General features: G+C 37.7%; 10 protein-coding genes and 4 long non-coding RNA genes across 27 annotated transcripts in view; 6 read left to right on the top strand and 8 right to left on the bottom strand.

Annotated features, from left to right (window-relative positions):
- rab3db (RAB3D, member RAS oncogene family, b) overlaps positions 1-11,704 on the bottom strand; it is a 16,890-nt gene extending 5,186 nt beyond the window's left edge. The window contains exons 1-5 of one of the 3 annotated variants that reach the window (XM_065278068.2): positions 11,686-11,704; positions 11,379-11,407; positions 6,466-6,699; positions 672-790; positions 464-588 (exon numbers count right to left, since the gene is read on the bottom strand). In XM_065278068.2, the coding sequence (XP_065134140.2) occupies positions 464-588; positions 672-790; positions 6,466-6,699 (478 nt within the window). In that variant the 5' untranslated portion in view covers positions 11,379-11,407; positions 11,686-11,704. Of the gene's footprint in view, positions 1-463; positions 589-671; positions 791-6,465; positions 6,700-7,018; positions 7,099-11,310; positions 11,408-11,685 lie in introns of those variants that run through there. The other 2 variants (XM_065278067.2, XM_065253099.2) reach the window with 2 other exon arrangements.
- Positions 11,705-14,405: 2,701 nt separating this feature from the next.
- tmem205 (transmembrane protein 205) lies at positions 14,406-18,152 on the bottom strand. 2 transcript variants are annotated; one of them, XM_065253098.2, is made up of 4 exons: positions 17,981-18,152; positions 17,210-17,315; positions 16,971-17,134; positions 14,406-16,749 (listed from the first exon to the last, which is right to left on the bottom strand). In XM_065253098.2, exons 2-4 carry the CDS (start codon positions 17,307-17,309, stop codon positions 16,447-16,449), a joined length of 567 nt encoding a protein of 188 aa, XP_065109170.1. In that variant the 5' UTR covers positions 17,310-17,315; positions 17,981-18,152; the 3' UTR covers positions 14,406-16,446. The 2 variants fall into 2 exon arrangements, with proteins under 2 accessions (XP_065109170.1, XP_065109169.1); XM_065253097.2 differs by lacking the exon at positions 17,981-18,152 and adding an exon at positions 17,702-17,858.
- Positions 18,153-19,359: 1,207 nt separating this feature from the next.
- elof1 (elongation factor 1) lies at positions 19,360-20,891 on the top strand. Of its 2 annotated transcripts, none has more exons than XM_065253107.1 (4): positions 19,360-19,479; positions 19,827-19,957; positions 20,051-20,121; positions 20,558-20,891. In XM_065253107.1, the coding sequence occupies exons 2-4, from the start codon at positions 19,842-19,844 to the stop codon at positions 20,620-20,622; spliced, it is 252 nt and encodes an 83-aa protein (XP_065109179.1). In that variant the 5' UTR covers positions 19,360-19,479; positions 19,827-19,841; the 3' UTR covers positions 20,623-20,891. The 2 variants fall into 2 exon arrangements, with proteins under 2 accessions (XP_065109179.1, XP_065109180.1); XM_065253108.1 differs by having other exon boundaries at positions 19,367-19,479; positions 19,831-19,957.
- An 87-nt stretch (positions 20,892-20,978) lies between these two features.
- cnn1b (calponin 1, basic, smooth muscle, b) lies at positions 20,979-33,003 on the bottom strand. Its single transcript, XM_065278057.2, has 7 exons — positions 32,861-33,003; positions 30,229-30,350; positions 26,146-26,212; positions 25,712-25,849; positions 25,344-25,460; positions 23,950-24,096; positions 20,979-23,385 (listed from the first exon to the last, which is right to left on the bottom strand). The coding sequence occupies exons 1-7, from the start codon at positions 32,918-32,920 to the stop codon at positions 23,146-23,148; spliced, it is 891 nt and encodes a 296-aa protein (XP_065134129.2). The 5' UTR covers positions 32,921-33,003; the 3' UTR covers positions 20,979-23,145.
- A 10,909-nt stretch (positions 33,004-43,912) lies between these two features.
- Positions 43,913-61,605, bottom strand: tlcd4b (TLC domain containing 4b). The gene is made up of 7 exons (XM_065253093.2): positions 61,316-61,605; positions 57,225-57,377; positions 53,008-53,097; positions 47,733-47,791; positions 47,535-47,629; positions 45,551-45,624; positions 43,913-45,453 (listed from the first exon to the last, which is right to left on the bottom strand). Exons 2-7 carry the CDS (start codon positions 57,368-57,370, stop codon positions 45,123-45,125), a joined length of 795 nt encoding a protein of 264 aa, XP_065109165.1. The 5' UTR covers positions 57,371-57,377; positions 61,316-61,605; the 3' UTR covers positions 43,913-45,122.
- A 1,349-nt stretch (positions 61,606-62,954) lies between these two features.
- Positions 62,955-99,788, bottom strand: plppr2a (phospholipid phosphatase related 2a). Of its 4 annotated transcripts, XM_073813762.1 has the most exons (9): positions 99,631-99,783; positions 99,152-99,415; positions 93,106-93,213; positions 78,169-78,357; positions 73,032-73,152; positions 72,659-72,909; positions 67,951-68,127; positions 67,039-67,166; positions 62,955-66,260 (listed from the first exon to the last, which is right to left on the bottom strand). In XM_073813762.1, the coding sequence occupies exons 3-9, from the start codon at positions 93,175-93,177 to the stop codon at positions 66,152-66,154; spliced, it is 1,047 nt and encodes a 348-aa protein (XP_073669863.1). In that variant the 5' UTR covers positions 93,178-93,213; positions 99,152-99,415; positions 99,631-99,783; the 3' UTR covers positions 62,955-66,151. The 4 variants fall into 4 exon arrangements, with proteins under 4 accessions (XP_073669863.1, XP_065109161.1, XP_065109160.1 ...); XM_065253089.2 differs by having other exon boundaries at positions 67,023-67,166; positions 99,152-99,788; XM_065253088.2 differs by having other exon boundaries at positions 99,152-99,786.
- LOC135734187 (uncharacterized) lies at positions 84,223-87,378 on the top strand. Of its 2 annotated transcripts, XR_012336429.1 has the most exons (4): positions 84,223-84,587; positions 85,335-85,374; positions 85,501-85,648; positions 86,354-87,378. It is a non-coding gene; the product is annotated as an uncharacterized lncRNA (long non-coding RNA). The 2 variants fall into 2 exon arrangements; XR_010527180.2 differs by having other exon boundaries at positions 84,223-85,374.
- A 5,153-nt stretch (positions 99,789-104,941) lies between the features above and the next one.
- On the bottom strand, positions 104,942-186,087 carry LOC135734156 (uncharacterized). 6 transcript variants are annotated; one of them, XM_065253041.1, is made up of 24 exons: positions 185,860-186,087; positions 175,845-176,196; positions 173,945-175,580; positions 173,406-173,828; positions 172,891-173,322; positions 172,379-172,807; positions 166,106-166,564; positions 165,600-166,022; positions 162,990-163,436; positions 161,611-162,054; positions 160,093-160,533; positions 145,150-145,596; positions 119,485-119,916; positions 118,967-119,401; positions 113,531-113,974; positions 111,972-112,427; positions 111,611-111,868; positions 111,278-111,532; positions 107,832-108,074; positions 107,440-107,697; positions 107,049-107,357; positions 106,725-106,973; positions 106,543-106,626; positions 104,942-106,294 (listed from the first exon to the last, which is right to left on the bottom strand). In XM_065253041.1, exons 2-24 carry the CDS (start codon positions 176,176-176,178, stop codon positions 106,228-106,230), a joined length of 9,405 nt encoding a protein of 3,134 aa, XP_065109113.1. In that variant the 5' UTR covers positions 176,179-176,196; positions 185,860-186,087; the 3' UTR covers positions 104,942-106,227. The 6 variants fall into 6 exon arrangements, with proteins under 6 accessions (XP_065109113.1, XP_065109115.1, XP_065109114.1 ...); XM_065253043.1 differs by lacking the exons at positions 111,972-112,427; positions 113,531-113,974; XM_065253042.1 differs by lacking the exons at positions 113,531-113,974; positions 118,967-119,401.
- Positions 120,075-126,555, bottom strand: LOC135733691 (nucleotide-binding oligomerization domain-containing protein 1-like). Its single transcript, XM_065252487.1, has 4 exons — positions 126,538-126,555; positions 122,446-122,794; positions 120,549-122,190; positions 120,075-120,432 (listed from the first exon to the last, which is right to left on the bottom strand). The coding sequence occupies exons 1-4, from the start codon at positions 126,553-126,555 to the stop codon at positions 120,075-120,077; spliced, it is 2,367 nt and encodes a 788-aa protein (XP_065108559.1).
- On the bottom strand, positions 153,231-156,275 carry LOC135734188 (uncharacterized). Its single transcript, XR_012336428.1, has 5 exons — positions 155,984-156,275; positions 154,434-154,490; positions 154,230-154,292; positions 153,887-153,948; positions 153,231-153,727 (listed from the first exon to the last, which is right to left on the bottom strand). It is a non-coding gene; the product is annotated as an uncharacterized lncRNA (long non-coding RNA).
- On the top strand, positions 158,013-159,495 carry LOC135734189 (uncharacterized). The gene is made up of 5 exons (XR_010527182.1): positions 158,013-158,082; positions 158,665-158,773; positions 158,874-158,947; positions 159,045-159,141; positions 159,222-159,495. It is a non-coding gene; the product is annotated as an uncharacterized lncRNA (long non-coding RNA).
- Positions 179,301-181,471, top strand: LOC135734186 (uncharacterized). Its single transcript, XR_010527179.2, has 4 exons — positions 179,301-179,482; positions 179,585-179,741; positions 180,114-180,190; positions 180,286-181,471. It is a non-coding gene; the product is annotated as an uncharacterized lncRNA (long non-coding RNA).
- Positions 186,088-202,238: 16,151 nt separating the features above from the next.
- On the top strand, positions 202,239-205,788 carry nfil3-6 (nuclear factor, interleukin 3 regulated, member 6). Its single transcript, XM_065278043.2, has 2 exons — positions 202,239-202,522; positions 203,793-205,788. The coding sequence occupies exon 2, from the start codon at positions 203,876-203,878 to the stop codon at positions 204,968-204,970; it is 1,095 nt and encodes a 364-aa protein (XP_065134115.2). The 5' UTR covers positions 202,239-202,522; positions 203,793-203,875; the 3' UTR covers positions 204,971-205,788.
- A 2,928-nt stretch (positions 205,789-208,716) lies between these two features.
- nfil3-2 (nuclear factor, interleukin 3 regulated, member 2) lies at positions 208,717-220,023 on the top strand. Its single transcript, XM_065253084.2, has 2 exons — positions 208,717-209,035; positions 216,143-220,023. The coding sequence occupies exon 2, from the start codon at positions 216,698-216,700 to the stop codon at positions 218,330-218,332; it is 1,635 nt and encodes a 544-aa protein (XP_065109156.1). The 5' UTR covers positions 208,717-209,035; positions 216,143-216,697; the 3' UTR covers positions 218,333-220,023.
- The last annotated feature ends 25,898 nt before the right edge of the window (positions 220,024-245,921 follow it).

Here is a 245,921-nt window from a genome sequence, read left to right as displayed (position 1 = left end):
TATAGTATCTATCCATCCGTCTGTCTGTCCGTCTATCTGTCTGCCTGTCCATGTAGCTATCTGTCTGTCCATCCGTCCCTCTATCTGTCTGCTGTCCATCTGGCCCCCATCTATCTGTTCAGCTGTCCGCCCGTCTTTCTATTCATCCATCCATCCATCCATCCATCTATGCATCCATCCATCCATCCATCTGTCTATCTGTCTGCCTGCTCATGTAGCTATCTATCTGCCCAACTGTCCGCCCATCTTTCTATCTGTCTGTCTGTCAAAGTAACAAAACAGATCATTACATTGTTTTGCACAAAGCACACCTACTCTGGCACACTAAGCCATGATGCTCGTGCAAGCAGGTTAAGTTCGAGTGCAGCTTGAGACATTTTACAAACCTGTTGCACTATCACTTCCCCTTTTCCCAAAAATAAATGAAGATATAAAGTAGCTGTGCACTAGTGTTTATTCTCACCGAGGTCTTCAGCCAGCCTCTGTCCATCTTCAGTCGGAACGATTCTGTCGTCTTCAAGGTCACATTTGTTGCCCACCAGAATTACCTGTGCGTTATCCCACGAGTATGTCCTGATCTGGGTGGCCCTGACAGCAATGCATTTAATAAGCAAACATTAAATATACTTAACACACACATACAAAAGAAAGCAGACATTTATGTAACTCACCAGTCCTGGACAGCACTGAAAGAGTCTTGGTTTGCGATGTCATACATCAGCAGGAAACCCATAGCTCCTCTGTAGTACGCTGTAGTGATGGTTCTGTAACGCTCTTGCCCGGCTGTGTCCTGATAAACATTATTGAAATCATCCCAATTATGGACATTACAACAATATATAGTGTTTTAACCAGCTGTGGGGCGGTTTCCTGGACAGGGCGTATCCTAGTCCCAGAATAAAATGCATGTTTGAGCTGCCTTCATTTATAAACATCTTGCACTGACATATCTTAACATACATCAATGCCATTGTTTTGTTTTAAGATGCACACCAGTATTGTTTTTTGTAGGGTATGTTTGTAAAAACTACTTAAATGTCCTAATATAACTAAGGCCTAGTCCTGGATTAATCTAAACCCTGCCCAGGAAACTGCCCCTATGAGTTGTAAGGTGTACAGTGTAATTATCTAAGATAACCAGCAGGTGGCACACATTGTTTTTAATTTATTCCTCAAAAACCCTACTACAATAAATTTACAGTGTGTTGTGTAATGATTTCCCTGCACTTTTACATTTTCTAAATAATCGAAAACACTAATGATATTAAATTTGATTATTTTAGATATTTTATAGCAGAAATTTTATTATGTTTTGTAATCAAAATAATGCATTTTTTGAGACAAAAACTTGCATTATATAATAAAGATCAAATAAGTCTAAGGTCTATTAGCCTGAGTTGGCACAGCAACTATGGGCTGCACTTGTTGGCCCAATATATTTGCATAAGGAGCCATCCCATCATCAGAGGGAGGAGAGAATGTGTTGCCTGGGTAACCGCCAACTCACTCATGTTTACACACATTACATTAAAGCCTGGCACGTCTGTTAGAAAACAGAGATGAGCTCCAGTACCCAGACATTTAAATAAAAACATGTATAAAAATGTATGTTATGAATAAAAATAAAGGCCACATTATTGTTATTTATTGTTATTTATTATTATTATGGAGGCAAAATGTTTGCTTGCACAAAATGAATTATCATTAAAATGACTTTGCAACACAGTATGGAACAAGAAAGAAACAAGAGGGTAATAGTTTGTCTGGTTAGCACGGGTTAGTAAGTTACTACCTGCTATTTTCTATTCACAGCCATGCAAAAGTATGTTTTTGCACCAAAAAGTCAATCTTAAAATATTAAATTTTTTTTAGTATATGTAGTTATAAAAAAGTGCAGTTATAAAAAATGTATTTATATTTGTCCAGGCCGTAACATACAGCAAAAAAAAAACAATAAAAAACAATATATATATATATATATATATATGCAAATATAATTTTTAAATATATTTCAAAATATACAAAAATGGCCAAAAACTATATGTGCTGAAATATATTATGAAATATGTTCAAAAAACATTTTCACCAATATATTTGTTGGCATTTTTTGTATATTTTGAATAAATTTAAATTTTGATAAATGTATGTTAAAGCATTTATATTCACATCACATTGGAAGAAAAACTTTGCATGTTACAAAACTGTAAATTAAATTATTTTAAACTGCAAAAATATACTTATAATTTTATATTTATATATACTTATATATTTTATACTTTATATATTTAATAAAAATACTTTATACATTTTATTCAAACTTTTATATGGTGGTTAGAATAAATATATTTTTTGGCATGGGTTGTAAACTTAGAAATGTATTTGTTGCTCCTGAAATATATGTGTTAATATATGAAGGTTTAAAAATAAATATATTTTATTTTCAAATTCAAAATTTCATTAAGATATACTTTCTACAAAATGTATTTAGCATATATTTAAAACATAAAAGCATATATTTTTGGTAAAAAGAAATAAATTTTTTGCTGTATTTGGGCCTTTCTTCTACCTTGCTGTTTAACATTTTCCTTTTTTTTTTACATGTACTTAGCAGAAAATACAACTTTGTTCATACCTAGTTAGTTTATACCTGGGTGATTCTCACGAAACCATTGAAACACCACGGCACTAATGATTTTAGCTATAAAATGTGTAATATAGTAATATTAAAAAGCATCAGAATTAACACAATACTGGTTCTACCTTGCACAATGTGTGATTTCAACATAAGAATTTATAATTTGTCAATTTTATCTCATTTTCTGCTGAAATTCTCATTACCGCAATGTGTCCGGCTTTGTTTGAACATGCGTTATGTTGTAATTTAATCAAATTAACACAAAAATATTTAGAAAAAAAATAAATGGATGTTTTGCTAGACTACTTTAGATGACAGAAAAAATATTTACTTAATATTCATGTATAACAATAATGAAGAAAAATTAGGAAAATGATGTGTCCATGCCTGATGTTCTCATCCTCCGCAACACTTTTTGAGAACAGTTTAAGCACACATACAAAATTTTAATAAAGTTTGATTTTGAGTGACCAAGCACATGGACCAGTTACTTCAAGATGGCTACCAGGTAAGATCATTTTTTTTTACAGTTAATTTGAAATATCAGAATGTCAGAATGCTTACACGACATTTTGATTATCATTACCGCAACAGATGCTTATTAAATGTTAATTTAATTAATAGAAGCATAATACTTTGATTTTAAATGCATGTGCAGAATCTCCAAATTATGTTCTTTCAGGTTTGTCATGTCATTTTGAAAATATGTCAGTGTTTATGTTTTCTGACTGTTGCGGTAATGAGATTTTTTAGGACTAATTTTTTTAATTATGTTACAAAAAGTGTCAAATGATAAGTAAGAGTGTTTAAATTAATGTTCCCATTTACGCCAGACTTTGTTTTTCAATGTCTGGTGGGAAAAAAGTAAATTTAAGCAATTTTTACATTTTCATGCTTGACATTTTTAAAACCAAGTTTTCGTGAAAATCACCCACCTATAGCTGACACGGCCAATGATAATAATCTTACAATGTATAAAAATGTAAAATCTAAATGAAATATAACAAACATTGGAGATTGTCAAAGAAAACTGCACAAACACACATCATTGCTGGATGAAATCTTTTTTCCAAGCTCTTGGGTTATGAAAGCAAGGTCTGGTTTGACAAACAGCCAAACGCTGATTTACGCAGAAGTCCTACGTGGCCAGAGGAGCTTTTAACCGCCCTGATCTGAGTACTCGCAGGATCTAACACCCAAACATTAAACCTTTCTGACCCTGGATCAGAGCCACATCTCACATTAAGACATCCGTTTCACATCTACAGAGCTCTAAAAGCCATTTAATAGTTGAGTGGCACATGCAAAACCAATCACATACTGTAATACAGCACTACTATATAGAGCTGTGTGTTATGCAAAGTGCACCAAGCATTGCAAACCATTCAGAATGAAATCCCTTGATCCAGAAATTTGATGTGCTTCATTTCTTAATATGTAAAGATTGTGCATGCTTGACCCCAGAAAACTTTGTAGTGTATAATCCAACACTGAATTGACTCAGCTGTCAACAAACCAACACTACATAACATCTACACACCCATCTGTGGGTGATAATTATGGTGTTAGTCATGTAACTCAGGTTAACACTTAAAGTCTAAAGCTTGCATATAAACAAAGCTAGATACGAGCATTAAGGATCTCAGAGCTAGTGTTTGCTCATAAGCCAAATGTAATGAAATTACAACACCGAGCTTTATCCTTTAAGCCATTCTGTAAAAAATGAACAATGCATCCCTTCTTTTTAATATCTTACTCATAATATCTAACATCAGGGCGTCACACCTTTTAACCAATGAAGGATCAAATATTTCGGCATACCTAGAAAAACCTAATAGGCTACACATTGCATTGCCACCTGCATGGACAGGTAAAAAAACATTGCAAAAGTTAAACGCATTTAGTCTGAGTTAATGTGAATATTAAAATGAACAGGTTTAAGTAGCAAAAGGCATCTTTGTTTGTTGGCGTTGATGTTTCACAGACAGGGTTTAAATTAATCCAGCAGTTGTATTACGACATTTAAGTAGTTTTTACAAACATACCTTACAAAACAAACATTACTGGTGTGCATCTTGAGACAAAACAATGGCGCTGATATATGTTACTATATGTCAGGGCAAGAAGTTTTAAATTAAGGCAGCTCAAACATGCGTTTTAGTCTGGGACTAGGATAAAGGTACAGCCATTCATTCATCAGATCATTCACTACAAAATGCAACAGCACAAAACAATCATTGCGAATACATCATGGCTATACCAGCTCAATTTGCCCAAATGAGTCAATCAAAAAACAGTAAGCCAGACAGCAGACGAATCCGGCCCGGATCTGCACCGGATCTACACCAGAGTTGCTGACTTCGGTGCGGATCCGGCACGGAGTTGTTTGCTGTCTGGTAATTCTATTGCTTACAGACTTCAAATGAGCATATATAGCCAGTGTTCGAATAATTTCAAAGATTATAGGGGTCCTCTAGCTAAGCCCTCCCATCATTATCATTTTTTGTTGGTCCTGAATCAACGTTTTAATCAAATAACCTCAAATGACACTTAACTTAAACCCTAACTATTTTACCCCTCAAATTAGTGTGAAATAATAGTTTGAGATTTTTTAAAAAGCCCCTAACCCCAATGCTGCGTTCACACCAGCCGCAGTAGAGGCGTCAAGCGCGAGTGATTTCAATGTTAAGTCAATGTTGAGACGCGTTGACGCACGTCTGGAGGTCTCACGGCGCGAATGAGGGGTTTAGCGTGGCATGGTAGACGCGATTCCGTCTAGTACGCGCGAATGGCACGAATTGAGCGTTGCCGCCGCAAAGGCGCGAGTTGAAAAATGTGAACTTTGGTGGAAAAATATGCGCCGTTAACCAATCAGGAAGTCCCTCCCATGACGTGAATTTCCGCGTGAATGTCTCGATGACTAGAATTTAGCGTGCGGCTTTCACACGCAAATAAAGCGAGTAAACTTAAACTGTTCAAGTGGCACACTAGGCGCGGTAGACATGATTTTGACACCTCAAACTCGGCTGGTGTGAACCCACGGTAAAGATTACTAAAAATAATAACTAAAGCTTCTTACCGTCAATGAGGTGAAAATCATCAACATGCAAAGACACTGACTAGTCTATCAATTCCAATACACGTTTGGGCGCACTTATAGGGACACTCCACTTTTTTTGAAGATATTACACAGCAGCCGAAAATAGTCCCCTTAGTAACTTTCAAAAGCAGGGGACTATTTTCAAGCACTGTGCAATATCATTGCGCCTCCTGCAGCCATGTTACAGCAGCAAAGTCCTTGATTATTACGCCAGAATGAGAGTATAGTTCCTAGCCACATCTGCCTAGAAAATCACAACTTTTAATTTTTTGGTCGGTCTTAGTACACAATGTAACTACAGAAGAGTCAAGTTTTAAATAGGAAAAATATCCAAACTTTTGGGGGGTTTTTTAGCGCAATGCTAATGGTCTAATCAGATTCAATGGATTGTGCTAAGCTATGCTAAAAGTGCTAGCGCCAGACCCGGAGATCAGCCGAATGGATTACAAAACGGTAAAAAGCAAATGTTTAACTCTAGGGGAGCTGTCCCATTAAGAGTTTATTTTAGACAGAAATCTTTTGGGTTAGTTTATTAAAATTGCGGAAAATAATGGACAGTATCCCTTTGTGGCAACGTAGCACAAGAATTTAAAATTAATGTAGTATTTTCATTTTAATAAATATTAGGGGACCCCCCTTATTTATACCCAACTCAATGCTTATAGGAGGTCCGGGAGTTGGGACCACCTCAGCCCCCCTCAATTCAAATACTGTATATAGCCATACATACCCAGATTTGAAGCTTGATCCTCTTGTTGTTGCGAAAAACTGTTTTAACTTTAAAGTCGATCCCCACTGTGCTGACGAAGGCCGAGGTGAACGAATCGTCCGCGTAGCGAAACAGAAAGCTGGTTTTACCGACGCTGCTGTTGCCGATGATGAGGAGTTTGAACATGTAGTCGAAGTTTTGGTCGGCCGCGTCTTTCTGTGACGGCTGCAATCGCGAGTCGGTCACTGTCGCCATCTGAAAGAGAGAGAGAGAGTAAATAAATACAAACTTAATCAGCCACATTAGAGAAATCAAAAATCCTCCTCATTTTATGACCTTACATATTTTTCGAATTCAGATTTTAAAAATATAATAAAGTCAAGTTTCTTTCTTCTTGAAAATGATTTCGACTGAGAAACACAATGAAAAGAGGAATGAAAGTCCTGTGAACTGCCGTAGTTTGTGAAACGTTTAAATTTCAGTCCATTTGCGCAGAAATGCACAACACTACAGAAGCAGGGTTACATGGTTGCAGACCATGTTTTATGTTTTTGTTAAATGGATATCCGATTACCCTCTGAGCAAAATCTTCGACACCTGTCATCTTCACCGACAGAATAAGCCAAACTATCAGCTAAACTCGGGGGAATGGAAATAAAACCTCTCTACTGGCCAACCGATCTATCAGACCCGCATGCCCTGCAGCTGTCTTCTGATAGAAACAATCTCCATAGAGACGAGGCCATGAACAAAGCGTGCAGACCCATTAAAAGGGCCATAAGCACGACTCCTCTCCAGTGGTGGAGATCTTACAACAAAAAGCCTGACTGCCTACAGCAGCTATTGTCTGAAGTACACGAGTGCACTTGTTTAGATAGCATCTCTTTGAACCTACACTTGCAACAGTTATTCAAAAGGGGAAGTTTGAAATTGGTGGGGGGCGGTACAGGTTAGGATGATGGCACTGAAGTACTGTGATGTGTGTACTCTTTACACACTGAGAGATGCTCATTTCATAATGTTAATGTTGGGTTAAGTACCGTCTGCTTTCTCTGAGCGCTTTGGTTGTTTTGGTAACTGTTCAAGGGTTGCAAAATAGTTGGGTATGAAACACTGGTTTTGAAATAACGATCTTAAGAGTAAGACAATAATTGCATGACATGAATAGATCACCCAAAATGAAACTCATGCCCCTATCCACATCGCTAATACCCAAAACCACTTCTTAAGTCCCCGAAAAGTTGTCACACGTTGAGCATTTGGAGGATTCACAAAATTGATGGAATAATTTAAGTCAAATACATTAAGAGAAATTGACTTATAGTCCTCAAAAAACAAGACGGATCAGATGTCCTGATGAAATCACAAAAGTACTCCAGTGAAACACATCTGGCAATGCAGATATACCCATTAATTTTAAAGCTTAATTTAATGACTTTATAGCAAAAAGCACTCAGCATGAATCTGTATCCATTAGCAAGAACAAAGACATCTCAACCGAGGAGCTTCGAGGATCATCCCGCAGGAGAACAAAATCAATAACTGTTTTGGGACTGTACCCTTCACCCCCAATAACATAAGGTATATGCATAGAATCAAATGTGGGCATACAATAAAACTTACCAAACAAACATGCATGATGGTTTTATTTCAAGCAACAATACCAGTTCACATACTAATACACAATACATTTACATTATTAATTTAGCAGACACTTTTAAGTGACATACAAATGAGAGAGCAATTACCATTTTGTCTACACTGCAGAATAACTATAGTTATAGCTACGAAAAAATGAAAACTTAGAAGATAGAGGGGTTTTATATAGGTTACAGTTATTAGTCAGGTTAAGGGGAACAAAAGAAAGAAATTTTTATAATTTTGAACAGCTGGTGAAAACCATTGACTTCCATAGTAGGATAAACAAATACTATCGAAGTAGGGGAAAGTAACAAAGCGATTTTCTCCGAACCCTGATAACATATGCATTCCAAACTATTGACAGCATCTTTAGCACGCAACCCTTGACAGAGCTGAAAAATATTGCTTTATTTTCTTACCGTTTTGCACATGTAGGTCCGGAAAGCTGTTTTCAACCATGATAAGTACTTTTTTTCTTAAAACGCCTTGTGTTTCTTGTTTCATGTGTTACAGTACTGATTAATCTACAGGTTATTTAGTGCTCTAACACATCCTGAAGTTTGACTTCTCAGAGTTTTTCAAAATAAAAGTAAATCGGGTTTAAATGTCAGGACGAAAGTAACACTTGCTACTTTTGTCCCGCTGCTAATACTGTTGCATTATGTGTAAAATTTACATTATTCTAATTTGATTTTATTTAATTTTATAGTGTTAATTTTTTTGATTTTCAACAATATAAGTTTGTACTTTTGGTTGCTTTTGAAACATTTGATGAAACTGAAATTAAAAATGAATATTGTAAATTCATTATTTTTTGCAAAGATAAATTACAAAATATGTTTGCAGTTACATATTAACAAGGTCATATTCATGTATATTTACTGAAAACAAGTGTAACACAAATATCTATCTTGTTCTGTTGTGTTACTTTTGACCCACCTGTGTGTTACTTTCGTATACGAAATTATACTGTAGTCGTTTTACATTTTTACAAAATTTCACCTGGTACTGATAGACCACACTTGTGAGTTGTTGACCACAGGAAAAATATATCTCTGTATAAAACATAATATTTTAAAATTAAAGGCGGGGTGCATGTTTTTTGAAAAACACTTTGGAAAAGGGAGTCGGGCCGAGAACCAAAACACACTTGTAGCCAATCAGCAGTAAGGGGCGTGTCTACTAACCAACATTGTTGCCTGGGGCACGTTCAATCTCACACCGGTGCGCAACGTTTTGCTACGGTTTCCGGGTTGAACGACATGTTTCCTGGAAACGGTGTGCAACCGAATGCAACAGGTTTTAGAAGCGTTTTCTCTTGTTTGGTGGGTGTGTCAGAAATGTCGGCCCAATCAGCGGCAAGATGTATAAAACCACGCGATAGTAAGAGACAGCTCTCTCAATGGGTTCAAGTTGGATGTTGTCTTTCATTCTGGACTGCAAGGTCAGTGACTGTAACATCGAGGGTATTTTACAGTATTAAACATACATTTATAACGATTTCATCAGGCTTTAGAAACATTTAAAAAAGAACACAAAGAATGGCCTCTCAGCTACCGTAGTTGCAACTCTTGCGTCATCACAACAGGGTGTTCAATGCATCATCGTTTCTGTTTAATAAACGTTGTGCAACGTTTTGTCGGGGCTGAACGCAGCCCTGGATTGCATATGTGTGGGGCAGGTCTATCAAAAGAAGGTCCAGATTGGGGTAGGGGCGATTCTATTGGGCAACATTAGCTTTTAGAGATCATGCACCCCACCTTTAAAGTTTTCTGGAAAATTGTACTTTCGCCCCTGCTCTCCCCTATTGTGATAAATAATAATGAAGATATTTTAATAAAATATGTTAAGCACAGAGATGGTGCTTTCTATTGAATTCCAAATATTTTTTTTCCTACTATGGAAGTCAAAGGTTACAATCAGCTGTGTGCTTACCACCCTTATCAAAATATCTTCTTTTGTGTCCATCAGAAAAAAAGAAATTCATACAGATTTAGAACAACATGAGGTTGAGAAAATGATTACAGAATTTACATTTTAAAGTGAATAATAACAATAATAGAGAAAGAATACCAACTTTACAGCTCAACTAACATGTTTTTGTGAATAAAGTTAATATAGCTGCTAGTGCTGGCCGGTATGTTGAGTTTTGGTAATATATCAGTATTTAAGCAGGATGAGACAATACCGTCTGTATTGGTATTGTCTAATATGACCCTCCCTTATGAGAATTAACCATGGTTTAATTCATGGGTACTGTAGTAAAATCGTGGTTTTGCTAGTAATAATCAACACACACGTTTTACTATAGTTTTACCACAAAAAAACATGCTTATTTTTTGTAAGGGCTCTTTCTTTGCAACAAAAGCTCTTCCAGAAATCCATAATGGGGTCAGACTTAAGCTTTCTAACCATCTTGAATGTTGTGCAGATGTATTTTTTCAAACAGGAAGGAACCCCCTGAATTATTTTCACCATAAGCTGTTTTAATAAAGGTGATTGTGACATCTTACATTTTTTCCACTAAGCTATTTACTGTATATCGCCATAGATTACATAATAACTGTTTTTAACAAAACATTCTGCAAATGTATCCCTGCAGAATGTATTGCATTGTATTAAATCTGGATTTTAGATTTAGGCTACTATAAGATGCAGTTAAGTTTGTGACATGGTGCTGGTTGGACTCGAGGGCCTCCATGGCCAAACTTTAATTCATCTGACATCACTGTATTATATATTCGTGCCTGAGGGACAGTGTCTCTCGTTACCATGGTACTCATCGGTCTCTATTGATCGCCTGGCAGATGTCCAGCTAAACAGAGACCGGACGCACATTTTGTGTTTATCATTTTACATTGACAATCAAACTACACTACACCGTTACATTCGTCGTAACAAATGTAAATGCTCTCGTCAAACTACATCAAAGGCTTAAACCAAACAAACAGAAGCAAATAAGAAAAAGTCAGCGTTGAGTCCATACGGAAGTTTTGAAGGAACCCCAACTTTCCTTTCCACCCAAAGCTGGACTAAAGCTATACGCGGTGTACTCTCTCTGTGTTTAAGTGTACAGCTGAACACCTTTTACAATTACGAAGACAAACATTAAATATAAAAACAAAAGCACATCATGCATGACTTCGTATCCTCACCCAGGGATGAAAAGACAATTATCTTGGATGAATGTAACAAAATTGTCCGATAACTGAATGCAGTTCTTACCTTAACACGCGCACCCAGTGTTTTATTGTGGGATTTCCCTAAGAGCAACACGAATGAAACAAACTCACCGTGTGTCTGTGTGACGGTGCTCCCGGATCTGGGGAGGGAGGGGAGAGAGAGAGAGAGAGAGAGAGAGAGAGAGAGAGAGAGAGAGAGAGAGAGAGAGAGAGTTGTGTACACTACACAGCGTCTCAGCTCCTTCCACTGGCGCAACAATCATTTCTTCCTCTTCACACTGTTGTTTAGCAAGTTTAAATAAATGTAAACCTTTCAAGTCCGTAAATGTGTTTGTCACACCACAGAAATTTGTGTTATTAACCACACATCCAGATTTGAATAATGAAAAACACCAAGTAAATATAAAGTTAGCAAAACCTTGGAAAAATAGGCAGGATTCTCTGCTCTCCAACGCTGGGGGCGTGCGCGCTGGAGGCCATGTAACCACGCCCACTCCGGGAAAACAGCAAATACCGCTACAACCTCGCTTGTGTTGCGATTGTGATAGGGGCGGGGCATGCTCAGTGGCTCCAATGCGTCACTGGGCCACCGTTTTAGCCCCGCCTAAATAATCCTGAACACAGAAGTGTGGAAAAACTGTTACGGTGTAACTCCACAATTCAGCACAACACAGTTCACAGTTTTTGTCAGCGATATAACATTTATAATGTGTTAAGAAACACTGAAATGACTTTGGACTTGAATTGTGATCCAAAGTAAACTTTCGAATTCGAACTGCATGACGTGACGGCTTGTTTCTTTAACAATAGGGTAATTCTCGCAAAATTAGACTTAGTGTCATTAAACATTTTGATAAAAAAGTAAATGCTATAAAAATAAGAAGCATACAGTTCCAAACATCTCTTCATTTACTATTTTGCACATGATTTCAAATGACATCATACAAGCCAATTTTGTTGTTTCTTCCACAAAAATTTTCATTACCGCAACGTGTCCATAACTGGATTTGAGTTCTTTGACATGGAAATATTTATAATAAATAAATCTAAAAAAATAAATGCTTCAGTGGATGTTATACATTTACAGTAAAGAAACATGTGGTATTTGGTGATCATTGATAAATGTAGAGACAGTAATAAGGAATATAAATGTGTCCGAGAAAACATTTCTCATCCTCCGCAACAATTTTCAATCATTGTTTAAGCCCTTAAGGAACTAACATTAAAAAAAATTGTTTGAAGGGACATAATTGACTGTGACACTCAAGATGGCTACCAGGTAAGCAGTTCTTATTTTTCTCTCAAGATAAAAGTTGAAATTTTGTTTGTCATAGTACCTAGACAACTTTTTAGTTCTCATTACCGAAACATGAGTTTGTAAATGCATATATTTAATGTAATATCATGTTGCGGTAATGCTAATTTCTGATAGTGATAATCTAAAAAATTTAAATAATTCTATAGGAAATATTTTTTAAATCCTCTAAAAATAATGGTTATAGTAAGTTCAGACCTTAATCGTGCAAAAAATTTGGCTTCAAGGGCTTTTTAAAAGTTCTGATGCTGGACACCTTCTTAGTCTGGATTTCGTGAGAATCACCCAATAGTTTTTAGCCTGAGGTGATGTCATGAGTCTTTAGATGCTTGATGATGTCACAGTGGCCTGCATGCTGATTGTTAGATTGCAGAATTGCATTAGAAATTCAAAATGTATCATTTTTAAATAATAATTTATTGTACTAAATAATAAACTGATTAATGCACAAAATACATTTAGGTTTTCATGTATTATCACTTAACAAGAAATCCAGACATTATACCCAAACTACATAGTGTTTTCCAACCCTGTGTGGAGGCACACTGAAGCTACACATTTTCCAACTCTTCCTATTCAAACACACCTGAATCCACCCGTGAAAAGAAACAACAATTTGGGAAATAATAGGATCAGATGGGGGAAACATCCAAAACGTGCACTGTTGGTGTTCCTCCAGTAACAGGGTTGGTAAAAGCTGGCTATTTAAACACTTGCTGGTAAGTTATATGTTCATCCCAAAAATAAAATAAAAAACTGCTTTTTACTATTTAGTGTAGTTCAAAAGCCAACCCATTTTATTTACTGGCTTTAAGTGACTGTTTATGTGCAACTGTTTAGAAATACACCTCTAAACATCACACAGCTGTAGTCTAGCTTGGTTCTGGATCAATAAATGTCTAATTTGTATTAGTTGACTAATTGTTATAGTCTGACTGCTTTTTGTAAAGATGACCAAAGTCCTTGATTATCCCTTGACACATATCCACAATGTTTAATATATTGATGATGTAAAATGTCCCCTTTAAAGGGACACAAGGCAGCATTTTTATGTTAATAAATCTTCTTCGTATGTCGGTATATGGTTAAATGACTCATTACATGACGAATGAAGACTCTCTCGCCCGCCCCTACCGTCTGTAGAAGAAGAATACCCCACTTGCAAGTTCGCTGTATCCGACCCGGTGTCCTTCAGTCTGTAAAGTCTCAGATATAGAAAGCATTTACTCCCAGACACTAGGGGGAGCTAGTAGAGAAATTATACTCAGACTTGCCTTGTGTGCCTTTAATTTTAGGCTTTGATGTGAATTTGAGCTTTTGAGGTCAGTATGAATGAAGCATATGATAAGACTTTTTAAAGATGTCAAATAAATCTTCTGTGTCTCCAGAATACGTATGTGAAGTTTCAGTTCAAAATACATTAAAGATGCATGTTAAAATTGTCACTTTGTGCGAGCAAAATGTGTCATTTTTGGGTGTGACCTTTTAAATGCAAATGAGCTGATCTCTGCACTAAATGACAGAGGCGTGGTTTGATTAAGGGGCGGTATTATCCCCTTCTGACATCATCACAATGGGAGCAAAATTTCAATTACCTATTTTTTCACATGCTTGCAGAGAATGGTTTACCAAAACTAAGTTACTGGGTTGATCTTGTTCACATTTTCTAGGTTGATAGAAGCACTGGGGACCCAATTATAGTACTTATACATGGAAAAAGTCTGATTTTCATGATATTTCCCCTTTTAATGTAAACAAAACTCCATACAAATGCATTTACATGACATCACAGCAACACAAAGATCATACACAACACTGTAAAATGATGAAAGGAAAAAAGTTTACTTTGCTGTTCAAACATTACATTCCCAAAGATGATCAAAGGTTCTTTCACATTTACACTGCTGTGCTTTTCCATATATTCAAATTGTCCTTTTAGTGTCATTCAATATAAAATGCAAACAAGCTCATAAATGCATTATGGAAATTTCATGCATTATGAAAATGTCTTCTAGTGGCTGAAGGATATACATTATTCACATTGTCATACGCAGAAATCATCAAATGCAAACAAAAAAAGAGATAAAAGGCTAAATGAATAAAATGCTGTTAATTGGGTAATTCTCACGAAACCATTGAAACACCACGGCACTAATGATTTTAGCTATAAAATGTGTAATATAGTAATATTAAAAAGCATCAGAATTAACACAATACTGTGTTCTACCTTGCACAATGTGTGATTTCAACATAAGAATTTATAATTTGTCAATTTTATCTCATTTTCTGCTGAAATTCTCATTACCGCAATGTGTCCGGCTGTGTTTGAACATGCGTTATGTTGTAATTTAATCAAATTAACACAAAAATATTTAGAAAAAAAATAAATGGATGTTTTTCTAGACTACTTTAGATGACAGAAAAAATATTTACTGAATATTCATGTATAATAATAATGAAGAAAAATTAGGAAAATGATGTGTCCATGCCTGATGTTCTCATCCTCCGCAAAACACTTTTTGAGAACAGTTTAAGCACACATACAGAATTTCAATAAAGTTTGATTTTTGAGTGACCAAGCACATGGACCAGTTATTTCAAGATGGATACCAGGTAAGATCATTTTTTTACAGTTAATTTGAAATATTGTCTTGTCAGAATGCTTACACGACATTTTGATTATCATTACCGCAACAGATGCTTATTAAATGTTAATTTAATTAATAGAAGCATAATACTTTGATTTTAAATGCATGTGCAGAATCTCCAAATGATGTTCTTTCAGGTTTATCATGTCATTTTGAAAATATGTCAGTGTTGATGTTTTCTGACTGTTGCGGTAATGAGATTTTTTAGGACTACTTTTTTAAATTATGTTAAAAAAAATGTTAAATGATAAGTAAAAGTGTTTAAATTAATGTTCCCATTTACTCCAGACTTTGTTTTTCAATGTCTGGTGGGAAAAAAGTAAATTTAAGCCATTTTTACATTTTCATGCTTGACATTTTTAAAACCAAGTTTTCGTGAGAATCACCCATTATGTTGTTAATAATAAGCATCAGTGCAATTATTCACTTTAAAACATCTAAAAAGATGGATGGATGGATAAAAAGAAATATCATGAACATGCTCAAAAATTTACTCGGACTCATTAAAAGGTGCATTGTGTAACTTTAAGAAGTATTTCTTGACATAAACGAAATGGCATATACATAACTAAAAACTACATAAAAATCTACACACAACACCTTTAAAGGGAACCAAACTCATATCATGAGGTGGCCTGATTACACTTTACTACAGGGTCAATTTTACTGCATACTTCCAATCCACTTTTGGCAACGTAACAGCAAAGGTAAAGGAATCATGACATTTTTGATTAATGACATTTTTAATGCAATTACAAAAGATACTGTCATGGGGCAAAATACTGCCAAATATTTAGAGCCAGTCTTCCATCAGTTTTACATTAAGGTTACACCCAGGGAAAACACTTACTGATAAAATGTATACCTTGAATGCATTGTTAGCATACATTTAAAAACATGTTAAAAAAAAGAGGCTTGGGATTTTAACCAGCCTTTCAATGATAAGGCATCATTATTGTAGATTTTGGAAGAAATTGAATAATTAACAAATAACAATTTGCCTAGTTCACATTTTTGGTCCACTTAAATGAGTCTGATTTGTTCTTGACACCATGAAGTACACTTAGGATTCTCATTGTATACAAACTAAAAGTGTTACTGATATTCAATACATCCAGCCAAAAAAAAGAAACCTTTTAAAGGCACGGGCACACAAAAATGATCTGAAACCTCTCCCGGTCAGCTTCATGTACTCTTCTGTAGTGACACACAACACTCATATAGTTCCTAAATTAAGAGCCAGGTAAATGAGGTTAATGGTAGTGGAGATAAAGCCAGCCAGGTTACAAAGGTTGGACAGACCATGGTAGCGATAGAAAGTGGCTCTGTGTTCCTTGTACTTCGGATCCTGCTCGCGGAGTTTGGTATATCCGTCCCTGTTGGATCCCATGCCCACTTCCGCTCCCAAACCATGTTCCTGCTCGATCTCTCTCATGACCTCCATGCTCTCTGTGGTAGACGGGCCGAACCACTGCACATTCAGACCGGCCATAATCACGGCCACAAAAAACAAAATCATCTGTGGAACAAAGCATGTGAGTATAATGTTTTTTTTAAATCAATCAAATTTTGTCCACATAACATCATAAACTTTGTCACAAATCAATGCACATGAGAAATTAGAAAAAAATATGCAAGCTGGAAAGTATGAAGCTTAAAAGTGATTTGAACTGAATCATATATTGTTTTTGTTTTGATTTTAACATAATTGTGAAAAAAAAACAAGCTTTGACTGGATACCTGTATGCCCTCATGCCAGTCCAGCAGTTCTCTAGGATGGTACACTGCATAAATGGCCAGATTTACTGCATTACCACCCAACAGGCAGTTGAAATAAAAAGGGAACAACTTGCTTTGGACAAGACCAAACGTGTGCATGGAAACCTGGGAAATCAGCACAAATCCTGGAGACAAGAGAGAGAATAAATTATTTAAAAGCATTATAAATTGCTGAAAATAAAATAACACGCATACATTACCTGCTATGAAAGACACCCACACTTGCATTCCCCAGGTGAATGAAATCACCAAAAGGTGAAGCACTTTTACCCAATCAGTTGGATCTCCTTCAGTAGTCATTGCCAACTATGAAAAGAAAAAAATAGGTCATATATTTAAACTGGATGAAGATACCATTATGATTTTTGATTACACATACAGGTCCAAAGTAACCGTAAAATGCATGAATGCAACTAAGTCGACACTTTTTGAGAGCACTGTCTACTACGTAACAACTTTGTCCACTTAAACTACTCTAATAAGTGTTTTTCATTTTTAAATCATATATATTTACGCACTATATAAAAGCATTTCCGTTTCATGTCATTGCCTGAAAAACATCTAAGCTTGCATTCAACTTTGTAACAATAATGTATCAAGTAAACAAGATAAGAGAAGTCCTGCGCGTGCACTGATGATGATAACATGCAACATATAATAAAAGGTCTGGACTGTATAACCACGATCCTTACCGACAATCCGGGTCGATCAGGTTTTAAATCCACTATTTCAATTTCAACTCGTTTACTTTTTGTTCTGTTATTAAGTAAATGACAACACACGTTTCAACCAACACTTCCGTAACGGTCATTCACAAAGCATTCAGTGGGTGTGTTCATGCGGCGCTGCGCGTATGACATCACAGTACCGCGAGACAAGTGCTGCTCTGAAAAGCTCTCGCGATGCTAAGATGTAATACGCCGATAGATCTGCGCAACGCCGCATGATGTCGAACACACGCAGTTACTTACGCAAGGTTAAAGCTCTTAATCAATTTCCTTCCGAATTTCAGCGCCGTGACTTTATCGAGGGGTCGTTCCTTTTAGTGTTGGGTCTCTCTGCGATGAGTTTCGTGAGTTTTTCCACACAAAGACTTTAGTCGCTTGTATTGCTGGACATCACGCCCACCCGTGTTTAGTCCTGCCCCATCATGTGAGCACGAAATGCAACCACGATCTGTTATTCAAATGAACTACATACATCATGCAGCAGCAGAATAACAGTTTTTATTTTTTAAATAAACCAAATAATAAAATAAAATGGTGAATAATTATATATCTACCTGATAAAATGGATTATTGATAATGTTTTAATTTCAAGGCAATAGAATGCATAAAGAACTTAATTCAAATATACATGAATATATGAAATTAAATATACTTTATATTCATAAGGAAATATTTTCAATACATTGAAACACACTGCCATACTGTTACTTTTTGCGGATGATATTTAATATATAAAACAGAGAATGTTTATGCTCCGAAAATATTTTTATAAAATTTCATGGGATCTTGTTTGTCCAAAGAGCAGTTCTGATGTTTATCGGTAGGTGGCAGTCAAAGCAAATCTTCGTTTAAACCGATGTAAGTTTATATAAAATACTTAATTCTTTTTAATCAAGGATTTTGTAAAAATAAAAAAATAAAAATTGATTTACCTTGCGTACTTTGTAATTTCAGTGATGAGGGTTTTTTTATATATAATTATGTTATTATTATTATTATTTTTTGTGGGTGTGTGTATTGAGCTAATGTTATTTTGGTAGACAAGAAAGAAAAGAGGATCATATTAATGGTAAAAAAATTTTGCCAAACGTTGTACACCTGAGATTTGACATTTATGAGTATTTTGAGGTATTGAATGGCGTAAGGAAAAACTGTTAACACTATTATTTTTATACTGCGTGAAAATATTATCTTTACATTTGTTGTGCGAAATGATATTTAATAAATCTTTTTAAAGGTCGTTTTTTGACACAGATTTGATGGAAGGTATATCAGAAATAAGGCATTGTAATTGTAAAACTGTATTTCACAAACATGAATGATGATAGTTCACCCAAAAAAGACAATTCTGTCATCATTTACTCTTTCATGTTGTTACAAACCTGTATACATTTCTTTATTCTGATTAACACAAAGAAAGATTTTGAGAAGTGTTTGTAACGAAACCGATCATGACCCCTATTAACTCCCATTCCATAAAATATGTTCCTTCGTGTTCATCAGAACAAAGAAATTACTGGTTTGTAACAACATATGGGTGAGTAAATTATGACAGAATTTGTATTTTTATGTGAACTATCCCTTTAAATATAACCCTTGTAATTCACACAGTAAACAGCAGGTGGCGATCTGTGTGGCGCCACAACTTAATATTGTAAAGAAGAAGAGTGAGCGGAAGTAAATCTTCTGTTATCCATAATCCAAAGCAGTGTGCTGTGTAAATTTACATTGATCGCAAATCGGTAAGTCATTTCAAGGATTATATTCGTCAATGGTAAACGAATGCTGATAAAGAAATACCTAACGTGTGCTCATAGCTCGCATGTAAGCTATCATTTGTTTATTTACATGCGCATTGCTTTCCGTAACAGATCTCAATAGCAAAACAGATGTTTTACTTCAAATTTGCCACTCTTGTTGCATTCATTATTTTGTGTTAAATCTGGATTATAGTTAAGGATTAAAAATAATTTAACAGTAATCCAAACATAGCTAAGTTATCTTTATTTAATGTATTGTTCTATTGTTTTTATTGTGTTATTTATTCCGCTATTAATGTTGTGTTTCTCGACATGTGTCTTTCCCATAGTTAGTCTTGGTCGAGATGGGTCGCAGAAAGTCAAAGAGAAAACCTCCTCCCAAGAAAAAGATGACGGGAAACTTGGATACCCAGTTCACGTGCCCCTTCTGTAACCACGAGAAATCATGTGACGTAAAAATGTAAGTGTGTTACAATATTATTTACAATAAAGTCATTCTTTCGAGTTACATTTGTCCAAACAAACACTTTTTAATGATTTTATTTCATTTCAGGGAACGAAGTCGAAATACTGGGATAATCTCGTGTACGGTGTGTCTAGAAGAATTTCAGACGCCCATAACGTGTATCCTTTATTTATAGTAAATACTACATTAAAATGGTTGTGGGTATGTATTTAGGGAAGTACTATATATTGATAAAAAATATGTTTTTAATTATTTTACAATGATTCGCTTCAAATTGTATGGAATAGGAATATTTTAACAGCATTGGTGTTGTTTGCTTGCAATAGATCAGCATTTCCCATTACTGTTTCTAGAAGCACATAACATTGCACATTGTGGATGTTTCTTATTAGACAACCACATCAGATCTCAGGGATTTTTCTAATTGGGTATTAAATCAGGTGTGTTACAAAATGTGTAGTGGTACCCCAAGGAACAGGATTGGGAACCCTATAGATGTATTTTAATAAATCTAAGCTTATGCATGTTTGAAGTTTTTTTTTTTTACCTTGGCAATCAACGTGATGTAGTTCTCATCCTTAAATAGCCACTCAGATCTCTCGGAACCCGTGGACGTGTACAGTGATTGGATAGACGCTTGTGAAGCAGCCAATCAGTAGTTTTGTACAGATGACCAAATACACATAAGTTTTTTTTAGTCTTGTATCAAGTCACTGTCATGTATTTCATCTCACAACCTAATAAAATCAATTGATTAAGGTATATGATTTAGCTGCACACATGGATGCAGTTTTTCATTAGTGTTACAGAAATTTATTGGATAATGTCAAGTTTTTATTTCAGTTTATCATCTTTTAGTTTGGCTGTCTGTGTTTGTATACTGTAGGTTTTTATAAAACCATTGTGTCAATAAATCAATTGCATATTCTTTCTTTTGCACAACTGTGGTCTGTACATTTTTCGATGGGTCACTACACAAATGTTTCAATAAGGATAATGAAAAGATAAACACATGTAATTTAAAAATAGTGATTTATTGGTATTTAATTTGCTCGGACATTGTTGAAAAGCCTTATAAATAAACACATTTTGAAGCTTCAATGCAAGCGGGAACACTAAGGGGTGGTTTCCTGGACAGAGATTAGTTTAAGCCAGGACTAGGCCTTAGTTTAATTAGGAAAATAACAAACATGCCTTACTAAAAACATTACTTGTGTACATTTTGAGGCAAAACAAATGGCATTGATGTATTTTCAGTACAAGTTGTTTTAAGTTTGAAAATTTTTTTTAGCTTATGACTAGTCTAATCCCTGCCTGGGAAACCACTCCTATTTGTTTCATGATCTTGTGTTTTTAGCGTCAAAGCCAAATAACACATTCTTTATGCACTTTCAAATATTAAAACTTCATTAAACTTGCTAACTAAATATTTTAACTCACCAGTGAGGCTGCCTTGTCAGGTCAAAAGAACTAGGACTACTAACTTGCAAGCATTTTATATAGCAACAGTGCAGCTCTTCATGTGTGTTGTGCATTTGCACAATTAGATTCCCTTTCACCTGATTGGTCACTTCTTTTGTGTCACTTTGTGTAATTGATTATATAGTTGCTAGTGGCAGTCTTTGCGCTTAAACATGGCACTAAAATTGAACTTGGTCTGGTTTAGTTGAGTTAAAATGACAGCATTAGACAACAAAATTAGAATGACATTTAGCTTAGGTGCAATAGTTTAAATGGTTTTCTTTACAACAATGTCCCCAACACATCTTTGTCTGTTCATTAGCAATGCATCTAATAAAGCACTCCTTAAATACAAAACGTGACAGCCCACCTCTCTTCAAAAAATATAAAATAAAACACTGTATTGTGATTGAGATTTTACCCAGTTGCTTGACTAATATCTTTGGTTCAGTTTTAATTATTTCATAATGATAATAACCAACAAATACTTCGTCTGACTTCTACATGAATTTTAAATAATGAATTAAAAAGCATTGATTTTCCCCAGACACATCCTTGGATCTTTGTAGGTTAAAAATAACATTTTAGGGAGCTCGGGACTCAAATACATGTTTTTAATTTAGTCTGATACAGAGGAATGCTGAAGTTAACAATAGAGTTTGACCTATAACTGGATATCAGGAATGTCGTTTCACAAATGTGACCTACTTGGCAAACCCTTCAAGCTTTTATTGAATAAATGAATGGTTCGAATTTACAAGCAAGTCAAAAAACTGTGTTAATGCATTGTAAGTCATGTTAACTTTAACCCCAGCTTAATTAAACCCGTGCATTGTGCAACTTTAAGAAGGATCTCTTTGACAGAAATGCAATATAATATTCATAACTAATATTCATTGGTGTATAAAGATCTTACAAAATGAACTGTATTGCTATTATTACCTTAGTACGAGGCGTTTTTATCTACATACACTGCGGGTCCCCTTATATGGAAGTCACTGTCATGTTTATACAGTAGCCGTAAATGGACAAACTGCTCTACTTTCGGGCACCTTTCGTCCCTTTGTTGTTCCAGACGATGACATGTTTGTCCTGTGGCAGCTACCGTATCTTCACTATGCGTTTCGAAATTGAGGGGTAAGCTGTTGGTTGCAATTCACAATCTTACCACTAGATGCCACTAAAAACCCACACTGGACCTTTAACTGAATGACTTCTGTCTTGAATCGTTTTTTTTAAACCTTCAAATATATGTTAATAAACATCTTGTTGTTCTTCCGTCCAACCTCTGTGTTTGCAGGTGATCAGTTCATCTCTCAAGAATCTGCTGGTTTAATTGGGAGGTTGCTTGTGGATTTCCTACTCTTTCATCCAATCAAAAGTGTTTCATGTTCATATATAGCGTAAAAACTGCTCATTTCAATTATACAACACTACTGTATATGACATAAATAAAAATCTCCATCTGCAAAAAATCTGTTACTTGAGGGAAAATGGCACATGCAAAAAATTAAACTACATAAGTGAAAAGCCGAAAAGCCAGTGTTGTAAAGCAGAACGCCAGAAATTCCAATTTTTTCCATGGACCCCAGAAGTACTCGGCTCTGATTGGTGGTTGTGATGTAATCGGCTCAAGCTTGTCCCTCTTGGGATGAATTTGGAATATCAAAGTGCAAGTGATTTTGGTTTAAAAGCAGTGTGCTGGTAGCTGTCTGTTGGTCTTAGTCAGAAAACTGATATCCATCCATCTCTGAGTCCTGGCCGTTGTTGATGTAGTCAATAGGGGTGGGACAATACTTGCTGTCGTATACCTGACGGGGAAGACCGTAGACCGTCATGCCCGTCTGGGACGCCACCTTATTGGTGCCCATCTGAAGAGAGACTACAGAGGTATCGCACATCTCCATGTCCAGCTTCTTATCGAAGATCTGGCGCTTGGTGCCCGGGGCTGTCATGCCAGACTGAGGGGAAAAATATTCAATTAATACAGGACATGTGGGCAAATTACTCATTTGTCATGTAAAAGTGAATCTGGAAAACTTTATTCTGCACTTAAAAATGATCCTATATACAAGACACAGTAACAACATATTAATTATATTTGACTGTTGTACAGCACTTGAATAATGAATAATTATTAGAATCAGTTAGATTTAAACCCAAAATGCTTTCATATCCAACTTTACAAACACAACACAATGGTTGGGAAAATGATGTTATGTCCATTAAAGGCGGGGTGCAAGATTTTTGAAAAACGCTTTGGAAAAGGGAGTCGGGCCGATTACAAAAACACACTTGTAGCCAATCAGCAGTAAGAGGCGTTTCTACTAACCAACATCATCGCCTGGGTTGCGTATGTGTGGAGCGGGTCTATCAAAGAAGGTCCAGATTCTATTGGGGTTGGGGGCCTGTTTTTTAGATGATTTCAAATGTCAACATTGGCTTTCAGAGATCATGCACCCCGCCTTTAACAGGTCGATGAAACGTAGCAAAATATATAACAAAAATGTAACTTTATAAGGTACCTGATTGGCGCCTTTGTTGGTGCCCATCTGCAGGCTAATTGTTGATTGGTCCACAGGATTTTCCATTCCTGTTTTAGGGTCAAAAAGATGACGGCGTGTCCCATATGATGTCATGCCCTTCTGACTGGCAAACTTATTGGTTCCCATCTAAAATAAAAAGAGGCTTTTGAAATTAAAATGAGCAATAGGTATGCAAGGCTGGCTTTACTACTAACATTTCGGTAACATGCTTAATCAAGTAATGGTTTAAAGTCCCAGGTAAAAATAAAGCATACTGGAATGCACTAAAACTATATATAAAGAGATACATTTCTGTCATAATTTACACACCCTCAGGTTGTTTTAAACCTGTATAAATGTCTTTGTTCTGCTAAACACAAATGCAGATATTTAAAAGAATGTTTTTTAACCAAAGAGATCTGGGACACCATTGACTTCTATGGTAGGAAAATACTATGGAAGTGAATGGGGCCCCAGATCTTTTTCAGAATATCTTTCTATATACATTTACACAGGTTTAAAACAACCTGAGGGTGAGTAAATGATGACAGAAGTTTAATTTTTGGGTGAACTATCCCTTTAAATACCAGCAAGTACATTTGAAGTACATTGTTACGTTTGTGCTAATAAAAGTGTTTAACACTTTAAAAAACACGGTAAAAATTACTTCAACTGGTAAATTTAACTTATATTTTTCGCTTTAAATGAAAATTTTTTTTTTTACTTTAAAACGTTTCTCTTAAAGTGAGAAAATGTAAGTTTATAAAACTTACTTTTTTTAGGTGTTACCAATTGAAGTAATTTACAGTAAAGTTATACACTACAAATATACACTTAAAAAGTATAGCTGTACTTCAGTTCTACTTCAGTGCACTAGTAAGTACACTAAATATCAGTAACACTTATGTTGATTTTTTGTGTGTTGAAATAAATGGTCTCTCAGAATAGCACAGTTGAGTGCACTTAAACGTTTTTAAGAAGCACCTAAGAATAATTGTTTGTATATTAAGTACAAAAGTAGTGCCTGAAAGTCTATTTTAGTGCACTTTTTTCACCTTTCCCAGACAGGGATTAGACTAGTCCTAGACTAAAACAAATATAAGAGTTGTCCAAACAACTTAAACACAACTATCTTAAAATACATCAGTGCCCTTTGTTTTGCCTCAAAATGTACACAAGTAATGTTTTTAGTAAGGTATGTTTGTTAAACTAGTTATTTTTTCTAATTAAACTCAGGTCTAGCCCTGGTTTAAGCTAATCCCTGTCCGGGAAACCACCCCATAGTGTGTTACATTAAAGCCATGAACATTTTTCAGACATTACAAAGATTTAATAATGAATTTTATATTTTTTTGTGTGTAAGATTGAAACATGTTGTGATGAACAGCACTGACCTGCAGACCGATAATATTGCGACCCTCCTTTAGTTTTTCAGGAGCAAATTTACGTTGCTGCTTCTCGGCGTATTTTACTCCAACATCACATTTAGAGTAAAAGCCTTTAGATTTAGCCTGAATTAAAAAAATAATAAACACATAAATTGATTGAAATTATCATAAAACAAAAATAAAATATAGTTTGTTTTTGTAGAATCCTGTATATAGGAAAGACTTGAATCTTTAGCTTTGAATTTGCTCTTGCTGTATTATGTTTGTTTATTTTAAAGCCATGCCAGCTTCTGTGGCTATTTATGATAAACAATATCAGGTTTAAAATGTATATTTGCTCTTGCTATATTGAATACGCATTAAGTTGGACTCACCATCCCAGCCAGGGTAATAAGCGTACACTGAACCTGAGTGTGATTGACATTCTCAAACAGGTCATTGGCTTCAAATGTATCATGTGGCTTCAGTCCATACTCTTGAATGGCTCGAACAAAATTACCAATATTTTCTAGCTGAAACACACAAGGCAGAAATAAGCAGAACATGATGTGCACGGTGATTTCTCAAAAATCTGAAAGCACGCCTCATCGATTTCAATTCAGAAGAAATCTTTTTAATATAAGCTGCTATCTGATTTCATTAACATAATCACAAGGTGTTTCAATACATATGCACTTCTATGCCATTGCTTTTACTCTCAGGTAAAATGTAAACAATGGCTTGAATATGGCTTAAATAAATTGTTACTTATATTTACTGTATTCTGCTGGACCACATTTATGATCCAAATGTATATATCCTTGCTCACCTGATGCCAGTTTTGAGGAGAGGTATTGATTTTTCTCACAGAGCCGGGCTGAAGGATGTTAATGAGTCTGTTCATAAAAGAAGAGCATTAATAAAGACAATTAAACATTAACTGAGTTAATAAAATACTATGTTTTAAGAGATTTTTCTGAATTCATATGTTAAAAATAGCTCTTGATTTAATATGAGTCTTTTAAAATGATGCATCTATCCTCTAAAACGGCCATTCCCAAACTGTGGTCCGCGGACCACTAGTGGTCCGTGAGGGTACTGCAGGTGGTCCGTGTAAAGGCAAAATAAAATATAAAATAATATATTTTTTAAGAAAAATATTTTTTTTAAGAATTTGTTTTAAGAATCTGTTGTACTGATGTGATGACCAGTTATAGTTTTAGTGAGTAAGCCTATTTAGAGGTGCAGATAAATTCAAGACTTTGTGTTGTATTAAGAGGTGGTCCGCGAAAATTCTTGATTACAAATAGTGGTCCACACACACAAAAAGTTTGAAAACCCCTGCTCTAAAACACTTTCTTTATAGTTTGGGTTGACATACTGCATCATTGTTGTGACAGAAAATACCAGCATGATCACCTAAAATATAACAAACTATAAAACTCACAAAACCTGTGTGGCTTTATGTGAGATACGCCAAGAGGACCTTTAGGAATACGGCTGACTTTGATACTGCCTGTTTTGTTTTTATACACTTTGATTTTTTATAAATATTTAAATAAACAGTTGTCAAACCTTTAGGAAGGTGTATTTTCAGAATTAACCTCTTACTTTCAAATGATAATATACGGTAGTATGAAGTAAACTACTGAGGAGCAGTACTGTATGTGAAATCATCATTTTGGTCAAATCAAGAGAAAAATGAAATGAAATTAATTGAAATGCTTATTTGTGCTAAGAACATTTTAGTAAAAAAAACCTAAACCTAATCTCAACCTAAATGTGTTTTAAAATAGCTGTTTTGAAAACTAATGGCAATTTTCTCAAAAAACAATTCAGGCAATGAACAGGCTAAAATGTATATATAGTTTGTTTGATTGCTTTTGGTCTGTGAAAGTATCTATATTATTTATAGCTTCAGAAAGATGAATGATGACTTTCAGATTATAAATATCTTATAGAGATATCTTGTATTGAACTGCATATTCGTTATATTTATATTTAATATTTATTATGTTCTTACCTTAATTTAGACAAATTCATACATTCCTATCTTTTTTCAATGCGTGCACTTAATTGTTGTACAGCACGTTGTAAATATGTTAGCATTTAGCCTAGCTCCATTCATTCCTTAGGATCCAAACAGGGATAAATGTAGAAGCCACTAAACACTTCCACGTTTTACCTATTTAAAGACTGTTACATGAGTAGTTACACGAGTAAGTATGGTGGCATAAAATAAAATGTGCGATTTTTTTAAGCAGGTAAAAATGAGAACTATGGCGGAAGAGCACTGAAGGCCCGGGTATACTTTTTTTCCGCGTCCGCGTCCGGCTCGCGCGCGCACGCGTCCGCGCAGCTTTCCGGGTATAGTCCTCGCGGCTACACGCGGATGGCCGCGTTCGACACTATACGCAATACAAATGATTTCTTATTCAAATGATTAGTCTAACAGGCTGTCAGGGCAGCACTGATTTGGAGACATTTACAGTACATTATAACATTAGGATAGGTGAAGAAAAGTAACTGATCCACCATTGCAAACACAGTTTAGAACAAACAACAAGACAACAAAGAACAGGAATCAAACAAACATGCTCCAGAGCTTTCTGTTCTTGGAAGAAGTAAAAGTTAAAGAAGAAAAACGATAGTGTGTGTGCAAATGCTGTCTATTTCCTTTGTATAATTGTTTATAGTGGAGTGTCCTGTCTAAATATTTTCATGCGCATGCGCTGTCGTACGCGGACTGTACGCGCACTGTCCGCGCGGTCTCAAATTTTGGGCTGCACGCGGACGGTCCGCGCGGCCGGCCGCGGACCCTCCTGATGACGAAAATGACGTCATGCGGACGGCGCGCATACGCGGACGTCCCGAGTATACTTTCGGCTTGAGGGTGCGTCTCATTTCTCTATCTTACCCCTCATACATAGCCATTTAAATGAAGTGTGATAAGAACCACACTTGAAAGAGAGGGGTTAACGTTAACGTAGGAATTTCTCAGGTTTTTATGGCTGAACGTCGAACTGTGAAGGAGTCGCACAAATAAAAGTAACGTTATTTTCAGCAGTTAAATTGATATTATTATTTTGACACTTGTGTTTTATGATACTTTTATTAAAATGTTCAAGCGGTTTTAATTGTAATGTTTTTGTTTTAAATCGCTAGTTAAGCCACTAGCTAGCAGCTAAGCTATGCACTATTTGTTGAGCTCAGCTCAGGTAATCGATTCCACAACCTCAGACGACTGCATCTTATTTGTTTATGTCAATGCTTGTCGCCTCTGTTGACGTAACAGCCAGTAGCGGCAAAGGAAAATGACGCAAACAGTTATCGAGTGATGTCTCATTTTTTAGAGGAACGATCTGTCTTACCCCTTCAGGGCTCCAGACTAACTTTTTTTACTAGGAGCACATTGGCCCCAAACTGAAAATTTTAGGGGCGCAATCAAAAAATTTAGGGGCACACACCGTAAATCAACATGCCAACCAAATAATCACATTTCTACAAATTTCCACTGTATTACTATTAAATACTTTGATGATAGATGCAGAAAGTACAATGTGCTGTTTCATATTCAGTATCATGTCACAAAAAAAGGTCAAATTTACTGGTCGCACATGTGCGACTGGATGTAAAATTCAATGGCACACTCTCAAATTTTGGTGGCAATATGCCACCATTTGGTGGCAGTCTGCAGCCCTGCCCTTCCCCTTCAATCGGTTTCGAGGGGCAAGGGGAAGACAGAGAAATGAGATTGGCCCTAAGTTTGTAGCACTTCCACCTTTGGCGCAGTAATATTGCCGGAAGTTTGAACGCGAGGGGGAGTAGTCGGGAGTGATGATGTTACTGCACCCGAGGTCGAAGTGTTTGGTAACTTCTAAATTCATCCCTGTTTGGATCTTAAGGAATGAATGGGGCTAAGCTAAATGCTAACACATTCACAACACGCTGTACAAGGATTAAGTGCACGCATTGAAAAAAAGATCGGTATGTATTAATTAATCTAATTTGAGGTATGAACATAGTAAAATATTGAAAAGCAGTGGTGTTTTCCTTTAAACTGCATATATTAAGATGTTAAAGGTCATGTTTTTTCTGATCCCATTTTTGAAACCCTAGTTACTGTGTAATGTTGCTATAATAGCATTAAAGCAACACTATGTAGTTTTTCGACCTTTAAATAATGTCTCTAAAATTATTTCAGTGATAGAACAACTTTTAACTGGACAAATTGTACTGTTGCTGCAACCTGAGCAGCCTCCTAGCTGCTACAAGCACACTCTGAAAGTGGTGGTGGAGGGTAGGAAACACAGCCCCGCCCCTCCCCCTGCCTGCAGAAGAGTGTCTGATACCAGGCACTGTTGCGCTTTTCAACCACATGGGAGAGCTGTAAGTCATTTTTGCATGGAAACTACATAGTGTTGCTTTAATATTGAAAATAATATAGCCCAAAAAAGTTCACTGTCAGGTGATATATTTTCTTTAACAGAATTCGCCTTTCAAAGCCTACAGCGAATGGCCGGTTTGGACAACAGCCCTCTACTTCCTGCTTTAATGACGTCAAAATAAGATTTTTTTGACTAAACTCCGCCCACAGGCATATTCGTCAGTTGGCAGCTAAGCTAACGGCAAGCTAAGATGCTATCGAATCACAACACACTAAACAAACTACACAATCAGAACTTGATACGTATTTCTGAAGGAGGGACTTCATTGAACAAGGAAGACATCAGCCCGTTTTGAGGACAGTGAAAGCAGCGCTAAGATAAGTAAATTGTGTGAAAAATACCGCTTTTTTACACGTAAAACATGAACACATGTTATACTGCGCACTGTAAACACAATCAAAGCTTTACAGGACCTTTAAGATGTAGTTAAATACACACATTTGATAAAATAGGGATTGACTCACTCGCACAGGATAACGCCATCTTTTAACCCATCCATAAAGTTGTCTGGAAGTTTGCGGCCTGTGACCTCACTGATCCACATTCTTAGCTCCTCCTCCTTCTGAGGGTCATACTTGTGGGCAAGCTGGAGGTCAAAGGATTAATAAAGTTTACTTTTGCTGGTTTTCCATTTGAATAACTCAGCTTTCCCACACCCACATACCGAAAAGCCCAAACTTCAGCACTACATATATTCATTTATACAGTAATGCATATAACTTTACAGTAAAGACAATGCATAAAACAACTATTAAATCTATACTGTAGTTTTAAATACTAAATTAAATTTTTGTAAAAAAAATTATTGCAGACATGTACAGCACAGGCATGAATATTTATACTTGTTCACATAGCATTTACTCGATCAAAAAAATCTTTAATATTTAAATATGTTGCTGTCGTTCCGAAAGCTTGTGTGTCCAAGTTCACATTTTTTAAAAAACAGAAAAACACGTATTTCTAAATGATTACACAATGTGTTGTCTACGTCGACAAGCAATTTTTATTGCTTAAACATTTGCAAAACCCACTGACAAACATAAAGCATGGCCAATAATAATGATTTATGACAAAAAAAATATAGAGATCCGAGATTTCGGAAGGACAGCGATTATATAATATCATGTTTTCCTTTGTCTCAGTTCATCAGACTGATGGAATTGTTAAAACAAAAAACTTTTGGCTAATGTGAGCGAGTTGTGAAGGGAAAAAGAGGTGGAGTTTAAAAAAACGATGGTTGGAAACACTGCAGACATTCCTCCATGCAAAACTATTATCTCTCATTGTATTTCATTGCTGGCAAAATATTAACTCTCAAGCATGTAATGGATCTAAGGAAAAGCGGGACAGAAGTAAAAGAGGGAGAGAGCGAGAGAGAGATGGAAAGAAAGAGAGAAGAGAGATGAAAGCTGTTTCTCCCAATTTTGGTGTGATGGTGTGGAAGCCAAACAAACTGTAACTTTAAATCAGTGTTATTGTTGGCTATCTCTCTCTCTCTCTCTCTCTCTCTCTCTCTCTTTCTTGTCACTTTCCATCCACAGCTGCTGGTCTCATTGGATTAATCCTCTACATCCCTTCTGCATTTTTCTTTCTTGCTCTCTATCGCTTCTCTCTCCTCTGTAGTGACGTACTAAGCAGATGCTAAAAATGTCCAATAAAAAATGCCAGGCCCGACAGCAATTGTGGCCTTCCAAGGAATTCTGCTCAGAAATTTGCTGTATTGTTTTTTCCCCATTGTGGACCAGACCTCATAGAGTCCAGGCCAGCACTGGATTTTTTACATAACAGGAATTCTGTCACACTGCCTGGATAACATTCCCTTATAATCTTGCATGTTCTCCATTAACTTTTATTTTTAGCACTACGTTATACTGTTTACATTACGAGGGACAAACAACAGAGAAGGAAAGATGCGTATAGCCGAGATTTATCTATCGAGGTGTCTCAAACAGGGTGGGATGTCTAACAATGCTCCTCCTTTTTCTAAACTGTTTACAACAAGCTCCTTTCCTCGGATATTGAGGGCGAATGCGACTCTTCCTTATATGGGGACCAAAAATATCCCATACCTGCTGCTCAGGAAGACACAACTGATAGCTTTGAGATTAAATGTGTGATAACTGAATGTATTGTGTATTGAAGAATAAAGAAATTGTTTAAATATGAAAGGCAGAGATATTTGTTTTGAAAGTGAAAGGAAAATGTGAAAAACAAGCCACAATCACATCACAACATATACCAGTGGTTCTCAAACTGGGGGCGCGAGATTGTGCCAAGGGGGGCCCAGTTTTAGGACATTTCATAAAATACATTACAATTCTGTATAACTGAAACTTAGAAAAATAAGTCTACTAAGAAACAGCACTGCATTGTATCATTTAATATGTTTTGTTTAATTCAACAGATAAATTTAAAGATTGTTTTATGTTGTGAATTTCCTTTTGAGGGTGCACATAAAGGGATGCACCCTAAAGAGGGGGGCGCATGCCGAAAGTTTGAGAACCACTGTATTAAACCAATATTCAATAATTTAAACGGATAGAAATCACATATCGTTGTGTTTGATTTTCGGATTCTTTATAGATGTTTTGGTTGCAAATGTATGTTTTTACATTCAAGTTTTGACTAAAATTTAGGAGGAAACATCCAAAGTTGACAAACAATGTCATATTGCACCTCTTCACAAATACTAAAAGAAACTGACGATAATGTCAACAAAAACAATTTCCCATGATACTGATCATCTAAAGTTTAGTTAATGTACATTATGGATATATTATGTTTATGCATTAATAAATCAGACAATTAAAAGTTTTGTTATTGATATAAACGGCTGCAATATCTTAATTTACTTATCTTTTTAACTTAACTTATGTTTTTAATTTAATTATCTTAATTTACCGAATCTTTAATCTTGGCATATTATGGTTTGACTATGTATACACACATACATTTCCATATCTAAATTGACGACGAAGCCATAAACGTACACATTTAACAGCACAACATTTATTGTGAAGTTTTTAACCGCACACATAACGGCACGTGCTGCCCGCGCATCTCTGTCAGCTGTCAGTTAAACCAGGCCACGCCTACCTTGCTCTTGACTTCTGCGGAGAGTCCGAAAGCAGGTCCGCTCTTGAAGTGAGTTGACATCGTGCTTTCACAAGATGCGTTTCAGATCTGTCAGATCCTGCGAGAAGGTTTGGGCCACATCGCACTTCTTTCCCCAATCTGTTTTAAACTCTTCCCATCTGCGCGTGTGCGGAGCGAGCGCTGATTGGCCGGGGCCGACGGCCAGGTCGTGGCGTCACGTCGCAGTGAAAAGATGATGTCATCGTCATGGCATTACTCGCGTCCCGTGTCACTTTTTCCACCTGGATGCGAATTAGGGACCACTCTCGTTTGTCAAATGAATCTGTTTACACTTCGTCTTAACCTAATGAGCCCATTAACAAGCAGGGAAGAGTTTTAAAGCGCAACATTATGAAGAGAAATCTATGTTTATTTTTTATAAACTTTTATTACGGTCCGCTGCCCATACGGTTTTAAAAAAAATTCTCTAAGCAAAAATATTTTTTAAATATATGCCAAATACATTTTGTAGAAAGTAAAGCCTTTTAAAATATATTTTTGAATTTGAAAATATATTTAATTTTAAGCTTCAAATGTGAACATATATTTCAAAATGTACTTCAAGGGCAAGCAAATACATTTCTAATTTTACAACCCATATGGCAAGAAATGTATTCATGGCAAAAATATTATTTTAAATATATGCTAAATACAAGTCAATTTAGTATATTTTTTTAAATTTAAAATATATTTAATTTTAACCTATTTCAATCTGTTATTTTAAAAAGTTTTGTAACATAAATGTTTTTCTTTCAATGTGATGTGAATATATTTCCTTTGTTTGAAATATATGCAAGGCTAAATATATATTGTAAGTGCTTTAAAATATTTATTTTTTAAATATATTTCAAAATATACAAAAATAGCCAAAAAATACATATTAGTGAAAAATATATTTTTGTAAACATATTCCACAATAAATATGATAGTAAATATATTTTTGGCCACTTTTTGTATATTTAAACATTGATTTTAAAATAAAAAAATTCTTGTATGGGTGGTGTGATGTTTAACACTGGTACCCATCAGCTTATAGTCCTATATTCCTCTGATACCGATGACAGAGCAAAGCCATGTGATGCCACAGGCCAACCATACATTAAAACCTTTAAGTCCATCAGCACAATGTCATGATGTCATAATGATGCTATGACATCTTATATAGGAATGAAACAAGGACTTGCTAAAAGTATGATGTCATAACTTAAATAAGCGAGAGACGAATAATGTTATGACATCTAACAGCATCCACTGAATGTTCTTTTCTACTTTGTTTGACTTCTCTTGCAATAAATTCAAACTATTCTCTGTTTTGTTGACATTGTGAGGTCTACATCGTAAAGTTTAACACAAACAAAGTCTTATAAGAAAAATAATATCTTTTTTTGGCAGATCTTCATTTCAGTTTGAGCAAAAATGTATAGTATACGATGTGTGCATGCTTTGTTTATTTAAGTGGCCAAAGAACAAGATTGCATAAATGTTTTTTTTTACTTGGTTGATTATTATATGTTAGAATAAAGAAAATCGATGAAATAGTAAGATATAACATACATCTCAATTGATTTTCAAAGGCAAATAATTATATAGAAACAGTCTGATCACACTTAAGACACATATATAAAACATTTCCTCATGAGCGTTTTTCATCAAATACTCAGCACACAAGGCTAAATCTCAGTACAAGACCTTGAAACATACAAAACCATAGCATTGCTATGAAATTGACATTAACCAGTGATGTCAAAAAAATTAACTAGAACGGTATTTGATTCCCTACTGAGAAAAACTGCTAAATTGGTTAAGCAAGCTGGTTTAGATGTGTTTTGGTCACATTTCAAGCTGGACTTAGCTGATCAGGCTTGAAGACCAGCAGACCCACCATATCTTGACCAGCTTTGACCAACTTAAACCAGCCTTGGGGTGGTGTCGTAGACAGGGATTAGCCTAAACCATGACTAGGCCTTAATTAAATTGCGATATTTAAGTGCTTTAAAAAACATATTTTATAAATAAACATTACGGGTGTGCATCTTGAGACAAAACACTCGCACTGGTATATTATAAGATATGTCAGAGCAAGCCTTAAAGGTGCAGTGTGTAAATTTTAGCGGCATCTAGTGGTGAGGTTGTGAATTGCAACCACTGGCTTACTCCACCATTCACCAAAACGCATAGAGAAGCTACGGTAGCCGCCACAGACAACTTAGTAAAAAAAGTTTGTCCATTAAAGGCGCTCTAAGCGAATCTGTGAGACGTCACTTTTTGTTGATGTTTGAACTGTTTTTAAACAAACGGAGCGTAGCTAACTCCTCCCCCTCCCTTCCGTGCTTTCATGAACACGCCCAACCCCCACCCCCAAATCCTTCTTGTCGTTTATTGGCTGGAACACTTTGTTTAGTTTCGTGGTGCTAGGTTTGGCCACTGTGTTTTTATTGCAGTTTGTGGAGCCTGGGCTGTCTACAGAGATCGCATTTTTTTTAAGTTTGATCAGCAGACAGGCAGCAAGCAGATAGTGAGGAGATGTGTGCTGTATGTAACAAAAAAATTTAATGGTCTCTTTAAGGGCTGTTGTAGAAAAATGGCGGCACAAAATGGCGACTTCCATGTAAGGGGACCCGCGGTGTATGTAGATAAAAACTCATTCTAAGGTAATAAAAACATAATGGTTCATTGTGAAAGGTCTTCATACACCCCTGATAATATAGTTTTGTATATTATATTGCATTTCTGTCAAGAGACAGAACTTCTAAAAGTTACACACTGCACCTTTAAGCCCTGGGAAACGGTCCCATAAAGTCCTAAACCAGCTAAAATCAGCAAACCAGCTTAGGTTGGTTTTAGCTGGTTTTTTTTAGTAGGGTTAACAGCTATCAGGATCTGATGTATTGTGCAAAAATGCCACTCAATGCTCTTTTAATAATCAATGTTTTATCTAAACTCAGGGTTATGTGCTTTTTCTACATTAACAGACTTTAAGAAATATATCAAGTTTACCCCGGAAATTATGTCAAATTTTCAAATCTCATCGGTTTTATCTCTGTAAAAGCGTTTGTGAGCCCCATTCACTTCCATAGTATTCTTTTTTCCTACTATGGAATTGAATGGGACTCACAGACGGTTTGGTTACAAACATTCCTCAAAATATCTTCAAAGAAATGTATACAAGTTTGTAACATGAGTGAGTAAATACATTTTGAGTGAACTCTCCCTTTAGGATTTTGGTATCAGGAAAAACAGTAAGGTTTAATATATTTTTTTAGATATTGTTAAATATTAATAAATGAATAAGTCGCTCATACTGGAAATGACACAATGGTTTTGAACAGTCAGGATGTTTATCTCCCCTCAAAGCTACTTGTTTGTCCGTGTGGTGTTGTGGGAGGGCTGGATGTCTATTTTTATTTACATCGAATATTGCAAACCTCATGTGTAAGTAAACTATGTTTTAATAGAATTCCATGGTTGGCACGATATGATCCTTTTGGATGTCAGACGACGTATGAAGCTTTTGAAGTCTCTGAAAGTTTCTCACAATCCTCTGGGATCTCTTTCTGACTCATATCGGTGAAAGTCTAATGAGATATTAAGAAAAACACAGTTTACACTGTTCTCTGGGTAACTTCAGCGGCTGGATGGACAGATGTTATGATTTACCGTTCCTAAGCTCTCATCAGGTCAACGACACCAGAGCATAAAATGTTTAACACCTCCAGAAGGATCTTTCTGTCTGATACAGTAGCCGAGGACCGGTGAGAGAGTCAGACTGAGCGCAGTCTGATCCAGCTCTCTTGTAAACAATGTAAGGGTTGAAAAAGAGCAGCAGAGGAATTTGGACGCTTTATTTGGTCATGACCGAGGCTGATGATCACCCTGCTATATGAGGGTCACGACGAAGTGGTCTCATGTGAGGATTTCAAACTGGATTTCACCAAGTACATATTTTGGACACTCGTAAAAATCAGATCATTTAATTTATGGGGGTTCACGCATCTTGAAATGGGAAAAAAAGGGAGGATAAAATTTTTATTGTCGCTACACTAGCTCTCAGATTTTTATGAAACTATGCGTTACATCTTGATTTTATATTGTCAAACAGAAAAACCTGTTAAAAATCTGATGAGCGTTTTTTAGTAATGTTGACATAATGAACAAAGAGCAGACAGCAGAAGAATTCAAATAAACCAAGCTTATTTGAAATAAAAAAAGGGGTGAACTTTATCTTTACATCTTCTAATGTAAATTGTGTTTTAAATCCGTGATCCTGCCTTTGACGTCTCATTATGATGAGATTTGGAGCATCAAAGTTTGATGATCTTACTCAGTCAATATTAAAGATATCAAGGTTATATAAAATGATTTTATGTATGACTTTAGCTGAAAATACAGATGAAGGATTCTTGTAGTACACATAACAGCATTGGTGAAATGTCTACGTGTGTTTATTGATTCTGACGAGCCAGAGAAAAACCGAGAAGGATGGAGAAGTTGTGAGAAAGAGGAAAGTTACGGCAGCATCTGAAAAAGCCCTCGCCCCCTCCCTTTACGGCTTCCTTTTCTCCTTTCTGGGTTTGATCTGCTTGCCTATTTATGGTAGATGGTTCATTCAACCTACAAAGCTTGTAGGAATCCAGCAGTCTGTTCAGGAACTTTAACAGCCACGGGCAGATTCGGTGTGGATGGCAGTCTGTGTCTATTACTGTTTACACTTAACCATCTAATAATGACTGTCGTAAACAACCGAATGCCTGTTAGATTAATCTATGTGATATCAGACCCTCAAAAAACGGTTTAAATGATCCTAGTGTGTCTGGAATGCAAATCTACATCTGGGAATGACTTAAGTATGAATGTTTGAGCACAGAAGTTGTTCTAAAATTCAGGCACAACAGCAAACAGAAGTGCGAGGGTGCTGTATTTAAGTAGAAAGTCACACTGGTTTATCTTTCCATTACGAGTAAAATGTATATAAGATGTGACAAGTTATGCAAGTGTTATGAAAACGCTGGCAAGTAATACTAAAGTGTGAAGTATATACTTGTGCTCTGTGTGAGGCATAAAAATATCACAGCCACGGACAGCAGTACTGCAGATGTATGATATAGTGTTTTGGCGTGTGTGTGTGAAGGTACCACGAAAGATTCAGTGAGGCTTAGATGCATTGTGTGACCATGTTTGGTAAAAGCTATTCACACACACACACACAGCAAAGATTTGACCCAACCCATTGACTTTGAGTATATGCAGTACAGTAGACCTGACTACATTAATCTCGCTCTCTTTTTATTATGTTAAAAATTGCATTATTACATAATGTACATTGCATTCATTGTATGCATTTTATCAGTATGCGTGTTGGCTGTGAATCGAACCCATAACCTAGCACAACGCTCTAACAATTTATTCTTTGTCATCCTGTATCTGGTTTAATTTTTTTATCCTCACTGTCATTACTTGCTTAAGCTCTGTGCCACTTTACACTAAGTGGTCCTAAAGGAAAAGTAGATGGATGGATTTTCCAGTAATTTAAACAGACACATATTATGTTCTCTTTTGTTTCCTGGATATTAAACAAAAACTTAGTTACAACATTTTACATTTAAGTACCCAGGGCAGTACGACGATCAAACGCTACATTTTACAAAATAATTTTGTCATAGCCTCGTATTTTTCAGTTTTTTTCAATTTTGAATTAGGGATGCACCGATAATCGGTATCGGCAGATAAAAGCAATTTTCTCACTATTGGACATTGGACGATTGTTTAAAAACAGTTGATGGTGGACAGATTATATCCTGCAATCAGAAGTGGCACATTAGAACTCATACTGTGTGGTTATTTTAAATTAGGTCACAATTTAAACAGAATTGCAGTTTGTACACGCTGCACTTCTTGGATTTCATTACATAATTATTTGAAACAAGTCATGTCATTCTAATTAACAGAATATTGGTATTGGCACAGAAATTTGCACAGTAAAAAGCAAAACTATTGGTATCTATTGGTGATAGTAGATGTCATTTTAATAAACGGAATATCAGTATCGGCACATAAATCTGTACAGTAAAAACCAAAACTATCGGTATCTATCGGTATCAGATGATGTCATTCTAAATAACACAACATTGATATTGGCACAGTAAAAAGCAAAACTATCAGTATCTATCAGTATCAGATGATGTCATTCTAATTAACCAAATATCAGTATCGGCACAGAAATTGGCACAGTAAAAAGCAAAACTATCTGTATCTATCGGTATCAGTTGATGTCAGCTTATTAACCGAATATCAGTATTGGCACCATAAAAAGCAAAACTATCGGTATCGCTAGGTGTTATTCTAATGAACAGAATATAGGTATCGCCACAGAAAAAGCAAAATGATCGGCACAGAAATTGGCACTGATAAAAGTAAAACTATCAGTATCTATCAGTATCAGATGATGTCATTCTAATTAACCGAATATCAGTATCGGCACAGAAATTGGCACAGTAAAAAGCAAAACTATCTTTATCTATCGGTATCAGTTGATGTCAGGTTATTAACCGAATATCAGTATTGGCACCGTAAAAAGCAAAACTATCGGTATCGCTAGGCGTTATTCTAATGAAGAGAATATAGGTATCGGCACAGAAAAAGCAAAATGATCGGCACAGAAATTGGCACTGTAAAAAGCAAAACTATCTGTATCTATCAGTATCAGTTGATGTCATTCTTATTAACCAAATATCAGTGTTGGCACAGAAATTGGCACCGTAAAAAGCAAAACTATCGGTATCGCTAGATGTTATTCCAATGAACAGAATATAGGTATTGGCACAGAAAAAGAAAAACTATCGTATCGGCACAGAAAAGCAAAACAATCGGCACAGAAATTGGCACTGTAAAAAGCAAAACTATCGGTATGTATCGGTATCAGATGATGTCATTCTAAATAACATAATATCGATATCGGCACAGTAAAACGCAAAACTATCGGTATCTATCAGTATCATATGATGTCATTCTAATTAACCGAATATCAGTATCAGCACAGAAATTGGCACCATAAAAAGCAAAACTATCAGTATCGCTAGATGTCATTCTAATGAACAGAATATAGGTATCGGCACACAAAAACAAAACTATCAGCACCAAAACAGCACAGTAAAAACCATAACTATCGGTATCTATCAGTATCAGATGAGGTCATTCTAATTAACCAAATATCAGTATCAGCACAGAAATTGGCACAGTAAAAAGCAAAACTATCTGTATCTATCGGTATCAGTCTCAGCTTATTAACCGAATATCAGTATTGGCACCGTAAAAAGCAAAACTATCTGTATCGCTAGGTGTTATTCTAATGAACAGAATATAGGTATTGGCACAGAAAAAGAAAAACTATCGTATCGGCACAGAAAAGCAAAATGATCGGCACAGAAATTGGCACTGTAAAAAGCAAAACTATCGGTATGTATCGTATCAGATGATGTCATTCTAAATAACATAATATCGATATCGGCACAGCAAAACGCAAAACTATCGGTATCTATCAGTTTCATATGATGTCATTCTAATTAACCAAATATCAGTATCAGCACAGAAATTGGCACAGTAAAAAGCAAAACTATCTGTATCTATCGGTATCATATGATGTCATTCTAATTAATCGAATATCAGTATTGCGACAGAAATCGAGACTGTAAAAAGCAAAACTATCTGTATTGCTAGATGTCATTGTAATGAACAGAATATAGGTATCGGCACAGAAAACGCAAAACTATCGTATCTGTATCGGCACAGAAAAACAAAACTATCAGCACAGAAACAACACAATAAAAAGCAAAACTAGCGGTCTCTATCAGTATCAGATGATGCCATTCTAATTAACAGAATATCAGTATCGGCACAGAAATTGGCACCATAAAAAGCAAAACTATTGGTATCACTAGATGTTATTCTAATAAACAGAATATAGGTATCGGCACAGAAAAAGCAAAACTATCATATTGGTAATGCCACAGAAAAATGAAAACTATTGGTATCTATCAGTAGATGTCATTCTAATTAACCGAATATTGTTATCGGCACAGAAACCGCACAGTAAAAAGCAAAACTATCGGTATTTATCGCTATCAGATGATGTTATTCTAAGTAACAGAATATCTGTATCAGAACAGACATTTTGTATAAGTGCATCCCTATTTTTAATACTTTATGGAAATTGTCTAATATCACTGCTCAATGAAATGGAGAATAATACAAAAAAAACTTCACTTAATTTCAAGAATTAGCAAACAATTACCATGTCAACAGTAAAATGCTGAAGAAAAAAAAGAAAGCATTAATATCAATATATAACTCTAAAAAGAATAAATGAATAGGCTTAAAAGGTGTCAGGCAACTCCTGTAAAGCAATAATAACGAAGACAATTAAAAATTAGACAATTCAATTTAGTTTGCCTATAATCGTAAGTTTATTAATGAACCAAATTCATTTCTCATGATTTGACCACTACTAAGATGATATTATTAGTCGTAATACTTGTCATCCTTTTTAAAGTACGTTATCACAGGTACACTAAGACCCCTGTTGAGTGCTCAATTTCACATAAAAATTCCAAAATGAGACCAAACACAGTGATGTGTTAAAAAAAAATAAAACATGATATCAATCAATTAATGAAATGATCCAGGGAAAAACTGAACTTCAGTTTAACGATTATTCAACAGTTTTGTGTTTCTTGTAGTATTTTTACAATCACTTGAAACTTCCAGTTCATTTAATAGATAAATTAAATCAGCTTGATTTAATAATATACAGTATACATGGATTTTTAATACTGGCATTGGGATAATCACCAAATTGCACCTATAGTAAATGACAATTATTTTGTTGAACAGCAGACTGTCAGCAACAGAAAACAAAATCTTTGTCCAACATTTTAACAGGTAGAAAGTCACTTAGCTATGATAGATTTCACATCAGTATTCAAATAGGAGTCTCCTGTCATCATTAGTCTTTTGAAATTGACAGGTTTATTAGTATTTTTAACACTTTACAATAAGGTTGCATTAGCTAACATGAATTTTAATCTTGGTTCATGTTCGTTTCAAGTATCTGTTAACATTAGTTAATGCACAATATACTAACATGAATAACTGCATTGGCATTAAGTAATATTAACAAAGATTAATAAATAAAAAAAATCTATATTGCTCATCTAATGCATTTACTAATGCTAACAAATACAACCTTATTGTAAATTATTATCAGAAATTATGACTTAAAATGCATGACCATTTCGCTGGTCGCTATTTTCAAATAAGTCATCTTAAAACAGCGAGAAATAATCTCAAGTCAAGTTGTGATTATCATAAATACTTTTTGTTTATAAAAGGACGCAGTACATGCTATACAGGAAACTGGCCCATAAATTCAGTCCAAAAATGATAAACTAGCGCCGCGTAGATTATAACAGGGTGGTAGGTAAGTAAATAATGTACCATTAAATTGATTTCGAGTTTCTGAATGTTGGTATTTTTATCTGCATTTCACATTTTTTACAGCCTTTCAAGTAAGTACAGCCTCATGAACTTTAAGATTGTGCTAAATCTACAGCGGCTTTGAAACAACACTGTGAAAAGTAAAAGTTGGTCAACTTAAATAATTATTATTTGAATTGGCAACACCAAAAAAATGTACACTTTAAGTGAAAAATTGAAGTTGAAATGTTTAAATATTTTAAGTGTTACCAGTTTAAAAAACTTAATTTTTTTGGGTGTAACTTCCTGTACTTCAGCCAGCTCCTTGTTTCCTGTCTGCCATTATTGGACAAACTGATTAATCCAGGTGTGCCTGACCTCAGTAGTCACAACAACAATAATCAGACACACCTGGATTAATCAGTTTGTTTGTGACTACTGAGGTCAGGCACACCTGGATTAATCAGTTTGTCCAATAATGGCAGACAGGAAACAAGGAGCTGGCTGAAGTTCAGGAAGTAGTGCAGCTGGGCATAAAGCCTATTGAAATAAGTTTTTTAAGTTTGGCAGCTTTCACTTTTTACAGTGAAGTACTTTAACATCTACATCTATAATCTTTAGTCTCGGAGCAATGGATTAAAGCTACAGTGCTATATGCTAACATCTAACATATCTGCATGACTGATCTATTGAAAATCTATAACTGCATGTAAATGTTAATTTTCATTATTTGGAGGAGTATCATCAGTCAAATTCTTAGTTTAACTATCTGTCGATTTTGGTTAGCCCTTAAAACCTCAATACTAGTAGCATACTAGAGACGGCCAGTCCCTGAAAAACACTACAATGATATCAAAACTATATCAAAAGGCATCAGATTGTGCAACAGGTGTTTGTACCACAGACTCGAATCCCACCCATAACTTCATTTCCATAAACACAGGAGCTACAGATCATGTTACACTGCAAAAAATTAATTTCAAGAAAAAAATTCTTAGTATTTTTGTCTTGTTTCCCTTAAAAATATCAAAAAATTCTGAAATTAAGATGCTTTATCTTGATGAGCAAAATGACCCAAGAAAATAAGTTTAGCTTTTAGACCAAAAATATCAAATTTAAGTGATTTTGTAAATAAAACGTGCAAAAAAATCTTCCAATTGGGTAAGCAGATTTTTCTTGAATTTAGAAAAATGTTCACGATTTTTTGCTTACCCCATTGGTAGATTTTTTTGCTTGTTTTATGCACAAAATCACTTAAATTTTATATTTTTTGTCTAAACACTAGACTTATTTTATTGGGTCGTTTTGCTCGTCAAGAAAACGCATCTTAATTTAAAAAAAAAAATTATATTTTAAATGAAAACAGGATAAAAAGACTACGATTTTTTTTCTTGAAATTTTTTTTTTGAGGTGTAGATATTACACAACCAAACGGCCATTTCTTCTCCCAAACTTCACTTTACATATATATATATATATATATATATATATATATATATATATATATATATATATATATATATATATATATATATATATATATATATATATATATATATATATATATATATATATATATATATATCTTACGGTCACAGCTTTAAGCATTTAAGGTCTGGAGGAGTATTTGGTTATACTTTGAATTATGGACGTAAGGCAAAACTTCCACGAAATTCCCTCTTATCCTGCAGGGTCACATTCTTTGTCACCAATTCTTTGATGATTTTAAGATGAAATAACATTCGTTTTGGAGGCCTACCTGATTTTTATGCCTCTGAAAATACAGAGATTTACTCTTGTTGTCTAATACTTGGCAGAAGAAAGCATCCTGCATACGTTCATACATATATTCGTAATACCACAGCACAGATAAATATCAGCTGGAAATCAGATTCAAGAAGAGCACGACAGCAGCATTCAACATCATGACGCATGCAAAGACCTAAAGGATGGGAAACGTCAGTGAGAAAATATTAATTTGGCAGGAAAAAAGGTAAGGAAAGTTTGTGCCTCGCTCACTTTACTGTTAAGCACTTTAGAGAGGCCGTGATAAAAAATACAAGCAAAAGCGAAGGAAAATGAGCAGACACAGCATGCACACGACCGTCACCAGCATCACATTAATGTCCTTCATATAACATAGTCATACGGCGAAGGAAACTTATTATAAAAACCCAGAAGGCTTCAACCTTCATTGGACTGCTGCACGTGCAACAAAGCAAGTGTTAAACTTTAACAGTGAAGGTTTTGAGTGTTTAATTTGACCAGACCGTCCTCCTTTAAAGATGCTGGTCATTATTCCTGTAACGTCACTTGGAGATGGATATAAAAATCTGCTTGTGCTTAAGACGGCAGATCTGCTTGTGCTCTTCGAAGAGGTAGATCTGTGGTTTCATGGAGGCTTGTAACCGGTCAAACTATACTGGCAATGTAGATATTCGACTGTGACACATCAGCACGGGTGTGAAACAAAGAGAGAAGATTTGATCGGCACCGGCTTTATAATGGAGATGTGATGGATGTTATAGAGCGTCTCCATATGTTAAGAGGCACTTGAGGCCTTTGGTTGTGTTTGATGCATAACAAGTTAGTTACTTTGACTAACTGGACCGGTAAAAGTCAAGCAAGTGAAACACGGGTTATGATCTCTCCTCTTAGCCTCTGTGACATAACGGTAAGGAAGTTTATCCCCAATACATTTATTAATCTAGAAGTCATTATTGCTGATATTGTTCTCTACATTCCCATGGATAGCTCAGTCTTTGTGGTTGTTCATGTGAGTGGACTGTTTGGAGTCCGATTTGCCTCCTTTCAGCTTGCCTTTGAGGACCTTGTAGCAGCCGCGAGCGATTTTGTACATCCAGATTGTATTTAAGATGTCCAGACAAACGCAAGATACGATCCAAGCGACCTGAGCACCGAGACCCAACCGGTAAAACTCTGGCGTACCGAACGTAGCGAAAACCTTCGCCCAGTACGGGGGCATCACGGCGATCCGGACGAGGAAGAACACGACCGCCATAGCGACGCCGTTGGTGACCACCAGCGGATGAGTACTGGGGTACGATAGTGCTACAAAAAACCACCTGTGATGAGAATAAGAATTGGCACATTATTAAAAAATCAGGTTGAAGAGTTTGTAAAAAACAAACAAAAAAGATATTGAATGGTTGTGAATCTCACCTTTGATTTACAAATGGCGTCGACAGTTCTGAAATCAGCCGGAAGTTTGCGAAATAAGGAAGCATTCCCTGTGTCTGTTTGAGAAGAATAAGCAGTCACAAAATTACTAAAAGTATTACAATGAATTAGGTATGCACCGATATATTTTTGGGGGGTGATACCGATTTAAACAGACAACTATTGGCTGATACAGATATTAAACACTTGTATACACTACTATACAGTTGACCTATGAGCTTGTTTATTTCTGCATCAAATTATTTTGATTGAACATGGATTGGATTTATTTAACATTCAACTGACCAACATAATAAGAGAAGCACAAATTAAGATAATATTTTGGCGATTTTTGGCCTTTTTCCGAGAAATACACATTCTCTGACATGGTTCACGCAGATGAGTAATCTCTCACATTAATAACTAAGTGATTTACTATATTTCCCCCATCGCACGTCTGTTTTGTTTTGGGAAGTATTTAATTATTTTGATAAAGATTTTTTTTAAATGCTAAATTTTGCATCAAACATGCAACTTATTGCACAGTTAATTAATAAGCAATGGTATCAGCCTTTCTCGGTTTAGCCGACAGTTTTAATTTCAGCAAAAATCTTCCGATACATATCGGCAGGCGATAAATCTGAATATCACTACAATCAATACAAATACCATAAATATTTATCTATTAAATTGCAACAAATAGAACATAATTTATAATGTACAACAATTCGATAACATCTTATACGTAACATTTTTAAACATTAAAACAGTTGACAAACTTTATAATAATTAGTTTAGCTAACATGAACTAACAATGAACAAGACTTATTTATTAAATACAAGACCGTATTTATTAATCTAGTTCATTTCAGAATTTACTAATAAATTATTAAAATCAAATGTTGTAAATGTTACCATTAGTTAATGCACCATGAACTAACATGAACAATTGTACTGGCATTAGCTAACATGAAAAGATTAATAAATTCAGAAAAACTATTATTCATAGTTAGTTTATGTAAGCTATGTTACAACTGTATTGTTAAGTGTTACCACAAATTTAATATAAGTTTAAATGCATAAATCAAATTACGATAACGTAATATAAATAAAAAAATCAAGTTTAAATGCATAAATAAAATTACGATGACGTAATATAAAAAAAATTCAAGTTTAAATGCATAAATAAAATTACTATGACGTAATATAAAAAAATTCAAGTTTAAATGCCTAAATAAAATTACGATAACGTAATATAAAAAAAATCAAGTTTAAATGCATAAATAAAATTACGATGACGTAATATAAAAAAAAATCAAGTTTAAATGCATAAATAAAATTAAGATGACATAATATAAAAAAATTCAAGTTTAAATGCATAAATAAAATTACGATGACGTAATATAAAAAAAAAATCTAGTTTAAATGCATAAATAAAATTACGATGACGTAATATAAAAAATTCAAGTTTAAATGCATAAATAAAATTACGATGACGTAATATAAAAAAAATTCAAGTTTAAATGCATAAATAAAATTACGATAACGTAATATAAAAAAATTCAAGTTTAAATGCATAAATAAAATTAATATAACGTGGTATAAAAAACAAGTTTAAATATATAAATAAAATTAATATAACGTAATAAAAATCAAGTTTAAATGCATAAATAAAATTAATATTCCTTTATATATATATATATATATATATATATATATATATATATATATATATATATATATATATATATATATATATATATATATATATATATATATATATATATATATAAGTTTAAATACATAAATACAAGTAATATAACTTAACATTAAAAAAATCAAGTTTAAATACATAAATAAAATGAATATATGTAAATGTATTGCCCACCAAGCCAGAAACAGTAAATGACATCACAAGACATTTCTAGAAGTAAATATGCTTAATTTTAATAGCCTTATCTTGTGCATAAAGTAAACAGGCACTTACCAGAACATATCCATAAGCATACAGCGCCGCCAAGTGGTGACAGACAAAAAACACATCTCCCATAATTCTCCAGTTACAAGCTAATAGCAAAAGATCTGAAGAAATAAGACATAAAAAATAAAGAGATGTAAATAAACATATGCAGATCTGACATATGTAATCTGTGCTTAAACAATGCAAAACAAATGATGTTCATACCATAAAAGAGATATCCACAGGTGATAGCAACATTCAGCTTTACCAAGTTAGGATCTCCCCTAGAAGAGAAAATACATTTCATATAGCATTAAAACTCGCATACATACATAATGTCAGCAATAAAAATGTGTTTGACTTTAATACGTTTAAAATGAAGTGCTTATTTAAAGGTATAATCTGTGAATGCATCAGCACCTGTTAAATAGCTATGATTTAAAGATAAAAACATGCGAGGGTAACACAGGTTAATGGGAGGAGAGTTGATTTTAATCAAACATTACAGTAAATTGCTTTTAACACCAGCAGACTGAGAACTGAAACACCGAAACTAGTCACTGAACGAAATTATATTCAATTATAGTCAATAGTCCATAAACAAGAGACATTTTAAATGTGCAGTTGATGCCCATTTTTAGTTTCACATGTTGTTGTAAACAAATGTATACCTGCTGATTTTAACTATAAAATGCATTTCTAAAATAGGATACATAAAGGCAAAAACATGTGGACCCCCACCCCTTCTTGTTGATAAATTTAACTATGGCGAACAGATGTATCATGCATGAAGTTATGGATTCCCCTGAGACACATTTTACAACCAAAAACCTTAACATAGCACTGGTAAAGGAGGCCACCAGTAAACAAACACTTTATTATTTTGACGGGCCTGAACAAAGCCCATACCCAACCAAACACCTGGACTGTGAGCCGGATCCCATAATCGACCTGATGCTCTAGTAAAAGGAAAAACCTGCAGCCATGTTTTAACATCTACCGTAGCATTGAGCTTCACCAGAAGAGTTCATAAACTATATTAATACTCATGATTTTTAAATAAAATGTTCCTCATGAACTTACAGGTGTGTGCACAAACTTTAGGCTAACCAGTATATATTAAATTGTACAAATTGCCAGACTGTTTGCTGTCAAATTTATGCTGTTACGCCCCTAAAAATAAAGGTGTTAGAGGTGCAAACCTGTGGGAGAGTGGGGGGGTTCCCTAAAAAAAAACACCTTTGAGAAGTTACAATATATTTAAAATGATTTCTACTTGTACAGATGCAAAGAATTAAACACGTCTTTATTGGACAAATACGCCAAACAATTAAAAGTACCATGCATGTCAAAAAATGAAACGCCAAGTGGTAAAGTTTAAAGGGACACTACACTTTTGTGCAAATATGCTCATTTTCCAGCTCCCTTAGAGTTAAAGAATTAATTTTTACCATTTTGGAATCCATTCAGCTGATCTCCGGGTCTGGCGCTAGCACTTTTAGCATAGCTTAGCATAATTCATTAAATCTGATTAGACCATTAGCATCGCGCAAAAAATAATCAAAGAGTTTCAAAATTTTTCCTATTTAAAATTTGACTCATACTAAAGGGCGATTTATAGTCGTGCGTAGGTCCTACGGCGTAGCAGCGACGGCGTAGGTTCCGCGTTGGTTTTCATTTATACTTGTGCGTCGCCGTCCGCGTCGATGTGCAAACACACGCGAAACCGCTGGTTGGCAGTAATCACGCATGTAACCACAGTAGCAGCAGAAGTCGTCAGAGAAGAAGAAGCTAAGCAAGTTAACCCACAAACGAAGAAGAAATAGCAACTTGTTGTGTATAATTTGAGAAGACCAGCAATGATGGAAGTAAATAAACAGCGACTTATGTTGCAGTTTGAGTTAAATCACTCCTCAACTTGGCTCATCTTTGTTTTCACCGTCTCAACCGGAAATACCTATGACGCAGTTTTTTTTACCTGACGGGAGGGGTTCTGGTGGACCAATCACAGAGCTTGCGGTCCGCGTAGAGCCGACGCGCTGTTAGCAATTTTGTGAGGTGCGCGTCAGGCTACGCAGAGCTACGCACAGGCTACGGATAGCCTACGCCGTAGCTACGGCGTAGCACCTACGCACGACTATAAATCGCCCTTAAGACTAAGACTGATGGAAAATTAAAAGTTGTGATATTCTAGGCAGATATGGCTAGGAACTATACTCTCATTCTGGCGTAAGAATCAAGGACTTTGCTGCTGTAATATGGCTGTAGCAGGCGTAGTGATATTATGCACTGACCGAAAATAGTCCCCTTGGTAACTTTCAAAAGCAGGGGACTATTTTGAGGCGCTGGATAACATCATTGTGCCTCCTGCAGCCATGTTACGGCGGCAAAGTCCTTGAAATATTTTCAAAAAAAGTGGGGTGTCACTTTAAGAAGGAATGCATGTTACTAAACGTGCAATGTGCGACTTGTAGAAAGATCTCTTGACAGAAATGCAATATAATCTACATATCTATATTATCAGTGGTGTATAAAGACCTTACAGAATGAACTGTATTGTTTTTATTACCTTAGTATGAGCCCTTTGTTATCTACATACACCATGGGTCCCCTTACATGGAAGTTGCTATTTCGCGCTGTCCTAAACGGAAAAACTGTCCTATAGAACGCGTTTTGTCACTACGTTTGTCTCAGGCGTTGACATGTTTGTCCTGTGGCGCCTAGCGTAGCTTCTCTATGCGTTTCGAAAGGGAGGGGTGAGCTGTGGACTGAGCCATTGGTTGCAATTCACAATCCCACCACTAGATGCCGCTAAAATTCCCACATTTCACCTTTAAGATATTGGAGAACAGATGAAAGTATGTATCTTTAAAACATGTACCTCTCTCTGACCCTGTAAAGTGATCAGGTTATTGATACAACACCGAACGCAGGTGTTAACCGACACAGGTGAAATATCTTGACACGAGTGAGAGTTTGTGAAACCAGAGCTTAAAAATGAGTCCTCATAGCCTCTCTGTGTGACACTACACCACAGGCTCATTTATCAACATCTAAACTCTTAACTGCTTCATCACGACTGCTACAGTCTGGGTTTACCGACACACATTTAATAGGATACAGAATAATACATTTTAAGAAGCAAATATCACAAGGTTGATCAAATAAAGAGGTTTATGAGTAAATGGATATAAGTGTTGGCTAGATGCATACATTTAAAGGAACAGTATGTAAGAAATTTATAGCAATTAATCATAAAATGGCCCTGATATGTCACTAGACATTAAGAAATTATTTTCATTTCAAAAATTTATATCACTGACATCAGTGGCCTGGCAAGGATATTGTCATTTAAAACGTGGAGTTGCAGCCCTCAACTGATGTTTATGTTGTCATTTTGCGTATTGGCCACTAGTTGTGTGATTGCAGTACCAGTTTTAGCCACAAGGTTTGTGATTGCAATACCAGTTTTGGCCACAATCCTACATAATATATATAAATATCACTTAGTGTTGGATAAAAAAGGGACCAGCCCCCTCGGGTTGTAATTTAACCCAAAATGCTGGGTTGTTTTAACCCATTGTTGGGTCAAATATAGACATTTTCTGGGTCAGTTTAACCCAACAGCTGGGCTAGACCCTTTTTAACCCATTGCTGAAAATAACACAGCATTTTTAGAGTAAAAAAAACCTGGTTAAACGCAAGCAAAACTTTATTTTATTCTGAACCATAAAAAATGTTAATGTGCGCTGTTATCTTATCTATTGCTGCTATGGACTTCAAAGGATAACCTTGGACCATCTCATTCTGACTTCATTAATCTACTTTACTATCAGGGTCTTTGTGTCATACCTGAGCATAGATAACTCGTGGCTTTATGAACGAATACCTCGGATTGAATTTAAATAAGCGAGATAAACATTTTGGCCAAAGTTCATGGAGCTGTGATGGATCACTCACAAAAGACACAACTAAGCAAATTTCTTCAACTTTGATCTGATTCAGTTTACCATCCAAGTTTTGTACAAGCATATCAGTTTAGGGTTCTGACTGAAGCAACTCGAGAAAAGGACTTTCATCCAAAGTGACTTACCCATGCCTTCAAGGTTATACATTTATCAGTATATGCATTCCCTTGGTAATCAAACCCATGACCTTGGCATTGATAATGCAATGCTCTACCATTTAAACCACATGAATATGAAGTCAATGAACTTGGGGGGGATTGTGGGTTTTTGCCAAGATTGGACAGTGAGACTGAGGTTCATCCCTTTAAAATGTGATCAAAGGAGAAAAAGGCCTAAAGGGGTGTCACATGACACAAGGGGGGAGTTTGGCCATATCCTGTTGAAAAGTGCCTTGTTGGCAAGACTAAGATCTGGCGGGGAGTTTCCAAAAAAAAGACTGCATTAGACAACAAAAACATGATTTAAAGAGAGAGAATAAACACCAAACTAGGGTTGCACAATATATCAAAAAATTTGCAGATGGCAACATACATATTGCAATAACCATATATTTTTATTCAAACCATAATCTAAAGGTTATGTGTAGAGACTGGCACAGGAATGAGTGCATGCTCTGACGTGTGGACGATAAACAACGATCAGAAAGAATGCAAAACATGTATGCATGTGAAATAATTTTCAGATGTAAACATATTTAAACCGATTTAACAAACTGAAAGCATTATCCCATTTGATATTGTATACAGCATTAGTTGTCAATATCATGCAACCCTACACCAAACACGCCTAAGATTTGAAACCGATAGATATGATTCCTATGAAGCCATTGCAGTGAATATTGGAACACTTACAAACCAACAATGCTGGTTTGAACAACACTACAATGTCAATGAACAAATATGCAGTAAATAACATTTGCTAGACTTGATCTTCTGGGGAAAAGTATCACATTAATGTGATAAAAAAATACAAATCTCATTCATCTTCAATAAGAGATTTAGGTTTATGTTTAAGTATAAACCTTTAAACAGACCCGCAATGAGAGCGTCTGAAATCCCTCTTAAGAAAATGAACGAGTGAAACACCCCTGAAGGTGTTGAGGAACTGTACAAACATGTTCATGGTGTAATAACTTGGAGAAGAGAAACACAAAAAAAGAGATGAAAGATATTGAGAAGACTGTTTCAAAACCTGTTGCAAAGGCGGCTGCTAAGCTTCGCATCAGCAGTACGCTTATAGTATAATACAGTAAACTGCCGGCTAAATAGACTGCTTTTCAGGTTTTGAAACAGAGCTCAAAAACAACCACTGAAGACAAATTACCATTTTCACCTTCAGGATGCAAAGATGCAGACCAGACAGGCAGCAGGCAGAAAAGAAAAATAAAGATGATAAATGAGACAGCGCAGACAGCGAGAACGCGTTCAGTAAAGATTTCACGAGTTCACTAATAATAAACTGTAATGGAATATACCACACAGTCTCCAAACATGCATGAAGGTGAAACGACAGTCGAACTTTCGGCATCTTACCAGACTGGGTCTTTGTTGACTGCATCATCATACCAGAGGATATAGAGACAGAACAACCCTACGATTAATGCATGGACGGTTGATACCAGCCTGAGGATACAAAAACAATTCAGTTATTCCTAAACAGACTCAAGTGCACATATAAGAGGGACTTTACCATGCAACCATGGTAAATTTACCCTCAAGATAATTATTTATTATCTTAAATTAACAAAATTAAATCAGTAATAAATGCTGCTGTTTGTTATTTCAGATTTACACCACTAAAATAAAATACAATTCTAAATAGATGACTTATCAACGATTGCACGAGTAGATTATATAAAAAATCAGTGCAAAGACGCGAATAGATGCAAATTCACACGGCACAATGAGAATGACACGAATCGGACAGCATGTTTTCCGCAAAAACATGCGCTCTTCGCCTCAAACGCATCTTTGCCAAAGTTGAAAATTTGCATGACACGAAGTTAAATCCTTTGAGTAATCTAGAGTAGGGATGTTAACAATTAATCGATCTTCGATTAATTGTCGATAAGAATTAAATCGATAAAACTTAACGATTGTCGAAAATGCAAGCATGTGTGTCTGGCGCCTGCGCAAAGCACATACACAGCTGGTGAAAAAACTAACCAAGCGCGAAAAAGTTAAACTAGCCATGATCACAACGATGCTCGATGCCAAACACACACTTGGGCTTTTTGTCCTCATTCAAGATGAGGCTGGCTGCTAACGCAACAAAATGGCATCCGCAGTGGATCTGAGAGGGTCCGATGTCGAAAATCTAAACACAGTTAGGATACTGAAAGCAAAGACCCTCTTCAGGGAAGCCTGCAAGATTAGCATAGCAACGCTGCTAATGCTGCTTTACACAGGGAAGGAGACCAGAAGCCGTTTTTAATAAACAGATTAAAATGAAATACTTAAATTCTGGCAAGAAACTGTTAAATGTAAACTGTAACTGACTGTCGTTACACTCTGAACGCCCGCAACATATATCATTGATCATCATCATGACTGGCTGAGGCGCTACACGCTAAACACTGTTGCGGGTTTTCTAATGGAAGGTTGAACTCTTCATAATATAAGCATCTTTGCTGAAAGTACGCCGCAGGTCTAAAGCTGAGGTGACGACGGGAAAAGTGCCTTTCGTGTGCTTCTTGGATATAATTACAACAAGCGGTGTATCAATGACTCCGAAAGCTAGGTGAACAACTAGAAAAATAACATTTGATGATAATGAAACTTTTATTTTGTCATGGACGCACGGACTTTCATGCGACTGTGCGGAGTGCCCGTTATGAGGCGGAGTTTACTGTGTCTGTCTATTAGTCATTATATTTCATAACGAGATTAAAATGATGATTTTTATTAAAACACCAACTACATTGACTCATTTTACAATCCCACTAGCATATTATTTAGACAAAATAAAATATTTTAATTTGCGTGAGGAAGCTGGCGTTTTTACGCACACTTTTATGTCATTGGCTATATGCCACTGCTGTAATGGTTTATTGCACTATTACTGTAAACGATTATTCGATTGATTGATCATTAATTTAAATGATCATCGAATGTGGGAAAATGCATAATTTGACATCCTTAATCTAGAGCGAGGAACGCAATGCTTTGCGTTTGGTGTGTACGCAGCATTAGATTGAATATTAAAAAAAAGCAGCCAATAAGAGCCCAGTTTTTGAACTCCTTTAATATTCTTTAAAATTTATCCTAAGGTGAAACTTTAAAAAGCTTCTTCATTTAATGACATGAGTACGGTTTTGCAATTTCTAAGCAAAGGGTGACAGAGTTTTGATTTATTTTGGATGCTTTAAGTAGGGATTTTTACCGAGCGCCTAAGGTGACATTGGAGTTAAAAAAAATCTAAAGTTTAGTTTCATGTGCTCACGTGAAACTTTCATGTGCTCACATGAAACTTTCATGTGCTAACTTTCAAACTATCGAAAGTTTCACGTGCCCACGATAGTTTCACGCGAGCACGCGATATTTTCACGCGAGCACACGAAACTAAACTTAAAAAAAATTCTGCACATGAAAGTTTCGCGTGAGCACATGAAACTAAACTTTAGATTTTTTACTCCAATGTCACCTTAGGGGCTCGGTAGATTTTATTCAGCAACCATGGTAAATTACCCTCAAGATAACTATTGATCTTAAAGGAATAGTCTACTCATTTTCAATATTAAAATATGTTATTACCTTAACTAAGAATTGTTGATACATCCCTCTATCATCTGTGTGCGTGCACGTACAGTAAGCGCTGGAGCGCGCTGCGACACTTCGATAGCATTTAGCTTAGCCCCATTCATTCAATGGTACCACTCAGAGATAAAGTTAGAAGTGACCAAACACATCAACGTTTTTCCTATTTAAGACGAGTAGTTATACGAGCAAGTTTGGTGGTACAAAATAAAACGTAGCGCTTTTCTAAGCGGATTTAAAAGAGGAACTATATTGTATGGCGGAACAGCACTTTTGGGAGTACTTCGACTCGGCGCAGTAACACTCTCCCTCTCCCATTATGAGAGGGAGAAGGGGAGCGGATTTTTCAGGCGAGTTGAAGTACTCCCAAAAGTGCTGTTCCGATGATTTGAACGAGTAGAGAACATACAAAATCAATGCAAAGACACGATTTTACACGATTACACATAAATAGTTTGACACGGAAACATGCACTACTCGCCTAAAACGCATCTTTGCGCAAGTTGAAAATATTCAACTCAAGCAAAAAATTAGCATGACACAAAGTTAAATCCAGCAAGTAATCTAGAGCGAGGAACGATATATTTCACGTTTGGTGTATACGCAGCATTAGACAGAATTTTGAGAAAAGAAAGCAGCTAAGAAGAGCCCAGATTTTGAACTCCTATAATATTCTTTAAAATTTATCCTAAGGTGAAACTTTAAGAAGCTTCTTTATAAAACGGTTTTGCAATTTCTAAGTAAAGGGTGACTGCACTTTAGATGCTAAAATATGACAGAGTTTTGATTCATTTTGTAGTCTTTTAGTCACCAACATCATTTTGGACAAATTTTGTATTATTTTGTAATGCGGAAAAAATATATAAACTAGGGCTGTCAAAAGATTAATCATGACACATACAAAAAAATTTGTGTTTGCATAATATATTTGTGTGTGTGTGTGTGTATTGTTTGTAGTCATTATGAACATATAATATACACATACACATTTTATTCATGTATATTTTTATATTTATATATCATTTAAAATGTATCAAAATGTAAATAAAAATATATATACACATGTAAATGTATCTTAAATATATACATGCATGAGTGAGTGTGTATTTACATATACAAAATAATTACACACAGTGTACACACATTATGCAAAACATTTTTGTATGCGAGTGAGTGTTTCAAAACTTTTGACCGGTAGTGTCAATTTTCAAAAGACGTTTTTGTATAATGCATAAAAATCTGCATTAGCTGTATCTTCTGATACCATAGTGCTGACACAGTAAGAAACATGAACATACTAACTGTACACTGATAACTGTTCATGAACTATAATTTCATCTACTATGGATCCAGGCAGTGCGGATGTGTGTGGATAAAATCAGTTGTACAGTCTATGAGTCCTTGACCTTTGTATCTGTTTTGTATCATCATGTAAACCCTTGTTGTCATCCTGTATCACCACCAGCGGGATTATTTATTCTCAAAAGCTATGAACAAATCACAATTTAAGTAATCTGTTTTATTACAAATGCTTGTCTTTATTAAAGATATAATGCAACCTCAGTATAATTCTGACACATGATGTGGAGGACAAGCCTTTACATTTGCACACAAAATCTCACTTTGCTTCACTGAGGATCAGATGTGACATTTAAACCCATACATCAAAACAAGTAAATTGGTGTATAAACAATGAAATCCCAGTTTGCATAGCTTTTGATTATATAATTATTCCCAGTACTGTATGACATTTCTAAACCTAAGGTCACATTAACCAGGTTAAAAAGATTACAAAGGTGATTACACCAAATTGCAATTCAACTGGATTTCACAACACTGTACAGAGATCAATGTGTTGAGGTTTATGCAACTAGTACAGCATACAATACCGGGTAGTTCATTTGTACTTTTGAGAACTAGATTTGTTACATAAAAAACATTTTTTTTCTCTAAAATCTTAATCGTGCATGAATGGTGTGCATGTAAGTTGGTACCTGGAGTTCCAGTCGTTGAGTTTGTTGGGTGGTAACCTCCCGTAACCCTGCGAGAAGTTGGAGGAAAGAACCGGACTGATGCAGGAGAAGAAGAGCTGAAAGCCCACGAAGCTGCCGGTCACGACATAAACCTCTCTCATATCCATCTCTCACCTGCATCAAAGACTGATTCAGTGAACTGATTCATTGATATAAGATTCAACTCAAAAATTATTTTGGACTGGGAAGAACTACGACATGGCCTGTTCATACGGCTTTATAACACGTGGCACATGAGTTGTATAAGCAAACTTTTATGCAACTTTACACTTCTGTATACTTTTCAAATACCACAAGCCCCAATTACTGGAATTGCATGACTTCTGGTGAACTGTCTTCATGTTATCTATCTATAAATAAACACATTTTTGCCTGGGATAACCAATGGCACATAAGAAAAGGAAATAAACCTCTTGTACCTCAGGTCAAAGCCTCCAAAATTAGTGCTTGTGTCTCATAACAGATTGAGGACAAAGCACCCCCTTTCTTAAGGGCAGCTACACGGCTTGGATATTTTTGTGCATCAGTATTTTACAGTATTTAGGCTTTGACGACTAACAATAAAAGCATTGATTCTTCAGTATTTTTCAGATTATAGCATGCATGCCTTTCTAAGCCTGTATAAAGAAGGCTGTAGGCATTTATGTGAACGTCTATAAGAGGGGCTGATGAAATCCATTGTGAAACAAACTACTAATACACAAACAATATAAACACGCAACAGTTTTCTTTATATAAGCTTTGGGTTAAACAGTGTATCCAAATACTGACAGTTAGGAAAAACAGTTCATTGATAAAGAGGGGTCATGTGCACATTTATCCGTGTAATGACTTTTCATAAACAGTAGCGGTAACCAGACCACTGTTGTTTCATTGTGAACTTATTCCCATTATATAGAACACTGCAATCTAATACTCGTATGGCGCAAATGAAACACTAATGGCGTGTACATACCAAAGGTCATTGAAAAGATGTGAACAAACTTGTGCGGAGTGACACGTATGACGCAAACTGGGTGGCGTGTTTGCCGCGAAACGCACTATTTGCCTCAAATGCGTCTTCGCACAGGTTAAAAATATTCAATTGAAGACAAAAAAGTTAAATCCCGTGAGTAATCTAGAGCAAGGAACGCAATGCTTCGCATTTGGCGTGTACGCAGCATAAGCTCGAGTGATGTACATGTTAAGTCAATGCAAAGATGCGATAGACATCCTGGAGCGCAAATGACGTGACGCGAATTGAGTGTTTTGTGCGTTTGTTGCGTAAAGCATAATTCACGCAAACGTGATTGCGACATAGCGAGCTGAGGGGAAAATACAAAACAACAATGGAGGACAAAATCATTGTCGCTGTATGTGGACATCCGGAGCTGTACGACACATCTTCGTACTTATATAGAAACTAGGGATGCACCGATATGGAAATTTTGGCTGATACCGATAACCGATAACTCTTTATATTTGGGGGGCGATAACCGATATATATATATAGGCCGATAAATATTCATATTAATTTCACAATGAAAAACTCCCAGACTGGGACATCTTGTCTTTGCGCTAGACTAGCATACTCTTCTTAAGCCCGCAACACGTGTCATCTTTGTGCTATGTCACAGAAAGCACCAAAAAAAATTCCACATGGCCAGCAATGAGCAAGTGAAGTGGTTCAACAAACCAAAATAATCCATCATTTATCGGCCTAATTTTGCTATCAGACCGATAACGGATAATATTAAAAATAAGCAGTTATCGGCCGATAACGATATGTCAGATAAAAAGATCTTGCTTGGAAAAAAGTGATTGAGGAGGTCGGCAAATCTGGTAATTGTAAAAAAAAAACCGCTCTTTTCTCAATGTGAACTATATATACATATTACAAGCCAGCTAAAGCAGGGAAAATGAGCATATTCACGGTTGAATTTCACTCACAAATTATGTGAATTTCAGTTAACTCAAAATGTTCAAGCGTCCAACTACGCATGAATAGCTTAATAATTTATCTGCTTCATTTGCATCTGGTGTAGGGCTGCAACGATTAATCGAGCAAATGCGCGTTTTCTCAATGAATGAATTTTAACAATTACGGTGAAATCCCGGCACATCCCAAAGCCAGGGGGCGCTCTCGTGCAGAAACTCCCTTTGTGCCACAGAAGAAGTATCATTACAAACGCTATCCCAAGAAATGTCTATAGAAATATTTATTTTGCTGCTCTTCAAATTGTTTCAAGTATTTTTATGATGATAAAGAATATTTTGTTAGCTTGTTTAACGAGTGTTGCTTTTTTAAATGCACATTATAAACAACTCCGACTCATAATGATTTTAGATTGATAAGGTCTTCCCACTAACCAAATAAAACACAGAATTGATTCAAAATCGATTCTGAATCGATTTCAGAGGCATTTTTAATGGGACACGCGATTAATCGTTGGAGCCCTAGTCTGGTGTGAACGCACTATAAGCTCGAGTGATCTACATGTTAAGTCAATGCAAAGACGTGATAGACATCCTGCAGCACAAATGATAAGATGTGAATTTAGTGTTACGGGCGTTTGCGGTGCGTAAAGCATGATTCGCGCAAACGTGATTGTGAAGTAGCGAGCTGAGTCAGAAATACGAAAAAACAATGGAGGACAAAATCATTGTCGCTGTATGTGGACATCCGGATCTGTACGACACATCTTCGTACTTTTGTAGAAACAGGAATAAAAAGGATCTTGCTTGGAAAAAAAGTGATTGAGGAGGTCGGCAAATCTGGTAATTGTAAAAAACGCTCTTTACTTCATTTGAAATATATATATATATATATATATATATATATATATATATATATATATATATATATATATATATATATATATATATATATATATATATATATATACACATATTACAAGCTAGCTAAAGCAGGCAAATTGAGCATTTTTTACGCACAAATGACACGAATTTCACATGCAAATGAAGCAAATTAACTTAAAATTTTCAAGCGTCCAACTATGCATGAATAGCGTAATAATATATATGCTTCATTCGCGTCTGGTGTGAATGCAAAGTTAGATTCACTGTGCATGCCTAATATTGACCATTATCTATCCTCAGATATATTTAAAGGGAACATGCATGCATACAATATTATCTACTTTCTTCTTAAACACAGCAGAAAGAAATGTGATGCATGCAACTTCCCTAAAACAAAGAAATTGACTTCTACACAAACCAAAGATCTGCTTGTATGTGAAAGAATTGCTGTTTAAATGTCAATTCAATAACACCACAAACTGTATTTTTAACTCTGGTTTACTGCTGAATATTTAATTAATCACATTTCCTAAAAACGCCCATGGTCACAATGTGTTGACGGGTACCCACTGGTCACATTGTCACTCCATCATGACACCAGGAATAAAAATAGAAAACTGCATAAATGAACACTGCAATAAAAGCTGGTGAAATATAAATACACACAAAGAAACCATTACAGATATTCTAATGGGTTTAATGCTATAATGGGAATTGTATTGGTTTTACTGGAACTATAATGGTATCGGTGGGTCTGTTGGTGGATTGTTATCCGATGAATGGGAACCAATAAAAAAATTAAATCCTACTGGAATGAGATCCAATTCATACTTTAGTTTTGCTATGGTTTCAATGGTATTAGCTCATTATGGTACTCGTAATAAAAAACAATACAATTTCTATTGTTTATTCCAAGTTCAGTTGAAACCCATCAATAATATAACAATTAATTGATTCCTAAATGTAGTTTAAATTCAACATTCCCGCAATCTCAAAGACATGCGTTGCATCTTTGTGGCATCAAGATGTTTAGCATAACAGTGTAACAATAACAATACGAGCAAGGGCGCATGCGCAGTGCGTAAAGACATTCAATTCTGCACACGTATCGCCTTAAAACAGCGTCTGGTGCACTGAAGTTTCTTTATTCATCTCTCTAGTCTACCCAACAACGGTCGTGTCATTTAAATAATAATGAACGCGACAGGTGCAGCGAACGAGGCGTCGCGAATGATACGAACGCTTTACTTTACCTGATGAGAGTCGCATAGGGCTCAGTATACGCGTCTGGATGCTGGATATCTTCTTTATTCTCAACACAAAACCAGTTTAGGTCGATGGCGACAGCAGGCGAGCGGTTCGTGCACGCGACCGCTTTAAAATCGCGCGCCGTCCGTGAAGCGCTCAGGAAAACACAAAAGCTCCCGGTGCGAGGCCATTTTCCACCTTCACAAACACGCAAAGACGTCGGGAACCGCTGCTCGAGCCGAAATTCTCATTTTTTCACCGCGTATTGACAGATCACCCTCCGTTGTGACGTCACCGCGGCTCCCGCCCACTACACCCTCCCGCACACACCCCCATATCAGGCCACGCCCACCGTATGAACGCTCACCACCAAATTTTGTGTTTCACTGTTTTACTTTGAGTTTCCCTAATGGTTCAATAAACATTTATTGGCAGAATTTGTCTTTATATAAATCATATTAAATTTAAGACATTGTTTTTTGCGTGGGAGTATGCAGAACAAAACAATACAACAGAAATGCAAGTTATTATATTACACGCAGCTGCAGAATTTATTGCACAATGCACAGAAAAACAAGAAGAGCGAGTCGGACACATAATGCAAGACTGCATGTTGATAGGGTCTGTTCAAGGGTTGTGCAATACTGACCTCTGCCTGGTAAAAACACTCCTCATGTTTCAGTCCGTTATGATGGTTTAAAGGGATAGATCACCCAAAAATGAAAATTCTTTCATCATTTACTCACCCTCATGTTGTTACAAACCTGTATAAATTACTTTGCTGTGATGAACACAAAAGAAGATATTTTGAGAAATGTTTGTAACCAAATCGTTTGTGGACCCCATTCACTTCTATTAAGTTACTCAGTCTACCCATTAAAATATTAGGATAAGACAAATAAAATATGAACTCTATTCCATTAATAGCTCAGACAAAATCATAATTGGGTGTGGTCTGGGGGGCAGTTCCCCCCTGTCCCCCAAACTATGCCTATGTGTCATTTCTTTCAGAATTACTTGGTAGACAGTTGCTAAATGGACCTGCAATTTAAGAGACTACCACATGGTGGCAGTATATATTAAATAAACTGGACTAATGCATGCAAAAAAATTAGCATTACATCTAAACTTAAAGTCGCCATGAAACAGAAGTAGCGATTGCCTTATGACGAATATCCAGCGCTAAATTTGTCCATCGAGATCTGAATGGATCATTTGAAGTTGGGTTGTGTTGCTAATTGCTATTCGCAGCGATCTTCTTCCAGACCCCGCCCACCTGCCGTACCATATGACCAGAAGTAAAGAGAGATCGTTTTAAGAATGCGAGGAGATTTGCATTTTTGCTTAAAGATTATAAGGGCACATATTTTTTTTTAATAATGAAGCTCACAGATAAGTAATTTGTTTAAAAAAAAACACAATATTCCACAACAAATGACAGTTTTTCATTTTATTTTATTCTTGGCTAATTTAAGTGTATTAGCTTGATCACTTTTTCAAGCATTTTGATCTGTAGTAAAAAAAATGTCTTGCTTGATCTCAAGTGCCTTTGCTTAGCGGTTTCTTTGTAACAGAAAGTATTTGCATAAAACCCCAAATCAGCAGTCAACAAAACCACCAAAAAATAATGTTCAGAACCGGTAAGAGGCTTTTTACAGTCACTTTATTCACTTACCAAAAACACAGATTTAGTCAATGACTCATTGGGTGTATTTAAATGTAAGGTCACCTAAAGTAACATTGTAACACATGATGAATCAGGTGCACAGGTGTGGTAAAATGTGTAAACTCGAATCTTTGTGTTTTTTTTTACAAAAAGACTAATCTGCAAAACTGTACAAATATCTTTTTTTTGGCAGGAACTAGAAAGCTACAAGTTAAAGATTTAAATATAATGTGTTTCTGTTAAAATCCTCCTGGCCTAGGTTTAGTGTGCAGACAGACGGGACACTGGTGCATTCTGTTTGGTGACACCAGTAATGCAGAAATGACAAACTTCATATTCAAGGCAAGGGATTTAAGAAAAGGTATTTCTATACGCTTGTAGAGATGGTGGTCTTATAACAGAGAATGTGACCGCACATGGTACAAAATTTGGCGGAGGACCGAGCTGGTGATGAGTTGCAATAGCTTGGAGTGCAATAGAAAGATCACACTCATCTGTTCACAGTACATACATTACAGTTAGTTAACACAGATGTCTTACAAAAAAAAAACGTATAAATAACTTAATTAATAATTAAAGTAAACTAACAAGGACAATACAGTGTTTAAACACAGCCCACGGTTCATTGTTGCTCCTATGGTAGAGCAGTGAAAAAAGGGAACACACACATAATGTAAAAAAACAGACATTGCAATGCACAATAAGTCACTTAAACACTATCTCATGGCATTTCGTACATATTTTACAAGGTGATTAATTCGTACGACCACATTTGTACATTTTTGTACAGTTTGCTTTTGCCCCTTATGATGTTGTGGTTAGAGGCTAATTCAAAGCAAGCATTTAAAGAACAAAAAATCACACTGTAGCTAAGACAAACAGAGAGACATAAACAATTTAACAGTGCTTAAAAGAATATTGCACATATATTGCATGAATGCAGATGTCCTCTGTGAGTGTTTAGAGAACTGTAGAGAAACTAACAATAAAAAAAATCAAACATTACATTAGATCAGTTGCAAGCACAGGATGTTTTTTGATTTAAATCTGATCCACCACACAGACACATTCATAGGTGGAGTTTGTGCTTTTTTAAATATGGTTTAAATAAATGCAAACTATTTTAGCCTTATGTTACTACTTCCTATTAAAATATCAAGATTAGACTAATGAAAATGAATTCTTATATTTATATAACCTTAATGAATAGCTTGGACAAAATCACAAATGGCTCTGGTTTGGGGGGGCAGTGCCCCCCCTGCCTCCCCAAACTCCGCCTATAGACACATTTTTTTTAAAAGGAAAACACCACAGTTTATCAATATTTTATTATGTTCTTATCTCAACTTAGACAAATTAATACATACCTATCTTTTTTCAATGCGTGCACTTAATCTTTGTACAGCGCGTTGTAAATATGTTAGCATCTAGCCTAGCCCCATTCTTTCCTTAGGATCCAAACAGGGATAAATTTAGAAGCCACCAAACACTTCCATGTTTATCCTATTTAAAGAATGTTACTTGAGTAGTTACACGGCACAAAATAAAACTTTTGTTTTGAGCCATAGGAATGAATGGGGCTAGGCTAAATGCTAACACATTCGAGAAGCGCTGTACAAAGATTAAAAGTGCACGCATTGAAAAAAGATAGGTATGAATAAATTCATCTAAGTTGGGGTAAGAACATAGTAAAATATTGAAAAACGGTGGTGTTTTCACAATAAGGACAGACACATATATTAACAAAATAAATACATGATTTTGTTAACTCAAATTCGTTTTTGTTGTATTGCAAGGTATCCTGCACTATTTGGAACAAGGTCCTGTCATAACATCATAAATATAAAACGACACTTAATTCATAAAGCATGGTGATACAAATGTGAAAAAGCTCAATTCAATGGAATTCAATGTACTTAGAAGCTTAGCAGTGCAAATAGACACCAATACAGATGTTACACATGGTGGCAGTCTCATTTTGCTCTCCACACTGTCACTGGGGTGGTACCCATTATAAAAAGATTAAATGTATCCATTAGGTACAGATATGTATACATTTGGTACCAATATATGCACCTCTGAGGTACTAATATCTGTACTTGTTTGAAAGTTTACTGTCTCAGTGACAGCTGGAGTACATATTTTGACCTTTCTTTTAAATTAATAAAAAAAAACATTAATTAATTCTAGACTTTAAATGCTAATTTCGATTGGTTCTTTTTGTTTGCCTAAAATGATAAGAAAAGGCAGTGATACCGTTTGTATTATGCTAAGGTGTTCCTTGGTGAAACTTTATCTGTTCGTGCACATCCCAGGATCCTGTGCACATCTGGTATATTTAAATGAGGCTTGGGAATGTCTGTTGTGTGAGGGATTAAACATTCAGGAAAAAGCCACAACATCACAATCTTATCACCGTGCATCACATTTGACCGCTGGAAAATCACAAGTCGGCACAAAGCGCACATGAAATATTAGAAAAGATGCTGTGATTGTTTTCACAAGTCTGTCGGTGTCCGTTTGTCTCAAAGCATTTCTCAAGCAACAGTTTCTTTTCGAAGCAAGTTGGATTCAAGAACGGCTGTCACTTCAGAGGTCTTTACATAAAAAGTTTTTGATGTCCACAGAAGGAACATCTTGACGTCAGTGCGTTGGACCACGTGAGATTGTCTTCTTCGGTGCAGGGAAAGCGAGACAACCCAAAACACAAATACTTTGAAAAGCCATTAAAAATTCCAATGCAATAAAAAAAGGAAAGTTCATCTATCTACATATGAACTGAGATACCTGACACTTAACTGAAAACTGCAGTCTCTTGAGAGTTCTGCGTTTCAGCGCCAAGCTGTGCAAGACGTCATTCGGTTCCCCGGGGAATAGGACGGGTTGGTTTTGAAAGGTCCAGAGGCATTTAAAGGTGCACATCCTCCACTCACGGTCCAAACAAATGCACACCTCGTCTGAAAGGCGCGATTTGAGATCCTTGAGCAGGCTTTCTAAAACTGAATGGTTTGTTTGAGGAGGCCCTATCTGCATCATGGAGGATTATGGTTGGAAAGGTTGGAATGAAGGTTGGAAAGGGTGGAAATCTAGACCTGCGTCGAGTAGGATCGGTGCAGAGCGGCGGTGCGTCCGGCGGAGTGAGCGGCGCAGTGGCGCGCGTGCTGAGACGGCCGGTCTAGACTTCGCTGGACATGGAGCGAGACGGTATGAGGACATCGGGGGGTACGGGGAACCGATAAGGCTGATGGTCATGTGATCTCAGTGAATGAAGATCCCCTTGGAGTCTGTAAGGGGCGAGAGAGAGAGTGTGTAAGGGGAGAGAGAGAGAATGAGAAATCAAGATTTGGATAAGAAGAGAGGCGAAAACCGAGTGATGGTGTTTGGCTAGAGGAGTGATTCCCAACCGAGTTCCTTAAGGAACCTCTACAGTACATGTTTTGGATGTTTAATCAAACAAACCTGATGGAGCTTATCCGACATCCAAAATATGAACAAAGGGGTTCCTGCTGGATACTACTAGGCAAATAAATTGAGAAAAAATGATGATTGTATGGTGGTGGTGATCAAGAGGAAAACTTATTTTAAAACGTGAGGATAATGAGCGTGGCCTACAATGGGAAACTCACAGTTTTCAGATTTGCTTGCCGTGGCACACATCTAATAAAACTGATATTTCTGACCTGTCCGTACCGACCTGCCATCTTTCAAGTTCTGTATGATACGAATCCATTCGCTTTGACATTCGTAGTAAAGAAGCAGTGTAGTAAAGTTTTCCCCCCTTAACATTTTCAATTTAACTTCTCTTAAAAGCAACCAAATTAACATGAAAAATGTCTCTTCAGATCAAACACTAAAAGATCCTCCATAGAGAGTCATTGGGTTTGAAGGGTTGGTGTTTGGGAAAACATGCTTGTGTGGGGAGTAGAGGGGGTGGGTGGGTCTCGGGAGTCACATTAGGGTCCACTGGGTCAAACACAGACGGACAGGGGCGTAATCCATCGCCCTCATGTGTGAAGCCCTCCAACTAACCCGCTCCCACCCCTTACCTGAGTGCCACTTAACTTTTCTAGTGGACTCTCAACGCAGGGCAGCGCCACCATGGGCATGCCCAGCACAGACTCGGGACGCTGGGGTCGAGCCGGCGGGGCTGGAGGTTTTATCTGCTGAAAGTTGTTGATCACGCACGTCACCTAGAAAGAGAAAAGAACGAGAAGGAAGAAGAAAATCGTCTGGTATCTGCTACAAACAAGCACAGCTGTTGTTGGGATATAATTCAATGACCAGCCGAATCACATTTGCTCAGTTGTGCGGATTCACGCTTAATCACATCAAGAAAATCAAATCTTACCTGACTAAATGCAATTTCATTTCTACGTAACATTTCCCACTGTGCATATTTGCTTTACAGGTTGCATTTTAGTACAATCAAATTAAAATAAGTCTAAATTCTTGTAACTCACCCTCATGCCATCCTAAATGTATTTGACTTAATAATAATTTTAATTTAAAATGCCTTCATATATGGGGCTCAACATGGTGACCCTTAAAAAAGCACAAAATGACTCTAGTGCGTAAATATATGTCTTTTGAACCAAAACGATACGTTTCTAAGAGAAAATTACTGTATATATATTTTGAGCTTACTTAGCGATTGTCAATGTAAACAACCAGATATGTATAATAAAGTGATGAAAAACATAACTAGAGAGCCAATGAGAACTGATGTTATCAACGTGCCGCCATATTTGAATTTCCATCAGATCTGGGATTGCATGAGGGTAATTAAATTACAATAAACTATTCCTTTAAGCAAAAATGATATAAACATTATATTACAAAAAAGACATCAATCATATGGTGCTCATGCCCATGCAAGACTTTGATTGACTCAAAACTAATCTATTGTTTTACAAACTGCCATTCCATTGATTTGTGAGATGATAAACTGTTGAAATGTTTTATCTACACTCTCACCAGGAAGACAGCGATGGCTCCACCGGTGAAATATCCAGCCAGGACATCGGCCCAGTGGTTGCGATATTCGGCCACTCTGACCACACCCACTAACATGGCCAGACACAGCAGGGTCAAACTGATTGTGGGTTTGGTCAAACGCGTCCCTTTAGTTTTGAACACCAATGTTACATACATCTGCAAACACAGCGAGAGAGAGTTTGAAGAATAAGACTGAAGAATAAGACTGTTTACAATTAAACCAGATCATGATCTGAGAATATTTATCCAATATTTATTATTTAAAGACTGGGTAAAGTCATTTCTGACAATTTTTTTATCTAAATACATTGTAATGTTAGAAATGTATTGCTGAACATATTTTAAGTTTTTTTCCTGTGAAAATAATTTCTTCATCCCTGAAAATGGCTCAAATAAAACTATACAAATTTAATTCATGCCGAACACGAATAAGCAAATTAGTCCCCGCCTCCGATCAATAACACCACCTCGAACCTCGCTTCAAACTGCAGTTTTGCAAAAATTATGAAAAATTTGCACAAATTTTGTCTTAAAGCATATTAAAAACACCACATAGACAGTAAACAGTTCAGTCTTCAGGTGAAGCAGTTATCAACAGGAGTCCACAGAAACGTGTAAGTGCATTTGATTTGAGACTTGTGAAGTTTTAGCGCAGTGTCGTTGCTAAGAAACGCTCTCTTGTTTACCTTTGTCTCACGTGCTGCAATCCGCGTTTGTTCTCGCGTGTCCTCGCGTGCTTTAGTGTATTACAGTAAATACAGTAGTAGTTTCGGCCATTAACGTGTTGTTGATTGTTTTCGGGCGTGGCCAACGCCAGGAGAGTATTTAAACAGCAGTAAACAGTTCAGTCTTCAGGTGAAGCAGTTATCAACAGGAGTCCACAGAAACGTGTAAGTGCATTTGATTTGAGACTTGTGAAGTTTTAGCGCAGTGTCGTTGCTAAGAAACGCTCTCTTGTTTACCTTTGTCTCACGTGCTGCAATCCGCGTTTGTTCTCGCGTGTCCTCGCGTGCTTTAGTGTATTACAGTAAATACAGTAGTAGTTTCGGCCATTAACGTGTTGTTGATTGTTTTCGGGCGTGGCCTGCTGAGTTTCAGCCCACATTTGAAGCACTTATAAAAACAGTCAGTCCACCGCGGCAGCGGTCGCGTGCAGCCCTCGTTGTGTGAAGACCGAAGAATGTAAAGACCATCGACTCTACCTGCGCGACTCCACCGAGCAGGGACACTGACTGGGCACTTAAGTATTGCACTTTTTGTACTAACTTTTTCTATTTATCTATATAGCACTCTTTTTCCTCTCTTGTACATTTCCTATTCTTATAATTTTACTATGTGCTTTCAAATCTCTACTGTCATTACAACTCGTAAATCTGTTGTATCACGTCGCCGTGGGAGAAATATTAATAACCTCCGCACTCTCCCACCTTCCACTATTGCCTCACTCTCTCTTCCCATTGGCTTATGGAACTGCCAATCTGCTGTCAACAAAGCAGATTTCATTACTGCCATTGCCTCACATTCTGGCCTTTCTGTTTTAGCACTTACTGAGACATGGATTAAACCAGAGGACACGGCCACTCCGGCTGCCCTCTCCAACAACTACACTTTCTCACACAGTCCTCGCACAACAGGAAGGGGTGGAGGAACTGGTCTGCTCATCCCAAAGGACTGGAAATTCCAACAGCAAACCCCCTCATGTGACAGCAACTCTTTCGAATCGCATATTGTTACTATCATCCACCCTACTAAAATGCATTTCTTAGTTATCTATCGCCCCCCAGGTCAACTTGGACACTTCTTGGAGGAGTTAGACGTACTTCTGTCTTCATTCCCTGAGGATGGTACTCCTTTAGTAGTACTTGGTGACTTCAATATCCACCTGGAGAAACCACAGGCAGCTGACTTCAACACCCTGACTGCGTCGTTTGACCTCAAGCGAGTCCCTACTTCACCAACACACAGGTCTGGTAATCTTTTAGATCTTATCTACACACGCTGTTGTTCCACCTACCACACCCAGGTCACCCCACTTCACACATCTGATCACTTCCTAATTACTCTCGACCTCGACCTGACTCCCCCTGTCGCTACATACGATCCCCCATTGGTCACGTTCAGGCGCAACCTGCGCACGCTCTCTCCCTCCCGCTTATCCTCTGCGATTGTTTCCACGCTGCCCGCTCCCAGCCAACTCTCTCTGTTAGATACTGACAATGCCACTGACACACTTTGTTCCACTCTTACATCCTGCTTAGACACATTATGCCCTCTGACATCTGGACCGGCCCGGGTCACACCTTCTGCTCCTTGGCTAACTGAGGTTCTCCGTGAGCATCGCTCCACACTCAGGGCTACAGAGAGGAAGTGGCGCAGATCGAATGATCCTTCTGATCTCTGCCTCTATCAGTCTCTTCTTGCCTCCTTCTCCAAGGATGTCTCCTCTGCAAAGACCCTATACTACCATTCAAAGATTAACAACTCACCTGACTCTCACACTCTCTTCAAGACCTTCTCTACCCTTCTTTGTCCCCCTGCCCCTCCACCTTCATCCGACCTAACGGCTGATGATTTTGCTTCCTTCTTTGTGAAGAAAACGAAAACTATTAGCAGTCAGTTCTCCGAGCCGCCGCTTCTTGCGCATTCTCAAATCCCTGAGACATGCTCCCTTCCCTCCTTCTCTCTCCTATCCGAAGCAGATGTTTCCAAGGTCTTGGCTTCTAATCATCCGACTACCTGCCCGCTAGATCCCATACCCACCCATCTCCTCCAGGCCATCTCTCCGTCTGTTATCCCTGCTCTCACTCACATTATCAATTCATCCCTTTCCACTGGCACCTTCCCTGTAGCATTTAAAGAGGCCCGGATAACCCCGTTGCTGAAGAAACCCACTCTCAATCCTGCTATGCTAGAGAACTACAGACCCGTTTCTCTTCTTCCCTTCATTTCCAAGACTCTTGAACGCATTGTGTTCAACCAGCTCTCCACTTTCTTCACACAAAATAACCTCCTGGATAGCAATCAGTCTGGATTCAAAAGTGGTCACTCCACTGAGACTGCGCTGCTATCAGTCATTGAGGCCCTAAGGCAGGCAAGGGCAGCCTCCAAATCATCTGTGCTGATCTTACTGGATCTATCTGCAGCTTTTGACACCGTCAATCACCGCATCCTCCTGTCGACTCTCATGTCTATGGGTGTCACTGACACAGCGCTTTTATGGTTCAAGTCGTACCTCTCAGATAGGTCATTTCGGGTATCCTGGAGAGGTGACGTCTCCGAACCCCAACGTCTAGATACCGGGGTCCCTCAAGGCTCTGTGCTTGGACCGCTGCTCTTTTCGATATACATGACATCCCTGGGCTCTGTCATTCGGAAACATGGCTTTTCCTACCACTGCTATGCAGACGACACTCAACTCCACTTGTCGTTCCACCCTGATGATCCTACGGTTTCTGCCCGCATCTCGGCATGCGGGCATTGGGGTTCTCACTCTGGATGAAGGATCACCATCTCCAGCTTAACCTTGCGAAGACAGAACTGCTTGTCATATCATCCGAACCAAAGATTCAGCACAACTTTTCCATTCAGCTAGGTTCCTCGACCATCACGCCTTCCAAGACGGCCAAAAACCTGGGAGTGGTCATTGATGATCGGCTTAGCTTCACGGAGCATGTTGCCAGCACCGCTCGCTCTTGTAGATTCATCCTCTACAATATTAGGAAAATTAGACCTTTCCTAGATGAGCATGCTACGCAGGTCCTGGTCCAAGCTCTTGTCCTGTCCAGGCTGGACTACTGCAATGCGCTACTGGCAGGACTTCCAGCCTGCACGACCAAACCCTTACAGATGATTCAGAACGCAGCGGCAAGAGTGGTCTTCAATGAACCAAAGAGGGCGCACGTCACTCCTCTCTTTGTCAAGTTACACTGGCTTCCTATAGCAGCCCGCATCAAATTTAAGGCTCTGCTCCTGGCCTTTAAAACCACCACTGGGTCAGCACCCCCTTACCTTCGCTTGCTTATAGAGCCTTATGTACCCTCTCGATCACTGCGCTCTGCCACCGAGCGACGACTTGTGGTACCATCTCAAAAAGGGAAGAAAACACTAACGCGTACCTTCTCAGGAACTGTCCCACAACTGTGGAATGATCTGCCGGTCGTGACACGATCTGCTGACACTGTAGCTGTCTTTAAGACTCGGCTAAAAACCCATCTCTTCCACCATTACCTAACTTCCTAATTACAGATTTACTATCTTTATTTAGTTACCCTTCTCTTTATCTCTTTCTCTATCTACCTTCCTCTTTATCTAAAAAAAAAAAAAAAAAAAAAAAAAAAAAAATACTAACATACCCTTGGCTATGTATATTGTGTTGGACTTGATGAGACTATTTCCAGTGCACTTATGTATTGCTGTCTTATGTTGCCATAATTGCTTCTATTGTTTACCTCACTTGTAAGTCGCTTTGGACAAAAGCGTCTGCTAAATGTAAATGTAAATATAAATAACATCAAAGTGCTTTTCATCACAGTGGGACTTTAATAACACGTTTCCATAAAAGATTTAGGTTTTTGTAAAGTGTGACATTTAAAAAAAATTATTTATTTTATGTCTTTATTATTTAACAATAGCAACTTATTTCAGCCAGCGTGATCATGATAAAACAGTTCTTGGCTCATGTACTCACCACTGTATAGACTGCAGAATAAACACTGATGGCTGCGTCTTTAGATGGGAAAGACTTGCGTGCCGACGTCACGAGCAGAGGATTTCCCGTGCATGCTTTACGCTCTGTGATGTAGTGTAAATTTGTATGGCAGCCCAGCGCTGTGTAATTTGGCCTGCATGCTGACAGGAAGTGAGGCGTCTGATTTCCTGTCACCACCTGACCGGCATTGGCAAAGATGGTGGTGGTGAACAGGCCAAAGGTATAGACACCTGTGTGACAAACAGCGATCAAAGTCAACCAAAATGATATATAAGGGAAAGTAATAAAAAATTGTGAATTCAATTAGTGTGTATAGTGCAGGATGTATGTGATGATCTGATACTGTAAGTACCTAAGAAGCGTATAATACGTCTGAGAAGTGGACTGAAGTAACAGCAGTCTGCAGTGACTATGGTCTTCTCCTGTGTGACCTCTGACCTCATGAAAAACACCATCAGTTCTCCAGCCAGAATCTACAGAGAATAAAACACAGGCGAGGAGGGGTTAATGTTTTTTAGCTTGCCAAAATATCTTCCGCTAGCTTATCGAGTTCATTTGTTGTCGCACTATTCAAGTCTCTTTGAGAATTTGAGTCGTGTTGCATTGCACCTTGGGTGTGCATTATTTTCGTATAATTGAATGTCCTGTCGTCAATTATTCCTTACATAACTATATTATCAATGGTGTCTAAAGACCTTACATAATGAACTGTACTTTTTTATTACTTTAGAATGAGCCGTTTTAATCTACTTACACTGCGGGTCCACTTACATGGAAGTCTCCATTTGTAGCCGTAAACAGACAAACTGTTTTATAAAGTGTGTTTGGCACTACGACATCATGTTCGATCTCAGTCGACATCATCTTTGTCCTGTTCCACCTACGTAGCTTCTCTATATGTTTCGAAAGGGAGGGGTGAGCTGTGGACTGAGCCATTGGTTGCAATTTTGCAATCTCACCACTAGATTCCGCTAAAATCTACACACTTCATCTTTAAATGCAGGTGCATTGAGGATAAACCAGTCAATGACTTAGTCAATTACCATCTGCCGAAAAAGTGCCCATTAAATTCGTGTTTAGTATGTAATATTCATGATGATCCAAATGAACATCTGAGGCATTTATCTTTACTTTTATACAAGAAACCATTTGCTGCTGATTTGATGTTCAAGGTTAAATCTGATGTTAAGGAAGTTGAGATGCTCTGACGTAAACATCTGATGGTCACTGAAGGTCACTCTAGAAGAACGAAAGATACAACCAACACTCACATCACATTCACAAGCGCACAACGCAGACAGACAGAGAGACGTCAGAGATGAGACACAAGGGACAGGAACGTGGCGTACATCTCACACGTTTCCAGGATTAGCACCTGACCGCTGACACAGACTGACAGATCGTGACATCAGTGTTGTGTCATCAACGTGTCTTACAACTCACAAAACATTTTGTCACACAAACATCCCAATTATTTACTACAATAATCAAGTTTATATTTAAATTATTAATTCATTACATTGTGGTATTACCTTTGTGGATCAAATCAATGCAGACACAATATATAAACATATCTATATGACTCAAGTCGAATGTACAGTGAACATGATGCTGTGTGTGATGAAACAGGGTGAAACACGAGATGTCTGATCATCTGATTTTCTCTCGTCTCGTCTCTGTTATTTTGATGTAAAGCCGATAATAGACTCTTCTGTGAAGCTATAAGCAGAGAGCCCGCACAGTTCAGACATATGTCGAGATATCAGGGCGTCCGCACCTTCAGGCGGGCAGTGCCATCTGCCTCACTTACTCAGGTGGCATCACTGTGCACAAACTCCAGTTCTTTATTTGAGAACCGAACGCCTGTATAAGAGCATATCTGATGCAGTTTACAACTTTAATCAACCAAAATCACCTTAAGTGACAACTTTTGTGGCTGTGAAATTAAAAGGATGTGAGGCACAGAATGTCATCCTTTAAAATACATCACCATGAAAAAAGACTCAATTTGTTTTTGTATTTTCATCGGGGGGGGGGGGGGGGGGGGGTTGGGGGTTGAACGTAGTGTTATGTTGTTACCAACAGAACATGATCAGAGGCCTCATTGACTTCCATAGTAGGAAAAAAGGGTTAGGGTTAGGGTTAGGGTTAAAAAATGCTTTATGGGTTGAGATCTGGTGACTATGGGGGCCATTTTAGTACAGTGAACTCATTGTCATGTTAAAAAAAAACAATTTGAAATGATTCGAGCTTTGTGACATGGTGCATTATCCTGCTGGAAGTAGAAATCAGATGATGGGTACATGGTGGTCATAAAGGGGTGGACATGGTCAGAAACAATGCTCAGGTAGGCCGTGGCATTTCAACGAGACCCAATTGGCACTAAGGGCGCACTCACACTATCCAAACCAAACCGCGCTCGGGCGCGTTTGACCCCCAAAGCCTGGTTTATTTGACTAGTGTGATCGATCCGTTCCGCGCCCGGGCGCGGATTGTTTAATCGCGCCGCGGCCGGGTTGCAGAGGTGGGCCGGAGCGCGGTTCACTTGGGCTCAGGTGCGGAAGGCTGTGGTGTGAGCGCAAACACGCCTGAGCGCGATTCAAAAGGTGAAGACGTCAGTTGCGCGACCACTCACCTTTATCTGCCTCCGTAAAAACCTTTTGATTCGCGCAGTGGGGTTACGTGAATGTCCGAGCTGCACACGTGACACATCAACTAAGCAATATGATGACATGTGAGAGGGCTGTCTGTAATCGCGCACCAAACGACTCCGAATAAAAAACACAGACTTATCATTACGGTTGGTTCCAGTGTTAAGAGAGATCTTTACTTCCCGTTTTTTTTTCAAAACAATCGCATCTTAATGACGAAAGCGCGCCCGGACTCGGATCGATAAAAAGTACAGTGTGAGTGCGTGCACCTGGGGGAATAGGGAGGGGTGACAATCGCGCTGGAGCATGGTTTGGTTTGGTTTGGATAATGTGAGTACGCCCTAAGGGGACTAAAGTGTGCCAAGAAAACATCCCCCACACCATAACACCATTGCATTAATGAGAAATTGAACAAGTGTTCCTAATAATCCTTTAGGTGAGTGTATGACATTTGACACATTACATCACCACCACTTCGACAGTGCGCGGCTTTGTTGACGCTTCTCGTAGCCTAGTTGGAGCGAGCTTTGCAGGAGTTGCATAAAGTTTTGCAGTTGATAGCTGGAAGCTGGGAACGTCTTCTCTTAGTAAGCATTTCGAGACGAGAATTGTAGGAGCACAGCAGGGGTTGTGTAGGTAGGTTGTATTTTTTCTTGTTCTTTTTGCATTAATAGGTCTATTTGTGTATAGTTATCAGATTCCATAGCCTATTTAGGTGCCGATGGTATGCTAATTGAATGGCGCAAAACAAAGCTTACTTTAGCCTGTTTCATTAGGCCTTTCATGACGCTGTTGTGATATTGAGTGAGGTACGAGATAAAAAATAAAGCACTTTAATTGGAATGATTTTAGCGTGTGCGATTTATGTAACGGGACAAATATTAACGGTTCTGGGCGGGTGCGGAGGTAATTTTGATATTATCACGGGTGACGGGTTGGATCTAGTGCCGAATTTTGCGGGTACGGGCGGGAGCGGGTGTCCAAAAATGGACCCGTGCAGGACTCTGGTACCACAGCCAGTTGTACCTTAAAAGATACAGTTTTGTGCCTTTTGTGTGTGCATATTTGACATTTGGATACAGTATATGAATATATGATTGTTACGATTCTCTCTCTCTCTCTCTCTCTCTCTCTCTCTCTCTCTCTCTCTCTCTCTCTCTCTCTCTCTCTCTCTCTCTCTCTCTCTCTCTCTCTCTCTCTCTCTCTCTCTCTCTCTCTCACACACACAGTATACTCACCCAAACACACACTGGTACATGTGGCTATAACAGGACTCATGAAAGGGGGAAGGCAAACTCATGTGGTCTCACAATCTGTTGCCTGTGTGACACACCATCACCCCAAAACCCACCAAAATGTATTTAACTTTTGTCTACATCTTTCTTATTGCACAGAGATTGCACTTTTATTGCTCCCGGAGTACTTGGATTGTGTTCCTTCACAAACCAGGTTCAATACACCTCAGAAATTTCTCTTAAAACTGCTTTTAAGAACACAAGTACATTTTTGATATACAGTTAAAAAAATACAGTAAAACTACTGCAAGTGCCCTTTTCTAAGGAGAAACATCCAAAAAGCAGAAAAAGAGACTTTAGCAAAGTCTCATCGATTCATTTATCTGCTATCTAAGAAACAAGGCTTTAATAATTAAATCATAACATGTAGATTAAACCACATAAACAAAATCATGAATCTCATAAAATATGTCATTGAACAATTATTTGCTTAAAGAAAATTAATGACATTTAGGCATTTTTACTCATTTTTTTGCAATGGCAATTAAATATTTTTCTCTAAATTTGTATTTGTATAATACAGAAAGTTATACTTGCATTGACGTATTAGATGTGTTTTTACCTTAAAGGTATAGCGGAAGATTTTCGTTTTCCGGGTGGATCACCACTGTTATTGGTCATCCCAGATGTCAATCATTCTGATTATATGTTGACGTATAACCGTCGCACGTGCTCGCCTCTACGTTCGCTTTCTGCACATGCGCACTTTCACGTGTATGTGTGTTGTGCTACGGTTTCAACCATTCATTGAAGGTCGCGTTCTCACTGTGTTTTTTTCAAAATGTCTGAGGGTCGCAAGAGAAAAAGTCTCTACGAATTGTATGACAAGAAGAGAAAGGACTATAAATAAAGAAACAAGACCAGATGTTTATGGGAGACTATTTCACACGCTGGCGTGAGCTAAAAGGACAGGTTGGGCTTCCCACGCGAAGTTTCTACTGGAAAGGTACATTTTGTCATGCTATTTGGAGAAATCCATTTAAAATCACTGCTGGTAAAAGTTGATGTAAGCTATGATTTGCGATGCTAGCCCTGGCACAAGTCACGAACCGCACAGATACTGTAAACATGCCAACAGAAACTTGTAAACAGAGCGAAGAGAAGAACTGAGCTCCTGCACGCTCTCTCTCTGTCTCGTGCACGCGTTTAACAGGCGTTCCCTCTCGGGAGCATTTTTTAAAAAATATCGAGGGGCGGTTCTTTTAAATAATTCGGGAAAATCTTCCGCTATACCTTTAACAAAAACATTTTCCATGTAAAATATTGTACCGTATAGTTTTACAGTGCGTTTTTTTTTTTTTGCATAACGATAATAAGAACTGCGTGGTAATGTGCTAAAAAAATCCATAATTTCCTTAAGGCAAAATATCATTTCTTATTCATTTTGAGATAAAAACACCCTGCTGTTCTTTGCCCAGATTTTCAAAAACCTACATCAAGCATGATTCATATTGACTAAAGTTCATTCTCTCCACCCACAAGCACACATCAGCCCGAGTACAACACAAAAACAAGAAGACGGCTCCGCTTCACGGCTACTCACCGTTACTGTAGGTACAGCGGTGACCAGAGAGTACACCAGCACCGGTGGGACGTTACTGGTCTCATCCGGTCCGGGGTAGGGTTTGGAGAACGCTTTGTCAAAGCAGAAGAATCCCTGGACGTGAACGGGGAACGTGTCGGTGTACTCGAAGTAGTACGCCAGGAGAACGGTGCCTGCCATTATCACCAGCTGAAAATAGAACATGATCCACGGTTTACAAGAGAAGGAGAAGACACGCCGCCGAAGCGATCACGCCACACGACGGAGAAGAGAGAGACACTTCTGGAGTCGTGAGATTGAAAGAGTTACATGCTGTTCTGTTAGAGCATCAGACAGTGTGAGATGAGCGAGCGAGCGAGAGAGAGAGGAAGAGAAGGAAAAGAGGCAGCATCATGGAGATGTGGGGAGAGACAGCGTGAATTTGGGACGAGTCAAACACAAATGAGCTCAGCACTGTGTGTGTTTGTGTGTGTGGGTACACGTAGGTGTCATTTTGGATGTGTGTGAATCACATGGAGGTGCAGGCTAGGGTGTGAATGCACTCATTAGCAAGTTTTAATATGAGACCGCCTTCATTCAAGGCTTTCTCAAGCAGGCTTCTCTTGCAGCGTGTTACAGGTCAGCCATGGACTCTTAACAATGAAGGTGCTTAAAATGTTATTCACAGCGATGCCATTGAAGGTCAAGATTTATACTGAATAAATACGCTTTCCATTGGTGTATGGTTTGTTGGGATCATGTCTGGCTGAGATACAACTATTTAACAATCTGGAATCTGAGGGTGGGGGTGGCACAGTGCTTCACTGAAAGAAGGTCCCCGAATCGAGCCCCCGGCTTGGTCGGGTAGACTTTCTGTGTGGAGTTTGCATGTGTTCCCAGTGTCAGTGTGGGTTTTCCTCCCAAAGGCCAAAAACTTGAATCGGAGATACCAAATTGCCCCCCACAACCTGTGCATATGGATTATCTTGTGTGGATCAACCTGTGTATGGATTAACCGGTTCTCACCATGAATATAGCCATAGATGCTGGAATGGCATGAATAATAAATAAATAAATAAATATATATAAAATCCGAGGGTGCAAAAAATTTAATATTAAGAAAATCGCCTTTAAAGTCCAAATGAAGTCCATAGCAACACATGTTACTAATGATAAATACATTTTTAATATATTTTTGGTAGGAATTTTACAAAATATCTTCATTGAACATGATCTTTACTTAATATCCTAATGATTTTTGACATAAATCTTTTTAATTTTGACCCATATGTATTGTTGGCTATTGCTAAATATATGCCTGTGCTACTTATGACTGATTTTGTGGTACAGGGTCACATTTGGCATCCTCTAGAGATCACATAACATTTAACTGCATCACTGCAACATCAAACCAGAAATACTTTTAAGCTAAACTTAGTCAACGGTTTAAAACGGATAGCCATATTTAAAAATGCCACTGCGCTAGTTGGCAAAATATCAAATCATGTGGCATTTACATTAATAGAAGATTGCACAAGCACACGTTCAACAATACATTTCACAAAAGTAAGATTTTAGAGTTAGCATTTTAAGTATTTGAAGTAAGCAGTGTTGGGTGTAACCAAGCGTGCCGCACAAGCCCTGAAAAGTGAAGCCAAAATGTCTCGATCGCCCCCCAGTGACTGGTCCCAGTATAGGTCATAAACCCCGCCTCCCCATGTTATTCAATGGGACTTGAGACCAACTAAAAAAATTAATTACACTTCAATGATCTTTTTTCCGAACCTGATTTCTGTCATTTATTGTAGTTTTTATCACACTGATGTAAATTCAAATGTTTGTTTTTAAAATAAGTTTGTGTTTAGTTAGTTATTTAATGATATACAAACGGTGGTGTCACGCCATGATTGACAGCTGTGATATCGTGTGATATGCGCATTCTGTGAGGGCGGGGTTTTGATTTCGTGGCTTCACTTTCTGCTCACTACTGCGCATGACTGGTCCCGAAATCACAACTGTGCAGACTCAATACCCAAGATGTCAGCGCCATATCGGGACACTGGCGGCTTCACTTTTCACCAATGGAAGGGAGCGAACAGGCGTCGTCCATCTTTTTTTACAGTCTATGGGTGTAACGCATTAAAAGTAATGCGCATTAACATTACTTTTCTGAAGTAACGAGTAAAGTAACGCAGAACTTTATAAATGTACACATTAATATTTGAGTTACTTTTTTAAAAAAGTAATGCGAGTTACTTTTCAGTTTAATTAATTCAATTTTAAAGTAAAATAATGTACTGAATTAAACTGAACATATTAAAGCAACACTATGTAGTTTCCATGTAAAAATAACTTACAGCTCCCCCATGTGGTTGAAAAGCGCAACAGTGCCTGGTATCAGACACTCTTGTGCAGGCAGGGGCAGGGGCGGGGCTGTGTGCTCTACCCTCCACCGCCACTTTCAGAGTGTGCTTGTAGCAGCTAGGAGGCTGCTCAGGTTGCAGCAACAGTACAATTTGTCCAGTTAAAAGTTGTTCTATCACTTAAATAATTTTAGAGACATTATTTAAAGGTAAAAAAACTACATAGTGTTGCTTTAACGTAAAATTATGCACTCCTGAGTGCGCCTGAGCAGGAACAGTTTGAGTCAGAAACGGAGATGGCAGGCCAGAGCTTGACATTTTTGCGATCATAAAAAACACCTGCAAGGCCTGACGGAGATCAAGCCTCAGCCATGTAAGAAAAAGTAACGCAAAAGTAACACAAAAGTAACGTACGCATTACTTTCCATGAAAAGTAACCAAGTAACAGATTTAGTTACTTTTTTGGGGAGTAACTTAATATTGTCATGCATTACTTTTAAAAGTAACTTTCCCCAACACTGGAAGTAAGGACAAAAGTATATGGACATTATTTGGTCATCTTATGTAAAAACATCTCTATACAGCTGTGGTTACTGAAAAAAAACTGATTTCAAACATCCACTAAAATTATTTGAAAGTCATTGCAAAAACAGCACAAATGTTGTAAAAAAATCTGTTGTTTTTAGATTTCTTTTATATGCATGCATAGTGTATTGTGAAGATAAACACACATGCAATTTCATTTCCGCAGAAAAGCATTTTTTCAGAGGACTTGGAACTGGGCTTATAAATAAAGATCCACTACGATTATTTACCCAGATCTATCAACCCACACGCACACCCACATATACCCATCTACCCACACACAAACACACAACTCTTCCTAAAATGATCAGGCTACACCTAATAAATGGCTTGTATAGAATTGTCATAATGAAAAAACAATGAGGTTGAATCTTATGAAAATAAACCATGTGTTTTTGTCGTAGTAACTAGGGCTGGGCAGTATATTGAGTTTTGGTATTTTTTCCAGCAGAATATGGGATGAGATAATACCGTTTATATGGGTATGGTCTGATATGACTCTTCTCCTTGCAGCACAAGCTCTTACAGAAATGCACACTTAAAAAATTTCCAACCAGCTGTTGTGCAGATGTATAAAACCACAACTACCTAGAACATCCAAGCAACTATCAAATGCTCTCCATGACAAAACACACTAGCAACATTATTGCAAAAAAATACTAAAAAACCATCACAACTCCCTATCCGGACCATCACACACAATATTATTTATTTGGGGTTGTGTATATATATGCTCAGTGACCATTTAATGAAGGACATCTGTTATTTTGCACATGTATATAAAACTGTGTACAGTATGGGTAATATGCAACACTACCCAATCATCCATCTCAACTTTCATTGGTTAGAAATACTCTAACATTTTTAAATAGCACACAGCACCCTTGAACACGCTGTTTTAACTTGGCAAGATTATATGAAATGATGATGGAGTCCACATTGCCAGAATCACTCTGTGTGTCTGTGTTCACTCAATGAGATCTAATGAGTGGGAGTGGGGGGAAAGACGTCCATATGGCAACATGTTTCTTCACAACAAGAAAAATCTAACATGACTCCATCAAATTATAATCATTCTGTTCTGAAGAACTGAGTCTTAGTTCTTTAAAGGTCAGATCGGTCTAATGGATCTGAGGAAAGCATCTATTTACAAGTGCATACGAATATTGTGATATATATTATTATAACGGACCCAACGGCTATCTAAACATTTGAAGAGCTTAGATGCAAAACCCTCTAAGTCAGGGGTGTCAAACTCATTTTAGGCTGAGGGCTGGATGGTAAATAACGCCATGAAGTGCGGGCCTGATAATTTTTTTAAACCTTAGTGTGCTGATAATTGTGTTAAAATTAACTAAACAAACCAATTAACTAGTTTGTTTAGCAAGAAAACCAGAGAAACACACAGCTCTGTGAAAACTACATTTCATAAGGTCACACTCATACTGTATATTATACACACAAATTTACATCTGTACAAAACCCACTGGCCTTATAGGTTGAAAAGCTTTAATTTAACTTCTTTTGCCTTAATGCCAAAATTATTTATAAACCATTCACTTTTCTTTGGAATATATTTGTAATGAGAACAGTCATTTAGAAAATGCTAGATGGGGCAGTGGCCCAAAACAAAAATGGGACTATGGGGGGTGGTACTATTATTATGGTTTTAATAAAGTATTATAAATATTATGTATTATATTACTAGCATCAACTTAGACAAGTGATTATAATGGGAAATATAATAACAAGAATTAAAGTGTGACAATCTGCTAAATATTCAATATGATTTACCTGCTGGCTTGATGGAGCTTTGAATCCATGTTTGCAATGTTGAACTGCTGCTAAAAGCCTCTCTTTCCGTTCTCTGTCGTTATTTTGTGAAGGCATTGGTGTTTTTTGTATTTTTTTTTGTCTACAAAGTGTGCCAACAACAGCAAATTTAGTGTTTATATTAACTTAGATCTGATCGGGAACATTAAATCGATTAGACAAGCATTGTAAAATTAATACTAAGAATGTGGATATTTTGTTGTTGTTTGCTTGCTAAGTTGTTAGCACTTTTAGAACACAGACAGCAAATCATTACCGGAAGAAATACATAAACATACTTACAAATGACTAATTCTGCGGTTTAACAACTGATATAATGTAATGAATCTACCTGTTAATGCAAGGAACTTCGGAAACTGTCGTCTTCGCTCTCCAGGCAGAGAGTGGACACAGAGATGCTGCGGAGCGGGCGGGAAAACACGAAGTGGATTACCAGAATCGGTGGATCTTTAGCGGAGCCGTAACAATAAAACGGCAAGATTTTTGGGCACCGTGTTTACTCTACGTTACGCGTTTTGCTGCTTTCCGCAAGTCTCTCATATTAAAAACGAACTAGACACCTGCCTAAAAAGGTTTTTAAAATATGTATTTAATATTTAATCAAACTATATAAATAATCATGCCGCATGAATGACACCCCTGCTCTAAGTGCATCTGACATGTTTTCTTGTAAATGAGCACTTTTATTAGACTTTTAATGGATTCGGCCAACAAGCGGTATTTATGAATGACATGAGGTTGGGATTAAGCAGATTTGAAGTGAAAGTATTCGATGAACGTGTAATACGTGCAGAGAGCATTCGGTAAATATCATAATCTCATTTTTGACGGACGTGCCGTTTAAAAACTTTTGCATCTGAGCTCCTCATTTAAGTCACTTTTTTTCAAAATACAAATGTCAATATGTTCAATTTTAAATTGAAATATACCAAACCATGTGATATTTGCACACCAGATTTTTCTCTCAGTCCCCAAGCTTATTTTAAAGAGGCTCAGGAGGTTCATCATCAAGGTAAATGTGTGTCTATACCCAGTATGAGTCAACATGGGTTGTTGTGTTATTGTGGTGCACAAATAAATAGAGACTCTTTCCATAAAAAACTGCAGCATCACAGAAAGCACAGCTGACAGGAGAACAAAAGGTTTTCATAAGGACAAAAATCAAATAAAGCCTGACAAATGCTGCTATATTTCTTAGCTTCGTATGCAGAAATCTGATACATGGCCACATGAGAAAATGCATATGTATATAAAATTGCTATATATTGTATGTGGACATTTGCTATAGTACACTGAAAAAAATGGACTTGGTGGGTCTTTGAATTTAAATAAAATAAACATGTATATGCAACACAAAATATTTATATTCCTTGTGTAAACATAATTTAATTGATTAGGATGAAAATGTTTTGTTTGAATGTAAAATGAACACATTATTCTCACATTGATTAAAATTGATTGAATTGAATACTTAAAGCAATAAAATTGAGTTTGCACACAAAATGGCACCTCCTGAGCAGAAGGTGGCAGTAACGCTCAATAAAAAGGACGTCAATCGCCATAAAAGAAGAATAAACATCGTTTGTTTTGGGCACCAAAATGAAGACTCAGCAGCAGTCAGTCAGAAGAACTCTCTCAGACGGACACCACGTTATTAAAGTAAGTTCTATTATTTATTTATGTTCACTTTATACGTGATACATCTTCACTAGATAGACAGTTTTTTTTTACAATATGTAGCCATTGCAATGACTTGTAGTAAAAATGAGTTTGGAGGATGTTGGTGGAGTAAGTTAACGTTACAGTCAGTCAGTCAGTAAGTGTAAGGCTCATAAAGAAAAACAGCGTTTTAAAAATGTCAGCTGTATAACGTTATTTCACGTTTGGTAGTTTTATCCGAGTTGAAAACTGACAGATTTGAGTTGACTTTTGAGGCACTTTTTACTCAGTTGTTCTATGGAAACGGTTCAGGACAAATAAAACGCTAACCAAACGTTATTCTGTCCAGAGTAACGTTATCCATGTAAGTAATTTACCAGATGATATCAATTGACTACATTAATAATGACATTGCGTATGAAACAAACTGTCTGCTTAATCAGATGAACAGACCCGCGTCAGTTATTCGTGACTTCACTACGCCACGAGCAACACTTGATTCAATTAGAAAAAGCTTTTTTTAAATGCCTCGCGTGACGTCTGGTATATTAACTGAAAAAATTGCTTTGAAGTGCCACACCTTAAAGCTGACGTTTTCAGAAGAGCACCTTGTTTTAAGATCTCATTTTGTCCAAAATTGCGTCCTATGACAGATATAATACTTATTTCATTATTGCTCTGTGTATGTGTGACCTTAATCATTTGAGGTTATGTGTTGATTTCACCTCTGAATATTTCCTCTTATAGGTCCATCATCCTTGCATGCGCTACACACTCAAAAGCATTGGTAAGTAATTCCTATCACTGTTTTACTGCTGTTAGGAGCTAAATCTTATTTTTGTAACTAATATACATGTATTATTCTTTGACTCGCAGTACTCAAATGTACAATGGTTGGTTAATTTGTTTTCAGATAAATGCTGAATTTAAAAGAATCACTACTGTCTTATGTTCCTGCGTGTCACCTGGACCTCCAATCCAAAAACCTGACGAAACTCTTCTATCAGAAAGGAGGACAGCTAGCAAACAGACTTCAAACAATGAATGATCAAATGACAGAAGTAAGTAATATAGATTCATAGACATAAAAATGTATAAACATTGTTGGAAGTACAGAAAATGTAGTATGTTTTAGTTACATCTTTTGGCACACGGGTCATTAAAACACCTGGGAAGATTTAAAGGGGTAGTTCACCCAAAAATAAAAATTCTCATCACTTACTCCCTATCATGTTGTTACAAACCTTTATAAATGTCTTTGTTCTGTTGAACACTAAGGAAGATATTTTGAGGAATGTTTGTTCCCAAACCAATCATAAGCCCCATTCACTTCCATAGTGGGGAAATGTAATACTATGGAAGTGAATGGGGCTCATGAACAGTTTGGTTGCAAACATTCCTCAAAATAAATGTCTTCAGAACAAAGACATTTATACAGGTTTATAACAACATGACAGTGAGAAAATGAGAGAATTCACTTTTGCTGTGATTGTCAGGTATGGTAGCACACACTCGAAATGTGGCCTCTTTATTTAACTCATCTCAGTGTAGTGAACACGCGCACACACACCTGGAGCAGTGGACAGTGCAGCTGCCTTGCTTTGTAACCCATATATTTGTAACCAATTGTAATATGCTGTGGCAATGCACATGGGTCTGTATACTTACATTTATATTTGTTTGCATTGTACTAATTTCCAATGACACTTTTATTGTAACAGTAAAATTTTTCTGTTTCTTTAACTAAATTGGTCTGTTTTGTACAGGGCATGAATGAAGTCAGCATCAGTGAGGTCATTTGAAGACACCACTGTTGGGATTTGTGCTCTCAAACAACATGCTTCTTGTGATGAAGAAGAGGATCTTTGTATAGTCCTGGAAGGCATGAGGGTGTTGCAACATCGTGCCATGTTGTTTGAGCTGATGTATGCCTTAAACCTGAGCTATCCTGATCTCTGCTTTATTTTTGAAGAAATCCAAAAGATTTTAATGGAACTGCATTGAGCGTAACTTTAACGAACAGTTTTTTTCAGTGAAAGGATCAGAAAGACTGTGCTGCTCATTTATGTTCTTTTTATTTATCTGTTTTAAGTGTTTTTTCTTATTAAAACATTAACCGTTTGCTGCTCAAAGTTGATTTTGGAAATGGTTGTTGTATTTTGTTTTTGTTGAATCTTTGATTATCAGTTTATACAAATGCTGTAGCTCTGACTTTCTGAAGGATTGATATTTTCCAGTTTGTAAATCCATTTAAAAAATAATAGTACTTACTGTTTTGCATGTCTCTTTGGAATGCAGTGTTTGTGCTTTAGCACTTCTAAATCTACTGTGATAGTAACTATTTTAAACATTTGGGTCAGTTTTACAGATGGGGCTTTTTCTAGTCCCAGACTTTTGCAATGCCTTAATTTGAAAACATATTGCACTGACATATCTTGACATATATCAGTGCCATTGTTTTGTCTCAAGATGTACTCCAGTGTTGTTTTTGTAAGGTAGGTTTGTTTGTAAACTTTTTTGTAAAAAATATCCTAATATAACTAGGGCCTAGTCATGGATTAATCTACAACCTGTTTGGGAAATTGCCCCTTTGTATGTACTGCATGTGCTGATTGTTGTAATAGTTATTGACTGTTGTTGAATTAATGTGTAGTGATTTAAATGAATTGATGATCTGAAAGCAGTGGTTTGCCTCAATATCACTAAACTTTTGTTTAAAACTCTTTGCTTTTTATGCCAATGCAAATGTATTTTGTATTTAAAAAAGAAATAAATAACATTTGGATAATTATGGATGATTATTCTGGTTCCAGAAACATAATGAAATTGCTTTAGAGTTACATAATCCCATAATATAAGCATTAAAAAAGCATGTTGGAATTACAGATGAAAATCTAGTCCCCTTACATAATAAAATTACTTAAACATTACAAAATAAATGTGTTATAGTAAAGAGAAATAGCACTTTGAGTCAACATATTTATATTAGACTACTTGAAACAATTAAAATGTTTTGGTCTGACACATAAAAATTAAATGAGGAAAATTATGTTGGTTTAACACAATCGGATTATGTGGGACCGATGTACACATTAAAATTATGTAAATTGAAAGGATTTTTTTTTTCAGTGTATTTGTTTGATATTTATAAAAGAAAGCAGACAGTCTAAGCACATGAATATATAAAAAATGCTATGTGTTGGGTCAAAAAGGGATGACCCCAACCCATTAACCAATGCGGGGTTGTTTTAACCCAAAAAGCTGGGTCAAAATATGGGTCAGATATAAAATGTATGGGTTAATTTAACCCATTCGCTGCATTTGTCCCCTTTTGACCCAATGCTTAGTTGAAAATAACCTAACATATATTAGGCATAGGTACGTCTGGATCCTTTGATGTAGAAATAAAAGTTGCTTATTAAGCATATTGTCAATACTGAAAGTTTTATATTCACATATACAGATTTCTGTATGAGTTGTTTGATTAGATGGGCAACTGATAAAAGCAAACAAACATTTCTATTCAGTTCAGAACAATTCAAATGCATGGAAGAAATAAATAAATAAAGGCACCTGCAACCACCTTGAGCAAACTTGGGTGTGTATATAGGGTGTATTCCGGTTGGGACACTTTTTTGGCATTCACAATCAATGTTAAGGAGGGCCACGGCCACCCCTAAAAAGACACTGGCCACCCCACTGGCCCCCAACCAGTTTTTGGTAACATTTAAAGGACTTTATGGGCTCTTGAAGTCACAACTGTAGAACAGTTAGCGAATTAGTGTGCCATGTATAGAGTATGTGAATTAAACACTGATCAAATGCAGGTTTATTATAAAAATCGAATTAAAGAGGAAAGGCAGTTGACATATCACCTATGTCAATTTGCAAAGAACTACACTATTTAAACAGCAATTATTTGCAAATTAAAAGCATTGGGCTCTATCATACACCCGGCGCAATGCAGCGCAATGCGCGACTCAAGTGTCTTTTACTAGTTTCAACCTGGCGCAATGATAATTTTCACATTTAGCGCCACGTTGTTTAAATATAATTTATAATATAAAAGTTTCAATCTAAAGTTTCAATAAACTTTATGAAATGCAAACTTTTATAAAGACAAACGTTTGTTTTAGTTTACATATTAACACACATTGCTAGACAGTTAGGGACCATAATCTAATCAGTATTTAAAATAATATTTATTTCAAAATGTAAACATTTTTATATGTAACATTTAATTATATTCCTCCAAATGTATGCACGTATATGTAAGAGCATAATTACAGCGCATTTTACAATGTGTAAACTTTAAAAAGTTAGCGAGATGTTGATTTTGCCGGTTGTTGATGAGTAACAGCTGTGAATGATCACCGCGCTTAAGCAGCCACGTCACAGGAGAACAAGTGTACAGTGTGTCTCAATGTGAAGTGAGCTAGAGTCCTTACCAGTGCCCGAACCTGCATACACATTCTCAACATCGGGAGATTGGGAACGAATTGAGACACTCGCCGAGCAGCACCCGCAGGCGGCTACAGTGTGCGCCCCTCTAATTTGCCCGTGTAGAACGTTGCGTCGCATTAGTTCCGCTTTTGCCGCTCGCGTGTAAAATCTAAATAAATGTATACTTTTTTATTTTGGTCAGCACGGGGTGGCAGGGACATGTCTACAGAGGCACGGGCCACCCTTGGCCTCCGTGTAGAACCACCACTGTAGCCAATGCATTTGCGCCCAATTTTGCACCCATGGACGTTCTGGTCTGACCAACTAAAACCTAGTCTAAAGTCGATGAGAAACATTTACAAGTAATTTTTAAAAAATCCATGGCGCTGTCTGAGTGCTAGGGCTCTCCGCAAGTTTGTAAATTTGTAAAGAATTTTTAGAGTACAAACTTTTCTTGCATATTTGCAAATTATTTTATGAGATTACAATGATTATGTTGGATATCAATAAATTTACAGCACTTAAAAGCCTGCTATTTGTACTTCTATGACTGAAAGAAAACGGCTTTTAAAGGTTTTAATCCAAAAAAGAACAATTTCAATACAACTGAAAACAACACATTTTTTTAAATATCAATCTTAAACTGGTAGTCACTTCCTCCGCTTAGTTTTTCAGTTTAAAATTCCGCTTTCTAAATAAGGATTAGGCATGGCACCAGGTGCAACTGGCTTTTAAAGGGGATAAGAGCTGAGATTCTCATTGGTTTATTGCACATTACGATCAAAAAACACCCATTACTCATTAGGAGTTTAGAAACAACCCTTTTAGGCTGTGCGTTTGGCGCATTAACCATTTTTCCCATCGTTAAATTAGCAAAAGTGGAATCGGACACGCCCGTTTAGACCGTGTGCCGTGCGCTTTAGACAATGTGCTTAGATCAGGGGTGTCAAACTAATTTTAGGCTGAGGGGCGGACGCCACGAAGAGAGGGCCGGATAATTTTTTAAACTTTAGTGTGCTGATAATTGTGTTAAAATTAACTAAACAAACCAATTAACTAGTTTGTTTAGCAAGAAAACTAGAGAAACACACAGCTCTGTGAAAACTCCTTTTCATAAGGTCACACTCATACTGTATATTATACACACAAATTTACATCTGTACAAAACCCACTGGCCTTAGGTTGAAAAGTGTTAATTTAACTTCTTTTGCATTATTCATTAATGCCAAAATTATTTATAAATCATTCACTTATAGAATATATTTGTAATGAGAACATTTAGAAAATGAAAATGCTAGATGGGGCAGTGGCCCAAACCAAAAATGGCACTAAGGGGGGTGGTACTATTATTATGGTTTTAATAAAGTATTATAAATATAATGTGTTATATTACTAGCATCAACTTAGACAAGTGATTATAATGGGAAATATAATAACAAGAATTAAAGTGTGACAATCTGCTAAATATTCAATATGTTCATGGAGCTTTGAATCCATGTTTGCAATGTTGAACTGCTGCTAAAAGCCTCTCTTTCCGTTCTTTGTCGTTATTTTGTGAAGGCATTGGTGTTTTTTGTATTTTTTGTCTACAAAGTGTGCCAACAACAGCAAATTTAGTGTTTATATTAACTTAGATCTGATCGGGAACATTAAATCGATTAGACAAGCATTGTAACGTTAATAAGAATGTGGATATTTTGTTTTTGTTGGCTTGCTAAGTTGTTAGCACTTTTAGAACACTGACAGCAAATCATTACCGGAAGAAATACATAAACAAACTTCCACATTACTTATTCTGTTGTTTAACAACTGATTTAATGTAATGAATCTACCTGTTAATGCAACGAACTTCGAAAACTGTCGTCTTCGCTCTCCAGGCAGAGAGTGGACACAGAAATGCTGCGGAGCGGGCGGAAAAACACGAAGTGGATCACCGGAATCAGTGGATCTTTAGCGGACTGTTAACAATAAAACGGCAAGATTTTTGGGCACCGTGTTTAGTCTATGTTCCGCGTTTTTCTCCTTTCCGCAAGTCTCTCATATTAAAAACGAACTAGAAACCCGCCTAAATGGGTGTATAAATCATCATGCGGACACCTTTGTGGGCCGTATCCGGCCAGTGGGCCGCATGTTTGACACCCCTGGCTTAGATTGTTAAAATAGGGCCCAAAATGTTAACCATAAACAAAAGTAAAAAAGGTATACACACACATTAAACTAAATAATTTTGGGTGCCACCCGATGATTTGCTATGGCCTCCTCTGGCCACCCCAATTAAAATTTTCTGGGGGCACCACTGGTCCCAATCTGAATTCACCATACCTTATAGACTATAAGTTGAGCTTTTATCTTATGTCTAATCTCGCTGTTAAATTCCCATACTGCCACTTGAATATCAAAGCAGTAACTGGGCATAAAACCAGCTTGATCTTCTGCTGTCGTGGTATTTTTAGAGCTTGTCCTATTGAATGGTCTGAAACTGCTGACAGACACTGAAGGTTGTCTGGAGGTTTGACTGACAGCTCTTGTCATATTCATAGCTCCTTGAGGGTTTTTATTCTGCATGATGAGCAGAACTACATATTGGAGGTCTTCTTGGGTCCACGAAATGTGCCCGACCCCAAATGACCTGAATCACTTTTACCCGTACTTTTATTGGTACCAAATCTGTATCTAAATGTTAGGACTGTTGCCTACTGTTAAAGGGTATCAGATTGTAGATATGTAGTGTCATTTTGCATAGCCTACATCCTTGCATCACATTAGCAGATTACACCCATATAGCTTCAAGAAATGCAATCTGCATGCCAACTTCACACGATCTGTCAGTGATTAGTCTGTATGTTTCTTCTGGATGTTTGTATTTAATTAGGCATTATTCTGTTGTGAACCGCTGAGATGTTGCTCTATTTAAATTAAGATAATTAAGGTCCCTGCCAAGTTGTGCTGGTCCTAATTTCACTGTTCTCCCATTCATCCATCGTGAGTAGCGGCAGTACTCCTCCAGCATCCCGCTGGGTCCCTTTCATCCTCCTACTGAAATAAACCCTTCAGCTCCAACAATGCTCAGCGATGGCTCTTACAAAATCCTTTTCATCTTTCCAACCACTCGGTCTTTTCTCAAGTTATGAGAAACTGCCCACAACTCTGCCAACAAACTTAGCTGACTGTGTAAAAGATAAAGATATGGCACATATCTATTTTACTCTTTCCATCTGGTTGTTCGCAGAAGAATCAAGTGAACACACACATACACACTAAACCTAACCGTTTTATATAATATAACTATGAATAATAATATACATTTATGGAAATTTCCTATTAAGCAAAGGAATATGAATTAAGCCCATACAAAATAGAGAACACATGCGCCCTCTAATGGATCCGAGGAGAGGTACAAAGCTAAAATCTTTCAAAACAACAGACACAAAACATTACCTACAAAATTGTTTAAATATTATTTTGGTTTTAAAAATCAGTTTTTAGGTTGTGCTTCTATGTAGCTCAGTGGTAGAGCATTGCATTAGCAGTACAAAAGGTCATGGGTTCAAACCCAACCAGGGGACACACATACAGATAAAAAATGCATATGCACTGTAAGTTGGTTTGGATAAAAGCATTTGCCACATGCATAAATAATATATAATCTAAATATGAAGTAACAATATTATGCAGTTACCTGCAGAAGAGTAAATTGTACTTTCACAAATAATGACAACTAAAAAAAGTATTTAACAATGCAGTGACAATTTCCATCCTATCCACACACACATACATTTAATATATGTATCAGTGAATGCATAAGGGCTGTGTTTACCAGTTTAAGTATTTCGAGGAAAAAAGGCACGTGTGGGAGAGAAGCATCTATAAATGATGGCTGATTGGTATCCATAGTAACAGCAGCCAAGTGTCATGATGTGTTCATGATGCGCATGCAACATTAATGTGTGCATGCACGCGAAAGAAAGAAAGAAAGAAAGAAAGAAAAAAAGAAAGAAAGAAAGAAAGAAAGAAAGAAAGAAAGGTTGATACAGTCTGTATTAAGTTGAGGTAAAAGGTTTTATGGTCAACTCACCTCTACAAACAGGAAACATGGTAAAATGGAGGTACTGCCCTTCACAGGAGGTTTCTCCTCAACTGCCATCATAGCTTCTTCTGTTGTATCTTCTCTTTATCTTTGACTCTGCTCACATGAAAGAGAGACAGAGATCAGGTCAGAAAGATAACTTTGATATGGTAACCTAAAATATGCATTATCTTCACACAGTTTAAGGACATTCTTTCTGCACTTTGTTGAACATCACATCCTCTGAGTTCAGGGTAGTTAAATGAATATAGCATGAGGTTAGAAAGCATCAGTACAAGCCTCTGCTTTTAGTCTGACTTATACTCACAGTGGTCAACATTTGTCAGTGTGCGAGTGCTTAGTTTTAGCTGGCGAGAAGAGTTTTAATGGTTCATATTCATTTGTCAAAGACGAAAGGCATTGCCGCCTTGATTCGGCCTTAATTTTGAAGTTGGCTATTTAAGATATATTTCCTGTTGCCTGGCAACACTGGGAAGGTTTATATGCGGTGGTTGTGTGTGTTGATACAATGTTAAAGTGCAGCAACCAGGGCAAAGATGTGCAAATGAAAGATGCCAGGCGTAAATTTGACTGTAAATTTAACAGGAAATACCAGGGTCAAGTTGTAAAACAAACTGTGTTCAGTGCTTATCAAAGGATTAGTCAATTTTCTAAAAAAAAAATTCCAGATAATTTACTCACCACCATGTCATCTAAAATGTTGATGTCTTTCTTGGTTCAGTCGAGAAGAAATTATGTTTTTTTGAGGAAAACATTCCAGGATTTTTCTCATTTTAATGGACTTTAATGGACCCCAACACTTATTAGTTTTAATGCAGTTTAAAATTGCAGTTTCAAAGGACTCTTGCCTAAGGGTCTTATCTAGCAAAATGATTGTCATTTTTGGCAAGAAAAATATGTACTTTTAAACCACAACTTCTCATCTTCCTCTGGTCCTGTGATGTGCCAGCGCGACCTCACATATTTGCGTAATGACGTTGAAAGGTCACGTGTTACATATATAAAACGCACATTTGCGGACCATTTTAAACAATAAACTGACACAAAGACATTAATTAGTATCATTCCACATACAACAATGTCGGAACGGTCCTCTTTCTCCACATTTGTAAACACTGGGGCGTAGTTTCGCATACGTCACCTCTGTGACCTCTTGACGTGATGACGTATTACGTGAGGTCGCGCTGGTACGTCACATGACCGGAGATAGACGAGAAGTTGTGGTTTAAAAGTGCATTTTTTTCTTGCCAAAAATGACAATCTTTTCAGTAGATAAGACCCTTATGCCTCGTTTGGGATCATTTAGAGTCCTTTGAAACTGCAATTTTAAACTGCTTTAAAACTGTTAAGTGTTGGGCTCTATTAAAGTCCATTAAAATGAGAAAAATCCTGCAATGTTTTCCTCAAAAAACATAATTTCTTCTCAACTGAACAAAGAAAGACATCAACATTTTGGATGACATGGTGGTGAGTAAATTATCTGGATTTTTTAAAGAAAATTGACTAATCCTTTAAAGGGGACATATAATTAAAAATCTGACTTTTTTTCATGTTTAAGTGCTACAACTGGGTCAACAGTGCATCTATAAACCTAGAAAATGTGAAGAAGATCAACCCAGTAACTTATTTTTGGTTAACAATTCTCTGCAAGCATGTGAATAAAAAGGGCATTGAAATTTGGCTCCCCTTGTGATGTCAGAAGGGGATAATACCGCCGTTAATCTGCTCTTTCCAACTACACCACTACCATTTAGTACAGAAATCAGCTCATTTGCATTTAAAAGGACACACCCAAAAACATTTTTGCTCACACATACAAAGTGCCAATTTTAACATGCTATAATAAATTATCTATATGATATTTTGAGCTAGAACTTTGCATATGTACTCTGGGGACACCAATGATTTATTTTACATCTTTAAAAAGTCTTGTGAAATGTCCCCTTTAAAATTCTGCCATCTTTAACATAAAAATTAATTTTACAATTTAAGCATTTCATAATTAATACATAAAAAAAAAATTGTATTCTGCAGACAAAAGTTACATTTAAAATCGCCTACTTCATACTATATACAGTAGTAGGCAAAAATCAGTAGTCGAGGCGAGTAGCCTAGTATGTCCAAATTCATATAGTCGAAAAACAGCAGGCAAAAAGAACCCATGACCAGTGTTGTGTGTAACGCGTTACAAAGTAACGCGTTACAGTAACGTAACTACTTTTTTGAGAAAAAAGTAGTGTAACGCGTTACTACTGAAAATTTGGTAACGTAACGTAGTTCAGTTGCCAATTCAGCGCAACGTTACTTTTGGTTAGATTTGACAGGGACACTGCCATCTGCGTGCTTGCGCAATAGTCACAAGGTCCACACACATGACAGAGGCTATCAGTCTGCAAAGAAATCATGGCAAGCAAGAAGCAGCTGACGCTAACTTTTGAGGGATGGAGGCATCTTAATTTTAATCAATGTTTTATCAACCAATTGCCTGATTTTAATAAATAAGAAATAAATTAAAGAAAACGATTCAGCTTCATATTTATGTTTAAATGAAATATTTTTTTAAACATAAATATAAAACTAAATCGTTTTCTTTTATTTATTTCTTATTTATTAAATTCAAGCAATTGGTTGATAAAACATTGATTGAAATTAAGATACAATTAATACAAAACGAAATTCACTTTAGAGAAAGGTTTCTACGAAAACAAACTTAATAAAGTGGTCAAAATCATGTCTCCCCACTCCGTACGAAGTGAATTTCGTTTTGTATTAATTGTATCTTAGCATAGTATCTCGGAAGCTCGTGCTTGTTAAATAGCTCTGTGGCTATACTGCACTGAAGCGGCAGTTTAAAATATAAACCCAGAATTCAGCGAACGTCAAGAACAAGAAAACGGAAACAACAATCAGACAGAGACGCGGAATTTACATAATGTTACACAGACCATGTTTAAATTTCAATGTTTCTGCACAGAAATACCAACTTGTTGACTTTGTTTGGTATTAATAAGCTGCGCATTGGAGTGCTGGCCGCGGTGCTGAAGACGCGCTCGGACGGAGTACTGGTGGCAGCACAGATATTTACGTGCAACCTATTGGAAACTATTATTCGTTATTATATAATTATTCGTTATTTTACATTATTACTTCCACTTAAGAAGAGTTCTGCACTTTTTATTTCAATAGTTCTCTTTATATAAATACTATTTTGTACTTAAATCTAATTTAATTATTTTACTAACCCAACTAACTCATCTGGGCTTTCCGATAGGTTGCACGAAAGGGGAAAAGCTTTCTTCCCCTTGAGAAGAGTTCTGCACTTTTAAACTTAAAAAAATATATCTCTTTACAAAAAAATTTTTTTCTTCTATTTAAAAGCTGTAATTTCGTTATTTTACTAACCCAACTAATGACTCCTCCACTTTCCAATAGATTGCATGTAGATATCTGTGTATATATGCCATCACGCGTCTTCAGCACCGCGGGGAGCAGCCAGCACTCCAATGTGCAGCTTATTAATACCAGACAAAGTTGGTATTTCTATCCAGAAACATTGAAATTTTTACATGGTCCGTGTAACGTAATTTAAATCCCGCGTCTTGGCCTTATTGTTTTTTTCTTGTTCTTGACGTTCGCTGAATTCTGGGTTTATATTTTAAACTGCCGCTCCAGTGCAGTATAGCCACAAAGCTATTTAACAATGAGCACAATCTCCCGAGACACTACAACATGCTACTAATAATTCATTAATAAGAGCTGTTTTCTTGTACACAATTAAATATTTTAAGTTAAATGTACAGTGTTAAAACATGTAAAAAAGACAAGATTTTAACAATGTCAAGATCAAATGCCTGAGTAACAGGGTATTGTGTGTATGTGTTCGTGTGTTTGTGTGTGTTTCCAAAATATTTTCAAAATAAAGAAAAACAAGACAAAGCTGTGCAGTTTGTTTCTGTGTAAGTTATGAACAAAATGATCGGAACACAATTGTGATTCTGGGATTCTAAAGGGCACCAGGTGAAATCTTGCCTAGGGCAGCAAATTGGCCAGGGCCGGCCCTGCACCATCCAGTGCACTAGTGGAAAGGCTGTTCAGCCTGGTAGGTCTTGTGCTTACCCCCAGAAGAAACAGACTTTCAGATAAATTTATTTTGAGACATATGACTCATTTTGAGGTTACCATGATGTTCCTAAGGAACTTATTGATACTTTTTTATAATAAAGAGCACAAAAGAAATACCTGTTATGTCCTCCATAGTATAACTTTATTTAGGCCTACACATTTAGAAACAGATATTGGGTTCTGCCCAATGTCAGGCAACATAAAAGTAACGTAAAAGTAACGAGTAACGTAAAAAGTTACTTTCCAAAGGCGGTAACTAAGTAAAGTAATGGATTACTTTTTTAAAAAGTAACGAGTAACGAGCAAACACTACTTTTTTAAAGTAACTTCCCCAACACTGCCCATGACCTACTAATTTCAGCAAGATTTTGAAGTGAGCATTCGATGGACACTTTATTATCCCATGAGCCCCCCGAAGAAGAAGGAGAGGCTTCATTAATATTCAAAAATGTCAGAAAACGGTGAAGCAATCATGCAACTTTATTCAAATGTAAATGAATAAGGTAACCAGTTGTTCTTTGTTGTTATTGCTCTTGTTTAACAACATCCAAGTTAACTGCTCACTTGTTGTTATGACGACGTATGTCACGTGAAATATCAACATGGTGGATGTAGTACATCCGAATAACATTCACACTACCCATATTCATACTATATAGAACGTACTGTTTGAACTTCAATGAGTAGGTAATTCATCCATACAGTCACAGAACGTGAATTCCGATGCATGGCAAGAAAAGACCATGCATAGCTTACTCCTCGTGATATTTTAAGTCTCAAAATATAAACCATTTGGGAACAGACTCTGCACTACAGATGAAGTGTCTGGGAAACATTTGGTGCCGTCATGTGTAGTATCGGCTTCAGACGACACAGCCTTGGATCATTCACACACCGTCTGCTGCATGTTTCAGGCCCAATGTGATTAGTTTACACTTTTTTTACAGGGTGAACAAGTTTGCTGGGAATCAAAGTTGTGCATACAAGGTGACACAATGGGCGCTTTTGAAGGAGTTTCTTAGCCAAGAAATTCTGCAACTGCAAGCGATTTATTTTCCATAAGCAAAAGAGTGAAAACCTAAGCAAGGGTCAAAATAAAATCTATGCACTGGAATGTTATATTTTGATGTTTAAATTGCATACACTTAATTTAGACTCGGCTTAAATCCCCAGAAAATTTTGAGCTAATAAGATCAGTCAAGAGGTTGTACAGTATAGGTTCCCAGTGTCCCCAACTCCATAACCGGCAAAGCTTGACTTGTCTGTGGCTTAAACTATCAGCCTTCACATCAGGTTACTTTTCATACCAGATTCTTATAAAGTACAAAATGATGTCTTCATCCAAACCGACCTGGCTCACCGAAAATTAGAGACATGGTATTAAATGAAAATTACAATCTTAAGAAAATGCATTCCTTCATTTGTCCAACCCATTAAAATACACAGGTCTATCCAAGATTGTAATCCTCTTGCTGGTGCACAGCAAGCACCTGGGTTATGTGTGTGTGTGGTCTGGATCTCTAATGTCTCATCTTTAATTTGCCACCCAAAACACATAAAGTGCACGTTTCTAATCACTGCATCACCTGCTGACATCACATTTTCACGCTATTAAATGTGGGGGTTGCGCGCATAGCAGAGAGAGAGAGAGAGATCAGGAGAGCCGAAAGGGATTTTGCCATACAGGGTAATTAGAGCTCGCGTTTAGGGAATACCACACCCCCACCTTCATCTGCTCCTCACATCCAAAGAACAGCAGTCATCATCTCCATCTGCATGCCAGTCCCGCCAAACGCACACCCACACATACACCTTGAACTAAAGTCCTATATAGGTCCACAGATGAAAAATCCCCCATAATGGTTATCGTAATTGTTTGCATGCACGCGAGGATGCTCACGATTCTCCTCACCTGCAGCAGCGGCGTTCGGTTCCTATGCAATGGCCATGTCGTGCGCTGTCCGCGGTGCGCATAAATCCAAAATCCCTCTCTTCTCCTCTTCAGGCTGTTTGTCTTTTTATCATCCACCCACACGGGATTTTTCTCCAGCGCACGAGCGTCTCCTCCCGCGTGCAGATGCGCTCGCGGTTTGTGTGCGCAAAGCGACGCGAGCGCGCGCACGGGCGACTCCCTCCTTAATGAGGCGTGAGAGATTAAATCACCTTCGCCACAGATCTGTGAGAGAGAGAGAGAGAGAGAGAGAGAGAGAGAGAGAGAGACTGATTTGTATTCACTGGTAGTGTCTCTCTTTCTATCTCTCTTGATCATATGAGCAGTAATAAATGTAGGTTAATAAGATAGACATTAAACTATGTTAGTTTTGTAAGGTTTGTCTAGACATTTTCATTTATACAACACAATAATATTGTTAAAGAGTCTTTGTGTGATACCTGGAGTTGGCAATGTGTTGCCATTTTCATTCATTTAAATGGCAGCTGCTCGGTTATTGCAGGAATCTCTGGATGAGCGTTCCTTCACATTCCCATTCCTTTACAATACTTAAATTAAGGTAGGAACCTGAAATATAGCTAAAATATATCATAGACTTGGACATGGGCTGTTTTCCTTAGAGCAGACCTTTAAGGCACCATAGCAACTCCCTAGCAACCACCGTGCAACCTCCATGCAGGGGATTTAGCATGGGAAAAATCACTGACATTATCTACTGAAAATGTAAAATTCAAATAGATGTTGCAATGATTCAACTCAAATGACTTTGTTTTATTTTGACATTAATAACAAAAGGAAAAACGCATCACACAATGAAGTGAATGCAACAGAATGAAATCATGTGAGATGTGCATTATATCAGTCCACTGGCTGCAAATGTGATTTAATCTTTTCCATGTGTTTATAGGACATCTCTGCTTATCAGTCCCTTGGGTCTTATATTCAGTCAAGCAATACTGCTCCCATTAGGTCATTGCAATTGGATGGGGGCTCGGAAAATAAGACAATCAACAAGACATTAAAATAGTTTTATATTTCTCCCCTTCTCAATTTACGGCAAAAAACGTAAAATTTAGTTTATTTTACAACTATACCTAATGAACATGAAGCAGTGTTTCTGGTAACATTTAATAGTTACTGTAGTGTTTGTCAATATACATTTGCATGTTTTGTTTATCATATTTCATTATAGCCCTTTTCGTAAGATCCCATAGACCCACTTGTCCCTTAAAAATCCTTTCTTCCCTGTGACCACGAGGGAAATGATGCATGTTATTTACAACATGACATACCAGATGGGGAAGTGAAGCAGACCAAACTGCTGCGACATGCAAATAAACGGCTTCCTTCATTAAAATTCATAACACAAAAAAAGGTCATAGCCAGCAAACAGTCTGGGTGGACAGGTTGCACTTCTGCATTTCAGTACAGTAAAGTGGTGTTAAAAATGCAAAGCAGTACAAAGTGTTTCACTGGGGGAGAAACTGCATTTTTATGATGCAAGTTTTTGTGTCTATAAACAGAAATTAAATATATATAGTAGTCAACATTTGAAGTGGATCAAAAACATTCATCAAAGTTGTCCTAAGACAATAACGGGTACTGGGTATTGGTTTTAAGACAACTTTTAGGAAAGGTTTTGATCCACTTCAAATGTTGACTAGTGTATATTTGACACATCAGCATTTTTATCAGTAAGGGGATTTCTAAGTGTAATGTTTCACTTTATTTATTATGATTCAACTTGTATACTTAAATTTTTTAATTTCTTTGTATGAATTCAATATTTGGCTTAATGGCTTCATCTGATGTAAATTTTATAATAAGCCCACTTAGAAATCCCCTTAAAAATCTTTAATTTTCCCTGCTGTTTGTGTGTGTGTGTGTGTGTGTGTGTGTGTGTGTGTGTGTGTGTGTACCTGGTAATTATCACGTTGTGGGGACCAATTGTCCCCACAAAGATAGGAATACCAGTGTTTTTGTGACCTTGTGGGGACATTTTGATGTCCCCATGAGGAAACAAGCTTATAAATCTAACAAGATGATGTTTACTGAAAATCTAAGGTACAAGAAAGGTTTTTGTGATGGTTGGGGTTAGGGAATGGGGCAGGTAAGGGGAATAGAATATACAGTTTGTATGGTATAAAATGCATTACGTCTATGGAATGTCCCCACAAAACATGGAAACCAGAATGTGTGTGTGTGTGTGTGTGTGTGTGTATGTATACAAGTCCAAAAGCTTCTCATCGCTTGATGTGATCCTTTGAAAGATTTAAATGACATTAACAATACATTTCACTAATGTAAATCACAATTTAACATTTCATAAATCAATCTAGACTAACCATATTGCTTAGAGTTTAATAAATCATGGCTCAGAAACCATAAGTGAGCTTTTACGTTATCTTTTATTCAAGTATTCACTTCTTCTCGATGATTCTCCCAACATAATTTATGTGAAAATACTGACCAGTTTAAAACATTAAGATCTTTTCCAAAACTAAAAAAGGAGACGTTTGATACCATTATTTGAGGTCTTCAAATTAAAGGTTAAGCCAACAAAAAATAAAGATAATTTTCCCAGAAAATAATTAAAATCTTACATGCAAATGCACATATTATGAGATGATGGGAATTAATTTGACACAATGACTGATGGCAGGACCCTACGGCACAGATGATGACAGCACTGTATACATAAACATTTACTGTCAATCAAACAGCATATTTACTGTAGTCAGTATAGCCATAATATCTGTGTTGAGTCACAAGATTGTGTTAATAAACTATTCTAAAATAATGGGGCAGATCTCCAGACATGGTTTAGATTAAGGTATTACCTTACAAAAAAAAGACTGCATCTTGGGACAAAACAATGGCACTAATATAGCCTATTTTAAGATATGTCAGTTTAAGCTGTTTTCAGCTCAAACAAGCATTTAAGTCTTGGCCAAGACTTAAGCTCTGTCTGGGAAACTGACCCAATAAGTGCTGATATGTTTCCATGCATTACTGTATATTATTTAAAGGTATAGCGGAGGATTTTCTCAAATTTTAGAAAATAACCGCCTTCTCCACTTTTTTAAAAAATGCAATTGCGCAACACTCTTGATTGACAACTAGGAGGACCAATAGTCTTGATGATCCACCCGGAAATAGAAAATCCTCCGCAATACCTTTAAAGATTACCAGTAATTATACAAAAAAATACATTGTTCATTGGTCAACCTAATCAAAATCAAGCATTCTAGAGATCTGTTTAATATTTAATAAAGATGACCTGAGAACGACCTCATGTTTGTTGCTGTGATCATGTTTTTTAATTTAATTTTCATAAGAGACACATTACATGAAAAGACAGTTTGAGCTCAGACACCTGCTGGTTTTTGAGAGAGTTTAGAAAGCCCATCATGACAGAAGATTGGTCAGGACTTCAGCAGGTCAATAAAGAAACTGAATAATTTATTAAAGAGCCTCTTTGCTTTTAGAGCTAAAGACTAAATACTCACAATAAATTATGTTGAAACTAGCTAGAGGCAAAGAAAGGGAAAAATGACTCTGGATCAGATATGTGCTGGAACCACCCAGACCTGCCGACGTCGACCCAGATCCATTGCTGATCCGGGCCGGAATCATATGCTGACTTTGGGGCTGAAGATAAGAACACCACCTGCAAATCGCATGTACGCAATGATATATTTATAAGCGCACATGCGCACGCATAAACACACTCCTTGAACACTAAATTAAATGCAGCATGAAGTTTAAACAACTTAAGTCAGTTCAACCTACTTTTTTAACTTACAACAAGTTGAAATTGTTTAACTTATATTTTTTATATAACTTTAACTAAAAGGTAGGGTGCATGATCTCTGAAAGCCAATGTTGATATTTGAAATCACCTAAACAATCACGCCCCTACCCCAATAGAATCTGGACCTTCTTTTGATAGACCCGCCCCACACATACACAAATCAGGCAATGATGTCGTAGACACACCCCTTACTGCTGATTGGGCATAAGTGTGTTTTGGTAGTCGGCCCGACTTCCTTTTCCAAAGCGTTTTTCAGAAATCGTGGACTCCGCCTTTAACAAATTATGTTGATATGATATTTTTTACAGTGTGGTTATAAACAGAATCCAAACTTATATAAAAATCAAGTCCACGTGATGATGTGTTAGCCAATATCACAAGATGACAATTGTTTACAGTATTACAATCCACATGAAATCGCATTCATTCATTTTAGTTTAGCAGAAATTAGGCGAGAAAAAGAAACAGGAGACAAGACATTGCTGAGAATTGATACGATCATAAAAATGTATAAATTCAATTTATATATATTAAGATGGGACTTAAAAATATAAAAAATATAATTCATTTAAATTTCATATTTTGTACAGTGTAAGTGCATGCACTGGTTGATGGGATGTTTAAAGACTATAAGTCTTTATTCGACATACGCCAAATAACTATAAAACATGTTAAGCTTCCAGTTTCTGACCGCCTTTAATGATTTGTCTCTTTCTACAATTGATCATTGTCTAGAAGCAGACCATTTGCATAAAAACCAGGAGGCTTTTGTCTGGTTATGACATTGTGCTACAGAGAAATGAATAACTCACATCAGTTTGGTTTTTCTCTGTTACTCTTGATGTAAATGACTCCCATCATGTTCTCCATATTGATGCCAGGAAATATATTACTATAAGCTTAAATCACTATTAAACTAAATTCTGCTTCAATTTTAATATCACTGATATTATAATAAATAGAGTAATTTATCGTACTTAATTTATCTTGCTTGTATGCTTTAAACTCTAAAATCAGTTATTTTACTAAATCAAATAAAAATGTGATGCTTTTAAATAAGACTAACTCACACTCTACACTCGTCCTACTGTCACACACTTGTCACACAGAGACATTCAATGTCCAATTGAAAATGAGCTGAGATTGTTTCAAATAAAATCGTCATGGCAACAGGCATCTCTGTAAACCCCGAAGAGGACAATATAAGCATCCATTCCTATGAATTCATTCATAAATAGTTCTGTCTAGAATATTGTTAAATCAAACACCTCTCTATTTTGGGATTTTATTTTAGTCCACAACATCCATACACCCGTCCATCTAATCAATCAATCTATCATCTCAGACTAACAGAGTAGAGTATCTGGACTCTTACTATACACAAATCTCTGCTTCCCTCTACAGGACAGATTTTGTTATTGACTCAGCAAGCATAAAAAATGTTTAATCAAAAGTATGTTTTTAAAATCATACTTCAGTTTTAAAATCACTGTTTTACTGTAAAAATATTTTTGTAATAATAATATTACTGATGCAAGCTGTATGTTGTTTTTACTTTAGTATATTTTAAAGATTGGTTTATTTTATATACCGCTGGTGTAGTTTAATTTAAAACATATTCTTAAAAAAATAAATGTTTTAAAAAGTCTGAATGAAATGTCTCTGCTGTGTCTAACTGTTTTCAAAAGCAGTGTGCAAGAAAAGCAGGTGACGCAAGTAATGGATCCTCGGTAGGGTAGCCCGTCTCATTTCTTATTTAAATGTCTTTTACAATCTGTTTTAAAAGAAAGTTGTATGGGTTTTGCTCGATCATACTTTTATTCAAATGTTTTTGTTGTGTGTGTAACGTTTTGTGTTGTCGTCTTAGTCTCCAAAAGCACATCATGAGCAGAAAAGTCACCCAAAAAAGATTACAAAATCTTTATTAGCTCTAAAGATAAACCTTTATTGATTACATTCATAAAAAAACAACACCACATCCTTATAGAAATACTACATAATGACACTATTGCAAATAATAAGATAAAAACGGCAAATCGGAAACTTAACGTCTTACAAACTTGCAAAGGTGAAAAGTAACCGATATAACTACTCGTTTATCCTCTGTGCTATTTGGCTGTTAAATGGCCTTGAGGATACTTTTAAGGAAATTTTAATTATTATATTTATATATATATATATATATGCAGTTTTTTTTAATTTACTGTATGGGTCTGTTGTGTTTTTGACTATCACTGATCCAAAATGCCTGAAAGGGATCTTAACCCTTATGGGTTGTTGAGGCCATTTTTGTTTTTTTATGTCTTAACCTGGCCACAACTTTCTCTGTGTTTCAGCAAATGGAATGATTTTTGGTGACAAATCTTATATTGACACATATTTTGAGAAAAATGATTTGACATTTTTCAAAAACTCAACAATATATCACCCTCAGTACTGATCAAAACTACCAAATGCTTACAAAATTTCCATGATTTTAACTCCTTAATTGCCAAATTTATATGTGGTGTCACTGATTTGATGAAAAAAAACCACAAATATAAACCGATGCTACACAAAAACTAAAAATGCATCAAAGCCAATGTTTTTACAGATCTTTGGCATGCCCAAGAAGGTAAAAAAAATCTAGTCAAAAAACACTTTTTATATTGAAAATCTGTCAATTTGTGTGTTTTTCCCCCCAAATTAGTGACACCACTTATGAACTTGGCCATTTAAGAGTTAAAATCATGAAATTTTGCAAACATTTGGTAGTTTTGATCAGTTCCGATGTTGATTAACAGATTTATGAAAAAAAAATAGAAAAAAATATTAATCTGATAAATTTTAACAGCCGTTTAATTTAGTGGCCGTTTTGTACACGAACAACCCGAAAGGGTAGTGAATTTGAACAATGCACAAGTGTTAATAAACATTGACCTTGCTTCACCAACACGGTGAAGTCATCAACTTACAAGCAATGCAATAAATCTGCATTAACATCTATACCTATTCTTAACACCTAAAAGATTAAAATAAATGATAGAATTTAAATAAAAGATAGCATTTAAGTAAAAATAATGTTCCCTTAAACCAGCAATAAACAAAGTCCAAATAAATGTGATCACAAATCTCAACGACTACAGTTTTGACACCTGTTACCTTATCAGTACCCACAACTCTTAATATCTTGATTATGCAGAACTGGCTCATATATTCCAGCCAAAATAGACATTTTTTGGCATCACCAGATCTCAAATCGTGGGTCTCTATAGAGGATCTCACTGGATTCAATTCTGTTGTTGAAGAGCCTACAGAGATACAAACACAAGATTATATCAGCTACAACCACAACACACAATCATTATCATAAAAAACCCTTAGAAACATCCTAAAATGTACAGACTTTTGACTTGTAATATACACAAAGCTGCTTAGTACTGTAACCGATCACAGAGAATTTAATAATTTCATTTTCGTCATTTATTTTCAGTCTGCGTGCTATACAAACTGTTTGTAACATATACTTTCGTACTTCATATAAGTGTGATACACACACCTTACTGTCTTTATGTTACTGTATTGAGAGAGGATATTGTAGATTTTCTGTGCCCCAGCATCAGTGATGTTATTGCCACTAAAACTACAAAACAGATAAACAAAAATCATCAGAAACACAATAAATATTACAGGACACTCAATGCTTAATGTTGACAATCTCTCTCTCTGTCTTTCACTCACTCAATGATTTCTGCTTTGTGAAGGTTTGGCAGCAGGAGATCCAGACTCTGATCAGTTAGATGACACTGACTGAGATCCAGTTCTGTCAGACCTTCAGAATGATCCAGAACCAGCGCCAGTCCTCTACAGACCTGCAGGTCCAGCTGAGTCTGACTGAGATCCACTTCTTCACCCAGAGCCTGAGAAAGAGATTCAGCTTCCCCAGGACCCACATGAGAGAGAAACTGAAGCAGGATCGATTTATCACAGCTGAAAGAGAGACAGAGATGTTTTATTTGTGTATCTGTGCTTGTGTATGAATGATATGTGTTGATGTTTCCTCACCGGAGTTTAACAGAGTGTAAAACTGAGAAGAGTTGATGGATTCCAGCTGTATTAATCTCACAGTCGTGTAGACTCAGCTGTGTGAGGGTTTGTGTATCTTTATAAGCTCTCTGAATGACTGCAGATATCACACGGCAGTCTTCAGCAGTCAGTTGTAGAGTCTGTGTGTTTTCTGTCAGGTCCAGTGCTGAACCACAGGTGAAGTCCAGTTTGTGCTGCAGGGCAGAGAGCAAAACCACTGACGCCTCCTGCTGGACATCAGATGAACTGCAGCAGTGAATCATTCTCAATAACAGCCGTCTGTCAACACTGAAAACAAACAACAACTCATTCATAACAACTTCTGGTAATAACAATAAAAATAACATTTGTTACTACATAGAGAGAGGACCTAAGGCAGGAGACGTGACTGAAGAGAGTCTGAATGCTCTCTAGCTCCTCCTCTGGTATGGAGGTCCACATCATGTTGAGTGTAACTGCAGTGCAGTGTTGCAGTATAAAGCGCAGGGCTGCGCAGTGAACAGAGTCCAGCGATCTGCTCTGCAGGTTAATGCAGTTCTTCACTGAACTCAACAGACTGAACACAAACACTGAAGATCTCGACTCATAGATCTCTAGGATTAAACACAACATGAAGGTGGAGCTCATCCTGTAAACACACAAACATATATGATCATTTATTATAAATCAGATTAAATGTGTAAATACTATTTAAATATTTTTAGAGCACATTAAGGTTTTTTTTGGCTTTTCTGTAAGCTGAAGATTCAGTGTGATGTTTACCGCTGAAAGTGAATCTTGTTGAGAAATGGCAGTATTTCTCTGATGTTGAGTGTCGTGTTTCTTTCTTTAAGGTTAAGAATGATTGATGGAATTTCACACTGCAGGAAATAGTGAAGTTTTTCCCAGGGGAAGGAACAGGAAGTCAAATCTCCGCCCATTTTCTGTAGGAAGCACAGAGTCACTTCCTCTTCTTGAGCTTCATACACACATTCAGCCAGCGTCTGGAAAATTTCTTTAGAGAGTCTAAACACACAAAGAGATTTATTTTGTTTATTCGGTGTGGCTGCTGAGCATGAATATTGTACGTCTATACTGCAAATTTTATATATTATCATCCCTTAAGTTTTACACTTGTAACCATGGGCGAGGCTAGCCCCTTTTTAGGGGTGCTTCAGCACCCCTAAAAAGGAGCTCAGCACCCCTAAAACTTGGGGCAAGAAATTTAATTATTCTAAAATGTTCGTTCGTCTTTGACCAGGTTAAATAATGTCCAAAACATACTCCGTAGTTTGTGGTTTAAAATGAATAATAAGGTAGAAAATGAAAACCTCACCGCTTAGCAAATGGTGTCATCCTCTTCTTCTACTTCTCTGTACCTGCATCGCTTAGCCCGACCATTCAGTGCGAAACACACGCAGAGTGAGAATCAGTTAAAAGTGTTGTGATGCAACTTTTTTGTTCTAATCTTACAAAATGTTTACGTTATGTTTATAATGAGCGAGTACATCACGAATCAATCTTTCAAGCCGTGTTTTTGTCTTATAATGAATCACCATGGTACACGTATAATAAGTGTTTATTTTCGGATTATTTTAGTCCGGCGGGTACCCGCGCGCTGCGGAGTAGCAAAGTACCTGGGTGACTCGTCCATAGACTTAAAGTGTGTGTTGCAGGTTTTTTTTTTTACGAATTTGTGCAACTTGCTTGTGTGTAATAACCATTTAAAGTGTTATCCATTGTATTTTATGTTGTTGGGTATCACAAAACCCGAAAAAGTATGAAAAAGTACAGCGGTTTGCAATGATTCTCCTTTCCCCCACAACGCACTGTATGACGTCACGCTGGGGAGAGAATTTACCAAAGCCGCATTGAGAGCATTGAGAATGACTATAGAAAGACAAGTAAAGTACAGTTCTGATAGCGCAGATTATAGATAAATAGATAAATAGATAGATAGATAGATAGATAGATAGATAGATAGATAGACAGACAGACAGACAGACAGACAGACAGACAGATGGATAGGCTAGTATAGAGAGATAGGCAGACAGCCAGATAGCATAACGTTAGCATATCTTCGTGTAGAAAGTAAACAAACAATTAACATACTCGTGCATGCTGGCTTGAGGTTGCCATGATCCTGCCTGAAATGGGTGTAACTTTATGCGATCTTCAGCACAAACGGTTTTGGCAGCATGTCTCTAATCCAGGAAGGTGAGTGAGGCACGTCACATCTGTTCGCGGGGACCAGCGACCCAAACGCACTCACTTTCTTACAGCCAGTAGCGGAATGGCAATCGAGAGAGTCGGGACTTTCCCGGTGGGTCGATCTGATTATACATCAGTTATACATTTCGAGTTAACAACACCGTCTGGCGGCGTGATGTGCGCCGGTTCCCGCAGCCCGCTGGTCAAAGTGCAGCCTCTCTGCTCAACAAAGTATATGAAAGTGCTCAACCTGTTCGGCAGGTCCAAACATGTACAGGATTTATAAAAATACAATGAGCGGTTCCTCCTCAAATGGCATAGTCTGTCGTGATGTAAAAAGCCGCCGAACGCCTGTTTATTACAGTATGTATGCGGTCGGATCCGAGTGTGCTGCAGCTGCTGACTGCTGCGTATAAAATGATCGTGTGATTCGTTATAATCGCATAAACAATATAACAAAGCATCCTTTCATTTCACAAAACAATATATTTGAGATATTATTTGATAGACTAGTAAGTGTGGATAAAGGATGTTTAAAAATCTCTAGCCTGGTGGTCAGGACATAAATGGATCAAATCAGCAGATTTGCGAAGTTTTATTTATCTCCACAGATATCATAAATAATAATTAGCATGGTATCTTTGCAGTATAACACATTATATATTTCCTACGATGTATATATGATTTCCAAATTGTATACGCAAGTATTAAACAGCAATAAATGTCTCATCTATCTCTATGGCTCTGGCTGAGGCTTTCTCCACTTCTCCCCAGCGTGACGTCATCGCAGAATTGCGTAAAAAAACCGTTAATACCAAAAACGTAAAAAAAGTGTTCTTTAAGACCATTTTTGAGACATTTTAAAAATTATACACATATCTTGAGTGATTTATGTACCCATTAATCGACAGTGGTGGTTAACCTGCAACACGCCCTTTAAACGGAGAGAAGTAGCGCCGGTTACAATGTTCTTCCGCAAGACGCATGCAGTGCGTCTCAGTGGGTAGTTGCATGCGTGTGTCTCCGTTGTTAAAGTTTATTGTATGATTTATCGTTAATTTGAGACTTATTTTAACAATCGGGAGTCATGTAAACATGACATCACGTGCGTCTTTTCTGGTCAGTCGTCATGAAAACATGGCGTTTGGAACAGAGTGAAAACAAACTACATATCACTATATACCGGTAAGTTAACTGTCTGACTATCAAACTAGACAATAACTATTTTTTTAGTTGATCACATGTAGATTAATATGAAGGGGATAACGTTTTTAACCCTTAGTGCAGGAGTCACAAGTGTTTTGTTTTAGACATATAGTAAAGGTAATGGTGCAATTAAAGGACTGTTAAAAGAAAAGCTGCAAATTAACAAACTATTAATAAACCTACCATATGTTGGCATAAAAGTTATAAATTAGGAGATTTGTCATTTTGACAAAGGCAAAACGATACACTGTATATTCACATAAAACCATACCCACACTGCTGGTGTAGCCCACCTTTTGTCCTGATACTTTAATATGGCATTAATGGCAAAAATGTGCTAGCTCACCATTAATTAGAAATAAAAAGGTTGGCAAAAAAAAAATGCATCTGAAAACTAATCAGATTGATGCTTTAAAATATGTTATTTAAAAAAAATTCTAAGGGGGAGCATGCTCCCGGACCCTAGAGGGGTAATATTCTTCTAATCTTTTTCACCCCTGACCCATTTTCATGCCTGAAAGGTCTCCAAAAAAATCTTTATTTTGGCGTTAGTTGAACCAATGTTAAAATGATAGCTATTTTACAATAGACATATTATTGGTTTCTGTAGGAAAAAAGAGCGGGTGGTGGCAGCGGAGCTCATTGGGTGCTCAGCACCCCTAAAGCTCTAACCCTAGAATCGCCTCTGGTTGTAACAATTGTTTATTACTAAAACATTAAATAATATCATATTACCCATTACTATTTTTATTCTCATTGTATTCAATGATTTCAATATTAACACTGCTGAAAGCTATCACACAATCACAGACCTGAGAGTCGCTGGGCTCTGCTGACACAAGAGGAGAGTTAGAGAGAGAGACTTCATCCTGCATTCAGTCAAGTTTAAACACCGAACAGTCCAAAGTCTCAGAAGAGAAGACAAACTGCTCAAAACCCTGGACATCTCCATCTCTGACCGCTGTTTATCATTCAGATCAAGTGAGAGTTCATTTACACTGATAGGAGCTCCAACCCCTGAAGACCTCAATGCCCGCACTATTCTCAATACCATATAACCACTCAACCTGAAAACAACAACAATGCAGAATATAAATAGTTAAATATACAGAAATAAAAAGAAGATATTTAAAACAGTTCATTACCTGAGTGTGTGTATGTTTGTGATGCGTCTGAAGAGAAGTCTTGTTCCTCTGAGAGAGATGACTTGAGGTTTGACAGTGAAAGTGAGTTTATCAGCTGACAGATGTAAGACTTCACCCACAAACCTGCAGGTGCTGCTGGGTAATTTTCCTTCCAGACTGAGATTGAAGTCCAGAGCCTGAAACAGTGACATCACCAGATCTGGATTCTCTCTGAACTGAACCAGTTTAACCAGACTTAACACACAGCGCTTATCACCACTGAAAAACACAAGACTTTATTAAAACAAACAGATAAATAAATAACTAAACATCACCAATGATCCACGATCACTTCAGACAAACACATTCATGCACTACTGACCTCAGTTGTGAGATGTATGGCAGACATTGAAGTAAACTCATCACTTGACTCTCATCATCTGTGCAGTCTCTCAGCTCTACTGGTTTCTTCTCTGTTTGAAGCTTCAGCACTTCCAGGAGGATGGAGGTCTTTCTCTCTGAGAGATTTATGATCCAGACATCAGGTGACTGATAAACTGACTGTAATGCTGGAAGTAAACTCCTGCCTGTTTGACTCTCATAGTTCTTCACATGTGAGCAAAGATCCAGCAGGAAATCACTCTGGTTTATTTTAATAAAATCATAATCATCATAATATTCATCATCATAAGGGAATGTTTTGTAACTGCACACAGATGACAGCTGAGTAATGAATTTTGTTCCTGTATTGATGTCATTATTTACAGCTGCATCACAGATCCTCAGCAGAAACTTCACTGTAGACATTTGTTGTGTCTCATCATCACTGTAGTCAAACCTGATGAAATACAGACAACCAAACAACTCCTTTATTTGTGATAACACACAGCATGCATGCAATTATACAGTATAGCAAATAACAGCAACACATACAGTAGGGGACAAAAGTGATGTTTGCACAATATTTACATTTAATGACCTTGCAGGTTTGATTTAACTGTCCAAATATAAAAGAAACTCAACTTAGGTATTGTTATAGTCCTGCCCGTGTGTTCATCGTCCTCACTTGTGTCTTGTTTTGTAATCATCAGTCGTGTGTATTTATTTCCTGCCTTAGTTTTAGTATGTGGTCGGTTATCATCAATGTCTTATGTTAATGCTTGCCTGTTCAGGTTTTGTGTGAACCCGTATCTGTCATTGTTGTTATTCTCTGCAAGTCTTCTTGTTTATTGTTTTATTATTAGTGAATATATTCTCATTTAATGTTTCTCCTCGTCTCTCTCCGTACACATCTGTGACAGTATTTAATGATACAATATTTGGCAAAAGACAAAAACTGCAGAGTATCCGGGAATATGGGTTTAATTCCATAAAGCCCAAAAATACAGAAAACCAAAAGCTCATAGAAAATAAACCATACGATGACTACAATGTAATATTTTGTTGATCCTCTCTTTCTTGATTAATAAAATGCCATTCTCTTGGGCATGGGTGTAAATTTCATCTAACAGTGGGGGGACAATCAAATTTTAAAAGAGCAATTTTTGAAGAGGGCACAAATAATGCAGCCAGAATTGTACTTGTAAGGATAAATGTACACAGAGGACAGCCTAATATTCTTCTCCAAAATCATTTATTTCCCATTCTTTTCCCAAGGTTTTAAGCTTAAAATCATGGACATTCCCTCAAAAGCTTTGCTGATGTGTACTATGTACATTTTGGTAAACCATTTAAATTCATCCCAAAGCCAAAGATAAGATTCAGTTTACACTCCAAGCACAACTACACAAAACAAATACAAAACTTTTCAAAGACATCAATTGATCTCTATCAGATATCACTGCTGGCTACTAATCTATTTATTAAATTCATTTTAAAACATATTTATAATGTCTTATAATGGTTTTGAGCATCAAGTGTATTTAGTGTAGCGTCTCATACCTCAGTTGTGAGATGTATGGCAGACAGTGAAGTAAACTCATCACTTGACTCTCTTCATCTGTGAAGTTTATCAGCTTTACTGGTTTCTTCTCTGTTTGGAGCTTCAGCACTTCCAGGAGGATGGAGATCTTTCTCTCTGAGAGATTTATGATCCAGACATCAGGTGACTGATAAACTGACTGTAATGCTGGAAGTAAACTCCTGCCTGTTTGACTCGCATAGTCCTTCACATGTGAGTAAAGATCCAGCAGGAAATCCCTCTGTGTTTTTTTTATGTAATCATCATAGTCATAATATTCCTCATTATAAGGAAAGGTTTTGTAACTGCACACAGATGACAGCTGAGTAATGAAATTTGTTCCTGTATTGTTGTCATTATTTACAGCTGCATCACAGAGCCTCAGCAGAAACCTCAAAGCAGTCTTATCATCACTGCAGTCAAACCTGATGAAATACAGAAAACCAAACAACTCCTTTATTTGTAATAACACACAGCATGCATGCAATTATACAGTATAGCAAATAACAGCAACACACACAGTAGAGGACAAAAGTGATGTCCAGAAGAGATATTTGCACAACATTTACATTTAATGACCTTGCAGGTTTGATTTAACTGTCCAAATATAAAAGAAACTCAGCTTAGTTATTGTCATAATCCTGCCCCTCTGTTCATCGTCTTCACTTGTGTCTTGGTTTGTAATCATCAGTCTTGTGTATTTATTTCCTGCCTTAGTTTTAGTATGTGGTCGGTTATCATCAATGTCTTATGTAAATGCTTGCCTGTTTAGGTTTTGTGTGAACCCGTATCTGTCATTGTTGTTATTCTCTGCCAGTCTTCTTGTTTATTGATTTACAGTCGTGGCCAAAATTATTAGCACCCTTGGTAAATATGATCAAATAAGGCTGTAAAAAATTCATCTGCATTGTTAATCCTTTTGATTTTTTATTTAAAAAATTCACAAAAATGTATCCTTTCATTGGATAATAACAATTTAAAATGGAGGGGAAATATCATTATGAAATTAATGTTTTTCTCAAATACTCGTTGGACACAATTATTAGCACCCCTAGAAATTCTTATTGGTAAAATATCTCTGAAGTATATTCCCATTCATACTCACAATTTTGAGAAATCCAACATGATTGTAAACACAAAATCATTCAGCTCTGGCTTCTGTTTCACAGAAATATAAAGAGGAGGGGAAACAAAGCCTAAATTCCCTTAATCATCCATCACAATGAGAAAAACCAAAGAATATATTTCTGATGTGCAGCAAAAGATAATTGATCTTCACAAATTGGTGAAGTGGCTTTAAGAAAAGAGCTAGAGCAGTGAAAATGAGCATTTCCATCATCAGGGCAATAATTAAGAATTTCCAACCATCAGAAAATGTTACAAAACTGCCTGGAAGAGGACGTGTTCCTATATCGTCCTAATGTGTGGTGAGAAGGAGAGTTTGAGTAGCTAAAGACTCTCCTAGGGTCACAGCTGAAGATTTGCAGAAAATTGTTGAGCCTCTGGTTCAGAAAACCTTTTAAAAAATTGTCAAACAGAACCTACATCAACACATGTTGTTTGGGAGGGTTACAAGAAAAATTCTCCTAGCTCATTCAAAAACAAACTAAAGCATATTCTGTTATCAGCCATGACTGGAACTTTAAATGGGAATGGCTTCTATGGTCAGATGAAACTAAAAAATGAGCTTTTTAGCAGCAAACACTCAAGATGGGTTTGGTAAACACAGAGAAAAAAAGTACCCCATGTGTACAATGAAATATACTGCTGTGTTTTTTATGTTGTGGGCCTATATTTCTGCTGGAGGTTCTTGACATCTTGTTAAAATACATGGCATCATGGATTCTATCAAATACCAACAGATAAAAAATCAGTAAGTCACTGACTCTGTTAGAAACCTTATAATGGGCCATGTTTGGATCCTCTAACTGTACAATAACCAAAACACAAACCTCAAAAACAACACAAAAATGGGTCACTGAGCTCAAAACCAAGCTTCTGCTATAGCCATTCCACTTTTCTGACCTGAACCCCACAGAAAATGAGAGAAGTGAACTGAAGAGGAGAAGCAACAACATGGAGCTGGGAATCTAAAAGGCCTGGAGTGATTCTGGACGAAGGAATGATCTCTAAACTCTTGTCAGGTGCTTTCTTACCTCATCAGGCATTATAGGAGAAAATTTAGACCTGTTAAACTAGCAAATGGAGGTTTTAACAAGTATTGAATAAAAGGGTGCCAATAATTGTGGACAATGTGAATTTGAGAAAAACATTTATTTCATAATCATATTTCCTCCCATTTTAAATTCTTATTATCCAATAAAAGAATACATTTTTGTGAATTTTTTTAATGAAAAATCAAAAGGATTAACAATGCAGGTGAATTTTCACAGCCTTATTTGGTCACATTCACCAAGGGTGCTAATATTTTTGGCCACAACTGTAGTATTAGTGAATATAATCTCTTTTAATGTTTCTCCTCGTCTTTCTCCATACACATCTGTGACAGTATTTAATGATACAATATTTGTCAAAAGACAAAAACTGCAGAGTATCCAGGAATATGGGTTTAATTCCATAAAGCACAAAAAATACAGAAAACCAAAAGCTCATAGAAAATAAACCATACGATGACTACAATGTAATATTTTGTTGATCCTCTCTTTCTTGATTAATAAAATGCCATTCTCTTGGGCATGGGTGTAAATTCCATCTGACAGTGGGGGGACAATGACATTTCTAAAGAGCAATTTTTGAAGGGGACACAAATAATGCAGACAGAATTGTACTTGTAAGTGTAACGTGGGTCCCTGTGTTAATTTGTATTTGTGTTTTGGTTTATTCATATGTCTCTGTGCAACCTATGTTTGACTTGTGTTCATGAATGCCCTTCTCCCTGTGATGATTAGTGTCTCCGCCCCCTTGTTTGTTACTATGGATACTCATTGTTCTCATGCTCTTCCCCTAGTTTGTTGTCTGAGTTACTCATTGTTTCTGTTCTGTGATTGAACATTGTCATGCATTTATACCCTGCCTGTTCATTCTTTGTTTGTGGTTCGTTGTTTGATGTTGCCTGTCCCTAGTGTTCTCTAGTTTATGGTTTTTGCTCTGTTTACCTATATGTGTTATGGAATAAACTGCATTTGGATCCGCCTCTCGCCTCATTGTGTTGCTTATCCGTGACAGAACGAACAACCAAATAAGGATCCAGCAGCAATTCCTCGCTCCCGTGTTTGTGTTCCCTCGTGCTTCCCAAGGTCTCCCTGTGTTTAGTCCGACCCCGCTCACGAGATGACTTCCGCCGTGTCTGAGCATGTGCACAAGTCATTAGGTGATCCGGTTCATCCTGTGAAAACCCGGGTCGGCTGCTTGATTTCCAGTTTGATGGATACCCCGCTGATCACTGTCCGAGCGACCAGAATCTCTCCTCGAGTACATCTTCTCCGAGTGAATCCCCGAGTGAATCTTCCCTGAGCAAGTCTCCGAGTGAATCTTCCCTGAGCAAGTCTCCGAGTGAACCTTTCCTGAGCAGATCTCCGAGTGAACCTTCCCTGAGTAGATTTCTAAGAAAATCATCTGTGAGTGAGTCATTTTCGAGTGTGGCATCTTCTAGTAATTCATTGGAACTGTTTAAGGCTAGCAGGTTTGCTACATCACATGAGACAGCTACATTCGGTGAACTACTTAAACCGTTTGTTCCAGTTGAATTACTAAAGCCCTCGGAGCTCCCTAAACTTTACAATCTCTGTGAATCTTCCATGTTGGCTCTGGCTTTGTGCTATGTTTTTTCTGCTTGTGGCACACCAGTTCTACAGGAGATCACTCAAACTCATGAGCACAAGTCCCACGAACACCCTCACATGGCTAGAAGATTTGAACCTGTGTCACTGCTGTCATGACTAAAAGGTCTGAGCCCTCTGAGCCGAGGGAGTCCTCTGAGCCCTCTGAGCCGAGGGAGTCCTCTGAGCCCTCTGAGCCGAGGGAGTCCTCTGAGCCAAGTGAGCCCTCTGAGTCCTCTGAGCCGAGTGAGTCCTCTGAGCCGAGTGAGTCCTCTGAGCCGAGTGAGTCCTCTGAGCCCTCTGAGCCGAGTGAGCCCTCTGAGCCGAGTGAGCCCTCTGAGCCGAGTGAGTCCTCTGAGCCACATTGGTCAGCTAGTGTGGTCACGGCGAAGCCCCAGAGACTCCTTATTGTCATCAAAACTATGGCCAGTATTGAACTCTCTGCCTGTCCCAAGATGGCTGTCCCCAAGCTCCTTGCTCTCACTGCCTGGTCCAAGATGGCCAAGTTTGAACTCCCTTCCCTATCTAACGTGGCCCTGAGGGCCTCTTTCTATTGTCTCCCTCTACCCAGGTTCCTGATACCACCAGCACCACCCTGGGATCCAGTCCCTCTCTGGCCTCTGGTTGCCTGCTCTGGCTGCCTGCTCTGCCGGCTCCTCCGCCCTGGCTGCCTGCTCAGCCCGCGGCTCCTCCGCCCTGGCTGCCTGCTCAGCCCGCGGCTCCTCCGCCCTGGCTGCCTGCTCAGCCCGCGGCTCTGCCCTGGCCCTTGCCCCTGGACTTTCATGGTCCTGGCCCACCATCCCTCCCCCGGGTCCACCTCCATTCCACCGCCCACCTGGACTTATGCACTTTGGGTTTTTCTGGTGGGGCGTCGGAAGCCGCCCCTTTGAGGGGGGGCTATGTAACATGGTGTCCCTGTGTTAATATGTATTTGTGTTTTGGTTTATTCATATGTCTCTGTGCAACCTATGTTTGACTTGTGTTCATGAATGCCCTTCTCCCTGTGATGATTAGTGTCTCCGCCCCCTTGTTTGTTACTATGGATTCTCATTGATCTCATGCTCTTCCCCTTGTTTGTTGTCTGAGTTACTCATTGTTTCTGTTCTGTGATTGGACATTGTCATGCATTTATACCCTGCCTGTTCATTCGTTGTTTGTGGTTCGTTGTTTGATGTCGCCTGTCCCTAGTGTTCTCTAGTTCATGTTTTTGCTCTGTTTACCTATGTGTTATGGAATAAACTGCATTTGGATCCGCCTCTCGCCTCATCGTGTTGCTTATCCGTGACAATAAGGATAAATGTACACAGAGGACAGCCTAATATTCTTCTCCAAAATCATTTATTTCCCATTCTTTTCCCCAGTTTTAAGCTTAAAATCATGGACATCCCCTCAAAAGCTTTGCTGATATGTACATTTTGGTAAGACTTTTAAATTCATCCCAAAGCCAAAGGTGAGCTTCAGTTTACACTCCAAGCACAACTACACATAACACATACAAAACTTTTCAAAGACATCAATTGATCTCTGTCAGATATCACTGCTGGCTACTAATCTATTTATTAAATTCATTTTAAAACATATTTATAATTTCTTATAATGGTTTTGAGCATTAAGTGTATGTAGTGTAGCGTCTCATACCTCAGTTGTGAGATGTATGGCAGACAGTGAAGTAAACTCATCACTTGACTCTCTTCATCCTCTTCATCTGTGCAGTCTATCAGCTCTACTGGTTTCTTCTCTGTTTGAAGCTTCAGCACTTCCAGGAGGATGGAGATCTTTCTCTTTGAGAGTTTTATGGTCCAGACATCAGGTGCTGACTGATAAACTGACTGTAATGCTGGAAGTAAACTCCTGCCTGTTTGACTCTCATAGTTCTTCACATGTGAGCAAAGATCCAGCAGGAAATCACTCTGAGCATCATAATTAATCTGTTCATAAGGAAAAGATCTGTATGTGCAGACTGATGTCAACAGTTTCAGCATCTGATCTCCTGTGTGTGCCTCAGTTTCTGATGCTTTAATGAAGAGTTTCAACACAAATTTGATCACAGCACTTGTATCAACAACATAAAATCTGTTTGAAAAGGAAAATAAAAAATATTAAAACATATCACAATGTGTGTTACACTTTTAAAATGTATCAAATACAAACAGTACCTCAGTTGTGAGATGTATGGCAGACAGTGAAGTAAACTCATCACTTGACTCTCTTCATCTGTGCAGTCTATCAGCTCTACTGGTTTCTTCTCTGTTTGGAGCTTCAACACTTCCAGGAGGATGGAGGTCTTTCTCTCTGAGAGATTTATGATCCAGACATCAGGTGCTGACTGTATATAAACTGACTGTAATGCCGGAAGTAAACTCCTGCCTGTTTGACTCTCATAGTCCTTCACATGTGAGCAAAGATCCAGCAGGAAATCACTCTGAGCATCATCATCATTAATCCATTCATGAGGAAAAGATCGGTATGTGCAGACTGATGTCAACAGTTTTAGCATCTGATCTCCTGTGTGTGCCTCAGTTTCTGATGCTTTAATGAAGAGTTTCAACACACATTTGATCACAGCGCTTGTATCATTATACTGAAATCTGTTTGAAAAGGAAAATGAGAAATATTAAAACATATCACAATGTGTGTTACACTTTTAAAATGTATCAAATAAAAACAGTACCTCAGTTGTGAGATGTATGGCAGACAGTGAAGTAAACTCATCACTTGACTCTCTTCATCTCTGCAGTCTATCAGCTTAGTTTCTAACTACTGGTTTCTTCTCTGTTTGAAGCTTCAGCACTTCCAGGAGGATGGAGGACTTTCTCTCTGAGAGATTTATGATCCAGACATGAGGTGCTGACTGTATATAAACTGACTGTAATGCTGGAAGGAAACTCCTGCCTGTTTGAGTCTCATAGTCCTTCACATGACAGTAAAGATCCAGCAGTGCTCGGTTCAGATCTGGTCTTTTATAGGGATTTGGATCAAAGTAGGTGCAACAGCAAGATGTTGTAATTTCATCTTTCTGCTGTTTCTGTTTGCACTGTGATACTTTATGGAAGAACTGTAGTAAACATTTTATTTCCTTTAGTGGTTCATCCCAAAGTTTAATTCTGTAATACAGAAATCAAATACAAGAATATGACATGCATTTAAAAATGAGTACACAAAGTACCACCTAATTTTGACAAGAAAAACCCTGTGAATCAACATTATTTTTCCTCAGTACCTGATCTTTGGTGAGCAGGAGAGAATCAACTTCATTCCTGTGTCAGAGACGGTGCAGTCCTCCAAATTCAGATAAACCTCTTTATCTCTGGATTGACTGATCACATAAGACAAAGCACAACACTGATGAGGATCCAGATTCACATCAGGTTCCAGCTGATGGTTCATCTTCTCCAGGAACATTAAACAAGCTTTAGATGACTGAAGCTCATACAAACACTGACACACATAGAGAAGATCAATGTCTGTATCATCATTCTGAGGCTGAAGGAAAGTGTCCAAAAGTTTCTTAATCAACCAATCTGATGTTTTCTTCATCTGATCCTCTGGGAAAAGACTCTTGAGGAGTTTGATGTTATGTTCACCCAGAAGTCCACAGAGGAAATGAAGAACATATCTCATGTGTTTATTCTCCTCAGTCTGACAGAGTTTCAGGACTTTCTCAATTTCATCCGGATTCCCGAGAAGCCACAAAGCGGAGAAGAATTCCTGCATTGTGTTGTGAAGAAATGCACAGTGTGTCACTGCAGATGTTGGACTGTCTCTTATTGTGATCGTTTTTAGAAACACAGAACAAATGTCTGTTTGATCACCGCTGATCTCTGGAAGGTTCAGGCTTTTCTGCTCAGTCTCACTGAATGCATTTTTCATCATGAAATAAAGCTGCTCTTTGATCTCACTTATATATTGATCTATTTGTCCAAGTGTTTTTCTCCCATGTTTCTTCAAAGCATCACGTAAGATGTGGATGTACATTTCCGTCACTGTGTGTGAATGTTTGAGCTCGGTGTCATTTTTAAAGAGAAAGAAGACTGCAGTCATGAACGCATACACTGGCACATAGCTAAGACTGAACAGCTCTTGATTGTTCAACACAACATTCAGAAGATCAGGATTATGACCCAACATCATCTGATAGTAGTTTCTGATAGACTCTTCACTGAATCCCTGAACATACACTTTGTGTGAGCACCAGTCAGAATAAAGAGGATCATCTTCCAGCTCTGATCTGCATGTTATTATGATCTTTGCCTCGGGTAGAAGTTCACGGTTCATGATCTTCTTCAGGATGAAATGTTTGTGAAAACAACTGATACCATCAAACACAATGACAACATTCTCAGAGTTTTCTTCAATATCTTGAAATATTTCTTTTCTGTCTTTCTCATTTGGTTTTAAATTCATGTCAAACAAAAAGGATTCTAAGTTCACCAGGTTTGAACTGTGAGACAAAACACTTTCATCAAAGTAAAACATGTAGTCTGGCTCTTTATCATCTTTATCTGTCCAAGTTTTCAGTATCTGCTGGACAACTGTTGTCTTTCCTATTCCAGGTTTACCAATCAGCAGGATGTTTTTGTCTTTCCACTTCAGCAGATCTTCGGGTGTAAGTGCTTCTTGTTTATCAGGGATGTAAGATCGCAGCTTTTTGGGACGCAGTTTTCTAAATTTTTTACACTTTGTTTTTATTTTGCAGTGAGCAGTTTTCACCACAGCGTCTGTCTCTAGAACAAGAGGTACGTAAATGAAGTTTGCTTCTTTCTTGTTTTGCAGATATTTGCCGTTCTGTTGCCACTGTTTCTTCAGGATATCTTCTGCTTTCTTCTTCAGCTGTATCTGGTAGTTTTGACAGGGCTTTGTCCCTAAAATGACAAAGAAATGTAAAATATTTATAAAACATGTTTTTTATCACTGATTTTATTAAATATTTCCATTACAGGAATAGTTCAGCCTAAAATGAAAACTCTCTCAATTTACTCTCATGTCATCCTAGCCGAACTCAATCAGAGTTACATTAAATAATATCCTGACTCTTCCTAGCTTTATAATGGCATTAAATAGTGTCCGATTTGGGCAAATCTTCTTTTTAGGGTGAAGTATTCCTTTAATCTACTTACCAAGTAAGTATACAGTGTCTGCATCTTCCCTGAAAGAAAAACAACTTATCCAGTGATGTAAATCAGGATGTAGAGTCCTCCTCCGGGTGAAATCCAAAATCCTGAGTAATTCATAACTGGCCTTTTGCCCTTTCTTAATGACCCAGTCCAGTATACATCTGGCTTTATCAAACTCTGTCCTCTCTGCTTTGAAAGCATCAACATCATGATCATTGAAAACCTTCTGCTGATAAAGATTCTCAATGATGAGAGGATAATTTTCCATATGAGTCACCAGTTTACACCTGCATGTTTGCAGGTACTCAGCAGCAGATTGTTGTGCACAGGCCATGCTGCAGGTCTTTCCAGTCTGAAGTACAAAAGACAAAAGTACGAAAGGTTTTTTCTTAACCTGCATGAATCTCTTTTTTGATGAACACAAAATAATATTTTGATAAATGATGGTAAGCTCACAGCTGATTGTAATCATTGACTTCCATAATAGGAAAACAAATACGATGGAATTCAGTTGGTACTGTCAACTGTGTGCTTAAATTTTTCAAAATATCTTCAAAGGTACAAAATACATCATTGATAAACATTCAACAACAATAAACACAACATTAAAAGATAAAACATAAGCTTTATATCAAAGAATAACAAAATATTCCTGTTTTCTAGTTTTTATTCTCATAATGGTTTCACTGGTTTATCATGTTTCTCTGGTGTTTTAATAATACATATCATTATAAATATCTTAAATCTTGCCTTGAGATTGTAGTGAAAATGAAATGTCAAATTATTAAAGCAACACTAAAGAGTTTTTGCTCTCTGATCCCCCTACAGGTTAGAAGCGTAATTGTCCATTACCACTGTCGTAAATAATTTAGCCTACTGCAGCATAGCTCAGCTGGCTCTGATTGGATTGTAGGTCTGCCATAAAGCAAGTTTTTGTAGTTTTCACTCCAACTACAGGACCGCGACCCGACAGGTCCAAAATGAAAATGTAAAAATAAAGTAAATGTATTCAAAAGTAAAATACAAGTAAAATGGAGCCTAAATGTAACTGCCACAGAAGCAGCACATATAATTGTGCGCTAATAGCAAAATCAAAAATCACATACATTTTTGTATATAATTTTGAATACAATTCCAAACCTGTGAAAACAAAGAACTGACCAAATTCTAAGAAATGAAAAGGAAAAGTATAAGCACCACAAATATAGCGTTGTTTTTGCATATTGGAGTTATTCGATCTACGTCATCAATGTTCACGGCGGCCATTTTGTTGACATAGAAACCATGACAACTGTCAGTCTGCCAATTGACAAGGGAGGCAGCGTCGGTATTGTCCATGGTATTATAGATGTAATTTTTTTAAACAGCGCGATGGTGTGTGGTGTAATATACGGCTGTTCTAAAAACAGCAATAAGAACCCCGGAATTAGTTTGTATGCGATACCGACTGTCAGAAAACATGAAAGGAAGGAGACAGAGGAGTTGAACCAGCGAAGGAGAGACTCCCAACAGCAAAGTCTGTCCCCATCATTTTACCACAGGTAACGTTAGGGATATATGCCTCACAACAAAGTCTGTTCCCATCATTTTATCACATGTAGAAAACATTTCAGTTTTTAGATAACTTAATGTCACCTCACAGCAAAGTCTGTCCCCATAATTTGATCACATATAGCTGTAAGCAGTGGCTGAAACTGCTTTTTCAAATAAGCTGCCATAAATTGAGACGGTTATTAAATTAGTATTAATAACTATATGAACACAATAGGTCTGGCATTGATGCTAGGTAGGGAATTCAGGGCCGTTCACATTATAAAGATAACTATAAAAATAAATTGTTTTGAAAATCATTTTATATTAAAGAGAAAATTACCTGCAGTTGCAGTGAAAAGTGACTATGTAATGCTTTTTATTCTTATTAACCAACCCTTATGCCAAAAGGTAAGAGATTACACAAACTATTAGATTCACTGTTTAGAGTTACGCAAAACGCAACGTGTTGAGGACATCTGCACAAGTTATTATTACAAGCAATATTAAAGGCAAGTTATTTTGCGCGAGTGCTGTGAGCGAATTAGCATGCCGTAAACGTATCGTTCGGTGATGTGGACGCTAATATAGTTATCGTTATAGTTAGCGTTATAGTTATCGTTATAATGTGAACGACCCTTTAGCGCTTGTATGATGTATGCGGATACTGTATAAACGATATAGTAAGGCTGGGCGATAAATCGATTTTATCGATTAATTCGAATGTGTAGTTTAACATCGATTTGTTTGAATTAAATCGGTTTCCTCTTTAACATCCGCCAAAACTCCCCTCTGGGCTCCCGTTGTTCCGAGTGGGCTCAGCCCTCCCCCGCGGGTTTGCCATAGAGATACACAAACAACATGGCAGCGAGCGCGGGGCGGGTAAAGTTGTCACTTTATTGCAGAGCGGGTCATTAAAAACAAAATAAAAAAAAACATGTATGTTGCGTGCAATACACAATAGTCTTTATTAAATATTTGGGAATTTTTATTTTCATATTTTATTAGGTTCTTTGATAAGGTTAAATTACTTACGCTACGTAGCAACGTAACTTATCACTGTTGGCCTTGCATCACCAAAGCTGCCAGCTACAAAAATAAAATAAACAGAGAAATAAAAGTGAAGAAGAAAGATGAGGTGCAAGAGATATTAAGGTCTGAATTTGTCGGTAGATAATACAAACTTTGCTTTGTAAATGTAAAAAATTGTTATCATTATAATATGACAATGCTGGTTTCAGCCGCCGATCAGTCTGTGCAGCATGAACTCGACCAATCCTAATCTCTCTATACTTCCGTTCTTATGGTATGGCAGGTCTGGGAAAAGATTGCAGCAATTATCAACACGACCCAACATCAAGTGATCCAATCAGATCTCGATAGACGAATTCAAGTCCACCCCTTAACTATTTCATTTCAGAAGCCGGTTTTACTGGATGTACGTCACCATGGGGAAAAAAAAGACAATCGCTACTTCCGTCTCATGGCGACTTTAAGTAGTGATGTGACATTCTGCGCCGAGGCTTCGAAGCTTGTATCAAAAAACATCTCACAGTGAACCCCTTGCGCAGGTTTTGAGTGTCATGCACATCGGTAGATCACAAGCACTTTTATCACCCAGTTCATAAGCACTTCACCATCCTAAAATTTTTTATTTTTTATTTTGATTATGCCTACATGAGCCTTGCCTATGAACTCATAGACTTAAAAAAAAAAAAAACTCATAGGCTTAGGACTAAGTCTAAAGTTTATGTAAATAAGGCTGCATGTATTGATCAAAGCAGATTCATACAAATGTTTCTATACAAGTAAATTTTTCCCATTTATTATTTTTTCTTAAGTTCATTCTATAACAGTCACTGTCCCACAGGTGGGACGTTTGGCATTACATATTTAAAACAATAATTTCATAGTCTAAACCTACACCAATCTTGACAAACTATATATCGTTGGAAAGCTCTAAGAATGTAGTTTTTATATTTCAACACCATTTTGAAAAAAAAAATGCAGTAGGAGTTATTTTCTAAAATGTCGCAGGCCAACAGATGGGCCCAAGGTGTATTTACATATTTATTTGTAAATATCCCATTAAACTGAAATAACCTTGACAAACTATATATTGTTGGAAAGCTCAGGGAATGTAGTTTTCATATTTCAAAGCCATTTGATGATAGAATTTGTATTGTGACAGTCATTTTGTTAAATGTCACTCACCCCATAGGAATGCATATGAATGATTATATATTTTTAACACTAATACCCTATAAACTTGAAATAATCTTGACAAACTATATATTGTTGGAAAGCTCTAGGAATGTTGTTTTCATATTTCAAAGCCATTTGATGATGAAAATTTGTAGCAACAGTCATTTTGTGAATTGTCACTGACCCCGTAGGAGTATGAATTAGTTTATATTCATAATTCTAATATTCTTCAAATGAATCTATGAATCTTCAAAACTCTTGACAACCTATATATCGTTGGAAAGCTCTAAGAATGTAGTTTTCATATTTCAAAACCTTTTTGCATTAAAAACAACGCAGTGACAAGATAATGCAACTAACCGTTGACACCTTGGCCATGGTTGGTAAATCCACTAAAAGTGTAACAGAAACTTCATTTTTTGTTATTATATCTTCAAATTTGGTTCAGAACTAGTTGAGACTTGTGTCTTTATTGTTGTGGTGTTTTGAGAGTACAACATTAAACATTTTATATACATTTGATTAGAGAGTATATACTTTATTGCATTATTTTTATTATTTCAAATAAATTTAAACTGGTATAACTATTTTTTTTCAAACACCTCAGTGTAAAACTATAAATTGTCTTCTTTAAAAAGAGACCAAGATTTTGCTTCTAGATCCAAATATGCCAGAGTTATAGTAATTTGAACGTGCAGATCACTTTTTCACCCCCCCCCACTCAAAAGGGGGGGGGGTTACAGTTATAGGGTTAATCATTTGTTCCCTATAGCATACTAACACATTAAGAAACATTTTCTTCAAAACCACGTTGCTTTTGTCGTTTTCACGAAACAAAAAATAGGTAATCTGAAACAGCAACTGTTCACCTTTTGACCACAAGATGTCGTTAGTGTGCACCATGTTGAAAAGCTTTGAGTAATGAACTTTTGTGTGATACAGCTGAGGGGAGACCCTCGGTGCTTCACAAGGCTTTAACCATCACTAACTTCAAGCATACTGTACAATATGCAATACTGCACTTCTTCATTCAGCAAGAATTGGTTAAAATGTGTTCAAAAACGCGCCTTCACATTTAACAAATACTATATGACTGAAATAAACATCTGTTATAATGCCTGAAAAAGTGCAAATGAAAACATATTTAATTCATTTACTTGAATTCATAGGGGCGGTTTCCCGGACCAGGATTAGCTTAATCCAGGACTAGGCCTTAGTTTAATTAGGAAATATAACTAGTTTTAACAAACATGCCTTACTAAAAACATTACCTGTGTGCATTTTGAGGTAAAACAAAGGGCACTGATGTATTTTAAGATATGTCAGTGCAAGTTATTTTCAGTTTGGAGAGCTCTTAAAAGTGTTTAAGTCTAGGACTAGTCTAATCCCTGTCCGGGAAACCGCCCCATAAAGTACTAAAGCAGGGTTTCCCAAACTGGGGTTCGTGAGCCCCTGGTGGTTCGCGAGGGAATTGCAGGGGCTTCGTGAATTTATAAAAACAATGAATTACAATTTAATAATAAAATGTAAATACATTTGAAAATTAAAATAATCTAAAAATAAACACTTACACAAAATATATATTTTATTTGTTTAATCTGGATGTCTGACCACTACCTCACACTAGGATAGCTCATACAAAATGTACACTACAAATACGTTATGTAGCAATAAAAGAAGTTACTTGATGAAAGTCCAAAAAAAGTAAGTTAATATTAACTGTGTATAACTATGTAAAATACTACTGAATAAAAATTTAAACGAATGAAAAAAAAATTGGTATTAATGATAGAAAAATTAACTTAAAATGTCAGCTAGCCTACTTCAAATAAATAATTTAGTACAAGGGGGTTCGTCTGACAAAAACTTTGAAAACCACCATACTAAAGCATTCTCAAAGTGCACACCTCACCCAGTTGACCTCTATATGTTTAACGCTCGTGCCAGTCTAGCTGATTTACCTGTAGGTTTATTTACAATGTAAACTAGAATACGAACAATGCAACAAGATGAAATTGAACACTCACCTCTCTACGTCCTCTTTATCTGTGTTTATTCAGCGTCGCGTACGGGCTACTGGCAGGGAGATTCCGTTTAGTTTTATTTTTTACGGTTTACTTTCACAATGTTCACAGAGTTTAAGCAGTCGCAACCATGTTTAAATATCTCCGGTTTTTCTAAGGTGAACACAGCAGGTGCGCTTAAAAAAAAGAGAGGCGTGCTCGACTTCATGCGGAGACGCAGATCGTTCAATGTATGACGACACACTATCGCAAGAGCAATTCGAAAGCACCGCATTTAAATCGCTCTCGCGGTACTGTGATATTATACTCCGATCTGTCTGCGCAACGCCGCATGACGTCCAACACATTAAATTCTTCCGTGTAGAATACAATACAAAACCACACCCAAAGCAAGGTTGGTTTGAAAGATTTTCATAAATACAAACTTCACAGTTTAGTCACAACAGATCCTGGTTTTACGAGGTGTAACCTGGTGTCAAGCTGTAGTTAGGACTGCTTAAAGACGTCAATGTCATTTTAGTTATTAATTTTAAATACAAGCTTTTTTGCGAAATTGATTTGCTAATAACTTACTTTCATTGGCAGATGTATTTTCAAAATCTATCTGGTTCGCCAGGAAATTAAATTCACACGTCATCGTTGATCCTTTTAGGTCAAAAGTGCCCAAATGTGTTTAACAAAAGTGTTTTTGTGAAACTTACATCTGATATAACAGGTCAAGTTCTAGCAACTGAGACAAACAGCAGTTTAACATAGTAAGTTTTATATGTGAAATTACATTTTAGGTTTGATGTAAATATTTAGGTTTACAATTATTTGATGAAATGTATGTTGAGTAGGTAGCTCATATACTGTAGTCATGTTTGCAGGTTTTGTTTTATTGACCCATTGAAATAAGTAAACAGATGTGGTTCAATATTTGAGGTAAAAACTATGCAAATCATATAAAAATATTTTGTGCACAACTAGCCTACAAGTAAATTATTAAAAAAATCTATTAAATGGTTCCTCTTTTTAAAATGTCACACTTCATACAAAAATATAAAACAAGAAGATTGGTGATGATAATAAATATGAATGTGATTCATAAAGTGATGTTGATATTCATCTCTTTGGATGAAGTTTTTGTCATCACCAGATCTCCAATTGTGGGTCTGTAATGAAAAGCTTTTTGTCTTCAATTCTGTTGTTGAAGAGCCTAGAGAAATACAAATTTTGATATTAAAGCCCATCTCAAACAAATACAGCTTCATGAACAAATTAACGTGATTTGTGCTCACACACCCTTACTGTCTTTATGTTACTGTACAGAGAGACGATATTGTAGATTTTCTCTACCCCAGCGTCAGTGATGTTATTGCCACTAAAACTACAGAACAGACAAAAATCATCAGAAACACAATAAATATTACAGGACACTCAATGCTTAATGTTGACAATCTCTCTCTGTCTTTCACTCACTCAATGATTTCTGCTTTATGAAGGTTTGGCAGCAGGAGATCCAGACTCTGATCAGTTAGATGACACTGACTGAGATCCAGTTCTGTCAGACCTTCAGAATGATCCAGAACCAGCGCCAGTCCTCTACAGACCTGCAGGTCCAGCTGAGTCTGACTGAGATCCACTTCTGCACCCAGAGCCTGAGAAAGAGATTCAGCTTCCCCAGGACCCACATGAGAGAGAAACTGAAGCAGCATCCATTTATCACAGCTGAAAGAGAGACAGAGATGTTTTATTTGTGTATCTGTGCTTGTGTATGAATGATATGTGTTGATGTTTCCTCACCGGAGTTTAACAGAGTGTAAAACTGAGAAGAGTTGATGGATTCCAGCTGTATTAATCTCACAGTCGTGTAGACTCAGCTGTGTGAGGGTTTGTGTATCTTTATAAGCTCTCTGAATGACTGCAGATATCACACGGCAGTCTTCAGCAGTCAGTTGTAGAGTCTCTGTGTCTTCTGTCAGGTCCAGTGCTGAACCACAGGTGAAGTCCAGTTTGTGCTGCAGGGCAGAGAGCAAAACCACTGACGCCTCCTGCTGGACATCAGATGAACTGCAGCAGTGAATCATTCTCAATAACAGCCGTCTGTCAACACTGAAAACAAACAACAACTCAATCACAACAAAACACAAATAAAAATTATATATCACTGTAAATCTGTTCATTATTTCTATATTTTCAGAGTATATTAAGGTTTTCCCTTAAATAAGATTAATCTTTAAGCTTTTCTGTCATGCCAGAATATTAGCATGTTGTTTACCGCTGAAAGTGAATCTTGTTCAGAAATGGCAGTATTTCTCTGATGTTGAGTGTCGTGTCTTTTTCTTTAAGGTTAAGAGTGATTGATGGAATATCACACTGCAGGAAATAGTGAAGTTTTTCCCAGCTGAAGGAACAGGAAGTCAAATCTCCACCCACTTTCTGCAGGAAGCACAGAGTCACTTCCTCTTCTTGAGCTTCATACACACATTCAGCCAGCGTCTGGAGAATCTCTTCAGAGAGTCTAAACACACACAGAGTTTTATTTTGTATGTCATTATGAATGAAGTGTGGATGAGCATCAATATTTTACATCTATACTGGAAAATGATACTTCTCAATAAACATTAAATCAATTTTACAGTTGTTACAATTGGTCATTACAAAAAAATGAATAATATTTTATTACCCATAAATATTTAATCACAATGTATTCAATAATTTCAATATTAGCACTGCTCAAATCTGTTACATAAAAACACAATCACAGACCTGAGAGTCGCTGGGCTCTGCTGACACAATAGGAGAGTTAAAGAGAGAGACTTCATCCTGCATTCAGTCAAGTTTAAACACTGAACAGTCCAGAGTCTCAGAAGAGAAGACAAACTGCTCAAAACCCTGGACATCTCCATCTCTGACCGCTGTTTATCATTCAGATCAAGTGAGAGTTCATTTACACTGACAGGAGCTCCAACCCCTGAAGACCTCAATGCTCGCACTATTCTCAATATCATATAACCACTCAACCTGAAAACAACAACAATGCAGAATATAAATAGTTAAATATACAGAAATAAAAAGAAGATATTTATAACAGTTCATTACCTGAGTGTGTGTATGTTTGTGATGCGTCTGAAGAGAAGTCTTGTTCCTCTGAGAGAGATGGCTTCAGGCTTGACAGTGAAAGTGAGTTTATCAGCAGACAGATGTAAGACTTCACCCACAAACCTGCAGGTGCTGCTGGGTAATTTTCCATCCAGACTGAGATTGAAGTCCAGAGCCTGAAACAGTGACATCACCAGATCTGGATTCTCTCTGAACTGAACCAGTTTAACCAGACTTAACACACAGTCCTTATCACCACTGAAAAACACAAGACTTGATTAAAACAAACAGATAAATAAACAACTAAACATCACCAATGAACCACGATCACTTCAGACAATAAACACATTTATGCAGTACTGACCGCAGTTGTGAGATGTATGGCAGACAGTGAAGTAAACTCATCACTTGACTCTCTTCATATGTCCAGGAGTCTATCAGCTCTACTGGTTTCTTCTCTGTTTGGAGCTTCAACACTTCCAGGAGGATGGAGGTCTTTCTCTCTGAGAGATTTATGATCCAGACATCAGGTGACTGATAAACTGACTGTAATGCTGGAAGTAAACTCCTGCCTCTTTGACTCTCATAGTCCTTCACATGTGAGTAAAGATCCAGCAGGAAATCACTCTGTTTTATATTATCATAATACCTCTCATGATAAGGGAAGGTTTTGTAACTGCACACAGATGACAGCTGAGTAATGAAATTTGTTCCTGTATTGATGTCATTATTTACAGCTGTAACACAGATCCTCAGCAGAAACTTCACTGTAGACATTCGTTGTGTCTCATCATAACTGTAGTAAAATCTGATGAAATACAGAAAACCAAACAACTCCTTTATTTGTGATAACACACAGCATTCATCCAATTATACAGTATAGTGTAGCATGTGCGTGACGGCTAGCCCATACATCCCACAGGAAATTTAAATCAAATACTCAATTTTACCTTGATAATTTGTTATATAAGAGGTCATCATACTTAAATGAACATCCTGCAAGTTTCAAAACTGAAAACGTCCGTGCTACTGAAATATAACAGTTTTTGGCCCCAAGCCAGTATTACAAGCCAGTGTGGAATTCGAAAAAATATGACGTCAAAGTAGAATTGAAGCACCTCCCCATAACCAAATACAAGGACCACTTTTGTAGCCCCTCCCACAGCTTCGCGTCACACACACATGTCTCAACAATAAGTAAACATGTCTTTAAAGATTGCCAAATTTAACCAAAATTACTTTTAAATAAATTTTTTCTGAGAGACTTTTATTTTGACGAGGTGATCTGAATTAACCATGGAAACGCATTTTCGGTTGTGGAAGAACGGTCAATGGGAAGAACACAGACGCTGGATAATGGAGGCTCAACATTAGGAATGCGTGGATAAAGTTTGGTTTTGAAGGAGTTCCAGCTCGTGTTTGTTTACTTTGTGTACACGGATTCATTTGTAAAGAAGTCGATGCTGGATTTGCAGAAAGACTGTGATTAAAAACAGTCATATTGGATCTGACAAAAATGACACAGCAGTAACTTATACACAGTAAGTTTATTTAAGTTAGTGCGTTTCACTATTGCTTTGTTAGAAGAGATCGCTTGATTTAACATCCGTGTCTAAACACGCATGTTTGACTGTTTTAATGTACTAAAAACATTAAACGATTAATAAAGGTAACGTTACAACACGACTGTAATTTAACGGTAGAAATATACAAAGTTAGTGATATAGAAGGATTTATCAGCAGCAATTTAGATTCTGATGCCGGCTTACTGTGTTGTATACGGTATTTTAGGCGAGTTGCGTTTGAAAGGTCAAACACACAACAAAGCTTTTTTATCATATAACTGTGGTATGTAACGTTACGTGTATGTCAGAGCAACCTCACAAGCACAATAGAAATATGCAAAGTTATTGATAAGGATTTATCAGCCGCAGTTTAGATTCTGATGCGCGCTTACTGTGTTGTATACGGTAATTTAGTCACGTCGAGTTTAAATTTTTGTTTCTACTTTACTATACGTATTGTCATTTATGTGTATCGTCTTTAGCACCCAGAATCTTTTGTGGCTCAAACATATTTGTGTTCGGCTGCTATTTTCACAAATTAATGTTTTTAAAACATTTGCCCACATGTAATGACGGGGAATGAAGCCGTCCAATCATAGCAGTGGGCGTTTACGTCCAGGTCTTCAGTGCGGCCCGCCCCTTCAAACAAACCATTTCTCCAGAGAGCCACTAATCCATGTTACAAAATAGCCTATTACTTATTGCTTTTGATGTTTTTGAATGTAAAAACCACGCGAACATCATAAGTAGACATCAGACAACAGTATAAAACAATAAAATCGACAAATTCACTGCCCCTTTAAGGATCTTTAACAATATGTATTGGACCAGTGTTTCAGAAGACTAGGTTCGCTGCAGAGAAAGATGCTGCAACAACTCACAGCAGTGACTCAGAGACCGTAGTACTGTTAAACTGAGGTATGTATTGAGAATAGTACAAATAAAAGTAAAATAATAGTTTCAGGTAAAAAAAAAAAAAACAATACAAAGCTGTATCACTCAACACTTTTTGTTGTGCATGAAATCACACCCCTTTTTCCCTTTGAAGAGGTACAGTAGGTAGTTTAAAGGTAAGTATATAACAGGTAAGTATATATCTCTTTTCTTTGTTTAGTTAAACCAAGTAAGTGAATTACCCTAAATAAAACAACAATAAAACTCTTTGTACCTTAATTCACTTTTTCAGATTTCAGAAAATAACAAGCGCAAAATTCAAACCTGAGTTATTTCAACCATAAATTCAACACAGTATAAAACAAAGACACAGTAATACAAAATTTTACAATAGTTCAATCAAATGTAATTAGATCAGTGTAAATCCTTTTTTCAGTTCTCAGTCCTTTAGGTAGTCCATAAAGATGAATTGGGTGTGTTATCTGTCTATGGGAAGACAGAATTCACACAAGTGAAACAAGAAGAAAGTGTGTTTCAGGGTCCTACCATATATGTAGTGTTCAGATGTGCAAAACAGTTTTCCTATCTATCACAGAAAATCCAAGTAAGACTCGGGAATGGCTTGCCAGTCCAAACCCTCATAAAACTCACAGAAGGCTGGGACAAATCCAGAAAACATCAACAGCTCCAGCATCAGCACATGGAAAGATAAAGGGAACAAACAAAAACACAAAAACAAAAAACCTGGCCAAGGAGATCGACAAAATCACAGAACACTCCAGAATGACTCGGATGTAACTCGACTCCTTTAACTCGGTTTCTTTTACCTTCAATTCATACTCAAAACGGGTTTAAGCACCATATTTCTCCATATTTCTTCTCTTTTCTCTAGTATTTTCAACCACAGCATTCACATGTAGTGTGCACACGGGAGAGAGCTGCTTCTCCAACTGAACGCACATTTTACGTGAAACCCGGAAGTGAGCTCCTCCACCGTGTTACATTCTACAGTCTGATTGGTTCTACTCACATTTAAGACTCAACTCTATTGGCTACATTACGAACCAACTAAAAGTACATATTTTTTAAAACTCACATTTTCTTTTTCATAATTGATCTTTACAAATCAATTTTAAAAGGTTTTAAAGGGAATTAACCATATGTGACCAGTCACGGAAAGTAGGGACACAAGTCAGATCTGGGGCATTTTGAGTTATTCATAGATTCTGAAAGTGCAGTTTCTAAGCTTTCTAACGATGTGTAACACATGGAAATCTGATAAGATTTGGAGAAGTTGTGGCCATTTGAATGTAACACATTCAAGAAAGAGAATGCTGAGAAATTTGAGAAAGAAAAAAGTTAACACTTTCCCTTTTCCAAGGCTGGAGAGACAATAGGGCTCATTTACATCTCATTTAGCTAAGCCATACCCCCTGTAAAGCCTTTTTCAGATACATATGTTCTAGCATCATAGGTAGTATTTTATTACAGAAGTCCGAATGAACAACATGCAAAAATAAACAGGACTTTTACCTTTGTGGGGATCACAAGTCGAATCCAGTCTGTTTCAGATGTGTGAATCATCCAATGATTTTTGTCCACAAATGCGTATAATCCGTGAAATATAGATATAGTCTATTGTTTACATCAGATTTTGCATGAACTTCTGGTAATACAATATAATATACAATCTGAGGACTATTTACATCGTAACATGTAAGGGTATATGAGCTTACACTCCGTTAAACACATGAACCCGTCTTCAAAGTTTGTATTTAAAATAGGGAGGTAGTATAATAGATAATCCAAAAATAGCCCCGTCGAAAACGTGAAGTCCTTAAGGGATGTTACCAATCGCTCGCTCGTTACTCCATCAGCCAATGACTTCATGGAAAATATTGATAGACAAAACATGTAGCCAATTATATAAAAAGTTCAACGATCTCTGTGTAACTTGTGAGTTTGACTTCATGCTGCGCTGCAAGACGTCAAAGTACCGCGAGAGCGAATCGAAATTAAACTACTCCGTAAGATTTCTAAGAGCTCTCGCGGTACTTTGACGTCATCCGACTGCGGCGCCCCATAAAGTCAGTGACGTGGCTGACTGTTATTTGTTCCGCCCCAGCTTCTTTTATTTTTCTTTTGTTTTGTGCGCCCGAGCTTCATTTACAGTCTGGGGAGACGCACGCTATAAGTTTGAAAAAAATAAATAAAACTAAGCAAACATGTCTGAGGAACAGGGCAGCCGCGTCACTACAAGTCACGTGACTTCACGCTCGAGCCGGAAGAGAAGACAATGCTGAATAAAGTCGTAATTCTTGCTATTTTTGGACCAAACTGTATTTTCAAGGTTCATCACAATCTTACTGACCGAATGATGTCATATGGACTACTTTGATTATGTTTTTATTACCTTTCGGACATGGAAACCGTACATAGATTTTCAATTGAGGAAACAGAAAGCTCTCGGACTAAATCTAAAGTTAAAACATCTTAAACTGTGTTCCGAAGATGAACGGAGGTCTTCCGAGTTTAGAATGACATACGGGTAAGTCATAAATGACATTATTTTCAGTTTTGGGCGAACTATCCTTTTTCAGTAGTCACGCTGTTCCCTGTGGGGGCGGAGGCGAAAACACAAGCTTATACAGTATGTAAATATACACACAGACAATGACGCCCCCCGCTGCACGCTAGAATCTCTGAAAAAACAAGGCTATTTCAACCGCAAAATGTACGCTTTTAAATATACATAAACTGCTATCTCAAACATGGAGAGGCTTCTTCGTGATCTCAACTAACAGATTCTGCAATAAAACGAAAATCACACATTTTGAACAAAAAAAAACTTTGATTCTCATTTTCTTGAAACTTGTGCTGCCAACTTGTGTCCCTGGTTTCCGTGACGGGTCACATATTTAGCTGCCTCTCAAGTAACCTTGGTTACACTTCCCCCTCCTGAATCTTAGCTTGTGCGTGGGAAGCTAATAGTTTTACACAGGTAAAACTCTGCTAGGTTCAAGTTCACAGCTATGTTTACTATACTCAGACTCTTCTACTGACTCAGAGTGTGCAGAACTCAAGCCTTGCAACAAAGATTGAATGACTGAGATTAAGGGATTTCCAAGCCGTGCATAATGCATTTATCTGGTAGTCTGACTTGTCTTCTCAAACGCCTTGGGCCTACATTTTCTACATCCCCTAACTCAATTGGAACATCTGGAAATTGTTTGACAGGGGCTAATTCGGGATGTAAGTAGCTTTTCCTTCTTGAGTATCTACATCAGTTAAATTTTAACATTCTGAATGACTCATTTAATAGCTCAGTAGGTTAATTGCATTCTTCTCTTGAGATTACTTCTACTAGTTCACTTTCTTTTTCTCTTTCAGGTTCAACGTCGGAGTCGTTTGGATCCATGTGAGGGGTTACAGGTAAGTTTTCATTTATTTCATTTCTGGTTATGTCTTGTTCATCAGGTGAGTTATTCATCAACTGAGTCCGGACAACAGAAGGTGGATTTTCTGACTATGACTGCGAAGAGTTATCAACTGGAAGTCCAAAAGCAAGATCCACAGGCAGTCTTGGTTTTCTTCCAAACATCATTTAATAGGTCGAGTACCCAGTAACATCGTTTTTTGTACAGTTGTAGGCATGCACAAGTGGTCTGACAAACTCCTTCCAGTGGGCTTTCTTTTCATTCTCGAGGGTTCCTAGCACTTGTAACAAAGTTCGGTTGAACCTCTCTACAGGGTTCCCTCTGGGATGATAGGGAGTTGTCCGCACCTTGCGAATACCAGCAACTCTTGAATAGTCTGCGACTCAAAATCTGGGCCTTGATCAGTATGCAATTTCTCTGGAAATCCATAGTACAATAGGAAATTTTCCCAGAGGCATTTGGCCACAGTTCGGGCTTTCTGATCTTTGGTGAGAACTGCAATAGCGTACTTTGTAAAATGGTCTGTTACAACCAGTATATCTTTGGTATTGCTATTGTCTGGCTCTACTGTCAAGAAGTCCAAACATACAAGCTCCAAGGGCCTACTGGTTTTTATGTTAACCAAGGGAGCTGCTTTCTGTGGTGGTGCTTTTCTTCGAATGCAACGTTCACAAGTTTTGATCTTTCTTTCTAGGGCATCAGCCATCTTGGGCCAAAAGAACCGAGAACGAAGGAGATCAAGGGTTCGCTCTAACCCTGGATTACCCATGTCATCGTGTAGACTGGTAAGTACCATCTCTCGAAGTTCTTTGGGTAACACCAGTTGATTCAGCACTCTACCTTGATCTGTTCTTCTCTGAAATAGCACCCCATTCTTTATTTCCAACTTGTTCCACTCTCTCATCCATGGACCTATAGTAGGCGACTGCGTTTTCTTACCAGTGGGTTTCTCACCGGACTCCAAATATTCCAAAACTTCTTTTAATTCAGGATCTGCTTGCTGACGTATTGCCAAGTCATCATCTGACAGGTGAGAAAGTTCAGGTATACCATGATTATTTTGATTCTGGAATTCTCTAGGCAGTGCGTGAACATCTGTTGTGAGAGACTCCACCAATGTCATATAGGCAGGGCAATACTCTTTTTGAGGCTGGCAGACCTGATGTCTCTCGCACACAGCTTTCACAGCATCTGGAAGGATTTCAGACAGATTTACGTTGATTTCAGGTTAGTGATTCAGAGTGAACTGTTTAATCCTTTCCTGTTCTTTTTGAGAGTCTAGATCATTCACCAGCTGTCCATTTGAGTGTCTGGACAACCCATCGGCATCCTGGTTTTGGGCTCCTGCTCTATACTGGATTTTGAAGTTGTATGTTGATAATCCAGATAGTCATCTATAGCTTGTGGAGTCCAACTTTGCAGAGGTCAAGAGGTACGTTAAAGGGTTACTGTCTGTTACAACAGTAAATTCAGCCCTGTACAAGTAATCATTAAACTTCAAAGTTACTGCCCATTTAAGGGCAAAAAACCCAAGTTTATGAGCAGGGTACCTAGCCTCACTCTTAGTTAACCCTCTACTGGCGTAAGCAAGAACTCTTAACTGCCCTTCTTGTTCCTGATACAGCACAGCACCCAAGCCTGTAGTACTGGCGTCTGTATTTAATATATAAGGCAGTCTGGGGTTAGCATATCCCAAGACTGGGGCAGTAGTCAACTTCTCTACAATGGTCTCAAATGCTTGCTGACAAGAAGTATCCCATCTATGTCCTAGCTCTTCCTTGGGATCATAATAGAGACGATTGACATCCTTTATCTTCCTTCCCTTCCGTATTGGGGGGTATCGAGCTGTAAGGTTGTTAAGCGGCTTGGCTATTTTAGAGAAGTCCTGAACAAAACTTCTATAATACCCAGCGAATCTGAGAAATGATTTTAGCTCCTTGAGAGTTTGTGGCCTTGGCCAGGTTTATATGGCCTCTATTTTCTCTGGGTCAGTCTCGACACCATGTTCGGAATCAATATGTCCCAAATATCTTCTGGAAAAATGTAAATTTTTCAGGTGAGAGATTCAGACCGTATTCCTTTAAGCGTTTTAGGACCTGCAATAAGAGGTGTTCATGCTCCTCGAGCGTTTCCGAGAAAACTATGAGGTTGTCTAAAAAGACCAACACTTCCTTTCGGTTCAAATCACCCATACAGGGCTCCATGAGCCGCTGAAAGGTACTGGAAGCAATCGTCCCTTGCGGCATCCTATTGAACTCCCAGAATCCTTGAGGGCACACAAAGGCTGTTTTGTGTTTATCCGCCTCCTCCATCTTGATTTGATAATACCCGGACTTTAAATCCAAAACGGAGAACCATTTTGAGCCTGTTAATACAGAAAACACCTCTTTTAGAATGGGAAGTGCGTAGGCGTCTTTTATAGTCTGGGAATTGAGTTTCCGAAAATCAATGCATAGGCGTACTGAATTATCTTTCTACTTCACCAAAACTATCGGGGAAACGAAAGGTGAATCCGATTCACGGATAATTCCAGCAGCCAACAAGTCCTCCAAGTGCTTTTGCACAGCGTCTACATCCTGTGGATGGATGGGCCTTGGTCGATGTTTAAAGGGAGTTTCATCAGTAAGTTTGATACGATGTCTCACCTTATCTGTATGCCCATTGTCCATATCATGCAAGGCAAATACCTCTGGCATCTTGTTCAACAAGCTAGTAATTCTGCTCTTCCACTCCGGTGGTAAGGGGGAATTTCCAAAGTCAAACTTCATCTCTGAACTGCCAGAGTTCATCTGGGCCTCGGAGGTATCATGTCTCGGTTGGGTTTCAATAATGCGCTGGACGGCATGCATCTCAGCAATGACAGCCTTAGGGTGAACAACTATGTCATTCTGGGTCTTATTTCTCACCAACACAGGTAAGCTAAAGGATCGCTTTGCAGGCAAGGTGTAGAGTCCACTGGCTACCAACAATTCACCAGGAATGGAGGATGCTTCAGGCTGTCCCAAAGTTGTTAAGGTTCCCACAGAGCACTGTTTCGCATGAGCAACTCCATCTAGAACAGCTACACTTCCTGCTGACACAACTTTAGATGTAGTCCCTTCCAATGTCACACATCCCAGAATTTCAGTGTTCATCAACTTGTGTCTGACATTCAAAATTTTGAGCACTGCTCAATATCCACTAAAAGCAGGATTGAAGCTCACATAATTCTCTTGAGCATGCTTTGCATAGAGAGCATCAAGGGAATTAGTGCCCACTAGAACTTGAGGAACGTGCATCAAATCAGGGACCACAAGCGCTAATGTAATGACTTCTGCTTTTTCTCCTAAAAACTCTTTAGGGAATGTCAGAGTGAGTTCTACGTAACCCAGGTAAGGAAGTGACTATCCATTTGCTCCTTCTATTTCTAATAGAGACTCAAGTGACTTCAAAGGATGGTTTGATAAGAAGTCTTTGTAAAAGGACAAAGGGATAGTAGTTACTTGAGATCCTGTATCAAGGAGACAATTTACTGGGATTTCTTAAATAAACAACTGAGCAGTACATTTCATGCCTCCAATCCTCTTGACAGTTTCTTTGGTGTGGCTGTATGACAACATTTGCTGGACACTTTCATAGGTTTGTTGGGGCAGGGAATTCCAGCTTCTGTCTCTGTGTGCCCCGCTACAGAGACGCCTTGGAGTTTAACTGTGGGCACTCGACTCTGTGTTTGAGGTCCCACTGGGCTTGTTTCTCTTTCAGTTGGTTTCGTTTGATCTGTACTTTAGTGGGATTTGGCTCATTTTCACAGTTCACAGCAATATGGCCATCTTCTCCGCAATGAAAGCAGTAGCCTGGGTGAGGTCGAGGTAAAGTTAATCCGCTTTCATTGACTGATTTACTCTCCTCTGATCTAATTTGCTTGGATCGTGACATTGTGGTAGGGTTTCTAAACACAGATGGCCTTCCCGGTTGAGATTCACAAGGCTCATAGACAGTTAAGTGGGCCTTTAATTCTGCAATCTGCCTTGCTAATTCTTAGATTTCTCCATGCTCTGAACTTTTGTTTTGAACTTTCCGAGAAACTGTAGCTTCCATAGCTTGAACCTGTGCTCGTAACGCAGTAAGTTCTTTTTGCAACAACGTCACATCCACCTCTACAGAACATCCAGATGAGTATTCACGATGGTGAGTCAATGGTTTTGTGCAGGCAAGTTGAGCATGAATTTCTGATATCTGTTTTCTAGGGGTGGCACGGTTCACAAAACCCTCGGTTCGGTTCGTATCACGGTTCTATGGTCACGGTTCTCGGTTCAGTACGGTTCTTGTTGTTATTTTTTCTTTAAATTTTTAACACTCCAGAAATGTATTATCTTATTAATGTATTAATTATCCATAATTAAGGATACAGTTTTAAAAAAAGTTATATCATGTAATCATGCACAAACTGAATTTGACTTTAAGCACATTATTGGGACCATCCCTGAGGAAAGCCAGGTGAGATTTTGAAACAGCAAGAGGGAAGACATTGATGATTTCAACATGCTTTTCATTTATTTGGCAAAAAAGAGAATGTGTATTGCCATCTACATGAACTTTGTGTGCATTTTTAGCACACAAAGATAACTTGCATTTATTAGAATGCCAACTTCAGTGTAGCTCTTAGATTTATCACTGAGAGGCTGCTTTAATACTGAGAGTTTATGTGGACGAGAGAGAAACATAACCTTTACACATGTAATATTTAAATCCGTCTCTTTTGTCCACTTTTGACCACTTCTGTCCTGATTACTTTGAGGGGAAATTTATGAAATAAGATCGCGCAACTTTCACACGCTAGCAAAATGAAACTACGCGGAAATCAGCCGCTTTAATTTTATCAATGAAAGGCTAAAAATAGCGCTAAAGACGTAAAACAGTACCTCAGATTAGATAAATGGTCGGAGAGAAGGCGATCTCCTGTGGCTGTTCGAGCAGTTCAATCTATTGTTTTATTTCCGCTGTCATCATAGGTAACATGAAATAAAAATATGTTTCCACACACCAAACTTATACGACGCTGGCGCATCCTCCAACTGCGGGCAGACTTCCTTTTCTCTCCCACTTGCCATTTCTATAAGTAACATAACCTGCAGTACTTATACTCCAAACCAGTCACCTCTTCTTTCGCGCGAAAGGGAAACACGCAATCTGAGGTCACATACAGGGCATGAGACTACATTGCGCATGCCATGAACCGTTGAACCGTGCGGTACACACGCGCTCCGAACCGAGACAAGCGAACCGAACGGTTCGGATTTTTTTCATGGACCGTGCCACCCCTACTGTTTTCTCATAGAGTCTGTTACAGGAGATGCTTCGCCGACTACCTCATGTGAGTGAGCAGACAACTGATGAGCAGCAGTCCGTAACTTGGAAGGGGCTGGGCCTTGTTTAGTTATCCCAAAATGACTCCTCATTCGATCTTCCTTTGAAGCCTGCCTGTCTTCCTCTGTTCTTACAGATACTACTAATCCTGCAAAGGAAGGTGGGTTGTTCTTTCTTCTTTCCAGCTGGAGGTTGGCAATTAAGCTGCTATCCCAACATCCTCGACAAAACTGCTTTAGCAAGTAGCGATTGTGCTCACTTTCAGCAATGCCACCTCTTCTCACTGTGGAAATATCACTTGCAATCTATGTAAATAGCTGGAGGGCCTTTCTCCCTGATTCTGCAGCATTGTCATGAATTTTGCCAATAATTCCTCTCCATCTTCAACAGAACCGCAGACTGACTGTAACAGCTCTAAATACATCAAGGGTGATGATTGTGGACTAATGTGTTTGATTACATCTGCCGCAGGTGGAAGTAAGCTGTCTAGAATTCTTCTTGTACGGGACAAGTCTGAGAAAGAGGGATCATCGAGCAAGAATTCTACATTAGCTCTCCATGTTTCAAAGTCAGGTTCATTTGGTGGACGTGGGATTTTTCCAGAGAAAGATCTAAGCCGTAGGGAAGAATGCTGGGCTGTCATATCACTCGTCCTTACCACATGTTCGACCACAACTCTTTGCACCGCAGGAGGATCTATTATATCCATGGTCAGAGATTGGCGTGGCAATCCTGTGGCTGAGGGGCTACTGACTCTACCGCACCTAGTGTGGGTATTCTCCTTGGACAGGTTTTGAATTTTCATATGTTCAGCATTCAGCATTGGGGAAACACTAGGTAAGGGTGTCATATCTCTGTGGTCTCTCATTCTCTGTGACGTAGCAGGTGACCCTTGGTCATTTGACAAACTGGCAACACTAAGCCCTCGAGTTTGAGAGTCTGCTACAGGGCACTCTGCTACGGTCTCTACTACCGTAAACTGAGGTATGTATTGAGAATAGTACAAATAAAAGTAAAATAATAGTTTCAAATAAATAAAATTACCCTAAATAAAACAACAATAAAACTCTTTGTACCTCAATTCACTTTTTTCAGATTTCAGAAAATAACAAGTGCAAAATTCAAACCAGAGTTATTTCAACCATAAATTCAACACAGTATAAAAAAAGACACAGTAATTCAAAAAAATGTACAATAGTTCAATGAAATGTAATTAGATCAGTGTAAACCCTTTTTTCAGTTCTCAGTCCTTTAGGTAGTCCATAAAGATGAATTGGGTGTGTTATCTGTCTATGGGAAGACAGAATCCATCCAGTGAAAGAAGAAAGTGTGTTTCAGTGTCCTACCATATATGTAGTGTTCAGATGTGCAAAACAGTTTTCCTATCTATCACAGAAAATCCAAGTAAGACTCGGGGACGGCTCGCCAGTCCAAACCCTCATAAAACTCACAGAAGGCTGGGACAAATCCAGAAAACATCAACGGCTCCAGCATCAGCACATGGAAAGATAAAGGGAACAAACAAAAACACACAAACAAAAAACCTGGCCAAGGAGATCGACAAAATCACAGAACACTCCAGAATGACTCGGATGTAACTCGACTCCTTTAACTCAGTTTCTTTTACCTTCAATCCATACTCAAAACGGGTTTAAGCACAATATTTCTCCATATTATTTCTCTTTTCTCTAGTATTTTCACCCACAGCGTTCACATGTAGCGTGCACACGGGAGAGAGCTGCTTCTCCAACTGAACGCACATTTTACGCGAAACCCGGAAGTGAGCTTCTCCATCGTGTAACACTTTATATTCTGATTGGTTCTACTCACATTTAAGACTCAACTCTATTGGCTACATTACGAACCAACTAAAAGTACATATTTTTTAAACTCACATTTTCTTTTTCATAATTGATCTTTACAAATCAATTTAAAAAGGTTTTAAAGGGAATTAACCATAAAAATAAAATATATGATTTTCATATATTTAGCTGCCTCTCTAGTAACCTTGGTTACACTAGCAAATAACAGCAGCACATACAGTAGGGGACAAAAGTGATGTCCAGAGGAGATATTTGCAGATCATTTACATTTAATGACCTTACAGGTTTGATTTAACTATCCAAATATAAAAGTTTGGTATAAATTATAAAAAACAACTTTGCTTAAGTATTTAATTTAAATAAATATTTGGCAAAAGAGGCAAACTACAGAGTACTGTATCAGTCTATGTTATTTCTAAAAAGCTAAAAATACATAAAAAAAACCTGATAAGAAATAAACCAGACTAGAATGTAATATTTTGTTGATCCTCTCTTCTCTTTGATAAAATGTCATTCTTATGGGCATTGACTCAATAAGCTTTGCTCATCTGTCATATGTCAATTTTGATAAGCCTTATAAACTCTTCTACAAGCCGAGCTTTAGTTTAGACTGAGAGCACAACTACACAAATTTTTTTAAAACATCTTTAATTATATTTGTATAAATGGCAAAGACAACAATTGTCTTCTGTCAGATATCACTGCTGGCTACTACTCTATATATATATATAAAATACATTTTTAAACACAATCATATTGTTTTATAAACGCTTTGACAAACAAGTGTAGCGTCTCATACCTCAGTTGTGAGATGTATGGCAGACAGTGAAGTAAACTCATCACTTGACTCTCATCATCTGTGCAGTCTCTCAGCTTTACTGGTTTCTTCTCTGTTTGGAGCTTCAACACTTCCAGGAGGATGGAGGTCTTTCTCTCTGAGAGATTTATGATCCAGACATCAGGTGCTGACTGTTTATAAAATGACTGTAATACTGGAAGTAAACTCCTGCCTGTTTGAGTCTCATAGTCCTTCACATCTGAGTAAAGATCCAGCAGGAAATCACTCTGTTTCATTTCAGACTCATATTCCTCATGATAAGGGAAGGTTCTGTAACTGCACACAGATGACAGCTGAGTAATGAAATTTGTTCCTGTATTGATGTCATTATTTACAGCTGCATCACAGATCCTCAGCAGAAACCTCACTGTAGACATTCGTTGTGTCTCATCATAACTGCCGTAAAACCTGATGAAATACAGAAAACCAAACAACTTTTTTATTTGTGATAACACACAGCATGCATGCAATTATACAGCACAGCAAATAACAGCAACACATACAGTAGGGGACATAAGTGATGTTTAAACAACATTTACATTTAATGACCTTGCAAGTTTGATTTAACTGTCCAAATATAAAAGAAACTCAGCTTAGTTATTTTAATAGTCCTGCCCCATGTGTCTTTGTTTGTAATCATCAGTCGTGTGTATTTCTTTCCTGCCTTAGTTTTAGTATGTGATCGTCACTGTCTTGTGTAAATGCTTGCCTGTTTAGGTTCCCTTTCAGTCGGTCACTACGACGTCACGTCGTGACCGACGAATTGGGAACTCGCTTAGAGGACCAATCTGCTTCGAATACTACTAAAACGCCAATGAACTTGGCATTGAGATATTTGCATAATGCTGGCGCCGCCCCGCCAGGTGCGTATATAAGCAGCAGGTGCAAATAGGGAAATTAGCTTTTTATCTCTTCGAAAGCCGGCAGTATCTGCTACTGAGAAGCTACTCTACTCTGGTGGGATTCGATTGCTGAAGTTGGTTGGACTAGCAGTACCACAGCGGACGCTTCGCTTAATTCCACGACTCTACATCTTTTATTGTTTTGAGTTTAGTGTGTGCGTTGCCTTCCTGTGCGCTCATCAACTAAGCAGTGAATTTCCCTAAAAGAGTGATACGAGAGAGCTTTGTGCCTTGTTAAAGGCAGCCACTCTCTCGTATATCCGGACATCAGCGTCCTTTTCAGGATGGCTTTTCGTCCGTGCGATCTTGGGTGCGGCAAATACATGGGTCCGAAGGACGGTCACGAGCGTTGTCTTTCGTGTTTGGGCATCGAGCACGCAGAGGCAGCGTTCGCTGGGGGTAAGTGTTCTCACTGCGAGAACATGTCCCTTGTGGATTTGCGCAGACGGTTGTCTTTCCTCCGGGAAAAACGCAACCCTCGTCATGCGAGTGCTGAACGCCGCCACGGTGCGGCTGTGAAGCTCTCAAAGGACGACCTGCGCATCACTGTGCTGAGCCGAGCGGGGTATTCGTCCTCAGGCTCTCAGCCTCCTCATCCACAGCCGGTTGATGTGCCGATGGAGACTTCAGCGTCGTGTTCTACGATGTCTCTAGAATCCATCGTGCCGCCCTCCGGGTCCACCGACGCCGCAGCATCCGAGGGTGGGCCTCCTCCCCCTGACGTGGACCCCGACGCCCTTCCTCCCTCTGGTCGGGTTGGGACGCCGGAGTTCGATCCAGAGATGGTGGCCGTGCTCGCTCGAGCGGCGGAGACCGTAGGGTTAGAGTGGGTTCCCCCCCCTCAGCCCGAACCGTCCCGCCTGGATGATTGGTTCTTTGGAGCTGCCCGGGTTTCACAACCCTCTCCACCGGTGCCTTTCTTCCCCGAGGTGCACGAGGAGCTGACTAGAACCTGGAAGTCGCCGTTTTCCATGAGATTACGGCCGTTTCAGCCCTCCCCCCTCACCTCCCTCACCAGCGGAGCCGCTAAGGGTTACACGGGGATCCCTCCTGTGGAGCGCGCGGTCGCGATGCAGCTGTGTCCGGCTAACGCTCCCTCTTGGAAGGACCGCCCAACCCTCCCCTCTCGTGCCTGCAGACAGTCCTCCGGTTTAACGGGCGCTGCCCACCAGGCATGTGGAGAGGCGGCTTCAGCCCTGCACGCTATGGCGTTGCTGCAGGTTCACCAAGCGAAGGCCTTGAGGGATCTGCACGAGGGAGGCCACGACTCGCCTGTCCTTTCGGAGCTCCGGGCTGCCACTGATCTGGCTCTTCGCGCTACGAAGGTGACAGCGCAGGCAATTGGTCGTGCCATGTCCACGATGGTGGTCCAGGAACGCCACTTATGGCTATGTCTGGCGGACATGTCGGATGCGGAGAAGAACAAGTTCTTGGACGCTCCAGTGTCCCAGGCTGGCCTTTTCGGTGAGTCGGTGGAGTCCTTCGCCCAGCAGTTCTCCGCCGCCCAGAAGCAGACAGAGGCGATCGCTCAGATCATGCCCCGGCGCAAGCGACCTGCATCTCGCCCTCCAGCGCCGGCGGGCCCGTCTGCTCCTCGCCGAGGGCGCCCTGCGGCGGCTGCCTCCGCCCCCCCCACTAGAACATCTTCCAGGCCACGGAGGGGGAACAGCCGTCGACAGCCCACCCCGCCGCCAACGGGCGACCTGGATTTGGATGGGATCACTCTACGGGAGACGGTGATGGCATCGCTCCCTCCACCGGTAGAGGGCCGGGTGGAGAATCTTTGGTTTCGTTTTGTTTCTGTTCCGCCGGCTTCTCAGCCGGCACCCACAAAACCACAAAAAGAGTGCATTCCTATTCCTTCTCCAGGTCTCCAGAGGATCGAGAGAGATGTGAGCGGGCATTTACATGCTCTTCCTCCCTCTCCTCTATCGCCAGCGGGTGTTCTGAGGAGTTCCAGCTCTCCGCTGAGGAGACGGGACCACCAGCACCCTCCTCGGAGTCTGTGCTCTCCGCTGAGGAGACCAGACGACCGTCACCCTCAGCGGGCTCAGGTCAGTGTCACACACACACATACTGTAGATACTTATGCTGTCCCAGCAGACGTACCGGCAGTACCACCTGTCCCGCTCAGCCGCCCCACCGCGGGTACCCCGACAGTGCCGTTAATTCCCCTCGTACGGTCCCTGGGGGCGTGGCTTCAGCTTCCCAGCCCGTCTCGTTGGGTTTTACGCACTGTTCGCCTCGGTTACGAAATTCAATTCATCCGGCACACACCCAAATTCTCGGGCATTCGTTTCACCACGGTGAAAGCGTCCGATGCACACGTACTGCGTGCAGAGGTCGAAGTCCTGCTGGCGAAGGACGCGATCGAGCCGGTCCCTCCAACCGAGATGAGGTCGGGCTTCTACAGCCCGTATTTTATAGTACCCAAAAAAGGCGGTGGGTTGCGACCGATCTTGGATTTGCGCGTTCTGAACAAATCTCTGCAGAAGAGGTCTTTCAGGATGATAACACCGAAGCAAATATTCAATTCAATTCGCCCCCAAGATTGGTTTGCGGCAATAGACCTGAAAGACGCGTACTTTCATGTGTCCATTATCCCTCGTCACAGACCGTTTCTCCGGTTTGCATTCGAGGGACGGGCATACCAGTACAAAGTTTTACCGTTCGGGCTATCCCTCTCTCCCCGTGTGTTCACGAAAGTAGTGGAGGCGGCGTTAAAACCCCTCAGAGAGAGCGGCGTTCGCATATTGGCTTACCTCGACGATTGGCTTATAATAGCGCATTCTCGACGGACGCTGTGCGAGCACAGAGATTTAACGCTTCGGCATCTCGCCCGTTTGGGTCTTCGGGTCAACTGGGAAAAGAGCAGACTCTGCCCCACGCAGAGGATCTCTTTTCCCGGGATGGACTCGATCGATGTATCGGCGCGTTTGACAGAAGAGCGCGTCCAGTCAATTCTGACTTGCCTCGGTTCATTCCGAGGGAAGAATGCGGTCCCGCTGAAACAATTTCAAAAGGTCCTGGGGCATATGGCAGCAGCAGCGGCCGTGACACCGCTCGGACTGCTCCATATGAGACCGCTTCAGCGTTGGCTTCACGATCGAGTCCCGAGGAGAGCGTGGCGCGCCGGCATCCATCGTGTAACCATTACACCTGCGTGTCGCCTAACATTCCCCCCGTGGTCGGACCCCGCGTTTCTCAGGTCCGGTGTGTCCATGAGACAGATCGCTCAGCATGCTGTTGTACACACAGATGCGTCCGACACGGGCTGGGGTGCCACGTACGACGAGCTTACAGCTTCAGGGGTGTGGACAGCACCCCAGTTGCATTGGCACATCAATTGCCGAGAGTTGTGGGCAGTATATCTGGGACTTGTACGCTTCGCTACGGAGCTGCGAGGGAAGGATGTACTAGTACGCACCGACAACACTGCGACCGTTGCGTATATCAACCGTCAAGGCGGTTTGCGCTCCCGTCACCTGTCGCATCTCGCTCGTCATCTCCTCCTTTGGAGTCAGAAGCATCTGAGGTCCCTTCGTGCCATTCACATTCCGGGCTCGCTCAATACAGCGGCGGACGCGCTTTCTCGAGCTGCGCGCCCCGGCGAATGGCGACTCCACCCCCAGACGGTCCAGCTAATTTGGAAGAAGTTCGGTCGTGCGCAGATAGACCTGTTTGCGTCGCCGGACGATACCCACTGTCGCCTGTTTTATTCACTAACCGAGGGCAGCCTCGGCGTGGACGCATTGGCAAACAGCTGGCCTCGGGGGATGCGCAAATACGCATTCCCCCCAGTGAGCTTAATCGCGCAGACACTGTGCAAAGTCAGGCAGGACGAGGAGAGCCTTTTACTGATCGCCCCATATTGGACGAGCAAGAATTGGTTTCCAGAGTTAATGCTCCTCGCGACAGCCCCTCCCTGGCGGATTCCCCTGAGGAAGGACCTTCTTTCTCAAGGAGGGGGCACATTATGGCACCCGCGCCCCGACCTGTGGGATCTCCATGTGTGGTCGTTGAGCGCGCGCAAGGTTTAGGTGATTTACCGCAAACGGTATCTAACACAATCGACGCGGCTCGAGCTCCGTCCACAAGACGGGCTTACGCGTTTAAATGGAACCTTTACGTCACCTGGTGCTCTTCGCAACGCGAGGACCCCAGAGAATGCCCTATTAACATCGTGCTTTTATATCTTCAACATAGGTTAGACGGTAGGCTGTCACCCTCCACCATTAAAGTTGATATCGCTGCTATTTCTGCTCATCACTCACTTATCAACGGCAGAACAGTTGGCCAGCATGATTTGGTTATTAGATTTTTAAGAGGCGCTCGTAGGCTAAACCCCTCGCGCCCTCCTTCTATTCCTCCCTGGGACCTGTCCATGGTGCTGAAAGCCCTTCAGGCCCCCCCGTTCGAGCCTTTGCAGTCTGCGAGTCTGAAGCTTTTATCAATGAAAGCTCTGACCCTGCTAGCATTGGCCTCAGTGAAGAGAGTAGGGGATTTACATGCATTCTCTGTTGACGACTCGTGCCTTCAGTTTGGTCCTGCTGCCTCAAGCGTAACATTGAGGCCCAGACCAGGCTACGTGCCCAAAGTTCCCACCACTCCTTTCAGAGACCAGGTGGTGAGCTTGCAAGCGCTGCCTCCGGAGGACGCAGACCCAACCATGGCTTTGTTGTGCCCCGTACGCGCACTGCGACTCTACGTGGATCGCACGCAAAGCCTCAGGACCTCAGACCAGCTCTTTGTTTGTTATGGTGGCCAGCAGAAAGGGAAAGCTGTCACTAAGCAAAGGATGTCTCATTGGATAGTTGATACTATCGCCCTGGCTTATAATCTTCAGGGTATTCCTTGCCCCTTTAATTTGAGAGTGCACTCCACACGGAGCGTTGCCTCATCTTGGGCTCTAGCTCGTGGTTCCTCGCTAACAGACATCTGTAGAGCTGCTGGTTGGGCGACACCTAATACGTTCATTAGATTTTACAGTGTTCGTATCGAGCCTGTATCCTCTCGTGTTCTTTCCTCACCAGGGAGGGCACGGAGAGCAGACTCGCACGTCGGCTTGCAGCCTCCAACTGATGCTTCATAACTGTGTCAGTATGGAAGGCCTTCAGAGCAAAGATGCGTAATGGTTTGAATTGCTCTTCCTCCGCTGCCTTGGCAGCCTTTGTTGCGGAGCATTGGCTGTCAGCCTTTCACTAGCTGTATCCTCGCGAACCTACGTGTCTGGCTCGGGCTCCACATTGTGTCCCACCGGGTTCCTTTGTGAGTATTTTTCCGTGGGGTTAATCCTACCAGCCCACGTTTCCCTTAGCAGAGCACTGCTTTGCTTACACAGCCACGGCTGTCTTTATTCTTCAACTACGGTTGACTTTCGCCCACCATTAGCCCTTAAGACGGGTGGTGGCTTCCGCAGCGTTCCTATCCCGCTCAGGTAGGGCGCTTCCCAGTCGCTGGCACTTCTGTGGGGTTAAAGGAACATCTAGTGCCCGGCCTTCTGCCTTAAAACCTATCTCCTCCTCCTTAAATGGAACCGGAGGGCTTTTACGCAGTCACTGGAAGAGGTCAGCCCCTAGTGGCGTTTTGGTAGGGATTCCCAATTCGTCGGTCACGACGTGACGTCGTAGTGACCGACTGAAAGGGAACGTCTCGGTTACGGATGTAACCCTCGTTCCCTGAAGGAGGGAACGGAGACGTCACGTCCCGTCGCCACAGGTGCTGCCACCTGCTGTTACGGCCGGTCACACTTTCCGGCTTTCTCAGCGAAAAAGAAGCTAATTTCCCTATTTGCACCTGCTGCTTATATACGCACCTGGCGGGGCGGCGCCAGCATTATGCAAATATCTCAATGCCAAGTTCATTGGCGTTTTAGTAGTATTCGAAGCAGATTGGTCCTCTAAGCGAGTTCCCAATTCGTCGGTCACGACGTGACGTCTCCGTTCCCTCCTTCAGGGAACGAGGGTTACATCCGTAACCGAGACGTTTTGTGTGAACCCATGCCTGTCATTGTTGTTATTCTCTGCCAGTCTTCTTGTTTATTGTTTTATTATTAGTGAATATAATTTAATTTAATGTTTCTCCTCGTCTTTCTCCGTACACATCTGTGACAGGTTTTTAATGATACAATATTTGGCAAAAGACACAAACTGCAGAAGTATCCGGGAATATGGGTTTAATTCCATAAAGCTCACAAAATACAGAAAACCAAAAGCTCATAGGAAAAAAACATACAATGTCGATGACTTCAATGTAATATTTTGTTGATCCTCTCTTGCTTTGATTCATAAAATGCAATGGCGTAAATTTCATCTAACAGTGGGGGGAGAATCAAATTTCTAAAGAGCAATTTTTGAAGGGGACACAAATAATGCAGCCAGAATTGTACTTGTAAGGATAAATGTACACAGAGGACAGCCTAATTTTTTTCTTTAAAATCATTATTTCCCCAGGTTTTAAGCTTAAAATCATGGGCATTGCCTATAAAGCTTTCATGATGTGTACTATGTACATTTTGGTAAGCCATTTAAATTCATCCCAAAGCCAAAGGTGAGCTTCAGTTTACACTCCAAGCACAACTACACATGAGACATATAAAACTTTTCAAATACATCAATTGATCTCTGTCAGATATCACTGCTGGCTAGTACTCTATATGTAACATTCATTTTAAAACATATTTATAATGTCTTATAATTGTTTTGAGCTTCAATTGTACACTGTCAGAAATAGGGGTACAGTAGGGGTCCATTTCTGTCCCCCAAGGTACAATCTACACAAAAGTACACTGTTAACGATTTCCCTGTATTTTTACAGTACGGTACTGGCAGCACGGTTGCCAGTAAGTTACTGTATTTTGGTTTTACAGTACTGTACTGTAATACCATTTTACAGTACACAGACTAGTACTGTATAGTTACAAAGCAGTACTGTACTGTAATTTTACAATATTTTATTACAGTAGTAATTTACTGTAATGTCTATATTGACCCATAAATACTATTTATTACTTATTACAGTTAATACAATAATATTATATATAATAGCTAGATATTTAGGTTTAAATCTATAGTTCTTAATATGGTAAAAATGCTACATTAAAACATAATGAATTAAAAGGCAATCCAAGCAATGTATGTATCAAAATTTTATTTAAAAAAAACATTTAATTGAAACAAAACATATTTAAAACAAGATTTTAAACAATAATAAACATATAAACAAGTTAAATAAAATAAAATCAACAAGTATAAACAAGTTTGGAGACCCCTGCTGTAACATATTTAACTCTGGCAAATAGAACACTGGTCCATAGTTTGAGGTTTTCAGTTTAAAGTCCATCATCGACTAAAAGGTAACATTTCACTGTGGTAAAAAGAACACTGGCCCATAGTTTTAAATATTCTACTTGAATTTCATTTAACACTAAAAATAAATGCATTAAACTGTGGCAGACAGACCACAGTGGCCTTTACTTTGAAGTCGTCCATTCGAACTCAATCAGGGACTGCATGAAGCTGTTCACATGGGGGTTAATGGCCACAGCTTTTCTCTGCACCAAGTTCCTTGTCTATTTGCTTGCTCCTTGTCTGGATGTGCACTTTTTCCCATCTTTGGAATTAATTCTATCCAGAAACCTGTTAGAAATATCATAAACATTAAGTCAACAAATATAAGATAGAAAAAGATTCTTAAAAAATTAAACTCAGCCTTGAATTTACTCCTATTCTGAAACCTTTTGCTCTTATTCTACTGTTCCACACCTAATTACATTAAAATACAGAAGATTCACTTACCGCTGAACAAACTCTTTCCTCAATGGACAGCATCCACCTGGATCATGTCATGATTGAATGTCCTGAACAGAAAGTACAATTGTTACTGATTTGGACTCAACTTTTTATTCTGAAAACAAAATCTTTTGTCAATAAAGTCCAGGGACACCTCGCTAAATAAATACAATTATTAAATTTCTTATAACCAAAGTCTGAATATTTCTGTTTGTATATTTCTACATGGCAAACTAAGACAATTGTGTACATGTTGTGTATGGTCGTGTTACAGTGTTGTGTGTGGGAATTGTGAATGAGTGTATACATGGGTATTTAAAGAAGCTGTAGTGGTAAAGTACAAACTTACCGAACATAATGTGCTTGGGTGTGTCTGGTGTCACCCGTTGTGCCTCCACATCTGCCTTAACTCCTGAAAAGTGCAAGGACACTCATGTAAACTACAAATAAAAAGTGATCAGCACATTCCTGTGTACTTTTACATGTGACGTGAAAGCATTTAATATTGCAGTCGAAAAAATACATGACTTGTAACTGTACATCATGTACTTGCCTGGTGCCTTTAAAGATGATCCATCTTACCCAATCCAGCTTACAAGCAATGGTAAGACTGTAAAAAATACAAATGTTACAAAATCTGTTAGCCATAGAAATAAGTAGACATTGTAAAGGAAATGGAAAAAGAAAATTTAGTAATACTTTACTACAATAGTTTATTCCTTAACATTTGGTAATGCCTTAGCTAATATGAACTAACAATGAACAATATATTATACAACATTAATAATATTTGATAATGTTCATTGTGCAGAGACAAAGTGATTGATTTAAAAATGTATTAAGTGTTTAAATCTAATATCATGTTATGCTAACAAATCAAACCTTTCTGTAAGTGTTTAGTCAGTTGTAAAACAAATATATATATATTAGTTGTTAAATTATATATTATATATAAATATCTAAATAAGTCTTTTTTTTATTATTATTCTATAACATCTTGTCTACAGAAAATATCTGAAAATGTCTCGTTTAGTGCAGAAAATAGCTATTTATAGTGACAAGGTAAAAAGACTTCCCCTAATGTTTAACCCGGACCGGCTGCGGTGTAACACGCTATTTCACGCAAAGTTTTTTAAGTTAGTAGCTAGCTGCTCACTTTAAAGATAAACATGATCGCCTAAATCTGAGCAATCCTGGTGATGCCAGTTTCCTACACGATGTTATAATGGACTATTTTACATCCAGAGATGAAGGATCAGATGACAGAGACGAGAAGACAAAGGTACGTAAATGCGGAGCCCATTCTCTTTTCGTGCATTGATTTGATGTGTTTTGGAAACTTATATACTGCATGTAATGCATCTGAAGTGGTGGAAACAATATGCCATAAAAATGTATTGGACAACTTACTGGACGTGTAAAACGCTTTAGAGAAGATATTCTCTGCTTTTGCTGATATACCGTAACGTTAATATAATAACAACAACAATAAGCGCGGCAATCCCTTACGTTCATCTGATATTAAGATGAGCCCAGGTCTGAATGATATTTGGTCGAAGTTAAAGCTGCGATGAGTTCGATGTATGTATCCAGTTAAATATGAGGTTTCTTGTTTTTACTTCTGTGGAGGAGTTCGGTACTACAGTATGCTGTGTACGGCGTGTCAAGTCCTGACTGTTTACAACCACCACGAGTCAGCCTTGCCAAACAGTCAAACTTAATACTTTTCTCTGACGCTAACTGAACGGATGAAACGCCGAGATAAACGACCATTATGCTGGGACCGCAAGACCGCGCTGGCGGGTTGTCTTTGTCCATTTCGTTAAAAATATTCATTGTCACCACACTTTCAACACAATATAAACTCACCAAAACCCTCATAATTTAGTTAAAACAACCATATATTCATTAATAAAGGTGTAAAGCGAGTTAAAGCAGCGGTAGACATCTGTGTGTAAGCTTACTTTCTGAGGGAGATTGAAACTTTGTTGGCGACCGTTTTTCTCTCTCATTGCACGTTTAAAACAATATTGTGACAAACTATTGACAACATTCTTAAACTAAAAATTAAGTTTTCATGAAACAGAAATATTTCAAACTTACCGAACTGCCAGAAATCAATCGTCCTCCTTCAGCTGCAGCCAGGAGTTGTGCTCTCTCTCCCTCTGTGTGATTTGACGTTGGCGCACTTTCTCTGATTATTGCAAGTACACCTGGCACATTACAGCAATGGCTACAGCAAGGTTACATCAAGACCAAAATATACTGTAAAATTTTCCCGCTCAAACAAATTTACCCAGAATGCATTATGAACTGCAGTACTGTACTGTAATGTACACATACAGTATAGTACTGTGGATTTTTACAGTAATGTACTGCTAAATCTACAGCGACATCTAACAGTGTACCCCATAGGGCTCATTATTGGACCTCAAGGTACATGTATGCACCTTTTTGAGGGTCAAAAAAGGTACATATTTGTTCCCAAGCATTAAAAGGTACATATATGCACCATTTATTTTAAAGGATAAGGTACAATGTTAAGAGACAGCCTCTTGCCATTTTTTTTATTTGTTGTTCTAGACAACTGCTGTAAATCTTGTCAATAAAGTAAGTAACCATTGTGTCAATTTTTGTTTCCTTTAGTTGGGCACATGGGTCTTGAAGTAGTGTTAGTTTTCTTCTGTTCATTGACAGTGTGTTTAATTTTAAATTTTAATGAAAAAAAGTTTATTTCAATTCATAAAAACTGTGCTATGAACTCAAAAACGGCAATTGTTTAACCATTACTTAAACTGAATAAATACTGAATAACTAAATCCCTCACACACACACACACACACACACACACACACACACACACACACACACACACACACACCATAAGAAACGCTTTTATTTTGACACGCGCCCATCCCCCCACCTCTCACGGTCGGAGTTGAGTTTCACAAAGCAGCACAACAGGAGGACGACATGACACAGACATGAAGAGCATTAACAGGCAAGCACTGGAAACTTCTTCATTGTCTTTAAAGCATTTTTAAACTTAAAAAATGTGTTGTTTGTCGTGACTCTTCATTTTAATACTGATTCGGTTAAGGTAATTTGTGTAAAGTTGTATACGACGTGACAAGGCGACATTGACACAGCACTATTGCCTCAGACTCGTTTTTATGAGCAGGTAAATGTGCATTAAGTATACCACAGTTATAATTCATATTTATGTGTGTTTTCTTACAGTTTAGTTTGAATCTCTCTCAGTCAGTCAGGGGGGAGTTTAACTGACAGACTGTCTAACGTTAAACGCCACCAAACAGTCATTTACCCTGAAACCTTTTTAAGGTAACGTTACCACATTTATTAATTTATTTATTATGTAGTTTGAGTACACCACAGTTCTGTAAGTGGAAAATTAATTTATATTTATGTGTGTTTTCTCACAATTTAGCACAAACGTTTTCAGCGCAAATTTGAATCTTTCTCAGTCAGTCAGTCAGGGGGGAGATTAACCGACAGACTGTCTAACGTTACTCTCTACCAAACAGTCATTTACCCAAAAACCTTTTAAAGGTAACGTTACCACATTTATTAATGTATTTTTATGTAGTTTGAGTACACCACAGTTATGTTAGTGGAAAATTAATTTATATTTGTGTGTTTTCTCACAGTTTAGCACAAATGTTTCCTGCACAAGTTTGAATCTCTCAGTCAGGGGGGAGATTGACTGACTGACTGACTGTCTATTATATTATGTGTTTTCTCTCTCAGTAAGGACTAACGTTAACTGACTGTCTGTCTGTCTTTCTGTCTGTTCTCAACCAAAGTCATTCAAGACCTTTTAAAGGTAACATTACCACATTTATTAATGTATTTATTATGTTAAGTGAGTATACCACATTTCTGTAAGTGGAAAATTAATTTATATGTGTGTTTTTCTCTTAGTAAGGACTAACATTAACTGACTGTCTGTCTGTCTGTCTGTCTGTCTGTTTGTTCTCAACCAAACAGTCATTCAAGACCTTTTAAAGGTAATGTTACCACGTTTATTCAATCATTTAATGTGTTGTGTGAGTACACCACAGTTCTGTAACATTAAGTGTAAAATGAATAATATATATGTGTTTTCTCTCTCAGTAAGGACTAACGTTTACTGACTGTCTGTCTGTCTGTTCTAAACCAAAGTCATTCAAGACCTTTTTAAGGTAACATTACCACATTTATTAATGTATTATGTTAACTCTTTCGCCGCCATTGACGAGATATCTCGTCAATTAAGAGAAAATGCTTCCCCGCCAATGACGAGTTTTTCCGTCTTTCCGCAATACCGCTATTATTTTACCGCAACTTTTTAAACCCGGAAGTATTGCCCTATGGCAAGCGGCTGCATGTCCGTGTCTGTTTTTAAAAGATCGCTCTGAATGGGATCTCTATGAAAAGTCCGTCACAAAAATTGAATTATCTCAGCTTTTTGCTCAAAATGTGGTGTTTATGCAGAAACCTACCCATATTCAAAAGCTGATTACAAAAGAACCACTGAAGGTAGGATGAAACGTTTTTTTTGTTTAAAAGCAGAGGGTCTGGTCTTTCATTTGGTATATTGTATGTTTATATATTTAAAGAAGAACATTTTCTGGAAGGCATTAAACTTTGGTGAAAATCATGAAAAAGGCTGGCGCTGGCTGGCAACTTTTTTTTTAAAACGCTGGCGGTGAAAGAGTTAAGTGAGTACACCACAGTTCTGTAAGTGGAAAATTAATTTCATATTTATGTGTGTTTTCTGACAGTTTAGCGCAAACGTTTCCTGCGCAAGTTTGAATCTCTCTCAGTGAGGGGGGAGATTGACTGACTGTCTACTCGCCACCAAACAGTCATTTACCCAGAAACCTTTTAAAGGTAACGTTACCACATTTATTAATTTATTTTTTTATGTTGTGTGAGTACGCCACAGTTCTGTAGGTGAAAAATAATTAATATTTATGTGTTTCTCTCTCAGTAAGGACTAACGTTAACTGACTGTCTGTCTGTCTGTCTGCTCTCAACCAAACAGTCATTCAAGACCTTTTAAAGGTAACGTTACCATGTTTGTTCATTTATTATGTTATGTGAGTACACCACAGTTCTGTTAGTGGAACATTAATTCATGTTTATGTGTGTTTTCTCACAGTTTAGCACAAAAGTTTCCAGCACAAGTTTGGATCTTTACCATTAAGGGTGGCTGACTGTTCTCGATCATCCATCATTCACACGCAAAAACTTTAAAGGTACCACATTTATTTATGTTGTGAGTATACCACAGTTCTGTCAGTGGAAAATGTATTCATATTTTTGTGTTTTCTCACAGATAAGTATGAACGTGCCCAGAGCAGTTTTCGATCTTTACCATTAAAGAGGCTGACTGACTATCGTCTACCACCCGTCATTAACACAAGAAAAACTAAAGAAATGTTACTCCATATGGACCTATTCATTTACTCATTATGCTGTGAGTACACCACAGTTTTATCAGTTTAAAAATTTATATTTGTGCGTTTTCTCACTGCTTGGCAAGGACAGATGTGGCCCTGTTTAAATGTTGTTTGGTTTAAGGAACAGCACACTGATTTTGTTTTAAAATATTCCTGCTTGGACAGTCTGTTAAAGTCATAAAGGAATGGTTGATATATTTCATAAGGAAAGTGTATAAGTAATATTAGTTTTTAAATGTTGTGAATTTGGACTAAAAGGCACACTCCGTTTTATATCTAAACCTTTTGTAAAATAAATGTTCAATAAACTCACTGTGTCTTTTATCTTTTTCTGTTATCGTTTTTTTTATACTAATGTTTAAAATTTACCTTTACTCTAAATAATTGGCTAAACCAACACAAATATATTGAGTCATATGCACCTATAATTCAAAGTTTACAGTACTTAGATTGAGATATATGTATAAGTTTTAAAACCATAATCAATGAGAGTAACCTGTCAAAGCCAATTTTGTACCCTTTTTAAGGGTCCATATTTGTACTGTTAAATAAAGGTACAAAATTGTCACCAGAGGTACAAAACTGGTCCCTTAAGGTACAAATCACAAGGGTACAATTTTGTACCCTCTGCTAAGGGTACAAAAACTGTACCCTTAAGGGTACAGCCCAAGTGACAAGCCATTGTACCCTAAAGGTACAATTATGTACTTACTTTTCTGAGAGTGAATGCAGTTTAGCGTCTCATACCTCAGTTGTGAGATGTATGGCAGACAGTGAAGTAAACTCATCACTTGACTCTCATCATCTGTGCAGTCTCTCAGCTTTACTGGTTTCTTCTCTGTTTGGAGCTTCAACACTTCCAGGAGGATGGAGGTCTTTCTCTCTGAGAGATTTATGATCCAGACATCAGGTGACTGATAAACTGACTGTAATGCTGGAAGTAAACTCCTGCCTGTTTGACTCTCATAGTCCTTCACATGTGAGTAAAGACCCAGCAGGAAATCACTCCAGTCTATTAATGACTGATAGTTCTCATAATAAGGCAAGGTTTTGTAACTGCACACAGATGACAGCTGAGTAATGAAATTTGTCTCTGTATTGATGTCATTATTTACAGCTGTAACACAGATCCTCAGCAGAAACCTCACTGCAGACATTCGTTGTGTCTCATCATCACTGTTCTCAAACCTGATGAAATACAGAGAACCAAACAACTCCTTTATTTGTGATAACACACAACATGCATGCAATTATACAGTATAGGAAATAACAACAACACATACAGTAGGGGACAAAAGTGATGTTTGCACAACATTTACATTTAATGACCTTGCAAGTTTGATTTAACTGTCCAAATATAAAAGAAACTCAGCTTAGTTATTGTAATAGTCCTGCCCCATGTGTTCATCATGCTCACTTGTGTCTTTGTTTGTAATCATCAGTCTTGTGTATTTATTTCCTGCCTTAGTTTTAGTATGTGATCGTCACTGTCTTGTGTAAATGCTTGCCTGTTTAGGTTTTGTGTGAACCCATGCCTGTCATTGTTGTTATTCTCTGCCAGTCTTCTTGTTTATTGTTTTATTATTAGTGAATATAATTTAATTTAATGTTTCTCCTCGTCTTTCTCCGTACACATCTGTGACAGGTATTTAAATGATACAATATTTGGAAAAAGACACAAACGGCAGAGTATCCGGGAATATGGGTTTAATTCCATAAAGCCCCAAAAATACAGAAAACCAAAAGCTCATAGGAAAAAAACATACGATGTCGATGACTTCAATGTAATATTTTGTTGATCCTCTCTTGCTTTGATTCATAAAATGCCTTTCTCTTGGGCATGGGCATAAATTTCATCTAACAGTGGGGGGACAATCAACTTTCTAAAGAGCAATTTTTGAAGGGAACACAAATAATGCAGCCAGAACACAGAGGACAGCCTAATATTTTTCTTTAAAATCATTTATTTCCCATTTTTTCCCCAGGTTTTAAGCTTAAAATCATGGGCATTGCTTATAAAGCTTTCATGATGTGTACTATGTACATTTTGGTAAGCCATTTAAATTCATCCCAAACCCAAAGGTGAGCTTCAGTTTACACTCCAAGCACAACTACACATAACACATATAAAACTTTTCAAAGACATCAATTGATCTCTATCAGATATCACTGCTGGCTACTACTTATAAAATAAATTTTAAAACATATTTATAATGTCTTATAATAGTTTTGAGCATCAAGTATATGCAGTGTAGCGTCTCATACCTCAGTTGTGAGATGTATGGCAGACAGTGAAGTAAACTCATCACTTGACTCTCTTCATCTGTCCAGTCTCTCAGCTTTACTGGTTTCTTCTCTGTTTGGAGCTTCAGCACTTCCAGGAGGATGGAGGTCTTTCTCTCTGAGAGATTTATGATCCAGACATCAGGTGACTGATAAACTGACTGTAATGCTGGAAGTAAACTCCCGCCTGTTTGACTCTCATAGTCCTTCACATGACAGTAAAGATCCAGCAAGAAATCACTCTGTTTTAGTTTATCTTCATAATACCTCTCATGATAAGGGAAGGTTTCGTAACTGCACACAGATGACAGCTGAGTAATGAAATTTGTTCCTGTATTGATGTCATTATTTACAGCTGTAACACAGATCCTCATCAGAAACCTCACTTTAGACATTCGTTGTGTCTCATCATCACTGTAGTAAAACCTGTTGAAATACAGAAAACCAAACAACTCCTTTATTTGTAATAACACACAGCATTCATGCAATTATACAGCATAGCAAATAACAGCAACACATACAGTAGGGGACAAAAGTGATGTCCAGAAGAGATATTTGCACAATATTTACACTTAATGACCTTACAGGTTTGATTTAACTATCCAAATATTAAAGTTTGGTATAAATTATAAAAAACAACCAACTTGGCTTAGGTATTTAATTTAAATAAATATTTGGCAAAAGAGGCAAACTACAGAGTACTGTATCAGTCGAAGTTATTTCTAAAAAGCTAAAAATATACACTCTAAAAACAGATGTGTTAAAAACAACACATTCTGTGTTAGTTTAGGGACATCACATTAAATGTGTTGTCCCTAACTAACACATCTTTGTGTTATTATTGAAACAACACATTTTATGTTATTTTTAACACAACTTGTGTTGTCCCTTTCATGTATTTTAACACGAAATAACACATAAATGTGCTAAATGGCATGACACAAACTATGTGTAAAAAATTAACACATCATTTTTAGAGTGTAAAAAAACTGATAAGAAATAAACCATACAGTGACTAGAATGTAATATTTTGTTGATCCTCTCTTCTCTTTGACAAAATGCCATTCTCATGGGCATTGACTCAATAAGCTTTGCTCATCTGTCATATTTAAATTTTGATAAGCCTTATAAACTCTTCTAAGCTGAGCTTTTGTTAACACTGAGAGAAAAACTACACAACAAACATACAACATTTTAAAAACATCTTTACTTATATTTGTATAAATGGCAAAGACACCAATTGTCTTCTGTCAGATATCACTGCTGGCTAGTACTCTATATGTAACATTCACTTTAAAACATATTTATAATGTCTTATAATGGTTTTGAGCATCAAGTGTATGCAGTGTAGCGTCTCATACCTCAGTTGTGAGATGTATGGCAGACAGTGAAGTAAACTCATCACTTGACTCTCTTCATCTGTCCAGTCTCTCAGCTTTACTGGTTTCTTCTCTGTTTGGAGCTTCAGCACTTCCAGGAGGATGGAGGTCTTTCTCTCTGAGAGATTTATGATCCAGACATCAGGTGATGACTGTTTATAAACTGAGTGTAATACTGGAAGTAAACTCCTGCCTGGTTGACTCTCAACGTCCTTTACATCCGAGTAAAGATCCAGCAGGAAATCACTCTGGTTTTTATCATCATAACATTTCCTATTATAAGGGAAGGTTTCGTAACTGCACACAGATGACAGCTGAGTAATGAAATTTGTTCCTGTATTGTTGTCATTTTTTACAGCTGTATCACAGATCCTCAGCAGAAACTTCACTGTAGACATTCGTTGTGTCTCATCATAACTGCCGTAAAACCTGATGAAATACAGAAAACCAAACAACTCCATTATTTGTAATAAAACACAACATGCATGCAATTATACAGTATAGCAAATAACAGCAACACATACAGTAGGGGACAAAAGTGTTGTCCAGAGGAGATATTTGCAGATCATTTACACTTAATGACTTACAAGATTGATTTAACTATCCAAATATAAAAGTTTGGTATAAATTATAAAAAAAATACCAACTTGGCTTAGGTGTTTAATTTAAATACATATTTGTCAAAAGAGGCAAACTACAGAGTACTGTATCAGTCCAAGTTATTTCTAAAAAACTAAAAATATATCAAAAGGCTGATAAGAAAAAAACAATACAGTGACTAGAACGTAATATTTTGTTGATCCTCTCTTCTCTTTGATTCATTAAATCTCTTTTTCATGTAGCCTGGCTCCGCCCTCCTACGTGCTTACGCTTAATTTTCATTTCGCTTCAGTATTACGTCTGGGGCTGAATCCGAAACCGCATACTGCCATACTATATAGTAGGCAAAAAGCAGTAGGCGAACGTATAGTATGTCTGAAACCTCAGTATACGTAAAAGGGTAGGCGAGAATTAACGGGATTTTTGACTATTTCACGCAAGATTCATAGGCACGTGTACTTAAAGGGATAGTTCGGCCAAAATGATATTAAACCCATGATTTACTCACCCCCAAGCTGTCCGAGTTGCATATGTCCATCGTTTTTCAGACAAACACCGGACGGTAGTTATTTTAGTTTATAAAGTTTTAAATATGGATATTTCTACAACAACACTGCGCGGACTACCCTGAGAAGGCATTTGTTAATCATCCTGGAGCCGTTTGGATTTATTTTGTGAAGGATGGACGCACTTTTTTTGGACTTGAAGGTCGTGGACCCCATAACTTCACATTTAATTAACTGAAAGATCTAAAACATTTTCTAAAATATCCGAAAATGTGTTTGTCTGAAAAACGATGGACAGCTTGGGGGTTTTCATTTATTGTGATGGTTTTATTCATTCATTTTTTATTCATGTTTCCTGTTGTTTTAAGTAAATAAAAGAGCATAATTGCTTTACTAGTTGCAACTCTTGCGTCATCACAACAGGGTATTCAACACATCACCGTTTCTGTTTAATAAACGTTGTGCACCGTTTTGTCGGAACTGAACGCAGCCCAGGTGTTAGTGCACCTGTCCCTCATCCAAATGCATACGTGTTCATGCCTGTTATTAGGCTTGTTCGAGTTCATATACCGCTGCAAGAACCAACAGGTGGATGACATCAAAGTACCGCGAGAGCGATTCCACAAATCATACAGAGAATTCTGATTTCGAGTCGCTCTCGCGGTATTGTGATGTCATCCTACTGTCGTTTCTTGTGGTTCCCCGCATGAACTCGAACAAGTCTATTACGTTATGGGTCACGTTACGGGTCAACATGGCGGATGCTGTCCATATTAACGCAAATGTATGTACTGTCTTAGCGCTCGTTAAGTAGGTACTCAGTGAAATTCAGTACCTACTCCGTAAGTATGTGATTTTGGATTCAGCCTATGTCTGGGACTGCTGTGTAGAGTTTAGTTTTCTCCTGCAAAAATCTGCAGGTCCAATCCGCGAACAGAGGAGGGTGGCTAAGAACGATGACGTTGCGGTTGTGCGTCAGTTTGAGTTGTAGTTCAGTAATTGGTCTGAGTATTCGGACTTGTGGTTTTGGGCCGGTTTTGGCGCATGATATACGTCACAACCACATGTTAGCGATCGCCTATGGCAGATCCTGAGTGACTCTGGGCAGATCCAATAGTTTTAAACTTCAACAGAGGACCCTCCTTAACGGAAGTAACGCTTTGCAATGGAGTGTGGCCAGACTCTCTGTACAAACGAAATAAACTCAATAAGCTTTGCTCATCTGTCATATTTCAATTTTGATAAGCCTTATAAACTCTTCTATAAGCCGAACTTTAGTTTACACTGAGAGCAAAACTACACAACAAACATACAAAATTTATAAAACATCTTTAATTATATTTGTATAAAGGGCAAAGACAACAATTGTCTTCTGTCAGATATCACTGCTGGCTAGTACTCTATATATAAAATAAGTTTTGAAACACAATCACAATGTTTTATAAACGCTTTGACAATCAAGTGTATGCAGTGTAGCGTCTCATACCTCAGTTGTGAGATGTATGGCAGACAGTGAAGTAAAATCATCACTTGACTCTCTTCATCTGTGCAGTCTATCAGCTCTACTGGTTTCTTCTCTGTTTGAAGCTTCAGCACTTCCAGGAGGATGGAGGTCTTTCTCTCTGAGAGATTTATGATCCAGACATCAGGTGACTGATAAACTGACTGTAATGCTGGAAGTAAACTCCTGCCTGTTTGACTCTCATAGTCCTTCACATGTGAGCAAAGATCCAGCAGAAAATCCATCTGAGCATAATAAGTAATCTGTTCATAAGGAAAAGATCTGTATGTGCAGACTGATGTCAACAGTTTCAGCATCTGATCTCCTGTGTGTGCCTCAGTTTCTGATGCTTTAATGAAGAGTTTCAACACACATTTGATCACAGCGCTTGTATCATTATACTGAAATCTGTTTGAAAGGTAACATGAGGAATATTAAAACATATCGCAATGTGTGTTACATTTTTAAAATTGATCAAATAAAAACAGTACCTCAGTTGTGAGATGTATGGCAGACAGTGAAGTAAACTCATCACTTGACTCTCTTCATCTGTGCAGTCTCTCAGCTTTACTGGTTTCTTCTCTGTTTGGAGCTTCAGCACTTCCAGGAGGATGGAGGTCTTTCTCTCTGAGAGATTTATGATCCAGACATCAGGTGACTGATAAACTGACTGTAATGCTGGAAGTAAACTCCTGCCTGTTTGACTCTCATAGTCCTTCACATGTGAGTAAAGACCCAGCAGGAAATCACTCTGGCTCTTTTTAATAAAATCTTTAACATCTTCATTATATTTCTCATGATAAGGGAAGGTTCTGTAACTGCACACAGATGACAGCTGAGAAATGAAATTTGTTCCTGTATTGATGTCATTATTTACAGCTGTAACACAGATCCTCAGCAGAAACCTCACTGTAGATATTCGATGTGTCTCATCATCACTGTACTCAAACCTGATGAAATACAGAAAACCAAACAACTCCTTTATTTGTGATAACACACAGCATTCATGCAATTTCACAGCATAGCAAATTACCGCAACACATACAGTAGGGGACAAAAGTGATGTCCAGAGGAGATATTTGAACAATATTTACGTTTAATGACCTTAATTATTCCATCTAAATATAAGAGAAACTCAGTTAGGCATTGTCATAGTCATGCCTTTGTTCATTGTCCTCACCTGTGTTATGTTTTGCAATCATTAGTCTTGTGTATTTATTCCCTGCCTTAGTTTTAGTACTTGGTCAGTTATCAACACCGTCTTGTGTAAATTTATGCTCGTTTATGTTTCGTGTAAACCCATGCCTGTCACTGTTGTTATTCTCTGCCAGTCTTCGTGTTTATTGTTTTATTATTAGTGAATATAATTTAATTTAATGTTTCTCCTCGTCTTTCTCCGTACACATCTGTGATAGGTATTTAATGATACAATATTTGTCAAAGACAAAAACTGCTGAGTATCCAGGAATATGGGTTTAATTCCATAAAGCCCACAAAATACAGAAAACCAAAACCTCATAAGAAAAAAACCATACGATGATTACAATGTAATATTTTCTTGATCTTTTCTTTTCTTTGATTCATAAAATGCCATTCTCTTGGTCATGGGTGTAAATTTCATCTAACAGTGTAGTATGGAAGCAAATAAGAGACATAACTATTTGAAATTTTAACAGCCACTGAATACTTAGTTTTAAAATATTTTCTTTTGAAAAAAATGTATCTGAATGTATTTATTAATAATAATAATAATAATACATTTTATTTGTATTGCACTTTATATTGAACAATCTCAAAGTGCTAAAGAATAACAGTCTAAAAACAATCTAAAAAGAAAGCTTTTTTAATGTTTTTTTAAAAAACATCTATATTCTGTGGAGCCCTCAGATGGTCAAGGAGAGCGTTCCACAACCTGGTGGCAGTCGATGAGAAGGCCCTATCACCCATGCTGCAGAGCTTGGTTCTGGGGGTTTGAAGAATGTTCGAGGTTGCAGACCGGGTGCGTGAGGAGGTCTGGGGGGTGATGAGTTCTCTTAAGTAGAGGGGGGCATTTCCGTAGATACACTGGTGAGTGAGAAGGGAGACCTTATACTCAATTCTGAGTGGGACAGGGAGCCAGTGAAGGGATTTCAGAATTGGGGTGATGTGGTCATGCTTACGCACCCTCATCATGATCCTGGTAGCGCTATTCTGTATATATTGAAGCCTCTGAATGCTCTTGCCAGAGATCCCGATGAGGAGTGCATTGCAGTAGTCCAGCCTAAAGGAGACAAAGGCATGGATGAGCTTCTCTGCATCTGCTAGGGTGAGTGTTGGACGGAGTTTGAGGTGGTAGAAAGATGTCTTACAAAGGTGTTTAATGTGGGTGTCAAAGGTAAGTTGTGGTGGGTCCATTTTAACACCCAGTTGGTAACAGATGTGGAGAGGGAGATGGTTTGTCCAGAAAAAGTGATATTGGTGATGGTGTAAGAGCGGAGCTGATGTGATGTGCCAACCAGGATGGCTTCTGTTTTGGAGCCGTTTAGCTGAAGGAAATTGAGCTTCAGCCACGCCTCTATCTACTCCAGGCAGGTGGTCAGTGTGGTTGTTGGCAGGGGAGCAGAAGAGGTGGGGCTATCTTAAGGTAGAGCTGTGTGTCATCCGCATAGGAATGAAATGTTATGCCATGTCTGCTAATGATATCGCCGAGGGGGAGCATGTGGATGGAAAAGAGGGTGGGGCCAAGCACAGAGCCCTGAGGAACACCGCAGGTGACACTGTGGGTGTCCCATTTGGCTTTGCCCAAGGCGACATGCTCAGTTCTGTCGGTCAGTTAAGAGGTGAACCAGTTGTGACCGATTTTTGAGAGTCCAATGGTGTATTGCAGGAGGTGGAGAAGGATATTGTGATCTACTGTATCAAAAGCATCTGTGAGGTCCAGGAGGATGAGTAGTGATGGGGAACCAGTTTCTGCTGCCATCAGGAGGTCATTGGTGACTCTGACCAGGGCTGTTTCTGCGCTATGGCCAGGATGGAAACCAGACTGAAATTTTTCATACAGATTATTGTATTTGAGGTGATCATGAAGTTGTGCTGCAACAATTTTTTCCAGAACCTTTGATAGGAATGGAAGATTGGATATGGGCCTGTAGTTGGAGAGAACTTCTGGATCCAGGGTGGGTTTTTTCAATAGAGGTCTGATGACAGCTGTTTATAATGCAGATGGGATATGGCCGGCCTGTAGTGAGTGGTTTATGATTTTAGTGATAAACGGAGAGATAGCAGAGATGTTTGCCTTCAGCAGGGTTGAAGGGAAAGGGCCCAGGGCACAAGTGGACAGCTTAATTTTTTTGATGATCTCCTCTTCTTCCTCCTGTGTGACATCAGAGACACACAGCTGGGCAATCTCTAGTGGGTCAGCTGTTGGGAGTGGCAGGACCACAGTTGAGGAGAGGTGAGAGCGGATGGTGTTAACTTTTTGTTTAAAGAATGTGATATGCATGTTGCACCTCTCTGCGGTAGTCTCAGGTGGGTGAGGGGGGGTTGAGAAGGTTATTTATGGAAGAGAATAGTTGTTTGGAATCACCGGGGCTATTGTGGATGATGTTGGAATAAAACATGGAACGTGCATCCGTCAGAGCTTCTGCATATGCCCTCCTATGTTCCCTGTATGCCTGTTTGTGGACAGTCAATCCAGAGGCCTTGAGCCGCCGCTCAAGGACACGCCCAGCTGCCTTCATTTTTCGCAGCTTGCAGATGTACCAGGGTGCAGAGCGTGAGAATGAAACTGACCTAGATGTTAAGGGGGCGTGGAGGTCCAGGAGATTGCTCAGGGACTGATTGTAGAAGTCCAAGGAGTCAGAAATGGAGAGGAAATCAGTAGAGCCAGAAGAGAGATGTTGAAGGTCTAGGGCCAGGACATCTGCATTAATGTGTTTACATTTTCGGAAATTGATCTGCCGCTTTGGTTTGGTGTGGGTGGGGGGGGGAGGCAGCTCCATTGACACGACCTTGTGATCTGAAACACCAAGATCGTAAACCTGTAGATTGCTGATGGGGGCAGAGTTTGAGAATACCAGATCAAGTATGTGTCCCCTGCAATGTGTGGGGACATCAACATGTTGTTGTAGGTTGATGGAGTCTAGTAGCTGAAGAAAATCAGCAGCTAGACGACATGAGGGGGTGTTGACATGAATGTTTATATCTCCTAGGATTATGGTATTTGCAGACGTTGTGAGATGATCAGACATTTCTGATATAAAAGCATGATTTGGTTTTGGAGGTCGATAGATAAGGAGAACAGTCATGGGAAAGGGGGGCTTACATTTAAAAGCAAGACATTAGCAGGAAGATGTTGGAGGCAGCGAGATAGGGGACAACTCCAGGTCCTGTCGGTGAATGACAGCCAAGCCACCACCACGGCCAGTGCTGCGAGCTGCCTCCAGGTAACTGTAGCTGGGAGGACAGGCTTCATTTAAAGCAGAGTAAACCTCTGGTTTGTGCCAAATTTCTGTCAGACACATGAAGTCAAGTCCCTTTTCCCTGATATGTTCTTCAATCAATATGGATTTATTATTGATAGATTGCGTGTTAAAAAGTTTGAATTTGACCAGTGACTGTGGTGTAAATCTCTGTATAGAACGCAAAACATTAAAATCCACTCCGCGCTGACTGGAGTCCAGTCTGTGAAATGTAAGCAGCCGGGAGTGCGTGGATCCCAAACTGGAATGCAGAGATCTTGCGATATTTCCAGCGTTTATGGCAGCCGAAGCAGCAGCACTCTGATGACGCGTTAGTCGTGCACCGGATGACCAGAGAGATGGGATGTTGGTAGCAGGACAGTCCGGCTGGTTATGATAGATTAATTTTCGACCTGAGCCTCTATGACTGTAACGAGGACGGCGAACAAGTCCAAGCTCTTTAATGATGGGGATGTTTAGTCCAGGAGTGGTTGCAGATTTAAGTCGCCAGAGTTGCAACTGGAGTAGCTGAACGACATACTGACCAAGGAGGGAATGCTAGGGATGCTATCGTTTGTATCAGGTAAGTGTCAAGTTACCTAAGTCTAGCAAACAAAGCGAACTTAAACAAGCAATCACTAACTATGTAAACGCAATTCAAAAGTCAATTTAAAATTCACAAGCGGAGCAGAAAGCGGTGAACAAACAACGCCAGCGTCCTCTTTGAATTCAGAATTATTTGCTCTGAATTCACCCCTTTGAAATTATTTTACTTTGGAAACCATGTATCTGAATTTATTTGTTTTGAATTTACCTCCCAAAACCTGAATTTCGATGAATATTTCAATTCTTACAAATTCCGTAAAAAAAAAATCATGTTACAGAATTTCAGATAAAACAGATTCAGGTTGATCAAATTTGTTTGCTCAAATTCAGATCTCAAATTACAAGTTAAAGGTATAGCGGAAGATTTTCGTTTTCCGGGTGGATCACCTCTATTATTGGTCATCCCAGATGTCAATCATTCTGATTATATGTTGATGTATAACCGTCGTACGTGCTCGCCTCTAGGTTCGCTTTCTGCACATGCGCACTTTCACATGTATGTGTGTTGTGCTACGGTTTCAACCATTCATTGAAGCTCGCTTTCTCACTGTGTTTTTTTTTTCAAAATGTCTGAGGGTCACAAGAGAAAAAGTGTCTACGAATTGTATGACAAGAAGAGAAAGGACTATAAAGAAAGAAAGTGTTTATGGGAGACTATTTCACACGCTGGCATGAGCTAAAGGGACAGGTTGGGCTTCCCACGCGAAGTTTCTACTGGAAAGGTACATTTTGTCATGCTATTTGGAGAAATCCATTTAAAATCACTGCTAGTACAAGTTGATGTAAGCTATGATTAGCGATGCTAGCCCTGGTACGAGTCACGAACCGCACAGACACGGTAAACATGCCGACAACAACTTGTAAACAGAGCGAAGAGAAGAACTGAACATGCTCCCGCTCTCTCTCTCTGTCTCGTGCACGCGTTTCACAGGCGTTCCCTATCGGGAGGAGGGAGAGTGTTGCGTTTGCATTTTTTTTTAAATATGGAGGGGAGGTTCTTTTAAATAATTCGGGAAAATCTTCCGCTATACCTTTAATATTTTTCAAAGAAAACATCAGTTTTACTCGACTGCTCAATTTCAGATCAAAAAATTCAAGTTATATATTCACATGGTAACATCCAGAAACGGCAGGAAAAGCAGTAGAGTACCGAGCATAATCTCCATCTGCTGTTAGTCGATCTCACCAGCAGGTGGTGCACGCGCGTGTTTACGAAGAGCAGAGTTATGAATTTTGTGTAACTATATATATGTGGAAAGGCTGATTAAGACAAAACAGCTTTTACCCAAGTTTCTAGCGATTTCTCTTTACCCCTTTGTACATGTAAGATGCTTACAATAAAATTTCTAAACAGAAATTTTTGAGGCGGACACAAATAATGCAGCCAGAATTGTCCTTGTAAGGATAAATGTATACAGAGGACAGCCTAATATTCTTCTTTAAAATCATTTATTTCCCATTAATTCCCCCCAGGTTTTAAGCTTAACATCATGGGCATTGTCTATAAAAGTTTTGCTGATGTGTACTATGTACATTTTGGTAAGCCTTTTAAATTCATCCCAAAGCCAAAGATAGGATTCAGTTTACACTCCAAGCACAACTACACATAACACATACAAAACTATACAGTTGATTACTACTGTATATATACAACACATTAACAAGTTATGTCTTATAATAGTTTTGAGCAACAAGTGTATGCAGTGTAGCGTCTCATACCTCAGTTGTGAGATGTGTGGCAGACAGTGAAGTAAACTCATCACTTGACTCTCTTCATCTGTGCAGTCTCTCAGCTTTACTGGTTTCTTCTGTGTTTGGAGCTTCAGCACTTCCAGGAGGATGGAGGTCTTTCTCTTTGAGAGATTTATGATCCAGACATCAGGTGCTGCTGACTGATAAACTGACTGTAATGCTGGAAGTAAACTCCTGCCTGTTTGACTCTCATAGTCCTTCACATGTGAGTAAAGATCCAGCAGAAAATCCATCTGAGCATAATAAGTAATCTGTTCATAAGGAAAAGATCGGTATGTGCAGACTGATGTCAACAGTTTCAGCATCTGATCTCCTGTGTGTGCCTCAGTTTCTGATGCTTTAATGAAGAGTTTCAACACACATTTGATCACAGCACTTGTATTATCAACATGAAATCTGTTTGAAAAGGAAAATGAGAAATATTAAAACATATCACAATGTGTGTTACACTTTTAAAATGTATCAAATACAAACAGTACCTCAGTTGTGAGATGTATGGCAGACAGTGAAGTAAACTCATCACTTGACTCTCTTCATCTGTGCAGTCTCTCAGCTCTACTGGTTTCTTCTCTGTTTGGAGCTTCAGGACTTCCAGGAGGATGGAGGACTTTCTCTCTGAGAGATTTATGATCCAGACATGAGGTGCTGACTGTATATAAACTGACTGTAATGCTGGAAGTAAACTCCTGCCTGTTTGACTCTCATAGTCCTTCACATGTGAGCAAAGATCCAGCAGGAAATCACTCTGAGCATCATCATCATTAATCCATTCATAAGGAAAATATCTGTATGTGCAGACTGATGTCAACAGTTTCAGCATCTGATGTCCTGTGTGTGGCTCAGTTTCTGATGCTTTAATGAAGAGTTTCAACACACATTTGATCACAGCGCTTGTATCATTATACTGAAATCTGTTTGAAAAGGAAAATGAGAAATATTAAAACATATCACGATGTGTGTTACACTTTTAAAATGTATCAAATAAAAACAGTACCTCAGTTGTGAGATGTATGGCAGACAGTGAAGTAAACTCATCACTTGACTCTCTTCATCTGTGCAGTTTATCAGCTCTACTGGTTTCTTCTCTGTTTGAAGCTTCAGCACTTCCAGGAGGATGGAGGTCTTTCTCTCTGAGAGATTTATAATCCAGACATGAGGTGCTGACTGTATATAAACTGACTGTAATGCTGGAAGGAAACTCCTGCCTGTTTCAGTCTCATAGTCCTTTACATGACAGTAAAGATCCAGCAGTGCTCTGTTCAGATCTGGTCTTTTATAGGGATTTGGATCAAAGTAGGTGCAACAGCAAGATGTTGTAATTTCATCTTTCTGCTGCTTCTGTTTGCACTGTGATACTTTATGGAAGAACTGTAGTAAACATTGTATTTCCTTTAGTGGTTCATCACAAAGTTTAATTCTGTAATACAGAAATCAAATACAAGAATATGACATGAATCTAAAAAGGAGTACACAAAGTACCACCTAATTTTGACAAGAAAAACCATGTGAATCAACATTATTTTTCCTCAGTACCTGATCTTTGGTGAGCAGGAGAGAATCAACTTCATTCCTGTGTCAGAGACGGTGCAGTCCTCCAAATTCAGATAAACCTCTTTATCTCTGGATTGACTGATCACATAAGACAAAGCACAACACTGATGAGGATCCAGATTCACATCAGGTTCCAGCTGATGGTTCATCTTCTCCAGGAACATTAAACAAGCTTTAGATGACTGAAGCTCATACAAACACTGACACACATAGAGAAGATCAATGTCTGTATCATCATTCTGAGGCTGAAGGAAAGTGTCCAAAAGTTTCTCAATCAACCAATCTGATGTTTTCTTCATCTGATCCTCTGGGAGAAGACTCTTGAGGAGTTTGATGTTATGTTCTCCCAAAAGTCCACAGAGGAAATGAAGAACATATCTCATGTGTTTATTCTCCTCAGTCTGACACAGTTTCAGGACTTTCTCAATGTCATCTGGATTCACAAGAAGCCACAAAGCGGAGAAGAATTCCTGCATTGTGTTGTGAAGAAATGCACAGTGTGTCACTGCAGATGTTGGACTGTCTCTTATTGTGATTGTTTTTAGAAACACAGAACAAATGTCTGTTTGATCACCGCTGATCTCTGGAAGGTTCAGGTTTTTCTGCTCAGTCGCACTGAATGCATTTTTCATCATGAAATAAAGCTGCTCTTTGATCTCATTTATATATTGATCTATTTGTCCAAGTGTTTTTCTCCCATGTTTCTTCAGAGCATCACGGAAGATGTGGATGTACATTTCTGTCACTGTGTGTGAATGTTGGAGCTCTGTGTCATTTTTAAAGAGAAAGAAGACTGCAGTCATGAACGCATACATTGGCACATAGCTAAGACTGAACATCTCTTGATTGTTCAACACAACATTCAGAAGATCAGGATTATGACCCAACATCATCTGATAGTAGTTTCTGATAGACTCTTCACTGAATCCCTGAACATACACTTTCTGTAAGTCAAAATCATCAGGATCATCTTCCAGCTCTGATCTGCATGTTATTATGATCTTTGCCTCAGGTAGAAGTTCATGGTTCATGATCTTCTTCAGGATGAAATGTTTGTGCACAGAACTGACGCCATCAAACACAATGACAACATTCTCAGAGTTTTCCTCAATATCTTGAAATATTTCTTTTCTGTCTTTCTCATTTGGTTTTAAATTCATGTCAAACAAAAATGATTCTAAGTTCACAAGGTTTGAACTGTGAGACAAAACACTTTCATCAAAGTAAAACATGTAGTCTGGCTCTTTATTTTCCTTTTCTGTCCAAGTTTTCAGTATCTGCTGGACAACTGTCGTCTTTCCTATTCCAGGTTTTCCAATCAGCAGGATGTTTTTGTCTTTCCATTTCAGCAGATCTTCGGGTGTAAGTGCTTCTTGTTTATCAGGGATGTAAGATCTCAGCTTTTTGGGCCTCAGTTTTCTAACTTTGTTGCACTTCATTTTTATTTTGCAGTGAGCCGTTTTCACCACAGCGTCTGTCTCTAGAACAAGAGGTACGTAACTGAAGTTTGCTTGTGCTTTGTTTTGCAGATATTTGCAGTTCTGTTGCCATTGATTCTTCAGGATATCTTCTGCTTTCTTCTTCAGCTGTATCTGGTAGCTTTGACAGGGCTTTGTCCCTAAAATGAAAAATGATTTTAAAATATTTATTGAATAAACCAAAATATCCATTTAATAAACATACTTTTTATAAAAAGTCAACGAAGTAAACGTTTTGCCTAAAATGAAAACTCTCCTATAATTTACTCTCATGCCATCCTAGCCAAACACAATCAGAGTTACATTAAATAATATCCTGACTATTCCTAACTTTATAACGGCAAATAGTGCCTGATTTGGGCAAATTTAAATTTTAGGATAAAGTATTCCTTTAATCCACTTACCAAGTAAATAGACAGGCATATCTGCATCTTCCCTGAAGGAGAAAATACTTATCCAATGATGTAATTCAGGATGTAGAGTCCTCCTCCGGGTGAAATCCAAAATCTTGAGTAATTCATAACTGGCCATTTCCCCTTTCTTAATGACCCAGTCCAGTATACATCTGGCTTTATCAAACTCTGTCCTCTCTGCTTTGAGAGCATCAACATCATGGTCATTAAAAACCTTCTGCTGATAAAGATTCTCAATGATAAGAGGAAAGTTTTCCATATGAGTCACTAGTTTACACCTGCATGTTCGCAGGTACTCAGCAGCAGATTGTTGTGCACAGGCCATGCTGCAGGTCTTTACAGTCTGAAGTACAAAAAATATCAATAATAAACATAACATTATTAAATGTTATTCACATTGTGCAGGACATTACATTTACGATCAGTATGTTGTAAGCATTTTCTTCTTAAGGTTAATTTGCTAGCTAATTTGTGAAGTACATAACGTACTGTAAAGCTAATAAACAATGACTCCATACGTTTTCTTTATTCTCGACCCTTTAAACTGCCAATTATTCAAGTTATATATATTTTGTTCTATTTGTGTTTTCAAGTTTTATAGGGGTGTGACAAGACACTTAATCCACGAGACGAGACAAGAGATTGGGTTCACGAGAACGAGACGGGATTTTTACACTTTTTTTTAAGGATTTTAAGTAATCCTCAATGATAAAAATAAATGAATAAGGTTATTTTTAAATGTTTTAACTAATCAAGGACTGTCCCTAACAATTATTTTGCTAACTGATAATGAAATAATTTGTTATTTTGGGGTAATAAAAATAGACCCAAGTGAGCAGTAGCCTTTAAAATTACATAATAACGAAGATGCAATAATAATTGGTTCAAGTAAAGTATTAAAACCAAGTTACATTAAATAACATAACATTAACAAACGCATTACATTTGTGGCCTATAAATAAAAAGCATTATGTATTATATGTCCATTTCTTTACAATAGAAATGATACAGTCTCTGTCATTTTTGAGCAAGAACATGCAGACATTAAATTATGTAAACTCTGAGTGAGGATTTAATCTGCTGAGACTTCACATCTGACACTGATCAACAGACAAACACAACGCGTCTTCATGGAACATTATTGGAAACCCAAACAAAAAAGCACACGCACTAAAAGACAAATATAATGGATGCACTGTAAAAAGGTCAAACAGAAAGCTGCATCCTCCGGAGGTCGCATATGCAGGCTGCATACGTCATCAAGGTTTATTTCAGATCATTAACTGAGCATTACATTCGCAAGTCATGAGCATATTACAACAATTTGCGATTAACTAAATAATTAGTAAACTTTATAATTGTTAATATTCTCTAATAAGACGGTGTAGTGGCCGTTTGTCAACAAACAAAGAAAAATGTAACTTAAATCAAACCTTCAAACGACAACTTCTAGCACCCTGGGCAGGTGATGTACGCAGGTAAGAAATAAAACAAATTCAAACTGGATTCAGACTTGTGGCTGGTTTATTTGTTCCCACTGACCAGACAATACAGCATCTCTCACGCTGGTAAAAAACCATATACCCGTCACCCAGGTGCTATAGGACACCTCCTACTTCCTACCTATATTCACCTTTACCTGTGCCCACTACTGCCCTCAGGTGTATAAATCAAGTATTGTAATTATTAAACTAACCAAAAAATAAAGACTAAACATATAAATAAAAGACTATTAATAAATAATCAACAAAAAGAATAATGTCAAAATATATCTTACTAATATGAGCAAATCATAATAGTACACAAATTAATTAGAACATTATAACAACCACTACTTGAATATAAACTAATGTGGCTCCAACAGACGGTCTTTATGAAGTAAATGCAGTTTAAAAATGCAACCTCCGAAGGATGCAGTCTTTTATTTGAGAAACGGCCAGCATTTCACCTCCACAAGAAATCTCGCGAGACACATTTAATCTCACCAGATCTCGTCGCACGAGATCTCGTCACACCCCTTAAGTTTTATAATAAGTGAAGTTTACAGTTTAGTGCACTGATCTCAGACTCATTTAGGAAAATAAAGTGTATTGTTAAATTGCTAAACACCCAGCCTATATTACATATAATTACAGTACATGACAAATATAAGTGTTTAATCATCACATTTCAGTTGTATTTATTTATATGCAGTATATTCTATTAATGTATGTAGTGTATTCTATGTACAGTATCAGTCAAACGTTGACATACTTCCCATTTGTGTGCCTTTTGACCGGTACTGTATATAGAATACAGTACAGTAGTATAATATACTGTAGTATATGTGTACTGTACTATACACAAAGAATATTGGCTGATATATCGTCATTAGACTTTTTACTCCTCATATCTTTATCCAAAAAATATCTGTATAAAAAACATATTGTTGAGGTGTACTGAAAAACCCAAAATATATCCCACGTTGGAACAACTGAGCCAGATCAGAGACACAATAGCTTCTTATATTTCATAAATATAAGAGCAGACCCTCACTCAAAAAACAGGCTAACACCAGGGGTCTGTATAACTACCCCCAAACTGCCTTTAACACTTCAAATCAGAACAGATCTCTTGTGACTATGGCAACACATCAAGATTAGAGTTTTATGACCACAAAAGAATGTGGGAGATTTTGAGACAGACATGTTTAGTCTTGCATGTATTCACTTATAAATGTAAAATGGAAATGTCTTAATCAACTATTCCTAAACTCATCATGGATTATGTTCTTGGTGTTTATAATATCAGTATATTAACCCAAACTAGTTTTAATGAATGTTTAGTATTACTTACTTAATCCAAATCATATCTAGTTCGTGTTTGGTATCTGTGTGTCATATTTCCTGAATGATAATATGCATTATGTTTTGGAAACTCTTCTTCATAATAATATTATGAAACACTTTAACATTTCCACCTCAACATTCAAATTAATTCCATATGCAAAGCAGCATGTTGGAAGACAAAGACAGGTCAGACTACGGTGGCCTCGGGGTGCAAAAATAAATTACAATGGTAAATTACTAATTTACAAGATTAAAAACAAATTTACAACTTTTTAAACAAATTTACAATTTTTTTAACAAATTTACAAGTTTTTTTTAACAAATTTACAAGTTTTTTTTAACACATTTACAATGAGTGAATAAATGTACAAGTTTTCTAAACAAATTTACAATGATTGAACAAATTTACAAGTTTTTTAAACAAATTTACATGTTTTTTAACAAATTTACAATGAGTGAACAAATGTACATGTTTTTTAACAAATTTACAATGAGTGAACAAATTTACACGTTTTTTAAAAAATTTACAAGTGTTTAAACAAATTTACAATGAGCGAACAAAATTACAAGTTTTAAAACAAATTTACGTTTATTACGGAAAGGGTAGGTACAATACGCTGACGTCACGCATCTGAGCCTCCGGTGGGAGGAAACCCGGAAGTATCGCCGTGAATCACATGAGAGTTGTGAATGCGATGTTGTGTATTGGGCTGTACATAATATTAACGGAAAGAGAGTGATAATATATAACCTTTCATCGCTTCCGAAGTGACTAAAAGGGATATTGGACCTTATTTTCAGGTAAGTGAAATAGTTTTAGTTAGCTAACGCTAACGTTAGCTGTCCAAGTTGCACACGTTTTGGATGGCAGTTATCAAAATAATTCACTGACTTTCTCATTAGATTACAGACAACACGAGAGGGTGCTTCAAACTTTTAATCAGGACTGCATTGTTTGTTCGCTCCCGGGGTAACATAGACTGAAACGAGGAAGTGTGACGAGTTTGTTTACATGGTGCTGTAAACTTCAACCCAGGAGGACACTTCAAAGGAATCAAGGGTGCGTTAACTTGTTCGATGATATAATCTGAATAATCATTAAAAGATTAGGATTTTATGTAGTGACTAATGAGACGATTTGTTAAAATAACCTATATTTATACTATAAATTATATTTTTATTTAATCATTTAAACCTCTCTGAGTGTGACAGTATTGTAATGTTTTATCATATTACAAAAACTCTAATGTTGCCTAAGCAAACTGTCATTTATGTCAGATAGATAGATAGATAGATAGATAGATAGATAGATAGATAGATAGATAGATAGATAGATAGATAGATAGATAGATAGATAGATAGATAAATAGATAGATAGATAGATAGATAGATAGACTGCCAAGACTGAAATCATGATTATGTTAATTTCCAGTGTCTGTGATATTGAAACACTAAAGGAAGAAGAGGAGGACCACCATTCGTTTCCTGAGCAGAAAAAAAATTAAGCATGTAATTCATTGATGAAAATTAGAACAAATAAATCTCATGACTTCATTGATCTTTCTTTTTTTACATGTAATTTTCTTTTCTTTCTCAATACACAGATCTAACAGTGGTTCTGGGGCATTGCAAGACTATGGTTACCTGGAAACATCTCCTATTATGGAAGATTATCGCAACATTTGTGTCTTGGATCAGTTTTTCTTGTTTCTCTGCTGCAGATTTAGCTGTAAGGTTTAAAGGTCCCGTTTATCCTGATCCCATTTTTTAAACTTTAGTTGGTGTGTAATGTTGCTGTTAGAGCATAAATAATATCTGTAAAATTATAAAGCTCAAAATTCTATACCAAGCGATATATTTTCTTTAATAGAATTTCCCTTTCAAAGCCTATAGCAAACGGCCAGTTTGGACTACAGCCCTCTACTTCTCGATTGAATGACATCCAAAGAAGAGTTTTTACTAACCTCTGCCGACTGGAATATGTCAGTCGCCAGCTAAGCTCAAGTGGCTCTACTAAGCTGCTGTTGAATCACAGCACACTAAACAAACTACATAATCAGAACTCGATAGGTATTTCTGAAGGAGGGACTTCATAGAACAAGGAAGACATCAGCTCGTTTTTAGTAAAGTAAAAACAGCGCTAGAGAGTATGTGAAAAATATTGTCTTTTTTTACACACAAAACATGAACACACGCTATATTGCACACCATAAACACAATCATAGTTTGTGTTAAATACTCTCATTCTCACGGCACCCATTCACTGCAGAGGATCCCATTGTAAGCAATGCTTAATTTCTCCAAATCTGTTCCAATGAAAAAACAAACCATCTATATCTTGGGTGAAAAATTACTTTAATCCCAAAAACAAACGTTTTTCATTTAAATGTTTTTACTTTGCTTTATTGTTACAATTTGTACAGTAGATAGAAAATATACATTGGAACAAATGTATATACAGTGGTGTGAAAAGGTGTTAGCCCCCATCCAGATTTCCCATGTTATTATTGCATATTTGTCACACTTTAATGTTTCAGATCATCAAACAAATTCAAATATTAGTCAAAAAATAAAACCCAAGTGAACACAACATGCAGTTTTTAAATGAAGGTTTTTATTATTAAGGGAAAAAATCAAAACTACATGGCCCTGTGTAAAAAAGTGTGTTAGTACCCACTGGCTTTTAATGTAAATATCTTTGGTTCTAAAAATGTACATATATATTTTTTCATACTTGAGACAATATACATTGAAGTTCATTTATAAATAAAACTATATTTTGAACAATGAGTGAAATTAAGTTTCTTTAATGTAGAAATGAGTTGTTCTAAAACTGTACAGTTATTTACTTAACACGTATCTAATGTGTGCATTGCATGTCTGTTAGAAGTGTGTGTGCTATTCCTGGGTTTATAAGCATGTGTTAAGCAGCCAGTAGTTAAAAAAACGAGTCCAACTTAATTTTTACTGACTTCCATTTCTATAAATATACTATTTGGAGGGTTTAGCCTCCGCCCACATCTCCATCAAAGTAAATGCATTCCAGGTGGATTCGGAAGTCAGTTCTGGTTTTGACAAAAAAAATCACACCATGTTATCCCTGTGATTCCTCTGAAGTGTCCTCCTGGGTTGAAGTTTACAGCACCATGTAAACAAACTCGTCACGCTTCCCCGTTTCAGTCTATGTAACCCCGGGAGCGAATGAACAATGCAGTCCAAAAAGTTTGAAGCACCCTCTCGTGTTGTCTGTAATCTAATGAGAAAGTCAGTGAATTATTTTGATAACTGCCATCCAAAACGTGTGCAACTTGGACAGCTAACGTTAGCGTTAGCTAACTAAAACTATTTCACTTACCTGAAAATAAGGTCCAATATCCCTTTTAGTCACTTCGGAAGCGATGAAAGGTTATATATTATCACTCTCTTTCCGTTAATATTATGTACAGCCCAATACACAACATCGCATTCACAACTCTCATGTGATTCACGGCGATACTTCCGGGTTTCCTCCCACCGGAGGCTCAGATGCGTGACGTCAGCGTATTGTACCTACCCTTTCCGTAATAAACGTAAATTTGTTTTAAAACTTGTAATTTTGTTCGCTCATTGTAAATTTGTTTAAACACTTGTAAATTTTTTTTAAACTTGTAAATTTGTTCACTCATTGTAAATTTGTTAAAAAAATTTTTACTTTTGTTCGCTCATTGTAAATTTGTTTAAACACTTGTAAATTTGTTAAAAAAAAACTTGTAAATGTATTCACTCATTGTAAATTTATTCACTCATGGTAAATTTGTTAAAAAACTTGTAAATGTGTTTAAAAACTTGTAAAGTTGTTAAAAAAAACTTGTAAATTTGTTAAAAAAAAATTGTAAATTTGTTTTTAATATTGTAAATAAGTAATTTACCATTGTAATTTATTTTTGCCTTTCCAGGCCACGGTATCAGACACCTCTTTAAAGGTGTGACCTCTTCACAGCTAAAGACCCCTAACTGACTGGAAAAGTGAAGTTTTGCCAAATTTGCGATCTTAAAGAGGCCGGCGGATCCTCACCACCATTTGCCATATAGCATTAAAAAACGTGACGCAAATGATTACGTACGTGAGAAATTATGTAGGGGAGAGTGGGGTAAAGTGAGACATTTTTTACATTTGCTCCCCTCTAAGCGAGCTAAAATGATATATCAGTCAAATTGACACATTTCCCATTAATTCAGGATGTTTCCTAGCTATGGAAATTACCAGAATGTATTCAGGACGAAGAGCAGTGAAAATATGATTGTTTTAAAAAAAGTGGTCTTGTGTCTCACTTTACCCCAGCTTAGGGGTAAACTGAGACAGACCAGAAAAATCAACGGGGTAAAGTGAACCAGCTCGGGGTAAACTGATCCACTTACTACTACTTACTACTACTACACTCCACTCTGAAACTACTATAACAGCACATATTGTAACAGACAAAATCCTGACGGCTAGCTTGACAACCACACATTCCAGAACTAATGTTGAACTAGTAAAAGAATCAAAGGGATTGGTCAATTTAGAACATTATTTTTCTAAACACTTGAAAGTACACTAACTCTGAACCAAAATCAAATACAACATAATATAATTCAAAAGTTATATTTATGGCCAGTTTTTGCCTTTATTTAACAGTGAGTTTTGGAGAGGACAGGAAAGTACAGGGAGGAGAGAAGGGTATTGGATCAGCAAATGACCACGAGCCGGGAATCGAACTCGGGTCCCAGAAAGTGTGAAAGCACCACATGTCGGAGCACTGCCCACTATACACCATTGGCTCCGACAATTCACATTTTTTTTATTAACATTCAAATGACATATAGAACCAGTTAGATTAGAACGCAGTCTGGGGGTCAGAACAAAGGACCCTTAGAGCCAGCTAGTGTCTGCGGGTCAGCGCAAAAGCAAATCAGAACCATCTATCAATATTTCTATCCCTTGCAGCTGCTCACACCAGACATGAGTTCAACGATTTGTGCAAGTAGATTACATTCAAAGTTAATGCAAAGACACGATCAGACGCATCCTCGCCTGGGGCGATGCGAATGACGCCATATGAGCGGAGCATTTGCCGCGAAAACACGCACTGTTCACCTCAAACATGTCTTCGCCCAAGTTGAAAATATTTATCTCGAGCGAATAATTTGCATGACACAATGTTAAATCCTGTGAGTAATCTAGAGTGAGTAATGCTACGTACACAACAAATGCGGGGCATCGCGTTACTTGATCTAGATTACTCGCATGATTTAACATTGTGTAATGCAAATTTTTCGCTCGAGTTGAATATTTTCAAATTGGGCGAAGACGTGTTTGCGGCGAATAGCGCGTGTTTTCGTGGCAAACGCGCCACCCATATCACGTCATTCGCATCGCCACACGCAAGGACGTGTCTGATCGCGTCTTTGCATTGACTTTGTATGTAATCTACTTGCGCAAATTGTTGAACTTGTGTCTGGTGTGAACCCACAGTACCATGATGCCTCGCGTTTGGTGTGTACGTAGCATTAGAGACTTCTTTCCTTCCTTGACCTAAGCAGCTGCACTCTCCATCTCCTCAAGGGGTGTTTTTCCCCAGGCTGTCTTCCTGGTGTATTGACTAGGCATAATGGTTTTTCTGCAATGTTTATAACATTAAAAATAAAACATATGTAATGTAATATTACATTAAAATATGTTTTAGACTAAGCTGAACTTGTGCCTCATGTCTCACTTTACCCCACAGCATTTGTCTCACTTTACCCCACCGCCACATTTTGGAAAAAAACTCTCTCTCTTGGAAATTCAGGCTAATCTTCAGCTAGCATCAACACAAGGTTTTATATGTTGGTAGTTCATAAACATGTGTGATATAAGCTTTTCTACCTGAATCAATTTGCTTTGGCACAACAGTTGATTAAGTTGACACCAAGAAAATTTACTTTTACAAGCAAAAAATATATTTTTGTGAAAAAAACATGCTAACCACAGCAGCATGAGGTCCTGTCCTTCATGGCCAAGGGGAAATTTGAGGGGCTTAAAAACATAATAGTCATAGGACCACAAATGTGTTCCGTTGCCTAGATACAGGGGATGTCTCACTTTACCCGATGTCTCACTTTACCCCACTCTCCCCTACCCCCCAAATACAGGACGTTACTCATTATGACTACCCTAACGTTAGTCATACTTTGCAAAGACACGCAAGTTTCCTGGCTGTTTGGTTTCCTTAGCCCACGAAATGAAAGGCTTGCCAATCTTCATCGTTTCGCTAAGCCAAGTCAATCTCCATTGGTCTTTTACACCTTTATTGATCTTCAAAACATCGGAGCCTTCCTGCATTATAAGTTTGTCCATGCTAGCCTGAAATAAAGTTTTACCTCAGCTTAACGTGATACAGTCAGAAAACCCGTCGTGGATCCGGTACGTAGTGATTACAGAACGCTTACAGTGGAGAGAGAAACGTGATTTGGCTCCATTCCAGGCTTTGATCACATCCCAGAGACGAAAGATCTTTGATTATGTGCCCAGATATGCTAAAGCCCATATTTAAACCAACTAACGCGAATGCAGATAGAATTTCAATCAGAATAGGACACCTGATAGTCTGAAATAATATTACCTAATTTGGAAAAAACAATACATCTGAGACCACATTTAACACTTTAAATGGCCTTAAATTTGACAATGTTGATTGATCACTTTTTAATGCTTTTTAAAACCCCGCGGACAACCTGTTTATGTAACTATTTGGTCCAAAAAATAACAATCCTGAGCACTGTGATGAACAAATATCAAATCATAACTTCCTAAAATACATAAAACCTGACAGAAAAGACAGACAACTTGACGGTGGTGATAAAAACCTACTCACATGAAATAGATGAGTTGTTCATCTTGTTTCCCCTTGCTAGCTACTTCCCTTACGAAAATTAACCATGGTTTTTAAAAAAAAAAAAAAAAAAAAACATGGTTACTGTAGTAAAACCATGGTAACCACAAAATAACTGAGGACAGCTGATTTTGTAGGCAATGGGCCAGCATAATCATTAAAGTAATTAAAAAAAAAAAAAAACTTTATTCTTTTTCTTCATGAAAATGTTTCAAGAATAAGTGAATTGCAATCTGCGTTAGAAAACTATTGAAACACGAGGTCCAAATATGAAAGCAACTTTACCTCAGCACTGAAGAGCAAACGATCATTCGTCACTTTCACGATCAGGGCAATCTTCTGATACTTTTGATATCAACCAAGTGCGATTCCAACATAAAACTGTCGTTACTATGTTTTTAACTATTTGAGTGTTTATTTGATTATAAATAGGGATGGCTGACGCGAAACTGTCGTTCCGAAGCTTTGCGAGATCCCGAAGCGCAGATGTGTCAAAGCGCAGATGTGTCTAAACACTGGCCGTTTCTCAATATGCGTACTTGTCTGTACTTGTGTTCTCTATGGCTCTGGACCAAACGAAACCTCGAAGTGTTTCACTAAGTGTTTCATTAGGTCATCACAATCGCACATATGTATAACAGTGAAATAAACGCATATTGACCTCGTAGGTTTTTATGAGACGAGTTTGACTTTGAGATAGCGGATTTTTGGTGATATGTGACAGTGCGATTTGATTAGTTATAGGCAATTTAGGCTTACATTTAAATTACACAACACATGACTGATAGGCTAGAGACAGACAGAGTTACAGTATATAGTGACACATTAATAGATACATAGATATAAATATATATATAGACAGCTATATTAATAGATAGACACATACATATATAGATAGACTATATATATATATATATATATATATATATATATATATATATATATATATATATATAAAATCTATGTTATATATATATATATATATATATATATATATATATGTGTGTGTGTGTGTGTGTGTGTGTGTGTGTGTGTGTGTGTATGTATCTAATATATATATATATATATATATAGATTAGTATAGATTAGAGAGATAGATACATGTATAAATACATAGATTATAGATATAGATAGATACATACAGATAGATTATAGATACATATATAAATACATTGATTATACATAGATAGATTCATACAGTGGAAAATGATGGCGATTATGGGAAACTTTCCGCTAACTTCCGTTCGCTCAGCTCATCGTCATCTGTGAAAAACGTCACGTTTCGTCTGACTTCATCACATTTTCAAAGCGTAGTTGGACTTGACAACATACAGCAGGTGGAGCTGTTGCTTCATAGATTATATGTGGTGCAGCCTACGCATCTTGTAAAATAAACCTTTTTGGAGACCAGGGGCATGTTCAATCTCACACCGGTGCGCAACGTTTTGCTACGGTTTCCGGGTTGAACGACATGTTTCCTGGAAACGGTGTGCAACGGAATGCAACAGGTTTTAGAAGCGTTTTCTCTTGTTTGGTGGGTGTGTCAGAAATGTCGGCCCAATCAGCGGCAAGATGTATAAAACCACGCGATAGTAAAGAGACAGCTCTCTCAATGGGTTCAAGTTGGAATGTTGTCTTTCATTTTGGACAGCAAGGTCAGTGACTGTAACATCGAGGGTATTTTACAGTATGAAACACACATTTATAACGATTTCATCAGGCTTTAGAAACATTTAAAAAAGAACACAAAGCATGGCCTCTCAGCTACCGTAGTTGCAACTCTTGCGTCATCACAACAGGGTGTTCAATGCATCACCGTTTCAGTTTAATAAACGTTGTGCAACGTTTTGTCGGGGCTGAACGCAGCCCTGGACAAGAGGGAACATCCTCCTCACTTGCTAAGAATGACACTAAAGAAAAATCACTTTCTGTTTAAATAATTAGATGCACCCAGAGTCTGTAATTGGAAGTAGAAGATTAGATAGACAGACAGACAGAAAACTTTTTCACAATATATGCATACAATATCTGAATAGTGTCCAGTATAATGTTGTACCATTCATCTATACGATCGTCTTCCAGTGGTTTCAGTGAGGTTGGAGTAAAGAACTTTCTTCTTACTTTTCTCATAATTGTGGATACTGTTGATCTTGAAACACCAAAGAGTTGGGCTATTAAGGTTACAGATGCTCCTGCTAAATGAGCTCCCAGTTTGTCCCTTTTGGAAATTTGACAAGTTACCAATTTCACTAATTACCTTGCTACCTGTAAACACAACTTGTTCAAAACAGTAGCATACACAAATGACATTATGTACTTTATTAATGGGTGTTCATATTATTTTGCCTAAACATGTGTGTGTGTATATATATATATATATATGCATACAGTGGTGTGAAAAAGTGTCGGCCCCCTTCTAGTAATCAAAGATAACACAAGTAAACACAACGTGCATTTTTTAAATGAAGGTTTTTATTATAAAGGGAAAATAAAATCCAAACACACATGGCCCTGTTTGAAAAGGTGCTTGCCCCTTAAACTCTTTGATTAATATTTACATTTGTTTCATGTTTGTGACATGTTTGTAACATGCAAAAAAAAATCGAAAAGGGGGCCAACACTTTTTCACACCATGATAATGCACTGATCCCTATACCCCCTCAAAATTCAAAACTTTCTAGTCTTACATCTCACCAATGAGGGGCGCCAGCTGTTCAAGATATGATGATGGACACTTGATAGTTCTTCAAAGTCAATGCAAGGACAGCAGGAATGCAGGGTGTTGCCAGCAAATAATGAAAACTGACTATGTTATGTAACTCTATTGAGAGACGTATGAGTCATGTATGATACATCTGGAGAGAGAACATTTTGTGTTTGATCGGATCTCTTTTATGCACATTAAAGAGTTTAAATTTAGCACCATTCCAGCCTCCAGCAACTGAATCATCTTGTTTCTTGTCATCTTCTCCTATATATCACAGCTATATTGTATAGTGACCTGAAGGAAGAGAGATAATGACTTTTAAAATCTTGCAGCAAAGAAGTCTGTCCTTTTTCTTCTAATAGTACTTTTTATTTGTCTTGTACTTCTGCATTAAGATGTGAGAAACAAATTACATTTTTTATTAATTCCTACCAAGGCTTCTAAGAATATAAAAATAATGGATAAATTAATTGATGGATGAAAAAGAAGGTCATTTAGATTACTCAGTATTTCTAAACAAGTCACTGTCAAAACAACATGTTTGTTCAAACTCTGTCTGCTTTCACTTTCTTATTGATAATTAAAAGAAAAAGGAACGAGTTACCTTGCATAGTTATTCTGGGAAAATGACGATGAAAACGTCCAATATTCTTTACATATTCTTCTCGTTTTCTCTCGAAATAAAGCAATTAAGCAAATATTCAATTATTTAACCAATCTATATTAAGTGGCTAGGTTTCGTAAACCAGGTGTAATTTCGCTACTTATTCTACTACTTACCTAAAATGCTCTGACTGTGCTAACACCTCAGTAATTCAAAATAAGTTCAGTTGCTGAAATGTTCATTTAATATGTTAAACAGACATACATTTGATACAAACTACACCAGATGTTGACAAACTAACCACCATAAATATTACTTTTTATCAAAATTAATCGCTACAGAACATTTCTAATATAATATATTAATAATACATAACTATTCCCTCAGCGTCGCTAGGAGATCACATGTGCATTGACGTCATGTAATCCAGCTTGTGTTGTTTTGCAAGGAGGAACAAAAAGTCCTTCATTTTAAAGGGGGCATATCATGAAAATCTGACTTTTCCATGTTTAAAGGGATACTCCACTTTTTTTTGGAAAATATACTCATTTTGCTCCCCTAAAGTTAAATATTTGACTTTTACTGCTTTGGTGCTGATCTCCGGGTCTGGCGTTAGCACTTTTAGCATAGCTTAGCACAATCCATTGAATCTGATTAGACCATTAGCATCACGCTCAAAAATAATTTGATATTTTTCCTATTTAAAACTTGACTCTTCTGTAGTTACATCGTGTACTAAGACCGACAGAAAATTAAAAGTTGTGATTTTCTAAGTAAATATGGCTAGGAACTATAATTCTGGCGTAATAATCAAGGACTTTGCTGACGTAACATGGCTGCAGGAGGCGCAATGATATTACGCAGTGCCTGAAAATAGTCCTCTTAGTAACTTTCAACAGCAGAATAAGAGTAAAGAAAATCAAACTTTTTTTGCACAATAGAAAACATAATAACACAACAAAGTTTGTATGCTTGTTTCAGTGTTGACTGACTTTTTTACGGCAGCCTACCCTTTCTTGCAGTCCTAAACATAATAATCATGTATAAAGTTATAATTTTCACTAACCAGTTATAAGGCCAAGAATGGTGTGGGGTTTATTACAATATGCTATTGCAGTAAGATCGTCTTTGGTTTATACTGGCACAGCTCAACAGACTCAAATCATAGCAGTGTACAGTATATTGGGTAATGTGAGGTTAGGTCATATGCTTTGAGCAGGGAGCATTTTAGGATACCGACCACGGTTGACCAATCACAGTATGAAATGTTAATTAGCTGAAGGCTTTGGTATTTGATTGGCTGACTGGATCAGGGCCAAACCCAAACTCCCCCAGGAATCTCTTGTTCAGAGACCTTTAGTGTGCAATAATACAGAGAAAAAACTAAAGACAAGGTTTACTCTAGGTACACAGAATAAAAGGCATGTCAAGAAATCTGTTTTACAGTTTTTCTACATTATACTGATTTCTGATGAATAGTCTCACACCTCAAAACATTTAGGAATTAGTTTATCGTAGAAGGCATGTTGTGCAAAATCGTTAACCTTTGTGCCATAATAAGCATGTTTTTCAAAGGTTTTTTTGTAAATGTGAACTCAGTTGATAAATTGCTGTCAAGTGAATCCTAAATTTTGAGTTACAGAAATTGTGACATTTCTCACAGTGTACAGAAAATTTTATTTTGAGAAATGAACTTAGAATTTTGAACAAGTTAGACAGATACTTCGATAGACAAAAAGAAAGATAGACAGATACTTAGAAAGACAGATTGACAGATACTTAGAAAGACAGATTGACAGATTGACAGATTGACAGACAGACAGACAGACAGACAGACAGACAGACAGACAGATACATTTAGAAAGAAAGAAAGAAAGAAAGAAAGAAAGAAAGAAAGAAAGAAAGAAAGAAAGAAAGAGACGGACAGATATTTGGACAGACAGACAAAATATATTTATTTAGACAGAAAAAAAGACAGACACTGAGACAGACAGGCAGACCACTTAGAGAGACAGACAGACAGACAGACAGACAGACAGACAGACAGACAAATATCTTAAATAGACACTTAGACATAAGACAGGTAGATAGACAGACAGAAATATATATATTTAGATAAAAAGATAGACAGGCACTTAGACAGACAGACAGGTACTTGGACAGGCAGATAGACAGATACTTGGATAGACAGAAAGAAAAAAAGACATGTAAGACAAATACTTAGACAGACAGAAATATATACATTTAGATAGAAAGAAAGACAGACAGACACGTAGACAGACAGACAGACACTTAAACAGGCAGATAGACACATATTTAGATAGACAGAAAGACAGACAGACATACAGGTAGATAGACAGATACTTAGACAGACAGAAAGATATATACCGGTATTTAGATAGATTGAAAGAAAGACAGACAAACACTTAGACAGACAGACAGACAGACAGACCACTTAAACAGACAGACAGACAGATAAATATCTTAAATAGACACTTAGACATAAGACAGGTAGATAGACAGACAGAAATATATATATTTAGATAGAAAGATAGACAGGCACTTAGACAGACAGACAGACACTTAGACAGGCAGATAGACACATATTTAGATAGACAGATACTTAGACAGACAGAAAGATATATACCGGTATTTTGAAAGAAAGACAGACAAACACTTAGACAGACAGACAGACCACTTAGACAGACAGACAGATAGACAGATAAATAAATAAATATCTTAAATAGACACTAAGACATAAGGCAGGTAGATAGGCAGACAGAAATATATATATTTAGATAGAAAGATAGACAGGCACTTAGACAGACAGACAGATAGAAACATATTTAGATAGACAGAAAGACAGACAGACATACAGGTAGATAGACAGATACTTAGACAGACAGACAGACAGACAGATACTTAGACAGACAGAAAGACAGACAGACAGACAAACAGACACTTAGACACAGACAGACAGATAGACAGACACGTAGATAGACAGACAGATAGATACTTAGATATTTAGACAGACAGACAGACACCTAGATAGACAGACATATACATAATTAGATATTTAGACAGACAGACAGACAGACAGACAGACACAGACAGACAGACAGACAGAAAGACACTGGTCCCACAGGTCAGCTAGGGGCCATTTTTGTCTGACAGTGTAGTAAGATGTGTCTATGTGTTAGAGTGCAAATCTATAATGAAAGGATCCATTGTAATAAATTGAAAGCATTTAATTGCATCAGAAACTAACCGAATGTTCTGAGCCTTCCGGACGGTGGATACTCAAACATGCGCATGCAGGAAAATTAGGCCATCTATATCTGTCCTACCCTACTGATTATGAATGTATTATGCAAGTTACACAGTGCCTGTTACATAACCACAGTCATGTACTCATAGTCCTCCTCTGCTTCTCTCTCTCTCTCTCTCTTGCTCGCTCCATCAACCCCCACGCACAAAACAATAATGCCTTTCATGACCCCATTCAAAAAGATTAGGATTTCAGAAAGCCATATGAGGACAAAAAAAGTGTCTTAGATAAGTGTTAAGCAGACATGCCTCATATGATTTATAATGCACTATTAGGAACAGTCTATGGTGATGTAAAAGTTCAGAGAGGATTATGGGAACACTTAGTGCTTACGTTTGTAATATACGCAAATATTTCATAATGCACTTTTAAAACCCCTGAATCTTTTGACTTTTTTATCTTATCAGTTTTTTCTGGTGTTTCTGTAAATGAAGTGGTAAAGCAAGGCGCTAGCAATCTTAAGTAATAGGGGTAGAGTAAACATTGCTCCCGAAATAAAATCAAGTAGTTTGCAAGAAGTGCGCAGGGCCTGGGAGACATCTTTTTCCTCCTATTTTTGGATCCCAAAATACGACAACGCATCACTATGGCAACCAGAAACCAGTCGCTATGAACTACAAGCATGGGGCATTGATGAAATATGTAACTTATAGTAGTATTAATATAATACGGGAGGACAGTTAGTATAAAAAAACATTTTGTGAAAGGCATTTAAGAAACATTTTGTCCAGATAAAGGATTCTCATCTAATACGTAACTTCTTTTATGTCATTCCTAAGCATCTATTGATCAAAGCTGCCCACATGAACACACTCGAAAATATAAAGGTGCTTTATGAAATCCTTGAGTTATTGTTATTGTTGAATAGCAAACTTTTTTATGTATTGTTTAGTTACGAAACCCTATCAAACAGGCCTGGATTAACACAATGTATTGCCATTGGATATATCCAGTCTTATCCAGTTAGCATAATGTAATAAGATGAGTATGGTGGCTATACATGTTTCTTGTCTTCTATTCAGTTTTCCTGGCCAGGGCACCTGATGTCTAAGACCTTATCTATAATGTTTTTGGTATTAATTAGGTTCTCCCGCTCTCTCTCATCTGTGCAATGTGTAATGACCCCACGCCTTGTCGCGGTTCTGAGTGAGATGTGTTAAGATGTGTTCGACTTCACACGGGGCTGTGTAGACCGATATGTAGATTAACTGAGTGCACAATGACATAAAATGATTGACGTGTCGTGCAAATAAGCAGTAAAACCCCAGTCGGACATTCTGTTTTGGTCAGGGGTGCCCCATGCCCCCCAGCAGCTGCCCAAGTCACCCGTGCCTAAATCCACTACTGCACACTTGTTGGCATCCTACTAACATAAAAAGCAACTACAAGAAATTCCAAATTTGCAGGTAGCGAGTAATTTTATACATGCTTGTGCCGTCTCAAAAACTTGGTCGCAGTCTGGTGCCCCCTATTGGCTGGTGTCCCATTGTGTCTACGGATAATCCAGCCCCGCTATCAAACATATTTTTATGAAATGTTTTGTTTGCGTTTTCTTTCTTTAAAATATGTTTCGGGGTAATTTGATATTTTTATCTTGTAAAATGAGAACAATATTTCAAAGGTCATATCATGAGTTGCACACATACTGATTTAATGGTTGTAAATGTGTCAAGTGTGAGGAAGAAAAGAAAACAGCTGAGTGATTCATACTCTGAGAAGCAGTGTAAACCTCCATTGTGCTCAGAACAGTGTCATGATGAATTAAAGGAATTGTTTTCAAGCGGTTACATAAACGGAGATAATGTAGAGCTTAACGCTGGTGGCTTTGTGCGCTTGTGTTTGTACAGCCGGGCATACAAAAAGAGACTCAAATCATGCATCCTGAACTGCATATTGACGTTGTTTTGTAGATAATTTAACTTTAATAATGAACGAATGAATGAAGTATACAGCCTTGAAGCATCTAATATTTATAATACTGTTCAAAACTCTTAGGCCACCACCACCAGACTTGTTGTTTTAGAAGTTTAATGTCCATCCATATTTATTTTTACATTTATTTTATTAAGATACAAAAGTTACATTTTCAGGACTAAATGTCTTCTTTAGGCATTGTCGGTGTTTAGTGTGACCTCTCTTGGCACTAAACACATCTTGAGTGTTTTTGAGCAGAATGAAGTTAAAATAATAATTTCTTTAAATTAGAAATTAGGATTTCATTTTATTACGAGATCATTCAGTTTCCTGCTATTGCTCAAGTGGAAGGGGAGTTTACCCTAAAAACTTGACACATCAGTTTACATTTTTTATACAGTTTTTAATACTATATTTTTTGTATTTTCTGGATGTATCATATTAAAGAGACTGAGAAACAATTATATATGATCACCAACACTGCAAAAACAACAAATCTAATTCTGGGCATGGTGGGCCTAAGACTTTTACACAGTACTGAATATCTGATATTTTGAAATGATTTTATTTTATCTACTTTAATTTACCTTAAGGGGCTAACCTTAACCATTTAACAATGAAAATGTTATTATTATTTCACCCTTATATCATTTGAACCAGTTTCCTCTCTTTCAGTGCATATTCACCTTATTTTCCACGACAACAAGGGCGGCGCCATTGCGCTCATTTTGTCAACGTTCTTCCGGCTGCATATGATGAGCAGCTGAGGCAGTGGCTAAAGCCGACGCGTTAAACTTAAAAAGCTCACTCAAGCGCCTTTATGTTTGTTTCTTACCAATTTTAATGGACGGGGAGCCGACTGAGGAACACCCTAATCCCAAGTAATGGTTCGACTACGATGTTCCGGTAACTTTAAACCACGCCGGGTGTTGAAAAGGTGGTCAGTTTCAGGTAAGCTATCTTAGCTTAATGTGCTCTTTCGCCTAACGTTAGATTTGTGATGTCCGTTCTAAGAATAAACTTAAGATCAGTAACGTTAGTTTATAAAATGCAATTATTTTGAATGATTTTCATTGCCCACCTGTATTTTTATATTTAAGATAAGACAGCAATATATTATAGTACATTACATTCTTACAGTAGCTCACGTGATTCATACAAGTTACAGAGATTTCAGATGCTAGGAGGTCAGTTCATTTCTCATTCAGATATTGATAATGACATATTAAACGACATATTATTTAACACTGAAGTTAGAGGTTGTGTGTATAATGTTACTGTCTCTTTTTAATGCATCTCTCTCTCACACACTGTTCTGTTTAAGTATGGATGTCATTTATAAATTAATTCTCATGATGCAAGTTTATTTTAAATACTAACATAAAAATGTTTATGGTTATATTATTTTCACAGATGCATTGATGTTTAGTGATGCAATGGACAACTGAGATGATACAATCAACGTGTTCCTAAACTGTGATGCAGAAACACAATGGGAGGATCAATCCGTCTCTGAACACAACTACACTTTAAAAATCACAACTCAACGTTGAAGCAACCTACATCTGATATGGGAAAACAACCTTGCAGTTTCCCGGACAGGCCTTATGCTGGTCCCAGGCTAAAATGCTTATTTGAGCTACAATAATTTAAAAACACCTTGTACTGACATACCTCAACATATATGAGTGCCATTGTTTTGTCACAAGATGTGGTTTGTTTGTAAAACTAAAATGTCCTAATATAATTAAGGCCTAGTCCTGTAAACCCTGTCTGAGAAACTGCTTCAATGCTTCTGCTTCATGTGTTGAGCTGGCACAAATGTACATATCTCTGCTGAGAAACAACCATCTTTGTCAGCTTTACACAGGGTTGATATTGCATGCATTACATTCAGTCGCTAAGCAAATCACCAGTACATACACATACAGCTTCCAGATAAACACTTGGGATCAGCTCCTGATGACTCTGATAAAGCTGTGTCTTAATTCATTGCAGGGTGGTCTTGATGAAAAGTTAGTTGTTTCTTAGTCCATAGTTATTTTTATAAACCTTTACAATTTGACCTGATTTTACCTGTTGTAAAGTTACATTAAACCTTCATACAGTTTGTTATCAGATGTCATGCAGTGATATTAAACATTTACAATGTGATCTGTTGTGCATTATTTATATTAAACCTTTATAATGTGATCAGATATTACCTGCCATGCAGTTATATTAAACCTTTACAATGTGATCAGATGTTGTGCAGTTATATTAAACATTTACAATGTGATCAGATGTTACCAGTCATGCATTTATATAAAACCTTTACAATGTGATCAGATGTTGTGCATTTATATTAAATCTTTACAATGTGATCAGCTGTTACCTGTCATGCAGTTATAAACATTTACTATGTGATCAGATGTAACCTGCCATGCAGTTATATAAACCTTTACAGTGTGATCAGCTATTATCTGTAAGGAATTTCTTAAACCATATGTGAGCTTTGTAGATTCCACTTAAAAGGATTTAAGTCTCCTGATTTGAAGGAATAAGTGTTGGCAAGTTTGCAAATGAATTCTATCATGGTACATTACCACATAAAAACGAAATAGATATTGGACTGGCTAAGGTGCACATTTGCTTAAAAAAAGACGAAATCACTGTGTAAATATTGGTAAGCATAATTACTTTAATAATGCTGCTCCATCAACTCCTTCTGAGAGGACGAGGTAATTAAATATGTCCCATAGGTTTCTTGCCGCGGCTGCTTCATATCTTCTAACCACGAGACGATTGATGGGACATTATAAGACTATCCGAGCGTCGTATCAAGTTTTCTCCGTGCTCCTAATTCAAAACATTTACAGCAGTTGCGATATTTGTCATTTAGCTAAAGTTATAGTGAACTACGAACAATCTTTTAACCACCAAACTAGCTCCCGAATGCACTGTGCCATATTAGCAGCGGAAGTCGGTTGACAAAATGCGGAAGAGCGAAGAATTGAAAAGGGGCGTGGCGGAATAAGGTGAATACTCCGTATCTAAACTGTGGTTTAGGCAGTTTTTTACTTTTAAATATTACTGTAATTGTAATTTCTACAGTTACTTACCACAAAATGCCCAGTAAAATACCATAATTTTCTTTTCCAGTTCATCACTATAATATGCACTGCATTATGGGTATTAACATTTAATTTACTGTATGTTTTGAATTTGCGGTAGACTGCTGTCAAACAACAGCAGTAGTGCTACTGTAGTTAAATAAAATAGGTTATGTTCTGTCCAATAGTGACCCAGCCTTGGGTTAAAAACAACCCAGCATTTTTTAGAGTGTAATGGGGCAGTTACAGTTACTCAAATGGCAATGTGAGTAACGAGTTACCGCATATATACAATAAAAAGTCTAACAGTGAATGTGCACACTGTAAAAAATTATATTTGTTACACTTAAATGTTTAAGTTTAATCAACTTGAATTTACAATTCATTTCAACTTTCTTGACTAGTGAGGAGTTACAATAACACTCAATGGCTGGGTAATTTTTAATCCATGTTGGCTAAATATTGGACAGAACACACCGCCGGGTTAAAATTGACCCATTGCTGAAAAAATTGCTGCGTTATTATAACCCATGGTTTCATAAAAACAACCACCCAACATTGGGTTATTTTTAACCCAGCATGTGTTCAGTTCAATATTTACCCATTATTGGTTAAAAATAACCCAGCCATTTATAGAGTAAAAAGATAAACAATTAAGTTAAATTAGCTTAAATTTCAACTTTATTTTTATATAGCAACTCCTAACTAACCAAGAAAGTTGAACTTAATTGTAATTTCAAACTGATTAAACTTAAAAATTAAAGTGCAAACTTAAGTAAAAAATGCACAACAAGAAAGTAAAGGAGTCAAAAGGACACTTAAAATATATGACATAAGTTAAAGGGAGTAAATTAAACACTTAAGTTATTTGAAGCACAAAGGTTTTTTTTGTTATGGGAGTGGATTATGACCAAGGTGGTCACCATCTACTGCCATAGTAACCAGAGAACCCCAAACCACACTTTTAACATTTTTTATTTGTGTTCTAAGTAATAAAGTCAAAAGTGCAAATAATGATTAAGTTGTACACTTTGGGTGAACTATCCCTTTAAATGTTAATATTGTTCATTTTTTGACATTTAAAAAAAATGCATACTATACAAATAAATATATTTTTATGATGCCAATAAAGCAAAATTGAACTTGCCAGAGAGAGCAAGGGGGGAAAGCGAGAGCTAAGCTGTTCCCTCGCATGAACTGGTAAACAACGCATGTCTGAGGTCAGATAAGGATGCCTTGCTGTTATACTCGCACATTCAGTAGTTCTGTGTCCTGAAATAACCTAAAATCGCTGAATGCTACTGAAGATTTAATAGTGTGGGTTCAAAGCAGTTGACTGCTGAGTTCAATGACGTTCGCGCACATAAACCGTCAACGGCCAAATGAGCGAAAGCAAGCATTGCATGAAAAGTTTAGTGATATTATTTAAAGTGTAAAATAAATAAACATGAACCATTTCATAGGTTTTCTCTTTATTGCCATCTCTACAATGGCCTTATTTTTAAAGCTGCATGCAAAAGCTTCACCCCTGAACATCGACCTTGTGTTCTTTTATAATTCACCATCTTCCTTAAAGTCTTCTTAGAAACCTTCCTGTTTCTTTGCGCATGTTTTGAAGTGTCCTGATAAGTTAATGCATAACTAGGCCGGAATGTCAAGTGTAAAGCATTCGGGCAAGATGAATGTAACTCTTCATTACACAAAATCAAAGCGTTCAGTGATAAACTTAAACAAATAGGGTAAACTTAAGTGTCAATGTGTTAAAGCCTAAGGTGTTCTGGATTAACTCGAGGCACCTGCTACGGCTCAATCACACGTAGAGAGAGAAGAAAGTATGTCAGGTTCCACTTGATAAACACGTTATTTATGACGGAAACATATATTATGATGTTGTACACATATAAAGGTTTTTAGCTAAAACTTGTCACAAAGTGTACATATATGCAATAAGTTAAATGTAGATGCAACAGTTATGTCGATACTAACTCTTTTACTGCTGTAAATGTATCACAGATGACCTTTCCTCCAGTTTCTCTGCATGATGAGGGTTGTGTGACGTCCAGGTTCAGAGAATTTCCTCATGTGACCTATAAAGATTGCAAAATGTACATCCGCAGAAATGAGTATTAATATTATTATATTTTAAACGGATGTTCATGTTACATACATTATAAGTTAACAGTGCAGATCAACTAAATAAATTGTGGCAAACTCTAATGTTATCCACATTACTGTCTAAAAGGTGGAAAGGTATTTAATGGTACTTTTGTATTGTAAGGTTTGTCGTTTATTTATATCTCAACATGTCCAGTAACCCTTTGATTTCATTGCACACTTCCAAAAATAAAGTTTTTCACAACAGTATAGAAAGGAACCGTTTTTGATTCTTCAAAGAACCGTTTACTTAAAGGTCCACTGTGTAGATTTTAGCGGCATCTAGTGGTAAAATTGCAAATTACAACCAGCGGCTCAGCCCACTGCTCAGCCCTCGCTTTTAAAACGCATAAAGAAGCTACGATAGCCACCACCAGACAAACATTTAATCGTCAGAGACAACTTAGTAAAACGTTTGTCCGTTAAGGGCTTCTGTAGAAACATGGTGGCACAAAATGGCGACCTCCATGTAAGGGGACCCTCGGTGTATGTAGATAAAAACGTCTCATTCTAAGGTTATAAAAACATAACGGTTTATTATAAAAGGTCTTAATACACCCCTGATAATATAGTTTTATATATTATTTTGAATTTCTTTCAAGAGATCCTTCAAAAAATTACACACTGCACCTTTAAAGGTCCACTGTGTAGATTTTAGCGGCATCTAGTGGTAAAATTGCAAATTGCAACCAGCGGCTCAGTCCACAGCTCAACCCTTCCTTTCAAAACGTATAAAGTAGCAATCACAGGACAAACATGTCGTCATCTGAGACAATGTAGTGACGAAACACTGCTCTGTAGAAACATGGCGGCGCAAAATGGCGACTTCCATATAAGGGCACCCGTGACGTATGTAGATACAATCAACACAATTTTAATGGCCCTTTTCCATTGCATAGTACCCCACGGTTTGGTTTGGGTCAGCTCACTTTGGCTTGGTTGGCTTTTCCATCAAGTTTAGTAACACTTCGAAGTGGGAGGGATTATAGGCGTGTCGTTATATTTGCGCTGCCTACTGCTGTGACATCATGTGAGAGCGTTGTTGTACATTCCCATACATTTATTTATTTCTCAGACCGCCACAAAAATTTAATCGACCACCACAAAGAAATGTTTGCACATTGAATTTATCACAACCCATGTCTCATATGACAGTTTTTGTACAAACACCTGTGGCGTCGGGCGAAGCGTTCCGCCGAAACTAATTTAAGTTGCATTTCAGCATATGCGTATGTGCGCGCCGCGTATGTGCCGCCCACAAACTGCAAGTCTGGAAAAAACTGTCATGGTGTTCCTGATTCTAACCTGTGGATGTTTTTCATCGCTAAAAGGGAGTTTGGAAACTTATAGCAGAGCACAGATGACAACATGTTTACTCGAGACAGCGCAAGCTAGCATGAAGGTAAAGCTAATCTTTTACATTACAGCGATGACGCTGGTAGTGACGATATTCTTAGACCAACAAATATTATTTTGTAAAACAGAGGTTTAAGGTTCTTTATGGAACCACACAGCCAAAAATGGTTCTTCTATGGCATCACTTATCAGCTTTATTTCTAAGACTTCATGTTTTAGATTTCTGTATCTGTATCCCATGAAAAGTCGCCATACTGGTTTAGAAAAATATGAAGGTTTGTTTTTTGGTTGTAATGTTTCTTTCACCCAAACACAGTTTTAGTAGATGGATGTTTTGTTGCTTCATGGAGGGTTTGAAAATGTTTTTATGTCAAGCACAAGTACTGCACTTAAAATCTGCCTTATGTCGATTCCTGCACCAGATGGCCCGGAGTCTGATCTCTCTAATGCAGTGAGAAAGCGCTTGTGTGGCTTCTCGCAGATAAAGAGCAGGAGGTTACACACAACACGCTGCGCTCTAATCACTGGGGTTGTTTATGTGTTTGCGTAAGCAAGATGAAAATACTGCTGTTCCTCATGGCATGAAAAACAAGCATGCTGTCAGTTTTGGGAAGATGAGCCGTTTTACAAAACAGATAAGCAACTTGTACTCCAAAGAGTTTCATCAAGATGTGATGCTTAAAACTCTGTCTGGCCCCCATAGATTTGACTTCATTTTAATTCAACAAATCATTTCAAATAGTTTATGCTTTAAAGTTTGAAATCATTCAGAGCTTGTTTACATAAATTTTAAATATGCACACACACACATTGTATATTCAGTTCTTTTACAAAGACATCGAAATTATGAAAGACAGGTTCTTATCCAAGTGAGTAATCTCACCTTTCACCCAGTTCACCTGGCATTCAACTAGATGAGATGATGTTTCATAACATTGTTATATTTACATGATCCTCCAAGTACTTCAAAGAAGACCATGACTTGCTTGTTGCTATACAACTAAACCTGCTAATCTAAGGCATTTTATCAAATTAACATCATAATCCGATGTCTATGTATTATCAAGCTTGTTGCAGGAATAATTGTTGAATTATTATTCATCCCCACGCTTTAAAATGTTGTGCTGTTTCAATCCATGAATTGTGTAAAATATATATTGGGTTTTAAATTAATTGGGTTTATTTATTTTATCCCGCAGTTGGGTCAGACACGGACAAACCAAACCGTTGCGAGGTGCGGTAAAGACTTAATGCCATGAAAGTTGCTTTGTTAGATCTTCCGCATAAATGTATATGTTAAGAAAGCACAGCTCTAACGTCACCAGTCTAAATATAGCGTTTGTGCATGTATTGAGGACAACAGTCGGTTTTCAGGACACTCGAGAAGAGGAGAGTAAGCGCGCGGGGCGGGGGGAGATTGCGCAATATTACTCAATGGTTTCCAAAAGATTATTCTGACGAAAACTGTAACGAGGGAGAGATTAGAGATAGGAGGGTCCTGTACGGGGGTGGGCGGGTTCGTTCATCCACTCTACGCGGAACCATGTGGTTCAGACGGGGTTATGGCGCGTCCTCGACTGAACCTCGTGGACCAAAGACACAAATAGCGGCTGCGCGCGTTACGCGCGGAACAGACACGGCAGCGCACAACCGGTAACGGTGTGTTGTACCTACAAAAAACCGGGATTAACGTACCTGACTTTGTTTTGTGGTGAACAGAAACGGCTTCTTCACGGATGCTCGTGCCCTACGACCGGCGAATTACGGTGGAGAGAATTACGCGCGTGATTATGGTAAAATCCTTAATTGTATTATGTATTAAAGATTACACTTCAGATTTTATTAAAGCTATTTACGTGTAAAAATGTAAATAATTTATATTCAATGCTATTTTCTTGTTATTCCCTTTCAACCTCCTTTTAAATTAAACATTCTAGTAAAACTATATAAATCACACATTTACCATTGGTAACCATATAGATCACCCATGATATTTGTAGTTAAATTATAGTAATGCCAATGATAAAGTCCGATATAAACATGCGTACTAATCTTACTAAGGAAGTGTTAGTCTTTTAAATAGATTATTTTTAAATGATTTATTTGGATTTATCACAGCGTTTGGGAATGTCTTAATTTAGGATAACCATATGTAACGATTCTGGCAATGTCAAAATAACATTATGCAATAATAGTCAATATTTTTACGATGATACAAAGGTACCGGTGTACATGAATTCATTTCACAGTGAAATGCAAGTTTAATAAAACTATTGTATTAGGTTTGTTTACAGGATGAAACGTGTTCAAAACATACAAATCCCAAAAAAATACTTTTAAAGGGATAGTTCACCCCAAAATGAAAATTCTGTAATCATTTACTTACCCTGTTGTTGTTACAAACCTGTACGAGTTTCTTTGTTCTGATGACCACAAAGGAAGATATTAAAAAAAAAATGATCATGAGCCCCATTTTTTTCCAAAGTAGGAAAAAAAAGAATACTATGGAAATGAATAGGGCTTATGATTGGTTTGGTTTCAAACATTCCTTAAAATATCTTCCTTTCATCCGAACAAGAAATGAATACAGGTTTCTAACAACATGAGTGTGAGTAAATAAGAAAATTTTAATTTTTGGGTGAATTGTCCCTTTAGTAATATGTTGTAATGTTTAATAAGTCACTTGTGTTGAGTAAGGCAGGATTTCATCATGAAAGTGACTCAGTGGGACAGGAAGATAATAAACTCACTCATGCACAAACTGTTCAACAAATAGGTCAACACATGAATTCCTTTGTTTTTTCATAATGTTCCTGCTTATTGAGGTTTGAAAACAACCACTCTTACCCTAGTGTTAGTTAAACTGTAGTTAAAGTTCATTCTGACACAGGATAAACATCACTTGACGTTGCTTTATTTAAAGCAAGAATGCATGTAATGTGAAATGATGCAGTGTAGCACGTACTGTGCTTTGCTCCTGGGAGGTTATGATGTTACGTAACACTGTGTTGTAATAGATGTTAGGTAACTGATGATATATTGTTTTATTTATTCTCCCACCAGGTGGAGACATTTCTGCATCATTAACGTCTGACATTGGTCTCATAAATACAGAAACAAGAGTCACACCGAGTCCATTACCAACAATGTTTGAAGAATCATCCCAGGAGATGAAAGAGCAGACTGGAGTCTTGAAAGTTATCGAACCTGCCTCATCTGCTGGGTTGCTGGGGTTAAACCTTGCGACTCCCGGCACGATGTCCTTCACGGACGAGGCCGTGTCCATCCTGACCTCGAGCAGTTTGCTGGCACGCTCGCTGCTGGGCCGAACGTCGCCGCTGAAACGCAAAGACGCCGCTCCGCTGAGCCCCGCCGTGAGACGCAAGCGAGAATTTATTCCTCACGAAAAGAAAGACGATGGGTACTGGGACAAGCGCAAGAAAAACAACGAGGCCGCCAAGCGTTCACGCGAGAAACGACGGGTCAACGATATGGTCCTGGAAAACCGCGTGCTGGCGTTGCTCGAGGAAAACGCAAGGCTTAGAGCCGAACTGTTGGCTCTTAAGTTTCGCTTCGGGATGGTTAAAGATCCCTCTAACGCTTCCATACTTCCACTCACGACGGGAAGCTGCGTTCCTCAGCCTTCAGCACCACATTACTACCTTACACGTGGGGAAGGAGCCCATCATGGTGGTCCCGTAGTGTCCCACGCGCAACAGTCTGGGCGAGGGGTCAGAGACATGAACAGTACGTCTGAAGATTCAGGGTTCTCCACTCCTGGCGGGTCCAGCGTTGGTAGTCCCGTCTTCTTTGAGGACAGACTGAGCGACCACGGAAAGCTTTCCCCACCCCGAGCAGATGAGCTTGGTTATGACTCGCCAAATACTGACAGCCATGGAGCCACGGGACACACTGCCTTGTTATACAGCCGCACAGAGACTGTGGAAGGTATGAAGAGTCTCCCACACAAGCTACGATTCAAGTGTCCGAGCAGCGGGGAAGGCGATAATACTGGACAAAGTCCGATGGGGGGCGCTAGAGTCTCCGCCCCATCAGGTGCGAGTGAAGGGATGGGTTATTGGCCGCAACAAGATGGAGAAGCCAAAACATACAACCACTCGTACGACTCGCAGTACCAGGCAGAAAACTGTATGCTGAAATCTCAACTCAGCTCTCTCAGCGAGGAAGTGGCCCAGCTCAAAAAGCTCTTTTCTGAGCAACTTCTCACCAAAGCGAATTGAAGACATTGTGAAGATCGCAGCACACTGGAACTGGCAGCCCTAACTTAAATACTTACACTTCCAAACATCCATAATTATATTGCAGACTTGTTCTGTTTAATCCTGGTTAAAAAGCAACATGTGCATCACTACCTCTTCACGCTGATCTTAACCAAATTAGGCAGAGCATATGATCATCTCTTCAAAACGCAAATTAAGAAGCATCGAAGTCTAAAGCATTCCAGTGGCGTCAGGACACGCATCACAATTTTACCTCCAAACACTGTGAACTTGCTCAGAAATGGCTCAGGCTGCTGTCTTCACAAATGTCTTCGTTTCTCTATCATTTGCCAACACTAGCGTTTTTTAAGACTTAACAGTTAGTTAGATGTGATGTGGCGAACCTGTTGCCGATCGGTCTTTACACTGTAATGTCTCTCCTGTGGTTTTGACAGATTTGTAGCGCGACTGTCGTGCGCTCACGAATGAAGAAAGTAGTAAATCCCAGTTTTTGCACCATATGCTATGAACGGTACACCAGTGAGGGCCAAATATTTTGCATCTGTGAACATTATATGGTTAATGCTACATGTTGGTTCTCTGTGCTGGAAATTATCTTGTTTATTGTCAATATTATGAACCAGTAGCTACTCAGCACTGAATGAATACATTTTTAGTTTCTCATACACATCACTGCCATTATAAAAGGCTATAGAGGATTTCTTATACACTGTTACTTGCATTTTTATGGTGAAATTACTGTTGTCTGATGAGTTGTCATGTATTTGTACAGGAAATATACATGTTATATGTTTGTGTGAATAAATCTTTGAACAGTGTTTGTTTGCCGCAGTTATTATTAGATTACATTTATACTTTACATTTATAAGATTTTTAAGGAATAAGCAAGGCATAAGATCAATTATTATATATCAACTTTGATGTCTTTACTGCAGTGGTTTCAACCTTCGACCCACGGGCAATCTGCGACCCGCCCTCACCCTCTCTGTGGCCTGCATCTGCTCTCAAAAAAAAAAAAAAAAATGTAACAATCCAGCCCGCAGAAAGCTTTTTATTTACTTTATTTTTTTCATATTAAAATAGCTCTGCAGCCTTCCGATGAGATGTCAATCTCAGATATGGCCCCAAGCCAGTTTGAGTTTAAGACCCCTGTCTTACTGGCTGGTTTTAGCTGGTTTCCCAGCCTGGTTTTAGTTAAGCAGGCTGGTTTTAGCTGAGCAGGCTGGTTTTAGCTGAGCAGGCTGGTTTAAGCTGGTCTCCCAGCCTTGTTTTAGCTGAACAAGCTGGTTTTAGCTCCCAGCCAGGTTTTAGCTGAGCAAGCTGGTTTTAGTTGAGCAGGCTGGTTTTAGCTCCCAGCCAGGTTTTAGCTGAGCAAGCTGATTTTAGTTGAGCAGACTGGTTTTAGCTGGTCTCCCAGCCTGGTTTTAGCTGCTGTCCCTGCCTGGTTTTAGCTGGTCTCCCTGGCTGGTTTTAGCTGGTTTTCCAGACTGGTTTAGCGAAGCAGGCTGGTTTTAGTTAGTCTCCCAGGCTGGTTTTAGCTGGTATCCCAGACTGGTTTTAGCTGGTCTCCCAGACTGGTTTAGCGGAGCAGGCTGGTTTTAGCTGGTCTCCCAGACTGGTTTTAACTGAGCAGCCTGGTTTTACTTGGTCTCCCAGCATGGTTTTAGCTGATCTCCCAGACTGGTTTTAGTTGGTCTCCCAGACTGGTTTAGCGGAGCAGGCTGGTTTTAGCTGGTCTCCAAGATTGGTTTTAACTGAGCAGCCTGGTTTTACTTGGTCTCCCAGCATTGTTTTAGCTGGTCTCCCAGCCTAGTTTTAGCTGAGCAGGCTGGTTTTATCTGGTCTCCCAGCCTGGTTTTAGCTGAGCATGCTGGTTTTAGCTGAGCAGGCTGGTTTTAGCTGGTCTCCTAGCCTGGTTTTACCAAAGCAGGCTGGTCTCAGAGGGGGTTTGGCCACTTTTTGTAGCTGTCAAGCTGGAAGAACAAATTTAACTTTTCAGATTAAGGAATGGAGATTAATAAACAAATAATAATATAATATACATAAAAAATCTTATTTAATTGTTTCAAATAACAAATTCTACTCTCCAACAACCTGAAGGTGATTTTATAAACTGAAAAATACAAAAGACTATCCAAATATCTTTTATTAATATCCATGTCAGTATAACCAATATCCGATTTGGCACTCAAGAACCCTCATAATATTACCCAGTTAAAAATTATAGTAAATATGTAGAAATGGCAAAAAAACAACATCTTCAGTTGCAAGATTTAGGACACATTTCTCATCACATTACACTTGAAAGTAAAATTTTGGCTAAAAAGAAACACATGGGGGGGGGGGGGGAGATAAATGACTTTCATCCCATTTTCAATGGAGAAACTTTTGGATAGTTGCATATATAAAATATATTTCACATGAATCCAAGGTTTCAAATTGTATTTTTCATGTGTACAGATGTCAGTGACAATTTAACATTAAAATGCCTCATGTGAGGCTCAAGCAAACTGCAGCAGTTTAAGAGTTAAGTAAAAACAAAACATATAGTATTTAGATTGCATTACATTACATTTTGCATTTGGCAGACGTTTTTAAAGCGACTTACAAGGAACATAGGTTTTTTACAATATAGTATACAACATATTGTTAGTGTTGTAACACCAACAAAATCCAGAAGAGGGCAGTAAAATGTGAGGTTTCCAATATTTCTATACTGCCATTCTGTATCTACACTATGATCCACATTAATAATATAAAACGAGTTAAATGACACACCAAGATTTGTAATGCAGAATCACTTGATTTAAGATAAAATCTTAAACCTCGGAATTTACATATATTCACTTTACATCAATACTGAAACTCCTACAGCAAATATATCTGAACCCCCCCTGAGAAGTGAGCTCTCCCAAGAGCACACTGCTGACGTCAAGAAATATAAATAGCTTCAAGATTCTATATAAGGAACTAAACTCTCAAGCTGTTTATTTGGGGGCACGATGTTTATTTGCAAGCCCTCTCCACGCATCCCTGCGTCCACGTAGATTTTCCATTCACATTGCATCTCGTTATTGATTTAAAAGACATCCTGCCACCTTGACATACCAGAACAAGTGTAGTGCACTGACCCCTGCCTGATCTTTGCTATTCAGCGGGATGCTGGTCCTGACGTTGGGCGGGTCGGTTGCCATGACAACCTCATCCAGACGATGCTGGGCGGGGTGGGATCGGGGGTTGTCGGAAGTGGGGGAGGGGCTGTTGGGTACCAAATTCAAGGTCATCAGCACAATACAATTGAGATTAAAGCCGGCAAAATCGACATTTAACAATACATTTCACTTGTTGTATTTTATCAACCAGAGAAAATCTAGATAATCTCGGAAATAATTTAGAAAAAGATCATTTTAAACATAAAATTTAAAAAAAAAAATAGAATTTTAGGGTGGTTGTCACGTGTTTCATGTTGTCTACACTTGTATGTGTATAGTCATTTATGAATTGCTTCATGCGCAATTTTTCATCCTATTTTAAACATTTGCCATTTGTGTCACGGTTCCAATTCCATCAATGAAGCATCTTCTGTTGAAGCCACGAGAGTCACTACAGATGTCCGGATCCCAACAGTAACCTTATTACACAAATCTCCGTCCTACATTTGACAGAGTGCGTCTGGCCCACCGACTGATCCCTCCCAGTACGCGCTCACGTCGCCAAAGGCTTTCGGTCAGAGGGAGGGAGGTGGGTGGGGGCAAATGAGAGAAAGAGGGAAACAAAACGTGACGAGGCACCCGAAGCGTCCTGTTATGCAACTGCTGACCTACTAACATACATTTCTAAACAGAAGCGGCGAGCAGCAGGATACTGTGTAGCACCTCGCCAACAAAACACAAGGAACCGGAGCAAAAGCGCACGCCTGCGCGACCCATGCGTAAAGATCAGCCTGTGTGGGAATCACTTTGCCTGTATTATCCAAATCACCGAGGCTAACACCAAGGGTGGACGAGAGTCATTCAAGCCAGCGGACGCCAGATATTTTGGATACGCTCACCAAAGCCACAAACGGTAGGTTTGCGCATTTGCCTGGCTACTTCTTGACACGCGCGCATACGGTGTGTGATACAAACTGAAGGTGAAAATCCAAATGTTGAAGGTTGCTTTCTGTGAATTTGGTGTGAATTTCAAAATGTTTGGAAATTAAAAATCACGAGAGTGTTTGCAATGGAAATGCTTTGGCACACTCACTGATGTAGTCAGTGGTTGTTTGGGTTATGTTTTATGGACGCATTCATTGGGATGTTAATCAGTATGCATGTTTTCAGTGTTGAGGCGAGGCCAGGACCCCATGCGATCCGCTGACAGGACATCACGTAACAATTAAGGAAACATTTCTATACTAGATTTATTTTTGTACGTTACATGCATGTAAACAAGGTTCTTGGTGCATGTCAGTATTTACATTACGCATTTGCATATGCACTGGTTTAACAGCTGTGATTTTTCTATCATAATGAAAATTATGCGATTGCTCACAAACAATCCAGTTAACACCTAATGATAAGAATATTTACAACAACAAAACCATCATTGCATTATAAAGCACGAAGCATTTATATATATAAAAAAATGATACTCTCGATAAGATAAGCGTTAAATAATGTTTATCGCATTTTTATCAATAAAAGTTATGCTTAAATGTTATGTCCACTTGGGTTATGGAGTTTGGTTCCGCGGACACGCTTCTCGCAGTCACGTGCAGCGCGGTAAAGGTTAACGCGGGTGTTTACGTTAGGCTAGTCAAATATGTTTAACCCTTTCCTGTTTTAAAACTGTAATTCAATGTGTCAACTCTCTATGGATTTAAAACATAAATAATAATAATAATAATAATAATAATAATATGCTTACAAAGTGTAATGTTTCCATGTTAATAAGTATCATGAAATACAAAGGAACTTAAATAAACATCATAATTGTTTAGGTATCATGTATCAACGTTCAATGAGTAGGTTAGTGCCTAAAATGCATACAGATTATTAGATATAAGTAAATGGGTTTTTATAACTATATTACCTGTCAATATACACATTCTTTATAATTTATCCATCTTACAAAATCTTTAAAAGGAAAAAACCTTCACGAGTAGGCTAGTATTGTATGTACTGAATACTATGCATAGTGCTTTAGGTCAATATCTTCCATATGACTGATGTACAATTTCCAGATATAATAAAAGTACAACACCAATGTCATCATAAGTTATTTTTTAGCCCATCATAACTTTTTTGTTGACATTTTGTGATGGTTTATCATAAAAACAGGAAAAGTGGGTGAGGTAGTGTGATGGGTATCTCGCTATGACGTAATATGTTGTTTCACCATAGGCCATCTCACAGATAAGGGTAGCAATGTGCACGGACACACCATTGGTTTCGAGAGAGCAAAGCATTTTTTATTTTTTTTTTAGAGCAAATCTACATCTACTACTGTAGGCATGCATGGCTAGCCTAAAATTTGTGGATGTGAGATTGCGGGAAAGCTTACTTTGTGGTTTCCGTCTGACGTTATTGTGTGTTGCGTAAGAGCAATAAATGAGAAGTTGCAATTAAAAGAAACCCGGGGTCTTTACGACATCATGGGCATCGGGTGGCATCTGGTGAACTGCTTTGTGTGTGCCAGAGCTGAAAGTAGGTCATAGACTCGGGGAAAACACACCCTTATTTGCCAAAACAAAGAAGCACATTTTGCCAAAACAAAGAGTTGTGTAGTGTATAGTTGTGCATCGGTACAGTAGCACATAGTAATAAAAAAATTGATGGGGATAATTCTCTCAAATGTTATACAGTTTTATTTTTTATAATAATACGCCTAATTTTGTTAAACAGTGTTTGTAAGTTCAGTGCCCTATTTAGAAATATACGTCTCTGTATATTCAGTCAGTAAATTTCTCAATATTTTGTGCCATAAAAAGGAAAATAGGGAGGTGGTGCATCATTATTGTGTCGATGTGGCTAAAGGGAGAGGCAAATTACGGTGAAGTTTTGTAGGGCAATGGAGCACATGTGACTGGGGAAACACATGGACTTGGTCAAAGCGTTAATTTTGTGCAAAAAAAAAAAAAGGGATGATATGAGTGTTTATAGAAACACAGTGCATATCCAAAGCCTGCCCTTTTCCCAACAGGAGGAGACAAACCCAGGCATGGAATCCAGGGGGAAAAAAAGAGCCCACGTGCCGAATATTACATTCTGCCTCAGGGTCAATTACATGGCCGCAATGAAATCCAGCACCCCCGCCTTTTCCCATTGTTTCCATTACTGAAACGCTCTACACAACTCATGAAACATTCGAGCTGAATTATAGTTTCCAGGCCTCGCCCAAGTTGAGACTGCAGTGGGCCAGACATGCTATTTTTTCCCCTGTGAAAGCTGACCGTGGTCCGTGGCCTATATAGCCAAAATGAGTTTTAGTGACCCGTTGTAATTTTAAGTGTAGGTAATGACGGGTCATTATTATTTAAAGTGGTGTTGTTAATCCATGGCACGTGTATTTGAATAACGGACAAACAGGTGTGTCCCGTCTGAACTCTTTAGGATGGTTTGGCGTCTCAAAGCTAATCTGGTTATTAGATGTATTGTTGCTAATGCAAGAAAATAAATATGTTTTAGTGACTAATGGGTGTGGCCAAGAAACAAAATAACTCATCCACTGACTGATATTAGTAGCATTTAACTTTATTTTGAAGAATTAATGGCGAGGAGATGACAGCGGTGGACTGAAAGCCTTTATTCGAAATTGTATTACATTACATTTATCAGATGCTTTTATCCAAAGTGACTTTCAGTGCATTACAAGCTAACATTTTATCAGTGTATGTATTCCCTGGGATCAAACGCATGACCTTTTGCACTGCTTATGCATTGCTCTACCGACTGAGATACAGGAAATTGCATAAGAACATTTACAGTTATTATGCTGATAGTATTTTCGTATTTCTTTCATAATGCTTAAGATTATTTCATAGCACTTTTCACAATACATATACAGGGTTCCCACGGGTCCTTGAAACTTTGTGAATCTGGGGGGGAAATTCAAGGCCCTGGGAAGTTTTTGAAAATATACATAGATAGATGCAGGTCATTGAAAGTGCTTGAATCTATTTTATGCAAGAAGTTTTCTGAAAAAAAAAAATCCATATTATTCCCTGTGTAGTGTTGGATAATATCATAAAATTCTAGACTTTTTAAGCACACGTGCTAAACTGTTCGCTTTAAATGCTTATATCTTCTGTATTCATACCAAAATGCTTTTTTGCATAGTTGTGTTTGACGCATGAAAACGTCTCTGGTTACGTATGTACTGTTGTTCCCTGAGAAGGGAAGGAGACGCTGCGTCTCCCTTGCCATACTTCCTGCGCCCCATAACGCCGTCTTTGGCAACAATTCAGATAGCGATATACTTCCTGGCTTCCTTGTCGTTAAGCCTCACCATTAATTGAATTTGATATACACATTCAGACGCACTTACCCCTGGAGGCGTCCCCAAAGTGTTACACTCAGTGACGCAGCACAAGTTCCCTCAAAAGGGAACTGTAACAATGTATCTTAAAAGGTAACACGATGTAACCTTACTTGAAATGTGTCCCCACATTTAGTCCTTGAATTTGAGGGTATTGGACCTGGAAAGTCCTTAAAAGGTCCTTGAATTTGACGTTAACTAAGGTGTGGGAACCCTGCCTATAGCTTAAAATCTTTAGATAAACAAAAATCTGGATATATATTTAGATGAAGGCACAGCTGCTTTCCACATTATTTTTTTACCTTCTGTGATTTCATTTATCCTCAATCCATCGCTCAGCACTCTATTTTTAGCAAGCACTTTAATTCCCCATCCCTCTCTTGTGATGCCTGTTGCACTCCTGACCTACATCTGAGTACCAGGGATGAAAGCCAGGGTGTTTTTTGTGAACTGCCCAGTTTTTGGGTTAGTGGGTCAGTCAGGGAGCGAGTCCCATTTCGTGCTCAATTTTGCACTTCAGTTAAATGACCTCCAGTTCATTCAGCTCTTCTCGTACGCGTTTAACATCACTAACACTTCTTTATTTTTTAAACTGCATATAACCCCTTCTCAGTGTACACTGTTGAAAGAGGTAACACGTTGTAGTTTTTATTCGTTTTGCAGTCGCAGACCAAACCAGAACAGACATGAAAGCGTTGATGGGAGCCATCAGCTGTCTGTAGTTACGTAATGTTCCCTCATATGTCTGGGATGACGAGACCGTAACCCATATAGAGAGCAGGCAGATTATCGGATTACACTGCATTCAACTGCATAGCTGCTCCGATCACGGCACAAGGATTTAAATTAGTCACACTGGGAATTTTGAATCCATGTGTCATATTCAATGCTATACACCAGTCATGGTACGGTTTTACTTGCCTGATCTCATGGGAATTCGTAGATGGCTAATTTTGTACGTTGTGATTATTACAAAAAGCAGTAATGAAGCTCCGCCCCTTCAAACAGCATCACTGGGAGGTCAGAAAGCAGGTCATACTAAAACGTATGAAAGAGATTGTACGAATTCATACAAATTAGCCACCTTGTAAAATACTTGAAGATCGCCATGAGATAGTGTTGGTTTTACACATTTTTGGTTATGAGAAAGGCGTGGTCTTGGTCTAAGGGGGTGGCACACCAAGCTGTTTACGTTGGCGTATGTTTTCAATTGTTTCCAATGGAAGCGCCACGCTTTTCAAAAACGGCAGCAGCTGAGTGCCGAGAGTTAGAGCCCTGCAAGCCCGTCGGGGCCCGACAGGCTAAGCAAATTTGGGCCGAGCTCGGGACGTTTTTTTTTACAGACCGGGCTCGGGCTTATTTTAGAGTCTCTCCTCATTGTGTGTGTGTGATTGCGTGTGTAGCAGAGACAGCGCGCATCTGAGATTGCGCATCCGAGAGAGAGCACGCATCAAAGAACGCGCGTCAGATAGAGCTTAAAAGTGATTGATATTGGTCTCGGGTCAAGTTGGGTTCGGGCTGAAATAATTGCAGGCATTGTCGGGCTGGGGTCGGGTAGGGCTTGAACACTACGGGCCGGGTTAGGGCTGGAGTTTTTGGCCCGTGCAGGGCTCTACCGAGAGTTGAAAAATGTTAAACTTTGTGCGAAACGCTCAGTGAAGAAGGGGCGGGACAAATATTACAACAACCAACTGGCGCCTTGTTCAATGACTGATAAACAAAGCAGAAGTAAAGCAACCACAGCGCTTAGTTGAAAAAAGCTGGCAAGCGCATATTGTCGGCGTCCGCATGGCGTTTCACCTGCGTTTAAACACTTTGGCTTACACCCCCCCAACTCTTTATCTACAGATTGAACACTTTAATGGTGAAATGTGTAAAATCATTTTGCTCGTGGGGACACTTACCGTCAGACAAGGTGTTGCAATACTTATGGGGCATACACACCAAATGCAAGTTCAACGATTTGCGCAAGTAGATTACATACAAAGTCAATGCAAAGACGCGATCACACGCGTCCTCGCATGGGGCAATGCGAATGACGCGGTATGGGCGGCGCGTTTGCCGCGAAAACATGCACTATTCGCCTCAAAGCGTTTTCGTCCAAGTTGAAAATATTCAACTTGAGCAAAAAATTTGCATGATATAAAAAGTTAAATCCCACGAGTAATCTAGAGCGAGTAACGCAATGTCCTGCGTTTGTGGTGTACATAGCCTTAGAGATTAGCAGGAGATATGGTTTAAATGAATAAAAATATTTTTGTACTAAGTTACTAAATCTACCAAGACAAATAAAATGATAAAATTCTCAAAATCTTAATTGGCTCTGGTGCACCTATGATGTAAATATTAGGATTTCAGAATTTTCCCCACCCCATTTATGCAATGTCAACCATCCCCGAAAAAATGTATAGAAAAACATTTCTCAGTTTTCAGGACAAACTCTTTCCTTAAAGTATCATGGAAAAATACAGAAGTGCTTTTACTCTCAATACAAACTTGTTTTTGTGGTGATTCCCTTCTGACTTACGAATGTATTATGAGTTTATCATATTCTAGAGGGCATATTAAATATAGAGAGACCCAAATTAAATTTGAGCTCATTTTAACTAAGATTGTTTTTTTAGTATCCCATCTGCCGTCTGAGCTCAACTACTAGCTATTGAGAATGAGATCATATGTTTGCAGCCGTGAAAACAGCCCATGCAAAGAATAAAGGGACTCCAACGGTTGATATTTAAGACAGTTTAGGTCACGATGGGTGATGTGTTAATCATCTATTCTGTTTTCCATTAGATGACTCCTACCCACCCATTCATCTCAACTCGCACCCATTTGATTTTCCCCTTTATTTAAGATCTGACCTCAATTCCTATACCAGAAAGAATGATTTGGCTTTTATCTGACCCAAGTTTGTCTGTCCTCATAGTTTTTCTTTGCTTCTTATTTTTCAGTTAATGTTAATGTTTTAGAATTTGTTCTCTGGTCCCTCACACAGTGCCCCTTTGTGCACCGACTGTTTAATCTCAACAGTAAAGATGATGTGTCTTAACATTAACGTTCACGTTTTAAAAGACAAAACCCTTGTTGTGCTGGCTCGCTACAGAGCAGATGATGTAATGCAGGCTAATGTTTCATAATGTTAAAGCAAATAATGTTCTCGCTGCTAATGTTTACCGTACGTGCAGTCCTGCCAGGAAATTCTGTACAAAGGTTAAGCATAAATTAAGCAAATCTGAAGCAATCATTAATGCTGTTTTGGTTCTCTATGAATTTGAAAGTGTCGCTTGAGTAATTCAGACGCATATAACTTTGTATCTCTGCTTCACAAGCATCAAAGTCTGGTCAGACAGTAGAGGTCAAAGGCCGCAGACACAAATCAATAGCATGGTTAGGAGGTCAGACGGTGGTTGCCAGGCAACAGAAAACATTCAGTGGTTGCCAGAGTTGTGTAGATAAAGCGGGAAAAAATGAGAAAGCCAAAAATGAACCTTCCATTTTTCCAAAAGAAGCATGTAGAGGTTCATTAAAAATGACAACAACACAAACTAAGTTACTACAAATTAAATGATTTATTTGATGTGCCTAGAGGCAAACTGTGAATTGCTTTAACTCTCGAGGATTAACAAATCGGTCTTTTCTCTTTTATGTTTGCAGCCTTTCATCAAACAGCCAACTGACGGCTCAAAAACCATCAGCTTTCGTTCTCAAGAGGCTAACGGTCCGCGGCAGACGGAGTGACCTACATCCTCCAACACCCCTGAGGCGCTGGGACACATCTCTGTCAGCTTGGAAGAGCGAATGAATAAACTGAAAACAAACAAAAGGAATCAAGAGTCTTTAAAGATTTGTCCTACTCCATACTTCTGGATTTTTTGGGACACAGGTCACAGCTAAAGTGTAAAAGAAGATTTTACTCACTAAAAAGGTGTTGAGTTTGTTAAATGCAGAAGATTTATAAAGAGGTTCATCTCTTTTTGCTAAAACTCTGAGACACTCGTCAGCTAAATCAATGAGGTTCAGCTTTCCAGGAACTACAATACCTCATAAAGTTTTCGGTGATCCAGCTACTTAGCTGAAAAGTGATCAAGTCCATCGTACATTGGGAGATTTTAGAGGAATTCTTGTAGACATATTTCCTCTTCACCCCATCCCTGGTTTTTATTCCTTTTTGTGGAGCCAAGATCGCAAACTGGCTCTCGTCAAGGAACAATGGAAAGTTTAAACCTACAAAACTCCACGAATTCCAGTGCAAGCGAAACATCCGAAAACCTGGACGGCTTTTCAGGCTACGACGACCTTCTCCATTCACCTCAATCCAACCCTCGCCAGGGCCGCCTTCTCAAACCTAAGCCGAACATGAGCTGCCGACGCAAGCGTGAATTCATCTCTGACGAGAAAAAAGATGCATCGTACTGGGAAAAGCGACGCAAGAACAACGAGGCAGCCAAACGTTCCCGGGAGAAGCGGCGCATTAACGACATGGTCCTGGAGACCAGAGTCATGGCGCTTAATGATGAGAATGTGCGCCTGAAAACTGAGCTGTTACAACTTAAGCTCAGGTTTGGCCTCATTAGCACGGCCTCCTATGTGGAGAAGAGTCAGCAGATCAGTGGAACCGGAAGCAACACCACATCTTCCTCAACCCCCAATCGATTTTTCCCCAGTGTTTCTCAGATGATTATGAACTCTGATTCTTCTGAAACAGAGCAGTCTGTTCGAGGCGAGAGCCATGTGATGATGGCAAAATACTCCCCACGAGGTTCGCTTTCAGATATGTCTGATGGCTCCTCTCGAGACAGCCCAGAGCCGCTGAGTTATAACATCAAGCAGGAACAGGTGGGACTTGATATGGACATGGTTGATAGCAGCAACACACAGCTCATGTTCAACATCCATTCTAGGTTGCCTGCAGTACTTCACCAGCACACTTTTGAACAAAGTTATCCCACTAACCAACAGAAACACATTGCAAGTCCAGTCACCCCTCAGTCTGCTCAAAGGAGCGTCATCCTGTACCGTTCAAGCAGTGCCTCCTATCCTGTTGAAAGTCAGGAAATGATTCACAGGCAACAGCAGAACCTTTCCCAACCTACAGAGGGACAAATGGGAAGTCCCCAAAGCTTAGCAGAGGTGACCAGACAAATGGAGAGGAAGACTCTGGACTCTCCTCCTTTTGACTTTGCAGATGATGAAACGATTGAAAGGCAGGCTTACATTGTCCAGGAAGCGACCCACAGAGTTGATGTGGCTGCCCCAGACCTTCTACTAAGACCAGAGGATGTTGATGAAACTCAGAAGTACCGTCAATCTAACGGCACCCTAGAGGATGATGAGCCACCTGTGCTCACATTTGAAGGAGGCTTGAGACACGAAGCCTACTATTATCCTCGCTCATCCAAGGACACTTCCTCAAGCGACGGAGATCCCCGTAGCTCTGATAAAGAGGGCTCCACCGATGATGAGGAGTCTCCCTCTTCGTCTTGCTCTGATACAGGTAGCCATGCATTCATGACTCAAAGCTCCTCACCTAGCCAATGCAAAGATGGCCAAGCGGAAATCAGAGGCACAGCCCTACCCCACAAACTGAGACTCAAGCACAGAGCTCAGTGCAATGACAGGGCAACATCTCAAGACTCGCCAACAACTCCGCCTGCTAACATCCAGCTGTTACCTCAGCATCCTTACTTGGCACTGTCTCAACAGAGCCAGCAGGCTCATAGAGAAAAAGACAGACAGTCAATTGAAGGCTTTTGCAAGCAGGCCACCTCAACAGAGGGAGCAAGGATTGAATGCGGAAAGAAGGATTCCAGCACACGTAATAGTCGTAACAAGAGACACGACTGAAGCAAATTAGACTTTTGGGGCTTGATGGAAAGCCCAGAGAGACGTTTCCCTTTATCTTGCTGTCCTGCTTTGATCCATTGACTCTTTACCCATTCCCTGTTTTTTGCCCAGGGATGAGATATTAGCTGGACAACAGGATAGCATCAGGACAAAACGTTACGCACTGTATCATAATGTATAGACCAACTTTGTTTGTTTTGAATTGTTTGCTCTCCTCCTTAAGGTTGCAGTAGGAATTTTACAAATTAATTAATTAATTCAGATGTTTTGATCACACATAAGATGTCTTTGTCAAAGTGTATATTAAATTCAACAGCAATAGCCACACTTTGTGAGACATGATGGATTTTTCTTTGTAAATAGATAACTGTAAGTGCCCCGTTCATAGTTTGTGGACACTGTTACACATCAAAATAACCTGCAGGTGGCTTTTTATCGTCTTTAAACATACCAAACACCAAAAGATTCAGGGAACGTTCCCTTGACCAAAGATATGTGGCTTTAAGTTCGTACTTCTTTTCGCTCCCTACCTCTCTTTGCTTTTCCAACAGTCCAGTCTAGTTCCCTCAAAAGTCAACTACTTTTCACGTTTAAGCACTTGATTTTTATGTATAAAATGTGATTATTATATTAATATATTTTAGGAGGAAAACAAAAAAAGGTTACAAAAAGAAAACAGTTCAGATAATGAATTTGTCCTTGTGAAAAATACGGTAGTATACTGTAAAGTTTTTGTCTCGATGTGTTTGCCGTTAAAAACCCCGTAAACTAATTTTTTACTTTTTAAATTTGCAAGTTTTTTAAAAAAAAAACTCTGGTTTTATAGGAAAATTACAAAATGCTCCAAAGCCTTTAATGATACATTGGTTGGTGTTAGCTGTATGTTATAGTTACAAAAAAATTGTGGCAGTTTTTGCTCACTAAAATGTCTGGTTTAGAAACAAAGTATTTTCCTGGTAAATGTTTAACACTTTAAAACAACGAAAGGCTGCTTTATGTAGGCACCCTATTTATTGTTTTCCTTAGACATGCACTGATGTAAAAACTTCTTGTTGGTTCACTTCATAATCATATAGATGATAAGCCAGATTGTTTTTCTAGACTTTATTTAAAAATAACTGCGCTTTTCTTGATACATTCTCACACGTTTTCTTACATCAGTATAAATGGATAATAAATAATAGCAGGCTTTACTCTTACCAAGTTGGCTTAATCTTCTCCCCACGTACTACATCTTAATTTTACTTATGTAAATGAACCCCTTTTTATATTTTTCTAAATAAGTGAGATTAATTTATGGCACTTGTGTACAAATGTAAAATATTTCCTCATGGCACTGTATTGTGTGTTCAAATGAAATGTTTTGGGCAAAGTGTTGTCCTTGTTTATCACTGCGTCTTTACTTTTTCGTTTACTGCGATTGTGTAACTGCTCATCACAATGTCACTATCCCGCAGCCCTTGTGTGTGTTTTATATACAGTAAGTGATGTTTGATGTCTTTAAGGTTTTTATCAAAAAGAAACATGGAGAAAAATGTGAGCATTTGGTGTTCTTGAGTGGATGGTGACGCTGCTGTTCTGCTGCTCTGTTTTGATGCATATTGTAAAAACACTAAATTTCAGTGGTAGGTTTGGGTGCATTTTTTTAAAAATTCTTATAAAAAATAAAAATGATGATGTTGAGATTTTCATGAGTTTGTTTGTTGTCTTCTTTTATATAGTGACCACAAAACCAGTCATAAGGGTCCATTTTTATATTATCTTATAGTACAATATATTACAGAGCCCCTAAGATAACACTGGAGTAAAAAAAAAAAAGTTTAGTTTCATGTGCTCACACGAAACCTTCATGTGCAGAATTTTTTTTTTAAGTTTAGTTTCGCGATGTGAAACTATCGCGTGCAGACGTGAAAGCGATAGTTTCACGTGCGCACGCGATAGTTTCACGTGCGCACGCGATAGTTTCACGTGCGCACGCGATAGTTTCACTATATTTAATTTTTGCTCCATGTCCCCTTAAAAGCTCCGTAATATTTGGTTGAGATACAACTATTTGAAAATCTGGAATCTAAGGGTGCAAAATAAAATAAATCGCTTTTAAAATCTTCCAAATGAACTCCTTAGCAACACATGTTACTAATGATAAATACATTTTTTATATATTTGCGGTAGGAAAATTACAAAATATCTTCATGGAACATGATCTATACTTAATATCCTAATCATTTTTGGCATAAAAAAAGATTTTTGGCTATTGCTACAAACATAGCCTACCAGTGATACTTGTGATTTTGTAGTCCAGGGTTTTTGCCATTATTAAAACAATAGCACTTAAATGTTGTTTAATTTACAGATTGTGAACCTTCGGTATGTTTAAAGAAGGTTTGAATATCTCAATAATAGCAATTTCACTGTAGTCAAGATAAGATAGGATAAAAAGGAAAATACACCGAACCAACGCCTTATTTGCTCTTCTCAGAATAATCTGGTATTAAATTTCGAGGGCATTGAATATCGAACCCATCACGAGATTCTGACACACTGACACACATAGCACCAGCTTTATCGCAGGCTTACCACGCTTATGTAACGCTGGCCTAGTTACAGTCTGTGCCGGTTAAACTATTACCATGCAAAACATCCGTGTTCGCCGAACTGGTACTCGATGTACGCAGGGCGCCCATGCAAGTGCGCACACACCGCTCAAAAACAATGTTAGATGTCAATCAGCGAGATATTTTGAGTTGAATAAACAAAGACGCAGAAGCAAATGCAGTCGAACAGGATCTTAGCCACACGTATCTTCCGAATGGATTTCCAAGAAGAAATAGTAACTCCTGTTTTGCTACATCCCCTACACTTTAGGGAACAGTCTGGCCTGCTGGCGAGAACATATAGAGGTCTACAGATACATTTCAGGTGTTTTCCAGCTAAATGGCCTAAATACAGGGTGAAGAAAATCTTTCCCTTCAGACTTTTTAGAAAGTACAGATCTGATTTATTTACAGGATCAAGGATGTGGTTTCTTTTAGTGCCAACAAGGCCTACGTGTAAAGAGACACTGCCTGAAGCATCGAGAAGAACCTGTCCTTTAGAAATGACTTGAATTCTCTGAATTCAATTGTGCTCGTCTAAAACGCAAACCTTTGTTCTGATTACATTTCAACATAGATGTTACACAATCTCTATGTGTGTGTGTGTGTGTGTGTGTGTGTGTGTGTGTGTGTGTGTGTGTGTGTGTGAGGACAGACACATTCAGAGAGAGACAGGTCACAAACACAAAGCTGACATAAGAGATTATCATTCAAAACGAGTCTGTCAGAGAGAAACAGACAGACACGTTCATTCTGTTCATGTCTGTCTGATACCTTGACCCTGTCTATACAAGCAACATGACAAAAAAATAAACTGATCCTATTCTAACCCCAAAAGCTGTCCACAAAATGTTAACATGTTAACAAAATGACTCTTAACATAACTGAATCACAACATTTTTGTTGAAAAACTGAAATCACTATGTTTTCATGACAGCAAAATGGATAAAATAAGAATAACAAGAATTAATTTAGCGTTTGATACACACTCAACATAAAAATGGCATTAGAGAGCAATAAAACTATAGGCCAGGGTTCTTTAACTATATATGGTTTCAGCAGTAACAACATAAACAAGCAGCTTTCCTGGTCAACACGTAAGTTCCGGTAAACTCCGCTAAGAATAAATAACAACAAAATACTTTAAAAGTAGTTTATTTATATAACAAGCAAAATAAACAACAATTAGATTACCTAGGAAACCAAAACATTTGTAATTTTCGACGAGGTATAAGAGTCAGTTTAGCAAGACCATTAAAAAAACTGACCAGACGCATTTCACGTCACTGCATGTGCATCCGATGAAACAATCTATAGAGTAAACTCTTCTTCGAGGGCCAGATGTTAAAATGGTAAATGTGAATAACTTTTACCCCTATTTTTTTTTACTTTTTTTTACTTTTTTATAGATAATTTATTAAAAAAAAACATGCATTTTCAAAAAAGATCCACACTTCTTGTACCCTTTTAATTATGTTCTTTCTTTTTTATATTTTAATAGGCTAAACCGCCTTTCTATTGTACACTACATTTAGACACGACTATCGGAGTTCGCCCCCTAGTGGCAGTCATAATAAAATTTCAGTTTAATCCTAAATCCGTGTCAACATGGGAAAGAATCTCATTCAGGCGCAAGAGCCTACAAATATATTTGTAGTTAATAATTTACTCATCAATCAGTAATCAATTGTTTTTAAAGGATTCAAGTTTTATTGATAAATAACTCCTTCCGGTTTATCGGCCGTTATTTGTCATGTACAGTACAGTGGAAAGGTAAAAGTCACTGAAAAAACTAACTTTTTGGTGTAGTAATATTTATTAGATTATCTCTAATAATTTCTACATATTAATATTAACATTTATTGAAAACTAGATTTTCCTAAGTAAAATGATGATAAATGCACAATTAATTCATGTAAAAAATTAACTGTGTGGGAATAGTAAGTCGTATTAGATATTTTCTTGTATTATTTAACTGTTTTATAGTCACTGCACATAGTCCTAAAATAATTAAGTAAATTTTAATCAAAAACTTTAGCAGATTCAAGTAATTTATTTGCACATGTTGTAAGGATTACCCACAATCCTTTCCGCCTGAATATTTTAATTTTTTAAGCTTTTTCACAGAATAAGAACTGATAAGAACTTTAACTACTTAAATATTTGTTAGTAACATGTCATAAAGGTTTAAGCTCTTAAATTATTAATGTTGTTTTGTTGTAAATTATAATTTTGTGAAGTCACCGTTCAGGTGATCAGTGTTTCTTTACATTAACCCTGTTCAGAACATTAGATTGTATTTCTCTCCACAATGCTGACAAAGCATGTCAAAAACGCAGTTTGTGTGCGTTTCTGTTCAGAATCAAGTTTATTCAATGACTGACTTGTAGTCAGTCATGAACTTTGTGTTATAATGCCATTTATAACACTAAAAATAACTAGGTCCATAGAAATATGTTAAAGAAAATAACCAACAGTAAATACGGTTTATATAATATTTTTAGGACAGCAATGCTTCAATTTAAAAAAAAAAAAAAAACTAATAGACTTTACCTAAACGATTAAAATAAATCTAACTTCAAAAAAATAAATAATGAAGTAACATTTACTTAATTATTTAACATATATTTTATATTGCTTTATTTAGTAAATTTTATTTGATTTTATTAGGTAAGTTTTACTTTAAAAAAACAAGTAAATTTTACTTAAAAAAAGTTCGTGCAAATTGTTACGAGGATTTTTTTAAGTACATTTTACAAGTTTTTTTTCAGTGTAACCACGCTGATTATAAATCAGATAAAGATGACCGGCGGGCCGGATAAAGGTGATTGGATGACCGCATTTGGCCCGCGAGCTGGCAGTTGACCAGCCCTGCCATAGCCTCTGAAAGTATAACATTGTTAAAGGAAAACCCCACCATTATTCAATATTTTACTATGTTTTACCTCAACTTAGATGAATTAATACATACTCATCTTTTTTCAATGCGTGCACTGTTAATCTTTGTACAGCGCCTCGTGATTGTGTTAGCATTTAGCCTAGCCCCATTCATTCATATGGCTCCAAACAAAAGTTTTATTTTGTGCCACTATACTTAGTCGTGTAACTACCCATGTAACAGCCTTTAAATAGGGACAAGATGGAAGTGTTTGGTGGCTTCTAAATTCATCCCTGTTTGGATCTTAAGAAATGAATGAGGCTAGGCTAAATGCTAACACATTCATGAGGCGCTGTACAAAGATTAAAATTGCATGTATTTGAAAAAAGATTTAGGTAAGAACATAGTAAAATATTGAAAAAAGGTGGTGTTTTCCTTTAAAGGAATAGTTCACCCATCTAAAAATGAATCATTTACTCACCCTCATGTTGTTACAAACTGTATAGTGTTAAATAAAAAACTATTTTGATTAAAGTGGGTAAGCACACAGTTGACAGTACCCATTAATTTCCACAGTATTTGTTTTTACTGTATTAGTCAATAGGCACAGCAACTGTGTGGTAGCCATCACTTATCAAAATATCTTATTTTGTGTTTAACACAATAGAGGTTTGTAACAACATGACAGTGAGTAAATAATGACAGAATTTCCATTTTGGGGTGAACTATCCCTTTAAATATGTTTACATTATATTAGTTAACAACAACAGGAGCAAAGAAAATATAGGAGAACAGCATTCATGAATTCTGCTTAGGTTCCCATTTTCCCCATAGTATTTGATTGGAGGGCATATAAGCCCATAAACAGGTCAGCTAAAAAGTAGGTCAGCACTGAGAGGAGAGAGAAAGAGAGGGGGGAAAAATGATGTTAATAGACACAGAAGTGAAAGTATTGTGTGGAAAACAGAGGGAAACATGGCTGTCGAAATGGAGGAAATATCTTGTTGAACTGGGGAAAAACAGAGCTCTCATGTTACTGGTTTATTTCTGACTGGGGAGAAAGAGAGAGAGAGAGAGAGCGGGTGAGAGAGGTCAGTGGTGTTTGTGCCACTCCACAACGGAAATATCGCGCTGCACAATTTGGCCTGCTGTGAGCTTTCCATCACACACTTCAACATCATTTACCACAACACTGAATTTGCAATAAAAGAACAAAAATATAAATACAACCACATTTTTTCCTGATGGATCAAAATGGGTGCCAAATGCATAACTGTCTGGTGGCGGACGCTATAGTACACATTGATTTATGTTACCAAATTATTTATAAATATTCCAAGTACCTGGTGCACATCTAAAAAATAAACAGCGTGTTGCCATAGCCCCAGCTGTCACCCTTTTGAAAGGTCCTTATATGTACCATTAGGCAAAGATGTGTATGTGTACCTTTAAGGTACTAAAATTAACTCTTTATAGGGGACATATCATGAAAATCTGACTTTTTCCATGTGTAAGTGCTATGATTGGGTCCCCAGTGCTTCTATTAACCTAGAAAATGTGAAAAAGATCAACCCAGTAACTTAGTTTTGGTTAATCATTCTCTGCAAGCATGTGAAAAAATAGGTAATTTAAATTTGGTTCCCCTTGTGATGTCAGAAGGGGACAATATCGCCTCTTAATCTGCACTATCCAACCACAGCACTGCCATTTAGTGCAGAGATCAGCTCATTTGCATTTTAAAGGGCACACCCAAAACGGCACATTTTTGCTCACACCTACAAAGTGGCAATTTTAACATGTTATAATAAATTATCTATATGGTATTTTGAGCTAGAACGTCACATGTACTCTGGGGACATCAAAGATTTATTTGACATCTTAAAAAAGTCTTTGTAAAATGTTCCCTTTAAGTTCTGCTATAATTTTCGGAAGGGTACCGCCCTAGTGACAGCTGGGGTAAATTATTTGACAATTTTTGTGAATGTTTGGTGTTCCCAGAGTACATGTGTGAAGTTTTAGCTCAAAATATCATTTAATAATTTATTATAACATGTTAAAATTGTCACTCACAGCACAGGTGTGAGCAAAAATGTGCCTTGGGTGTGTCCTTTTAAATGCAAACGAGCTGATCTCTGCTCTAAATGGAAGTGACGTGGTTGGATAGTGCAGATTAAGGGGCAGTATTATCCCCTTCTGACATCACAAGGGGAGCCAAATTTCAATTACCTATTTTTTCACATGCTTGTAGAGAATTGTTTACCAAAACTAGGTTACTGAGTTGACCTTTTACACATTTTCTAGGTTGATAGAAGCACTGGGGACCCAATTATAGCACTTAAACATGGAAAAAGTCTGATTTCCACTTTAAATGCTGAAATGAACATAAACTTAATTTAATAAATGCTGTAAAAAGTATTGTTCATTGCTAGATGATATGAGCCAATACATTATCTAATATTAACAAACACAACCATGTTGTAAAGTCATTTTTGGTTTTAAACAGGACACAGACTTGACACGATAGAAAAACAAGCTGCAAACAGACATCCAAAGCAACCGTTATCATGGTCCAGATGTGCCATAAATTAAAAACAGAGACATTTCTTTCTTGCAGTTGTTTATGCAATGGCTTTGTTCCAAAACTATTTAAAGATAAAAAAAGGCAGACAGTCCTCAAGACAAAGGATGAAAAGTATCATAAGTTAATTAGAAATATATTTCATTCAATAAAGAATAATAATGAAAAACATTGACTGTGTTATCAAATGTGTGTGCTGTGTATATTACGAGTATCATACATTAGGCAACATACGATAATGCAAAGTCACTGGGGTTTAAAGCAGAAAAACTGCACGTAGCAATAAAGAGGAGCCTCAGCTGCAGACACTGAGCTATAAATATCACCAACCGCTTTTCCATTATGCAAGCTCTATTAATAGAAAGAAAATAAAGGCAGTGTGTATGAGATGATGAGATAAGGGCTGGGAAAAGACCACATCGATGCGCAGATAAAAGCTCACAAAAATGTGCACATAATGACAGCACATACCCACATTTTAAGAATTTCACACACCAAAAGATATAAATAGTTGTCTGGTTATAAATGAAAGTAGAATAACTCGATTTACATAAAAATGTGCCTGTGCGAAACAGGGCAGTGCTATGCGGTTGCTAGGGTGTTCTGAGTGGTTGCTAGCTGGTTAGTTAATGGCTTTATAAGAAGAGACAAACCACAAGTCTCTATATGCTATTCTGGTCTCCAGATGTGGTTTTAGGTTCAAAGTACTGTACAGTATGTAAGGATTTTTATCCCATTTAATCAAGAGGAAAAGTATGATTGTTTACAAAAGTAATAGCTGTGGAAACTTAAAAAAAAGTGTTATATTTGAAGACTTAAATAAATACAGGGGGTAGGTAATATTAAATGCATTCAACACTTTAAAGAGAAAATCTCTTTTATATGTTGTTTGAACATAATTGTGTGTGTGTGAACACATCCACCCTGTAATGATAAAAATCTGTCCACACCTTATTTTTTAAATCCCAGTAAAACCTCAACAGTCTCATGGGACCATCTGTTGGCGTTTTTTTTTTGAGTAAACCGATATCGCACTGCGCAGGCCCCGCCCACAACCGTCCAAAGACAACAATTAGGTCATCATTTCTATTTTAAGTCCTCTTCAGATTTCATTACCACACATGCATTATAAACAATGAAGCAAGTTGACTATCTTATTAAAAACGAGTATGTTTTTGGTATAAATAACATTCAGAGAGGGGAAGTAGCAGCTCATTTGCATTTAAAGAGACATACTGGGCAAAAATGGGCCTTTTCAACGTGATCTATACAGTATTTGGACCTGAAACTTTGAAAACACACATTCTGGACAAACCCGAGATTAATATATTAAAAATGCCATTTTAGGTGACCTTTAATTAAAAATGTATTACAGAATAAAATCCTTTAAAGGTGCCGTAGAATGTAAAACTATAATTACCTAGGCATGAATAGTTCTGTATATGGGACATATCGTGAGCCTCAAACACGATGTTTCCTCCTCCTAATGTAAACATGCAATGATATTACGCAACGCCTGAAATAGTCCCCTGCCATTGAAGGTTACTAAGGGGACTATTTTCGGCTGCTGTGTGATATCATTGCGCCTCCTGCAGCCATGTAACAGCAGCAAAGTCATTATTACGCCAGAATGAGAGTATAGTTCCTAAACATATCTGCCTAGAAAATCGCTAATTTTAAATTTTAGTCGGTCTTAGAACACAATATAACTACAGAAGAGACAAGTTTTAAATTGGAAAAGTATTGAAACTCTTTGGTCATTTTTTAGCGCGATGCTAATGGTCTAATTAGATTCAATGGATTATGCTAAGCTATGCTAAAAGTGGTACCACCAGAGCCAGAGATCAGCTGATGGATTCCGAAACGATAAAAATCAAATATTCAACTCTAGGGGAGCTGGAAAATGACAAATATTTTTAAAAAAGTGGAGTGTTCCTTTAAATTACACAAGCTAAAAACAAACTTGTAACTCTGCGTTAGTCATAGACTGTAAAAAAAGATGGACGACGCGACTTCGCCTCCCACCATTGTAATGAATTGAAGCAAAAAATGTCCGACCACGGTCGCCGCCATGTTACGTAAAAACGTCAGTTTGGAGCCAAGGCATGCGCAGATGGAATCGTCCGTGGAGCCAGAGGCGGAGCCGCGGTATCAAACTTCCACCAAAACGCCCGCTCGACCAATTCAACCACGCCAATCATAACGTCACGCCCCGTTTCTATTGCATCAAATTACATGCTAAAATGAAACTTACCACAATAATGAAGACTTGAACATATACCAGCGTGATAAAAACTACTTGAAAGGACCAAAACCATCTTTTGGAAACTTTTATTGGAAGTGTAAATAATTTTTTTATTTAGAGCAGAGTCCCATTCGTTTGAAAGGAGAGGGCGGGGTTTATGACTTGTACTGCAGCCAGCCACCAGGGGGCGATCAAAGAGCCAGAGGCTTCACTTTTCAAGGCTTATGAGGCACACCCGGCGTTAGCGCTATATGCTAGTTAATGGTAGATGCTAGCATTTAGGCTGAAGTTCGACTATTGATGTTACAGATAGGTTTTGCAGGTCCATACTGAAAAAAAACAACGTATTACTCAAAAATGTCCATTAACAATCTCCAAACAATTGATTATTCCTCAAATTCTGTATATTCGTCTGACACAGGCTCAAACATAAGATCTGTTTACACACACAGAGCTACTGAAAGGAGCTGCTCTGTGAAACAGCCAATCAGAGTACAGCTCAATATTATTATTCATGACCCTTTCAAATAAGGTAAAAATAGACCATTTCATTCTAAAGGCAAATCCTGGGGTTGTAAATAGACATGTAAAACTGTCTCTGGATCATTTTTGCACTTACAAAAGCCACATACTTCACATATTTTAATGCATTCTTTAGCACCTTTAATTCATCAGTGTGTGTGTTCACTAGGATTGAATCAATGACTTTTGCATTATTACAGTACAATACAATATTACAGCTGTTTTAAAGATCCATTATCAAACAGATATCTGAGCCCCATTAACTTTTAATTAATTTAGCAGATGCTATATGCTAACAATCATCTAACAATTATTACAAAACCATGTTTACAAATAGAACCAGACTTGAACTGAACCATTATCCAATTATTAAATGAAATAAAGCCACATTAAATGCACGCAGCACAGACAGATTGCACAACATGTTAATGTGTTCGGTAACGCAACCCTCTCCATCTCATGGTGTGTTTGTGATCGTCTGTGTTTTTCTATGCCCGCTGTTTTCTCAGGGAGCACAGATCTGCTTTTCAACTGGATTTGTGCCCACGTGAATCTGCGTTCGCTCTACACAACCCACTCCAGATGTTGTTTTTGTTGTCATTTTTCTATTTGTGGGCTGAAATTAGGTCAGGGCGGCCCATGTGAGGCCAGAAGAGCGTGGACGGAGGAAGGAAAGCTTAACATGTTTACCCGTGCTTTTATAACCTGACACCCTATTGTACAAGCCTGACTCTAATTCGGCTAATGGTGTTTTGAACATCAAAGCATTGTGTAAAATCATGCACGCGTATTACATATATTGAAAGAGTTTTGGAATAGACCGGTCAATGTAACTTTATAGGATAACAACAGAAGTTACATTAATTGAGAAGATGCGAGAAAATGCATGATCATGCATGATGCATAATTCTTCATAACTTCTTATTAATAAAATACATTTTATGCAAACGCTTTTATCCAAAGCTACTTATAGTTTTATGCATTTTTATCATTAAGTGTGTGGGAACCTTTGGCACCACTAATGCAATTCTCAACCATTTGAGCTACAGGAACCAAATATCCTAGTAATCGCAACTATAATTGTTTAATATTTGAAATTTTACAATGTGCAAATCCTAAATTATTAACAAAACTTTGATTATAAATGTGTGTAAGTATGCCTGTATGATGATGTGACCTAAATCAGATATGAAATTATGAATGAATGAAGATTAGGTGGACCTTCACTATCATAAAATACTCCTAACAACATCATAAACTCCAGCAGGCTGTTATAGTTGTACAAGATGTTCGATAAGGTTTTACAATATTTTTTGTTTACACAAGCACACAGAATGTGTTATTGTATCCTTTTATTATTTAATAAAGCAGGAAGGAGAAAGGTATGATAAAAAAAATGCATAAATGCATGCACCCTTCTCCAATGATCATGTTGTATGTCTTTCAAATGTGTCTGTTAACTTCAAAGGCAATGCACAATGTTAATAAAATGGTTGTGGACCACGCCCTTTGCATATGTAAGCGTGTGTGTAAATGTGGCATGTACAATGGTTTTGTTTAACACAATCTATTCTTCAGCTCACATGCTTCAGCAGAATGTAGGTCAGCTCCTCCCATTCTGCCCTATCACCTCCTCTCAGCAAACGCAGAACCTTGAGTGAACCCGCTCGTCATGGCAACCAGAGGGGAGCCAGTCATAATTAAGCTCGGGAGGAAGTGGGCGGGGCTAAACGGACATGGACATTCCGACAACTCTGCTCCCTCTCTCTCTCTCTCTTCCAAAGAACTGAAATCATTTTTCTGAGAATCCTGGAGAGCATTACCGCAATCAAAGACAGAGCACGTGTCCCCCTTTTCCGTGAAATACAACAAATCCCTGTCGTACCTTGAGCACTTGTTATCTTTTATCTGTGATGTTCTGTGTTGAAACTTACTTGTCTCTGATTATTTTTCTTTATCAGTATTGAGAAATGTAAACATCTATTGGTACATTTGGTAAAGATAACATTATTGGTGTAAACATCACCATAATTTTTGGAGGTGTTATGCGTCTTGCTGGAGCATTGCTATGGGTTGTTAAACGTTGCTAAATGAGAGATCATCATCGTTAAAATTGGGATATTATCCTAATCAACCAATCAGATTTGAGAGATTAGTTTACAGTTTATATAAAGTTTAGTCTGATCTCACAGGTATTTGTACGCATTTTACAAGTTGAATCGTACAGAAATGTGTGTTTATTAGGAAAAAGCCATTATTAAACCCCACCCATACAGGTAACATCAATGTCACTCATTTTGCTGTGCTAATTTTGATGTGTGACCAACAGGAGATTTATGTCGCATATGTGACTTATTTTTAGAAAATCCAAAATGGAGGAAGCATTTATAGTACCATTGTCGCACAATAATTTAAGTAAGGGATAATGTGTAGGCAGCCGGTTGTTATCGCAGAAATAAGCCCTGACCGTGTGCTTAGGTGTATCACACTGAAGGGGCTCATTTCATTTATTTTTTGTGTAATATTAAACTGCACCTGTCAAAATGATTTGCAGGATCCAGGTTACTGTGTCTTATTAGTTTTATCTGGAAGAACCAACCTGCAAATGTCACGACTGCCCAATCAGAATCAAGCATTCCAACGAGCCGTGTAATTAAAGATTATAAAACATATTTAAAAAAGAAGCTGCATGGATGAAAGTGTCCCTGAATACTAGAATAGATTGCATATTTTAACACTGAACTTTTTTTAACAGGTTAGCAAAACAACCGCTTGCCACGTGATGTCTTATCGTACAGAAGTTGTCCTTGGTTCAGTAACTTTTCAAAAAGATCTTAATATGTGCCATTATGGTACAGATATGTATCTCTGAGTTACCAATATGCACCTTTTAGGTACAAAAGTGTACTTTTTAAAAATGTATTCATTAATATCAGTCATGTGACCTTTTACGTCATTCCAGTTGCCTGCCGCCATCTTGAGTACCAGTAGGCTACTGACAAGCATTGGCTAGCTTGCTACGATTCACGGATTTTTTTTATCTTTTACGGTCTATGATTTTTACGGACACGGCAAAAGGCTTCAAAAGACAACATTTTGCACCTCTACTATCATAAAAAAGAAACGATACTTAAAAAAAATATCTTGGTTAGGGTATGATGCCTACTCGATCCCTGATGGGTTCTTCCAGCCACTGTCCACTGCTACCGAACTACCACTATTTTACAACATAAGAAGGCGCGACACAACATGAAACTTTGCGCGAAGTATCACCTGAATCTCTACACATGAACTCAAGCATTGAGACCAACAAAGAGTTTACTAAAAAGAAAGGTTTTGAACAACCGACTTTGACTGTTATGGTGTTCAGACATAAAGAATCGATTTCCGAATGAGAAGCTCCTTTTTTAACTAGAAGGTCAATATAGTTTTTCACTTGGGACAAAACAACAAAATATCCGTGCATTTATATGGAACTATGCTTTAGAAGCTATCAATCTTTACTATTTTCCCTCCTTACGTCGCATTCAGAGATCGATACATCTTGACTGGGAAGATGGCCGCGAGCGGATGTCAAAACAACCAAAGTCAGTTGTTCAATATCTTCTTTTTAGTAAACTCTGTGTACACAAACAATGTTCTCAATGCTCGAGTTCACGTGTAGAGACAGGTGATACTTCGAGCAATGTATCATGTTGTGTCGAGCCTTCTTCGTGTTGTAAAAATAGCGATTTTGATGCTCACAACATATTGAAGACATTCTAGTTCTTTTGCGACCACTTCAGGTACTCAAAATGGCTTAAGACAAGTTTGAGATGTGAGGGACGTCCGCTGATATTCATGAATTGTCCAAGTGATAACTGTTGTACATTCTACTTGGATTAATTTGCTTGTTGGGAGTCCAGTGTGACCGTGGCGAGTTACGCAATAACGTTTTTCTACAGAAATGTTGCTGTAAAATACACGGTTTCCCCAGGAGCATTGCTTTCCAAAATCAGGTTGAGTGGTTATTAGTTTAATGCTATAAAGTTTAGAGAGAGCTCTGGGTAAAGGAGCTAAAATTTCTTAGAAAAGTAAAAGCACACGTTACTTTGTGAATTGCAGTAAGATTAGGGATTTGAACAAACCTTAAGTTTGATAACAGTAATAAAGATTGCTTCCTTAGCAAACACCACTGACGAAAGATCCTGTCATTGGTGAGGAAATAATTGACAAATGTTTTTAGAAAAAAAAGAGAGAAACAAAGGAGCACAGAGTTCATGACGTGAAAGGACGGAGAGACGGCTGAATGTTTTCCTCTGTTTTGGATGAAATGTGAAAGCTGCCATTTCATGGCTTCCAGTCCCATAAAACATGGCCCATAGTTGAAGCAACAATAATCCTCTTAATCAAAGTAGCCCACTGCATGCAGAAATCGTCAACGTGTGTCGAAACGATTTTGACCACAAAAATTAAACATCGCATATGGGCCGTGCACTCACCACTTTGAAATGAAACACGGATAAATATTTCCGAAAACCACAGTATTTTTTCCTTCCAGCTGAAATGTGCAATGGAATCTGAATGACTAAAGCAGATATAAACTCTGGTTAGGGCTGAGGACTCGTGTAGGAAAACCTTTTGGCAACACTGCAAGTCATGTGGCCAAAAGCAGACCTCTGGGTGATCTGGACATTCTGAGCTATGCTGAAATTCAACACAGGCCCAACGATAAAGCACCTCTCTCACGGTCTTTATCTGTCTCTTTCATCACCGCCTGCATATTCCAGATTTTACAGAGTTCAACTCATATCCTGCAGGGATTTAGACACGTACAGCTAGAAAAGATTTAGGGTCAAGGGGAAGCAGACGTCATCTTTGACATACAGGAATTCTGTATGCTTGCAAGATTTCTTGTTCCAGTATGTTATTCCCGGAAAACATGCTTTTACATGCTAAAGTGTTTCAAGAAGCCATATATTATGACTCATGTCAGGTGCTGTTAGATGATGAAAGACCTCAGGCTCCACAGGTAACACAGAGCCTACGGATTAATATGGACAAAGAAATATTAAAGAGATGCTTTGGGGCTCAGCATATTTAGATATATACTAACCAGAAGTATTAAAATCATTATTTGGTTCATAAATTAGTTTGTTTAAAACCTTACTGCAGCAGCTGAGGGTTAACATTGAAATAAAGTTTTGGAGGTTGCATTTTGCAGCTTGTTACTTTTTTTATATGTTTAATATGCACAATATTATTAGTTCTGTGCTGCATTCTTGTCAATTTTCAAAGATTGGTATGGGTTTGATCATGTTACATATTAGTTTATTCAGGCAACAGGCGCTGCAGATGCAACAGTGCAGTTGAAGACATCATCAGCATCTGAGCCCGGTCGCGGAGTCACAAGCTCCTTCAAATAAAAATAAAAAATACTTGCGTGTTCTTTGCTGCTGCATTTTATTATCTGAAGAATTAAAATATCCCAGAAACACTCAAAAAATGTCCAACCCCCAGTACTGTAATGTGCAGTTAACCTCCAATGTGTAGAAAATGTATGCTTTAAAATTGGTATAAAGCCAGAGTTCACAGGGGCACGAAATCACATGAGGTAAAATTTACTACAAAAATGTGTTCTTATTTTATATAAACATAATATTTAAAGTTTTTAATATTTGCAACTAAAATAAAAACTAGAAAATAAAGTGTAGATTACAGCATTATTGCTGTTGCAGCATTAAACATTAAAATCAATCACCCCATATGGCAAAAAAAAATATTTGGCCAAAAATACTTATGAAGGTTTGAAACTAAATATATTTTCTAATTCAAATTTTAACATACATTTCAAAATTTATTTGAGGGGCAACAAATACAATTCTAATTTTACAACCCATATGGCAAAAAACAAATTTCCTGGCCAAAATAAAAAAGTTTGTATTAAATGTGTAAGTATTAAATGTATAAAAATATTACATAAAATAAACAAGTATATAAAATATAAAATTATAAGTATATTTTTGCAGTTGAAAATATACTAGTTAACATTTGAAGTGGATCAAAAAAGTTAATCAAAGTTGCCCTAAGACAAGAACAGGTATTGTTTTTATGAAAGGTTTTGAGCAACTATAAATATTATAGTGTATATTTCAATTTTAATCTTTTCAAACTATATTGTTATGTTTACAGGTTTGCAACATACAAAGTTTACTTCCAATGTGACGTGAATATAAATGCTTCAAAATATATTTTTCAAATATATTTCAAAATATACAAAAAATGGCCAAAAAATACATTTTTGTAAACATATTTAAAAAATTTTTTCAGTATATGGCCATTTTTTGTTTATTTTGAAATATATTTTGGGACATGACTGTTGCTTATGTTATTTTCATTGTTCAAATATTTTATGGATTTAAAATTACATTAATTTAAAACATTAATGAATTTACACAACAAATTAAACAAGTTATTAAACAGAATTTAAATAAAAAAGCAATTTCAGATGTAAATATATGCCCATATGTCATTAATCTGCTGGAATTAATTGATATAAGTATTTCACATAAAAGTTAGTTGTTACATTCATTTTGGTCTTTTTCACATGAAGGCAGGGGGGCTTAGATTGTTAGAAATGTAAGTGGGAGTGCCAAGGAAAAGACTGTGAATGTCTGTGTATGCACAAATTTCTGTGAGCTGTGCACACTGTGCCCCCTTAAAATAATTGTGCATGACGCCCCTGCCTGACCTACATCATGATATTACATGTAGGTCAAAGGTCACATTGAGCATTTGTAGATACTGCACTTCCAATACATTTATGCATTTAGCTTAAAAGTGACATTTTCTTACTATGCGTGTTCCCTGGGATTAAACCCACAACGTTTTGCACTGCTAACGCAATGCTCTATCACTGAGCTACAGGAACACGTTCAATACATGACCACAATAAGCTTTTTAAAGTAGACACCACCTGCTTATAACTTAAAATGTAACAAAAGACTCCGCGACAGAACAAAACAACAGGAATGATCTGAATTTCCTGTAAAGGTCAAAGGGTAAATGACAGACATTTCTGTAAAACCATGTGAGACAGGGATGTTATTCCTGTATTTAATGAGTTACAGTTATTATTCCTGCATGTTCTTCCGATAATGTAGTTTTAATACAAATTCACAGCTGCTGAGATGTCCGTCTATTTTTACACCATTATTGGAACAGCTGAAATCCTTCGAGACCTGTCCGTCACGTCTGTTTTGTATCAAAGCAGATTTTCACCCTGGATTTGAAACATGTGCTTTTATTTCTTTTCATCACGCATAGACATACACTCGAAAAAATGCTGGGTTATTTTCAACCCAGCGCTGGGTCAAAAAGGGACTCGCTCAGCCTGTTGTGTTTAAGTTGTTTCAACCCAAAATGCGTCAAATAGAAACTATTTCTGGGTTAATTTAACCCAGCGGCTGCGGGTTTGTCCCTTTAACCCATCATTTTTTAGTAGTTGCTAAAGATTTAAATCTCTTTCTCTGATCATTCACCATGACACAAGATAATGAATAAAGAATGACTTGGAATATATTTATATGGTTAATACCACTCCAGTTTTGACATTAATCATAATTTCAATGTATTGTGACCATTTCAGTCTAGTGTCTGTTAAAATTCAACAAAAAAAACTCAGGAGTGACAAAGTCATTCAACAGCAAATGTAAAAGATTGAGAGCATTACAAAACCCATTAGAAATGTGACAAAAAAAAATCAGGGGTTTTCCAAAAAAAAGATTAAAAAAATGCTTTTTTGTTTTGACCATGTTTTCCCCATTTACATTTTAGTAAATAAATGCAAATAAAAACAATTTTATTAAAAATTTGGCAGAAATGTTGTAGTTGACAGAATGAAATAAAATTATAATTTTACTTAAACACGTAATAGCAAATCTTGAAAAACTGAAAGGGACCATATCTTAATTTTTTTCTGCAGCTGCAGATACACTGAAAAAAAGGATTCATTCACTAAATTTACTAAATTTTAAGTTTAAAGGGAAGTGGTTGCAAGCAAATTATTTAAGCTACATTTAAACAAAAAAAGTAATAAAATAACTTTTGTTTAAATGTAGCTTAAATAAATAGATTGCAACCACTTACCTTAAAAAAAATTAGTAAATTGAATGATTCTTTTTTTCAGTGTACCGTTGGGTCCCTTCTCTCCCCCAAAGAAAATTCTTGACATAAAACTCAATTTCAAATTTAGAATTTGAATTAAACAAAACATATTATTATATTATAAATTATACAAATTTAGCTATATTTTTGATGTTTAATTACACAGAATTTGTGATAAATTAATGTATTTTATAAAATTGGGACCCCTTGTGCACCCCAAGGGGGCCACGCCCCTCAGTTTGAGAACCACCGATTTAAGCCATTTATTGAGTTTGTCCTTTTTTGACCAAATGCTGGGTTTAAAAAAAAAAGGGAGCATTTATTGTAAATGCGGTTTCCACTTTTCTATTACCATAAGAGTTTAGTTTTCTGTAAACTTGCATGTGTCTTTCAGAAATATCTGATGTTCACACTCAGCAGAAAAACATGCCAGTATGTTGTAATGTTTCACAGGAATTATTTCATAAAATGAGTCATTTCTTCATAAGAAACATGTGCAATCCGGGGTGTCGCACAACAAGGAAACGCTAATGCAGAAAACATTCGTATTTGCCCGTGAAATAATGGTCCAGATATGTTGTTTGTTTTGCACGCGTCTCCTCTTTATGCTTTAACCGGAAGCTTTCTGCACAACAGCTTAGTAAGGAATGTTTACAGGTGGAATAGGTTTTCTCTCACGTGTACCCGCTGACCTGGTTCAACATTTCTGACCGCACCCAGACTCTGATTGTTAATGATTCAACTCCGGTCTTATCTACATTTCACAATAGCAGCGTTTGGAGAGAGAGAGATAGGTCAAATAGTTTTTGCAAACAATAAACGCTATCGGGTTAAGTTATGAGGAAACACACTAAGTGTAGCATTATGTTTGTAAAGCACACGTGACTTTGAAACAGAAAGTCATTGATGGATTGGGGGATAACACACTTAATCTCTTTGTTTACCAGCACAGATCTGTGATCATAAACAATGACCTGTCTGATCGTCATGTATCTGCCTCAGCCTGCCATCTATATCATCACACATGAAGATCAGGTACTGCTCACGGACACGTGAACCTCAGAGCTTTAAATGAGAACAAAAGGTTTATTTACTTAATACACTAACATGCTGAGGTCAAAGGAAAATTTCTAAAACACTGAACTGTATGATAAAACTACACTACAATAGGTAACACGTTAACCTAAGTAAACCTTAACACAGGGTTTAGGATTATTCTGCTAGTTATTGATTAACATATTTACTATGTTATAAATACAAAAAGATACACATTGTTGGGTTAAATGGCTGAGCTGTGGAGTTGCTTGTAATGTGATGCGTGCAATGTGAAAACACTATACAAATAAAAATGACTTCACAGCATGTCACATTTATTTGTATACTGCATTGTTTTAAAGCAAACGCAAACAAAGTCATAATGCAGGTCTATTCATTTACATTTGACATTTATGCATGCCAGAAGCTCCTATCCAAAGTCACCTAAAGTGCATAAGCCATAGATTTTCTCAGTATGTGTGGCCTCTGGGGTTCGAACCCATGATGATTATACCGATAACACAATGCTTCGCCAAAAAGTTCCGATGCAAAAGCCTCTGCATGACATGTTTTCTTTTAAATTAGCTTTTTTATCAGTTGGCCGTCAGTCTTAAAAATGTCATTTTTATTGGTATTTAAAAAAAAATTGACTTGTCTTTTGCTGCAAAACCCTCTAAGTGCATGCACTTTTTTTATGGCAAAAAAAAAATCAACTTCTGAAAAATCCCCTTTATTGGACAAGACATAGTAAAATCACTTAAAGGGACATTACACTTTTTTTGAAAATATGCTCATTTTCCAGCCCCTCTAGAGTTAAACATTTGATTTTTACCGTTTTGTAATCAGCATTCAGCTGATCTCCAGGTCTGGCGGTACCACTTTTAGCATAGCTTAGCATAATCCAAAGCCATTGAAAGTTACTAAGGTGACTATTTTCGGCTGCTGCGTAATATCATTACGCATCCTGCAGCCATGTTATACTGTAGCAGCAAAGTCCTTGATTATTACGCCAGAATGAGAGTATAGGTCCTAGCCATATCTGCCTAGAAAAATCGCAGCTTTTAATTTTCTGTCGGTTTTAGTACACAATGTAACTACAGAAGAGTCAAGTTTAAAATAGGAAAAATATCCAAACTCTTCGGTCATTTTTGAGTGCGATGCTAATGGTCTAATCAGATTTAAAGCAACACCAAAGAGTTTTGTCTCTTTGCTCCCCCTACAGGTTAGAAGCGTAATTGTCCATTACCCACTGTCATAAATACTGAGGCATAGCTGGCTCTGATTGGATTGTAGGTCTGCCGTAAAGCAAGTTTTTGTAGTATTCACTCGGACTACAGGACCACTACCCGACGTTTGGAAACTTCTTTAGTGCGGTTTTGGCCAATAGAGGGCTGCAAAGCGAATGTGAAAGTGCTGTTCACCCTGTTTAGAGTGGATGAACGACTGAAACTGTTTTGGAAGCGTTATTTTAAGGTAAAAAAAACTCTTTGGTGTTGCTTAATGGATTATGCTAAGCTATGCTAAAAGTGCTAGCGCCACAGACCCGGAGATCAGCTGAATGGATTCCAAAACCGTAAAAATCAAAAGTTTAACTCTAGTGGAGCCGAAAAATTAGCATATTTTCAAAAAAAGTGGAGTGTCCCTTTAAGATTTAACTTAAAAAAACATTTTGTGTTGTTTAACCAATTCTTCCAACAAACGGGTATTTATAAATGGCCTGGGGTTCAGATTTAATAGATTTGAAGTGAAAGTATTTGATGAAACTTATAATATGTGCCGAGAGCATTTGGTTAATATCATTGTCTAATTTTTGACGAAGGTGGCATTTAGCGCGTTTTTTTGCATCCGAGCTCTTCATATGCTGGCTTAGTGTTATATTTTATCAACAGTATTTTCAAACTATAGATAACAGATCTGTGAGTTATATATTAAACAAGTGAACTGTATACATAAAACATCAGTCTATTATAGTCTTTGTTTTATTTGTTTTTGAAACTTTCCACCATTTGGAAATTCAGACAACATTTATTAAAAAGGGACATGTCACAAGATTACTTTAAGATGTAAAAATAAATCTTGTGAAGTTTTAGCTCAAAATACCCCACAAATAATTTATAACAGCATGTTAAAATTGCCACTAGGCGCGAGCAAAAATATGCCGTTTTAGGTGTGTCCTTTAATATGCAAATGAGGTGATGAAATGCAAACACTGATCACAATGATGGTGGTTTGTTGAAATTGAAACTCACTTGTGCTGTCAATTATTTTTAAAATCTCTCTTTTGCTCTGCACTAAATGGCAGTGCCGTGGTTGGATAGTGCAGATTAATAGGCTGTATTATTATAATAAAATCCCCTTATGACATCATAAAAAACTTCTAAAAACTAAGTTTTCTAGGTTGATAGAAGCACTGGGGACCCAATTATAGCACTTAAACATGGAAAAAGATTTTCATGCTATGCCCCCTTTAAACATTAGTAAATTCAGTTTATAAACAGTACATATAAAATATGAATATTGACCAATTTGCAATCATGTATAATATATTTAACATTATTTTTTGCATGCAATATTTAATCTCGAACAGATCATTTACTTGATTAATTTCATTTAGTGTCAATCACTAAATTACCCTAAAGTATGTGTTTGCACGTGCACGTCTAATAAATAACCCTTTGGTCAGTTACTCATATAAATGTACTAACATGATTACAGTCATATTACCCACCCCACGTTAAACATTCAGCTGTAAAACACTTACACATTACCAGAACATAAACCTTGCTAAGACAAATGACCTTGCGATAAACCAGCATAAACTCTTTTCCCTCCGGAGAGAAGAGTGCGTTAGAGAAAGACCTTGAGCTTGAAGGCCGCGGAGAGATTGTATAATGGCTTCCGTCCGACTCGGAGAGAAAGGAGTCAGGTTACAGGCCAGACAACTTCCCTTAATACAAACACCTGAGGGAGGGAGACGGCTCGAGCCAGAGCGCATGTGACAGAGAGTTCACATGCGCCCGGAGTGAAACGTGTTATTGTAACACCTTGTCGCGGGCCAGATCGGTTATGTAAAGACCTGACGGCCTTTATCCCGGGGCGGTTTGTCAGACGGGGAGTTGGGTAACAGGAATGCATCAGCTGTTGCAATGGGAGATTTTAAACTGGGTCACAAATACAACACTCGGCTATGTTTCTTTTCAACTTTAAACTGAGTTTAGCTACAGTAGTAAGTTTATGAGGTTTTAATTTACAATGAAATGAATGAATTATTTCCTCTACCAGGACTCTGCGATAACAAGACTGCTTGTGTGAGTCTTTCTAGGAAATGTTTGTTGTGATAATAAAGTTGAGCAGTGTGACATTGACATAATACACAAAGGGGTGCTTTCCCAGATTGGGATTAGTTTAAGACAGGACTAAATATTAGTTTCATAAAAAAAACAAAATGCCTCACTATAAACATTACTTGTGTGCATTTTGAGGCAAACAAAGGGCGCTGGTGTATTTTAAGATATGTCAGTGCAAGTTGTTTCCAGTTTGCAGATCTTACATTTATTTTAGCTTAGGACTAATTAAATCCCGGTCCAAGTAACTGCCCCAAAGTGACTGTGTGAAGTTAATCTAGGAGTAAAAGGACCACCAATATTTCACACTGTAAAAAAGAAAGTAAAAAAATTGGCGGCCGGTGACTTGTTTTTTCGAGGGCGCTCGATGCGAAGTTCGTCACAACATTTATGTAGCCTGTCATGTGTGTGGTTCATAATTTCAAAATATGTGTTGTGCGCATCAAGTAAAATCACGTATTTTATGACCACATATGTATGATTTCCTATTGTCCCGTGATGTTAGCCTTTAGGAGTGAGGTAATATTTTAGTTTTTTATAATAATCGGTCACTTTGTACGAATTCATGAACTCATAAAGTACGTACAATTTCCCGTGAGATCAAGCTGAGAATAGTAAATAGGGCTGTAATGTCTGCATTCATTTCCAGAACTGTCCAGAACTGCACAGAGCACCATTCAGGAGATGTAATTCATTCAGAAAAGGCTAATTCACGACTGCATTATCTCACACAGGAGATTCATTTGTTCTCATTCTGCGTGTGGAAACAATATTACATCAGAACCAAATGTGGTTCACAGAGAAACAAGACTGTTTAGTTAGATTAAACCATCTGAACTGTGAAGACAAGTAACTACATGACATTCTGACAATAACCTACATAATTCAATTCCACGCACCACTCGCATTCAAAAAACAAATCATCTAAAAATAAAACGTTTGACGTTTTTCAAGCTTGACTTATTTAAAGTGAAACCTGCGTGATGAAATAACACAGTCTTGAATACAGCAGTCAAGAGTTTCTGGAATATAAAATCTATTTTTATACATTTTAATTATGTTTACAAGTGGTTTTTATGCAAAGCGTCTATACATAATAAATATTTAATTAATACAATTTTATACAATATGGCCCATGCATAATACATTTATATGAGCCTTGTGGACGGCCTTGAATGTGTGCAGATCTTTTGAATTCTTGGTTTATAAAAAGTGATAAACATCCGTCAATGAGTTTACAATAACTGTACACAGCTATGTTTTTAAGTAGATCTAAACAGTTTCAAGCTTTTCAAACATGTAAAACAAAGAAACATGTTAAATAAATAAGTCATATTTACAATTCCACACAAGTTTCTAGGTCACTAAACAATCACAGTGTCTAAGACCATTTTTTATTTCCAGCAAGTGCATGCTGTCATTAAAGCAAATAGGGACATAACCTTATACTAAGAAATGATTCACTTCCCACCCAGATTGTTATGCTAACATCATTTGTCACGAAAGACAAGAGTATTAAATAAGAAATAAAACAAAGTACATATAGAGGTTTCAAGTTTATCTACACCATTTGTCTTCAACAGAGGGTCCAGGGCCCCTTTGGGGTCCGTGGTGGTATTACTGGGGGTATTGTTTAAATCCAAAAGCTTTTTTAAAAAGTGAAATTGGCATTAAACAAAACAGTATTAATAGGCTGCTAATGAGTCCCCATTTTTAAATCATTCAGTAAAATGAAAGGGGACATTTCATAAGACTTTTATAAGATGTCCAATAAGTCTTTGGTGTCCCCAGAGTACATATTTGAGCTAAAATTTCACATATTATATAGATCATTTTTATAGCATTTTACAATTGTCGCTTTGTAGGTGTGAGCAAAGATTTGTCCTTTTATTAGTCTGCACTAAATGGCAGTGCCGTGGTTGGATAGTGCAGATTAAGGGGTGGTATTATCCCCTTCTGACATCACAAGGGGAGCCAAATTTTAATGACCTATTTTCTCACATGCTTGCAGAGAATGGTTTACCAGAACTAAGTTACTGGGTTGATCTTTTCACATTTTCTAGGTTGATAGAAGCACTGGGACCCAATCATAGCACTTAAACATGAAAAAGTCAGATTTTCATGTCCCTATATTCAAAAAATGATTAATTTAATATCTTGATAAAGCATCATAATGGATTGCCCCATTTTGATACATGTACAAGGGGTCCCTGCTCCTAATCTCTATCCATTAAGGGGTCCTTGGCCTGAAAAAGGTTGAAGACCTCTGATGTACACATTAAATCAATGTTTGGATATATCTGGAATTGAATTGTTGATACAAAGTCGGTCAACATAATCCGTGCGGGTAACTCACGTACCCTGTAGAGAAACTAGGTTATGATGGCTGAGTCAGTGAAATGAAATGAAATATAAACAGATGGGGAAAATGTCCTGATGGAGAGAAAGAGAGAGAGAGAGAGAGAGAGAGAGAGAGAGAGAGAGAGAGAGCGAGAGAGCGAGAGAGCGAGAGAGCGAGAGAGCGAGAGAGCGAGAGAGCGAGAGAGCGAGAGAGCGAGAGAGCGAGAGAGCGAGAGAGCGAGAGAGCGAGAGAGCGAGAGAGAGAGAGAGAGAGAGAGAGAGAGAGAGAGAGAGAGAGAGAGAGAGAGAGAGAGAGGAAAGGCAGAGAAGAACCACAGCCACCACGTGCAGTGAAAGTCTGTGCTGTCTTCAGGCCATGTGCTGCTAGCAAGCGTGTGTGTATGTGAGAAAGAGAGATCAGCCAGTGTTAGTGAATGAGTCATCCTGTTATCCTCACACACACACACACAGTAAAACAAAGCATGGAAAACACATTAAGCCGTCATCTAAATAAGAGAATAACAAAAAGAGAAGTGGAAAGACAACATTGTTGTCCATCTTTTTATCTAAGAGATGGAAATAGCATGTGTGTAGCGTCAGCTTTAATCTGACAATCATCTGAGCATATAGAGGAAAGTTCATGAGATGCAACAGTTGTTGGATAAATGAGAGATGCATGCAGAGATTATCACTCATGATGTCTCATAAACAGACCCAGACGTATGAGAGACCATTTACTGACGATTTATGAGAATGGATATAAATGAGAGTTAAATCTCAGCAAGCAATTTCGGCTAAAACAAGGCTAAATTTTGGCAGTGAAAGTCTAATTGAGGTCTACCATAGCCCAAGAATAGACGATACATATACGTTTAAAACAAATGAAAGCAAACACCTGAACACCTGTTGACTTTACTTACATGTTGCACTCTCAGAAATAAAGGTACGAAACTGTACCTTTTCTGTCACTGGGGCTGTACCCTTTCAAAAAGTACAGCTTTGCACATAAGGATTTCATTTAATTACCTCAGAAGTGCATTCTGGGACCAAAGAGAGCTTATTAGTACCTCAAAAATTCATATTAGTATCTCAAAAGTACATATTGATACAAAATTTTTACCGGTACATATCTGTACCTAATGGTCCATACAATTGCCTTTTTAAAGGGTGCTGCCCCAGTTAGGGTACATATTTTGACTTTTTTCTAACAATGTAGGTCCTTAAGGTACGGTAATCTACCCAAAATTGCATTCTGTTTTGTATTCCTGTAAAGATACCAAACGGAAACTTAGGGTACAGCCCCAGTGACAGAAAAGGTACAGTTTTGTACCTTTATTTCTGACAGTGTGGAATAGAAGTTATTTTGGGAAAAATGGCATGTAACCAAATTCAAGGTTATTTTGGGTAGAAGTGGGTTACTTATAGCCGAACTAAATTGGGTCTATAGTTATCCATCTCAGTTTTTGCTTGCTGCTAAAAAGGTCTACTTTGCAACAAAGTTATGAGATTTAGTAAACACTTGAAAATGAAGGTGCTATAGGAGTTGTCATAGAAGAACCAGTTTTAGTTCTCCAAATACCTTAAAGTTTCTTAAAATTAATCAGAATCAGAAAGAGCTTTATTGCCAAGTATGCTTGCACATACAAGGAATTTGTTTTAGTGACATAAGCTTCCAGTACACAGAGACACCAAGACACAGACAAATAAATAGGTGTATAAACAATTGTGCTATAAATGACAATGGCATAGTATGAATAAGGTGCAGGGATGAAACTAGAATGGAGGGGTAACAAATAAATATAAGGATATTGCACTTTTTTTTATCATTTCTTTCTTATCTTTTTCATCTTTATTTCTTATCTTAAAGGGGACAGAGAATGAAAAACCATTTTTACCTTGTCTTTGTTG

This window comes from Paramisgurnus dabryanus, chromosome 3 (genome assembly GCF_030506205.2).
Source record: "Paramisgurnus dabryanus chromosome 3, PD_genome_1.1, whole genome shotgun sequence".
Lineage (NCBI taxonomy): Eukaryota > Metazoa > Chordata > Actinopteri > Cypriniformes > Cobitidae > Paramisgurnus > Paramisgurnus dabryanus.
This window is presented reverse-complemented; position numbering and strand designations above follow the sequence as displayed.

Excerpts from the sequence above, each read along its gene's own strand:
- tmem205 (XM_065253098.2), bottom strand. The coding sequence starts at position 17,309 with ATGACTACTGAAGGAGATCCAACTGATTGGGTAAAAGTGCTTCACCTT. Across the intron at positions 17,135-17,209 it reads GTGGGTGTCTTTCATAGCAG|GATTTGTGCTGATTTCCCAG; the intron begins GTAATGTATGCG and ends TCTTGTCTCCAG. Across the intron at positions 16,750-16,970 it reads ACTGGCATGAGGGCATACAG|ATGATTTTGTTTTTTGTGGC; the intron begins GTATCCAGTCAA and ends TTTGTTCCACAG.
- elof1 (XM_065253107.1), top strand. The coding sequence starts at position 19,842 with ATGGGTCGCAGAAAGTCAAAGAGAAAACCTCCTCCCAAGAAAAAGATG. Across the intron at positions 19,958-20,050 it reads AAATCATGTGACGTAAAAAT|GGAACGAAGTCGAAATACTG; the intron begins GTAAGTGTGTTA and ends ATTTCATTTCAG. Across the intron at positions 20,122-20,557 it reads ATTTCAGACGCCCATAACGT|ATCTCTCGGAACCCGTGGAC; the intron begins GTATCCTTTATT and ends ATAGCCACTCAG.
- cnn1b (XM_065278057.2), bottom strand. The coding sequence starts at position 32,920 with ATGTCAACTCACTTCAAGAGCGGACCTGCTTTCGGACTCTCCGCAGAA. Across the intron at positions 26,213-30,228 it reads GATGGCGTTATCCTGTGCGA|ACTCATTAACATCCTTCAGC; the intron begins GTGAGTCAATCC and ends TTTTATGAACAG. Across the intron at positions 23,386-23,949 it reads CCAACAAAGGCGCCAATCAG|TCTGGCATGACAGCCCCGGG; the intron begins GTACCTTATAAA and ends TTTTCCCCTCAG.
- tlcd4b (XM_065253093.2), bottom strand. The coding sequence starts at position 57,370 with ATGGATATGAGAGAGGTTTATGTCGTGACCGGCAGCTTCGTGGGCTTT. Across the intron at positions 47,630-47,732 it reads CTGTGGATATCTCTTTTATG|ATCTTTTGCTATTAGCTTGT; the intron begins GTATGAACATCA and ends TTATTTCTTCAG. Across the intron at positions 45,454-45,550 it reads ACGCCATTTGTAAATCAAAG|GTGGTTTTTTGTAGCACTAT; the intron begins GTGAGATTCACA and ends TTCTCATCACAG.
- plppr2a (XM_065253088.2), bottom strand. The coding sequence starts at position 93,177 with ATGATGGCAGTTGAGGAGAAACCTCCTGTGAAGGGCAGTACCTCCATT. Across the intron at positions 67,167-67,950 it reads GAGCCATCGCTGTCTTCCTG|GTGACGTGCGTGATCAACAA; the intron begins GTGAGAGTGTAG and ends TTCTCTTTCTAG. Across the intron at positions 66,261-67,038 it reads GTTGAGAGTCCACTAGAAAA|ACTCCAAGGGGATCTTCATT; the intron begins GTTAAGTGGCAC and ends CGCCCCTTACAG.
- LOC135733691 (XM_065252487.1), bottom strand. Across the intron at positions 122,191-122,445 it reads AGACACTGTATACTTACTTG|GGACAAAGCCCTGTCAAAAC; the intron begins GTAAGTAGATTA and ends TTGTCATTTTAG. Across the intron at positions 120,433-120,548 it reads TCCTGCTCACCAAAGATCAG|AATTAAACTTTGGGATGAAC; the intron begins GTACTGAGGAAA and ends TCTGTATTACAG.
- LOC135734156 (XM_065253041.1), bottom strand. The coding sequence starts at position 176,178 with ATGGCCTGTGCACAACAATCTGCTGCTGAGTACCTGCGAACATGCAGG. Across the intron at positions 163,437-165,599 it reads CCATACATCTCACAACTGAG|GTTTTACGGCAGTTATGATG; the intron begins GTATGAGACGCT and ends GTATTTCATCAG. Across the intron at positions 111,869-111,971 it reads CCATACATCTCACAACTGAG|TGGTGATAAGCGCTGTGTGT; the intron begins GTCAGTAGTGCA and ends TGTGTTTTTCAG.
- nfil3-6 (XM_065278043.2), top strand. The coding sequence starts at position 203,876 with ATGTTTGAAGAATCATCCCAGGAGATGAAAGAGCAGACTGGAGTCTTG.
- nfil3-2 (XM_065253084.2), top strand. The coding sequence starts at position 216,698 with ATGGAAAGTTTAAACCTACAAAACTCCACGAATTCCAGTGCAAGCGAA.